The sequence below is a fragment of the Anolis sagrei genome, chromosome 2 (genome assembly GCF_037176765.1).
Source record: "Anolis sagrei isolate rAnoSag1 chromosome 2, rAnoSag1.mat, whole genome shotgun sequence".
Taxonomy (NCBI): Eukaryota; Metazoa; Chordata; class Lepidosauria; order Squamata; family Dactyloidae; genus Anolis; species Anolis sagrei.
Window position 1 is genome coordinate 85,590,000 of NC_090022.1, and position 288,358 is coordinate 85,878,357.

At 40.6% G+C, this 288,358-nt stretch overlaps 2 protein-coding genes across 4 annotated transcripts; one reads left to right on the top strand and one right to left on the bottom strand.

The window, feature by feature from the left end:
• Positions 1-38,293: 38,293 nt before the first annotated feature.
• On the top strand, positions 38,294-211,603 carry CAMK2A (calcium/calmodulin dependent protein kinase II alpha). Of its 3 annotated transcripts, XM_060765443.2 has the most exons (20): positions 38,295-38,716; positions 65,653-65,747; positions 103,009-103,068; positions 138,437-138,491; positions 140,591-140,656; positions 142,016-142,088; positions 149,513-149,615; positions 159,221-159,304; positions 162,370-162,464; positions 164,134-164,256; positions 165,819-165,902; positions 168,897-168,939; positions 176,461-176,498; positions 182,059-182,091; positions 183,167-183,215; positions 193,338-193,413; positions 197,494-197,588; positions 200,418-200,646; positions 203,693-203,780; positions 205,674-211,603. In XM_060765443.2, exons 1-19 carry the CDS (start codon positions 38,655-38,657, stop codon positions 203,742-203,744), a joined length of 1,515 nt encoding a protein of 504 aa, XP_060621426.1. In that variant the 5' UTR covers positions 38,295-38,654; the 3' UTR covers positions 203,745-203,780; positions 205,674-211,603. The 3 variants fall into 3 exon arrangements, with proteins under 3 accessions (XP_060621428.1, XP_060621426.1, XP_060621427.1); XM_060765445.2 differs by lacking the exon at positions 203,693-203,780 and having other exon boundaries at positions 38,294-38,716; XM_060765444.2 differs by lacking the exon at positions 182,059-182,091 and having other exon boundaries at positions 38,299-38,716.
• A 31,890-nt stretch (positions 211,604-243,493) lies between these two features.
• Positions 243,494-277,961, bottom strand: SLC6A7 (solute carrier family 6 member 7). The gene is made up of 14 exons (XM_060765439.2): positions 277,221-277,961; positions 264,263-264,443; positions 258,546-258,677; positions 257,100-257,334; positions 255,938-256,076; positions 254,919-255,053; positions 253,736-253,839; positions 251,496-251,620; positions 250,260-250,372; positions 250,030-250,161; positions 248,700-248,799; positions 248,088-248,188; positions 247,714-247,884; positions 243,494-245,503 (listed from the first exon to the last, which is right to left on the bottom strand). The coding sequence occupies exons 1-14, from the start codon at positions 277,251-277,253 to the stop codon at positions 245,291-245,293; spliced, it is 1,914 nt and encodes a 637-aa protein (XP_060621422.1). The 5' UTR covers positions 277,254-277,961; the 3' UTR covers positions 243,494-245,290.
• Between the last annotated feature and the right edge of the window lie 10,397 nt (positions 277,962-288,358).

The following is a 288,358-nucleotide window of genomic DNA, read 5'->3' on the forward strand; positions in this document are numbered from 1 at the left end:
TTAAGGCCCTGTCCCCATCAGATTGGAGAAAGGGTGGCAACGCATCTTGCCACATTGTCCTTTTCCCCAATCACATGGGGTAAGGGCCCAAAAATGCGGGTAGCTTAGTTGGAGCTACCCAAACATCCACTTACATTTCCGTTTTTGCCGAGGAAGTGTCTTGCAAAACTTCCTCAGCACTTGGAAGGTAAATGGGGTGGGGCCTGCTCTGTAGGTCCCATCCCCAAAGTGCTTCAGAGGGGCAAAATGACTCAGTATGAACTGGCATAGCTTATGACCCAAATCCAGCTGTCATTTCCAACCAGAGTACATCTAATATCAGTGTTGACCTACTGAATTCCTACTGATTTAATGGTTAATACCTTTATTAGGGTTGCCAGAGAGAAAATTAGAGAGGACTCCTGTACTTTTAATAGTTGTATAGAAGAGGGAATTTCAGCAGGCATTGCTTGTTATCTGGTTATTTAATGTTTCGGGCCCTGCCTATCTTCGCGATTGCATCTCTCTCTATGAACGGGCGCGAACTTTAAGATTTTCTGGGGAGGCCCTCCTTTTGCTCCCATCACCATCACAAGCACAGTTGGTGGGGACGAGAGAGAGAGCCTTCTCGGTGGTGGCCCCCTGCCTCTGGAATGCCCTTCCTAGAGAAATAAGGTAGGCCCCATCCCTCCCCTCCTTTCATAAGAGCCTGAAGACCTGATGGTTTAAACAAATCTTTGAGAATGACTAGTTCTAGCTCTGCCCCAGATACTGTTGAGTTTGGCCATATCTTTTTCTACCAATTACCCAGGTCACTTTCTTCTATTACGCCCTGGAAATGTACAGTCATAGACTCTACCTAATTTCCCGGGCCCTCTAAAATCACAATAGCCCGGCCTGGCCTTTTAAATTGCCTTGAACAGGCAGGATTATTTTAAATATATGTGCTATTGTGGTTTTTAATGCTTATATTGTCTTGTTAATTTTATGTTTACGCGGGTTTTTTTGTATGTATTGATTATGTTACTTGGAAACCGCTCTGAGTTCCCTTGGGGAGATAGAACGGTATATAAATAAAGTTTTGTTTTGTTGTTGTTGTTGTGTCAATTCAAAATCATGGTCTTTTCTGAAGACCACACAGGAAATTGAAGACAGTGCTGACGTACACAGTGGAAAAGGCATGCATGAGATATCCAGATATAGTGATGTGTACTTAGATTATCACTCATATTCCTAAGTGGCTTCTGTGTAGGAATGCTGTGTCATGTGTAATGATAGTCCAATTTTTTAGTTTCATTTTCTCCCACATTTGAATTTTGTGAATACTTGAAAAATTCTGATTTTTTTTTAAAAAAACAAGAACAGAAACAAATTTTACCCTTTTCTGAGGGATGGGCAAATCTGTCAGTTGCACCTCTCCCACACCTCAAGGTTGCAAATTCTAAGACATACTGATCAAAACCAATCAAAAACAAAATTCTCATCTATCCCTAGTCATCAGACATGTATTTATTGGTAAAACTGAAGCAAAGAGGAGGACAACGTATCAAATTTTATAGCATAATGGAGGTACTTTGGAGAGGGCTGGAAAGAATATGGCAAGGTATGAAAACTGAACCAGTTATCACCAAAATCCTCTTGGTGAATCATAAAATAAGGTGTACATCCTCAAAGTGCTAAATGCCAGCAAGTTCATTATTATGCATTTCCCCTATATATCTATATATATTATGCATTTCCCCTATATATAGACCAACTGTGCTGACCGCCACTGTGTACACCATCCCCGGATGCCCCCATCCGCTCTCAGACCAACCGTCTAGAGGTACATCTGAATCATAACAACCTTATTCAAGTGGTATCACCATCATCTTCGTAAGAACGTGACTACATATTACTATCTTAGCACACTCTTCTGGTTGTCGCTGCTGCTAAGCTGATATAAGAACACAACAGCACTTTAAGGCGCCTGCCACCTGCTGCTAAATAACACTAGCACTTACGCCCCCTTCCTTATCCCTCTATGCCGCACTTTAGTGAATGCTGAGAACCAGTTTCAGGTTACCTATTGCACTTTAGATCTTGCACTTTATGTATGTGCCCAACGGCACGTAGTGTGTTGTTAACTGAGTGGTATTACTGACTGTGCTGCACTGAAGACTCTCGCACTCTCGCACTTTACGAACTATCCTAACTGGTGTGGCTGGAACGCCCCTTCCTTCTGAAGCTATTGTTATCCATGAGGTCCCCCACCCCCCTGTTGGTACTATCCCTGTTGCTACTGACTAGCGGAAGGGTCAGGGGAGGAGGCGGGCTGGAGCCTGTGGACAAAAATGGGGCGGGGAAGGGGGAGGAAGGGGAGCAAGGGTGTTGGCAGGGACCAACAAATCAAACAACTGATGAAGCAGGAAATAAGACCTTGATATTAGATCGCGGCATGGAGGGGGGGGGGAGGTGTTCCACTAGCCGAGGGGCCCCCATAGAGGTCGTGGTGGGGAGGAGGAGATGCGGAAAAAGGAGACCTCGAATTTGGCCTAATTCGGACCGTTTATCTACATTAACAATTCCCAACCGGTCTCCTAAGGTAAATTGGTGTAACCAGGTGAGCGGGCCCTCGGAATTGAAGGTGGTGCTGCTGAACGCCAGATCTGTCAACGGAAAAACGACCTGGATCCAGGACCTAATCCTGGAGGAGCGGGCAGATCTGGCGTGCATTACGGAGACCTGGTTGGATGAAGCTGGAGGCGTAAATCTGACCCAGCTTTGTCCTCCAGGCTTCTCCGTACAGCACCAACCGAGATCCGGAGGACGGGGAGGCGGGGTCGCAGTGGTCTATAGAGATTCCATCCGTCTGACCAGGAGCCCCATCCCGCAGACCACAAATTTTGAATGCGTCCACCTGAGGGTGGGTGACCGGGACAGAATAGGGATTCTGTTAGTGTACCGTCCACCTCGCTGCACTACAGTCTCCCTACCTGAGCTAGCGGGGGTGGTCTCGAGCCTGGCGTTGGAGTCTCAACGGCTTCTTGTGCTGGGGGACTTCAACATCCATGCCGAGGCGACCCTCACAGGAGCAGCTCAGGACTTCATGTCCGCCATGGCAACCATGGGGCTGTCCCAACGAATAACTGGCCCCACCCACTGTGCTGGACATACATTGGACTTGGTTTTCTGCCAGGGATGGGAGCAGGGTGGCGGGGTGGAGGAGTTGTTCATCTCTCCGTTGCCATGGACCGACCACTTCCTGATCAGATTTAGGCTCACTGCGCCCCCTAACCTCCGCAAAGGTGGAGGACCCATTAAGATGGTCCGTCCCAGGAGGCTTATGGATCCGAATGGATTCCTGATGGCTCTTGGGGACTTTCCCGCTACCTCGGCAGGTGATCATGTCGAGGCCTTGGTCGCTCTCTGGAATGGGGAGATGACCAGGGCAATTGACATGATCGCTCCGGAACGTCCCCTCTCAAGTAACCGAGCTAAACCAGCTCCTTGGTTCACTGAGGAGCTGGCAGCGATGAAGCGAAGGAAGAGGGAACTAGAGAGCGTGTGGCGCTCGGACCCAAGCGAGCCAAACCGAGTACGGTTTGTGTCCTTTCTAAGGGCATATGCCGCGGCAATAAAAGCCGCAAAGAAAACTTCCTTTGCGGCCACTATTGCGTCTGCAAAAAACCGTCCGGCGGAGTTGTTTCGGATTGTCAGAGGTCTTTTGACTCCCGCCACCTCAGGCGGGAGCCCTGACAATTCGGCCACGCGCTGTGAAGCATTTGCTCGGTTCTTTGCAGACAAAGTCGCTTTGATCCGTTCTGGGCTGGACACCATATTAAATGCAGTCTCTGTGGATGTGACACGAGCACCTGCTTGTCCTGTTTTGATGGATTCTTTTCAGCTTGTGAAGCCCGAGGATGTGGACAAGATACTTGGAGGAATGAGGCCCACCACGTCCATCCTAGACCCCTGCCCATCCTGGCTTCTGAAGGAGGCCAGAGGGGGATTGGCTGAGTGGGTAACGGTGGTGGTTAATGCCTCCCTTCGGGAAGGCAAGATTCCAGCGAGCCTAAAACAGGCTATTATAAAGCCGCTGTTGAAAAAACCATCACTGGACCCCACTAAATTTGACAACTTTCGGCCTGTTTCCAATCTTCCCTTCTTGGGCAAAGTCATGGAAAGCGTGGTGGCCTCACAACTCCAGGTATTCTTGAGAGACACGGATTATCTGGATCCGGCACAGTCTGGTTTCAGACTGGGACATGGTACCGAGACGGTCTTGGTCGCCTTAGTGGATGATCTGCGCCGGGAGCTAGACAGGGGGAGTGTGTCCCTGTTGGTGCTCCTGGACCTCTCAGCGGCCTTCGATACCGTCGACCACGGTATCCTTCTGGGGCGCCTTGCGGAAATGGGTCTTGGGGGCACTGCTTTGCGGTGGCTCCAGTCATTTCTGGAGGGTCGTACCCAGAAGGTGTTATTGGGGGACTCCTGTTCAACCCCACAGCCTTTGACCTGTGGGGTTCCACAGGGCTCTATATTGTCCCCCATGCTGTTTAATATCTACATGAAGCCGCTGGGTGAGATCATCCGGAGTTTCGGGGTGCGGTGTCATCTGTACGCAGATGATGTCCAGCTCTGTCACTCCTTTCCACCTGCTACTAAGGAGGCTGTCGAAGTCCTGAACCAGTGCCTGGCCGCTGTAATGGTCTGGATGAGGGCGAACAAACTGAAATTAAATCCAGACAAGACAGAGGTACTCCTAGTCAGTCGCAAGGCCGAGCAGAGTATAGGGTTACAGCCTGTGCTGGATGGGGTCGCACTCCCCTTGAAGGCGCAGGTTCGCAGCTTGGGTGTGATCCTGGATTCATCGTTGAGCCTGGATCCCCAGGTTTCAGCGGTGACCAGGGGAGCATTTGCACAGCTTCGGCTTGTGCGCCAGCTGCGCCCGTACCTTGGGAAGTCTGACTTGGCCACGGTGGTACACGCTCTGGTCACATCCCGTCTTGACTACTGCAACGCTCTCTACGTGGGGCTGCTCTTAAAGACGGCCCGGAAGCTTCAGCTCATCCAGCGCGCGGCAGCCATGTTGTTAACAGGAGCAGGACGCAGGGAGCACACAACGCCCTTGTTGTTCCAGCTCCACTGGCTGCCGATTTGCTACCGGGCCCAATTTAAGGTGCTGGTGTTATCCTACAAAGCCCTAAACGGTTCCGGCCCAAAATACCTTACGGACCGCATCTCGGCCTACGAGCCCACGAGGACCTTGAGATCATCTGGGGAGGCCCTTCTCTCGATCCCGCCTGCCTCACAGGCACGTCTGGCGGGGACGAGAGAGAGGGCCTTCTCGGTGGTGGCCCCCCGGCTGTGGAACTCCCTCCCTGCTGACATCAGACAGGCGCCCTCCCTCATGGCCTTTCGTAAGGGCCTGAAGACGTGGCTCTTCGAGCAGGCTTTCAACTGAGTGCTATGTTACTGGAAATGACAACCAGAATGAATTTACGACTACGAGATTGATTATGATTCCATAATATGATGCAGCGGATTTTTAGTGTAATTTAAATGTTGTGTATTAGTGATGTTAGTTTGTTGTCCTGATTGCTTTGTAAAGTGTCTTTTTTGTATTGTACACTGCCACGAGTCGCCCTAGGGCTGAGAGCGGCGGTTAATAAATGCAAGAAATAAATAAATAAATAAATAAATATTCCTACAGTGCACATAAGGATACCCAAGACAGCCACAATAAAATACCACCCTGATGCAATAAAACTGAGAACAGGTCAAATTCCTTAGAAGGGTGGTGAAATTTTAAAAGCCTTTACTGTCTTTCTTAAAACAATCAACGAAAACTACCATCACGTTGAAATAAAAATGCCAAGATGCTTCAGAGTACGGGAAGCATTTATGCTTAGATGCAATGTACATAAGAGGAAACTCCCTGGATTATGATAAACCATCTTTTTCCTGTTTAGTTCTTTTAGATGTACGTATTTCCCAGCCAAACATGATTGGACTGGGAATCCTCTTGGCTGCATACTCTTCCTTCCAGCTCACTCTGTGATTTCCAGATAGTATTTCTGAACCAGCACACCATGGCTTATGTTTGACTTGCCAAGCAAGCTGGATTGATCTTTATTTGAAATTCTGGCTTGCAAGGAAAACAGAATTAATAGTCTGCATGCTGTATTACATTTCACAGATGAAAACTGAGATATGTGCAGCCAAGCAACATCAGAGTGTGCGCAAGAAGAAAAAGGTTATTAATGAGGAAACACATAAGCTAGGAGAGGCTGCAGTAGTTTCCTTTTGCCTGCATCTCCAGGGAAGGCCAAAGATCCTGCCACCTTCTCTTTCCTCTTCTCTCTCTGCTGAATCAATTAAATGCAAACAATTTTTGCAGTTTGAACTCACTTTGCAGCAACTCATAGAATCATACAGTTGGATGATTGCCTAATATTCCCAACAAGGAAAACTCTGATTTCATTGTAATTTTAACCTTAACCATTTCTTCTAACACCAGATCATATAATTTTATTTATTGTGTCAGAAGCAAACTGAGAGAACAGTTGTAATGTATTTAAAAACACAAAGTTAAAAAAAACTTGGCATTATACTAAATGTCCTTTGACCAGTAGCTGGCCAGTTGGAGTGCCTCTGGTGTTGCAATAAGAAGGCCCTCGACTGTGCATGTGGCAGGGCTCAGGCTGCATTGTAATAGGTGGTCTGTGGTTTGCTCTTCTCCACACTTGCATGTCGGGGGACATAAGTGAAGCCTCCCTGCAGGATTGTAATACATCCGGGCAGGCCCGTAGCCAGGATTTCGTTTCGGGGGGGGGGGGGGGGGGGCTAAAAAATTTTCAGGGGGGGTTTCGGGGGGGGGGGCTGAGTTTCGGGGGGGGGGGCTGAGTCTGAGTGAAAGAGGGTCTAGCCTAGCAAACCTTTTGTATCATTACCCCAATACCCCCATGCATATGGGATATATTGAGAATGGTGATCAAATCATGATATTAATAACATAACAGTTTAAATAATGCACCAGTAAGGCCTTTTCGCGAACCACCATGAGAATTTCGGGGGGGGGGGGGGGGCTGAAGCCCCCCGAGCCCCCCCCCCCCTGGCTACATGCCTGCATCCGGGTCTCCCCTGGACAGCGTATTCGTAGACAGCTGATTCTCTCACAACCAGAAGTGACTTGCAGAAGCAACTTGCAGATCATAGAATAATAGAGTTAGAACAGACCCGTGGGCCATCTAGTCCAACCCCCAGCCATATAGGAAAAGCACAATCAAAGTAGCCCTGACTGATGGCCATCCAGCTTCTGTTTAAAAGGATCCAAGGATGGATCTTCCATTACAGTTTGGGAAAGAGAGTTCTACTATTGAACAGCTTGTACAGTCAGGTAGTTCCTCCTAATGGTGGCATCTCCTTTCCTGCAATTTGAACCCATTGTTTCAAGTCTGAGTCTCCAGGGCCGCAGAAAACAAGCCTCTTCCTTATGACATCCTTTCAGATATTTATACATAGCTACCATGTCTCCTCTCAACCTTCTCTTCTGCAGGCTAAACATACCCTGCTCTTCAAGAGGCTCCTCATAGGTCATGGTCTCCAGATATTTGATCATTTTAGTTGCCTCCTCTGGATACCTCCCAGCTTGTTAATATCCCTTTTGAATTGTAGTGCCCATTATTGGACATAGTATTCCTGATGAAATCTGACCAAAGCAGAATAGAGAGGAATCATGATCTAGACACTATACTCCTTTGGATCCAGCACAAAATCACATTGACTTTTTAAGCTGCTGCATCACACTGTTGGCTTATATTCAACTTGTTGTCCATGAAGACTCCAAGATCTTTTTCACATGGACTGTTGTTGAGCCAGGCCTGTATCTGTGTATTTCATTTTTTTTTCTTTCCTAAGTGCAATATCCTAAATTTCTCCTCATTGAAATTCATTTTGTTAGTTTTGGCCCAGCTCTTTTATCTGTTAAGGAGGTTTTGAATTGAACTGAAAGACATTGGGGATGACAAGGGAAAATTGTAGTAAGAGAAGGAAACTGGTCCACTTTAAAATAATCTGAAAAAGGACAGCAGAGGGTTAATGTGGATTGCCAATGCCAAATTGAGAAAGTTGGAGGGTATGAATTTTCTGATTTGGGCACAGCGACAATCTATATTCCTTGTCCTGCCAGGGCAAGGAATGACAATATGTCTAGATGCCAAGAGGACCAGCTTGATGTAATGGCTTGAGCGTTGGACTATGACTCTGGACACGAGAGTTCAAAGCCCCAATCAGTCATGGAACACCTATTGGGATTGCCTTGGTCAAGTCATAATACTCTCTTAGCATCAGAAGAATGCAAAGATAAACACTCCCTGAACAATTTTTGTCAAGAAAACCGTAAGTCGGAAACAACTTGAATGCACACAACACTAATATCAGCCTTATCCCAACATCACCAACCTCTTAATCCCTCAACTTCCTGCACTGAGTGAGATTCGTATTATGTGCATAGTTGCATGAAGAGCACATAAAGCAGGCCACATTCTTGATGTTCTTGAGGGAATATGCTGTCAAACAACATCAGTGTGGTCAAGATGACCAAAGTTAGTGTTGAGGATGACACACAAGATAGGAGAGGTTTCCACAATTCCTGAGCTAGTTGGGAAGGGCAAGATTCCAACCTTTCCTCTCCTCTTCCCACTGCTGAGTCAATTGAGTGCAAAGTATTTTTTTAAAACCTAGCACTGAGTTTACAGCAATGAGAGTAGTCTGAGGATAAAGGGGGAAAGTGGAAGGTAAGGAAACCATGACATTTGAAAAGCAGCTTTTTTCATGTCAGGAGTGATTTGAGAAACTGCAAGTCGCTTCTGATGTGAACTAATTGTCCATCTGCAAGGATGTTGTCCAGGGGACACCCAGATGTTTGATGTTTTACCATCCTTGTGGGAGGCTTCTCTCATGTCCCTGCATGGGGAATTGGAGCTGACAGAGGGAGCTCAACCTGCTCTCCCCACATTTGAACCGCTGACCTATCGGTCAGCAGTCCTGCTGGCACAAGGATTTAACAACAGAGTAACAATTAGGACTGTCCATTTGGGATAATTGGCCCCTTGAAGATGGCTATCCTTGCTTGTCTAGATAAACCAGCAGAGACTCGTCATCTTTCAGTTCTTACAAACAAACAATTGTTCATGTTGATTATCCTATATGCTGAAAAAATATGGCTCCAGCAGGGAGGAAATACAGAGTTTTCTCTATATAGATTCTGAGTTTAAATGGAATGATTAAAGTGTGCTGTGGGCCAACTTACAGGGTATGAATTATGTGTAGCATTTGTGCCTTCAGATCCTGCTGCCATTTAATGCTCTCTGCAGACACTTCCATACAATGCTCCACATCCATCATCTCGTAAAGATTCAGCTTTCTTTTCTCTCTGCTACCATGACAAACTCCTCCATCCTCCTCCTCTAACTTGCTTGGGAGTGGGATGGGGGTGTATGCTAGAAGTGTATAAAAATAAAATGTACATCAAAATGAAATGGTGTTTTTCACTGACAGCTTTATCTACCCATATTAAACACAATGAGGGCTGATACATTTTGTCCTGCTTCTGATGAGGTTTTAAAAAAATTAAATGCAACTAAAGAAAATAAAGTGTAAACACTAAACAAATCACTTGAAATTGGAAGAGCACCCAGTTAAGATGCAGTGTATATTAATTTAGCCTCATCTGGCTTTTCAGAAAAAGAGAAAAAATATTCTTCACTTTACTGCTTCTTGTTTATTTCCACTGTCAATCCATTCTGCAGGTACAGTAGAACTGGATAACCGTTTACAAGTTTGCATCCCTGGTCACCCTTTGGCGAGGACTGCAGTGCCCCCTGGTGACCTCCGTTATAAAAAGAGCCATTCCTGACAAACTTTTGGAAGTTTCCTCAGCTGGGGATTTACTGTTGGCCTTCTGATTCTAGGCTTGCCATATGCACATGCACAAGTATCTTTGAAATGCTTCCCCTACTCAAGTCATAAAGCTCCACCTGCCAAAATACTTTAAAGGTTTCTTTTTTTGGAGGGGTTACTTTTTTTAGTTAAGAACAATGACATTGTAAATCTCCCACCCACACCAGGGCTGCCAGGATTGTCCCAGACTCTGCTGTTTCCAGGTTGAAACCTGAGACCTAGGGACAGCCCTGGTGTGGACATTAAGTGCCAATCACTGTTGCTCACAGCTTGCCATTCAGAGAGACACACAGAGAGAAAGAAATGTAAACAAAATTTCACAGGTCAAGGTGAAATGAGGGGATTACAGTAGGTCTTCAACTTAGGTACAGCAGAATGGCACTACCTAGAAGAATCCTCCACCTTGGCTGACTGTGGAGCAGAACAAACAACTCAGCATCTGTATGCTTGCTCACAATGCCCTGCCTCATGCACAGCTGAAAAACTGCTTAAATCTACAGACTACACAGTTACTGTTGTCCCTTTTTGGTCTAAAACTATTTAGCTGCTTGTGCTCCCTTTATTCTATCAGTTTTAAACTTATTTACTTATGCAATGTTTTGACACCAAATTAAAAAAAAACTTTTGTAGGGTATAGGGGTGCAGGATCCCCGTGGAAATGAAAAAAAATCATGAATAAAAAAACCCATTTTTTTAACCTGATCAAGCACCTTTCTAGGGATCTCTAGGGGTGCATCTGTATTGTAGAATTAATTCAGTTTGACTGTTATGGTTCAATGCTAGGAAGTCCTGGGAATTATAGTTTGCGGAGGCTACAGCTCTCTTTGGCAGAGAAGGCTAAAGTAAAACTAGTTCCCAAGATCCCACAGCATGAAGCCATGGCAGTTAAAGTGGCGTCGAACTACATTAATTTGACAGATTAGATGGATCCTAGATCCTCCAATGTGACTATATGGGCAACTTCTGGCTATGGTGAACTGAGAGCTGCTGGTCACTGATAGGAAAGAAAGACCTCAGGGGGCTGCTCTCTTGATCTTTTCTGCAAAATTCAAAGGGAAGGGTCATGTTCATGACATCTGCCAAGTCCTAGTGAAGAGAGGGCACCCAGCTTCTTGGATTCAAAGAGGCTGCTGTGAAATGCCTGGATATCTGACTCCTCTGTTCAATTCTTGTTTCAGATTCCAGAGGGTAAGTTATGAAATTACTGTGGACACCAGTTTTAAAATGACTTCTGCTATACTGCATGTCAGCTTTCTCAAAGTACAGAAGAAAATGTTCCAACTTGGCTCCCACTGACAAAGGTTGTCTGCTGTACAAGTCAGCCAGGCTATCAATATTCCATGCATTCCTGCAATAGGAAAAGGAGAACACAGCAACCTCCCCGAGGGTGAAACAGCACCAAGTATGTTCTGCAGAAGCAAGGATTATGAAGAAAATATGGATGGAAATAATATTTGAAAATATTCAAATAATGGTTGAAAAGCGTATTTTTGAGTATTGAAAAACTCCGGCAAGAAGAATCCTTGACTGATGACAATCTTTGAGGTTTGGAACTTATTTTGCATAAAATCCGCATGTGGTTGTTTTGTTTCTGCATGGAAAATAATGTTTTAATGCAGAAATAGTAAAACCTTTGTAGAAAATGTCACAATTAGGGAATTGTTTTATGCAAAATTTGCACAGATTTGATATGAATGGAAAACGACATTTAATGTACAATAATTTGGACTTCTGTGATGAAATATTGTTTTTCATGCAGAACATTCTGTTTCCTGGGCAGAATAAAGAAGTTTCTCTGCAAAAAAAATTGTGCAGAACAAGTTCCAAATTGTGGGTAGCATTGAAAAACTGCATTTAAACAAAAAAAAAAAATATTTTGCATAGCAAGAAGAAAATGACTGAATATACACATTGCTTCTAAACTTTGTAAAAAAAGAGAAAAAAAGTTTTAATCCAAGGCTTTATAATTTAATCTGTAGGATCTGTGTAGGGAATTTATGAACAATACCTATCAGGCCAGATGAAAGAACAGAAAAACAATGTAATAGGAGGGAAGAATGGAATTATATATGAATGTCTTGAACCCAAGGGATGGGAAGTCACCAAAATGGGAGGGGTGGGAGAAGGGAAGGGTATAACCAAATATGAATATTGTATATATGAGGATGGGTCAAAAAGTTTTGCCTCCTGTGTCATAAAAATGTTAGGGTTTATCATTGGTCAATTGCTTGGGAACCCACTTAGCACACACTTTGTGATATCCCAAGTCAGCAATGATTCCTTGGGCAGAGCCACATGAGACGTTCCATGAATCAGCAATATTCTGAACTGTAACACGTCTGTCTCCTCGAATCAATTCATCAGCATGTTCTTAATTTGCATCTGTGACTGATGTTGTTGGCCAGCCGCTTCTCAGCTTATCTGCAATTTCCATTTGTCCGCTTTCAAACTTCTTCACCCAATATTGCACATTGTTGATCTTCATTACAGTGTTCCCATAAACATTCTTCAAGCAATTATGGATTTCATTAGGTGCACCACCTACTTTTGCCAGAAATTCAATGATGACTCTTTTTTTAAGCTTCAGATTCATGGTTCTAATCAGTCAATCTGAAAAAGAAAAGACTACATCAGTAGAGTAAGATTACCTCTACCATATCATGCATAGATAGTCCAGTAGCTGTGATATAAATAAAAGTTAGAGCGATGGAGGCATTACTTTTTGACCCACCTGTGTATGTTAGGTAGTATTGTATTGGTTTATGTACAATTAATACAATTAATTTGGAATGAAAGAATTTGCAATTTGCAATCTTATGTATTTGGATTTGTCCAATGTCATTAATAAGAGATGGAAGTAATAGATTAACACATCTGGAAGGGCTCTGATGAAGAAGGCTGGACTAGTTTTGAGTTAACCTTGGGTGATTGAGATGGTGGGAGTGCCAAAAACCCAAAGGGCATCGAGGAAACGGTTTTAAACAAAATATATGCAGTGAAGATTGATCATCTTTAACTAAACCACTCATTTAGATAAATAAGGATTTATGCAATGTTGATTGCAAATTGTATATACAAGCTTTTTGACAAACAAAAGCATAATTCTGTCAGTGCAACTGTGATTTAGCATTTCACTGAACTAGCATGAGATTATGCTGTTTCTAAGTAGTTATAAATTTTCTATGAAAGGATGTCAGACCTTAGAGAGAAAATAAAACAGTAGTTTAATGATCTGCACATGCAAAATTTTGCTGAGATTACATGCAGGTTAGTAGCACAATGTTGATTAATGTTAAAGAAATAGTATTGCTCTCCAGTGAATATGATTGTACAATAAGTATAGCAGTATCTATAATGGGCATATTAGCGCATACATTGGTTTAGTGTGCATTTCTTTCCTTTTGTTACAATATATATAAATATAAAAATAAAACTTTATTTATATACCGCTCTATTTCCCTGAGGGGGACGCAGGGCGGTTTCCAAGTAATATCACCCCCAAACTTACAAAGTAAACAGCATAACATAAAATTAACAAAACAACATAAGCATAAAATTATCACATGTATATTAAAAACAATCCTGCCTATTCAGAGCAATTAAAAAGCTGGGCCAAGGCTAGTGCAATCTCAAAATATGAGGGGGCCGGGAATTAAGTACAAGGCACGGATCACCCTGGCCAAGTCAGGCTTCACAAAGTATGGTTACAGCTGGTGCACAAGTTTGAGTTGTGCAAAGGCCCTTCCAGCCACCACCAACACCTGAGTATCAAATGACAGCATTGAATCCAGGAAGACCACCAAGCTACGGACCTGCGCCCTCAGAGGGAGTGTAACCCCATCAAGCACAGGTTGCCACCCAATATCCCGGTCGGCTCCATGACTGACCAGGAGGACCTCTGTCTTGTCTGGATTAAGCTTCAACATGTTAGCCCTCATCGAGTCCATCATAGCTGCCAGACACTGGTTCAAATGAGTAGTAGAGTTGGGTGTCATCTGTGTACAGATGGCACCCAACCCAAAACTCCGGATAGCCTCACCCAGTGGTTTCATGTAGATATTGAAAAGCATGGGGGATAGAATGGAACCTTGTGGGACCCCACAAGTCAAAGGCCATGGGTCCGAGCAGGTATCCCCCTGCTGCACCAACTGGGAATGACCCTCCAAGAAGGAGTGGAGCCACTGCAGAGCAATGCCCCCAAGACCCATTCCAGAGAGCTGCCCCAGAAGGATAGCATGGTCGATAGTATTGAAATCCACTGAGATATCCAGGAGAACCAACAGGGACACACTCCCCCTGTCAAGCTCTCTTCGGAAATCATCCACCAAGGCGACCAAAGCCATTTCAGTACCATGGCTAGGTCTAAAACCAGACTGCGATGGATCTAGATAGTTGGTGTCATCCAAGAATACCTGGAGTTGGGAGGCAACCACCCGCTCTAGAACCTTATCCAAGAAAGGGAGGTTAGAAATTGACCGGTAGTTATTTAGGACCGAGGAATCTAGGGACGCCTTTTTGAGTAACGGTCTCACAATTGCACTTTTCAGGCTCGATGGAATATGTCCCTGTTGCAATGAGGCATTTATAATCTTTGAGATTCACTCTGCCAACCCACCACTGGCAAGCTTGATCAGCCAGAAAGGGCAAGGGTTCAGGGCACATGTGGTTGCTCTTACCGCTCCAAGAAGCTTTTCCATGTCATCAGGCTGAACAGGTTGAAATGAATCCATCAAAACCAAACAGACAGGTACCTCAGTTACATCCATGGACACTGCATCAAAACCAGTGTCTAAGTCAGAATGCAGTTGAGCGACTTTATCTGCATAATGATGTACGAAGTCGCCATCATTATGAGCGTTGAGGGCGATTTAGGTAATTATCCAAACCCAAAATGGTTTGGGAAATGAGAGTGATGTTGCTAGATCTCTCAAAGAGAGTAATCAAATTGGCAAGTCACCCACATCATCTTAATAAAACATTAGGGATTTGTGTAAGAGATGGAATTGAAAACGGCTGCAGTGATTCAGGAAGAGAGTGTGAAGTCACTAAAATTAAAACTAGAAAATGTTCTTTATGTGTCTCTGTGATATGGTAATCTTAATTATTGGTTATTCTCGGCAAAATTTATTTGGATGATGGTTGGCATTGCCTTGCTCCAAGGCTGAGAGAGTGAGACTTGCCTAGCATCACTCAGTGGGTTTCTATATGTTTTTTTTTGTGTGTGATAGGAGTGACTTGTGAATTGGCTGTCTGCAAGGACGTTGCCCAGGGGGCGCCCAGGTGTTTTGATGTTTTACCATCCTTGTGGGAGGCTTCTTTCATGTCCCTGCATGGGAATCTGGAGCTGACAAAGGGAGCTCAACCCACTCTCCCTGGATTCAAACCTCTGACCTGTTGGTCTTCAGTTTTGCTGGCAAAAAGGTTTAATCCATTGTGCCACTGGGGGCTCCGGTTTCTATGGCGGTGGGGTAGGGATTTGAACTCTGGTTTGGAATCCTCATCCAAACTCAAATCACTACTCGGCACAATACATATTAATAACTTCCAACAGGAAACCTCACAAAGGTGCTGAAAACTTCTCTATTTCTTATATTTCTACAGAGGTCTTCAGACCATCCTCAGTTCCTAAGAATATTGTTCTACTGAATGCCACTTCTTTCCGAGGCCAGATGGTTAACTAGAGCCTGCATTGCCGGCTCACATGGAGTGACAGATCATTATGCTAATAGGAAGCCTGATCCTTCCTCCAAATGACAGCCCTGCTGGCAATTTTTTGTGTAGCTACCATTTTTGTTCTAATTCATACCTTCTGTCCTCTTGTGTCTATCATTATGGAGCTGAAAGTCTACTTCTGAAAATGGCTCACCCTCAAAGAGCATGCTGGTACTCATGAGCACTATAACAATAGTTCAAGAGGGAACCATATGCCTTTCAACTTTGTACGCTTGGAAGCGGGACCAATGTGGCCAAGCAGCATTAGTGTGGCTGAGGTGGCTAATGTCATTAAGGTGGAGGAGCACCAGCTAGCAGAAGATGGAACTGACTCAAATGAGTGCAAACTATTTCTGCATTTTGAGAGCACTTCACAAAAACTGAAGTAAGCTCAGAACAAAGGGGTGGAAAGAGAAACCAGAAAATATATTGTCAAAGGCTTTCATGGCCAGAATCACTGGGTTGTTTTCCAGGCTGTATGGCCATGTTCCAGAAGCGTTCTCTCCTTACATTTTGCCTGCATCTATGGCAGGCATCCTCAGAGGTTGTGCCTGCCATAGATGCAGGTGAAACGTCTGGAGAGAATGCTTCTTGAACATGGTCATACAGCTTGGAAAACACACAACAACTCAGATGCCAGAATAGTATAAAAGCAGCTCACAAAGTGGGACGACAGAATTAATTAAGATTGTCCTTGGAGAGCCAGTTTAAAGGGAAAAAAACCACAATTTGTATAGCAGGTGCAATGTGGATTAATGTTTTTACTTTAACCCTTTTCCTGGTCAGTTCCTGACATCTCGGGTTCCATTAGCACCCCACTCTTTCCCTCTTTTCTTTCTTCCCCCTTCCCCTGTGTGTGTGAAACTCTCTCCCCCACACACCTGAAATAGGGATCACTTTACACCTGCTTATCCCGAATCCCATTTGCCATTCAAATGCAACTTCCCCAATGTTTGGGGAAATGCTTTTTATGCTCTTTACAATGCGCTTTTACTGCTTCTTTGGGGTGTCGGTGGGTGGGTTACTGGAATTATTCCTACAATCCTTCTGAAATTACTGGCTATGACTAACTGTCCCAAACCTTTCTTTCGTCAACCTGCCCGGATCAGCATGTTTGGCCTTTTAAAAAATCATCCTGCTATTGATTTAATGCATGTTAATTCTCTATCTGCTTCACACAGTGTACAGCATATGGTGTGACTAGTTGCTTTCTGAATGCTTTCTACATAGATGAGGAGTACAAAATGTCCATTACTAAAATTTCATCACTACAAATTGTCTTTTAAACTCTTTTCCAGACGCCTGAGGAATGCCTGTCAATCTTAATACTACAAACATTTTGGGGAAGGCAGATAATCTGCACATGAGATAGAGTGAGCAAGAGCAAGTGTCTTTAGAGAGAGAGCAAAATAGACTATTATGTTTACTTTTTAATGTGGTTTTTGCAATCTCTAAAGTAGGAGACCAGTGGGAGTAGGGAAAGATCATGAAGGAACGTATTCCAGAAATGGTTGGGGTTCTCAGGCCAATGCAAAGAGAGAGGGTGAGGCCGGATAGGACATTTTTCCATTGAACATGTATAGCACATATCTACTACATATATGTAATGTTCCCAGTCAAAGCATACCTCAGTGATGTCAATGTCTGCTCAAGAATAAAGCCCAATCCAACCATTTTCTGGGATAAAATCACAGTTCAGTTTCATGCAATTGTTTCCTTATTGCAGTGGTTTCCAACCTGTGGGTCCCAAGATGTTTTGGCCTTCAACTCACAGAAATCCTAACAGCTGGTAAACTGGCTAGGGTTTCTGGGAGTTGTAGGTCAAAACACTCATGAACTCAAAGGTTGAGAGCTACTGCTATTGCAAAGTACAGCTCACATCCAAGCAGTAGTTTCCTGACCTACAAAGCAGATCTCAATTCTATGCAGCATTTTGAGTTCCATGTAACAACTTCTCAGCCTTTAAAAACCCTTCAGGTCACATTTGACCAATGGTCCACAGATTCCCCACCATGACATTAAAGCCTGAGGCATGAGCTAGATATAATGCTTTTCTTAATTAACCATGCTCTTAACTCTTCTGTTGTGTCTCTGTGCTGTGTGTGGAGTCACCTTCCTGAAGTATTTCCATCAATCTGCTCCTTCCTTCTCAGTCGCTAAGTTACTAACATACTGATTGCTGTTGCAGTTCTCCTGTGAACTCAATACAGTTCATCTCTAAAATTTCATTAGGATATGGCCTGGCAAGCATCTTTAGAGAAACTCTTCCACAGTTACGCCACCTCTGCTGAAAAAATCAAATCAAAATAGCTTCGCTCTGGTTACTATAGGAACTTCTATTTCAACCAGGAGAAACCCAGACCCGATCTTGAAAGCCTTAAGAGATTTGTATGCAAGAAAACATCTCTAAGTATGCTGGGCCACAGAAGAGACAGGAGCAAACAGACGCCCACTCATAAAATGGCTTTAACTTTTTTTGGCCCTCCCTAGTAAAGCTCAGGGCAGAATAAATTGCCTCAAAAGAACAGGTGCATAATATCTGGCAGATCTGACAAGTGAATTGCAGTGAGGCATGGGTTCTCAACCAACCAAGCCTGGTAATTCTTGTCTGAAAAACTTGTCTACTGTTGTTTCTCAACAATTCCTGCCAACTCTAGCAAAATGGATGTAACACTTTGCAAAGCTGTTGTAACTCACATTGTGTTAGACCAGTGGTTCTCAGCCAGCCAGTTTACCAGCTGGTTTGGGAGTTGAAGACCAAAACATCTGGGGACCCACAGACTGAGAGCCACTGTGATAGACTCATCTACATGGACATAATGTATATACTTGAATATAAGCCTAGTTTTTCTAGGTTGAAAAAGCCCCCCTCGGGTTATACTCGGGTGAGGGTCCTGGCTGGAAGGCGTGGGGCTGAAAGAAGGGTTTCTTTCAGCCCCATGCCTTCCTGTCAGGATAGCAACCCAGCTCTTCTTCCTCTCCTCCTCCCTCGCACAGCATGCACCTTCCTCTCTTCCTTTCTCATGCAGCATGTGCCTTTCTCTCTTTTCCTCTCAGAGCCAGTCTTTCCCACTTTTCCTTATTCATATAAGCGCAGCATTTTCCCCAAAATGTATTGTTAAAATAAATTATGGTGATTATTGGAAGGATACGTAAGCACATTTACATTGAAGTAGGCTAGAATAATGAATCAATCAGAGTTGGACAGTCTTACCTTAAATTACAGTTTTATGTAAATATTCAAAAACATTTAACTCACTGATGCCTCAATTCATGTAATTTCTTAGGTATCTAAGGCTACTGCATTTCTCACCCTTGGCTAATACTCGAGTTGATACATTTCTCCTTTTTTGTGGTAAAATAAGGTGCCTTGACTTATGTTCAGGTTGGCTTATACTCGAGTATACACAGTAAATAATCTGCCTCACCCTGAATTGGCTCCTCACTGTTCTCATGACATTCCTCCACATCCGGTGAGTATTGCAGTCTAAACTGGGTTAATTCAGGATTGTTCCACTTTAGCAAAAATTTGAGGATGCTCCAGTGTTTTCTTGAAATTCTGGAGGATTCCACAGGTTTAAGGAAGTGTGGAGAGCAGGATCCAGTATGCTTTGGACTAGTCTGCTGTCCAGATGGGATACCAGCACCCACACCTTTTCCATGCACTCATCAACACAAGGAAAAGGGGATGGATCATGCTAGTGTTGCTCCTGCCATGGCTTCCTCCTCTTTCTTAGTTGCATGGGTGCCAGAGACACAATTAGCGGGGTTTAGGCACCCTGCCATGTGCACACTCCCCCAATCAGTCACTTTTCATCTCTCACTGAATTGGGAAGGGTATCAGGGTTTATTTTATGTTCAATGGTGTTTATTAACAACAGTGAGTGGGTAGATCTAGCTTCACCTCCCACTGATGCCCCTGGATCTACTACTGAAGGATCAGCTCCCAGCAGTCCTTCCTCCTTCCTTCTGTTGTCACTTTCTTTCTGCCCAACCAATCCGTCCATCTCCTCATACCCTCCTCTGTTTGTCTGTGTGCTGCAGAGACCCAAACATCACCCACCCTCCCTCCTGTGTGAGTGCGTGCGTGCTGGGAGACATTTACACTTTCCTTGCTCACTCATGATCACTCACTGGGGTGTGAAGGGAATTGGACAGAGGGACCATCCAAAGAAAGTACAAGGTGGATGGTAAGATTGACAGGAAAAACAAAAAAAGTCTGCTGATAGGTATATGCATGTCGGGAATTAAAATAAACCAGCAGCTGCTGCAGGTCGTGTATTTCAAAATAATCCAATGCCGCGAACACATGGATTTTTTGCAAAACACATTAGGTTTGGATTATAAGGGCCCCATGTGACACAAACAGGGATCAAACCAGAGTCGAACACTGCACACTGGAACTGATTTATTTTGCAGATGTCAGTGCAGCCTTTATCCACAATGGCAATGGAAGGGTAATTTTAGAAGATTTTCCCCCCACAAACATCAGGATCGGGACAAGCATACATTTTTCACATGGATTAAGACTTATTTAAAATGTAATGAGCTCTGTTTTTGCTGTTTTTTATTTTGAATCGCAACTAATCACAACCACACACAAGTCTTAGATTTCTAATTGTTTTCTGTGGGGTAGCAAATGCTTCATTACCAGAAGACTAGAGGCTTACAAATAAAGCAGAATGTTATTTCTTTGCACGAGAGTATGTAAATCGTTGTTATGAATTTATTAATTGACTAAAAATGCTGAAAGGCAGACTGGTTTATGGCAAAATGATTGGGCACAATAATGCTTGTACATTTTGTCTTATATAGGACAGTACAATGTTGATAGATTTTTCCTTTCCATCAAATGAAATCTGGGAATCTAGGGATTATGATTTGTCTTGTCTTGCTCTGCTGATATTTGTGTATTTCTCAACATGGTATTCACTGTCTTCAAAACTACAGCACTTTGAAGGGTGACTCAGTGCTTCACCATAAATACTGCAGGCAATTCAGACATACAAAAAAATGAGTAAACTTACATCTGATTAAGTATACTAGGAATATATACTTATATAAATCCATAAAAATAACTCCACAGGTAGCCACAATTCTTCCTCAACCACTGTGTGATGCATGAGAAAGAACAGCAGCAATTCCATTACCAGTAAAATACGTTGTGGCTTTGCCCACAATGTGAAGTACTAATTGGCTTTTAGTTTATTATCCATTCACATTATGGTAGGGGTGGGAAAGCTTTTTTCTGTCAAGGGCCGTTTGGATGTGTATAATATCATTTGTGGGGCATATTTTATTAATTCATTCATTAATTTTATTACAAATGAATAATTATAGAGTTATATATTATTACACAATATAAAATTATATATTAAAAATCAAATAAAGGTTCCAAGGGCCACGAGGCACAGGCAGCTACCTGTGCATGCACATACTTACCAGCTTTGGGTGGAAGAAGCAGAGTGTGCCTGGGTAAGGAGAGGAACCTGAATGTGGTTTGGGTCTGAATAGTAAGCGGCACCTGATCCACGGAAGAGTCACCGACACATCTCAGAAGAGCAACAGGATCTGGGTTAAGTGGGCAGACTGGGGCAGGTATACTTCCCCACATCGGGCTAGACCAAATGATTTTTGCGGTCCTTATATGGCCTGCAGCCCAAACATGCCCCACTCCTGCATTATGATCTGCTAGAAAATTCTTGCCAATATTGCCATAGGCAGAAACATCCCAAATCGTAGGGTGAATGCCCGAGAGGCAAGGAGTAGAAGCCACTGGGACAGGGAAGGAAAGGGAGCAAGAAGGGAAAGGCCTAGCTCAAAATAACAATCTGCCTCCGACTTTCTGCAGTCCTATCGATTCAGTTTCAACCCAGTGCCAACTTTGCAACCACAACAAACCCAGCAAAAAGGATCCACACAAACCGCAGTTATAGATCTTATGGAGCAATGCAGCACTCCTGCTGATCTGGCCTTGGAAAGAGCAGAAAGGAGGACAGAGGCGGACAGCCCTCCCCATGTGACTTGCTTCAGCAGTCACATACACCAGGCGGGTTAACCCTGGTCTCCATCCAGGGAAGCCATCAAAGGGGCAATTTCACCCACAGCAGTGGGGTCTTGGATGCAAATTATTTTGCAATGATTGCTGTTCTCATCCTGAACCTGAGATTTCGAACATATCCAATTTTTGTATCATTGACTCTTGATATTTTTTCTGTGTACTGTAATTTCCTTAATTTTGATCTGAGATTCAGTTTTTGTGGGTATTGTTTAAAGATACCAGATCTGAATCAAATCTTGGTTAGTATTCAGGTGGGAGAGCAAAGGCCAGATCAAATGGTCATGAGGGTCTCATACGCCCTGGTTACATCCCGTATAGACTACTGCAATGCTCTCTACGTGGGGTTGCCTCTGAAGACTGCTCGGAAGCTTCAAATGGTCCAACGATCGGCAACCAGGATGCTAACAGGAGCGGCACTCAGGGAGCATACAACTCCTCTGTTGCGCCAGCTCCACTGGCTGCCAATTTGCTACCGGGCACAATTCAAAGATCAGTTCTATGAGGATCTGCAGGACCTACTGGATAATACACCAAAAAGAGACATTATTTTCATTACAGGAGACTGGAATGCCAAGGTGGGAAGTCAAATGACAACTGGGATCACAGGCAAGCATGGTCTGGGAGAACAAAATGAAGCGGGACACAGGCTGATAGAATTTTGCCAGGAAAACTCGCTGTGTATAACAAACACTCTCTTCCAACAACCTAAAAGACGGCTTTATACATGGACTTCACCAGATGGTCAGCACCAAAATCAGATTGACTACATTCTTTGAAGCCAAAGGTGGCGGACATCCATTCAGTCGGTGAAAACAAGACCTGGGGCTGACTGTAGCTCAGATCACGAACTTCTTATTGCTCAATTTAGAATAAAACTAAAGAGATCAGGGAAAATACACAGACCAGTTAGATATGATCTCACTAACATTCCTAGCGAATATACAGTGGAAGTGAAGAACAGATTTGAAGGACTAGATTTAGTAAACAGAGTCCCAGAAGAACTATGGACAGAAATCCGAGACATTGTTCAGGCAACAAAGTACATCCCAAAGAAAAGGAAAACCAAGAAGGCAAAATGGTTGTCTGCTGAGACACTGGAAGTAGCCCAAGAAAGGAGGAAAGCAAAAGGAAACAGTGATACGGGGAGATATGCCCAGTTAAATGCGCAATTCCAGAGGTTAGCCAGAAGAGATAAGGAACTATTTTTAAACAAGCAATGTATGGAAGTGGAAGAAGACAACAGAATAGGAAGGACAAGAGACCTCTTCCAGAAAATTAGAAACATTGGAGGTAAATTTCAGGCAAAAATTGGTATGATAAGAAACAAAGATGGCAGGGACTTAACAGAAGCTGAAGAGATCAAGAGAAGGTGGCGAGACTATACAGAAGATCTGTATAGGAAGGATAATAATATCGAGGATAGCTTTGACGGTGTGGTGAATGAATTAGAACCAGATATCCTGAGGAGTGAGGTTGAATGGGCCTTAAGAAGCATTGCTAACAACAAGGCAGCAGGAGACGACGAGATCCCAGCTGAACTGTTTAAAATCTTAAAAGATGATGCTGTCAAGGTGATGCATGCCATATGCCAGCAAATATGGAAAACACAAGAATGGCCATCAGACTGGAAAAAATCAACTTATATCTCCATACCAAAAAAGGGAAATGCGAAAGACTGCTCCAACTTCCGTACAGTGGCCCTTATTTCTCATGCCAGTAAGGTAATGCTCAAGATCCTGCAAGGAAGATTCCAGCAATACATGGAGTGAGAGTTGCCAGATGTTCAAGCTGGGTTTAGAAAAGGCAGAGGAATGAGAGACCAGATTGCCAATATCCGCTGGATAATGGAGAAAGGCAGGGAGTGTCAGAAAAACATCTATTTTTGCTTCATTGACTATTCTAAAGCCTTTGACTGTGTGGATCATAATAAATTGTGGCAAGTTCTTGGGGGATATGGGCATACCAAGCCACCTTGTCTCTCTCCTGAGGAATCTGTACAAGGACCAAGTAGCAACAGTAAGAACTGACCACGGAACAACAGACTGGTTCAAGATTGGGAAAGGCGTACGGCAAGGCTGCATACTCTCACCCAACCTTTTTAACTTGTATGCAGAACACATCATGCGATGTGCGGGGCTTGATGAATGCAAAGCTGGGGTAAAAATTGCTGGAAGAAACATTAACAACCTCAGATATGCAGATGACACCACTCTGATGGCTGAAAGCGAGGAGGAGCTCAGGAGCCTTCTAATCAAGGTGAAAGAAAAAAGCGCAAAAGCTGGGTTGCAGCTAAACATAAAAAAACCCAAGATTATGGCAACAAGAATGATTGACAACTGGGAAATAGAGGGAGAAAACGTGGAGGCCGTGACAGACTTTGTATTTCTAGGTGCAAAGATTACTGCAGATGCAGACTGTAGCCAGGAAATCAGAAGACGCTTACTTCTTGGGAGGAGAGCAATGTCCAGTCTCGATAAAATAATAAAGAGTAGAGACATCTTACTGGCAACAAAGATCCGCCTAGTCAAAGCCATGGTATTCCCTGTAGTAACCTACGGATGTGAGAGCTGGACCTTAGGGAAGGCTGAGCGAAGGAAGATAGATGCTTTTGAACTGTGGTGTTGGAGAAAAGTGCTGAGAATGCCTTGGAATGCGAGAAGACCCAACCAGTCCATCCTTCAGGAAATAAAGCCTGGCTGCTCATTGGAGGGAAGGATGCTAGAGACAAAGTTGAAGTACTTTGGCCACATCATGAGGAGACAGCAAAGCCTAGAGAAGACAATTATGCTGGGGAAAGTGGAAGGCAAAAGGAAGAGGGGCCGACCAAGGACAAGATGGATGGATGGCATCCTTGAAGTGACTGGACTGACCTTGAAGGAGCTGGGGGTGGTGACGGCCGACAGGGAGCTCTGGCGTGGACTGGTCCATGAGGTCACGAAGAGTCGGAGGCGACTGAACGAATGAACAACAACACAATTCAAAGTGCTGGCTTTAGCCTTTAAAGCCCTAAATGGTTCTGGCCCGACCTATCTGTCTGAACGCACCTCCTCCTATGAACCAGTTAGGACATTAAGATCGTCTGGGGAGGCCCTGCTCTCGGTCCCACCGGCCTCACAAGCACGGCTGGTGGGGACGAGAGACAGGGCCTTCTCAGTAGTGGCCCCCCGGCTGTGGAACGCCCTTCCTACAGACATTAGATTGGCCCCCTCATTATTGGCATTCCGGAAGAGAGTGAAGACCTGGCTCTTCGAACAGGCTTTTAACTAAACAGTGCAATTGATTGTTTACTGGAATATGGATTAATGGACAACAAGATCGAATGCTGATTCTATTGATGAGACGTGATGGATTGTTGTTTTGCTGTATTGTTGCTTTGATGTTTTTGATGTTAATTTATTGATACTACTGTTTTAAATAACTAATGATTTTGTACTGTGTTGCTGATACTGGTTGTTAACCGCTCTGAGTCGCCTGATGGCTGAGAAGAGCGGTATACAAGTAAAGTAAATAATAAAATAATAATAATATGACCCCATGGCCAGGTTTTCTCCACTCCTGCTTTATGGACAGGAGATTCTGGATTAATTTTGGGACATTTTTGTACTTTGGACATTTAAAATAATATTGAAAAAGAGTGAAGTTATTTTTTCTTAACATTTACTATTGGCATGGCTCAGAAAAGTAAATGTGTCCCTGGCATGACTTTTTTTTTATTAACAGAAAAGCCAGTGTCAGAAGCAGAAATAACATGCAAAGAATAAGGATAGGCTCCTACCCCACAAAAAGAAGAGCTGTTGAACATGTTTCAACATTTTATTTTGTTCAGAAGTAACAATATGTACCTGTGAAATGAAACAGTCTGGCAAGTAAGTCTTGCATAAATAAACAAAAATATTTTGAACCTGCAAAAGGTACTCAATGGCACAAATGATTTTGTTGTTGTTAATCAGCCTTCAGAATGATTTCCTTTTTGGCGGTCAAACATAGCTTTAAAGTAGCTATGCATTTTAATGTGCTGGGGATAGCAAGTGAGTAGGTTTATCTGCTTTCTTCTTTTCTCTCTGTTTTGCTGTTTGTGCACACATGCAGGGTAAGGGATTCTGGAGACAGCTGCTGTTCATCTTGCCTGTTATAAACATGTACACACAACTACAGTAGGAGCAGCTGGAACAGAATCTGACTCTTTTGCAGCTCAGGCTTTGTTTACTGTACTGATACTGCAGACATGTTGGTGCAATGTAACATTAAAGTGTGTGTAACTCCAGTCCTCCTTTAGTCCCTTCCCAGTGCCAAGGTTGTTAAAAACTTCTCACCAGAAATAGGATGAGGAGGAAAAATAGGGGGTTGGGTGGCCATAAAAAATCTTGTAAAAAGGCTTTTGTTGTCATTTTTTTTTGCTTGCAGAAGCTTTGTTTGTGCCTGGACAAGAAAAGGCATTTAAAATGAGGGCATTTAAAACTAACAGATAGTGAGTAGCTGTAATTGCCCCCCCCCCCACAATAATGTGCTTTCTCTCATCTAAAGAACTAAGCCCTGCAGCACAAAGAATTCTCTAACTGCTTACAAAAGAGAGTCTCATTGGTACAGACTGAGCAGATATGTAAGTTGCAGAATAGAAGCATAGAATTGAACAGGACCTCAAACATGATCTAGCCGAAAACCAGGTGCAGGAATCTGTGCCTAACACATGTCTGACAGAAACCCCTTGGGGTCTTTTCCAACTTATGATTCTATGACACTGCAAATTCCCAAGAGGATGACAGCCATGATTGTAAAAAAAAATTAAACACAAGTCAAAAGGACAAAAATACTGAAGCATGAAAGGGGGAGGGGGATTAAAAGGTCTGCAGTGAAAAACATTTGCAGGTCACCAAGCTAAGAGAGGTTGCATGCTGTGTTCTGCTGCTGTATTGCTGACAGCTGAAGTAGAAATGAGGCTCCCTGCATAAGAGAGGAGGAGCTGAATTATTGTTCCATATCTTTCCCTACAAAGTTCAAAAATGTGTGCAGAGAGCAAGTACAGATCCAAATATGTGATATACCGAGACTGTGCTTCACTTGTTTCAGTTCCTTCCTTTCATCCAAGCACTTTTCATTTTTCTCTTTTACTCAATACACACATAATTGATGCTCTCTTTCCCTTCCTTCTTCATTATTCTGCCAACACCGATCTGATTATTTTTCTGTTCCATTCATCCTTGCTACCACTGGCTACGACAACCAGAGAGATTCAGATTTTCTCATTGGCATATATGGCAGCTACTTATACAAGTACATTCCAGGAGAAAATGAAAGGATACACTTTTAGGTGACCTTAGGATAGAAGAAGAAAATGATCTAATCCCATATTTCAGAATGACACTGTGTGTGATCAGTCACATTCCATATCATTACTTCCTCATTAGCTCCAATTTTGTCAATGGCCAAAGAAGCTCTCTCATATCAATAAACATTCCATACTTTCTTTCTGAAATCAGCAGGAAGAGTCTTGTTGTCTTAAATCCCCATGGCATATGTCATTGTTCATTCAGTCAGAAATAGGCGTGCTGTCATTCAGCTACCTTACAGATTTTTCATAACCAATGTTACAGGGACTAAAACAGAACTGAGATCCCCCCTCTGCTTCATAGCAGTTGCCTGCTTACATAACCGAGCTTCATCTTTACAATGAAAAAGAAGGACAATTTCAAACCGTCCCTCTAATTATGTGTCCATTCATGTTTTATTAAACTGGGTCAAGCCATGAAGGTTTCTGGGACTGATCTGCAATAAAATAAAAGCAACACATGAAAACACAACAGTGTAATCAGGTGGTTACTAGGTAATCATAGTTGGTTTTCTAACAGGATATCTTATTTTTACTGATTCAACACATGGAACTTATAAGGCAAGAACATGCACGCTGGATTAATTTTGGGGCAACATCAATAAACTGGTATCCTCCATATGTTTGGGACACGACTGGCCATAATTCCCATATTTAGTTGTACTGATGAAATTTGAAATCCAAAACATTTGAAGAGCATTAAAATGAGGAAGACTATCCTAACATCTTGAAATGTTTGACCTGTGATTTCCTTTTTACAGGAAAGTTTGGGAATTGTCATTCTGCGAGGCTAAGAAATCTCAAGTAGTGTTTATTTGTTCATAGCTTAAGCACCCTCACTAGGTTTTAGCTACCATCTGTGGCAGTATAAAACAGAGAAGAGTTTGAATGTAATTTTGATGTATTTTTTGTGTGTGTTTTCTCCTTGTTGGAATTGAATGCTTGCCATATATGCTGGAAAACACCCCGAGTCCCTTTGGGAAAATAGGGTGGTCTATAAATAAAGGTTTTAAAAAAATTATTTTTATATTGAAAATTTGACTTTTTTGGATTTGGATTCGGCAAGCTGTACTCCCAAAAGTGAATGCAACCATTTGTGATTAAAAGTTCCAAAAAAGAAAACCCTGATGTTGCCATTTTACATAAGAGATGCCATTTTACTATATCGCTATATATAAAGAGATTTGAGCATCCACATATTTTCAAACTCGAAGGGAGCTGAGGAATCAAATCCCAGTGGATACCAAGGAACCAATTTCACATGTTCAGTACCTGAAACAGACCTGTGGTATGGTGCAGACATACACTTTGGTTTCTTAAAAAAAAGCATGGTACATTGCATATACATTACTCCATTAGCTGTGAAGAAGAAATAAAAAAATGTTTTGTTCTGCATATCAACAGATCTGCATGTGCCTCTTTACTGCCTTAGGATTTGTCTACTGGTATAAATGTGGGTGTACCTAAGTCTATAATTTTATAAGGGACAATTGCCTGGATTCAATTAGCTTTCCATGGCGTTATAGCAATAGGTACTCAGCCACCAGTCCCTTGCTGCTGGCAATGACATACTTCTTTAGTTCAGATTTAGCACTGATGGCATTAGACATAATGTATCTCTGTGAGGGGTGGCAATTATCTGGCAAAGTATACGCAGAAAAGTACATAGCACGGCAAACTCTCTCTCAAGGTGATTGAAATCACTTCCAATGTCTCTATCCATCAGCTCAGCTGGATTTTCTGACAAGTTCCACACTGCAATTTGGTGGTTGGGGACAGCAGAGGAGCCAACAAGCTTTGACAGGTATGCCCAGACTGGGACTGTACTTGCTGGCTTTTGCCCTCAAAAATCCTTTTGGATAGAAATCCCACTTCTGCATTGAAACAGATAAATAGGGATCATGATGGGACACATTTAGATCCCAAGCTTCTCACTAGGTCAGCGTTTCTCAACCTGGGAGTCGGGACCCCTGGGGGGTTCATGAGGGGGTGTCAGAGGGGTCGCCAAAGACCATCAGAAGGCACAGTATTTTCTGTTGGTCATGGATAGGGGTTCTGTGTGGAAAGTTTGGCCCAATTCTATTGTTGGTTGGGTTCACAATGCTCTTTGATTGTAAGTGAACTATAAATCAACTACAATTCCCAAATGTCAAGGTCTATTTTCCCTAATTTCATGCCAAGTTTGGTCCAGATCCATCATTGCTTGAGTCCACTGTGCTCTCTGGATGAGCCCACCAAACCCTTCCAGTATTTTCTGTGGGTCATGGGAGTTCTGTGAGCCAAGTTTGGTTTGATTCCTTTGTTGGTGAAGTTCAGAATGCTCTTTTATTGTAGGTTACGTATAAATCCCAGCAATTACAACTCCCAAATGACAAAATCAATCCCAACCCCACCAGCATTCAAATTTGGGTGTATCAGATATTTGTGCCAAATTTGGTTCAGGTGAATGATACATCCTGCATATCAGATATTTATATTATGATTCATAACAGTTGAAGAATTACAGTTATGAAGTAGCAATGAAAATAATTTTATGGTTGGGGGTCACCACAATATGAGGAACTGTATTGAGGGGTTGCAGCATTAGGGTGGCTTAGAAACATGCACTAGGTGATATTAAGAGGTTCTGTAGCATTACAGAATTCAGTTATGGTAGAAAATTGCATTATTACAGCAGATTTGGTCCATTTGTTTGTATTCAGAGGTATCTTATAATCTGAGACCTTCAACTATAGTTTATTTAGTTTGTGCACTGCAGATGAAGTTGAAACCGATATTGAAATAAGTTTCTATAAGCATTATAGTGCTGTTATAGTATTGCATGCTTAAGCAATTAGGAGAAGCTTTTTCACCAATGGGTGCAGAAACACAATGGCATTCAAAAATGGCTAGATCCAACCAATTAGTTCAGTGCCCTGGATTAGGTATTTATGTTTTTCATTTTCTCAAGTGAGAACCTGGGATAAGGATGATGACATGAGAGGACATTATGTGCCTGGTGAATTGGCAATTTCATAAGTAACACACAGCTGAGTGCAAACAAGTGGCTAGCTGAGGCTAACAGAGGAAAAGGGACTAATGTCACCATACGTATCTTCCTAGATTGCTCCTGTCCCAATATGGAAAAGACAATCCCAATAAATCATTTGTTATCTCACTTTTTCAGCTGCTTTTGAAATGCCCCAATCTTTACCATCACTTCATATTTTCTCCTGTTGACCTCGACTGATTTGAATGGTTATAAAGTGAGTTTGAAGTGCAAGAGTAATTCACATTCAATTCACTCAGCGTAGATGGGGAGGAAAGGACGGGACAGCAGAATTTTGTCCTTTCCAGTAGTTTAGGTCAGGCATGGGCAAACTTTGGCCCTCCAGGTGTTTTGGACTTCAACTCCCACTATTCCTAACAGCCACCTGGAGGGCTGAAGTTTGCCCCATGCCTGCTTTAGATGAAAATAACCTGCTGCAATCTCTCTTGGCTTGTGAATTCCTCATTCATAACTTTTGTGATGTTGACCATATTCTGATGTTGCTTGGTCACATATATCCCAGTTTTTATCAGTGAAATGATAGAAGGTCTACAGTGGCAGAACCTGATAAGGAAACTGTTCTCTGACTAAGAAAGAACTGAAGTGGATAATCTGATGAAAATGTCAACTCAATATGTGGCACTGACTTCAAAAAGCCAGATTTCATGTTGTGATACATTTAAAAAAAGAAAGCAAAAATAAAACAAGAGAAATTGTAATGTTCTTTTAAAAATTAGTATCTGCTCAGGGGGGTGCATAGGATGCAGGCATGGCAGTAGAATATAATTTCTCCACAATTGTGTGATGTCACAGGGCCCCTGGAGTTAGAATGGAGGAGTGAGTTGACTAAGTTTCCTAATGGCAGTAAATGATTTACAGTACTAAGAATAAAAATAATTACAAAGAATTCCAAGTGGATCTCTTCCAGCTGGGAAATAGGCACTGAAATGGCAAACATGAATCAACATAAGCAAGTCTGAAGTGATGCATATTGGGGCAAAACAATTTCCCATACGCATTGACGATATCTCAGCTGGCAGCAAATGACCATGAAAGAGATCTTAGGGTGCTTGAAAATCTCTGTGTTTTTTTAAAAATCATGTCAGAAGTGACTTGAGAAACTGCCCAGGGGGCGCCCAGATGTGTTACCATCCTATGGGAGGCTTCCCTCATTTCCCTGGATGGGAAGCTGGAGCTGATAGACGGGAGCTCATCCTGTCTCGCGAATTTGAACTGCCAACCTTCAGGTCAGCAGTTCAGCCAGAACAAGGGTTTAACCCATTATGCCACCACAGCTCCTACTCATCTCAGCGTTAAAAAGTATATATGGCTGCTTTAAAAAAACATGGATTTTATAATTATAAAGGGAATTGAACATAAACTTACAAATATTGTATTGTCACTATACAGATCTATGGCACATCATCTTGACTACTGCATATAGTCTGGTCTCTGCATCTTAAAAAAGTGACATCAGAAAGTTGGGAAAGACTAAGAAAAGGACAATCAAAATGATTTTGATTGGAGAAATGACCCCATAGTGAAAGATAACAATAGGCTTTTCCAGATTGGTGTGAAGCAGCAAGTGCTCTCAGCATGCAGCTTCTATGGGATTTTCCTGGAATTTGCCACTTCTTAACACCTCTATGTTCATTCATTCACTGTGTTCTTTTGAAGGACTGTTTGGAGCCATTTATTTAAGTTACCCTAGGGCTCTTCCAAAGGTTTTAAAGAAGCAGGTGTGGTTTTCTGGGGTAGTCCTACAGGCACATTTTCTCCTTTAAAAGTTATTTTTTTTAAAGAGTCATAGAGTTATAGTACAAATGTGAGATTTTCACTGATGCACTATAGCACTATAACTCTATAGTTTTTTTTAAAGGAGAAGGGAATACATTGTCCAGATATGTCTTTAGAAAGCAACTTTCAAAAGCAAGGCAAAAATGTTGCTGGTGTTGGGAATTTCCATAAAACAATCTAGGACAACAAATATGAATATATATATTTGCCATGGGGCGGGGGGTGCAGCTGAAAATATTACAGCAACCGATACTGTATCATCCTAATTAATTTACTCAAAATGGGTACTAACACAAGACAGGCAAAATGTAATTATAGCAGGACAACAGCATCTTTGGCTGGGGCTATCACATGGTGTTGTTGTGCTCTCGCTGCTCTCCCAATGGGAGACAGCCTGGAAACCATTCGATTGACATACACTCAGTTAATGGCATCTTTTTGTGAAATAAATTCCCTTTATGAGAACAGCAGAAGAGGAAGAAATGTGTGGGCTATGTCCCACAGTTATTCTGCTGTAATTGTGATCCAACTGCTTCATATGATAAAGGTTTTAGAAAAAAGAAAAAGGAAACAAGGGCTACACAGTCAAAGTTCATGTGTACGGTGTGTAAAAGTAGATGTGGAGAAGCTTTTGCCTCTTTTTCTAATAGTACTGTAGTCATTCAGTGAAGGAGGATCAGAGTGAAGAAAGAGCACCAACTGAAAGAATGCTCTATCCTCTAAGACAGTGATTCTCAACCTGTGGGTCCCCACGTGTTTTGGCTTATAACTCCCAGAAATCCCATCCAGTTTATCAGCTGTTAGATTTCTGGGAGTTGAAGTCCAAAACATCAGGGGATCCAAAGGTTGAGAACCACTGCTCTAAGGACTCTCCATCCCAGCTGAGCTGTTCATGGAAGCTCAACGCCATGTCCTACCACTATAATAATAATAGAGCACAGCACCATGGAGGAGGAGAAGGAACATCCTGACCATATCTATGGTGACATCTTGTCTACAGAAATCCCTGCCTATGGGACCACTCTATTAGCCCACTGCTGCCTTCATGAAGATGGTAGAAACATCAGCATTTAGAGAGGCCATTTCAGACAGCAAAATTGGGTTTTATGATTGTATTGTTACTGTGTAGGGTATGTGAAAAAACACTTGTGGAATTTTTTGCATCAAGAGCCAAAATGAGCTGATCGGCTGAGGGAAATATGAATCAGTTCATGGAAGGTGCTGTTTTGTGTTCGGTCTCAAGTGGCCAGCTCTGCGATTGGTCTGTCACTCAGCTACTGATCCATTGTTGTGAGATGCTTTCAGACAAAAGGAGGTCAATGGATCTGGAAGTATTACTAGAAACTACTTTAACCGACCTTGAAATTTTCCAAGTTCTCTATGTTAAGGGTGATGACCGATTGCTGTCAACAGCTAGACTTCTTAATGGCAAGGACATAGCTGAAAAATAAATATATCCTTCTTCCCATTCTTGGCTAGGACATTTTAATCTCGGTATCTCTGATGGAAACAAAGAGCAGACTGCCATTTGGGTTTGTGTAAGAAAAATGAAGAGAAAGATCGATTTTGGGCTCTGTGAGTGTTTTAGAATACTTGCTGTTTCCCTAGAGATCTGATGTGGCAGCCGTGAACTTTGGATTAAAGAAACAAATGCTCACAGTACCCACATATCTGCAAGGTTGTCAGGAAGAAGAAGGTTAAGCATAGTTCTCTTTCATTATGAAACCCAGGAAAAGAACCAATGGGTGGGATTTTCCAATAATTAATGCAATGATTGGTTAATGAACACTGGAATGGAACAATGGATGACGAATCTGGAACATGTTTTTGATGACGAGACGACAGTGAATGGGTATTGTAGTAACTGTTTATTAATTGTGTAATGTGTTAGGTTGTTAACTGTTTCTATACTGTAGCACTGAATTTTTGCTGTTCGTATTTGTTGTGAACCGCTGTGAGTCGCCTTCGGGCTGAGAACAGCGGTATATAAGTAAGGTAAATAAATAAATAAATAAATAAATAAATAAATTTTCAGGGTAGCAAGTTCTGCTAAGACACAAGGGCCCTATTTACACTACATAACTATAGGGCTATGATCCCCTTTCAGCTGCCATGACACCATCCTATAAAATTCTGGGGGTCTGTATTTTAGGTATTTACCATTCTCAGCCAGAGAACTGTAATGTTTTACCAAACTATAAACCCCCAGAATGCCATAGTATGCACCTGTTGTTGTTATATATCACCTTTTCTCTTAAAGAGACTCAAAGTGGTGAACAGTGGTAAAAGCAATACAATATACAGTTTAAAATACATGACAGTTAAAATTGAATTATAGTGCTGTAATTTTGTTGTGTGAAAGGACCCCAGGAACAAATTTCTATCACTGAGAGTTGTTTAGCAGTGGACCAAAATATTATATTATGTGATGGGTTCTCCCTGATTTAAAATATATAAGTCTGGGAAACCATAACTTTACCCTTCATTGGAGACCCAAGGAACTTGGCAAAAGAGCTTCTAAGACCTATTTCCATTCTATGAGTTTGTTATTTGTATCTAAAGGAAACACAGTATGAATGAAAAAAGTCAACACGAAGAAAGGAGGAAAGGGAGATGTTTGTGTATACATATGCCTTCAAGTCACATGTCAACTTGTGGTTACCCCCATGAGTTTCATAGGATCTTCTTAGGCAAGGAATGCTCAGAAGTGGTTCTGTCAGTTCTTTGTACAGCACCTGGTTTTTGTCAGTAGTCTCCCATCCAAGTACTTAACAATATTGATCTTGCTTATTTATAAAGATCAGGTGGGATATGCTGTCTTTAGGGTATTTAGGCCCATAATATATAAATGCCTTCACACAAGGGTTGAGCTATCATTGTTGTACCTTGTTGTAAACCTCCCGAAGGCATCTCTCACAGCATTTTTGGTACAGGCAGATTTCTGATATATTTTTATGATCCAACAAAGTAAGCCTCATGATCTGATCAGTTCCTAGCAATTCCAAGGCCCATGTTCCTAACTGTATCTCTTCCTAATTGCTGACAAATTGTTCACAATACTGTTCAATGTCATTTACACAAACATTTGTTAATCACCTCTGTAGAATGTGGGGAAAAAGAACTTGCTTTTGTCTGTAACTATGGAGTTTAAATCATTTTGAAAGATTAGCTCTCTCTATGGTTCCCAACTATACTTCCCAACTCCCACTGATGGGGAAAAATATTTCTTCATTCCTAAGTTCCTACTTGAGAAAAAGAGCCTGATTTTGTTTCAGGGAACTCTGAAATGACTGTAATTTTCTGTTACTTTAATCTGTTATGACCAAATCCAATCTGTTGGTGGCTGAGGCTCAAGTATATTTAGGTAGAATGAACAAAAATCAGCAGTTTCCACAACGTAGGCAAAATGTAGTCAAAATGCCCTACCTCAAAGTTCTTTCTGCCCATTCTGATCTATACACTTTATCTTTTCTTCATGGCTTCATGGGATAAAATATCTAATAATATTTGCATTCATAAGTTACATTGACACCCCATTTTCCTCAAACTGTTGTTTGAAAAGCAAAAGGTTTCTCTATAGATGATTGTTCAGTACACCACCTGCTATAAGGGCATAGGAAGTCCTTGTTCACAGCCCTGTCTATTGCTCGCCCAACACAACAATAGAAGGTACACATGCAGGGCACAGGAAATTCCAGATAAGTCGGTCACCAGGCAAACACCTGAACTAAGACAATAGCTGTGCTGGCTAATCTTAGAATATCAGGTGTTCCAAAGACCAACAGTCAATTTCCAGCCACACCAACATGCAAGAACCCCACTGGGAATAATGTTCACCAAAGTCACTATGCCAAGTCCAAAGGTAATCCAGAGAGAGTAATCCAAAATTCAAATGCACAAGTCAAGGCTGGCGCAATGTCAACGATAATCCAACGCAGAGGTCAAGGTCCAGCAGTTCTCAGTGAAATACAAGCATTGGGTACAGCGTGAATGCAAAGTGCTCCCACAACTTTCACTGCTGCTTTATAGTAAGCTAGTAAGCTATGGGCTGGATCCTAACTGCACTTTGGCAGTTCCTCTCTGCTGCTCCCTTGCAGCTAAACAAGCACTTCTACATCTTTCCTTGAAGGCAAACCTTAATCTCTAGCACTTAGGTGAGCTGGGTGTCTGCTCAGGAGCAGCTGCTGGTTGATTACAGAGTGGAGGAAAACCCTGACCCTGAGTTTGCTCCTGCTTTGTCTCTGCAGGCTGAGGTGTTGCTACATTTCCATCTTCCCCTGGTGCTTCTGACTCTGGGACTAAATCTATATCCAAATTTGGGTCTGGAATTCCCTCCTGCTCATGGCTCTGAAAAGTCTCCAGAGGCAACTCATCCCCTCACTAGAGGCTTGGGGCACAGGCTGACCCAGTATGATAGCCAAATTTCCGATCAAATAGAATAATCCCATTTAAACTAGATTGGAAATCCTGTCAACCAGGTGCAACTCTCCATTGTGAGAAGAAAGAAAAATCCCATCACCTAAGGGTGACCTTTCCCTCCTAATCCAGATGACCCACCACCACCACCACCACCACCACCATGAACCATTGTCCCTCCCACCATCCTTTGTCTTTTCTGGCAAACCCAGCCCATGGAAGGGGTACAAGACATGACTAGCCAGCAAGAACATGAAATCACCAATAAAACATTCTTAAAATTCCTGCCATACATGATCTGGCAATCACAGTGTTTAGGATGAGAAACAAATTGTATACATTGAGCCAATAAGAGCAAAATACATTGGTTTTGTGACATTAAAAATATAGGTGGGCTCTGCTATAAGGGCATGTCACGTTTAGGAACCTTTCCTTGCATCCTTCTCTGATCACAGAAGAATAAAAACCTTTGATTTGCTACCCATCGCTGTGTGTCTTCAGTTTGAAACACTGAAGCTGCAGCACTCCAGGACTAAACCTTTCTGTTCTTGGGGCAACAAAATCAGCTCAAGTTTATGTACCTAGCTTTCTCTCCCCTGCCCTCCAGCCTCGCAATATCCCTGTGAGGTAGGTGAGCCTGAAAGAGAATAACTAGTGGAAGATGCCTCTGGTGGTGCAATGGTCAGTGGTTTGAATCTGGGAAGAGTGGGTTGAGTTCCCTCTGTCAGCTCCAGCTCCCCATGCAGGAATATGAGAGACGCCTCCTACAAGGATGGTAAAACATCAAACATCTGGAGGTCCCCTGGGTAACATCCTTGCAGACGGCCAGTTCTCACACACCAGAAGCGACTTGCAGTTTCTCAAGTAGCTCCTGGCACCAGGTGGAAGACACCTGGTGAACCTCATGATCTAGGGATCTGACCCCAGATCTTCCAGTTGCCACTCCAAACACTCAACCCTGACTCCAAATCAATTAGTTTTTAAAATATATGATAAGTTTTAAGTTCCATATTGGGAGAAAGACAAAGTACAAGTGATATCCTATCAAATAAAACCAATTAAGGGCTACATTTCCTGTGCATTGGTGTACTGAAAAAATAGATTACAAAGAAATATGGATCTGATAATTAGTTCAGAAGAGTTAATGAAAGAGAATTCTTACAAACCTCCCAAAGATGAGGAAAAGCCTAAACACGTTTAATATATTTGTTCCTGTGTGGGCGACCTTTAATCTGCGAGAAGGCTGTCTCCTTCCCAACTGCTTGAGAGGCAGGGCTTCAGGGTTCCTGGCAGAAAATATGATTCTCCATATACTGCCTGCATTTCGGGATCCTTAATTCGGCCCACACTCCCCGATCACTCCTACACGAGGAATGGGGTCTGCCAGGCAACATGTTCTTCCATCTGGATCCTTTTCCTCAACTGCAGCTGCATAAAACAAACGCATTATGCACTCTCCCCTCCATTCTTGATTTTTTCTAAAGCTTCACTAGAAAAAAAAACAAAACAGAAAGTGCATTAAATCTGGGCCAGACTCCCTACTGGGAATAAAGCTTTCCAGAAGGTTTTTCAGATTCTGCTTTGGTTGTTATAACTGCTCCCTCTACAGGAATTGGAGAAATTCTGACTGCTTTATATTGTACAGCCCTCTAAAGGTATCCAGTTCTAAAGTGCTTGAGAAGGCTCTCAAGACCCTGAAAATGTTATAAAAAACCCCCATTTATCCCTATCTCCCCTCAGAGTAGCTTCGGTTGCAAAAAGCATCCTGTTTCTTTAAACCCTGGAACTCTTGCGGTTGCCTGGGCAACGCAGCAATACCTGTCTTTCTGGAGGAGAAGATGCCGTTACCAGGGCAACAGCATCCTGTCTTTCCAGAGACCCTCCTGTAAATGTGGCAATGGCCGTTTCCATAGTAACCCTTTTTTTGCCCCAGTTAATTCTCACTTGCATGACTTAATATGTGCCTTTAATATTGATATTTTGAATTTTGTGTTTTTTTTTTTCTCCCTGGGGGCTTTCCTTGGAGTGGTTTTCTGATGTTTCTCTCTGGCTGCAGTTTCCACAATCACAGAATCAGGGCGTTAGAGAGCCGTGGAAGTGGCAGGGCGAGCAGGTGTTTGGGAGGCAGTTGCCCGGGCAACAGGACCAGGGCGTTCCAGAGGTGGTTGCTATGGAGAGCGGGATGCTGACGACGAAGGCTTGCGAGGCTGCAAAGACAAATTACCCTCATCATTATCTCCAGGCTTGTCAATCACACCTCTCCGCTTATTTACCTCTGAGAGGGAGTGAGCACTAGGAGCCCAGGAGGAGAGCGGGGACCGAGTGGCCCAAGTGAGGAGAGGTGCTCTTGTCAAACTTCAGGCCAGGCACCCAGGCAGCCGGCATCCAGGATGGCAACCATCACCTGCAACCGCTTCACCGAAGAATACCAGCTTTATGAAGAGCTGGGGAAGTAAGTTTCAGACAGACGGGGAGCAAGGAGCGAAGGGAGGAAATGGTTTGGGGACCTAATGGGAGCAAAGCAGAGGTTGGCTGGACAGGCAACCTCCACCAAAGTGGAACAGCTGGCATCCCCAGGGAGAGAAAAGGCAACGGAGTGAGCAATAATACAAACTCACAGGAAGCAGGGAAAGGCAGGCTCCAAAGAGCAAAGGAGAGGCAATGCTAGGAAAGAAGAACTGAAAAACATTGCTGCAAAAATTAGGCTTTTTGCATATTCCTTCATTTTCACAAGGCAATAGAGATCAGCACAGGAAAGGGTTAAATATTATCCCTTGCTGACATTGTGAACTTTTGTGTGTGATTGTGTTAGTTTGTGCATGTCTTTCTGTTGCTGCCTATAGTTCTGTGATGACCAAAACAAAATGGGTAAGGATGCTCTGGTCCTTCTTAAAGATGACCCTTTGTCACTGCATTCTGATGAAGTTTGTGTGTCTGATTTGTCTAGTCCAGAGCTACGCTCCAGGGAAGTCTGTGTTCCCAAGAAATGGATAGCCAGCTGTTTCTTAAGGTGTCCTGGAAAGCAATGGTTCCATTGCTTATTTTCTCCAAACCCTGTTTAGTGTAAGATAGCTGTTCAGGGACCACTGAAACCTGGTGTAAAAGATCTCAGAGGAAAGAGTCAGTGTGAGAGGAAATGTTGGTGGGATTACAAGAGCTTCTAACAAAGTGATCTGATGGTGTTTAGCTTTGCACATTGAACTGTAGCTTTGCAAGCACTAACTAGGTTTGCTTTTCTTACGGTCAGCATGCATAAAATGTGTCTATGTATATTATATATGTGTGTATGAGGATGTGTGAGTTTTGAATATGTGCTTCATCCCATTGAAGCATATGAGAATTCACTTTACTCGATCAAATAGTTTAGATGCATATCAAGATATGTGTGTGTCTAATGTGATTGCAATTGTGATCTCTGTGTATATTTCTAATTCATCAAAACACCTTTATATTGCTTATTCATGATTGGCAGGATTGTAATTCCTGAATCTTTGAGTTTATATTTCTGTGTATGTTTATGTATTTTAGGGAGTTGTGCAAGAATTCTCTTCCGCTGTGTATTTGTTGTCCTCATCAAATGTCTACACTTTTGAGCCCTTTGGTGGACGTTTGCATTTTCTGTATTTTCAATGTATTATGGATTTGTCCCTCTGAATTGAATATCTAGGTGCACCTATTTGCTGGCATCAATTTTTCCCCAAGCACAAACACTGGTATTTTGCATGCATTGATCTGTTTGCATGCAAGTGGCTGATATTTTGGATGCATATAGTTGTACAAGTATTCTCATCCAGAGGAAATATCTAGGGGAAAGAGAAACCAAGGGGGATGGTGGTGATTGTTTTATTTACAGTGGCTAGCAAGCGTCGTTTGATAAGACAAAGTATGTTAAGTACAGTAAGACTCAGCCAAAGTCAGTAGGAGAACACTAGCACAGTTCATGTATCCATCTGAAGTGTATTTAAAAATGTTCTTTGAGAACATATTTGTATGTGGTTAACCAGACCTTTTATTATTTATAATTAGGTAACTGAATCATGTATAGATAGTGAAATGACAATCCAGTGGTCAGTTCTCTGCAGGAAATGAAAACAAGGCTACATTTCAGTTTATGTGACAAGCACTACACTTCTTTGATAGGTACTTGGGAAAGAACGAAACCTATGTTGCAAGAGATTGTCAACATCTCCTGTTCTCACACAGAACCTTTTCAAAGGTGCTCAAGTTTGTGATGAAAATATCTTAGGATTTAGATGGCGAGATGATAGATTAAAGTACAATGTTTACATATGGGCTGTGACTTGTAAAGATGGCTAGAAAGAGAGGCTGTACTGTTCCAGCTAAGTGGATACTGTTGGTCATCCACATTTTGGTCAGCCACATTTATGCCCACCACTCTTCCCCTCCTCCCTGTAACTTCTTGCTGCACTTCCCTCAAGGATTCCTGTGGAGAGAAGGGTGTGGAGAAGCCTCAGTTTCCTCCCTCTGTTCTAGCTCAGAGGGAGGGGAGGCAAGGGGAGTGAGATCAGGAGATAATTGTCATACAGGATCTCATGCTTGGCTGCATATGATTGTGAGATGTTATCAGCTGTGACGCAGGAAGGAAAGGATAAATGTTGCATGGAATAGGGCTCCGTCTTAGAAGTCCTAACCCTTTCTCTCAGCAATAATATCTCACCTATCTGGCTTCTCCATAGTGTTTTGGGCTCTGATATATGTTGTTATGATGTCACACTGATAGTGCTTCATATGTTACTTAACATGGTTGCAAAATGGCCACTTCCCCAGGATGAAAGACAAAAATCAAGGGAATTTATTGGAGCTTTAGTTAAGTTGAGGCAAACATGTGCAAAGAGTTATGGAGCTATACATATCTCAGTCTTATGGTATTTTGGGACATGCTCATATGCAGGACACTCTCAAGAGAGGTTCCCCTTCTTTCAAATGCAAAGAAAACTCAAAGAAGGATGCATTTGTGGCAGAAAATTGTTTGCCCATACTCTCTGTTTATAACTCTTGACCTAGCCTTCAAAGTGATTTGCTGACATAGGACCCAATGTTGTGAAATTGATTTGAACTAAGGGATTGTTTTGAGGACAGGGCTATTACCAGTATATTTCGTAAAGGTTCTCCTCAATATTAATTCTCCTGAATTAGAATTTTGTGGAAATGTTGAACAGAGCTGCTCACCTACTGTATATTACGTAATAGATAATTATTGTGAAGGAGAAATGCATATGCTTTAATTTCAGGGGGGAAAGATGATTTTAGGCTCCCAAACCCCTCCATGATGGAAATGGAAGCACACTGCCTCTACTCAAAGGGAGAAGTGACTTGATTCTTGTCTCTCCCTCCATAGCACTCTTGATCCAGAGGTATCTGAAAGATCCAAATCACCATTGGCAATAAGAGTGGGGCACTTGCTGGAAAACACTGCATGTAGAAATTAATGGGAGCTCTGGTGTTTGTGTTATATAAGACAAAAATACTTGAGGTTGGAAAAGCAAGGCAATGGACTATATGTTGGAATGGAATTAAAAGAAAACATACTCCCCCTAAAGGAGATGGGTTGAAATGCTTTGGAAACATATCCTTTTAGTTTCTGTGATAGCATCCAAGATATTTATCATATAAAAATACTGTTGTTGAATATTCCTATCTATTTTAAATTAGACATTTTAGGTTGAAGGAAGTGTTGTGGACTTGAAGGAAGTGTTGTGTTGTGGACCCAAAAATCAAGTCAAAATGAAAATTTCATTTTTTTACCTACTTATCTTGACCCCCCGCCCTTTCCCCTGATTTTTAACTTAACCTCTTTATCTGTCAGGAAGTATTTTAAACCGAACTGTTTCTCTAATGGCCCCACCATCTGGCTATTGATGGAATGGAGCCAGCCTCAGGAAAAGTTAGATAAAATGTATAGGGCTTCATTTGGGATGAAATGGGCAGTGTTAAAATTCCTGATCCACAGCCTTAGTGATTACAGAAGTTTCTAGTATATTCATGATATATACTGTCATTCTGCATTATATTCTGAGAACAGGTCTTCTCAGTGCACCACATAAGAGCTGTGGGTGGAGAATATGCTAAAGTGTATATAATCAACAATGTTTACATTGTTCAGCCGAATGGCTTGAAAACAATTTTAACTTAACAATTAAGAAAATCAATTGAACATCTTTAGTACCTCAATGGAATAACATGCTGAAGAGAACAAGAACTGCACATTTAGAAGTTTTCCAAGGAAATATGAGAGAGTTTGAGGGATGCCTTAGAATCATAGAATCATAGAATCATAGAATCAAAGAGCTGGAAGAGACCTCATGGGCCATCCAGTCCAACCCCCTGCCAAGAAGCAGGAATATTGCATTCAAATCACCCCTGACAAATGGCCATCCAGCCTCTGCTTAAAAGCTTCCAAAGAAGGAGCCTCCACCACACTCCGGGGCAGAGAGTTCCACTGCTGAACGGCTCTCACAGTCAGGAAGTTCTTCCTAATGTTCAGATGGAATCTCCTCTCTTGTAGTTTGAAGCCATTGTTCCACGTCCTAGTCTCCAAGGAAGCAGAAAACAAGCTTGCTCCCTTCTCACTGTGGCTTCCTCTCACATATTTATACATGGCTATCATATCTCCTCTCAGCCTTCTCTTCTTCAGGCTAAACATGCCCAGTTCCCTAAGCCGCTCCTCATAGGGCTTGTTCTCCAGACCCTTGATCATTTTAGTCGCCCTCCTCTGGACACATTCCAGCCTTGGATACAGGTTGTTCAATCCTAGAGTCCAGAAACATTCTGCAAATGAATCAGAATTATTTCTCATAAGGGGACCATAGTATTTTCACATGGTATCACAAGGGGACCATGGCATTCACCCTGACAATTTTTGCTAGTCCAAACAGACCGGGAAGTTGGGCACATACAGCAAATGCTTGGGATAAACCTGAACTTGGAAAAAATACTTTTTTGAATTGTATATCTCCCCTCGAATCCTCCAGTTAGCATGACTAAATTCTGTACACTAATTCTCTGCACTAAAGTGAATCAATTTCTAGCTCAAGCTAAAAATGATATTTGCTTGAAACTGTTTCTTTATTTTCTACCTGCTGTCTCTTCAATGATACCAACAATTGAGAACATATCTTTAGGGTCGATATTTCATCTTATAATAATATCAATATGTGATTAACGTAAACATCCTGTCTAGACTTATGTAAGGACCAGTTGCAGGTGCAGTGTGCAAAAGCACCAACTAATCAGAAAGCGCTCAATTCCCTGTCATTCGCTGCCAGCTGTTGCCAGGGGCAGTGATACACACCTTGCCCAAATAACATTCCTGATCATAGTCATTTTGTCTAGCAAGCCAATAGTAAATTTACTGCAAATATATAAGGATAGCAATGGCTGAAGATAGACCTTTTTTTTTTATCTTGCCCAACATTCTTTACACACAGTGATCCATTTCTTCTGGGACCTTCAAAAGCAGGACCACAACCTCCTCCCAGTGCTATTCTTCAGCAGCTGGTATTCAGAGTCACCGTGGGGGCATTACATAATCATTGTGACTAGTAACCATAGATAGTATTATATTCCAAGGCTTTTCAGGCTATCTAATGTAGGAGACCAATGATTATTTCCCCCCCAATGTGCCAGGGATTGGTACCGTATTTTTGTCGATCAGCTACAACAGTTTATTTTTTTCCTGGAAACTCACTGGGAGCTCATACCCAATGACTTGTATCCACTTTGAGTAGCACTGCTATACACCACAGCTTTACATTTTAAGGGTATCTAAATGTTTTGCTATTACTATCTCATGCAGAAGAGAACCCCACCATATACCATGTGAAGTATTCCCTTTTTACCTGTTCTGAACTTCCTGACATTCAATTTCCTTGGATGGCTCTGGTGCCATAAGAAAATGAGGGGGAAAATGATAGCTTTCTCAGTTTCAAAACTATGTATTTTTTGTACATTTTTTGTATCCCCATTCATTTAATACACCTGCTAGAGTTGCAACCTTCTCTCATAGGTGAGATGCTCCATTTCCTCTGCTTATTTCAGTTGACATTCTTCACAACTTTCCTAGCTGTATGTGCATTTTAAAGGGTGCCACTCAAAACTGTATTCATCATTCTTAGCATTATTGCACCATGGATTCATGTAAAAAAAGGCATCGTAATATTAGACAACTTTTGTTTTTATCTCTGACCTAATGATTTTTTATTATGGAATCTGCCTTTTGCATGATTCTAAGAATAACAGTGAAAGGATACAATATTTGAAGGTGCATTTCATCAAATCACACAAGAGCAGAGAGAAGACAGAAACCTCTAATACTATCAAGTCGTTTAAGCTTTAGGTGAGTGTTGGACCAAGAATCTGGAGACCAGGATTGAAATCCCTAAACCATGGAAACCCATTGAATGACTCTGGCAAAGTCATGCTCTCTTAACCATTGAGGAAGGCAAACCCCTGCTTCCTAAGATAGGGTCATTATAAGTTATCATCTTCTTGGAAGCATTTATCAACAACAACAACAACAACAAGTAACCTCTGGAAGACAGCAGCAAGCCATGCAAACTGCTGAATTAATTACTCTGGTGCTCTGTTCTTACAGGCCCACATCCAGAAATAGTCCTTGACAGCCAATGGTATGAACAGTTTAAAAAAATGTGGCTGCCAAACTATGGCTGCCTTATGTACTGTGTACATTTGTTGTTTGCTGTGCATGTTGAGTAGCCTTTATCTGAAATGCATTTTGGATTTGAGATTTTTTTAACCCATTTCGGAATACCTTTATTTGCATATATGTTCATAAGGAGATTTCTTGGATCTGGGACCCGAGTCTAAATATGAAATTCATTTATGTTTCATATACACCTTACACACATAGCCCAGAGGCAATTTTTATACACAACCATTTTATATTTTTGTGCATTAAACAAAATTGTGAACACTGAACCATCAGAAAACAAGGTGTCTCTATCTCAGCTATCTATGCAGACAATTTTGGATTTTAGAATATCATGTTGTTTTCTCCTGAGTGGAAGTACTGGTTTATTATTCGGCAGGAAGGTTGGACGCTTGATGCTGTTTCAAAGCTTGCAAGAAAAAAGGAAACTCATGTTTCTTTCTCTCTTATAGTGATGGCCTCAAATAAGCGTTTGGTGTTTCATAGCAGGATTTTAACACTAAGCTGAAACATGAGTTAGATTGGAAAAATAATGGCTCCTGTAATCACTCCATATATATGTGACTTGTCTGTATTTTATGCAGATCACCACCTCCTTTGCTTATGTATCTTATGCACCTTTGCTGAGTCTTTGTTTGCACAAGGTCATATGACTCCCTTCTCTAGAGCAAAAATGAATCACTAAATCCAACACAGAGAGTAGACATACTTAGGCCCATTGATATCAATGAATCTAAAGACTTCGTCACACTTACTAATTTAAGCATCCCTAGAATGCTTGCTAACCAGTTGAGGGACAGATGGGCATGGAGCACATCACACAATGTCAATGAACTTTTGGTGCGAGCCCCACTCCCAACCATGATGGAAGCATCCTAGGACACTTCCTTGTCAACACAGGAAGGCTCCCATGTTGTACTGTGTGATGGAGGGAGCATTGCTACGCTGGAGTGGCACACTTGCTGGCAAAATGACATTGGCGGGGAGGGCATGTGATAAGGTACTAAGAATGCTTAACTCAGCCTTGGATTTAGGCCTGGAATATCCAGTTCTTCCCTCTAAGGCAGTGGTTCTCAACCTGTGGGTTCCCAGGTGTTTTGGTCTAGAACTCCCAGAAATCCCAGCCAGTTTATCAGCTGTTAGGATTTCTGAGAGTTAAAGGCCAGCACATCTGGGTACCCACAGGTAGAGAATTGCTGCTCCAAGGAGTAAGAATTAGTCAATCCTATCACTAGGCAGCAAAGCAGACAGCAGAATTTGTGTATTATAAAAGGGCACTAAATGATTGCTGTACTTTTACCTAACAAGGATGGGCAGGTATACTTCAGGGATGTTCTGATAGAATCACAGAGTTGGAGGAGACTGCAAGGGTCATCCAGTCAAATTTATGTACAGAAATAGGTTTGGCCATTAGGTACCATGACTGGGATGAGCCATTTGCTCCTCTGCTTCAGGCAGTGAAATGTCTTAGGTTGTCCCTGATGGGTGTGGTGAGAATGAAAAAGCAGAGGGGATATACTGACAGCACAAAGATTGGCTTCTTCTGCGTGGTACTGTGAAATCCACACCTGTGGTATTTCCCTGCGTCCACGCAGCTGACTCGGATCTTTCTTGAAAGCTTTTCCTAATTAGGGACTCCAGCCCCGCCCATCTACTCCTAATAAAGCCAGGCAGCGGGGCTTGGAGCCTTAATTCCTTTTGTCCGCGAAAGCAGCAACAACTCGGTGTTCTCTCCTAAAACAACTATTGGTTTGACTCAAGGACTCCAGTTTGACTACTCTAACAGACAGCAATTCCAACTTTTGTTCTGGGACCTTTGTTTATCCTATTTAGGCTAGTGGGAGGACAAACCCACTCCCTCCCTCTAAAAAAAAAAAATGCCGTGTCCTCTGAGGCGCAGGCTTTTTTGCCTTTGGCAATGGGCAGTAACTTACCTTCTTTTTCTTCTGTTCCCCTCGCTCAGAAAGCAGGAGGGAAGAAGATTTTTACCAGCCTACCACCCCTTCCAGACCCAGGAACTGGTAGAGCTTGTGGCAACAAACTGCCACTGTGGCTTTGTGCCAATAACTTTGTTTTGGGTTGCAGCCACGCCTCTCAGCTGTCTCTGTTTTTTTAAGGACAGCTTGCTCTCACTGCCCGTGCTTTCTCTGCCCCATTTACCCCAGCAGGCAGTGGACGCTGCAACGATCCCTGCCATGCTTTTGCCCCCCTCAGGGGAGGGGAGGCTCAAGGCAGCCACGCCACCTGTGTGAGTGATGGCTAGCCAAGGCTTGCCTCCACGCCCATGGCATATAACGCCTTGGAGGGGCCTTTGGGTTGCAACAATTCCTGCCATGCTTTTGCCCCCCTCAGGGGAGGGGAGGCTCAAGGCAGCCACGCCACCTCTGTGAGTGATGGCTAGCCAAGGCTTTGCCTCCACGCCCATGGCATATAACGCCTTGGAGGGGCCTTTGGGTTGCAACAATTCCTGCCATGTTTTTGCCCCCCTCAGGGGAGGGGAGGCTCAAGGCAGCCACGCCACCTGTGTGAGTGATGGCTAGCCAAGGCTTTGCCTCCACGCCCATGGCATATAATGCCTTGGAGGGGCCTTCGGGTTGCAACAATTCCTGCCATGTTTTTGCCCCCCTCAGGGGAGGGGAGGCTCAAGGCAGCCACGCCACCTGTGTGAGTGATGGCTGCCAAGGCTTTGGGTCTAAGCCCATGGAATATAACTCCTTGGAGGGGCCTTCGGGCTACTATCCTCCCTCTACGTCATGCTGGCTGGGAGCTTCAGTGACGGCTCAGAATGTAAGTACTGTGTCTTTGGACCCCATCTCCACTTGGCCCATGCCTCAACAGGTAGGTTGCTACTCTTTTGCATAGGCAAACTGCACCCTCCTTTCCTTTTCAAGGATTTGTAGTCCCTTCTTTTGGTTTTCAGGAGTTTATTAAAACTTTTTCCTAAGCTCATTCTGGTGCTTCCTTCAGCTGCAACCAGTCAATGAGTCTGATGTAGATTCTGACTCCTATGAGTAGCAGATTTCTCCTACTCTTGAGGAGGACTTTTCCATCCCAGCTTCCTTAGGGGATGTGTTACCTAATTTTTCCTCCTTGATTGCTTAGAGGATCTGCTTTTCTCAGTTGAGCAACAGCAGAAACAAGCTCCAAGTACAGTTCTCCCAGTTCTCCCAGCACTTCCATATTCGCTTAAGCTTGGAGAAAAACAAAGGGCAACTCCTGTATCTGTGTCTGGAATTTCTAAGTTTGTAACTGCACTTTACTGCATACGCATCTTTTCAGCAGAGTGGTTAGTTAAGCCTATTAAACTGAACTTTACTGTGGTCAAAGTTGTTTAATCCACTGTGATAAGAAGATCCACCCCACTGCTAGCCTATTTACTTGCATGATTCATTACCATGCTTGTCTGGCAGCCTCTCAGGTGCTCTTGTGGCATAGCTCAGCACCTTATTTGGATCTTCTTCCCCTACAACATCAACAGATCCCAAGGGCTTTCTGTCAGTAGTATCTCACCTTAGCTTCTCATCACAACGCTACGGCTAAGCACAGCACCGATACAGTACTAAGGTGTTTGCTGCTGTTGCAGCAGCCATCCACCAGCATGTGTAGATCCTCTACCCTCTCCAAAGTAGGCAGAGCAATGGCAGGATAACTGCCCATGGCAGAACATAGCCTGCTTCTAAGTTTGGCTTTTTACCACAATCTAGCCTAGATTGTGGTGGCCAGCCCCTCAGCTTAATTATCCAGGGGTGACAACAAACTAAAGAGAAGAAGTAGATCAGGGCCATTAGTTTTTTCGCATGCATTTTCTCTTCTTTCATAGCCTCCAACCCTTCAGCTCCAGTTTTTGGAGCTCCACCTCATCATTTTTAGATGCATGGCATTAGATCTCTTCTCACTCATGGGTGTTGGAGATTACAGAGCATGTTTATGCACTTGAATTTTTCAAACTGTCCCCAGTAGGGACTCTACGGGCCACTCCTCCTCCTGTGTTCTAGCAGGAGGTAATTACTTTGTTTCAAAAGGAGCAGTAGCTTCTTTACATCTTTCTATGTTTCCTTCTTTTTCCTTTTCCCCAGCTGTTTTTTGGTTTCCAATAAAGGCAGTGGGCTTTGGCCAGGTTTGGACCTTACAGGATTTTATGCATATATTGCATATTGCAAATTTCAGGTATTGTCATTACCAACCATCCTCCCTCTGTTATCCAGCAAGACATGGTTCAGTAGCATTGATTTGAAGGATGCCTTTTTTCATGTGGTATTAGACCACAAGACGGTAGATTTTTGTCACTTTTTACTAGCAGTCAGGTTTTTTCATTTCAAGTTCTTCATTCTGGTATCTCCACAGCTCTACAGGTGTTACTAAGGAGATGGCTGTATGCCGGCTCATCCCTGGGTGCACGGGGTAGTAGTTTATCCCTATATTTATGGCTGGTTGCTGGTGCACAGTCCTGTGAGTATCTACAGAGGAACATTCACTTTACTCTGTTTTTATAGCAGATGCTTGGTCTTTTTATCAACAAGGTAAAATCTCTTCTTCAGCCTATCCAAACAACCAATTCATTGGGCCTGTATTGGACTCTTGGCATGCAAGGGCCTACTTGCTAGAAGACAGGTTTCTGAATCTGCATTCATTAGCTCTTTGAGTCTGGCAGACGCCATACATCCATGCCAAGGATGTCCAGTGCTTTTTGGGACACATGGCATTCACCACAGCTGCCACTCCTTTCTCCTGTTTGCACCTTCGGCCTCTCCAGAATTGGTTTCTTCGGGCACTTCATCCCATGCAGGATGAGCCCAATGAATGTGTCATTGTCCCTTTAGCCATCCACAGGTCTCTCAACTAGTGGACTCATCGCTCCAATGTCTGTGTGGGCGATGTTAGCAACCGACACTTCCCTCTCAGTGTGGTGAGCTCACCTCAAGGGTCACACCATCCATGGTCCTTAGGCGGCCATAGAGGGCATGGAGCACATCAACTATTTGGAGTTACTCACAGTAGAAATGGCACTGCACCTTATCTGTCATTTGCTCATGGACAGTATTGTCCAGCTTACCACCACCACCACGATTGTGTTTTGCTTGCCCTCATCATCAGAATCTGGGACTGGTATACCATAACCATCAGTGCCATTCATCAAGAACTCTCTTGCTGGCTCCCTTAGTCAGACAGTTTATACTGACCACTAATGCTCCCTTCATCCTTCCCAGGCATGGGAACTCTTTGTCAGATGGCAAACTCCCCTTCTGGACTTGTTTGCCTCTCCCGCCAACATGAAGTGCCAATTCTTTGGAGCACGTCTTACCTCCACCAGACAGGCTGTTGGGAGATGCCTTCCTCCTGGATTGGACATCCACCCTCCTGTACATCTTTCCACTATTGCCAGTGCTGTCCAGCGTGGTCTCTCGTCTTCAAGCAGAGCAAGTAGATTGCATTCTCATCACACCATGGTGGCCCCGCCAGCCATGGTTTGTCATTCTGCTCCAACTTGCAGGCAGCTGTTACATTCAGTTGCCACTCAGACCAGACTTGCTGGCTATGGGCAACAGCCCAGTCCCGTACTCCCAGGTCACTCAGTTCCGGTTGATGGCGTGGCAGCTCCAGCCTCAGCCCTCTCTCAACCAGTAAAGGGCATTTTGGACCTTGCCCTGAGCCCTGCCACTAAACATTGTTACATTTGTAAGTGGTGTCATTTTTGCATTTTTTCACAAAAGCAAGGGGTTCAGCCTCTGTCTGCTTCCACTTCCCTCCTCCTGGATTTTTTGATCTCTGTCAGATTCAGGACTCTCATTATCATTCTTGAAGGTCAATCTGGCAAATATAGATTCGTTTAGAAGCGAGCATTCTCTTCCCTCTCCTTTATCCGATCCTCTTGTAAAGAGATTTCTGCAAGGCTTTACAAATTTCTGGCCCCAAGTAGGCCTGTGCCCCCCTCTTGGAGGTTGGAGATTGTTCTTTCCGCCCTTATGAAACCACCATTTGCGCCAATGGCCACTTCTGACATGTTCCATCTATCATGGAAAACGGCATTTTTAGTGCCTATTACTTTTGCTTGTCGCACTAGCGAGCTTATGGCTCTTGAGTCGATAGTCCTTACCTGAAATTTCATAAGGATGTCATGCTGGGCACAGACATTTCCTTCTTCCCTAAGGCAGCATCATAGTTTCATATGTCTCAGGACATTGTCCTTCCAACCTTATTTCCAAATCCTTCTACTCCCCTGGAGCAGTCTTTGCACCTTCTAGATGTGCGGAGGGCTCTTGCTTTTTATGTCCACCGTACAGCTCCATTACGGAAGTCCCTACGACTTTTTGTTAAGTACCGTAGGGATACTGTGGGCCTTCCTGTTTCTACCCAGAGGTGGCGACCTGGATAGTTGCAGCTATCCGGCTAGTTTGCGAAATGGCAGGACTGGACTTACCTGTTCAGATCCATGCTCATTCCACTAGAGCATTGGCACCCTCCATGGTTTTTTTTGCACAGTGTGCCTCTGCATGATATCTGTCGAGTGGCCATATGGTCAACACCGCATACTTTTGTCTCCCATTATAAATTGGATTTAGCTGCCAAGAAGGAGACGGCTTTTGGGAGAGCGGTACTTTTTTCTGCACTAGCATGACACCCGCCATCCGTGGGACTGCTCGCTAGTCTACCACAGGTGTGGATTTCACAGTACCACGCAGAAGAAAGTAAGGTTGCTTACCTGTAATCATGTTTCTTCTAGTGGTAACTGTGAAATTCACACAACCCGCCCATCCTCCCCACATTTTGTCATGCCTTTTATCTCCGACTGTCTTTCGCGGTACGGAATTAAGGCTCCAAGCCCCGCTGCCTGGCTTTATTAGGAGTAGATGGGCGGGGCTGGAGTCCCTAATTAGGAAAAGCTTTCAAGAAAGATCCGAGTCAGCTGCGTGGACGCAGGGAAATACCACAGGTGTGAATTTCACAGTTACCACTAGAAGAAACATGATTACAGGTAAGCAACCTTACTTTCCCAATGTAGAGTTTACTGTCATTGACAAATGTGTCTGGCAGATGGACCTCTTTCTATCCCAGCATGTAAAGTCAACATTCCTGGTTTTCAGTTTTTATTGCATTCTCCAGATTCCCCAGTATGCCTGAATTCTCAGCAGCCTCTTTTAATTAGGAAGGAGGGAGTGCTAGCTTCTCCTGAAAGAACTGCTGTGAAGAGGGTTGATTCAAAGAACTGAGGAGTGCTAGCATGTTGAAGAAAGAAAATGTGTTTCTCTCTCTGTGAGTCACAAGATATCCACAAACAGAGTCCCAAAGGGAGTAGAGAAGAAGGGTCAAAAATTACTAAGGAGAACAGAGGGGAATGAGAGAGTAGGATATTATGGGAAGGGGTTGTTCCTTCAAAACTTTGAAGAGCTCAGAGTAAGATAAAGGGAAGGGAAAGAACGCCTCTCTTGGCATTCTTTGAATCCACCCCCATTGGTAGGTGAAATAAGGGGTTCCATGAAATTATCATGTGGCACTATATAATCAGGCACCTCATCCTGGGAGCTCAAGAAGAAAGATAAAGGAGGGATCTTAAAAAAAAAAAAAAACAAGAAGGGGGAATTTCCAACCCACACATCTTCCTAGAAAAGAGAGAAACTTGCAAAATGGTCTGAAGGGGGAAAAAGTGTAAAGAAGGTAGGCTGTCTCCTTGGACAGTATTGTACTCACAGGGGATGTCTAGAAAGAAGCTGTATGTCTTCACATAACTTACACTTCTTCCCACATTGAAAAACAAGGCAGAAGCCGCATTCCTCCCACTATCGAAGTGGAAAATTCAAAATAATAAATCTGATTATTAACAGTGCAAGAGAGAACAAAGAGAACCTGTTAAAAGTGAAATAATATCTAAGTTAATGTGGTTCTGCAATTTTTGCTTCTCATTTTAATGTAATTTAATGTTATTCTGTGAAATGTTTAAAATGCTGACATGTTTCAAAAATTACGACAAAAGCAACCATTCATAGATTTTGTACCCTTCCAATTTTTAATCTATTTATCCTTTAACATAGTGTGGCAAAATCTCCTCTGTCACTCTTTCGGTAAAACAAATGATAGTTTCTACCAGACTATGTTTTTTTTTTTTTTTTACTATTTCTTACATGTTTCTTGCCATTTCTCTCTGATGCTTAGGGTGCTGTACCTGTTCTCACCCACTCATTTTATCTTCATAACAAGCCTATGAGGCAGGCTAAGCTCAGAGGTAGGCAATGAATTTCATGGCTGAGTGGGGATTTGAAGCTGAGAACCTCCACACCATAACTACTGTGCTAATAATCCAAATGGGATTTATATTTATATTATCTCAATTGCTTTTGAAAGGCCAAAATCTTGGATTCCCCAAGTTAAAGCCTGTAGGACATTCAAGAGAAGAAACTTCTAGATTGTCCTTAGCTGGCTTGTTATAGGTTTTTCTGGCTGTATGGCCACGTTCTAGAAGCATTCTCTTCTGATGTTTCACCTTCACATATGGCAGTCATCCTCTGAGGATGGCTGTGATGGATGCAGGTGAAACATCAGGAGAGAATGCTTCTACAACATGCTTCTACAACTGAAAGACCTACAACAACCCAGTGATTCCAGCCATGAAAGCCTTTGACAGTACATTGTCCAAAGTTGTCCCATTGTCCTTCTCCTTGACCAACAGCTAAGTTTTCCTATCCCATACAAAAAACTGCCCTGAAATGACCAAGTATAGGAAGTATAGAAAAGGAAGAGCCTAAAATGCCCTAAATGCTGCTTATTTTGTCTGTTACCTGTCTGATTTAGCCTGTCTGATTAACCCAATGAACCTAACCCAATAAGCTTCCAATGGATTGGCTCCAATCCTCATGGGCATTTCTTTCCTGATAAAAGGAGCAGTAAAGCTCCTGAGGTCTTTGTCTCCCTTAAGTCTCACAATGGGACCAAGAGATTCCAGTAAATAGATATTGATCTATATGTGGGTCATGACCAAAAGTACCACTGGAAACAGAGGTGTGTCGGTGTTGAGGTAGACCTTGTGACTGGAATCAAATTCTGTTTAGAAAGGGAGTCCTCTGCTGCTTGCTCCTTCTCAGGAGGAGTCAATAGTCAGCTTGATAGCACACACCACATGGCTAGTGCTGATTCCTGAGTGGGGGCCGGGGGGTGGGGGGGGGGGTGGGGTGGTGGTGGTGGGTAATGTAAAAGTAGTGTATTATGTTTGTCACAATACAAAGCTTGGAGTAGCTTCTAAGAAGCAGAAAATCTAGCCATCCATGACTGAGCAGTGGTAGGATGATGCTCACTGTCCCAGAACATCACCCTACACTGCTCTGTCATGAATGGCTTCAGTCAGCTGTAGTCATTCTTCTTAACATATCTTGCCAAGCAATGCCACGAACAGCAGTTCCAAACAGAGTTCTTCATGTGATCCATCTGTTTTGAAGTTTTATTTATAATTTTAAATATCAAATAAAGTAAAAACAAAAAGGAACACTCTTTGTTGTGGAAGAATATGGTTCTGTTTTTGATTCTCATATCTTTCTCTTGGATCCTATAAGTCAAATATTCTTAGCCTCAGTAAAGCAAAGTGTTAATAAAAAATTGAGAGCCCTGCTGGATCAGATCAAAGGCCTTTGCAGCTCAGCATTCTTTTCACATTGTCACCAACCAGGTGAGAAAGAGAAGTCTGGGTAAAGAAAATGTGGAGGGGATTTTGTGTGTCAGTTTGAACTAAACCAATCATTTACTAACTGTGATTTCCTTCCAATGCAAAGAGCTGCTTTGTAAAGGGTTTCCCATAAATCCTGCAGCAGGAAAATAACTGGTTAAATGCCAGATTCCTTCCTGGTTTAATTCTGATGATGATCAATCTTCCTCAGTGGGTATTATTCACAATTTTTAAAACAAAAATATATGTAAAATGCCACACATTTGTTTCTGTACAATTTTTATTTATTTATTTCGGGCATTTCTACCCCGCCCTTTTCAACCCCCAAGGCGGGACTCAGGGCGGCTAGGGGGGACTCAATTCTATGGATTGTCCTTGCTGCCTGTGCATGGTCGTTGGAAATGGTGAATGGAGTGAAGTATTGGAAAAGGAGTGTGCAAGCAAGAAAAGGAGCACATTTGCTTTCATGCTGCATGCATGTCTGAATACCAGCAGGGACACCTCACCCACTCATCCACCTACATACAAACTGAAATATGGACACAGTGAATATCAGCCACAGTACATAGCACTCCATACAATATGCTCATACACACACCTCCTTCTGCTTATTTCCTGAATATGTATGAACACACACACACTCCTTAAAAGAGAGATTATTCTCATGTATGCAAGCACAGGCTTTAGATATCTTCACCAGACACAATCCTTAGAACATTTTTTTCATAGCAAATACACCCCAACTAGCAAACAGCTGTCCCTGCTTGCACCAGTGTGAAGGAGCTTTAAAGATGGCCATCCATTTTTAACACAATCTTTAGAGCCATTCACAGAAAAATAGTGAACAACTCAGTGCAAACAGTAGCAACTGCTAGCAAGATGGTAAAAATGTTCGGCTGGAGAGCTCCAATGACTCACCAAACTACAGAATCTGGGATCCCATATGATGCAGTCAGGGCAGTTAAAGCTGAAACAGTGCAGCAACTGTACAATGTGAAAGAGACCTGGAAGTATATTTTGAAGGGCCCTTGACGTAGTATTTTAAGGGACAACAGTTCCTGCTAAGATATACTAATCTTCAGAGGTGAGATATGGAATATTTTCATGTGAGATCTTCAGCAGACTTCTGTTGAATACAGATACCGTATTTTCCGGCATATAAGATGACTGGGCATATAAGACGACCCCCAACCTTTCCAGTTAAAAATATAGAGTTTGGGATATACTCGCCATATAAGATTACCCTCTTCCAACACACACCAAATAAAATTTTTAAAAGCATCAGATTTGATTTCAATATGGTAATTTTCCTCTTACTGTACCTCCTTCTCTGCCTCTCAGACCTTGCACCTGCGCACCTGCACTGCTTCACTGCAGTCTTCAGGAGCGAGATCTAAGAGGCAGAGGAGGAGGTACGGTAATAGGATACAAGGGTGGGCCAGACAGGTAAAAGAGGTGTGTTTTTCTGGGCCCCGAGCCACTCTATCTCTTTTTTCCATACCCCGGGTGCCCCGGATGGCTGCAGTTTGCTCCGCCCTTCACTTACACCGTCCTGGTGAGGTGCCCCTTCATCTCACCATCGGGACCGCATTAAGTCCACAAATCCTGATGAATGGATTTTCGTCTACCGTACTTAATGCTTTCATACAGTTGCTGCATACGGCAGGGACGTGGCCACTGCCATTTTTGAGTTCCCCCCACCATATGCGGCAACCACAGATTCTCCAATCCAGATTGGAAGGTTCAGCACCCGCTCTATAAGACGATTCTCGGCATATAAGACTACTCCCGTGTATAAGACTACTCCCGCATATGATTTTTGAGAAGATTTTCTTAGGTTAAAAAGTAGTCTTATACTCCAGAAAATATGGTAGATCCTCAGAGTGCTCTCATTCTTATTTGAATGTGGAAAAGCAGACATGCATGCCACATGCAGAAGTCCCAAACCTTCCCTAAATCCCAAGCAAAGCACTGCAGAATCCCTCTCTGATCAAGGAATTCTTTTGTCTCAAAAAATCAGACTTTTGCAATGCCTACATGACAACTGAGTAGTACCCTTTGGTTGTACACTATCCTAACAACATTTCCATCAAGTAATTTCTGTTATGCAGCTGGGATGGCCCTGCACGCAGTCCATGGATAGAAAGAAGCAATCTGGATATTAATCACAATGAGCCCTGTTTGTTTGTTTGTTCTATAGTCCATTAGTATGTCTAGTATGTTTTGTGCCTGAGACTGAGAAATGCTAGACATACAGCATTGATTGAGGGGGTCGGATATATGAAAAAGGAAACCTCTCAGTTTAGAGAGAGAAGGAGAAACAGAATAAGTAAGCTAGTTTTCTTGAAATCTACCCAACCTCTCTTTTTTCATTACAAGTAATCTGGATTGTTGTTGGTTTAGGAGTTTAAAAAGAACAAAGTTAAGCTCTTTGGTTTTACAAATTCATTTTGACTAATGCCCGTAAAGTACTGGCTTCCCATGATATGCACATATTTAACTTAAGCCTCCCCATTCCCACTGCATTCCCAAAAGGCACCTGCAATGTTCAGGTTGCTATGTGGACACTTCATCCAAACACCTGTCCTTCACTTGTCACTTTGCTCCCTTCCTGAATTTAAGAAAGGAGCATCTGTCAGTGTACATTTTTTTTAAAAAAAGATAATATATAAAGTGGAAGACAGGTAGATAGGTGACTGGCAGAATGTTTCATCACCCATTAAACACATTCAAATATAATACGAGGTGTCACACAAATACATTTATTGGTTTATTATGAAATAATCTGTTCCCTAAAAGCAGGGCTAAGGCTGTGGAGTACCTGCAGTCTTGGCTGTGGATAAATTCTCAGTTAGATAGAAGTGGAGGTAATCCCGAGTCAGAGCCTAGAAGAATGAAGCCTACCCCAAAAGGTTCAATCTGTTCCCTGCCCCTCAAAAATACTGGTCACGGATTACCTGACACTGTTTGCTGCTTGCTGGAGGGTTAAGATATTCATGTCAGGAATATACATGTTTTAAAATAAATAGTGTGTTATTAAAATTTAAAATTGCTCTTTCCTCACTGGGAAATATCAGCCCCCCCCCCCCCAAATGAGAAATGCTCTTTTAAGTTGGTGACAAATCTCCCTCAGACTCAAGACATAGTTCTGTAGCAGCTTCCAGGTTCCTGTGGCTTGAAAGGAACAAATGGATTCATCTATATAAGAATGTCTGCTTTATCACAAAGCTACTGTTTGTTAATGGTGGCTGCTAATGTAATTATTATCACTGCATCTTTTATACTCAATTCTCCTCTGGCCCTATTGATTTCAATCCCTCAACCACCTAAGTACGTGCATAATAAATCTGACAGCTCAGATAGCACTTTATGCATGGAGTGTAATCTATGAAAATTGGGCTTCAAATTTTTTTTACTCTTTAAGGTGTCACAAGACTTTGTTTTTTCTGGAGATGGAAGGTGCCTGAGGGAATTTCCAGGAAGGTGTCATAGAAGCATCGGACAAAAAGCAGTTTCCAAGGCCCCCGATTTTTTCCACAGATTTTTTTCATGCTCTTGGGGACATTCAAAATTATAATGTGAAAAAACAGATGTTGATGTCTGATTACTTGTGTGCTTGACTTTTCAGTGTCCTTCTCCATGAATGGCCTTGTGTAGTGGAGGTGAAGGGCACTGTCCTCCAAACTCAGCAAACTGACCCACAAATGGTGTTATAGCCCCTTTTGAGACTAACCAGGAGAGTGAAGTTGGCAGCCTGTGCTATTATAGACTCAAGTCTACTCCATCAAATGCAGAGTTTTTTTCGCTTCCGGTGTGAGAGAATTGGCCATCTACAAGGATGTTGCCCAGGGAATGCCTGGAAGTTTTACCACCCTGTGGGAGGCTTTGAGTTCTGCAGTTTGTCTTTCCAATATTGTGTTGTCATTTTGTTCTGTTTTGTTTAAGGGCTGCTGTTCTGAGGTCTAAGGTAGATTGCTGATGAAGACTGAAATATTCTGCAATTTTTCTTTGTATATTCCTGTTCTAATCCTGATTTGAGTCCATTTATTGAATATTTAATAGTAGTATATGTGCTGTTGGCAAGAAAACATTTTTCAGAGTTAGGGGGCAAAAGGGGCATGATCCTTTGGGGCTTTTCCTTTCTCTGCATCTGATGAAAGCCCTAAAAGAAGGGCCTGTCTCCTTGGCTGGTTCCTGAGATGGCTCAGGGAGTGAGTCCACCATCATTAGAGCCTTCACTGTTCCAAGCATCCTCTCTGAAGCCTGAGCCAAGATAGATACATTTCTGGTTGCCACTGTGAATCCTGTCCCTCCCCAAATTTGAGGTTACATTATTTGAGGTTCTGAAGATACATGAAATATGAATTCCTACAGTCCGACATTCCCATAGCCTGGAAAAGTACATATAAGCAAGCCACAGTTAGAAATGAATATTCAGAAGGTGAATTCTTTTTTCAAACACTCCTTGAGACACCAAGCTTTCCAGAAATTCAGGGAATTGAAGTAACCCCCCAAATCCTGAGTACTTTATCTGTACACCAAATATTAGCATTCTGTTTATATATCCAAGGTTCTCACTTTTCTTTGTACAAAAACTAAAACCTAAAATTTAAAGTATTCATGATCACATGAATCAAACCCCCCAAGTTTCCCACAACCCAGGCTGGCATTTGTAACAGTAAGTAAACAACATCCATATTTCTCTAAAATCCTGAAACAAACAAGTTTTATTTTCATTCACTTGCCTTTTACACCACATAGCAGAGCTGAAACTTGGCCTTTTCCACCAAGAATCTCTTTTAGTACAATTTTCATTGCCATAGCAACAAGTCTCCAGCCATAAAAAGGACTCTTTACAAGTTTGAGAAGTATGGTATGGGCATATTGGAGGGATCGTTCATTTTCTTCCTTGGCTTTCCTTTTGTTTTGCTAAATGTCTTAGGGCCCTTTTACCCAGTGCTCCAATTCTAAGGAGCTTCACATCACACAACAATAGCATTCTAGCTCCATTTTAGTTGACCTGGTAACATCTTATGGATATCTGGAATTTGTAGTTTAGAGAGGGGCAGAGCATTTAGAATTCTCATCCAAAGTGTTTGTCCCCAAAATGACTCACCAAAATACAAAGCACAGGCAGGATTCCATTGGATGCAGACATGAACTGAAATGCAATCATAATTGTGCAGTGTGACAAGCCCCTTAATGTCTGAGGGTGCATCTACACCCTCAGACAATTAAAGCAATTTGATAGCACTCTAACTACCATGGTCCAATGCTATGGAATCCTGGGATTTATAGTTTGCTAAGACACCAGCATGATTTTTTTGTTGCAGAAATGGCTAAAGACCTTGTATAATTACAGAACCCATGATTATATAGCATTGAGACCATGGTAGTTAGTGTCAAACTGCATTGGTTTCACTATACAGATACACCCTTAGTCAAATTAGTAGTGAAAATCCATCCCAGTATGGACATTCAGCAGGTAGGTCTCAAGTGGAGCCATGGATAGTTCATTGCTCCTGATCTCTCATTGAATGTTTCCATCAACCTGGCAGTAATCCAGGCCTTCCATGTATGTAGTGCAAAGGTCTCTGTAACTCAATTCAGTTGCCTTATATCAGAGCTTTCCATACTGTGTGTTAACACATTAATGTGTAAGATGCAGTATGTGAATGTAATGAGAAATATCTGAGTCTTTGTGAAATAAGCAATAAAACATATATTTCTTAAAATCCAAATGAAAGGTTTTCATCAGATATGTTGTGTCCCCATATATTTCATTATTGCAATTTATGTATGTGTCCGTATTCCATATCTCTTAAAAGCAGCTGGCTTAACCTCCAGTTTGCTAGTAAAACTGAATATCTGTGTTGTGAAATGACATATGTCTAAAAGTGTGTCACCAACATGAAATGTTTGAAAAGTTCTGCCCTATAAACCCATGTATTAATCTAGAAATTTTAGTAAAAAAAAATAAATCCAAAATGCCTGGGTTGACTTATCCATGAGTGAGTGTAAACACTGTATTGTAACTCTTATCTCTTATCTGACTGACAAAATCCAAGAGTTAAAATGAGAACCCAAAAGAAGCACTTTCTCTGTTGTGGTGCCACTTTGGGTCTTTTTGAATGCTTGGAGAAATGGGCAGCATCCAGATGCAGCTTCCCCTTCTGCATGGAATGACTTTCACCTTATCCACCAATCATATCAAAATCCATAATTTTAGCCCCCAAACCTGCCCTTGATTTATACATGATGTTGTATACATAAGCATGCATGAGTATTTACAGTAAACTTTTGAATGGGTGCACATACAGTGAATGGCTTGAAAGACCCAAGGCGTGGTACCCCACCATTATTATAGTCCATGTGGTTCTAAGAGTGCATTACAGTAGTCTGTTTGGGATGTTACCAGAGCGTGGACTGCCGTGCCATGATTTTCTCTGCCTGCAGATCTTCCTCCTTCTATATCTGAGGTTGCTTTGGGTTTATATCAGAGGACATCCATATTGGAAAAGTCCATAGATTTAGACATTTGGGAGGAGAGTGTAGGGGTGAAGAGCTGGCCATAGTCTCATTTAGTCCTACCTGCTCACAGGTGAATGTTTTCAACAGGCAAGCCCTGGCACTACGCTTTGGTGTGAACAGAAATAGAGCTTCCCATGCTGTATGTATCATTTAAACATTTGCTCCAGAGAATGACTGTAATCTCTCTTTCCACCCACCTGCCCTCCCACCAAAACCAGGTACTGGAGCCCATTGTGGAGAAATTGTCACAGAGTGCTTCTCACATTCCCCTTTCCTGCTTCTGGGAACTCAAGGATGTGATCAAGACAAAAAGCACAGGAACAAGCATAGCTAGGATGGCAAATGGATTGGAGGTCCCTCTGTTAAGACATAATGAAACATTTATTACCCCTCTTCCAAACTAAACCTTCAACCTTCTGGGTGCATGGGATATTAATAGTCCAAACCATTTGCAGGCAAAGAACCATGTTCACACTCCCACAGATACACAGCAAGAACCAGTCCCTGCTTCATTGTTATTACAGCTTCCTTTAATTCCTACAGAAAGGTCTCTCTCCCCCCCCCCCCCCCAATAAAATAAAAATAACCCATTCACACTTCCAGGGCTGGTTGTCATGTGTTCCCAAATGATGGTTTCCAGCAGGGGACTTTTATGTGTGGGTTTGCTTCGCTATGTAGATTTCAATGAACACTTCGCTTCTGTTCCTCACACCCTGTTGCTCTCCTATTTGACTAAAGGTTCATATTCAGACTCAAATTGCCCCCATCCTTCGACCCCAGCAGGAAAATCAATTATTCACAATTTGCCTCAAAGGCCACAGAGGCTCTTTTTTGTACTTCTTTCCTATACACATATTTGCTGGAAAAGAAAGTGCTTATGATCGCTGTTATTGCCAAACAGATTTGGAAGAAATGCCACTGGATATAAAGATACAATAACTTTAAAGCTGGTACAGTGGATGGTTGGTGAAGGATGGGGAGAAGGAAAAGTCTTCAGGATCCAACCAAGATATTATCCCAGGCTCCTTCCAAACATCTGAATACAACCCCACATTATCTGCTTTGAACTGAAATATATGGCAGTGTGGACTCAGATAATCCTGTTCAAAGCAGACATTGTGGGATTTTCTGTCTTGATATTCTAGGTTATATGGCTGTGTGGAAGGCCCCCCAGCATAACAAATGCCACCCCCCGCTCTCCCCAAATCAAGTCATAATATCTAAAATGGGCCAGAGACATTTTCTACATGAAATAGAGAATTCCAACCTCTTTCCCCCCTCCCCTAGCAGTAAAAATACAATAATAAGAAATTAAATCATTAGCAATTTGCTGTTCTTCCAGGATTCCACAAATCTGTCACCTGAGGCAGACACCTCACTCTGCCTAATGTTTATTGCTGGATGTAAAAGATATAACAGAAATAGTTTTGTGATTAGATGGAGCAAGCAATAAAAATACCTATCAAGAAATGCTGCATTCTTGAATGCAGAGACCCACCAGAAATAGATAAGTTGCAGATGATATGGTGAAAACAATTCCTGTGTCCAAATCCCTCTAGGTATAAGGTTTTGGTCGTGTCAGGAGAGACTTGAGAAACTGCTCCTAGGGATAAAGTGACACCACTGGAAGAGACAAAGAAAGCTAGTAGGGTCATGTCCAAACACTTACAATTTTGTGGATTCTCTGGAAATTATTGGAAGCCTGCAGCACATACACAGTTTGTTCACTGACACGACATTGTATTTCTTTCTTTTGCCTCTCCTCCTGAGGCTCAGCACAAGTTACCTGATGCCTCTTTCCAGCTTTGTCAGAATCAAAATTGCACAGTTGAGAAGTCTAAATTTGACAAAACCAAGTGAGCAGGGCACTCTTCTCTGCAAATATATGATTCTGCTTAGGTTAACAAGATACTGCATTGCCTTTTCTGATGGAGACAACGGATGTCTATGGCAAAGAGAAAAAGACACGTAACTTCAATTTCCACCTCAGTTTTGATATATAGAAGACATTAGCATTTAACCTATGAGTCAGCATGAAAAGTCTATCATGATTTTAACTGCTTGCTGTGCATATATATGTACATATACGCCCATAAGTGGCATGTTTTATATACTCCCTCCACTTGAAAAGCATATCTGCATTGTGAACTAGCAATTATTTACTTCTGCAATTAGGGTGTATAGTACTATGGCTGTACTAGCCCAATGAAAGAAATGCTTAAAGACCTTCCTGATAGTCTACACTGGCTACTTAGTTATTGTATAAGTTGACTCATGTAGGTTTGGGGATCAAAATTATGAATTTTGTCGTGAGCTCTGGATAAAGTTAGAGTCAATCTTTTGAGAGGGAAAATCACCAATACCAACTAAGTTGGCCAGATGCTCTGGCTGCCACCACCTTTCCCCTGCCCAGGCATTCAGAAAGGTCAAATATGGCACCATAGGGGAAAGAGTAAAGGGGATCGGTGCTTCTTTTAGGTTAGTCTAGGTTTTCCTGGGATGGACTAAATTCCTGCCTTTCACCACTCTACTCAGATAAGGGATAATTCCTCTTTTGATAAGACTTAAGGTACAGTACTTACACTTACTTGTGAATAAGTCAACACAGACATTTTGGGTTATTTTTTTTACTAAAATCTCTAAACTTATACATGAGTATATAGGGTATATGTGCATAATTAAGTAAAGTCTCCTGACCTAACCCTCCAAGCCTTAACAGGCAGCAGCTACACCCAGTGAAGGAGGACTGTTCAGTCTCTAAACAAGTATGAGGAGGAGGATGTTTCCAGTCCCCGCCCACCAATGAATGAGGTTGTGATAAGAAATCACAAGGGTCCTGATTGTGATTGTTGCAATCTTGCTCATTGGTGAGATGTGACTGGAAAAACCATCATCCTTGTGCCCCAATCAGCAGCTAAATGGATCTCATTTGCCTGATGTGACTGTGGGCTATTAAGGTGGGTTGGGAGAGGAAAGGCTTATATTAAGACTGTTTAGTTTATGCTGAATATGGAGAAATCCTAGATCTGCAACTCTAGAGATCTATAACTGCAATGCAGAATATCAACTTGTATTTTTAAAGTGACCAAGTCCCATCAATGAGAGAGGTCCCAACAGACTTCAAATGTACAGACTTCAACTGTTCCTATCCTAAACAATACAATTTTAGCTTGATTTGACAAGTGGACATAAAGTAAATTATACAACATATGCACACATTATGCACATGCACATTTCTTTAATGGGGCCCAGTTTGTGAAAGTTACACAATTCACATGATTGGTACAGAATGACAGTTACCATGGTGTTATCACGATTTTTTCTAAATATGACTACAGCTTTTTCACCATCTTCAGGGAGCAAGCCCTTCTGAGTCATGGATGGATGGGGGAGTTTAACTCACAAGTCACACTGGGTCAGAGACGGGCATAATGTAGCCCTCCAGATGTTTCTGGGCCACAGTTCTCAGCATTCCTTCGCTAGGCAGTTTCAGACTGCTGGGGTTGCGGTCCAGCAGCACCTGGAGAGTGGCATTTTTTGTCACCATTGCACTAGGTAGCCTGCTTTTGACAGGAACCTGCATAGTATTCAGCCAGAGTACAGACTGCTGTCTACTAGGGTTGTCATATCACCCAACTATCTGGGTCTTACCTAAATTCTAACCATGCTACCTGATCCCTGCCTTGGTCATTGCTTGGATCAAATTGTAGTCTTTTGTTTTAAGGAAAAGTGAATATCTGACCCCAGCAGAAACTGAGATGTGGGTCAAAACATGGAGGGTTTTATTCTGCAAGGGAGTAATGCATGAGAGGCATCAGAGCAGAACCAAAAGGGCATCAAGTGAGATGAAGGAGGGATTAGGAAAGACAGGGCAACAAAAGTTGTGAGTGGTACAAGTAGCATCCCGGGGGGGGGGGGGGGAGGTGCTACAAAAGTGGAAGGTTAGTCAATAGAGGAAGTATGAGAGATTGGTGACCAAGTTATGCAAGTGAGGGAATGCAAAAAGCAAAGGAGGATACAAAGGAGAAGGGAAGACAGGAAAGCAAACATGTAACACCTTATCCTCAATCAGGAGAGTTTCCATTTAACTGTATAATCGATCAACTGCTCTTGCAAAGTAACACACAAGACAGGTTTGTAGGAGAGACAGAGAAAACACACAACCCTAACAATAAAAAGGGAAAAATTAGTCAGTGCATCCAACCCCTTAAACAGTGCATCGAAGCATCACTATTTCTACTTATGATAGCTGTACGCTACTTCCAAAACTAGAGGCCATATGCTTCAGCTCCTGCTTGGAGGCCTCACAGAACTATCTGTTTGGCCTCTGGGATAGTTGATGCAGATCTGAAATGATCCAAAAAGACCTTTGGTTTGATCTAGCAGGATGCTTATTGTGTTTTACTGCTTTTGAATTTTCTTCTATTTGAACATCCTAGCATGTGGGTTATGACTTTATTCAGTCCAATCTGTGACAGACACTTTGTTTCATTCTGTTTTCCCACCTTCTCTCCTGCAGAGGTGCTTTCTCAATTGTCAGGAGGTGTGTGAAGGTGTTGTCAGGACAGGAGTATGCTGCCAAGATCATAAACACCAAGAAACTCTCCGCTCGTGGTAAGTTGCCCTGTCTACATCCCACAGGTTTAGACCTCTCTGCTATTGTGACCAACATGTGGGATAGCTGGTTCTGTCTTAATTGCTTCTGGTGCTGCTGTGATGTTTACTTGGTACACGTACATTCTTTTCAGGAAAGATGTAAAGACATGTTTTCTTATATGTTGGAGTCATTTTATAGTGCGGGGCCAGGGAGGAACAATCCCAGTTGTCTTGGTAACGAGAAATTTGATTCTGAGAGCTGTAGCTCCCACCTACATTACCATTCTGTTTCCATCCATGCAAATACAACCGCTCCTGTAATGCCGGGTCCTCCTCATAATCCAGAAAGCATCTCACAATGTCCTGAATTCTGAGTGCCACTTTCCCACCCAAATGCCATCCATCATCCCCTTTCCCTAATCCCCAACCAACCATTTGCTAATTCTTTCTGGTCCAAGATCCACAGCACAGGACCTAAGTCTAAAAAGATGTCTTTTGAGGCCATTAAAGGCCTTGTGCATAGCCCTTTCCTCCAGGTTCTCTTTTTAGCCACTCAAATGAGGTTTGGAAAAGGGATGAAAATAGGACAAAGGCGAGTCTCTGTACTGAATGAATTTCTTGAATGGGTTGAGACCTCTATATCATTATTGAGTCACAGCCTTGCCATTCCTGAAATAGCATATTAACTATGGTAAAATGCTCTGCAATTCATTCCCAGCCTCCTCGCAGCTAGATGATTGATATCCCCATTTCTGCAGATGAACAGAGACCCAGGTGATGACTTACTTAGCACCAACTTCTGTGCCCAGATATGCAAACTTTTGCTTTGGGTCCAGAAATGCAACAATTATTTTCAGAATATTGAAGAAAATTACTCTTTTCAATTGCATTTTTCCTGAATCCTCCAGCTAGTCCCTGGATGGCTCTGGGACTCGCAGTACAATAAACCCACTTTGCGGGCTGGTCAATGAAGTAACACGACCCAAATATGTATTTCTTCAGTACCTTAAAGAGTTTCTTTTTTCCAGTTGTAACCACTTTCAGATCATGTTTTCTGAATCACAGGAACTGCTCTATATACTCATGTTCAGGTCTTGAAATTTTAATCAAAAAGATTGACTCCAAAATCCTGGTCCGACTTATCCATAGTGAGTATAAGTACTGTATTTTAACTCTTATTAAAAAGGAACCAACCTCTTTACTGACCAGATTGGTCCATCCTGGAAGAATCCAAAAGATGCATTGACCCCTCTATTTACTCAATCAATGCACTGCTTTTGGCCTATTTGAATGGTTTGGGGGTGGGGTGGGGAGGGGAATGGTGTTGGCAACCAAAGGCAGCAGGCTCCCTGAGGCAATGCTGGTATTTCTCTGTTCCCATGGAACAACTTCAACTTATCCACAAGTCATATTGAAATCCATAATTTTGAGGCCAACTTAAACATTAACATATATGGCACTCAAACATAAGCATATGGGGTATTCAAAGCATTGACTCCAAGGGTTGATGAAATATCCCTAGATTTAAACCACTGGTGCTTATTGCTGCCTGTAGTTCAAAGCCAGCTTTTATTGGTGTCTTTTCTCTAATGATTTTTAAAGAGGATCACATAAGCCTCAATATATCCAAATGTTTGGTAACAATATGACAGATTTTGTTAGCCCACTACAGGAAAATAAGCAGGGGGAGATATATACTGTAAATGCCGTATATCTTAGAAATTTGTGTGTCTGAATGTCCTTTTATAATATGCTGTCTCCTGGACTTAAAGCTGCATCTCTCTGGATTATTGTCTGGAGACAGAAGGGCCAAAGAGAGGGAGATTGAATACAATGAAATGGGAAAAGCAGTCGAGGACACCAGAGGAAGCAAAGTGACAAACGATCTGATGCTGAATCTCTGGGGTTTATGTCACAGAGATCATCCAGAAGAAAAAGGTGGAGGGCAGAGAGGTCAGCAGTTATGACTTTTAAAAAAGCCCAAAACAAATATTGCACATGTTGTTCTCCAGAGAGGAGGTTAGAAAAGATACGTACCTCCAGAAGGAGACTTTCTGAGATCACTGTCCTATATGCGTCTACACAGAAGTAAAGCTCACTGAGTTTGATGGGGCTTACAGAGTAGCGGACTGCAGCCTGAATTAAAAGGTGTACAAATAAGGCCTTTATTTGTGGAAAGTGTGCTTTTGACGTTGGGTGTGCAAGAAAAATAATTTAGTTCTATAAATTATCATAAAATTGTTTTTCTGGGAGTCATTTCTGGGAATGTCATAAATATTTAGCTGGAAGAACTACAGATGTGAAAAAATAAACAGAAACAGAAACATGTGGTTAAAAACTTGGTCTTTTCCATGGAAAAAATGAAACAAATTGAATGTTGGAATTTTTTTTATTTAGAATGACATTTTTAAAGACAAGCTGTTCATGTATTTTTTTCATTTGCATTATTTATAAAAATGTGTATGAGTTGACTTTTTTGTTAGATTATGTACAGCAGTGTTACTCAAAGTAGTGATCCATAGATGGAGCCAGTGAACAAACCATTGTTTGCTAGTCTGCAGTGAGTTTCCAGGAGAAAATACCAGTCGCAGCCAATAGGCTCCTGGCCCTTGGCATATTTGTAAACAAATGTCAGTTCCCTCACATCAGACAGCCTGAGAAACACTGAAGTATAGTCTCAGATCACTGCAATTCCTAGTCCTGCTTTCCTTTTCTCCATTTTTTTCAATGGGAAGGACTTACTGTCTCCTTGCTACAATGTATTTATTATTTGCCATATTTATATCCCACCCTTCTCAACCCTGAAGAGAACCCAGAAGGGGACTACAAAGCACTGGAGGAGACAAAATTATTTTCTTTGGTTTACAAATATTGATGGTTTCTTCTACATTTGTAATTTTTGATTATTTTCTGAACACATTGTGTTTTTTCAGGCTTTGACCACAAATGTTACAAAAGTAGATAGGCCAGGAGTCTGATTCAGTTCACTGATGGCCTAAATAGAGTCCAACATTTTAGAATAGGCCACTAATTTAATGTGTAAGATATTTATTTATTTGGTTATTTGGTTGATAGCTCACCTTTCTCCAAAAAAATGAGACTCAAAGCAACTATGTAAGACAGGTGTCCTTGTGCCAGGACTATCTTGAGAAGTTTTGCTGCCTCACGTGAAGACAATATGGCTGTTTCTTTCCATTCCTTGTAAAGTCTTGCTACAATGACAGTTCACTCTTCCTTCGGGACTGATAATGAGAATCCTTTAATAGAGCTGAGTCATTTAGGGAAAGGCAAAGAAAAGTGGCATGGTCATTTGGAACCACTATGTGCAGTCTAAGAGACTAATTGTGAACGTTTCCCTTGATATACCACTTGTGGTGGGCATCACATCACTCTGGTATGGTTGGCCCTCCCTAAACCTGTGCTAAGTATCATATTGTGTAAGTGTTTGAAGACTCCTAATTCATTTAGGTAATCAGCACTTCAAATGCACCAAGGTTTTTGCGTATGCACTGGAGGCCAAGTAGTTCAGCTGTAATTCAACTTCTCCATGCTTGATATTATCCAGATGTGTCAACTACAACCACCGCCATTCCCTGTCTGTGGGGAATAGAAGTTGTGGTCCAATACATACAGAGGGTACAAGGCTGGGAGAAGCCATTAAGTGTCTTTGCCACATAGGCAACCACATTCTCCAATCAAGAATGGAAAATGTAGCAGATGGAATTCTGGACTTTTCTAAAATTACTTATCTCTATTGCTATACTATAAATAATAGTAATAATAATAGGAAGAAGAAGAAGTAGCAGGTGGTCTTTATAACCATAGACAGAATTACAAAATACAATCAAGTAACAACAGGAACATTAGTATTTTAACAAAGTTAACAAACTCTGAGTCAGTGGTTAAAAAACAAATTTACTTATCTTATCTTGAAGCTTATTTCACCCCAGTGGAAGGACAGGGAAATAGAAGCCCTAACAAATTCTCCTTTTGTTCTACCTCTCCTTTTAATTTGCCTTTACTATTTTAATTTGCATTTACCCAGCTCTCTAGTGGGGAGAAAATGAGTGGGTTTGACAAAGTGATAATTAGTGAAGGAACATTATCAGTCTCTGTTATGAAGGAAGGTAGGATGCTTACAGTGGTCTTTTTTTGATCTTTAATCCCATCACCTGTGCCAACAAAGCCATGGCAGTCTCCTACATAGCCTCCTCTAACACAGTTTTTGACATAATTATGTGCAGGGTTTTCCCTTCCAAGATCAAAATATGCCATCTTCAATCAGGAATCATGCAAATGTTCTCAGTTGTTTTTTTGCCAATGTGCAGACAGTTCCATGTGTTCAGTGGAAGTTCTCTGTACATTTGTGCCGTGCCACATTAGATCCCAGCTGTTGTGTTGCTGTGCATTGCAGTGAGTGTTGCTTTTACTCTTCTCAGATCATGGCCATGTGTGCATATTTGAGTGCACATATAAACATGCACACTTAGATTTATGTAGCCCTCCCAGAGCTGCATAATTCATTCCCTGTGTTCTTGATGCAAGCAGATGCATTCAGGTTTGGCAGCTACATTCTGAGACCCAAAACTGTCACAAAGGATGGAGGGTTCATTTTTCTTCCCAGTCATAACAGCTACTGACTTGCACAGAGGCTCTTGCTGGTCTTCTGATTGTGCAGCCAACTTCAATTCCTGTACATCCCTGGAGTTCCAAGAGGAGCAAAACAAGGGTACTGCCTTCAGAAGTTGGTCAATATGCAATACATATTCAGATCCATTTCTTGCTATACAGTCAGCTGTCTGTATCCACAGTCTCTGCGTCCACTGATTCAATCATTTACAGTTTAAAAAAATTAAAAAACAAAACAAAAGGCAAACCTTGATCTTATCATTTAATGAAAGGGACCCCACTGTATATGATTAGCTGTCCTGAGTCCCTCTGTGGAGGCTGAGATAGGACGGGATATAAAAGCCTGAAATATGATGGGATTTGTGCATCCATGATTTTTTAATTCTGAGACCAAACCCCAGCAGATACCACAGGCCCACTGTAATTTTAGTGCTTAAGAACAAACAGTGCTTCCCTCATTGCTGGTTGCATAGACATCTCTGCTGATTTCAGAACAACGTGCTTGCAACTGTTAGGAGATTGGACAGAGCTTCATGTCCAGCAGAGAGTGACAGCAGTGACATGGAGGGTGGTGTGATAGTCCAACACAGCACCATAGGTGGTTTGGCCTTGGATTCAGTGGTCAGTGTTGACTCACATTTTGTAAATCTCTTCAGAGGTGACTGATGACTTCTCGGTTACTAAGTCAGTGACTCCACTATAGTTTCTTCAAAAGAGGTCTCCAAGGTGCTGAATCTGTTGCTGGGATTAAGGACCAAGTTGCCAATGAAAGCTAAGACTGCTTGCACTGTGTAATTTTCTAATTAAAGGTAAAGGTAGGTAGTCCCCTGACATTAAGTCCAGTCATGTCTGACTCTGGGGTGTGGTGCTCATCTCCATTTCTAAGCCGAAGAGCCAGCGTTGTCCGTAGACACCTCCAAGGTCATGTGGCCAGCATGACTGCATGGAGCGCCGTTACCTTCCCGCTGGAGCGGTACCTATTGATCTACTCACATTTGCATGTTTTCGAACTGCTAGGTTGGCAGAAGCTAGGGCTGACAGCGGAAGCTCACGCCGCTCCCCGGGATCGAACCTGCGACCTTTCGATCAACAAGCTCAGCAGCTCAGTGCTTTAACCCACTGCGCCACCGGTGTCTGCATAATAGATGCATCAGAAGAATATTTTTAAGTAGCCATTCTCTTCATTTATCTATTTGAGGTTTAAATGAATAGTTACTTATAGACATATCCCAAACTAGGAATCAGTGCAGTTTCTTTCCCAATGGACTGGAGCTGGCTTTTTCCTCTGCAATTCCACCAGGATCATGGGCTTCAAAAACTTTGATAGTATCCAGGATCCAAGTGGATGCTGTACAAACTCAGTATTTTGAACTGGTATGAGATGGATGCCAATCCTGCAAGAGAAATGCTGACAAGTGAAAAGACCAGGCAGCCTATTAGAGTCAGGTAACTGCAATTTACACTATCAGAACAAGGGTAAGCCCCCATATGCCGAGAGAACATTCTCACAACCATTTCATCCATGTCATCCTGGATGAATACCAAAGTCTTCATTAGTCATCTCCTTGAAATACAATCTAAATTATATGAAAGGAAACCTGGGAATGACTCGCTTTCATACATTCTGATAGGGTTCCATGGCTCCCTGTAGAGCTATATAAATATTAGAGCGCAGCAGCCTGCAAGTTGGCTTTTTCACTGCTGCTCCTAGGAGGTTCGATTCATGATTTCCATCTCTACAAACTTGTGAGCGTTAGGCTCAAACAGCGACTCAATTCTCTTAGGAATTATCACAGCTGCAAACTGTCAATACCCATTTTTTGTGGTAGCTTAGTTTGATGTTTTCTGTCAATATCAGGCAAGCTACTTGTCAGAAAGGAAATGTCTCTCATTGTGACTTTGGGGGGATTTGGAAGTCAAGGGAATAAAAGCCTTGCAGCTATGGAAGATTTATTGGTAGGAGGGAACTCCAAGTTGGGAACAACTATATTCTGTTTCATAACTGGATGGTATTCAATGTAGAAAATATAAAATTGAATTGAGTTTTATGTAATGCATTCTGTACCCAAGGTGGCAAGACACTTTATAAAGCAATGAGTAGGAGCAATAGGTATGTAAGCAAACAGAGAAGCCTATATGTGAGTGGCTGTCACTCAAATGCAGTTTTGGATTTTTCCTTAATGCAAAAGGAAGGATTGGCCCAAAGCACCACCAATTATTTTCTTCTCAGTAATTTTCACAGGCTCCTCAACTCCCACCTGAAACCTACTGGGGTGTTTTCTACATTTGCTTTTACAGAGCCAACCTACCATGAGATGCCTGTCATTTATATAATGCTACCGGCTTTCTGCTTCAACTGTGTGGAAAGAGATACCAAAACATAAAAAGTCTTGGTGGCATGTATTTCTCTGTGGATGTCTTGCTGTGTTTTGCAGTTCTTGTTTCCTAAAATATCATGGAAAGGTGGAGAACTTGTCAAAAGGGTTACCTAATCATCTACCAAGTAGTGAAGGATGCTGACAGGAACACAATAATTTGAAACGTGATGTTGAAAGAGAGTTCTGGATAATGCTAATGGGTCTTAGAGCAAATCCAGCCTGAACTCTCAGAATGATCAACTTCACTACCATACTTAGACCTATCTTGAGGTGATGTGGCTGTAGGAAAACCGAAGACCACATTACAGGTGGATTGATTCAAAGCAAAATCTTAAATATGCAGAACTGGTGGTCACAATGTATCTCGGAAGTCTCTTAATCATAGGAATGTAATATGCTGAAGTTAATTGTCAGCAATTAACAACAACAAAAAACCTCTAACTACCTATTAATCAAATGTATATTATAGTTCTGGTGCAACAAGACTCTAGTGTGGTTGATTACCTAGGATGCATCTACACCAGTGGTTCTCAACCTTCCTAATGCCGCGACCCCTTAATACAGTGCCTCACGTTGTGGTGACCCCCAATCATAAAATTATTATTATTGCTACTTCCTAATTGTAATTGTGTTACTGTTATGAATCATAATGTAAAAATCTGAAATGCAGGATGTATTTTCATTCACCGGACTAAATTTGGCACAAATACCCAACTACAGCGCTCCATGCCGTCATGTCAGCCACATGACCTTGGAGGTGTCTATGGACAACACCGGCTCTTTGGCCTAGAAATTGGACACGACTGGACTTAATGTCAGGGGAAAACTTTTACCTTACATTACCCAATATACCCAAATTTGAATACTGGTGGGGTTGGAGGGAAAATTGGTTATGTCACTTGGGAGTTGTAGTTGCGGAGATTTATAGTTCACCTACAATTAAAGAGCATTTTGAACTCCACCAATGATCGAATTGGACCAAACTTGGCACACAGAACTCCCACAACCAACGAAAAATACTGGAAGGGTTTGGTGAGAACTGACCTTGAGTTTTGGTGTTGTAGTTCACCTGCATCCAGAGAGCATTGCAGACTCAAACAATGATGGATCTGGATCAAACTTGGCATGGATACTCAATATGCCCCAATGTGAACACTGGTGGAGTTTGGGGAAAATAGACCTTGACATTTGGGAGATGCAGTTGCTGGGATTTATAGTTCTCCTGCAACGAAGAGCCCTTGCCTGTTCTGCACCCCTGCCTGCCGGTGGGAGAGTGATGTAGGTGAGGGGTGCCTGGCGCAAGGAGAGCGACACAGGCGAGGGGTGCCCATGGAGCCACTCGCCCGTCCCTCACCTCCTTCTGCCATCAGAAGGAGGCGAAGGACAGGCGGATGGCTTCACACGCAGCCTAGCCGCCCACGGAGCCACTTGCCATCAGAAGGAGGTGAGGGACGGGTGGATGGCTTCACGCGCGGGAGTGCCAGTGGCTCAGGGGGTTGGCCGCCATTTTGGAGGGGGCGTGGCCAGCCAATGTGGCTTCGCGACCCCCAGAAAATGGCCGAACGACCCCCTGAGGGGTCGTGACCCCCAGGTTGAGAACCGCTGATCTACACTGTAGAATGAATGCAGTTTAACAATACTTTAACTGCCATGACTCAAACCTATGGAAACACAGGAGCTGTAGTTTTATAAGGTCTTTAGCTTTCCCTGCCAAATAATGTTGGTGCCTCGCCAAATTACAATTTCCATGGTTCCATAGTATTGAGCCCTGGCAGTTTAAAGTGGTATCAAACTGCAATAATTTTAGAGTAAAGAACAAATCTCAGACACCAACAGATTAATGCATGATCTAGGTACACAGCATAGCAATGAGCATGGACAGAATATAACAGAACACACTCAAATTACACTCTCAAATTACAATGTTGATTTAGCATTATCCTAAGAAATAGAACACGGGAAAGTTTCATAAACAGTTGACCACCACATGAAATATACAAATTAAATAGTTCTATTTGCTCCACATCCCTTTCCCAGCTGCTTCTTGGGAACAGTAAAATATTACAGTAGAATACAAATAGGGCACTAAGGTGAAATGGGCACAAGGGCACTAAGATGAAATGCAATAAACTGGAAAGAAATCACATATATCTTTTTGTATTTTGAAGGAGGAAAGAGAAAAGTCAAGGAAAGATACACTGAAGAAGAAGTAAGCAAGAGGCTTTCCAAGTTTCCCAGAGAATAAAAAGAATTTCATGAAGAAAGAAGCAGAGGTTCTCCATATTGGAAATTCACTAGCATAGCAAAAAAACATTCTCTCACTAAAGAAAAAATGTGGGCAGGCATCCAAAACAGATTTAGAGAGAAGCTCTACATAATCTCCTAGAATTTTGAGGCACCTGGGGAGACTTGAGGACCCTGGCAGGGTTGACTGCTAACAAGAGGCTGAATATGTTTCTTTTGTTTTTTTTAAATAAAGCATCCAACATTCTCCATTTGTTATGGTCAGTGGTTATGCTTTCTGGGCAGAAGATTTTGTGAGCAGAGGAAAACTATTTTTTTCAAGCTCTGATACATTTTCCCCTGTCACCCATTAATCAACCCCAGGTGCTTTCAACAGCACCACATGGCTGAGGACATGTCAATATCAGACAAGTTACTTGGTCCAGAGCAGCCCTGAATTTGGCACATGCGTGTTGAATTCAGAGCTGGTATCCAGATGGGCTGGAATCACATCAGACCTGTGGGTCTTTCAGCTTGTCCTCTGTGTTGCTGATGCTTCCTGACAGCCACATAATGTTGTCCATTGCCTGCCATGTCTGCTAGTGTCCAAATGGGGTGCCTGTTTGATTAGAAAAAGAGGGGTGATCCCCTTCCTTGCTGGTCACCTTTAGACAGAGTTCTGTGGTTAGCAGGTTATGATGGTAGCGACACAGAAGATCAGTGCAGGAAAAGTGCGATGGCTGCAGTGTCTGTCTGGAGGGGGAACTGGACTGAAATGGACCCAATACAGCTGTCCAGACTGCCGGGAAGCTCCAGGATACTCTGAAAGTTCCTGTCAAATCTGGGGTATTCCCCAACATTACGTAAAGCTGGGCAAAGTTGAATTGTAGCAAGAAAAACTAGAATACTCATCAGAAGCTCTCATGCATCATGGGGACAGACACAAGTGGATTTGCGGTGAGTCTGATATTTTTGGCCATTGTAGACAAGACCCGAGTCTAGCTGCCATTTTAATTTTATACAATGCCCCCGTGAAGCATTGCTCTCAAAAATTCTGGGAAATTCAAATGGCAGTTTTCAAACATCTGCCTAGCCTAGCCCAGAGCATTTCTAATAACAGATCTGGTTACTAGGGACCAGGTCTCAAATGTGGAGCTGACTCAAGTTTGGACAATAATGAACTTCCCAGTTATGCTTTGGAGAGACAGATACTTTCCTGTCTGATCTGTGTACACAACTCTTCTTTGTCAACTGAAAATGATTCCCATCATTTCGCCGGATTATCTGAGAGCCAGTTTGCACTTTATGACTACCTAATGAAAGCCATTTTCAATTGGTTTATGAAAATGGTGACCTATGGACAGGAAACTGTTTGTAGTCCACAAAGAGGAAAACAGCATGAAGTCATCTAATGGAACATTGCAAACAGGTCTCCACAGAGGAGCTATGCGCTCCCCACAGCAGTCCTGAGTTTCCAAACAGTTGAGGCTGTTCTCATTCAAAGAGTTTTCCTTGTGCACAGCACATGGTATGTGAAACATGAAATCTGCATAAGTGGTCCCTCCTGTACTTCTGCCATTTGCCTTGAGGGAACCATTTTGTTGGGTGTTTTCTGAAAATTCAAAAGATGGGCATTTACCTTCAACAAGGCTGCTAGGACTTAATTAAAGCCTGGTAATGCATAAGACCCTTTTTTGTTTCTTCATGATACCATTATTCATTTCTCCAAAAGGTAAAAAATAAGCAAATAAAGGAACTAATTTAAGACCCCTAACATAGAATGCTGCATTCTGAAAACTTCCCACACAAAACTCTGTTGATCTACCTCATTCCCAAGCAACCACAGAATAGCAGATACTTCACATCTCAGCACTGCTTCTGTGTGGTTGAGAAAGTCTCCATTGGTCTTCTAGTCTTTGATAAAATTGGACAAGTCAACTGTATAGTTAGGGGTGTAGCCTAACTATAATAAATGTATTTAGGATTGCAGTCTTAGACCAGACATAGCAAGAAACAACTATCTTAATTCTTTTTAAGTCACATGTTTGCAAATTTACTCTCCATCTTAATACAGAAAAAAATTGAATTGAAGCATTCACTTCTGGGGTGTTTTATGATATCTGCACTCAAAAGAACTGTAATTAGGCAAGGATCAATATTTAAGGCCAGCATCTAAAATCATATTTTAGGGCCTAAGTTCTTCACACTAAATAGTTCTAAGTTCCCTGGATTTAGATGTGATGGGAAAAGGTGTGTTTAAAACCAAAACATGGAGCTCTTTGCCCCACCCCAGCCATTCCACAGATATATAAACCCATTGTCCTAATTCCAACAGACCTCACTACCTCTGAGGATGCTTGCCATAGATGCAGGCGAAATGTCAGGAGAAATGCCTCTAGAACATGGCCCTATAGCCCAAAAAAACCCACAAGAACCTAGTGATTCCAGCCATGAAAGCCTTCGACAATACACAAAACATGGATGTTTCCAATTTTCTCCCTTGGTAAGACAAGGAAGTATATTATAGTGCTATTATTCCATTCTATTGTTGCATCCTGTAGAATTGTGAGATTTGGAGTTTGATCAGAGGCACTAAAAAAGATCTCCAGATGAGAAGTCCAAATGGCCTTAAAAACCAATCCCAAGACATGTTGCCATGGCAGTTAAAATGAAATCCCAGCACTCTAGCTGTGTAGCATGAATGGGCCAGATATATTTTGCTTATGTTTTGCTTACACTTCTCTCCAGTCTTCATAGGCTGATTGAACAAGAAGGGGGGCTCTTATTAAAGAGCTGGTGATGGTGTCAAGACAGTCTGGGTAACCCCATGCTTTTCTCTCCACAATTCTGTGGAACACAACATCAGTTAGAACCAGAGTTCAGTGGCCTCATCCTCAAGATGCTTCATTGACAACTGGCATCCGTTTGGCATCCACTGATTAGTGAGTCCTAAACCCTTCTAATATGCTAGGAGAAAAGAGTGTGTTTGTGTTTTAGAGAGGCATCAAGAAAGTCACCGTTGAGAGAAGACACTTTCCCTTCCTTTCAGGTCAAAGGGGTATACTGAGAAAAGAAACATGATTTTTAAATTAGCTGGACTACTTTAAAAAACCAAACTCCCCCACGTTGTTCCATTATTCATTTGCCATCAAACTTGGAGGCCATTGTTCCCAACCGCACGTACCATACACTGAAATCACAGGCTTTATGCATTCATAAGCTGGCGGTTCCCTGCTGTCCTGCAATGTTTCACAGTGGCAGCAGCTTTTGTTTCAAGAAAGAGGGATTCCCTCTGCCTTTTCCCACCCCCCTCCTCCAGCTAAGCACAGATCTTGCTATAGGACATAATGGCAGGCTGTATAAAGCTCCCCTTACTGTTTCCTTTCACAATTTGCTTTTCGATTTTTAAAATGTACAGACATATTCAAGTGCTTTCCTTATAATAAGTGAGCACTAGCATACGACCACAGGAGAGGGGGAGTGATGGAGAGAGAGAATGAATGTGACCACTGATGTTTCATAGATAAATAATTGTCCAAGCAACATCAGAATTCACATGGGGTAGCAGGTTATAAATAAAGATGATGATGATGATGATGATGATTATTATTATTATTAAACTTTATCATTAAGAAGAATGCACAAGATATGACAGCAGTTTACTTTTGCCTGATTCTATTGGGAAGGATTAAATACTAACTCTTTGTTACCTCTTACTGAGTTAAATGAGCACAAATTACTTTTGTGGTTTGAACTCAGTTTGTAGCAATTCAAGTAAGCCAAGGGCGTAGGAGACTCGGTGGTGCAGTGGGTTAAACTGCTGAGCTGCTGAACTTGCTTATCAAAAGGTCACAGATTTGAATCCGGGGAGTTGTGTGAGCTCCCACTGTTAGCTTCAGCTTCTGCCAACCTAGCAGTTCAAAAGCATGCAAATGTGAGTAGATCAATAGGTACCGCTCTTTTGGGAAAGTAATGGTGCTCCATGCAGTCATGGTGGCCACATGATCTTGGAGGTGTCTATGGACAATGCAGGCTCTTTGACTTAGAAATGGAGATGACCACTAACTCCCAGAGTCAGACACGACTGGACTTAATGTCAGGGGGAGACCTTTACCTTTACTATAGGAGCAATGGGTGAAACTGCAGTGTTTTAAAAGTAACTGAGAAAGTGGAAAACCCAAGGATTTATCTGGATTGTGCTTGACACATCAGTACTGTTGGATGATATGAATGAATCATTTTTTTTTTGTCTAGCAAAAAGAAAAGGGACACTTTTAGAAGTCAAGTCCTATATTTTTATCTTTTTGTTACACTAAATCTTTTTACAGCTCCTTCTATGAGTCAAGGTGAATCAGTCATGTATCAGTTTTAGGGCTAGTGAAGACATTACCTTTTTTGTGACAGTACAGAAAGCGATTGCACACAGTAAGAGAAATGTTTATTCATTTATTTGTCCAGTAAGACTAATACGGGATACACTAGAAGTGAAACAGCCATCATCCTTTAACTGCCAAACTGGACTTGGATGGAAATATCTTCTGCAGGGTTCCATGTCAGCATCATTTCATTCTCTAAGATATTAGACTGGAAATCTGAGAGGGTGATATCTTACAGGGTAGGGCCTGGCAATATTAGTAACCACAGTTACCATGACAGATCATTCTACAAAACATTTATTAAAGTCAGTTCTGTTTAATCTGTAGGATTTTCTTAACAATACTCTCTTAAACTTCCTGAGTAATTGTTGGGTTTTCATCTTTTACACTTGCCTTTCAAAAGGGGAATAGTACCTGAAAGGTTATTGACTAAGTAGTACTAATCATAAGAGAATGTTGCTAAGAGAATGTCATTCAAAACAAACAAGTAAACCACAAGGACTAACAGATGATACAAAGGAAGGAGGGTAATAATAATAATAATAGTAATAATAATAATAATAACAACAACTACTACTACTTTATTGTTATACCCTGCCACCATTTCCTTGAAGGGACTTGGCATGGTTTACATATAGGACAGAAAGTCTAACAGACAAAAAAACCCCAAAACAATCCATTAAAATAAAAACTCCACTAAAATAAGAGCACCACAAAATACAACAATCCAGATAGAACACAATTAAACATAAAATAATAAAACAGCAGCATTGAAGATCCATCAGACAATATTCAACAAAATCCAATGACCAGAATTACTAAAATGGGTGTGACCAGGTTATAAAAGGGTTGGGCATGGGATAGCGCAAAACAGCATACCATAGGACTGGGGAATTGGATGAGGTGCAGAGAACAGAGAACAGATTTCATCTGAACATGGAGATTCCATCTGAACTTCCTGACTGTGAGAGCTGTTCAGCAATGGAACTCTCTGCCCTGGAGTGTGGTGGAGGCTCCTTCTTTGGAGGCTTTTAAGCAGAGGCTGGATGGCCATCTGTCAGGTATGCTTTGAATGCTATTTTCCTGCTTCTTTGCAGAGGGTTGGACTGGATGGCCCATGAAGTCTCTTCCAACTCTATGATTCTATGATTCAACTATCTGGCAACTTAGGGACTGGGCATTTATAACTAGGAACTAGTTGTTCTGAAATGTTTGCTGTAACATCCAGGTTTTCAGACCCCTGCAAAAGGAGGACAGTGTGGGGACAAAAGGAGGACAGTGTGGGGAAGTCTCCCTGGGGGAAGGTGTTCCAAAGTTGAGGGGTCACCATCGACAAGGCCCTCTCAATCGTCTCCACCAGCCATGCCTGTGACAGTGGTGGAAGCGAGAAGAAGGCCTCCTCGGTGGATCTTAGAGCCTGCACTGGTTCATAGGGGAAGATGTGACCACAAAGAAAGGCAGGGCCCAAACCATTTAGGGTTTTGTAGGTCATAACTTGCACCTTGAATTGGGACCGGAAACTTCTCAGCAGCCAGTGGAGCTGCTTTAATAGGGGCATAATGTGCTCACTGTAATTGACTCCAGTTAGAAGCCTGGCTGCTAACTTTTGTTCCAGTTGTAGTTTCCAAGCTGGATGTAAGCAAGGCATGGACCACCATAGCCAAGTCAGGCTTCTTGAGGTACAGTCGCAGCTGATGCACAAGCTTTAACTGTGCAAAGGCCTCCTGGCCACCACTGATATCTGAGCATCAAGCATCAGCATTGAATCCAGGAGGACTCCAGACTGCAGACCTGTGTTCTCATGGGGAGTGTAACCCCGTTGAGCATAGGTTGCCACCTTGCGACTGACCAGGAGAACCTCTTGTCTTATCTGGATTAAGGTGGATTAAGTAGGAGGTTCCTGGAGTGTATAGTATCTATAGTCCTACCAGCCTGAGATTCCTTCCCCCATCCTGTAGCCCAGAGGGTGGCTGGTGGGGGAGCTCTGAGATCTGGGAACCTTATTATGTGGAATTAGTCTTTCTTTGTTCTAATGTGCTTCTGACTCTCTCTTAGGGTGAATGATGATATATAATAGTTGTAGAATCCTTCCCAGTGGACCTGTGGAGTATGAACCAACTAGAAAGATAGTTAATTTAAGTACATAATCCCAGTTGGATGTGGAGACTAGGGTGGGACATTGGAAAGTAGAAAATATGAGCATCTTAGGTCCAATTATATTACTTTGGCAGCATGGTTGCTAACAAATCCATTTCCCCATGGTCTGCTTTCATGCTGTGCTCATTAATGTCAGATGGATAGTTTCTTTCTGGATCATGTGGATACTTTTCACTTCAACCTTCCCTCTCTCCATCTGAACATGCTAGCATGGAAGAAACTTGTATGCCATCCATCTCATCAAACATCCAACATTATGGATGCAGTGTGCGAGCCAATTTTGAGGAAGCAATTATACTGTAAAATTTCTGTATAAATAAGATCATTGGCTCAAGCTGTTGACATGCAACTATTGTACAGTTTTTATAATACCATCAGGCATGATCATTTGAGTGCAGAAATGCTGGCAGAATTTAGACATAAGCACAAGTATGTCTGTGGCCAACACTGTTTTAGTTGTTTACTTGAGCAGGTGCATATGGGAAGGCACCTATAAGGAAGCAAAATAAACAATTTTAATCATTCTTAAGTTATAACATATATATAGGAATAAGAAAATATTAAATACCACTGTACAAAAGCAGCAGCTTAATTTAGAATCTCATTTTACCCAAGGTAGAAAAACCCGAACTGGAACAATTTGCTAATGAGAAAGAGAGAAATTGAATATTGGCTGGTGTGAAGAATGTATGAAATGTTCAAAAATTGATACTTCATCTATGCCTCCCTTGAAAGCGTATGGAAATATGGTTACATTCTATATCTGTCTGTGGCCTTTCAGGTGTATCAGTATCACTTGTCTGTAATATTTTTGATATATTGTCATCATGACTAGCAGCTAGATATTAATTATCCCACATTCAATGGATTCCATGAAATCGCCACCATTTAAACTATTTTTAAAGCCACCTAAAGTCTTTTTTTTGGGTGTTACTACATTGTTTAACATGAAAAGTGTGGACACAGGGCCATGCATATCAAACTTGTTCCTCTTGATTGCCCTTTCCATCACTCTTTAATATTGTTTGTATTGTAGAGAAGTGCCAAACACAGTGTTCGAATATGACTCTTCCATGCAGCTTCTTATGATTGGAGACAGTTAAATATGGAAAGATTCTAATATATTATTTGAAAAGTTGCTTCAGGATGCTTATCTTGAAATTTCTGTTTTTAATTACAGGCATGGACTCAGAGCAAGGCAGTGATAAATCCTTTCTGAACAAACCTTGCTAAGGAAACTTCATAATGGTTTTTGTCTTAGGCCACTTCTACAGCGCCATATAAAATCCAGATTTTCTGTTTTGAACTGGATTATATGGCAGTGTGGACTCGTATAATCCATTTCAAAGCAGATAATGTGGATAATCTGATTTGATAATCTGGATTATACGGCAATGTAGAAAAGTCCTTAGAGACACCTGAGATCTGAAACATGAAAGCATTCAACAACAACAAACTACAAATGAGTGTGAAAGTGAGTCATGTGTGGCTTCCTGAACTGGTTCTTAAGATGATGTTAGATGGAAAATGGAATGTAGGATGACTAAAATCTGAAGCTAAAACCCAACTATTAGTCTCATTCACTGAAGTGCTGGCCAAGTTCCCATTGATTCAGTAAATTTACTCTTCATTGTTGTTATGTGCCATCAGGTGGATTCTTACTCATGGTGACCATTTAATACATTTCCTTAGCAAGATTTATTCTGAGGGGTGTTGCCATTGCATTACTCCAAAATCAAGTAAGATTATATGATTTATCAGGGATTTGAACTCTGGTCTCTTGGAATCAAACCACTATACCTCTAATTGGAAATATCATTTTGTATTTATCCTAGATTTCCTCAAGGAAATTACATGAAATGTGTCCTCAGAAGGCTTTATGTATCATGCTATAAGTTTACTTGTAGGACATAGCTTCTGGCATACCCACCTGTTCTGTCCTTATATTTTAGATGAATCCATGTTTGTTATTAAGTGCACACATCCCCAAAAATCACATTCTTTTTTTTTTAAAGAAAAGCTTTCGTTCAATGTTGATTTTATCCTAACCTTTAAATCATGCTGCTGTTTAAAGCTGGTGTGTTAACTTGGTGTTGTGAGCTACAGTTTACAGTTTGCACTCTGCATTATGGTGTTATAATAATTAAATTGCAAGCTGTTTGTGTACCTTGATAGAAAGAAGAGAGATACATTAGTTACAACAGAGAGCAGCAGCCAAACCCAGCTTCCTGATTACATTAGGATATGCAGCATTTGTATGATACCCACATTTGCTTGATTCATACTTATTTTAGGTACATGCTTAAAATACCTAAGAACATACTGTCGGAAAGCGGTCCTAAAAAGTGTTGTAGGTGTGGCTTAAATTAAGAAAGTCATATTCATAACAACACATTTCTATCCTGTGCCAGATGAATGTAGCTGTAAGTGCATCTTTATCATCAGTGGTGGCTAATGGTATTGTTAATGGAAATATTAATTTGCCTGGGGTCAGACTTTAAAGAGCTGTCCAAGGTGCTGAACCTCATCCTTCAGTAGGTTTAGAACCTTAGATAGTTCCTTAAGTTTATATTAAAACCTGGAATGAACATGGGAGTCACCCTAGATCGGCGGTTCTCAACCTGGGGATTGTGACCCCAGAGGGGTCGCCTGGCCATTTTGGAGGGGTCGTGGCACCATGTCCATTGGCCCCGCCTCCTCCACCAGGCTGCGCAGTGCGGTTTCTGTTGTCCATTTTTTTTGCCACCTGGGGTTCTGTGTGCCAAGTTTGGTCCAGGTCTGTAATTTGTGGGGGTCTCAGTGGACTGTGGATAACAAAGGTGAATCAGTTGAAGGTACTGCAGATCCCACTATCCATAGGCCATATTCCCAAAAACATATTGTTTTTGTGATTAATTACTATGCTTTAATTATGTTCTATTTCTAACAATGAAAATAAATCCAGAATATCAGATATTTACATTACAATTAATAACGGTAACAAAATTACAGTTATGAACTAACAATAAAAATATGGTTGGGGGTCACCACAACATGAAGAACTTTATTTAGGGGTCATGGCATTAGAAAGGTTGAGAACCACTGCCCTAGTTCAACATGCATGTTGTTTCCAAACGTAATTGCTAAAGTTTTCCAAGCCATATCTAACAGCATGGATCTGGTTCTTAAGCAAACATGCATAGGATTTCAGAAAATGACTGCGTGTGAACACGTAAGTAAGTCCCATGAGTATTCTTCCTCTTCTTTACTGTGTTTAGTCGACCTTAATGAATTTGCACATTGGAATTAATTTAAGCATATTTTCCTCATTTTTCACAACACTGCTTTTTCCTATTGAATTTCTCAGGAACAGAAATATTTTAAAGTAAAAAGCGGATGTCATTACTTCTGAATTTGACCAGTTTATTGCAATTTTATAGCACTTGGGATGCTCTCAATTGGAAGGCTCATTGCAATACAAGTCAAAAGACACTGTGCAGCTATTCCATCTTTGCCTCTCTTACAGATTTTTGTCAAAAGAAAAAGATACAGAAGAACAGTGGGAAAACATGAGAGGGTCATAAGTGGAAGGGAATGACAAGTGGCAACATCTTTGGATTCAATCATGCCTGATGCTTTCAGGCAATATAAATTACTGCCTCATCAACTCAAAGACTGAAGTGGCAGTAATTATTTAAAGAAGTCCAAATGGCCAACTGAGATTTATATTTTGTAATGTAACAGATGAAGTTTTGTTCCTGCTTTTCCAGACAGTGTACAATATATCTGGGAATGCAGGGAGAAATTACCTTGGTTGCAGACCGTGTAAGGATAGCAGTCTCTGGCTAGCAGGAGAATACGGATCTCTTCATATGGGGCTAAAAGGCCCAGTTTTGCTGCTTTTCTTCGCAGCCTGGACGGAGACTGCCGAGAGCCCATCAGACAATGTTCAGCAGGCCCTGCCCACATTCCTGACGAAATGGAGGGGAAGTATGGGAAGGTGCTTCCTTCTCCACTACAGGGAGGAAAGTGTGTCTTGGGTAGCTCTGCACTTTCCTCCTCCTTTCCCCATATCCTGTCCCTACCATGGGGAAGGAGGGAGCGTGTGCTGAGGCACCCCCCACGCTTTCCCTTTTGCCGGTGACTGCCAGCACAACAATATGGACCCTGTGGGTTGTGTGAAGAGGGCCTAAGTCAGCAATGTCTATAAAGGTATTACACAGCCCATAGAGCAGGTAAATATTTTATAGTTATGATAGTTAGGCCAAATGGTCATCCTGGCAGATAATTTGAGGATTTAAGAACACAAGAACACTGTCTTTTCTATGAGGACATATGCCTCCACTTTCAGCATTGGTAAGGTAAGATTTAGGTATCTTGCTAGTCTAAATATCCTAAAGGCACCAGATCCTCTCTGATTTTGGAAACTGAGCAGGACCATCCCTGGGTTGTACTGTCAGTAATGACCAGGTGCTGTAATCTATATTTCAGATGAAGGAACAGGAAAAACATATATGATCAAGAGGGCTTTAATTCAAATATTTGGGGGACTGGAGATGATAGTTTAAACATATATCCAAAAGGAAGTTCTAAATGAAAGAATCTGAATTCTAAAGGAGAAGCCAAGGAGTAAATTGGGAGCTACTGTAAAAATTGCAATATAATTAAAAATGAAAACAAAGCAAGACTTTAGATTTCTATACTGCAAAGCAAAGAGTCTGGGGCCCCTTCAACACAGCTGAATAAAATCCCACACCATCTGCTTTTAACTGGAATATATGGCAGTGTGGACCAGATAACCCAGGGATCAGCAATGCAGGACTTGGTCCTAACCAAATAGGCAGGAGGTGATCACTAGAATCAAAACAGTTGGTGCTTTAGGGGGAAAGTGATCATGTAATGCTAAAATTAATGATTGTGGGCCAAATAAGAAGATAATCAAACACAAACCGTGGATTTCAGGAAAGCTGATTTTATTAAATTCATGGAAATACTGGGTAGAATTCAATGGGCAGGAATGCTAAAGAAAAAAGACAGCCAGCATAGTTGGGATTCCATGAAGAAGGAGCTGCTAAAAACACGATCACAAACAATTCTATAGAAGAAGGAATGTGGGGAAAACCAGAAAAAGCCAATGCGGAAGCACAGTACACTTGAGGAGGCAGTGAAAAGACAAAAGAATGGAAGGAAGGGAAAATCATCAAGGAATACAAGGAACAATACAGGTATGTATCAAAAGCTTGCAGGGTCAATGTAAGGAAAGCAAAAACTCAAAATGAGCAGAGACAGGTTAGACAAGCAATGAGCAAGAAAAAGGGGGTTTTCAAATATGTTTGAAGCAAGAGAATGACACAAAATTGTGAGACTGTTGCTCAGTAAGGATGGTAAAATGCTAACCAATCACCATAAAAATTGCTTGAGTTTTTTAAAAAAAAGAATGTGTTTCTATCTGCAAGCTTCCTTTGCTTTAAATACCTGCTGCAGGTATTAATCACCAATAAACCTTTTCTTTTTCACTACTGGTTTGTGCCAGTCTTTATTTATAGTGCCTCCAATCCTAGCTTAATAGAGTCTCCTTTGCAAGGTTCATTTCCAAATAATTATCAATTGACCATCCCCCGTCCCCTCCGCACCTCACTCTCTTTTCCCTTCCAAAAGATGGTGAATGCAGGCTCTGCTCAGCTGTTCCTCTTCTTGAACACTTTCCTGTAGTTATTCAGGGCTTAGGCACTACTTGTATACAGGCAGTCCCCAAGTTACAAGCACCCGACTTACAAATGACTCATAGTTAAGAACGGGAGTGAGACAACAAGAAGTGAGAGAAATCTATGCCTAGGAAGGGAAATTCATTCTTGGAAGAGTAATCATGGGGAAAAGGTGTCTCCACTGAAGCTTTATTACCAATCCTTGTTTCCACAACAAGCCAATTTTTTCATAATCTAATTATTACAGACAGCAAAACAAACACCACAGGGGTGTTAACCTTTCCCTATATGGCTGGAGTTACACTTAAAAATGTACCTGTTCTGACTTACATACAAATTCAGCTTAAGAAAAAACCTACAGAACATATCTTTTTAGACCTTTCTTAAAGGCTGCCAGGGTAGGAGCTTGCCTAATCTCACAGGGTAGCGAGTTCCAAAGCTGAAGGGCCACCTTGGAGAAGGCCCTCTCCCTCATCCCCACAAGCTGGGCCTGTGATGGAAGTAGGAGCCAGAGGAGGGCCTCCCTGGAGGATCAAAGAGATCGTGCAGGTTCATAGAAGGAAATGCGGTCACAAAGGTAGGCAGGTTCCAACCTGTTCAGGGCTTTGTTGGTGATAACCTGCATCTTGAATCAGGACCAGAAAATGAACGGCAGGCAATGGAGCTCCTTAAACAAGGAGGTAGACTGCTCCCTGTAATTTGCTCCAGTTAACAATCTGGCTGCCGATCTTGGACCAATCAAAGTTTCCGGGCCATCTTCAAGGGCAGCCCCACATAGAGTGCATTGGATTAGTCCAGTCTAGAGGTAACTAAGGCATGAACCACCATGGCCAGATCAGACTTCATGAGGTATGGTCACAAGTGAAGCATGAGTTTTAACTGTGCAAAGGCCCTCCCAGCCACCTCCTACACCTGAGCATCGAGTGTCAGAGCTGAATCTAGGAGGGCCCCCAAGCTGTGGACCTGTAACTTCAGGGGGTGTGCAACCCCATCTAGCACAGGTTGCCACCCTATACCCCGATCAGACACACGACTGACCTGGAGGACCTCTGTTTTGTGGGGATTAACCTTCAACTTGTTCACCCTCATCCAGACCGTCACAGCTGCCAGGCACTCATCCAGTATCTGAGAGACTTCCTTGGATTTCAGTGGAAAAGAGTAGTAGAGTTGGATGTCATCTGCATAGAGCTGGCACTGAACTCCAAAACTCTGGATGACCACTCCCAGCAGTTTCATGTAGATGTTATATTACGTTCACTCCTGAATGTTCCTGTAACCAATTTGGCTGCTACATTTTGAACTAACTGGAGTTTACAAACTTGGTACAGAGGTAGCTGGATATATTGCAAAAGTTCAACCTTTAGGTTACCCGTATGTGGACTACCACCTTTAGGTCCTCAAATCTGTGTGCCAAATTTGGTTCAATGCCATCGTTGGTGGAGTTCAGAATGATCTTTGACTGTAGGTTATCTATAAATCCCTGAAATCCTTTAATTTTTTGGATAAAAGTCAAGGTACAGTACATACATACTTACATTAACTCCATTTTTGGAGATATATTTACTTTCACCAGATATAAGTTACTTTCACCAACTTTGGAGAACATAGAATCCTTTTAGAACTTGTGAACACAAGCTGACGTAAGGAATCTTAGCACATAAGGAAAATATCAGGTGTAGACAATGTCAAGTTTTTATTTATTTATTATTATTATTTATTTACTGTATTTATATACTGCCTTTCTCACCCCTGGGGGACTCAAGGCAGTTTACGACATAGTAAGTTTGATGCCAACATACAGTCAAACAAAGAAATCATAATAACTAATCACTACATATAACTATGACTTAAAATTATTAAAACCATTAAAAATAAGACATAAACAAAATTTAAACATTCAGACAAAACATTAAAATCATCCTAGTATAAATATTAAAATCACACAATCCAAAAATCATACACCATAGCCATTCCAACTGTCATTGGGGAAGAAAAGAAAAAGCAAGGCGACAGTTATCATACATACAGAATTCTAAATGGGGATTTAAAATGCACTTACTAAGTTAGACTGACCTTTAAGTCTAACTTAGCTGGCATGTTTTAAATACATGAGTAGAACCTTGAGGTTTAGAACACGCACATGATTCCTTCCTTGTAAAGCTCATGCAAAAGAGAAACCACCTTTGAACACCTACTTGGTTTGCTCTGAAGGGACAAATTGCTGAGGTTAGCCTTTGTATATGTAGGGGAAATCTGGGACCAGTAAAAGCCAGCTCTTTAATGCAGGCAGACCCTCTTGATCTTTTGCCGCTGTCTTTCATGAATGCCAGCTCTGACCCTCCTTTGTGATTCCTTGTCCTTTTTGTCAGACAGACATCGGTTGTACATGGCAGAAGGAGAATATTCTTTTCCTTTTTGATAAAAAAAATTGCTGCTGTATATTGTGACAGGTGTCCTGTTGTACACCTGTTCATTTTTGTCCATGCTGTTTGCGATTGTATACATGAAGCCATACTGCTTAATTTCAGTATTAGAGGAAGGCACAGGAGATGAAAATAAAAGAGTGGAGAAGGAGCGGAAAATCCTCTTATTCTCTGACTGTGAGGGTGAATGGGTCACTTGTTACAAAACAGACAACTCTGAAGAGTAAAAACCTCACCTGCCAATCAGAGATGAAAAACAGGAGCACTCACTCTTTGTCTTGGCAGTATGTGATGGCATTGAAACCCCTGTTGCTGGTATGCAGCCTTTATATTGCACTTCAGAAGCTTTTCACACTTTGTCCAGGGGCACCTGGGTACTGTCCTTTAATTCTTTTAAACACTATATTGGAGATTCCAAGGTGGGTGCACATGCTTTCTATCGAGTGTTCCATTCACACTGAATCATGACAGAAATTTAAGATGCATCTGCCCTAGTTCCTTCCTATGGAATCCTAAGATTTGTGATACCAGACTGATCAGGATCCAGGTGGCCACTGGGAGAAAGGGGATGCTGGACTAGAAACAATGCCTGGAATCCTTTTGGTGCCTTATGCAGACATAAGTTCCCCAGTAGAAGTTTGTGGACATTTCACTCCAATGTTGAAAGGCTGCATTTATTTCTAGTGATCTTGTTTGCTGTGTACTAATCTTGTTGCATTAATAATAATAACAACAACAACAACTACTACTACTACTACTACTACTACTTTATTTTTATACCCCGCCTCCATCTCCCCAAAGGGACTCAGAGCGGCTTACAAAGGGACAATCCCAATAAACACAGTTAAAACATAGCACAATAAAATCAAATCAAAATCAAATCAATGAAAACAAGATAAAATTAACACATCACAATAAAAGAACAACACCATAAAAACAATATCATGTCTGAAGAGTAATAAATGCTGAGTTCTGAGGGATCAGAGTTTGTGGAATAGTTTCTGGATAGGGCTAAGGGAAAGTGCAAAAATTCAATAAAGGTAGGACTGGGAGAGTAATGTCCTTTGGCATTAAAATGTCAGGATTAAAGGGTAGGGAGCCGTACTAAAGTGCAGGAGTTTTGGTAAGTCCAGGGTCAATTATCTGGTGAACTGCTTAGTTAAAGGCACAGTGGAACATCCACATTTTTAGGTCCTTGCAAAAGATGGATGGGGTAGGTCCTAGTCTAATCTCCCTAGGCAGAGAGTTCCAGAGCCAGGGGGCCACCACCAAGAAGGCCCTCTCCCTCGTTCCCACCAACCACGCTTGAGACAGAGGTGGAAGCCAGTGAAGAGCCTCTCCGGATGATCTTAGGGCTCGCACTGGTTCGTAGGGGAAGATGCGATCACGAAGATAGGCAGGTCCTGAACCGTTTAGGGCTTTGTAGGTGATAACCTGCACCTTGAATTGGGATCGGAAGCTTATCGGCAGTGCAGTCCATTAGCAAGGCAGTGTTGTGTATCCAATGCATAACTATGTGAGCATTAATATATATGAGGGTACCATGTGACTTGCGATTAGGAGAATTTGAGGGTTAGGGTGTTGAGGAGGTACTGGCAAGCAGCTAGACCTATTCATGGCAGTGGCCTCTTCCTCCCAAGGATCTTTGTATTCTGGCATGGCTCTCAAGGGAGGTGGGACTGCCAGCTAATGAGTTCAAATGTGCTCCAAACTCATTGGCTGGCCTGGATGGAAGCTTCACTCTGATTAGGTGTGTGGGCAGTTAGGTTATTGCTTGCATGTGTTCCTGGCAGTAGCCTTCTGAGCATGATCCCAACTACCTATATTTTATTATGATAATTGCGGTCTTATTATCTAGTTGCTGCATTTATGTTTCTAGCGATTGCCACAATATTGGTGATGGTTGGCATGGTTCCTGGATTGAGTACCAGTGCCTCCTTTTGACTTTACTTAGGGTGGCTGAATTCTTACAGGATATAGGGGTATTTGGGGGAAGTGTCTTTGGCCCAGCTTGGGGGACAGGCATCTTTAATCATACTTTGATATCTGGGGAGGACTATGCCTGGGACATCTCCCCATGTGGTTCTTTTCCTGTCATCCCACGAGTTTCAGCTGAGAGCCCAGAGTATTGCGCTCAGTGTTCCACAGGTTGTTAATGCCTGAATCTCGGCCAACCCTATTCATATCTGTAACCAATAAATTTACTCATTTATTGGTTTTGTTTGCCTAGTTTAGTGCATTTTATCCACGACAATATAGCAGGTGTTTTAGTTCAACCTTGTGGGATTATGCTACTGTTCCTATATTAGATTCTTGCTCCCTGCCATTCTAATGCATAATAAGCATGTCCCATTTTAAACAAATATATTTGGTTTAAATATGGGTGCAAAACCTGTTTACCTAAAGGCACTGGATGTGTTCATATCTCAGGAGCTAAGCAGCATCAGACCCCTCTACTTGGAAGAAAGATCACCAGAGAATTCCAGGTGCTTTGGGCGATATTTCAGAGGAAGAATCTGGCAAGTCTCCTCTGAACAAATCTTGCAGAGAAAGCCTTTTGATATAGTAATGTATACTTCAAGGCACATTACAGCCAGAGCAACTGTCCTAAGCTCCATATAGTTCAGTATTTCTCAACCTGGGGGTTGGGACCCCTGGGGGAGGTCACAAGGAGGTGTGAGAGGGGTCGATAAAGGACATCAGAAAACACACCTTTTCTGTTGGTCATGGGGTTCTGTGTGGGAAATTTGGCTCAATTCTATTGGTGGCGTTTAGAATGCTCTTTGATTGTAGGTGAACTATAAATCCCTGCAACTACAACTCTCAATTGTTAAGGACTATTTCCCCCAAACTCCACCAGTGTTCGCATTTGGACATATTGGATACTGGTGTCAAGTTTTGTCCAGACCCATCATTGTTTGAGTGCTATAGTGCTCTCTGGATGTAGGTGAATTACAACTCCAAAACTCATGGTCAATGCCCACCAAACCCTTCCAGTATTTTCTGTTGGTCATGGGAGTTCTGTGTGCCAAGATTGGTTCAATTCCATTGTTCCAAGTTTAGAATGCTCTTTGATTGTGGTGAACTATAAATCCCAGCAACTACAACTCCCAAATGACAAAATCAATCCCCCCCCAACCCCTCCAGTATTCAAATTTGGGCATAACAGGTATTTGTGACAAATTTAGTCCACTGAATGAAAATACATCCTGCATATCAGATATTTACATGACGATTCATAACAGTAACAAAATTACAGTTATGAAGTAGCAACAAAAATAATGTTATAGTTGGGGATCAGCATAACATGAGGAACTGTATTAGGGGTCACGGCATTAGGAAGGTTGAGAATCACTGATATCAGGCATGTAGCTGGGGGGGGGGGGGGGGCTCGGGGGGCTTCAGCCCCCCCCCCCCAAATTCTCATGGTGGTTCACGAAAAGGCCTTACTGGTGCATTACTTAAACTGTTATGTTTATTCATATCATGATCTGATCACCATACTCAATATATCCCATATGCATGGGGGTATTGGGGTAATGATACAAAAGGTTTCCTAGGGTAGACCCTCTTTCACTCAGACTCAGCCCCCCCCCCGAAACTCAGCCCCCCCGAACCCCCCCTGAAAAATATTCAGCCCCCCCCCCCCGAAACGAAATCCTGGCTACGGGCCTGACTGATATAGTTGGTGATCCTTCCACGTTTCTGTTTCCACATGAAATATATAGTTTTTCTGACAGAACTATATATTTTAAATACCAGAATATTACTGCTATAGAATTCAGCTTTTGGCAGACCATACATTTGATATCTAGCCAAATTTCCTCTAGTATTTAAAAAGTCACAGAAGTAATGTTACTGTTTACAGCTGAAGGAAAGCTGCATGAGAAGTACATTGTTTTACATAATATTTTATTTGCAACAATTTCCCCTTTATCTGAGAAGCACAACTAGTTTACATTATCGTAAAAGTATTTTTCCTGTTGACTTTCCTCAGAAATTGTAAAAAGGCAGTTCCTTGTTTCATACTGGAAACACTGATAAGGGGAATTTGCAACCAAGCACAATTTTCCTTTGGCATTTTATGTCACAGCAACATAGGATTAAAATGTAGCAAATGTATGTTTGGCATGTTGGAAATGACAATGACTATGCCTGAAAATAAAACACATCTTTCTTCTATCTTATCATACCTGGAGCTAGAAAAAAAATCTGGCAACTCGTATAAACTACCTTAGTTTATACGAGGAAAAATACTAGGTATAAATAAATTAATAGAATTATACAACACAATAGAAATAATTTTAAAGTCTTTGAAGCAAAGAATTACAAGAATGAGAAGTTATCTGCCTCACAGCACTAATCTCTTGCAGAAAGCCTATCCTACAAGGTGTGGGAATGGAGCTGGGAGAGGAAAAGTGTTCTTGCCATACATCAAGGGAATAACTGACCGCATAGGAAAACTGATGAGGAAACACAACATACAAACCACTTACAGACCCACCAAGAAAATCCAACAAATGCTCCGTTCAGCAAAGGACAAGAGGGATCCTCTCACCTCTGCAGGAGTCTACCGTGTACCATGCAGCTGTGGACGAGTCTACATAGGGACCACCAAACGCAGCATTGCCCAGACACGCATCAAGGAACATGAAAGGCACTGCAAACTACTCCAGCCAGAGAAATCAGCCATAGCAGAGCACCTGATGAACCAACCTGGACACAGCATATTATTTGAGAACACAGAAGTGCTGGATCACTCTCACAACCACCATGTCAGACTACACAGAGAAGCCACTGAAATCCACAAGCATGTGGACAATTTCAACAGAAAGGAAGAAACCATGAAAATAAACAAAATCTGGCTACCAGTATTAAAAAAACTCAAAAATTACAACAGCAAAACAACAGAGGGGAAACAAACAGGCACATCAAATCACTCTCAACAAAAGATTCCCCCCAGGCCCTTCCAGGCCATTGAATGCTAATCAAGGTGATCAGCTGAAACATTCACAGCTAGCCACAGCCACAGCTAGCCCCAGTCTTTTGTCTCACCCTGGTCATTCCACAGATATATAAACCCATTTTTCCTACTTCCAACAGACCTCACTACCTCTGAGGATGCTTGCCATAGATGCAGGCGAAACGTCAGGAGAAAAATTGCCTCCAGAACATGGCCATATAGCCCGGAAAAACCTACAACAACCCAATGTCATGTTCCGCTCACATTCTCTTTAAATTCCATGGGTTGTATTTCATCATGAATGGATGGTTTTGTGTTCTTCTTTACCTTTACTCTGACTTTTGCTATTAGTGTCTTGTGGTCTATGCCACAATATGTGAATTGAACTTCTCAGTCTTCTTTTTCCAATTATATAGTCTATTTGATTTTCAGATTGGCAACCAGGTGATGTTTCTTTGGTTCTTGAAGAATGTATTTGCAGTGAGCAAACCATTGGCATTATAATAGTCACTTTCTTGCTAACTGTTTTGATCCTGGGTCAAATTCTCCCACAATGTTTGGGTATGCTCTCTCTCTATATATATACTTATTGGCTGTGATTGCCAGCATGTTTTGAGTGATCAATTTTCTCCTGGATTCCAGTGACGATTCTCAGTACCCCCCCCCCCCCCTTATTTCTCTGTGGTTGGAGCATAAATTTGGATTAATGTTATATTGATGGGGTTTTCCTGAAGTCTGATATTATTTGGGCAATAATATTCATTGCAATAAATCCCTTGACCATTTTTGCTACACCTTTCCTCACAATTAACACCCCCCAATTTCTTATATTTTTAGTTTCTGGGTAAAATTATGTGTAATTATGTGACTCATAATGTCACATTCGTATATGCTTTAGCTCACTCACTCTGAATATTGCAATGTATAAATGTTTCTTTTCTTGTTTTACTATGGACCTCATCACATGGAGGTCCATAAGCCGGGGGGTGGGGGGAATCCATGGGGAAGCAAGCAAAACCATTAGGCAAAACCACATTGCCCCCATAGCATTCCATGCCGCTTTCCACTTGTGCCACTTTGTCCCTGGCTTAGTCTGTGAAAACATGGATACTCACTTGTGTTCTCAGGTCTGTCTCTTAACACACTGCTGAGATGCAGAGTGTACGGAGCGGAGCCCCACTGGAAGTAGCCCTGCGTCATGTGATGGGCTCTGGCAGACTCCACCTTGCCTGTATCTTGGCAGCCTCCTAGGACGGGGAAAAAGCCCAATGTGATGATGTACTATGTCTCGTTTCCCCTGATTCATGCTTCACACATTCATGTTCCTATAATATGTATAGTACAAATGTGTGGTTTACTTTCACGTCTGAGCATGTCAACAGCTGAATGCCCCTTTGGCTTGAGTCTAGTTGCATCATGTGGTAAAGCACTACTCATACTTGCATTCCGCTCTTCCTTATAGCTTGTTGAGTGCCATTTGAACTTCTGACACTACCTCTTGCCTCTTTTTGGATTGTCTAATCATAGAATTTCCATTGTAGAAGACATTCAAAAAGGGATTGCCATGCCTCCTTCTGTGAAGTACTGACAAGTATTAGCTATGGTGCCATTACCATTGCCTTTGAGAGCTCTTGTGTAATGGTTAGCATCCGCACACACACACATGCACATACACATGCACTACTGCCCAGTAGCTGTTTGACACATTTATTCTGGCACTGCTACCATCTGCATCACTTCTAGCCTCACAGGAGCATGCAGTTCCAGCACTGCAGAAAGGTGATGACATTGTGAAAACAAGACTCTAAACATGGCACCAACCAGACTGATATGTTTAGTGCAGTTTATTAGGCAATGCTGCAACAAGTGGTATAGTACTTTCAGTGTTCCACTAGGACTCTGGAGACCAAGGTTTAGATTCCCATTTTGCAAACTCACTGAGTGATCTTGGGCAAATCACACTCTCTGAGCTTCAGATGAAGGCAAGGGCAAATCCCTCTAAACAACACTTGCCAAGAAAAAAACTTATAATAGGCTTGCTTTAGGCTTCATATACACCAGAAATAACTTGAAGGAATGCAACAGCAATGAACAGTATGATAAAATACAGTAGTTGGATGCTTACAGATAGACAGCTATTTATCTTTTATTCGGTAACCCAATTTGCATTGGCAGCTAAGAAATTTGTTTCATTATCGAACATATTGGAATATAAATATTCATTTTACACATTCCATTTGTTGGTTTTACAGGAATCTGTAAAAACATTTTATTGTTTAATCTAATATTTTAATTATTTATTTTTAATTTTGCTCATTTTTATTCTATATATTGCAAAGGCCTTTGGTTATAGATAATTAAGTTTATAGTGATGATAAAATGAGATACTAATTCTTAGATTTATCTAGAGGACAAGCTGAAACAGAATTCAAAGGTTTTTTTTGGTCTTGTTTTGCTGAGAAATGTGAAGACGATAGTGTAGTTTACAAGCACAATAATGAGCATTTAAAAGCAAAAGATGAGCAACATCCACCTTCACCAGAGGGAAAAAGCGGACTTGGTTTATTTTTATAAAAGCACATGAGGCAACTTTACTTATAACTACTAAAGATTTCATAACATCTCATGGTTAAAAATTCTGTGACATGTGCTCTTCAAATATGGAGGAAAGAGAAACATGCAGACTATAAAATGGAAGACAGATAAGTTTAGACAAACTACATACTAACTGGTAGAAGACAGAGCTATAGCTAAGAGCAAAAAACAAAAAAAAATGGCATGAATACATGCTATGTCTGCGTCTTAGAGAAACATACCAACTAGCAGCTACCGAGCATAGGCATGTTAAGGATGCCACCTCTGTCATTTTATTTCTCTGGAGCAAGACCACAGTGGTACATATGCAGCACAGTCATAAGCATGCTGTCATAGTTCACTTGGAGTTTGCTCCCAAGTGAGGCTTCAATGACAATTAGCCTGCTGAAATCAACAGAAGGAAATGATAAGTAAATGGACCTCTACAGGAAAAGACAGGCACGTGTCAAGTTCCTTACTGACATAATTTCTACTTTCCATATATATTCTTGTATAAGAAGACTCCATATATGAGTCGAAGGCAGGTTTGGGGGTCATTATGGATTCTGATATTTATTTTATTTATTTATTGTGTCAGAAGCAAATTGAGAATACAGTTATAATGTATAGAAACACCACAAATAAATTTAAAAACTTGGCATTATACTGATTGAGGTTTCAGGTTTTAACCTGCCACTTTTGGACTCTCGCTTGCTGAGGAGTTCCTGCGAGTATCTCTGTAGATCTTAAGAAGCTATTTCTTGATTTAAGGTGTTGGCTTGCTGGCCAATATCCAAACAGAGGATGGGCTGAAGATGCCTTGGTCCTTTCATTGCTGGCTTCAACTTCCCGGTGGATATCAGGTGGTGCAATACTGGCTAAACAGTATAATTTCTCCAGTGGTGTAGACATTATTAAGAGCCACATCCACTGTTTTAATGTGGTGAGATGTATTCCACACTGGGCATGCGTATTCAGCAGCAGCGAAGCAAAGCACAAAGGCAGATGTCTCCACGGTGTCTGGTTGTGACCCCCAGGTTGTGCCAGTCAGCTGGATTCTGATATGACCCTTGTATAAATTGAAGGCCATTCAGAAGAGAAGGGAAGTGACAGCACTGCCTCAAGATGCCAGCTTGCCTTAACTGCTGCTGTCATTTTCCCACCTTGGCATTCAAAAGGCCAGAAGTGGAGCCTTGGTGGAGAAAGTAAATGGGATTGGTGTTTCTTTTAAGTTCTCCCAGGATGGACTAAGCTTCCACCTTCTGCCACTCTACTTGGAGGTTATTCCTTTTTGCTGAGCACTTACATTGACTCATAGATACAATTTCTAGGCTTATACGTGATTATATACAGTACTTTCTCCAGTATTCTGACATCATTATGGTGTTTATTTCCCTTTCCTGCTCCACATAAGTTGCTGCAACTTATGGGATGTTTTCAACCAAAATTATAACATGGAGAGGAAGACTCTCTTGGAAAGGCTAGTTCAAGGAGTGGCAGACTGGCAGGATCAGCTGAACTACAGTGTGTGCCCTTGTTTGCCAAGCAGAAGGCACAAAAATAGTAAGCATACATTGAAATTAAGAGTCAGTAAGGTTTTCTACAGCCTCGATTAGAGGAAGAGATGTTGAGAAATGCATGCCAATGAGAAAAGGAATCCTTTCTTCCTTGGTTCATTATGCACTCTTCTCTCTCTCTCGTGTACACACAAGTCAACTGTTGAAAAAAAAATGCATCCATCAACTGGAGGGGAATTTTGCAGGGAAAAATAAATACAAGGAGATGGATTAGATGAGAATGATTAAGAACTGTGCATATGTCTAGTTTAGCAAGAAAATACTGCAGTGATGAGTTTCTAGGAGTCATGTAAATGCCAAGGATTGAAAGAGATTATTTTAGGGCTTTACATGGCAGGTGGATGAGTGGAAAAGCAGAGCTGAAACAGGGGAAATGTTAGCTTTGTGCTAGGGAAGGCTTCCTGTCAGATTTAGTGATGTTAACCTGTGGAATATTGTTTTTGAAGCATTAGAAGCTACAGAAACCATGGGCCCTTCCACACTGCCTTTTTATCCCAGGATCTGATCCCAGATTATCTGTTTATCTCAGGTTATCTGGCAGTGGGGATTCATGTATTCCAGTTTATAGCAGATAATCTGGGATCAGATCCTAGGATAAAGGACAGTGTGTGTGTGTGTGTGGGGGGGGGGGGGGCAATGTGGTCAGGGAGACCAGCATGTAAGGTCTGCTTGATACTCAAGAGCTTTAAATACAACCACACAGCCATACTCTCTTCTGATAATGACAATGAAGTGCTCGGTCCAAGTTTCGTGCCTCGTGCAATAAAACACTTTCATAAATGCTTGCACAGGAAAAGCATTCTGATCCCAGGGCATTCATTTCATTTTCCTGGAAGCCTATAAAAGAGAAAGAGAGAGCAAGAGAAAGACACTAAAGACTACATTTTTTTAAAAGGAGGGGAAGAAATGAATGTTTACAATCTACAAATCAACAGCTGGTTGTTTGTTCAATAAGAAGAAACTATTCCCAAGAAGTTGACTTCATAGTTGTCTGTTAAAAACAGAAAGAAGATCATAGAATCATGGAATATTAGAGTTGGAAGAGACCACATGGGCCATCTAGTCCAACCCCCGGCATGCAGGAAAAACACAATCAAAGTATCTCTGACAGATGATCATCCAGCCTCTTTTTAAAAGTTTCCAAGGAAAGAGCTTCTACCGGACGCCAAGGCAGAAAGTTCCACTGTTGAACAGCTGTTACAGCTGAAGTTCTTCCTAATGATCAGATGGAATATCCTTTTCTTTAATTTGAACCCATTGCTCTGAGTCCTAATTTCCGGAGCAGCAGAAAACAAGCTTGCTCCCTCTTCCTTATGGCATCCTTTCACATATTTATACATGGCTATCATGTCTTCTCTCAACCTTCTCTTCTTCAGGCTAAACATACCCAGTTATTTAAGATGCTCCTCATAGGGCATGGTCTCCTGATCTTTGATCATTTTAGTTGCCCTCCTCTGGACACCTTCCAGCTTGTCAATATCTCTTTTGAACTGTGGTGCCCAGAATTGGACACAGTATTCCAGGTGAGGTCTACCCAAGGCAGAATGCAAAGGCACCATGACTTCCCTTGATCTAGACACTAAACTCCTTTTGGTGCAGCCCAAAACCCCATTGGCTTATTTAGCTGCTGCATCACACTGTTGGCTCATGTCCAACTTGCTGTCCACAAAGACTCCACGATCTTTCTCACATGGACTGTTTTCAAGCCAGGCATCACACATCCTTACTTTCCAGATAACCCTCGTATGTTAATTGCAATTAGCACTTCAGTCTTAATTTATATATGTTGTGAATGAACAGAAATAATATGCTCATTCTTCTTACTCTAATTCTTTTTATCCCTTATGAAGTCGTAGTTTGTAAAATGCCAGTCCAGGAAGCCTTCGCTTATCTGATGATATCAGATAAGCGAAGCATTTACAGGCTAGATCCACAGTTGCCTATGCCCCAGATTAGCTGCTTTGAACTGGATTATATAAAGACCCTTCCAGGAAGGCCTTTAATCTGAGACCTGTCTCTGTTTTACCTGAGGCGTCCACATGATGCCTCAGGCAAAAAAAGAAAAAAAAGAATTAATCCAGAAAAAAATGTCTTCCAAGTTTGCTCCAGATTAATGAAAGTCCTGGAAAGATCTGGATCTTAAAATAACCCAAAATAAAACAACAAAGTTCCTCTCAAGACTTTTGGCAGTGTAGAAGGGCCCTCAGGCTGGATTTACACTGCCCTATATCCTAGGATCTGATATCAGATTTTCTCTTTTGAATTGGATTATATGAGTCTACACTGCCAGATAATCTGGGACAATCGGATAATCTGGGCTAAGATCCTGGGATATAGGTCAGTGTAGATTCAGCCTTAGAGAATTGGTTGAAAAATGGAACCCAGGTTTGTTTGTGTGTATGTTTTTAACGTATTTGAGTTTCTCCCAATCAAAATAATAGAGCTGAATTAGATGGACCCATGCTGCAATTCTGCCTAAAACAGATGTATATATGTTAATAGAAATTTTGCACTTAAGACTTGAGAGAAGTTTTGCACTAGTGAGTGGCAGGCAGATTCCCCATCATCAATATGAGTGTCATAAAGCTCAAAGGGCATGTCACATTGTTTTGATCATGGGGTGTCTGCTTCCTACAGCAGGAAAGATGGCTGGCCACCACTCTTTTGTTAGTGAAGTGGAGCTCCTGTATTTCATCTGGACCTATGAAAGAAAATGTTTCTGCTGTTCCAGATATGTTTGTGGAAATGTTGTGGTTCCTATGGTTCCCAGGAGTGCAAAATGTTTTTCAAGGCAAAAGACAACCAAGGAAAAATGAAGCTTGCGGGTTTAAAAAAATCTCCCATATACCCATTGGGACAGACAGATTAGAAGGAAAGAACAGAACAACAAGAAAAGATCAGTAGTGTCCTCACACATACATAGCCATTAACAGTCTCCCAGAGCTTGTTATGCTTTTGATGTTTGGCTGCTTTGGTATACTGTGAGACTGCCGTCCCCAGGCTCCCAAGACATATTTACAACACACTGTGGAGAAACAAGCAAGAAAAAAAATATATCCCACACTGCTGGAATCCAAATATCTTGTAGACATGTCAATTACCTCAACATAGATAGTTAAATGATTGGGGTGAATGATATTATAAGCCAGGGTGTCAAACTCATTTTCATTAAAGGCCACAGCAGCCTTATGGTTATCTTCAAAAGGCCATTGAATCCATGGATACAGAATCCATGGATACAGTGGGCCACCTATAATGTTTTTACATAGTGGTCAGTGCTTTTGAGTTTTTACTTTGTATGGGTCCCCAGATATTACCGAACAACAACTTCCATTACTTTGATTATACACCAAAGACTCGGGATAATAGGAATTGCAACCCAACAGCACTTGAGGCTCTGAGGCTATGGAAGGTTAAAGGACATTTTAAAGTCAGATATCCTGTTCACAAGCCTTGTGTCTGAATTCTATCCTGACTATACAGAATAAATTGCAGCCTTCCAGATATTACTCTACCACAACTCCCATCAGCTCTAAGACATGATTTCTAATTACGTGGAATAGTGGCGTTGTAGTCCAGCATCTGGAGGGCCACATATGATGACATGGTGGGCCGGATTTGGCCTGCAGGCCTTGTAGCTCCCGGTGGCGCAGCAGGTTAAACTGTTGAGTTGCTGAACTTGCTGACTGAAAGGTTGGTGGTTTGAATCCAGGGAGCAGGGTGAGCTCCCGCTGTTAGCCTCAGAAACACTTTAGAAACCATTTTCCACCCCACCCCCCAATTTAGTAATGAGTACTGAAACATTTTCTTTCATTGATCGCAGAGGCCTAGTAAAAAGCAATATAGAACATACACCCATACAATGACTGTAACAAATGTTGCATGTAACAAGTACAAAAATGTTACAATAATGATGACAAAAAACACTGTGAGGTTAAAAAAACCACCATGCTAATGAGCATGAAAATTGTGACATTAATGACACAGGTAAACCTAGCATTAACTAAGTGCAAAATGAGCAATGAACAAAAGTATAACAAAAGATGAATGTTAAGTGGAATTAAGTCGAGTGGGTTTCCATTGGGATATGCCCCTTAGCAAAAGATTTAGACACCTTTTCCCAGGATGATTAAGTCTTTCTCTGTTATTAGCATTTCATCTATTGCTACCTGAATTTGTATGAATCCTGAGGGTATAACTGGAGAAATGAGGTATATTCATAAGCACCTCTTCAGCTGTGGAGCACATGCAGACTAACCCTTCTCACACTAATTTGTGTATATCTTTCCCTATAGATCACCAGAAGCTGGAACGAGAGGCTCGGATCTGCCGCCTCCTGAAACATCCTAATATAGGTAAGAAAAACAACTTGTGATGATTATGTAATTGACAGCCAGGATTTTCCCTATCTTTCTTTCCATCACTCTTTCTAGCTGTTAGAAACCAGACACAATTAAAAGGCAAACCAAATCAGGTGACATTGCTGGATTTTAAAATCAAAAATACTGATTGATTGATTGATTGTTGTTCCATGAACATGCATAGTTGGTATAACAGAAATCAGACAACTTCAATATTTTCTGTAAAAATATTTTGTGTGTGGTCTGGAATGCAATTGACTGACCCTTGTCTTCCAGACAGTGTGTGAACCATTTTCATAGAAAGCACAGAGGTTGGCAGACTTCCATTATTCCAGTATCTACTGGAATGCATCCACTCAAACATATAGGTGTCATACAATTTTTCAGTGCTATTTAACCCTTTTATTAGTGTTCTGCCTTTTCGAATCTTTCCTTCCTTCTGTGCAAGAATTGATCTGTTTGTGAATATATGTGCCCCTATGTAATAGTCTTCCACTCCAGAAACTGTTTACAAGACTTCCTTAAAAATAGAATGAGCATGAGCTTGCATTTGGAGGTGGGGAAAAAGTTCTGCCCATACAGAAATATACTTTAAAAAAACAGATGTTCCTGTGCCCCCCCCCCCCCAAAAAAAAACATGACCATTGTAATGAATCCCTTACCTTGGCAAGCTAGCTTAGGCCTAGGAGGTGGGCCTGGCGAAGCCACAGCATCCAATTTAGAGAAGGGAGACAGGGAGATGCCATCTTAGGTTAGGTTTACCTTGAGGGGGTGTGTTCTAGTCTTGGAGGGAAAGCTAGAAGGCTAGAATTGCTTAAAAGGATGGGGGCAGATGGGGGCTATCCTTATGTCACAAACAGGATGACAACCTAAATGCTGTCTATTTATAGCTGCACAGATTCCAAAACCTAGAAAATATATTTTTAACATAGAACTGTGGTCCCTCAAAGCTATGTTTTCCAACTGATATGATTTTCCAGGTAGAATGGGAGTAATCTCAATTTATGTAGCCTAGATATAGGTTTACTATCTTGATGTCAAATTACTCCAGCATGATAGGCTAGCTACAAGTTTAGCGAACTGGAAAACCTGGATTATTAGTTGTTTCCCTTCCCATTACTGGGTCAAACTTGGTCCTCCATATGTCTTAGATTTCATCTCACTGAATTCCTGGTTGTTAACTAAGTCAGATAGGGCTTTTGGGAGTTGAAGTGCAAAACATATAAAGGACTAAACTTTGGAAATCACTAAGATAGATAAAGATTTGCTCCCTTGTGTTATGGCTGTGTTGGCTTTGGTCCAGCATCAGTGCCATACTAGCACGTGTTTCATGTAATTAATGAGAGAGTAAGCACCTCTGTGCAGCATATTGTGTTCAATAAAAGAGGAGCCAGTAAACATTCTGGCACTTGGTTTGCATGCTAGTAGAGTTCAATAGGACAAGGTAATTAACAAAAGAATCTCTTGTCCCAAAAATATTTTTGAAATAGCAGAGAGGAATGTAGGAAGAGTTCAGTTTGAATGTCTTTAATATAACATAAGTGCTAGATAAGTCATGTACTACATCCATACAAGGAAATGCTCATCTAGGGGAAGCAAATTGAGAGCTGTGGCAATGATGATATGAAAGACACTGTCTAATAAGTGTTCATGATATCTAAGCAGTCTCATTTGACATAACAGTCACAATATCAATAGATGTGCTGGTTTATGGGTGTGCAAAGGGGTACACAGCATTTTTCAGTGTTCAGACCTTTCTCAACACTATAATCACTCATCATCATCACTCACCTATTCCTGATCTGCATGTTCTTTCACACTGAGAACATTGGTTTCCAAATGGAAGGTGGTCCTGGCAAGGGCTGGTTTGATGTGCCTTCTTCTAGACATGTTTCTCCCTTTTGCCTTCTATTTGTGCCTCTGAATTCAACAGCACTAATGGTAACAGCTGACCTCCAGTTAGAATGCTCGAGGGCCAGAGTTTCCCATTTCTCTGTGTCTATGTTACAGTTTTTAAGGTTAGCTTTAAGCCTATCTTTAAATCTCTTTTGCTGTCCAACATTCAGTTTTCCATTCTTGAGATGAGAGTATAGTAACTGTTTTAGGGGACGGTGATCGGGCATTTGGACAAGGTGGCCATTCCAGTGAAGTTAATAGTGAAGCATCAAAGCTTCACTGCTGGTGGTCTTTGCTTCTTCTGGCATGCTAACCTTTGTCTGCCTGTATTCCCAAGAGATTTTCAGGATTTGATAATGGCGGCTTCTTCCAAAGAAACAAATCATATAGAGAAACCAGTTCACCATCTTCAAGGGATGAAGGCAGGTAACAGCAGTCTAATCTGGACCCACTCCGGAGCCCTCCAGATGTCTTGGTTTATGCTCCCATTGGGCTAATAGTCAGTTGGTTGGGGGATGATATGTATTGCAGTCTAACAAACCTGAAAAAGCCAACAGGTCAGCAAAGGTTAATTCAAAGTACATAGATGCCACATGAGATATTTGACATTTGAAATATGTTGGCTAGAAGAAAGGATGGAGATAGAAGCCCTAAAATGCTAAAGCAGTGACTGTGATCCTGATTTACTTTGTCATGTTTCTCCTCTCCAGTGCTTATCTTGACAGTAGCTAGTTACCTAGTGGGACTTTCACCCAGAGTGAAATAACACAATATCCAGGCCAAGCTTTTCTTTCCTCATGACTATAGTCTAAGCAACAGTATCTAATATCAGAAACTTGCTGAGCTTTTGTATGATGAACAAAAGGCTAAACATGGTTAGCAGCAAGCAGTAAGGATGTAGAAAGGCAACAAACGCAGAGAGCAAAATGCAGGAACAAGATGGATGCTGACTCTACAAGACTTTTGGAGGATGTGTGTAGTATAGAAATGAAACTTCCTGTTTTGCTTTGCTGATTCAGTTAGTTAAATCATTATTTTATTTATTCATCTGGATCCTTCATTTTTTAAAAAGGTCTGTTCTTTTAAAAAAAACACATGCAGTTACAAGCTACCATCTAATGAAAATAAGGCACAAGCAGCTTACTAGCTTTCTATATTTTGTTATTGCCACTGAATTTGTAAGTAGGACATTATTATCCTATGAAGTCATACTTGAGGAGAGTTAAGTGTGGATTTTATACAGTTGAGTGGAAGGGGCCTGAGTGAGATCCATATCCGTCATTTTGCTCTTCAATCTTGTATTTCATTCTGTCTCCTGAGGAGTACAGGCTTTAGCAAAGGGAAAAAAGAAGATCGCCATTGTAATGGCTGGATGTACTCTCTGCTGATTACATCTTGGCTTCTAGCTGTGGCTGAAGATATTGAGATCTTTTATTTTGTTTTCATGTTTGTATGTCTATACAAACGGCCTGACACACCATTCAAAGCTTTCCCTTCTGATTACTTGTTTTCCTAACAGCAGCAGAACCCCAAGCTTTCTTGTTGAGGTGGGAAATGAAGAAACTGCACACACACATTGTGTTGTCCTCTTTTCCACAATGGAGTAGATGATGCTAGTATTGCCACTTTAGAAAGAAAAACAGGAGGAAATGGCAGCAGGTCACTTGAATTCCTTTATCAGAAAAAATAATGATACTGAAAGCCTGCCATTCTTGCTGCCCAAAGAGATGTTCCTAATCCCCTGCCCATCTGTATTTTTATTCCAAGGCACAAAGGAATATTCCACTCTGTGCATCCTCTGCTGAACTGTAACATAGCTGTCAGTCCTCTGAACAATTATAAAACCCAGCGTGACAGTGACAGTGATAGAAGAACCATACACGATACCATTGACAGTTAAAATGGATTAATAGCACTATAATTCTCTAGTGTGAATGAGCATCTGAACTCATTTTTTCTAGCCTCTATCATTTTGAGATATACACACACATGCACACACGCATACACACACACATGAAAGGGTACATATATCCTGCCAGACCAGAAAGGTAAGCATGGTAGAAAAGTGTTGGGTCATGGACGGGATGGTGGCAAGTGTAGGAATCTCTGTCCACACTACAGTTAACTTTCCTGGCCATACAGTGGGATTCAGGGCTACATTTTCTCAATTCCATTCTACATTCTTGAAGGCCTCAGAGGTTCAGCTACATAATAGCTTGGTCTTTCCAGTAGGCTCCAGCATAAGCAAAGTACTGCAGGTTTTTTCAGCTTGTTTGACTTCCTCGTTAACATTTTTTCCATCTTGACCATACAATGACACTGTGACAACTTAAGAGTTTAATTCATTTCGTAACTGAGCAATTTTTCCTATGGAAATGCATTGAAATGCTATTAATCTGTTCCAGCCCCATGACCCCCCATTTTTTGTAATGTGTTTTATAATAAGAACATTTACTTTATAAATAACATATAATGTATAAATGCACATTCAGATGGAACAATACAAAAGAAAGAGCAACTTTAAAATGGTAGAAGCACAACGTTGTGGCAAAGAAGCACAAAACACCAAATGAAGAGGTAAAAGCAGGCCTGTAGCCAGGATTTCGTTTGGGGGGGGGGGCTGAATTTTTTTCAGGGGGGGGTTCGGGGGGGGCTGAGTTTCGGGGGGGGGGGGCTGAGTTTGAGTGAAAGAGGGTCTAGCCTAGCAAACCTTTTGTATCATTACCCCAATACCCCCATGCATATGGAATATATTGAGTATGGTGATCAGATCATGATAGGAATAAACATAACAGTTTAAATAATGCACCAGTAAGGCCTTTTCGCGAACCACCATGAGAATTTCGGGGGGGGGGGGGCTGAAGCCCCTCAAGGCCCCCCCCCCCCCCGGCTACATGCCTGGGTAAAAGCATCATCTTCTTCATACTGCACTCATTCCAGCCTCCTTCCCTCTCTTGCTCTCTCTCCTCCTATCTCTTCATGAAGGTAAACATACCAGGAATAAAAACCTCACAAAGCAGGCAGCAATCTTCTAAAGCAGACATGAGCATGAGGCACACAGGCATGAGGTTCAGAAGCTGCTCCTGTAAAGCCCTAAGCCCTGCACTCTTGTGCTACCATTCCCTCTGGCTGCAGCTCTTAATGCAAAATGCAGCTCTATGTCAAAGCAAAAACCAGGCAGAGTGATGGCTCTTAACTCTTAAGTCGGGATGCTCTTAAATCAAGACTCTTAAGTTCCTTGGCACCCCTGTTTTCATGATATGGTACAACCCCTGCATCTATGGGAAATATGCTCACAGTCTTTATGTGAATACACAAAACTATGGATAATAGCAAACTCTATTAAAATGAAGGACTTTTGGCTCAACAATACCATAGAGTCCAATTTGAGCACCTAGAGAGGACACATTTGGTCAAATAAATGAAACCACAGATGCCAATCCCTCACATACAGGGGCCATACTGTACTTCTTTCTTTAATAAACCCTTTTACTTTCTTTGATGGAGCCCCCGGTGGTGCAGTGGGTTAAACCCCTGTGCCGGCAGGACTGAAGCCTGACAGGTCGGAGGTTCGAATCCAGGGAGGGTGCGGATAAGCTCCCTCTATCAGCTCCAGCTCTCCATGTAGACACATGAGAGAAGCCTCCCACAAGGGTGGTAAAAACATCAAATCATCCTTGCATGCGGCCAATTATCTCACACCAGAAATGACTTGCAGTTTCTCAAGTTGTTCCTGACATGACAAAAAAACCCAAAAAACTTTCTTTAATCCATTTTTCTCGACTTCCCAGGAATTCTCCATGTATAGTGAAATAGAGAAATGAAATAGGGTCAACCAAAGAGATCTTGCTGCTTGAGGCTGAGCAAAAAACCACCCTCAGTCCCTGTTCCCACAAAGTATATAATATGCAAATTCACTGCAAATGGCTGCAGTTTTTTTAGCAAAAAAAAAAAAAAATCCAGGTAGTACAAATCTGACAATAAACAACCAGCAACTTTCTGTCCTTTCATGACACCACTCTTGTGTTGCTGAAGGCAGCTGTGCCTCCTTGTCGAAGAGGATGGCTGGCCTAGGAAGGGGTGCCAGGAAAGTCCTGCTGAGGAGCCTCCTTGGAGCCTGTGCTCCCCCTGAGCCTGTCTGCAGCCGTCTTTCAACTGGCTGCCCTTCTCTCCACCTCATCGCTGCCTCCCCTTCACGCAGGCACGCATCCATGCACGGCCACATGGCCTCTGCTTTATAAATGTTTCAGATCATAAAGAGCCTGTCAGCTTCAATCTGTCTTGGGCAAATGCCTGCGCAGCAGCGTCAGGTCTCCTTTCCATCAGGCCAAACCACAGACTGCGCTGGACCAAGCCGTTGCTACAGCAACCAAGGCATTTCCTCCTTTCCTCCCCTTTGCCCTGAATGCAGGGATGCTTCCCTGGATAAACAAAATTTAATATGAACAATAACAATAATCTACAAAGGAAAGCAACGGAGAGGTGCGAGATGCACGGGTTGAGAATCAGATACATAAGAAATCAGAGCGAGGGAAGTTTTCAAAGCAAAGGAAATCATTCTTCCCTTTGGAATGAAAATGCTTTTTTATTTATTAAGTTTTAAAACATTACTATTGTTACATTTTTTTCAAAGACCATTGTGACTGAAATCAAACCTATACTTTGATGTGGGAAAGCTCTTTCTTATAGAAAAAAAATAGTTGGTGTATTTATTCAACGCATTGTTTGTTGTTTATGTGCTGTCACATTGGTTTCAGTTATATTTTTAAAAATGCCTGACAGGAGCTGGGAATGAATTAAAAACAGACCTTGAAAATATCATACTGTAGTAACATTTGTTTTTGCCCTCCTTTTAAAAGCATACAATAATAATGACTTACACCGTATCAGATAGATCAGACCTGGGCAAACTTGGGCCCTTCAGCTGTTTTGGACTTCAATTCCCACAATTCCTAACAGCCTCAGGGCCCTTCCTTTTCTTTTTCACTTAAGCGGCTGAGAGGAAAAAGGAAGGGGCCTGAGGCTGTTAGGAATTGTAGTAGTTGAAGTTCAAAACACCTGGAGGGAGGACCCAAGTTTGCCCATGCCTGTGGTAGACACTATGTTGTGATTTATGCCATGCCTGCTTGGTGTGTTAAATATATAGTTGGCCCACCATCCATTAGAATCATAGAATCATAGAGTTGGAAGAGACCTCATGGGCCATCCAGTCCAACCCCCTGCAAAGAAGCAGGAAAATTGCATTCAAAGCACCCCCAACAGATGGCCATCCAGCCTCTGTTTAAAAGCTTCCAAAGAAGGAGCCTCCACCACACTCCGTGGCAGAGAGTTCTGCTGCTGAATGGCTCTCACAGTCAGGAAGTTCTTCCTAATGTTCAGATGGAATCTCCTTTCTTGGAGATTTAAGCTATTGTTCCGTATCCTAATCTCCAGTGCAGCAGAAAACAAGCCTGCTCCCTCCTCCCTGTGACTTCCTGTCACATATTTATACATGGCTATCATGTCTCCTCTTAGCCTTCTCTTCTTCAGGCTAAACATGCCCAGCTCTTTACGCCCCTCCTCATAGGGCTTGTTCTCCAGACCCTTGATCATTTTAGTCACCCTCCTCTGGACACATTCCAGCTTGTCAATATCTCCCATCAATTGTGGTGTACAGAATTGGACACAATATTCCAGGTGTGGTCCAACCAAGGCAGAATAGAGGGGTAGGATGACTTCCCAGGATCTAGACACTAGACTCCTGTTGATGTAAACCAAAATACCATTGGCTTTTTTTGCTGCTGCCTCACATTGCTGGCTCATGTTTAACTTGTCCACAAGAACCATTAATTCTGTATCCATGGATTAAACCATCCACAAACCGTGTGTGTGTATATTCACATACATACATATATACATACAAAATCCAAAAGGAAAAACCTCATTTTGCCATTTAATGTAAGGGGTATCATTTTACTACCCCATTGTATATAATGAGTCCTAAACATGGGAGTCCTGGAATCAAATTCAATGGATTCCAAGGGCCCGTTGTTTTTTCATCTCCAGGTTGTTACTTTCTAAGGTGTTTTTCTCAGCTCTGGTCTTGTCCTTGTAACAACAGCTTGTTATTTCAAAATATAGTCGGTAACACATTTATGTACAGAAAGATGCTACTGCAGTTCAAGAGAAGGGAGGAAATGTTGGCAGCTAGATGTAAGTGTAATGTTTTCTCCAAAAATTAAAAGTGTGCACATTTCTAAAAAACTGAGGATGTAGTCAGGTTTTACATTTGATCTTAGCCAAAAGGCTGAGAAGCAATTTTTGCACACATGGCTTTCAAACTATGACCCAAAATAGTTTTTTCCAACTATAATACAACTATTATGGCTGTTAACCTACCCAATTCCCTCTGATATAATGCTTAATGCCCTAAGTAAGTTGCCAGACTGAAAACTGGAGAGGCTTCTTCTACCTTTAATGGTTGTACAAAAGATGGGATTTCAGAAGGCATTACTTGACACCTGGTTGTGTGGCAAACATTTTGAAATTCCTTCATCTCCAGAACCATAAAGGCATAAGAGCTGGCTGCAGTTTTCAGTCTGGTAACCCCACTTAAGATATTAACCATTAAAACAATGGGAACTCATAGGTCTATACTCATACTAGGTGTACTCTAGTTAGAACTATCAACTGCACAGCACCTCTTTCCATAGATTTGAAAGTCTGTGACTCTTAAATATTAACCTGTTTCTGGTCTCAGGAATGTTGCTTTCAACATTTCTCAACTCACAACAAAACTGCAGACAATTGGGTGGAATGGGTCACCATAGTGTATGGTGACTGTCTTGCTTTGACTGCCTTGCTTCCATCATAATCACTGGCACCACATTTTATGTGTGGTGCTTGCAAAGGTATCAGGGGAGCAATGTACCCAGAAGCAACACAACCGTGCTTCCAAGACCTGATGTCAGTTGCCCTTCAGTGTTCAGCGTACACCATTAGCCACAGTGTGATTGTGGGCTGTAGTTTAGCAGCCAGATGGTAAGGGATTGATGGAGCAGGAAGAGAAGAGCAGGGCAGCTATGCCCTTTTTAAAAAACAAAAATCTGCAAATGTAACACCTCTGTGTGAATAATCAAAATGAGAGCTAGTCTGAAATAAATAGTGTACGGTTATGGATTTCTTTTCTCCTCTAAGGAATGAGACAGTTATTGTGGTTGATATCTTGATTCACAAAACTAGTGTTTGAGTAAATCCCCCACAGAAGGGTTTCTGTTTTTTTAAGACAAAGGACAGAGGTACTGTGCAGACTCAGTGTGCAGCTACACTGTAGAATTATTGCAGCTTGACACTACTTTGACAGCTGAGGAGCAATGTGATGGAATCCTCGATTTGTAGTTTGGTGAGGCATTGGCACTCTTTGGCAGAAAAGACCTTGTAAAACTGCAACTCTCTAAATTCCATAGCATTGAACCAGGAAGTTACAGTAGTGTCAAATTAATTCTGCACCGCAGGGTGCACTACTTGGCTCTCCAATCTTTTGTAACCTTTGTTCTCCTTTCTTTGAATCTTTTTTCTCAATGAAAAGACATAATGCAACATCATATTTGCTTTCCCTTCTTTTTGGTGTGACTAGGTATCATTGAAAGAAAGGACTCCTGTATATTTAATACTTCTATTAGAAAAAGCAAGTTTAGGAGATACATCTTATCCTACAGGGGTAAAAACATTCCTTGGTTGCAATGGGTTAAACCCATGTGCCTTGCAGGACTGAAGACCGACAGGTCGCAGGTTCCAATCTGGGGAGAGCACGGATGAGTTCTCTCTGTCAGCTCCAGCTCCCCATGCGGGGACATGAGAGAAGCCTCCCACAAGGATGGTAAAAACATCAAAACATGCTGACTTCTCCTGGGCAACGTCCTTGCAGACAGCTGATTCTCTCACACCAGAATCAACCTGCAGTTTCTCAAGTCGCTCCTGACACATTTTTTTATTGTAATTCCTTCTTTTACAACTTAATAAGAGGCACACAGATGCAATCCTCCATAGCTTAAGATCATCAGCCCTACTATTAAGACTGCCAACTTCTCAACTTCCCACTGCAACTGTGCCTTACAAGAGTAGTTTGATTTTTCAGGAATCAGCATATGGGAGACTTTATATCACAAAGAGCTAAGCATTATTGGGTTGTTGTAGGTTTTTCGGGTTGTAGGGCCATGTTCTAGAAACATTCTCTCCTGACATTTCACCTGCATCTGTGGCAAGCATCCTCAGAGGTTGTGAGGATCCTCACAACCTCTGAGGATGCTTTCCATAGATGCAGGCGAAACATCCCAAAAAACCTACAACAACCCAGTGATTCCAGGCATGAAAGCCTTCAACAATACACTAAACATTATTGTTGTACATTATCTCTGTTTAAAAAAAAAACAACCCTGCTGGTTTTGGAGAACCCAGCTACTGTTGAAGTGACAAAAACTGGGCACATATTTCCACCCACTGGTCATTTGGCAACTTGTCACCAAATATGCTTCCTTTTGACTCCCCCTCCTTATACAGAGATACAAGGAGCTGTATACAATGGCATTGCTTCTCTGGAGGATTGTGTTAACAGAACAAGATAACTTAACAAGACCAATCTGGTTGCTATTTATACCCAGAAAGCCTTTCTCTCCTCCGCTCACACCCCCACTGTTCACTGCTGCCTGGGAGCTCAGGAGTACCGTTCCTTATGAAAGCGGCACAAACAGAGTAATTATCTATCTACTGATGGCCTGGAATGTTCCAAAATGCTGCTGGCTGGAATGAAAGAGAACAAGGCAGAACTGATTGCTCCCAGAATCAGATGGCATCAAAGGTGTTACCTAGCCAGGGGAGAGGGGCCTGGATTGAGGAAAAGACCTATTTGTACCATGAACACTAGTGCTGTCAGGGACACTAGTCTTGGGGCAGATGTCTAGAGGGTTTCACTCAGGAAGAAAAACCGAGTGGAAAGAAGGAAACTGAGTAATCCACAAGCACATGTAAAGGGAAATGTTCTTTATGTTATATTATTTGTCAGCAAACCCGCTTCCATTTCTGGAGGTTACAAATGAAAGACATCCAAGATGCCCAGGTCTTGCAAACACAGAGCAACCGCTTCCTTGATTGACCCGATCTGCCTAAGTAACTGAAAGGCACCAGATCCTGTTTGATTTTGGAAGCTGAGTAAGGTAATTCCTGGTTAATATTTGGATGAGAGACCACCAACAAATCCAGGTGTTGCTGCAAGCTGTATTTCAGAGGGAGGAATTGGTTAAACTATCTCTGAGTATTCCTTGCATAAGAAAAACCTAATGTATTTATTGGAACCCCATAAGTCAACAGTGACTTGATTACACACATACACATGTGTAGTCTTCTTATTGCTATGTCTCCCACTTTAACAAGCATTATCATCATTATCATCATTTCAAATCTTTCAATATGTCCTAAGAATATTAGACTCAGTTTAGCAACCTCTGCTTCTAGTGAGAGTCTAAACCTTATTTGCTGTAATATTTATTATTTTATCTTTTTATCTGTTCATGGTATTCATCCAACTCTTCTCCACCAAATCAGCTTATTTTCTTTATGTCACCTTTGCAGTCCAGCTTTCAGCACCATACATTAGGTATGGTTGGAGGGAAAGAAGGGTAAGGGTGATGGCGGGGAAGGGTAGTCATTGGGAAAATATAATAGCCTACTGTATTATTATTATTATTATTATTATTATTATTATTATTATTATTCCAGTGGCACTACTTGTAGTTCTAATTTGCTGTATCTGGGATATAGTTCTTTGCGGGCCAGCAAAAATAAGTCAGCTGCCTCAGGCTGTAGATGGTGGGAAGCCATAGGCAAGTGTAGTCAATGCTATGGCTGTCTGCAGTATTTTTTCACCTAATTTTCTGTGTCCAGGTGTGGTGAGATGGGCTTTCCTTTTGCCTGTGTTGAAATGTGATTTCTAGTGTGGATAGATTTGTAAATGAATGAAGGGGCCCTGCCTCAGGCAACACAATGTCTTGGGCCAGCTCTGCTGATCTCTCTCAAATTATTAATATCTGAAGTCTGCTTTGTTTTTCAATATATCTGTTCAAACCTTGCCATACTTATTGAATAATTCAGGTGCTGATATTCCCAAGAGAAAATGCCTTATTATACAGTGGCATTTATCTTGTGACTTCCAAGAAGGAGGAACATGAAAAGCTTGTGAGTATTTTGGACCTTTCCTGATGGTGTGCATGGAATGTTCTTCCTGAGTACAAGAGGAAGCAGTCTCCCTGCTGAGTATCCCAGAATCAATCCTAATTTAGCTACCACCATAGCCTAGCCATATTTGGCAACATCATTTTTGGGTAGGGTAGCTTGTATGGTGCAATGTATTGAGTGTTGAGATGAGTCTATATGGGCATGAAATTCCAGACTCACTCTGAATTAGCTCCTGATTGTCTTCATGACATTCTACTACTTCTGGTGAATATCATGCATTATCCTGGGTTAAACTAGGTTTGTCATGCTTCGGCCAAACCAGAATAAATTTAAAAAGCAACAGAAGTGGTTTCATCATCATCATCATCATCATCATCATCATCATCATCATCATCATCATTTAATAACTTATTAATCGCCCTCCATCCGAGAATGCTCCAGGTGATTTACAGCTAAATTACAAAGGATAAAACACATACATACAAAAATTAAAAATCAACAGAGATCGAATGCTCTAGTAAAAAGCCAGGTCTTAAGTGCGAGAGTAAAAGGCCCTAAGTCACGCATGGCTCTCATGTAGGGCAGCAAGGAATTCCACAAGGCAGGGGCAGAAATAGAAAAAGCCCTGCGCCTGGTCCTTTCCAAGTGCACTTCTCTAGGACCCGGTATATGGAGTAAGTCACGTTGGTCTGGTCGTTGCGACCTCCGATGATGGGAGAAAGAGAGGCGGTCCCTAAGGTACGATGGACCCTAGCCGTAAAGAGTTTTAAAGGTCAGAACTAGCATCTTATACAGGCCACGGTACTCAGTTTTCAGCACTCAGTTCAACTCTAGTACAAATGCCTTGAAATACAGGAAAAAAAAACATGCATTCAAACCCACTTCAGTGGCCATCATCCTAATACACCAGGGAAAGGATTACAGTATTACTATTGTTGGTTCCTTTCCCTTCCTTGTTTTATAGCTGTACGCTTTATGGCTGTTTTATTCCTGACATACCTTCTGTGTTGTCTCTATGAATGATGTATTAGAATTGTGCCATGTTTTTAGGACTTGGCTTGATTGAGGTACACTGCTTAAAGAGCCAAGAATCTAGATGGGTACTTGGCAGAATAGCTGGGTGTGCATAGTACTTTGTGTAGTGGTGTTATCTCAGACATCTCTCAATCCACTCATTTTCCTGTTTTTTTTTTAAAGAGTCACTGTTGCTGTCAAATGTGTTGTTCTTGTGTCTGTACTACTCTTATACAAAGAGCAGAGGCATGTATAAATTTGCAATACAATTAGAGTTCTACTGTGAAAAGCTGAAGCCTCGCCACTTCAGGCTGTGCCATTCAAACAGTGTTTACACTGGAATCATCAAATGTGTTATGGGAGAGTTGTTCTGGCTCCCCATGAAAATGTTGATTGGTTAGTCACTTGAGACCTTGAAGGCCACCAAATGTCATTTCAGTCCTTTCCCATACAGTTGATGAAGCCACACAAAATCAACTGTGAGTGGCTTACTGGTCATCAGTGGCAAAATAGCTCTAAAGATATTGGTTGCTAGTAGAGAAAGGGGGCTCATCCACAACTATAATTATTTTATTATTATTTTTGTTTAAAATAGCAATACAGTGTAAAATTTAGTTGCATACAGTTAGAATGTTAGAACTTATATTATATTTTCAAGCTACTGAAAGGTCACCAATATTTTTAACATTGTTTAAGGAGGTTCTCTTGCTATTGGGCAAGCTGACACCCTGACCAGTCTGTAGCGTGGCACTGCTGGTAATAATAGTCAATGCCTCATTGGGATAAGGAAATTCTTTCTTAAGGTGGCATGTCTTTACTGTTTAAGAAACCACCACTGTGCATGAGGATCTAGCTAATTTTAGGGTTATACCCATTTCATTTTGTTGGTAATGGAGAGCAATTTTAGACATTGCTAGGCTAACAATTTCTTAGAAATTGTTCGGGGGTGTGTGGATGAGTCTTTTGTCCCAATTTAAACAAAACAAGCCTGTTGTCTCCCTGTTTGTAGTAGGTGATGAGATGTTCTGTGCAGGATTGCATTCTTCGTTGCCTTGGAGTCAGATAGTGCTTTCTTTCCCAGGCATTCTTCCAGCTCAGTCACCGGGAAAGGAAGAATATTAGCTGAGGCAGAGTCATTGCCTTTTGTGAGTAGAACAGATCTGAGGGACTCTTTCTTCAAGGGAAGGAGTGGAGAAGAAGAAACCTCGTGTTACATTGAGGTAACCCAATTCCTCAATCCATCCCTTCAGAATAAAAAAATGCACCTCTATTCCAATTAAAAGACCTTTTAAAAACATTCCCTTACTCTGAATTGCCAAATGTTGTATTATACCAAACACTCAGAAACAGCTTTAATCTTAGTTTATTTTGTTTCCAGATTGTTCAGAGGCAGTTTATATTCCCCAGCAGATGAGCTGCAACTTGGCACAGAGAATGTAGGTCTGTTGGTTTTATTGGGCCTCACTGTGGCTCTCGACACAATGTGGTTTGCATTGTTCTCTCACAGCATTGACCGTCTTCTGCTCTGGTTTGATGGTTGCATTTTGTTTGATTGTAAAACATACAGAGTAGAGCTGCCAGAGTGAAAATTGGAGAGGGCTCATGTACCTAAAGGTTTTAGCTGGCTTTAGCATAGCAGGTTAATTGCAAGTAAATATTGCCAACCGAAACATTGACAGTTCAAAGTCAGGTCAGGGTGAGCTCCTGACCTTCAGCCCAGTTCCCCACCCACCTAGCAAATCAAAAATAGCAATGTGAGTAGATAAATAGGAACCACATTAAAAGCGGAGAGGCATTTTAGGCAGAAAAAACGGAGGAAAGGTTATGAAGAAAGAAAGCTCTTGGGCAAGGAGATGGAGTGACAGCACCCCCCTGTGGCCAGAAATGAGCAGAGCCTCCAAAGATGCCAAAAGATGGGGGGAAAGTCTATATACGAGTATACCTCCACCTGTTGTCTGTCTTGTCTTTGTATAATTGGCATTGAATGTTTGCCATATATATGTTCTGTGATCCACCCTGAGTCTCCTTTGGGATGAGAAGGGTGGAATATAAATACTGTAAGTAAGTAAGTATGTAAGTAAGTAAATAAATAAATAGAGGTTGTGTATAGGTGATTTGAGCAGGTCTTACTTGATTGTGTGATAAGCAAGCAACACCTGCTGAAATCCCCTCTTGCACAAAGCTATTAAAAGTGCAACAGTACTCTCTGGGTCTCATTCCAGCAACCCTATTAGCCATGCATATTACTATAAAGACAAAAAGTAGAAAGGTGGCTTTGGATAATAGTTAAGGTAGTACTGCAATTGATTGATTGGACAACAGAGACCACAAAAGCAGAGGCGCCTTAGAAAGTTCCTTTTGAAAAGACCAAATGAAACCTGAAAGATTTTTTCATGGATATGGCTGGCGGAAAGAGGAAATAGGGTTTTCTGAGTGGCTGTCCCTACCTTTTCATATACTCTTTTTAGATTTCTCGACCCTTAGATCTGATGTATTTGTGTGGGTCTGTGTCCCTCTTCTCTCGAGCTGGTCACTGACTGTAATAAAATGAACTTGAATTTTCTTCCTTGAGAGGCTAGAATACCTTTGTCCATACTGTTTTTCCATTGGCAGGCCAACAAATTATTCAGACAGGTTTTTAAAAATGAAAAACAAAAACAAAATAGAACTCTTAAGTGCCACGTTGCTTTAATTGTATGGGTTTAATGTTTTAAGAATCTTTTAGTGTTTATGTTTTTAATATGGTTCTTAGTTTAATTCAGTTTTAATGTGGCTTTTTATATGTCTGCAATTCTAATCTTTTAAATGTGTGAGCTTGGGTCCCAGTCTTGGGGGAAAAGGCAGGCTATAAAAATGACGATGACTACAATGCTCAAGCTATCAAAAGCTGAACAATGGTAGTATGATACTGAGACCAGAGTATCATCTGGCCTCATCTCGGCTGTAAAATGTCACTACTGACATCGATGGAGTGATTAAAAAAGTAGCAAGCAAGGATTGGATGCACACACTGCCCATTGGAAAACTGGATAAAGAAACCTGATGTCACTCATCTGAATATGGTAACCATGGGTGCTCTGGCTTCTCTCCACACTCAGCAAGAATCAGCAGTTGTTTGTGTCTTTAGTTTGGTAGTGGTTGGCAAACAATCCAGAATATTGACTGCTGCTATATTTAGATAAAACAATTAACAATGTTTGTTTAGCTGATTCTGCTGCAAGTGGTAATCACCAGGCAGTGTGGACAAACATGCTACTTATATTGAAACATCCAGGGTTCTGGCGGTACCCTGTCTTATCGCTGTATCCGGACATACCTACTGTGCATCCTATGTTGACTATGCATGTCTTGATGTACCTGCAGAACCTCTTACAGCTCAAGTGGCCAGATGGAGAAGAGAAGGGGGTTCTTACATTTTTAATGATTGGACAAAAAAAAACAAAACATTTCTGTGGTAATCCACAGCTGTGGAAATTCCCTCTTCAACAAAACATTGTTCCACATATAGTGTTGTATCCAATAATGACGGCATATTCTCCAACTGTCCCAATTTGGTGGAGGCGGTTCTAATTAATTCTCTGTCATTCCACTTTTTCAGTTGGTTTTAAAGGATCCCAGTTTTTCTCTCTTCCTTCCACTTCCCACCTTTATCGTCAGATTGTTTCAACTGCAACAAAATAGATTTCATGCAAATCAGAGGCGAGGGAAGAGCCAGGAGCAAATTCTTGACCTTCCCAATACTCTCAGGCTGAAGTAAACCGATGCAGCCTCTCCTATCTTGTGTGTTCTCCTCACAAATAACTTTTTCTAACTTGGTTGCATTCTAATGTTGTTTGACTATATGTGTCCTAGGGTCCATTTGTGAAATGCTGAGGGAATATGTGAAAGATGTAGGAAACTTCTCCCTCTCTTCATATGGCCACCCTATGCCCAGCAGCCAAACTGGGTGGGGGCTGCATTACTTCTTCTTCTTTCAATTAACTTTCTAGGTTAACCAACATAATTTGAACAGAATAGCTGGCATTAATTTATTGAGGTGTAAAATCTAATTATGAAGCCAGTTGGTCTTTCGTGAGAGTATAACAAACTGAATGTATGCAAATACAGCATCTGGTGCCCTTCTCGCTCCCTCTCTCTGTCACCTACACACACACACACATGCTCTCTCACACACCACTTCTTTACTAATTCTCTTGACAGTTGGCTTTGACACACCAAAGAGTGAGATGAAGTGCATGTGTTGCTGTTAGCATGAAGGGACACTCATATTTTCAGGCCAACAAGGGGTCCTAATCCTTGTCCAAGCAGTGGTAGAACAGTGGTTATTGGTGGACTTCATTTAATCATCAATTCCTTAATTTTGAAGGCAAGAACAGGAAATTAATTGTGCAGTCTTACTTTGTGTACTTAGGGAAGTTTACAGGAAGTGGTAAACTGCCAGATTTCATAATCTTTCGGGCCCAATGGTCAAATGGAGAATGATGTCTTTTTTTTTTTTGACCTGGAAGCAGTTGGTGGTGGTGGTGGATGTGTTTAAATGAGCATATTAAATTGTATGTCGCTTTTAATAACATGAAAGAGACTAAAGGACAAGGACTTCTCTGAGTGTGGGCAGCAAAATATAGAAGCCAATAAAAGAGAGAAGCAGATAGATTGGATGACAGCAAACCCTCAGATACCCAAATTCATAAATGGGCGGGGGGGGGGGGGGGGAGAGATCCATACAAGCATAGCAAAACGAATTGTTCTCAAAAGTAATAATTTTACTCAAAAAACTGTAGTAAATCTCACAGCAGACTTGGTGCAAATCTGAACAAGATGACAACATTTTAATAATGTTTGCTATGCTTTCACGATAACTTGCCATAGTAAATTTCATGGCAAATCTGCAAGGACACAAAGGTGAGATGTTGCAGGAGAAAACATGACATATTATATGGAAATTTCTTTATTAAAGCATGAAAAGGATGGGGTTTTCCTTCTCTTCATCCTCTAGTTTTGCATAAGTAACCTGGCTTGGGTCCTGTGCAAGGAGAAAAGTTGGAATATCAAATGAATGAATGAATCTCTTAGTTGCTTAGTTTTCCAGGGTTTTTTTTTTCTCATGGAAAGCCCCTCCACAACCATCTAGGGGTTGGGATAGAAGATTCAAGGAGGAACAGAGGGAGAGTAGGAATCCATTCTGTTTCTACTGAGAGTTGCTGTTTTATTAGTGGACAGACACCATTGAAGACAATCGTTTAATTAAAAAACATATAAATAATGGTCAGAATGGACTCAAAGGACAGAATCACAGAGTTGGAAGTGACCTCATGGGCCATCCAGTTCAAACCCCAGACAAGAAACAGGAAAATCGATGGCCCCCAACAGATGGCCATCCAGCCTCTGTTTAAAAGGCTCCAAAGAAGGAGCCTCCACCACACTCTGGGGCAGAGAGTTCCACTTCTGAACGGCTCTCACAGTCAGGAAGGTCTTCCTAATGTTCAGATGTAATCTCCTTTCTTGTAGTTTGAAGCCATTGTTCTGCGTCCTAGTCCCCAAGGCAGCAGAAAACAAGCTTGCTCCCTCCTCCCTATGACTTCCCCTCACATATTTAGTTTTGGCCCATCTCTCTAATCTGTTAAGATCGTTTTGAATTCTGCTCCATAGCAATTTACTGAGTGTGATATATGGAGTTTGTGGCTGTGATGACGGCTATACTAAGATGATTTCTATGCTAGGTCACATTATTTACAGTTAGTGTATAGCTGTAGAATTTTTAGAATTGATTTTGAATGAGCAAAATGTGACCAATCAATTAATGCCAGGGCAGGTGCTAGAGAGATAGTAACATGCTTTAGTTAGAAAGCTTTAAAAAGACATGTAAATGGATAGACTTGCGTACTTTCTTTGCAAATGATTGTCAAGCACTCCTTTTTGTATTGACTGTGAATAAAAGCTTCACTTTTCATCCCCCATTTCATCCATTAATAGGCTACATCACACAGGGCACAAATACACTGTCCCTTTGAGGCACAATAGCTTTAGTAAGATTTAAATGGTTTTTAATACTAATATTGGTTGAGCACCCCTTGTTTCTTATATCAAAAATACTCCAAAATCAAAACTGTTTTCATGGGTGACTGAGATAGTCACACCCTTGCTTTCTGATGATCAATGTCATCATCATAGGCTATCACTCATCACCGAGTATGGGTCTTAGTGATGGACTCATAAGTGACTGTAGAGACCTATTCTCGATCCACATGGTCTTTCACAATGAGGAAATAGATTTCAAGATGGAAAGTGGTTCCACCAAGAGTTTGCTTGATGCTTTTTCATGGCAAGGGGAGGCAAGAGGATAAGCTGTAAGTCCATTCCAATATTCCAAAGCCAGGAATATGATCCAACATGCTGAATACAGTCCATCTTTCAAGGGTCAAAACACAGAACTTCAGGCTACAGCTCTCAATACTAACATTGCTACTAGCAACTAGTGATTCCAAGCTTCAGCTATTTATGTAAATCTCCCAGGTGATTCCACCTGCAGGGCCTCTTCTCAGCCAAATGACTTGATCTCTGCACTTGAATCCCATTGTCCTTAATTGCAGCCAGTCTGGAATACTCCTAAGTCCCTGATCCTGCCAATGATCTATGCCAAGAGGAGTGATAAGTCTTTCATTGTCTACTTGGGTTACTATTGTTCCTGTTCTGAAGTGGCGGATTCTTTACTGCATGTGCTGTAGCTCTGTATTTGAGCCCAACTCAATTGCTGGGAGAAGTAATAATTCACTCGCATCCTCATTGTCAGCACTAGCCATGACAGGTGGCTGCCAAGGTAGCGGAAAGGGTCGACATTTTCTAGTGTAACACCACTGAGCTTTATTTCTGGTTGGTGCCTGCTGGTAGAGCATTTTGATTTTCTCAATGTGCAATGCAAAGCCAAACTTTTGATATGCATCTGCAAAGATGTTTAAAGTGACTTGTAGGTCTTCCTTTGAATGAGCACAGACTACATTATCATCAGCATATTGTAGTTCTATAGCAGAAGTTGTTGTGACCTTTTGGATTTCATCCTGTTGAGATTAAAGAGCTTGTCATCTGTCCGATATGAGATTTCCACACCAGTGGGAAGCTTCCTGTGAACAAGGTGTAGAAACATGGCTATGAAGATGGAAAATAATGTTGGGGCAATAACGCGTCCCTGTTTGATACTTGATCCCACCTTAAATGGGTCACTTTGGGAGCCCTTGCTGTCCAAGACTATTGCCATCATGTTATGGAGGAGCTGCAGAATGTTCACAAATGTATCAGGACATCTGAGGATGGTCCAGAGAGCATTATGATTCACTGTGTTGAAGGCCTTTGCAAGGTCAATGAATGCCATGTACAGAGATTAATCTTGTTCCCTGCATTTTTCTTGGAACTGTAATGCAGTAAAAATCATATCCACCATTCTTCTGGAGGGGTGGAAGATATGGTTAATGTACAAAAAATCTTGACTGGATCTACTCTGTCATATAATGCAGTTCAAACTGCAGTGTATTGCAGTGAAGATCTAGCCAGTGTTTCATGCACATAATTCTTCAAAATATTGTGTATAAAATTACCTTCAGTCTATGTGGATAAGGTAAACGTGAAACATAAATGTATTTGGTCTTTAGACTTTGAATCTATCTCCAAGATATCTCGTTATGTACGTATATGGAAAATCCCAAAATCTGAAAAATTCCAAAATCCAAAACATTTCTGATCCTAGGTATCTTTTGATAAGGAATACTTAACCTGTATTCACGTCTGCTGAGCTAATACAAAAGCTGTCCTAAAAAGGAAACAGTTTTGGATTTGAGTTGTTTTCTGGCAGTATATTCTTCACAAATATTTTGTTTTGTTGTAAAGTTGCCTTTAGGCCTTGAAGCATGAACCTGTATGACCTATGGCAACAAAGTGACTATGGTAAAGTAAAATGAATCCCAGTAATTTCTTTGTAGTGAGTTTATTGACACTCTATAAATTAAGAATTTGAAGTGACATTGAAAACAAAATGATTTCAAGTCTGATAGTGATTTCATTTACAATATTTATGTTACTAATTTTGTATCTGCTCTTTCCCCAATAGTGGGATTCAAGGCAGCTTCTTTTTATTTTTTTTATTTTTTTATTTTTTTTATTAATCTTTATTAAGTTTTCAAGTTAACATTTAAAATATAAAGAGTTTAAAGAGTTTAAACTCCTATATTAAAATAGTTGTGATCCAATATATAGTGAAAAGCCCGAAAAGAAAAAATTGTGTTGGCTAGATGCCAAGATAAGAGATAGAGAGCTCTAATAGTGAGCCGAGAGATAAGATCATAGTGAAGGGAAAGAGAGAGAGTAGAGGTATAGCGTAGCCCAAAGCCTAGTTAAAAGAAAAATAGAGTGATAGATGTTATTGACTTCCTAGGGTCCTCCCGAGGTCTGTTCCCCTTTCTTTCTTCCTTTTCTTATCTCACTTATTTCTCTTCAGCTTCATTTTCCTTCTTACATCCTTCTTTTTGTCAGTTAAATTAGAATCTTCTTGTTTTTATGTCTGAAATAGTCCATCACTACTTGCCAGTTCGTTTCTTTCATGTTTATCCCTTTACTCTTTGCGATTAAAAAGGTAAGTCTGTCCATATTTTGAATTTCTAAGATTTTGGTTAGTCTTTCATCTTCATCTGGAGTTTCCATCTTTTTCCATCTCCTAGCGTAGCAGATTCTTGCTGCTGTTGTCATCAAGAAGAGGATCTTGTCTATATTTCTATCAATCTTTAAGTCGTGCATCCCCAATAGAAAAAATTCTGCTTTCCATGGAATTTTGATTTTTAGTATATCTTGTAATTCTTTTTGTACCTCTCTCCAGTATTGTTTTGCCTTCTTGCATGTCCACCAGAGATGGAAATATGACCCCTCTTCTTCCTTGCATTTCCAGCATGCCGTGTTATAGTTTCTGCTACATTTCCCCAATTTTTTCGGTGTTATATACCAACGATGGGCTATCTTTAACCAATTTTCTTTTAAATCAGTAGCGTAACAGTATTTTAATTTTTCTTTCCAAATTTTTTCCCATTCTTCTTGTTTAATGTTCCTTCTAATATTTTCATTCCATCTCTTTTTATAATTTTTTTCTTCTTTATTTTCCAATTTTCACTCCAATAATTTTTTATACACCTTTGTTATTAATTTCTTTCTTGAATCCATTATGTTGTCCCAAAAGTTTTTTTCCTGATTAAATCCAATCTTTTTATCGTTTTTGTACTTCTCTTTTATAGTCCAGTATTCTAGCCATGAGACTTTTTTATTCACTGTGTTCAATTCTTCCTGCGACTTTAGTATTACATCCTCTCCTTCTTTTTTTAATAGATCTTTATATTTCATCCATTCATGCCATCCTGTGCATCGCCTCTGCCCTGCCTCCAGGGGGGAGACCCACATGGGGGTTGTATTATATAACTTATGCTTGTATTTTTCCCATACGTTTAATACAGTTGACCTTATGAAATGGTTTCCAAAATTCTTCTCATTTTTTTTCCCTTTATACCATATATAGGTGTGCCATCCTTCTCTTAGATCTGCACCTTCTAATATTAATAATTTTTTTCTTTTCCAATTTCGCCCAGTCTTTAGCCCAAAGCAGTGCAATTGTTTCTAAATAGAGTTCCAGGTCTGGCACTGCAAAACCACCTTTTTCTTTTCTTTCTGTCATGTTGTCATAGCCAATTCTCGGTTTTTTATTTTTCCAAATAAATTTTTTAATGTCCTTATTCCAATCTTTTAATATTTTTTTATTCCGAATAATTGGTATGTTTTGAAATAAAAATAAGAGTTTTGGCAAAATATTCATCTTCACTATTGCGATTCGCCCTAGTAATGATAAGTTTAAATTTTTCCATCTTTCCAGATCTTTTCTTATCTCTTTCCATTTTTCTATATAATTGTTTTGTAATAACTGTAAGTTTTTTGATGTTAGTATTATTCCCAGATATTTCAGCTTCTTGACTATCTGGATGCTCCACCTGTTTCTTATTTCTTCTTGTTCTTTTTTCTCGATGTTTTTAGTTATTGCCTTTGTTTTTTCCATATTAATTTTGAAACCTGAGACCTTCCCGAAGTCCTTTATTGTTTTTATCCATTCCTCTAAGTTATTTTTCGGGTCTTCGATAACACAAATCACGTCATCTGCATATGCTCGAATCTTGTATTCTTGTCCTTGTATCTTTGCGCCTGCCAATTTTTTTTCCTCTCTTATTTTATTTAGCAACACTTCTAATGTAAGAATAAAAATTAATGGCGATAGGGGACATCCCTGCCTTGTTCCTTTTCTAATTCCAATATTTTCTGTCTCTCTGCCGTTTACTAATACTTTTGCCTCCTGTTTTTCATAAATCGCCTCGATTGCATTCTGAAAATAAAATCCCAAATCCATCTCTCTCATTATAATTTTGAAAAACTTCCAATTTACATTGTCGAATGCTTTTTCCGCATCTAAAGCTAGAAACATTACTTTATTTTGATGTTTATTTTCATAATATTCTATTAGATCTATGATCGTCCTTACATTTTCACTTTGGTATCTGTTAGGCAGAAAGCCGGCCTGTTCTTCTTTTATATATTCATCCAACAATTGTTTTAATCTTTCTGCCATTATCAAACTAAAAATTTTGTAATCAACATTCAATAACGAAATTGGCCTGTAATTTTTAACTTGTTCTTTGTCCGAATTTTCTTTATGTATCAGGCAAATATTTGCTTGCTTCCAAGACTCTGGGATCTCTTTATAAATTCTTATTCTATTCAGCATTACCTTTAAGTATGGCATCAGCTCCTGCTGCAGGGTTTTATAATATATTGCTGATATCCCATCTGGACCTGGGGTCTTATTCGGTTTCAATTTATTTATTGCTTCTTTGATTTCTTTCTCTGATATTTCTTTATTCAGATTTTCTCTTTGTCCATCCGAGATTCTTTGGATTTTATGTTTAGATAAATATTGATATATCTCCTCTTCTTCTATGTTCTCCTCCTGATACAGTTTCTTGTAGAATTCATAAAATTGTTTCCGAATCTCTTCTTCTTTAATTATGCTTTTTTCCTTGTCCATTAATTTGGTAATGACTGTTGCCTCCTTTTTCTTCCTTATTTTGTTTGCCAACCAGCGGCCAGGTTTATTCGCATTCATAAAGTGATTCTGTTTAATATATTTTAATTCCTTTTCCCTTTCTTCCGTTTCTAGCAGTTCTCTTTGTTTATGTAGATGTTCTAGATTTTTCTTTGCTTCCTTATTTAATGGGTTTATTTTCAACCTTCCTTCCTCTTCTTCAATTCCTTCCCATATCTTCTTCGTTTTTTCCCTCTTTTCTTTATTCTTTCTGCTCTTTTGTTGTATGAAATTACCTCTCATAACGGCCTTACTCGCCTCCCATAATGTAAATATTTGTGTTTCTGGATCTTCATTCATTTCGAAATATTCCTTTAATAATTTCCTATTCCGTTCTATGTCCTCTTCCCTTTTCAGTAGGTTTTCGTCCAATCTCCATCTTCTCATTTTTTCCATCAATCTTATTTCCAATTCCATTGCGCAATGATCTGAATTTATCCTGGGCAAAATTAGTACTTTTGATACATTTATTTGTAGAGATGCTGTTATCCACATCATATCTATTCTTGACCATTTTTTGTGTCTTGCCGAATAATATGTGTAATCTCTTTTCCTTTCATTCCTCACTCTCCAGATACCTACCAAGCATAATTCTTGCATCATTTTTGTCAATGATTTTGGTAAATCTCCCTTCTCTTCTTCCTTCTTTCCTACCTTTCTTTTTGTCCCACTTCTGTCCAATTCTCTATTTAATACCCCATTAAAATCTCCTAACATTATTATCTGCTCGAATTCTTGTTCTTCTATATTTTTCTTCAACCTTTCCACAAATTTTGTCTTGGCATGATTCGGCGCATAAATGTTACATATGAGTATTTTTTTATTTTGCAGCCAAATTGACACCCCTAGAAATCTTCCTTCTTCATCCTTAAATGCTAAGTTGGCTGTTATATTCTTATCTATATATGTCACTAAGCCTCTTTTTTTTTCTTGTATCGATGCGTGAAATGTTTGTCCCAATTTTTTGTTTTCTAGATGTTTTGTGTGCCTGCCCATGATGTGTGTTTCTTGCAACGCAATAACATGATAATTCTTTTTCTTTAATCCATTAAATATTTTATTTCTTTTATTTGGGGAGTTCATCCCATTCACATTATTCGAGTAAATTCTTAGATTCTTCAGCATATTTCTTTTTCTTCTTCTACTTCTCTTGTAGTCTGTTCTCTCCCTTCTCCTTCCACTTGTCCTTCTTCTATTTCTTCTTCTTCTCCTGTTTCTTCCTCTTCTTCTATGCTTTCTTCCTCCTCCTCCGGATCACTTAGGTTCAGTATTCCTGCGCCTTCTTCTGAGAATCTCCTCATCTCTTCTTTTTCTATGTCATCTTCCTCTAGTGAGTCTGTGCGTTTCTTCTTCTTTGTTCCTCCTTTTGCATGCTCTCCTTTTTCTCTCTCTCCCTCCATCCTCAACCTATTTAAGAATTCTTTTGCACTTTCTTCACTTTTAATCCAGATTCTTTGTTCTTTATATGTCAGCATCAGACCTTCTTCTCTTTCCCACCTAAAACGAATTCTCTGTCTCTTTAGTTCTTCTGTCAGTGGCGCGTATTTTCTTCTTCTTTTCAGTACTATTCCCGGAAATTCTTTTAGTATAACTACTTTCTTTCCTTTATAGTATATCTTTTTCTTGTTGTTAAGTCTCAGCACGTCATCTCTCGTTGTCTTTTTCACAAAGTTCACTATTACGTCTCGTGGAGTCTTGTTTCTCTTTGCATAGTTTGTATTGATTCTGTATATTCTGTCTGTCCAGTCCTGTATTCTTTGTCCAGTACATTCCAATAATTCTGCCAATATTTCTGTTACCTTCTCTCTTATGTTTTCATCCGATTCTTCCTGTATATTTCTTAAACGCAATTGAAACTCCATCTCCTTCGCCTCTACCTCTTCCTGTTTAGTCTCTATCCGTACGCTTTTAATTTCTAGATTCCTCACTTTCGTTTGTGTTTCTTCCTGTTCCTTCTTCATTCCTTTTTCCTCTCTCTTTAACTCTTTGACTTCTTGTTGCATTGTTGACATCTCCATTCTCAATTTTCCTATTTCCTCTCTTATATCTTTTTTCAGTTCTGTCATCTGTACTTGCGCAATTTTTTGATATATATCTTGTCTTTCTTTTATTGTCTGAACCTCTGTCTTCATAGTCTGGATTTCTGTCAACACCTCCGTCATCATTTCTTTCAGCATCTCCTTTAGGTTTGGCTCTTCCGTAGTTGACAGCTTTCTTGGTGTCCCTTTTGTCTCCTTCCCCTCCTTCTCTCCTTTAAGCTTATTTGCCGCCATTTTCTGAAACTTGTTTTCCTTCCACCACTTTATACTGGTCCACTCTTTCATGTAGTCTTTCTTCTTTAATTAATCAGTCTCCTTCTTCCTGTATTTCTTTAATATTTAACAGGCTTATTTAATTATATTTTTTTTGTATATTCTTTGTATGTATTTGTATTTATTTTTTTATTATTATTATTATTTTTAATTTTTATTCATATATTATTATTATTTATTATTATTTTTTGTTATTTTCTTTGTCAATTTTCCTTTAATTATTTTCCTTCTCGCTCCGCTTTGTACTTACATCTGCTTCTTTAGTCGTTAACTCTTTTATTCTGGGTCCTCCGCCTCCTTTTGGTTCCGTTTGGCTCCTTTACCTTCTTTGGTTTCTCTGTCTTCCTTCGTCTATATTCCGCTGTATTGCCCTTCTTCCTATTAGTTACTTTGCCCTTCTTCCTGTATTATTATTCACTTCTCGCGAGACTGCTTTCTTTCTCCTATCGTGATTCTCTTTTTTTCTCGCTGTATTACTTCCTTCTTTCCTCCCGCTCTCGCGAGATTTCGCCCGGGAGTCTCCTACTGTCCTTCTCGCGTTATTTCCAACGTTGTTTATCCTCTACTTCCCGGCTCTCCTCCCAGCGTCACTTCCCGTCTTCCTGGCTTCCCTCCCTCGTGCGTGCCTCCTCTCTCCGCCTCTCGTCTCCGCCTCTCGTCCTTCCTTGCTACCTCCGTCCTCACACCACACTCTCCGCACTGAAGCCCAAACAACGCCGACTCAAGGTCAGTTTACCTTTCTGATATCTTGTCTTGCCTTTCTTCTCTCCTCTTCTCCACCTCCCTTTTTTTTTCCTCCCCTATTGTTGAGCCAGCTCTTATGTTTATGCTTAAATATATATTTTTTTTACAAATTGGTTCCAATTGGCAATTTCACTTACTTTAATCAGACTTCTTCCAGGTACTTTGAGTACTTTAAGTCTCTTTAAATCTCCTTTCCTTCTCTTTTCTCTTCTACCCTCTTTTTCTTTCTTTCTTTTCTTCACTCTCCTTCACTCTCCTTCACTTCTCCTTTAATTGCTTCTTTAATTGTATTGAGATTGCCGGTCAGGTACATAAGTGCTGTTTGGCTATCACAATGGAAGGTCTATGTGTTCTCATACTCAATTCAACTGCAAGGTCCAGAAATCTTTGTTCTAATCCAGTCTTTCTGGAGGATCTAGAACCTTTAAGGCTCAAACTTGTCCCTTCATCCAAAGGCAAGATAATAAACCATTGAATTAATCATAAAAAGAAATTGGTGTATTTTATTTAATCCAAAATGTATCAGTTTTTAGTATGCAAGAATGTTAAGATGCATATTATTGAGGCATGCATGTAAGTTTGTAATATTTGAATTAGTCAGTATCTTTCATTTATTTATTTATTTTCAGTAATTCTGTCCCGCTTTTCTCAGTCCGAAGGTGACACAAAGCGGCTTAAAAATTGGCAGCAATTTGATGCCACAACAGTCATAAATACCATTAAAAATATTTAGCAAAACATAATAAAATCCATATAAAAACCATTAAAAACATATAATCACCATTGTCTTCCAGTTAAATTCATTTTCTATTAGCATTGTCTACATCTCCTTTATGTTCTACCCCCCTCCACAGATTGGGGGAGCAATGGCCAACTCTTAAATAAATTAGTAAACATGGAAAACAGATTAAATTCAACAGTGATGCCCATTTCAATGTATGTGAAATCATTACTCCCAGCATTCCAAGTCTTCTTCTACCTTCTGTTAGCATGCTATTTTCCCCAGCGAGTACATAATCATCAGCTCATTGTTCTGCACACTTTCAGTCTTTCCTCAACAATCTTTGTCATAAACTGTTAGATTCTTCTTGCATTTGAATTTCTTTTAGTACAACAAGTTTTTTTTCTAGCAATAACAGAGATTAGAGATGATCTGTATATTTTCTAAAGGAGTGCGGAAATTGTGATTAAAATTCCAAGAGGTAAAACTGCAGCATTTAGACTTCTCAAAAAGACATAAGAAACCAAGGATATGATGTATGGTTCCTCATCCTACAATACACAATCTATCACTGTGTGTATACAATTTCTGGAATACACTAGCGGGCAGTGGGGCTATGGCTATCTTTAAAATATTGCATTTTGCATTTTTCCAATATATCTTTATCTTTCACACTACATCATGCTGCTTTGTTTCACTTTATTCCACATTATCCTCCAAACTTCCGATGGTTCATAGTGACAAACCACTATGAGCTGTCCCCACCATTTACCCAATTGTTAGTTTTTATCTTTAAAGGGGGGAGGGGGAAAGAAGAGGATCTTTCATGACTATCTTTCCATTCTGCATCCTTCCTGGTTCTCTCCCTAGAAAAGACAACCCTAAAATCCATCCTCTCTTACTCCTTCCTTGCCCCTTCTCTCCCCACCACCAGGTTGCCAAGCAACTAAAATTGTCAGGCAGGCATGGAGACAACTGTTATGACTTTAAAAAGCATACTAATTCTAGTGTGGCTATTTCAAAGTGAGGAATCTGGTTTTTCTTATCCTACCCAACATGAGTGTTTGAATGCATAAAATGCAGTCATCAATTGTGATGATTAGTGCTATCACATTCTATTCCATGCCATACTATGTTTAAATGCTGTAGGTTGTGTTTCAGAGGAAAGAGCTGACAAAACCACTTAAGTGCTTAAGAAACCCCTTTGAAATTCATGGGATTGCCAAGAATGTATAGGTTATTTATTTATTTACAGTATTTATATTCCACCCTTCTCACTTCACAGGGGCCTCAGGGTGGATTACAATGCACATATACACGTGGCAAACATTCAGTGCCATAGACATGTAACATATATAGACAAATACAGAGGCAATTTAACATTTGAGCTTTCTGTCTTCATGAGGGTATGCTCGAGCTGTCGCTTCACTGTCCACTTGTGACATAGAGTCCTTGATGGAATACTTATGCATGCTGCTGGAAGTTTTTGTGGTGTCATAAATTAGCCTCTCTGCATAAAGGGGTACCTAAATTTCCTACCTGACAGTCTTTTGGGCTGTATAGGTCAATATTAAGCTACACTATTAATGGTCGGGAGCTTACTCCAACCTGGGCTGGCTTCTCTCGGTCAGTAGTGATTTAATGCAGCTGGCTATTAAACTAGCTGTGCCGCAGCCCGGCAATGTGAAAGCACACATATACACATATAGTTTAGTGAAGCTAGGGATGGTAAATGAATACTCCACAAAGATGCCTGAGAGAGAACAGGCATCATTGACTAGTAACACTCAAAACATTTGCCTAATCAAATATCCTGCTGTACACTAGTGCAAATTATGTATTGTAGACTGTTGTGGCCTTTTAATTGCAATTGACACATATACTTCCTGTCTATACCATCTCACACCAGAAGCGACTTACAGTTTCTCAACTTGCTCCTGACATGAAAAAATAAACGAACATCTCTTAGACTATCCCTCTTCCTCATCAATGTATGAGTGAAGCCAAACCATTTTGATTTTTTCTTTGTATGCCATTCTTAAAGCTGCTCCAGTCTTTTTACGTTTTTGGTTAGAAAAGTTTACATTTCATTATTATCCACATATTGTGAAAACTGTAGAATACATTATTCAGCAGTTGACACACATTAGTGTGTGTGTGGTTCTCAAATGTAGAATGTTGATGGCACATTTCAAGTTCTGGGTTTGGCAAAAGGGGAGTGTTCCCTTTATGTGTAAACTGTCCTCCAAGGCCCCTTATACACAGCTGCATAAAATCCTAATTATCTGCATTGAACTGAATTATATGGCAGTGTAGACTAAGGGCCCGTTCAGACATTACCTTTATCCCAGGAGCTCTCCAAACAGGAGAGTGGCCAAACACTGTTCCCTATAAACGTGGAAGCAATTCGCATCTTCACATGTTTGTATCTTAGGCTTTTTTAAAAACATACAAACAAACACTGAAGTCCCACAGCAGCCATCTTAAACTCTCGCAATAGCAAGCAACAAACAACAAAATTTTATTTATATACCGCTCTATCTCCCCGAGAGGACTCAGAGCGGTTTCCAAGTAACATCATCAATACATACAAAGAAAACAGCATAAACATAAAATTAACAAGACAATATAAGCATTAAAAATTACAATAGCACATATATATTTAAAATAAATATATATACTAGCTGGGGCTAGTGCAATTTGTAGAGGGCCCAGGAAATTAAGTAGAGTCTATGGCTGTTCATTTCCGGGGTCTAATAGGAAGAGGTAACCTGGGTAATTGGTAGAAAAACATATTGCCATATTCAACAGTATCTGGGGCTGAGCTAGAACTAGTTACTTTCAAAGGCTTGCTTAAACCACCAGGTCTTCAGGCTCTTACAAAAGGAGGGGAGGGATGGGATCTGTCTTATTTCTTTAGGAAGGACATTCCACCACTGAGAAGGCCCTCTCTCTTGTCCCCACCAATCGTGCTTGTGATGGTGGTGGGAGCGAAAGGAGGTCTTCCCCGGAAGATCTTAAAGTTTGCGCTGGTTCATAGAGGGAGATACGATCGCAAAGATAGGCGGGGCCTGAACCATTTAGGGCTTTATAGGTCATAACCTGCACCTTGAATTTGGCTCGGCAGCTTATCGGCAGCTAGTGAAGCTGTTTTAATAGGGGCGTTGTATGCTCCTTATAGTTTGTTCCATTAAGGGACCTAGCTGCCACCCGTTGTACCACAAAGCAGCAAGTGTGAACAATGGAGGCAGAAATACCGAGACCAACAGGTCTGTATCCAGACATCTTCTCAGGTCCAGGGTTTTTTGTTTTTGTTTTTTTGCCCTCAACTAAAGCACGTGATTTAGTGATGTCTGGAACCACCCTAAGATAATCTAGTTCAAATCAGATAATGTGGATTTTCTGCTTTGATAACCTGGATTATCTGGCAGTGTGGAAGGGGCCAATTGCATATCTGACATCTATGAGTAAGAAGGAAGATTTTATTAAGCCAAGCAATTGATAAAATCTCAAATGCTCATATTGCCTTGGTCCATGGCAGAACTGAATTTAAAGAGGAATTACTCATGCAAACAAAATAGGCATGTCTTGAAATATTCTATACCTATAACAAATAAGGGCTTGGTATACAGAGGGGAGGAGGAGAAATTAAGCACAGAGTTTTGTGTGAATGCACTGGCTGATGAGTTCTAACCACTGGGTGGTATTGTGGGGTGGGGGGAGGGGGAGCAAAGTAGGTTGGTGAGTGGTCATCTTGCTCTGGAAATCCTGGTGTTACCATTGAAACATTCAGTGTATGTATATGGATAATTACATATTCAAAGAACTGAAAACTCACCGGACTTATGAAACAAAGGCTACTTCTACACAGCTAATTTAGCCAGAGCAGAATGTGGATTATAGAACTCCAATTCCATACACAGGTATACACAGGCACCCCAGAAACCAGCTGGAAGCTGCAACACAGTCCACACAGATCCACTGATTGTTATGGCCAGCTTGGATAGTGAGGCCAAGGAGTGGCTAGATGGGCCAGAAGAGGAGATGGGGACTGGCAGCTCCCAGGAGTCTGCTATGCCTATTTATTTATTTATTTTATTTATTTACCGTCCCTCTCAGCCCAGAGGCGACTCAGAGTGGTTCACAAATTGGCAACAATTCAATTCCTCAACAATTATAACAAATAAAAACAATCAAGAAATTCTGTTAAAAATAGCATATGATATAAAAAATATAAAAACTGTACAAAGCCTTAAAACATTATCGTAAGCATCTCCATGTCAAATCGTTATTCCATTGCGTTATCAAGTAGTTCCATAGCTCAGCCACTACCAAAGAGGAGCCCTCAATTGAAGCAAACACTCCACAGAAGTTTGTGCAAATCCCTGTAGGTGAAGGTGAAGCAAGTATTTCTGAGCAAGTTACAGAAGAGCTAAACACATCCATACTTCTAGAACATTGATTACAGCAGGTAGGTCTCTGCAAATTTTGTAGATTACCTGAGAAATACTTGAAATATAAAATTATCAGTGCTGTGATTCTCTTGCTGTGGACATCATCATTATCTGGCTTGAGTCCATTGCTTGTTTGCTCTTGTCTTAGGAGCTCACTCTGTTGCTTCCCGGTTTGTTACCTAAGGACTTCTGACTTGGACTTCTGGAAATCTGAATCTTGGCATTGGCGTTTGTTTGTACTTCATGTTTCTGACATTGGACTGTTGATGTAAGCTACCTTACCTGCTCCAGTGTGTTTGTTTGTACTTAGGTCCAAATCAGCAGCAAGGCAGTGAATTTGAGCAGAGCAAGGCAAGTCAGTGAAAATGGGCAGCAGGGGGATCACTGATCCCCTGGGACAGGTAATTGATTAATGGCACTGCTGTCACTTTCCATTTTTTCCTGGCATCCCTCCAGAACACTGGCGGGCATCTTGCCAGGCAAGCGGGGGAGAGCATGCATTCTCTGGTGGCTGTCAAGCTGTGGATCCTGTGAATTCTGGAACCAGTTTGAGGTCATCATCTATGATTAATGTCAACACTTCTTGCCCATAAACCTGTTCTTGTCATATCAATATAACCATCCGTACAATGAAACTAGTTTATCTGAAACTTGTTCTAAACTGACCTATGTGGTCATGTAGATGTGGCTCAGGTCAAATGTTTGAAAGAACTTCAGGAGTAAGGTCCTAAAGCAGGTGATGGCAACAACATTCCTGGCATTCTGGATCCATTTAAATCTGGTTTCAGGCAAGTTATAAGATAAGAATAGGTTTGATCACTTTGATAGGTGATCTACACTTGGAATTTGGCTAAGTGAACAAAGTCCCTATTGGCCTTCCTGGATCTTTCAATGGCATTTGATGTCATCAACTACAGTATCCTTCTGGAATGTTTGACTATTATAGGAGTTGGGAACATTGTTTTTTTGTTGATTCTGGTCTTTCTTGACTGAATGTTGAGGAATTGTTCACAACCTCAGAGTATGCCTACCATAGATGTGGGTGAAACATCAGGAGAGAATGCTTCTGTAACATGGCCATACAGCCTGGAAAACTCACAGCAACATGTTGTTCAGTCTTTTGGCAATTAGCCTGTGTGGTTCCACAGGGATTAGTACTATCCCTTGGAGCCCCCGGTGGCGCAGTGGGTTAAACCCCCGTGCCGGCAGGACTGAAGACCGACAGGTCGCAGGTTCGAATCTGGGGAGAGTGTGGATGAGCTCCCTCTATCAGCTCCAGCTCCTCATGAGGGGACATGAGAAGCCTCCCACAAGGATGATAAAACATGAAAAACATCCGGATGTCCCCTGGGCAATGTCCTTGCAGACAGCCAATTCGCTCACACCAGAAGCAACTTGCAGTTTCTCAAGTCGCTCCTGACACGACAAAAAAAAAAGTACTATCCCTTGTATTTTTCAACATTTACATGAAGTCTCTTGGATAGGTCATCTGGAACTTTGGAGTTGGGTGTCATCAGTATGCTGATGATACCCTGATCTTTACAACCAATGCCAAGAAGGATATGGTGGCATTGAAATTTTGGTTTTTGATTATAGAAAGGTTAAGTCTCTGTTATCTGGAAATCCAAAATACTACAAAATTCCAAACCTTTTGCCACCAACCACCCACATCTGTCATTTTAGATGTCCCAGATGTTTCTGCACTCACCTTCTACCCAGCCAGTGATAGTAGTGGTTGCTCTGGAAACAGCTGCATGCTTGTAGTGGCCCCAATAGCCTCTGTCTTTATCCAGCACAGAGAGAAAGAAACAGAGTCATGAGATGGGGGTGTGAAATTTTCTGCTCTTGCCCTGGCTTCTTTACTAGAAGGGCAGAAAATGTGTTTGTAGCCAGGGAAGTGTCTGGAATATCTTTTTTTTTCAGGGGCTTGGGTAAACAGAGCCTTCGTCCACTTTCCCTTCTTCTCTTTCCTCTGTCAGAGTTCCTTGAGGAAAAGCTCAGTGAACACTGTACATGTGACTAGTCCACTTTTTCCTGTATCCTTCATTCTCTATGCATTTGCAAATACAGGAATTTCAAAATCTGAGAAAGTAAAAAAAAACAAAAACCTGCTGATTCCAAGCATTTTGGATAAGAGTGACTCTATTTGTACTTTTAAAAAAATCACACAAAAGATTCATTGCCTAAAAAGCCCCCCCCCCCCCGCCCCTCCCCAACAGACTATCTAGACTTAATCTAGCAGAATGATTGGCCCAATGCCTCAAGGAAATGCAAGAGCAGGCCCAGTGGCTCAGGAAAATTTATATTCCCAAGCACACATCAATGGGATGATTGGGGGGAAATGTATTTGGTTCATCTTTATTAAGCTGAGAATGCACTTCTCAGTTTAATAAAGATGAACCAAATGCAAATCCATTCAATACACATCTGGGTGCATGCACAATGGATCATATGAAATGTCCTTGCATCTACCTTTTGTTTGATTCTGCAGTTTCTTTTCTCTCCTTCCTGAATGACATCCAAACACTTTTTTTATTCACTTGGCATTGTCTAGTTCAGAGGAAATGCAGTAATTCTTGTCAAGGTCTATAAATGATCTCTTCTCTTTGCATGCACCTGAGTATGGTGCACAGTTTTTAAGCACATTGTTCACACATACCATTGCAGAGGTGCCATGACAAGGAGAGTGGAAGATATAGATGAGGCTGAGTGTGATTTTTTTATGCTCTTGAATTTGTATCCTTTATTATACAAGGAAAGCAGTCCAGCTCTAATGACTGAGGTAAGGAATCAAACGATTTGTCCCTGAATGAATATTTCATCCCAACTGGTAACCTGATCCATTTTGTCTCTACAGTGAGGCTCCATGACAGCATATCAGAGGAAGCGCACCACTATCTGATATTTGACCTGTAAGTAATGGTGGGGAAAATACAAAAATCTTCATATGCAAGTTGGTTATGTAAAATAATGCCCTTTTTCTCAGAACGTTTGAGACAACAAAGTATTTTGTAGGGCTTCCAAAATTCTTAAAACATGAGATGGCAGTGAGTGGTAGGGGTGGGAAGGAATACAGTACTACCCCCAGACCCCTGGAACTGGTATTCCTAATTTTAAGCTGTCCATGTCTCACATAATATGTACTCTCTAAGCATTGTCTAGTTCCTTTAGCACAGTTCTATGCATTCTTGGGCCAGAAGTCCTTCATTTCAGTATGGTTTGCTATTACCCACGATTTTGCATATTCATGTGAAATCAAGGAACATATCCCATGCTGATTTGGAGATTGTACTGTACGTACGTTCTACACCAGGGCCATGTTGATGTCCATCTCTGTTAGATATTATTCTTATTATAGGCCCATTCAACATGTTAGGAAAATAGCAACAAAGAGGCCAATATTTTATGATGGTTTCAGATCTTTGGCTCCCAGCATTGTCTTCCTGTCTTTCCCTTTTGAAGCATTTATCAGGGTAGTAAGGGGGGGGGGGGGAGGAACTAATGGGAAAACACAGGAGAGGTATGAATGGAAGATACTGCCCTCTGGAGCCTTGTAAAATTCTGTAAAGCAGGCAGGATTATTGCAAAATAAAAAGCCTCCTCTGGAAGCCTCTTGCATCACTTTTTGTTAACAGGCAGTTTAAAGAGAATTAACATTCCTCCTTATGCAGATCACTCCTTCTAGCTCCTTAGAGCAAAAATTAGCATGTTTAATGTGGAGTCCCTGGAGGATCTGTAGTTCCTAAATTGTTCTCTAACTCCTGTAAGAAAGCCTGCCTGGTGTGTCAGTTTCTCTTTGTTACTACTTTGAAGTAGGTGCATCTGGCATCCATTTTAGCACTCATGCATCCCCACTTCACCGCTAATGCCACACTCCAGCTGCTTTCTTATCTGACTACTCTTATGCCCTCCCCCCTTTGCTATACAGCGAACAAGGATAGAGTGGAAATGGGGTATTGGGATTCCAAGGAAGCATGTGATTAGACTGGCAAAGATGTATTGCTGTTGGAAAGTTCATATATGAATGTTCCTCGTGCTTAGAATATAGCCCAGATAGCCCTGGATGGTACGCTTGCATGGAAACATTGCTGTTGTCTATTTTGCTCTATTTAGCAGACACCCACTTACAGTTAGTTGTGAAAGGCAAACAAATCAGGATGAACATTTGGGACCAATGTATCCTTGGGATCTTGCAAGTTGAAAAATCTGCTGTGGCAAATACACAATTTCATCTACACCATGGCAAGAAGCAAGATTAATACAGAAAAGAGGGCATAGTGGGGGCAGGTTTGCAGGATGTTAGTAGTGATAGCGCTAAGTACAGTTCAAGCCAGTAAAGGGTTCAATGCCCTGTAGTTCTGTAATGTTACATGATAATAAATTAATATTGACCTCAAAAATAGCCTGGGGACCTGGTTGTGGCACTGCTAGTTAGTAGCCAGCTGCATTAAATGACTGCTGACCGAGAGGTGATGAGTTCGAAGCCAGCCTGAGTCGGAGTGACTCCCGACCATTAATTGTCTAGCTTGCTGTTGACCTATGCAGCATGAAATACAGTTGCATCTGTCAAGTAGGAAATTAGGGTACCGCTTTATGCGGGGTGGCTAATTTAACTAATTTACGACACCATAAAACCTTCCAGCAATGTGCGTTAGAATGAGGAAGTACTCCATCAAGGACTCGGTATCACAAAGTGGACGGTGAAATGGCAGCTCCCCCTGTGGCCAGAATCGAGCATACCCTCATGAAGCTGGAAATCTGGAATGTTAAATTGCCTCTGTGTCTCTCTATATATGTTGCATGTCTAATGGCATTGAATTTTTGCCATGTATATGTGCATTGTAATCCACCCTGAGTCCCCTGTGGGGTGGGAAGGGCAGAATATAAATACTGTAAATAAATAAATAAATATCAGGGCTCACACCCAGGGAACATCTAATTACAGATGCTATGCCACTGTGTTAGGGGGATTTCGAGAACTGAAGCTGATTCTTCTTTCATTTCTTTACAGAGTCACAGGTGGAGAATTGTTTGAAGACATTGTAGCCAGAGAATACTACAGTGAAGCAGATGCCAGGTAGGCATGGGAAGTGGTCAAAATGTCTTGGATAGATGGAGGAGTATGCAACTTCTACAGCTAAGAAATTGCGGGACTAGGAATCTTTCCTATATCACACATCATTTTGTTGTCTAATTTGCTTGCATTGTTTCATGCTCTGTTACATCCAGTTCTTGTGTTAGAATACAATGAGCTGTAACTTAAAAAGGGTTGCTTATTTACTTATTTAATCCAAGTCTTTCATTCAAACAAGAGGAAAAAATAATTTGTGCGATGTACTATTCATTTGCAAAGCAGATTTGAGGAAACATCTGCTTCTACTGCAGCCAAGATTGCAATTGCCCTGTAACAAAGCAAATGCATTATTGTCCTCTGTGTTTTAACTTGGATGGAAATGATACAAAATTGGATTGCAGTAAGTTCTGGGAAAGTGCACATGGGGTCGCTGCTTTAAAACCGAACAGTAAATTAAGAAGGCCTTGCATCAGACAATAAGTTTAATGTGTTTCTTAGCAAACAGCTTTTATTAAGTTGCCTGTGTGCCCAGAAAATTATAGCTGATTGCTTTATTGAAAACTACCTGCCCCAATGTAAACAAAACCATTTCATTGTGCTAACAGCTGTTTTGCCACCTGGGCTTTCATTTTCCCCTTGCCAAATGCCTGCAACACAGCATGTATGCTGCATCAAGATGATATGGTGGGATCTGCTATTATGGGAAAAGTGGTTTATGATCTTGTCATTCCAGCCCGTATTGCTTCTCCTGTAAAAACCTGAGCAGGTTGTTTTCACTCATTGCCTTTGGCAACCAAGTGAGCCCATAAAGCAGTTGTTCTTTTTCTCACAGGAGAGAGCCTGGATGACTAGTTCAGTGTCAATAGCTATTAGGATTATTTCATATTGCTGTGCAAATTGTGTTTTGTGGAGAAGGGGAATTCTCCATGGTGGTTCAAAAAGGATTGGGCAGAGAAGAACCGATGAATGAATTGAATGCTGGAAAACTCTGCCTCAAATGATCTTCAATAATGTGGGATTCCTAGCACTGTGGAATGCACTCCCATAGGGAGCCAAGAGTCAGCTCTTTTATCTCTTTTTACTGATAAGGAAAGACATTTTATTCAAACAGGCCTTTCATCTTTAACTGTGTGTGGTAGATGGGTCTTTTAATGGCATGTATTGTATATTTGTCTTATGTTTTATGTGCATGTTAAATGCTTTGAAATATTTTAATATAATTGTTTATTCCATGATTTTAGGTTTTGTACCATATCTCCTGTTAATTAATTTTAATCCAATCCTATGAACTGTTTTGGGTTCTGTGTTGGGAGGAAATTGGGTTTAATTAATTAAAGTCACTTTTGTGCTTTGTCTCTCTAGCCACTGCATCCAGCAGATCCTGGAAGCAGTCTTACATTGTCACCAGATGGGTGTGGTGCACCGGGATTTAAAGGTAAAAGATTTATATTGTTGGTTAAGATCCAAAAGACTTGTATTGTCAAAGGCTTCCATGGCTGCAATCACTGGATTGTTGTAGGCTTTTTGGGCTATATGGTCATGTATACATGTATACACATGTATACACATGGCTATATGGCCATGTATACACCAGGATTGTGGCGCAGCTGGCTGAGTGTCAGCTGCATTAAGATCACTCTGACCAAAAGGTCATGCGTTCGAAGCCAGCCCGGGCTGGAGTGGGTGTCCAGCCATTGTGTAGCCCGTTGTCGACCTTTGCAACCCGAAAGACAGTTGCATCTGTCAAGTAGGAAAATAAGGTACCACCTTGTGTGGGAGGCTAAATTTAACTAATTTATGAGGCCATAAAGAAAAAAGACTCCGGGGAATGCGGAAGAACTTCATCGGTGTCGTTGATGGATGATGGAAAGCAGCAGCTCCCCCGGCGGCCAGAAAAAACTTAAATAGCCTTGGTGTATTTGTGTGTTAAACGTGGTTTGTCAAACTGGCATTGAATGTTTGCCATATATGTGTTGACTGTAATCTGCCCTGAGTCCCCTGCGGGGTGAGAAGGGCGGAATATAAGAACTGTAAATAAATAAATAAATAAAATGTTCTAGAAGCATTCCCTCCTGATGTATGGCTGGCATCCTAAGAGGTTGTGCGATCCTCACAACCTCCGAGGACGCTTGCCATAGATGCAGGTGAAACGTCAGGAGGGAATGCTTCTAGAACATGGCCATATAGCCCGAAAAACCTACAACATTAAAAAAGACTTATTGCATCTGGCTATAGTCTTCTACAGGAACTCTGTAGCGCAGGCATGGGCAAACTTCAGCCATCCAGGTGTTTTGGACTTCAACTTCCACAATTCCTAACAGCTGTAAGCTGACTGGAATTTCTGGGAGTTAAAGTCCAAAACTCCTGGAGGACCGAAGTTTGCCCATGCCTGCTGCAGTATCTGCTTTACCCAACAAAAAACCATACAGCCCCCCCCCCCCCCAGTTTTTGTTGGACTGCAAGTCCCCACAAACCATGCCAACATGTCCAATAGTGGGGAGTGCTAGAAGTGACAAACAATATTGAGAGTGGGGGAATGATCCCCATCTTTGATTTACTGCATGACTATTGTAGGTATAGAATCACCGAATCACTTCACCTTATGTTTAAAATTCTTTCAGTCAGCAACTTCCAAACTCCAGGTATTTTGGACTTCCAGAATCTCATTGACCAAAGTGTCTTAGGATCCTTCCACACAGCCCTATATCCCAGAATATCAAGGCAGAATATCCCACATTATCTGAGTGTGGACTCAGATAACAAGGGGCACACCCAGACAGCCCCTTTATTGTGGTAGCTTCTGCAATAAAGAAGGGGCTGTCCAGATGACGTCCTGGACAATCCTGAATTAATTTGCTACAAACCAGGAAAATCTTGGTTTGTAGTGAATTAATTAGATAGTGGATTTATTCTGCGCCTCTTAGAAGGCACGGGATGAACCCACTACTTCCGGTGTCCTTCTAGACTGAACTAGATATCTAATGTCATACAGTTCCACTGAATGAATCGAATTTGCATTTAACCATCCATGGATTGAAAATATTCACACACACACTATTCCAAAAAGACAACCTTGTCTATGGCATTTTGAAGGAGAATCATTAACTATGTCATTATAATGGAATAAGCATCCACAGATGTTGGTATCCATGGGCAATCTTGGATTTGGACTCACTGTGTTTGGATTGGGAAGTAGTCAGAAGGGATAAGTGGATATGATATGGTGACTACTTTATATAATGATGTTTTGAAGGGAGGAATTTCAGATAATAAATGTGCATTATATTCATCCTTACCTTTGGGCTGCAGTAATGGAAATGGCAATCCCAATACAATATACCCCAGTCCCACTCTTTGCAATATAGTTATAATAGACCATATTAGCACTGCTGTTTGCCATGCAATTCAAAGCTCTTTTACAAAAAACATACACATTTTCCACATGATGTAAGATGAGTTAGGAAGAACATGAATTTCTGTCTTTGCTGTTTCTTTTTGTCTTGATAGGAATACACGGCTGCCCAGTTACCATCACATGAAACGTCAGGATTTTTATATTGTTTTTGATTACTTTTCCCCACATAAATGTCCCTGACATCCAAGATCATTGGAGGAGGTCCTTCACTCGATCTCACCACCTTATCTGGCATATTCTCTGTATTCTCGATTTACTTCTGAGATGCTAAATAAAACTGGTGTATGGTGTAGACTGTTCCAGTGCTTAATGCCATTTTAATATCCTGAAACAGCCAATAGGGGATGTAAACAGATTGAGTCACAGACACACATGTGGCTAAATGGAAGCAAGAGAGGAAAACAATTCCCATGAGAAATCTCCGCAACCATTTCTTGTTCTCATATTTCTGAAAGGAAACACAGCTTGAATTTACAGATTTAGGACTCTATCCCAGGCAGGCCCGTAGCCAGGATTTTAACCCGGGGGGGGGGGGGGGGCTGAGTCTGAGTGAAAGAGGGTCTACCCTAGCAAACCTTTTGTATGGTTACCCCAATACCCCCATGCATATGGGATCTATTGAATATGGTGATCAGACCATACTCCCCTCCATTTAAAACATAATAATAAAACTCTGGGGGAGAGGGCTTCGGAAATATCCGTTTTCCCAACCTCTGGGCCTGCTGTTCTGTAGTAGAATGGAGGCACTGATTTAAAGAGACAGAACTCCATTGCAGAAGTCCATTGCAGAAGCTAGCGGTGCAGACAGGAAAAACAAAGATATTTTGAAATGTCGGTATTTTGAATGAGTACATTAATTAAAAAAAATTACCATGCCAGGCCCATGAAGCAGGATTTGGAGGGAGAAATGTTAATGCCTGGCCCACAGGAACACCCTTTATTCCCAGTCATTGAAGTGATTCAGTGTGAGCAAATTTGACATTTTTGGGGGGTGTTTTCTTCAGTTATGTCCCAGTTCCTGAGTCCAGAAGATTGTCTTATACTATCTTTTCCTCCCTTTCTTTTTTGGATTCTCAATTGTTTAGAAACTGACTTTGGGGGGGGGGGGAGAGTGTGGGTCCTAAGTGGCTGTTTGGAAGGGCCTTCAGATTTCTGGAACTGGAAGGCTGGCTTCCTCTTTACTGTGTCTTTGTTACTGGTGAAGACCTTTTTATCCCAGCACACTTTGGGGAACATCAACTTTTTATTGTGTTGTGCTGTTTTTATTCTCATATTAAAGTAATATTTAAAATTATTTTGATGTAATTGATAGCTTGTTATAAGAGTGGGTTTTAATTACATTTAATTACATTTGTCTCTGTTTTGTAAAGCATCTTGAGTTACAGTTTAGGAAAAAGGAGGGGTATAAAATAAAGTGATAGATTGTGTTATTCTCATTTTTGCCCTAGAGAAAAAAAGCAGAAAAGCTTAGAAGGAAATCAGAAGTTCTCACAAAAGAACTGGGTAGAATATTACTTTACTTGAACATTTTGTCTCATATTCCTGAATCCATTAATGATGATAGAAAAACAGGCTTTCCAAATGTTGTTGGACTATAACTTCCACCATTCATCACTATTGCTATAATGGCTTTAGTTTATGAGATTGAAGTCCAACAATCTTTGAAGTGCCGAGAGTTATTCACATCTGAGCTAGAGATCTCCTTTAGAAGAAGAACCTTGAATCTGAGCTGTTTAATGAGCTAAATAGGTACCGTGTGTTCTTTCCAGAACATGGCAGTCCTATTATGACATCTCGGTCTCTTTGTGGTTCCTTCTCCTTTGGATTGAGGCAGGAGGATTCAGAACAGTCACAGGCTGGTTCTGCTTTTGTTTGTCTCACTGGAATAACTATAAGTAGCTTGTACCTGGCTGGGGATCAATATGGGCTGTCACCAATATGTTGTCTTGCAGTTTGTCTTGGAATTATTGACCCAGCCAACTGTGTCTGTGCTGGTTACTGCCACTGAAAGATACAACTCAACTCTAACGGTTTTACTAATAAAATGTCTAGTGGATGAGATTTTAGGATCCAGCAAATCAGTGTGGAATCAGCGTGACCCAATTTTCTCCCGTCAGTGCTGTAGGCAATCACAGATCCTCATGTGCTACTGACAAGCTTTCAAGTACTTTACTGGATGTCAAAACACATATCCAAACTTTTCACCAAACCAGTTGTTACACTTCTTGCAGTACCTGAAAATGACATCTCCAAATACTTGCTCTTGAAATGCATAACCCTCCCATTCTATTGTTTAACGTATTCCAGTTTTCCGGAGCAATTGCCATTAAATATTCTATGGGTCCTAGCTTAAAGGACACGTACAACACAATTATGTATTTAGAAGTAAGTCTGTCTTGTGGGCTTTGATGGAGGTTTCATCATCTGACAGGTACTGGACAGTAGGTTATGTTGAACACTATGGAAAGTATGACTGAATAAACATGACTAGTCCTGTGTTGCAAATGTTTTAAAGGTGAAAAAAGTTTCCAACACTGTAAAATTGATTTAGTACATTGCTGTGCACAACAAGAGGATGACATTGCTTTGTACTATTAAAATGTACATGCAGAACATCTTAAATTATTTTTGTAAGGTTTTCCATATCTCCTTAGAGATGCATTCTGGAATTGTTCTGTCTCTGAAATGTCCTATTTTCTGAATAAGCAGAGTGGTAGTGTAGTGTTTGGCTTTCGGTACTCAGTATGTCTCAAATGATTGGTCAAACTGAAATATTTCATGCTGATATCTTGTGCCTGTATTTGGAGTGTGCAAAATGACACAGAATTCCATTCTTTTTCATTCTGTTTTTGTCCCCCCCCCCCCCCCACTACTTCTGTTTTTGGGAAGACTCTTCCAGAAATTGAAACAGATCTGAGGGTTCTGAATTACAAATTCAAACAGCCCCCCTCTAAGGAGTCCCCTTGAGCCCATCAGATGACACAGGGTAACTTCTGCCAAAGCTCCATTGGACTTTGTGCTGGTAGTACAGAGAAGCAGAGCCCAGAGGAGTCAGGTGTACATATGACTCCACATAGAAGAAGCTGGGGAGGAAGTGGGGCATAGCGGGGAAACGTTGTGGGAAGAGATTCCACAATGGTAAGGGAACGGGCGCTATGCTGGCCCACAGTTCCCTCCACTGTACCCCAGCTTTTCAACCTTCATGTGATGAAGTCCTTATTGTGATCCCATGAATATCACAGTTTTTCTTAGGCACAGAATACTCAGAGATGGATTTGCCAGTATGTTACTTTGTGATAAAAGCACGAATTGCCACTCTAAGTCCTCTTTGGGGTGAGAAGGGTGGCACATAAATATTGTAAATACATAAATAATAAAATTTGGGCAAACTCATAGGCTGCAATCTATCTAATCCTCCCTGCATGCAAGCCACTCTACTTTCATCCTACAGATAATGACTTATTATTTTACTTGGTAATGACTGTAAGAAACCACAGTCTAGATTTCTATTATTTTATACACACACACACACACACTAACTGTACCTGCCACGCGTTGCTGTGGCCAGCCTTCCCTCCCTCCCTCCCCCCCTCTCTCTCTTTCTTTCTTTCTCTCCTTCGCTCCCTCTTTCCTTCCTTCCTTGATTCCTTCCTTCCCTTATTTTCTTTCCTTCTCTCCTTCTTTCCTTCTCTACCTCGTTCCTCTCTTCCTCCCTTTTTGTTTTCCTTCTCCTTTCTCTCCTTCCTTCCTTTGCTTTTTGCTTCCATCCTTCCTTCTCTCTTTACTTCCTTCTCTACCTCTTTCCTCTCTCCCTCCATTTTTCTTTTCCTTCCTCTTTTTCACCTTTTTTCCTTCTCTACCTCCTTCCTTCCTTCCTTCCTTCCTTCCTTCCTTCCTTCTCTTTTACCTTCTTTCTTTCTTTCCCTCCCTCTTACTCTCTGTCTTTCTTTCTCCTCTTCCTCACCTCCCTCTTTCTTCCCTTTTTATGTATCATCATTTAGCTTTTCTGGGTTTTTAAAGTCCTTTCAGCTGTGTTTTTAAGGGTTTTTATGAGTGATGGTCACTCGTTGCCCTGATGATAGGTGTATTGTGTCCAAATTTGGTGTCAATTCGTCCAGTGGTTTTTGAATTATGTTAATCCCACAAACAAACTAGATATATATAATATAATATAATAATAATAGTCATAATTTTGACTATTGCACTGCAACTTTACTCACCAGTTATATGTGAAAAGTTCACAAATGACAATTTTCCAGCTAAAGTGAATTGGAGGGAAGAGAACTGCATAGTATAGATGGACATTGGAAAAACTCTGCTGGCTTTTGCCTATGGCAGTGCAGCTTTTCTCACCATTATTTTATATGTGAAAAGTCCACAAATGACAATGTTCCAGCTAAAGGGTGTTGGAGGGAAGATAACTGAATGGTATAGATGAACACTGGATAAACTCTGCTGGATAAAGACATATGACTGATATCCAAATCTCACATCCTGTTCTCTGCAGAGCCCATCCAAATGCATCAGATCATGAGAGCAAAAGCCTTCTATCACTATTCTTTATCAGCTGGAATTCATAAACCTATTGTCAACAAACCTGGGGCAGAATATATGCACTACTTGTAGTAGCATTGATATGCTGTCCTCTGTGAATTTGTCCTCATCCCATTAAAGCTCTCTGGCCATATTACCACATTTTGGTAGTACGTGCATAGGCTTACAGTGGGCAGTGTAAATAAACACTTTCCCAAATTAAACATAATATTAACTTTTCTTTAATATCAAACATCCCCAATAATTACACACACACACATAGCAAAGATTTTTAAAACACTGTAACATTTTTCACAGTAGAGTTGGGGTTGGCTGGTTTTTATGACCCTTCTCCTGGTTCTTCATTAGTATTGATATGAACTGACCATTGCTCTACATGGTTTTTCAAGCTCAGAGGCACCTTAAATGTAATAAACTACAATATGGATAGATTAGTTTTTGCATCCTTTCATAATTATTTCTACCACTAAACTTGCCCTTTTCGCAGCTGGCGCACAGTGGTTCATCATTTCCATTTGGAGGGCTTCCCAAAACCCAACACTCTCTTCCTTAATTAGTTATGAGACTCATGGGGCTTCTGCAAAGTTCTTTTTTGCTCTAGTAGCTGATGTGAGGACATGTATACAAGTATTTATCCATCATTTACACTGAATCTTATTTACCATTTCACTGGAAATGCTCAAAGATCCAGGTATTCCATTTTTGCTTTCAGAAAAGGTGAGAGAGCAGATTTTCTGAGACAGCAGAAATTTGAATTCATATTCTTAGAGATACAGAAGTGTTCTGCAGCCCCTTCATTTCAGTCAGACTCTGTTGTCTGGATGTTGGGATGTTTCCTCTGTCCATTTCCTTGATTGATTGCTTTGTTTTCTTCCCTTTTCTTTTGCAAGCCTGAGAACCTTCTTCTGGCATCTAAACTGAAGGGAGCTGCTGTTAAATTGGCTGACTTTGGCCTTGCCATTGAAGTGGAAGGGGAGCAGCAAGCTTGGTTTGGTAAGTGGGAGAAATGCTGAGCTTTGAAGAATGGTACAACTCCATCATCCCATTTTTGCTCATGTGTCAACAATGAATAAGAGTGTTTTGATTTTTCTGTAACTGTCAGGTGTATTAATGACATACAGTCACTGCTTTCCCCAGTTTGCCAACCTGCAAAGCTCTAGGACTACAACTCTCCTTTCCCCCAATTTTTAGTGAGTTTTCAAAAACATACAACTTTAAAAAACCCAAATAAAATAGAATAAGACAATGGGAAAAATACTAAAACACTCCCCAAGTTCTTCCTCCTCACAACTTCCCCCACCCTTGTAACCCTACCATTTAAAAATATGAAAAAAAAGAAAAGAAAGAAAGATAGAAGTAATTAAAAGCACAGTTAACTTCTCCCCTTCCCCCTCAAGTCATGGTATCTATTAGAATGCTATAATGTACTTATATTCTAATTGCTTCAATATCTACTAAATATAAACAGAGTTAAAATGAATACCTGCCCGCAAGTGATATTAATACAATTTAAACATTTTTTTAACTGAAATTCAGTTTTTGTAATTTCATCTTTTATTTCCCATCTCACTATCTCCCTGGATTTTTTTCCTTTTAATCTAGATTAATTTTACTGTATTCCAACATTTTAAACATAATACTTGTAGTATTTTGCCCTTCATTTGAAATGTTCTTATTTATCAATCCACCCACATTAAAAAAATCAAAATTCTATTTTAATTCTTCCAGAGTTCTGTTTGTTTATCCATGTCCCTTCCCAATGTTTTCTTGTGTAGCAGACTATCCCACTTACCCACTAAAATCTTTATACTAACAGTTTGGATATTTTAACTGTAGTTCAATATCTTTTATATTTTATCTCAAAATCCCCTCCCCATTTTTTCCCTTTCAATCAGGATGACTCTTACTATATTTCAACAATTTTCTATAGATCACCTTACAATATTTTCCCCTTCGTTCTCACTGTGCTTATTTCATCAATCCACCCCTCTCATAAAAAAGGAAGCCATTGTGTTGTCGAAAAACAGCCCGGAAAACTCACAGCAACCCAAGGAAGCCATTGTTTTCTTTTGATTCATCCAGAGTTTTACATTTTCTCTTTGAACAACAGACCATCCTTAAATTAACAATTTGACAATTTAATTTTAACACCTTAATCAAACCAAGATCCCATACCGTTTAAGCAGTTTGTCTGTTTGAGCAAAACTTGAAATCTTAAACATTTCACTCCCTGTGGTTCTGTATGGAATTCTTTGCTTTTCTTCAGTTTGAAGACAATTCTACATCCATTTTTCTTCTTTGTTGGAATTTGTCAATTTCACTCCTTCTGGTTCATTTGTTACCTCCTTTCAAGCTGACAATTCTTGATCAGTGTGATGTGCTCAAATTTTTCTTCCTTCTCTCTCTTTTTGTTATATTTCTTGCTTTTTTCTGTAATTTGTTTTGTGACTCTAAAGATTTGTTTATTTTCAGTTATTACATCTTTAAGCTTCTACTTAATGCTAGCTTCTGTTTAAAAAAGCTCTTTTTAAAGCTCCCAATAGTATTTACAAAATCTGTATTTGTGACATCGTCCAGTGTTCTTCATACATAACAGAAGCAGAGACTGGAAGGAGTTAATTACATACTTACTACTCACCAACAGAGGACATACATTAGTTGCTGTTGAAATGTCCTTATCTTTGCTTGGAATGTGAACTGTTTATTCCCATAGAAATTTTCTAGTCTTTATAATCCCGAATACTTCCACTTTATCTTTTATCTTCTTTAGTCTTATACAAATATTGAGACAATGTTTCTACACCTGTGGAATGATTTATTTTTCTATAATAAGAACTAAAGACCTCATCACATTAAGAGTCCTAATGCAGGCAACAATGGGGGGATTTGCATTGTGGCAAACCCATGGGTCATTGGGGAATCCATCACCCTGTGCCCTGCAGCACCCGCAGTGCTTTCCTCATCACATGGGGAAGGTGCTACTGCTTGGCTTCTTCCTGCGCTGTCTCAGTTGCCAGCAATGAGAACATGGGAAGCCTCTTGTGCCCTCTTTGCTCCATTGTAGGATGCTCCAGCATAGTTCAGGGATGGAGTCCCGCCGGAAGTATCTTTGTGTCATTCGATGTGATCCGGCGGGCTCTGTCCCTGAGTTGTGCTTGAAGCATCCTATGATGAGTAAGAAAGCCCATGTGATAAAGTGGTAAGAGGCATTAGTTTTTGACAACATGAAAATTGTTGTTACCTCAAGGACTCATAGAGGCGCCAGTCAAATTTAGTTAGAGTTATTTTAAGAAGTAAAACAAAAGCACTTGCTTCAATTTAAGGAGGTTCCCAATCTGTATTCTTTTATGTTGATTTGTGAAGCCAATGGAAAGCGGGAGCGGGGGGGGGGGGGGGGTTAGAGCTTGAGCAGCATAAATGATGGGGTAGATTTTCAGATAGGCAAGATGGCAATGTGATCCCCTTGTCTTTTCTGTGTCCACTACTCCCTGTTGGATTTCTTGGGGGCATTAAAAGAAATATTGACAGGTAGACAATCAATTAACTTTCTTCTATTCCTAGAATAGCTTTTTGGATCTCAAAACCCACCTTTTTTCTGTAGACTACGTCTCTCCCACTTTGAACTAAAGTGAGAGAGAACTTTCAATCTTTAAAACCTCCACAGCTCCCCATTTTTATAGCTGAAAACTGCTGGAAGGTATTGATTTGGGGAAGGCTTTTCCCAAGCACAGTCTAAAGTCTGTCTTGAGGAACTGGCAAAGACTTTGAACAGGTCTTTGCCAGTGAGGTGGCCATTGACTCTGAGGGTGTTCACCTGCAATTATAGAAGTGGCTCATTGTGCATGAGGCAGACAACACAATATTCTACAATGACCAAAAAAGGAAGTTAGGATGGTATAAGTCTGGTTTAAGCTATCATAATTCATCAAGAGTTGTATCTCCCCCCCCCCCCCCCACTCCAAAAATGAAAAAGGTTTAGAGCCTTAGATTATATCTGCTTTTTGTTTCTTTGTGGGTTACTTGCACCATTTTCCATCCAGCCTGAGAGGTTGTATAGTGGCAATTAGGTTCATGTGCTCCTCCAGATATTGTTAGATGATGGTTCCCGTGTTCACTTACCATTGGCTGTGCTGTCTACGGAAGCTGCAGTCCAATGTCTGGAAAGCCTAAATATTCTTCATCTTATTAAATAGATAGTGCTGCCCCGCTGTAAATCAATATTAATTTTATTATTTCATTTTCCTTGTTCCTCCCTTGAATCACACATGCGCACACATACACACCATCACCATACCTCAGAACATGTCATTCAGAACATAGGATTTCCATTCTTTCTTTAAAAATATTTCTGTTTTGGATATTTGCATGCTCTTCCTAATGTTCTAGATGAAACCTGATGTTGCACACCAAAGCTGGAGATGCACCTTTGAACCCAAAACCACACCAGAGTTCTTATAAGCAAAACAGTTTATTGAAGATTAATATAGCTTTAGCCAAAAGGATAAAATACTTCTTAAAAAAGTAATAGTAAAATGTCCATAAAAACAGTCAGTTGAACAAGGTAAGTAATCCAGTCAGCATGAAAGTCAGGAAGCAGGAAGACCCCAAGTCCAGTACACAAATCCATAGAAACCAGAGACTGTAAGTCCAAAGTAGTCCAAGAAATCAAAGTCCCACAAAGATACAGGATCAAACTTGAGCAATTAAATCCAAAGACATGAACATGGATCCAAGGCAGGAAACATACAGGAATCTCAGCATGAACATGAAGGCATGAATACCAGGCATGGAGCACAGTTGCACTTCAAATCCAAACATTGGTCTCACTAAAGATTAGAGTTTCATAGGCCCTATATTTATTCACAAAACCACGGCAAAACCATTCCATTTCCCTTGGGAAACCTCTCCCTGACCCCTCTTCTCTCTCAATCTTTTGGATCCTCTCCTCACTATTTCCAGGTGGCAATGTTGATATATCTGACTCCTTCTGTCAAAGACTATCTCCCTCAGTTTGCCACTTACTGTATTCCTTTCTCATTCTGACCTTGACTGCTCAACATTTCCCTCAACCTCCTTGTCTGCCTGCACAAAAGCATATTTCGCCTGCTGGCTAACTATCCCAGAATCCTTAGTTTCACTCTTGCTAACAGCACTCTCTTGACCAACATGCCCATTTCCAAACCCCTGAGAGTCAGCAAGAACTTGATCATGTAACTCAGACATTGAAACCTCTGCAGGTTTCAGGCAAGGAATCCTCTCCAGAACCTTGATCATTTTCCTCAGGAGCCTGAGGCAAAGAAACAATTACAGGCTGAACCCCTACACCTGACAATATCTGTAGTGGGAAACAATGTAGAAAATTTTGAAGAGTGAGAAATATCAGTGAGCACATCTGCATACCCAGAGAGGTTAAGAGTGATCAACCTAGCTACTTGAATAAAATAACAAAATAGCAGGAATTCTGTTTGTTAGTTCCAGCTTGAATGGAAACCCATTAAACCAATTTCTAAATAGTGAGTCAATACATAGGTAAATCCACATGATTCAATGGTTCTATTCTAATCAGGGCTAACATTAGATTTAGATCTTGATGGAATAATGCACCATATTAATGCAATATTAGACAAAAATGTGATAAGCTGCAGGGGAATTTCTAGATATAAAATATGTACAGTATAACCTCTTTGTCCTTGTGATCAGTGTCTGTGGTTTCATGTATTCATATCCAACAAAATCTGTTCTCTCTAGTCATCTTTTAGGTCCTCCAATGCAATGTTATGTTTTTCTTGAATCAAAAGTCCTTTATTTCAATAGGGTTTGCTATTATCTATGATTTCATGTATCCACATGAAATCCAGGAACATAACCCCCATGAATACAGGATCATGCTGTAGTAGGAAAAGGTAAAGGTTTTCCCCTGACATTAAGTCCAGTTGTGTCCAACTCTGGGGTACAGTGCTCATCTCCTTTTTTACGCCAAAGAGCCGGCGTTGTCCGTAGACACCTCCTAGGTCATGTGGCTGGTATATGAGCTATATTTGAAGCACAGGAAAACACAGAGGAGGATGCATTACTTGAGAGTGGAGTTATAAGTGAGAAGAAATTGGATTTGGGGATGAAATGCAATATAGAATATTTTAAATTTAATAATATGTTACTTATTCCTGTATTTATATTCCTGAAATATAATCCTGTACATGTCTACTCAGAAGCAAACTTCATGAGCGAGGTAACAGTGTACAAAACTGCATCCTCAAAGTAGCAATGGCTTGGCTCAAAAGTGAATAACTTGAATTAGAGATAGTTGTCTTATTCTGAACTCCTATATAGCCCATAGGCTTGGATAATTATTTTTAGTAATTCTTTGGTGGTTTCATAAATAAGTTGTTGCAAACCTTATAATCAAAAAGCAGATCCATAAGGCAAAGGTTATTTTTTAAAGCTTGTCTAATTATTTCTTAAGGGGCTGAACAAATACATCATTGAAACTAATGCAGTGTATCCACCATCTGTGTTTTCTCGGCATTTATGTAAAGGATGTGGGGGTTGTGTATAGCTGAATTTTAGGGCATTTCAAATCTTAGTATTTTAACATAGCCTTCATTTCTGAAAAATGCACCCACCCTGATTTACAATTAATTGAGCCCCCTGATTTCACTCATTCCTTGTAGCCAATATGTTTAGTTAAGTCCCCCTCTGTTTTGTAGTGGCCAACACTTGCAAATAAAATATGAAATGAATAAAGTACTTGGGTTTCTCTTACTTAGTTAATGACATTTATTTAATTATTTTATTACAGTTTTTCTTGAAAACAGTGATTGAATCCTGAATGTGGTTTAAATAACTCATGGTAACTTGAAGTTATAAATGCAATATAATTAGATCATCACATTTCTGCAGTATGAGCAGTAGACACAGGGAGTTAAAGTAGCACATGCCTTAAATACATTTTGCAGATATATGTTGTTAGAGGAATGGTCATAGCTCTGCAATACAGTACATGCCTTTCCATACAGAAAGTTCTCAAAGGATCTTTAGTAACAAGGCTAGAAAGCATATTGGTCACAATTCCTTATCAGGAGATGTGCTACATGATAATATTATGATGGCATCCCATTTAACTCCCCAACCCATCTTTTCTCAGTTGCTGCCTCCCAACATTTATTATTTATTTATTTCGAGTACTTCTACCCTGCCCTTCTCAACCCCCGGGGGGGGGGGGGGACTCAGGGCGGCTTACAAAAAGGCACAATTCGATGCCTACACAAAATACACATACGTATAAAATAGCAGTTAAAACAAGTATCACAGTTAAAACAATCGGTACATAACACAATCAATAGCCATTTCCCAATCAGTGGAGTGTGAAGGGAGCACTAATCAAGCATCTAGTCCATTTCAAGGGCCCTCCAGAGTAGCCCCAAAGGTCCCTGCAAATGCTTATCAAAATATGTTTAGTAACAGGAAAACAGCTGGACATTTATCTGCTGCCCCCCCCCCTGCTCTCCAACAACCAAAATATAGCTGATTTCTGGGGAGGGGAATGCAGTTGAGAACAGGTGGGTTTGGTTGGGGTGGTTCATACAGTAGGTAATTCCACATCAACCTAAAATTAAGTTGTGGTGGTTTTGGCATGATTTTTGTCATCATAGTTCACCAACAGAATAATAATCATCATCCTTGTTCTTTCTTTATACCCTTCCTCCCCCCAAAGTAGTACAATATAGTTAAAATATACAAAAAGTCAGCATTAAATTAAACTAGTAATATGAAAACAATTTAATACATATAAACTATTTGAAATTAGTAAAAAAAAAAAACCAAAAACAACCCCAGTATAGTTGTAACAACACCACACCCTCCTAGAATCTTCTTTTTTTTAAAAAAAAAAGTTCTAAAAGTCTGTTAGGATACAAACCATAGTCTTGGCAGAAGAGGTGCCATATTCAGATAAATCCAAATGCACGCAGCTGGAGAAGGCTGACCAAGGCCATTTTTTTCAGAGTGGAATGGAGAGGTGGCAAAATAGCTTATTACAGTTCAGATGTGGCTTTTCTTCCATTTTGATACCACTCAGCAGAACCATATTATTGCTTTGAAAATCACAGGCATGATGCCAAGGATGCCTTTTCTTTCCATATAAAGGCAGTCCCCAAGTTACAAACAAGATAGGTTCTGTAGGTTTGTTCTTAAGTTGAATTTGTTTGTAAGTTGGAACAGGGACATTTTAAAAGTGTAACTCCATCTCCAGATTCATCTCCCCCCCCCCGCCCCCCTCTCTCTATGGATCTCATAGAATACGATTAACATGCTTGTGGTGTTTGTTTTGCTGCATGGATCCCTGTTCAGAAGATTTCACTTCACTTTCTGTTCCTGTTGTCCTACCTCTGTTCTTATCTATGAGTTTTTGTAAGTCAGTTGTTTGTAACTCAGGGACTGCCTGTAAATAATTGTCTGAACGGCTGCTGCCAGCTCCATGTGAGCCCTTAACTATGAACCTGTTTGCCCTTATAGAGCTAAGTTGAGGGAATGCTTGGGATCTGAATACCTCACTTTTCACAGATATTCTATACTATCTATTTAATATATTTTTATCAATAAAATTATATTTTTAAAAGTTTTCACAGATATTCAGAGCTGCCTTAGAAATCCTTGAAACCATCCACTCTGAGCAATCTCCACCCACACTCCCCTTCTCTTCCATTGCTCCCTGCTCCTTAACTCTCTTCTTTTCCTGTCTTACCTGACAAATTGACTCCTGGCCAAATTCCTCTCTATCGCCTGTTGATAATAGAATCATCCCTCCATATCCACAGATTCAGAATCTGCAGTTTGAAAATATTTTTAAAACACCCAAAAGCAAGCCTTGATTTTCCATTTTATATTATGAGCATCATTTTTCTATACTATTCTATATAATGGGATGGGCATCCACAGATAGATAATCTACGGAAGGTCCTGGAACCAAATGCTAGTGAATACCAAAGGCCCACTGTATTCCCTTCCAAGTCCTGATTAACACCTCTACATCTGATAAGCATGCTTTCAGGATACAACTTGATCAGCCTTAATAAAGGGATGAGTAACTTCTGGTAGTTTGTTGAAGTGCAAATGACCAGAGGCTCTAATTTGCATGGGCAATGTTAAGAATGATAGGAGTTGCAATCCAGCGATATCTGGAGCACTTCACAAGTTGCCTTCCACTGTCTTAAATTAAAGTTAAGATTAATGGCAAGATGAATTGAATCAATATCCATTATTTCATTCGTTGTCTTTTTACATGGAAATGTAGTATACCCATGGCCTTATTTTCATTTGATTCAGCACACAAATTATTTTCACATAGGAAAGGAAGAGGATAATTATGAAACACTCTTTCCTCGCCTTAAATGGGATGCAGAGAACTGCTTATAGTCATTTAGTATGGGACCTCCTTATAGAAAATCTGATCCCAGAGAAAACAGAATACACAATGCTTTTAACTTTATTTTATTTTTTCCCAGCTGTTGTCTGTCAAGTTGCTCACAAGAAGAAAATATATAAAAATGCAAGTTGAGCTTCCTTAAATATGTGTGAAAGCATGACATTTACAGCTGTACATTAATTTTAAAAATAGAAGACTAATCAGATGACAAAAGCCGAATCATTTCTGTGAATTCCTCGACAGACTAACCGTCTCAGAATAACCCAAATCAGCATTCACTTGTCATACAGGGGCAGTGGAAAGCTCAGCTGATGACATACCAGAGCAGTAAATATCCAACCCTTCAGGGGCTAAACTTCTAGCATGGACGCCAACTGCTTTAGGGTTTTCTATGGTTAATATTTTTTCCTTTGCCTTTTCATTATCTGCAAATAACCTTGGACTTTTAAAATGTCTATCTGTCTAAAGCGCCACCATAACAGATGGAGTTAAATTAGATTTTCTGCCATGGCAAAACAGAATTGGTCCCAGATAACATGCATTCTCTACAAAAGAAACCAGAGGTGCAGTGTATACAACATGGCCATTCTCTTTGCGGCTGCTAGTCTCAGTATCTCAGTTAAGTCCTAATAGCCTTCATAATAAGGAAATACATACACAATTCAACTCAGTCTTCCTTAGAATCTTGTCAATCATGACATGCACAGTTCCCAAACTCCTTTTCAGGATACAAAACAATCTTCCCCCTGACATTAAGTCCAGTCATGTCTGACTCTGGAGTGTGGTGCTCATCTCCATTTCTAAGCCGAAGAGCCAGCGTTGTCTGTAGACACCTCCAAGGTCATGTGGCCGGCATGACTGCATGGAGCGCCGTTACCTTCCCGCCGGAGTGGTACCTATTGATCTACTCACATTTGCATGTTTTCGAACTGCTAGGTTGGCAGAAGCTAGGGCTGACAGCGGAAGCTCACGCCGCTCCCCGGAATCGAACCTGCGACCTTTTGATCAACAAGCTCAGCAGCTCAGTGCTTTAACCCACTGCACCACCGGGGGCTCCACAAAACAATCTTACTCTCAGTTAAATCCCCGGGTAGAACATTCTTCTGTTCTGTGAACTATGTTCTGTGACAGGAGCAATGGTGTCACTTGTTGAATGGGATGTTTGTCTTACCAGGTTTTGCGGGCACCCCAGGTTATCTTTCCCCCGAAGTACTCCGAAAGGACCCCTATGGCAAAGCTGTGGATTTGTGGGCATGTGGTAAGTAACATAATGTTTCCAAAATAGTTCTACAAATGGAGATTGACTGTGGTGGATGAAGAAGGCATCCATTACCAGGCTCTGTGTTATTGGCAGACTTTGCCTGGCACACAAAGCTAATTATATCTAAGGTGTGTTTAGCAGAGTCACGAGGTATATCTGTACTGCAGAAATACGGCAATTCAACAGCTCATTAATTGCCATGGCTCAATGCTATGGAAACTGGGATTTATAGTTTTGTGGGATATTTACCCTTCTTGGTCAGATAGCACTGATTCCACAAAAATCTACAAATTCCAGGATTCCATAGAATTGAGCTGTAGTAGTTAAAGTGGTATCAAACTGCTATAATTCTGCAATGTGGGTGGTTTCACAGTCAGTGTCAGTGTTGTTCTGAGAACTGATCATCCACAGGCACAACAGCAGCAACATATTACATATTACAGTTTACAAGGGGAAATAACCTGACCGGACTCCACTTCAGTCTCTCAAATGAAGATAGTATGCTTTGTATTTCTTTTACATCTTTTGGAAACTTGTAACATGTTCAGTATGTGAAGGTTGCCTTTTAGGCCTTGGGAAAGTCGCTGACAACCTACTCCCTTAAATGATCTCTCAGACGGATGAGTAGCAGCTTGTAACAAAAGTAGCAAACCCATTCTGCCTCATATCAATATCGTTATGGCATGGGTAGCATAACAGATTTGTCTGTATGCTGTGGTTCTCTAATTGTTTTATTAAAATAGTTTTGTTACGCACAGTCTAGAAATTATACAGCAAAAATCCTATCCCTTGGTCCAGTGGGAGAAACAACTATTAGGTGAATTGTTTTTAGCTGACAAAAAGCTTTATAGATTTATGGTCTTATGAGTCAATTAGTGCTCAGCAATACTTCAAGAGTTATTAACAGGAACCGTTTGGAGATTAAATATTGCATTTCAGGATATTGTTACTTTGAGAGTCCATTATATCCTTCACTACTATAGCATCAAAGAGCCTCTCATTCATTAATCTATTTATCCTCGTAATTCCTTTGAGACTCAGGAAGAGCTCTTATCCTTATTGTACAAATGGAAAAAGGGAGCTTAGTACAGTTAATTCATGGGTACAGCCCAAACAAGTAGTTGTGACAGAGCACAAAGTGAATGCAGGTGCCCTGAATTACAATATATGAATGGATGCTATTATTGGTACGCATGTTGTTCTATAGCAATGTCTGGCCAGCTTCTTATGGCATGCTTTTGTATTGAATGTGAAGAATGCATTGAAAAGGACTTCTGAATGACAGGGACTGAAACAGTTGGTGTCATTGCAGGATCACTTGATATACTGTCATTTCTGGAGTAGGGTTGTTTCAAAGCTTCCAGTAGAGTTTCTCTACAAAAGAGTCTGTTTTCACAGTAATATCCCTCTCTGTCATTTTTTTTAATAAAATGGAAATAAAAAGCATATTCTATAAGACCCACTCTCTACAGAAGACAACATTTTTTCTCTTTTTTACTTATTTGGCATATTGATACATTGGTAACTCACTTAATCATACCCTTTTATATTTAGCTTGGTTTTCACACCATATCCGTGAGGAGGCAATTTTTTTCTGTGTCAGATTCTAGAGCACATTGCATTAAGCAGATTTAGTGTATATGTTTCCAATTCATTGTATTTTCCTGTTGAAAAATTCTTCAGTCTTAGGAAATGCATTTGTACATTGCATTGTTGTTGCCAGCCTGTTTGGTGGGCCAGGCTTTGCTGATACCTGCATGAGACTATTACAATGTAGGGAGACTTCTTGGGCAGCACAATAGTCTTGGGAGACCTAATGAAAGGGTCAATAGAATTGCTACTTTCCTTTTGAGAATCCAATACTGCAGGCTGTAATTCACAAAAACCTATGCCAAATATAATTGATAGCCTCTACAGTATCATAGAGTCTTTGTTTTGTGGAGAATATTTTCCTAAATGTATATCTTACAGAGAAATCTCTTGTCATATCTCTCAGGTCAGAAATGAGGGACTAATAGGGTGTAAGAAACAGGCAGGAGATAGACAATTAAGAGGGGTAAGAGGATTCCTGTCTAGCCTAACCCAACTGCTAAAAGTCTATTTGATAAGGAGGAAATGATGGACAAGATTTCACAGTAAACTATAATATACTTTATTGTTCTTGAATATTCTTTTGTGTCCAATATGATGTTTGCTCTGTACATCAGAGAAGACAACTGATTCCTGCTCTCCACAGTTCTAGCTGAATCCCTAGTTTACCCAATGCCAAGGTTAGTTAAAGCTGATGTGGGATGAAATGCCATCACCTCAGCCACCCACCTCTTCAGCTGCCATGTTTCCATGACTAGAACTGGACAGCTCTGCATACCTCAGTTGCAAGAGCACAACTAGAACTGCATTGCCTTAAGAAAGGAATGAATGAATCAGGAGCACAAAGTCATTGCTCTCTTATAGTGTCTAGTTCAGAAGCTCAACTCTGTCTCAATTAACAGGGTAATGTGCACAAGTCATAGTTTTGTTCACAAGTCTTGAATAGGACCTTGAGGCAACTGCATCCCTGTTGTAAAATCATGAAGAGGGTGTTGATGTCTTTTTGAGCTTTGGGAATCCTAGACAACAGCTAGAAGAAGGTTTCTGACTTCTGCAGTGTGCAGATTATATATGCCTAGCTATCCCATGGCCGGTGGTAATTTGGTTTACCCAGCCTTATCATTACCTGTGTTTGTTCAGCTATTGGCATGAGACATATAACCTGACAGAGATGACCTTTCACATTTTATTAACATTAGTTTTTCTTTCAGACAATGTTAATTAATAATATAGCCTGAATGATAAACTATCTCCATACTTAAGGGTGAGTTCTGGGCGATTCAGACAAAAAGTTATTGTGTCTATTGTGTTGATCCAAAACTGGATCTTTAGGAAGATCCACTCGGCTTTGCACATTGATAACATAGGCTTGCTCCTGTTTTCTCAGTCAGTGAGCTAACCTCTTTACCCTCCCCCCCCCCCAATTGGTAGAACTTATAAAAGAATGTTTGCCTCTCCCTCTTTGCTCACAGGAGTCATTCTATATATTTTGTTGGTTGGGTACCCTCCTTTCTGGGATGAAGATCAGCACCGACTCTACCAACAGATCAAAGCTGGAGCCTATGATGTAAGTGGCTTAGTTCCTCTCTCATTTCTGCTGACTCCAGGCCCATAGCCAGGATTTTGTTTCGGGGGGGGGGGGGGGCTGAGTTTGGTTCGGGGGGGGGGGGGGGGGCTGAGTCTGAGTGAAAGAGGGTCTACCCTAGCAAACCTTTTGTATCGTTACCCCAATACCCCCATGCATAGGGGATATATTGAGCATGGTGATCAGATCATGATATGGATAACATAACAGTTTAAATAATGTACCAGTAAGGCCTTCTTGCGGACCACCATGAGAATTTCGGGGGGGGGGGGGCTGAAGCCCCCCAAGCCGCCCCCCGGCTACATGCCTGGCTGCCTCCTCTCTCATTTACTGTCATTTCTTTTAAAACTGTTTCTTTTGTTTCTCTTTCTCTCTGTGCTTTTGACTGGGTTTGAAGATTAACTGAAAACTACTCTAGAGATGCAATTAATCTGCAGGATGATAAGGCACATCCAGGTTCAAATTGTAATGATCTGTGATTGACTTGGATCAGTCCCTGCTTGTCAACCTAAGTGTGCCTTACATACCTGGCATTGCAATAAAATAGTATGAAAACCATGAATCATGGGTGAAGTAAAATTATATAGAAATCGTTTCATAGCTATGGTATTTTTAATTTGAAATTATAGCCAATGGTGGTTTAACTAATAGTTCATCTGTTTTCCTGCCTCTACATATCATGTGATGGTCAGATCTATGGGACATAATGGAGAATCCAGTGGGAAGTGGGATTTGCCTGAAGTTGAGCAGAGGATTTTGATTGTTTAATCTTGCTTTAACTTTTGTATCTTGGTGATTTTAAAGATTTTAAGCTAACTGTTGCAAGTGGTTTTGAAGATAATACTTGTACTAGCTGAGCTCCTTCCACTTGCATAACCATTGGATGCAACCTGTATCAATTTGTTTGTATATTACCCAGCCTGCTAGTAAACAATAACATAAGCAACAACAAAATCAGAGTGAAACAAGTGGAAATTATGCAGCCAGCAAATTAAAAGCGGGAATTTAAACTGGTTAAATGCAAAATAAGGCTTTACTTGCTACTGTAGGCCTTCCACTCTTGTGAGGCTTAGAGGCAGGACCCAAAGGTGGAAAACCCACCAATAAAAAACTTACATTTTTTTAAAAATCTATTAGAATATCTCTATAGGTGTCTCTAAATTCTCCAGGGTGAGTATAGAATTGTGATGGAGGATTTACACATGCCTAGAGAAATCTTCTTGCCAGGAATCTCTAGGTCCTCCAGCGTGCCACAAGTTGACCACAGAATTCCACAGAATGACACAGAGATTTTTTAGAAAGACCATATTAGTCAAATACATAAATAATTAAATCTGCAAAAGTTAAGCCCACAGTTATGGAGGGCTGACCGTAACTCCTAATGTCTGCCAGCTCTGAGGGGATTAGAATTAGTATATCTTTATTCACCCAAGTGTTGATTCAACTAATCACTGGTCTTTTTTGATCTGTCAGTATTTCACATAAATCAGGATCCATCCGTCCTGCACTTTTCTAGGGGGAAATAATCCCTCTTTGTCATCTCAAATTCCTGTTCATATAGTAGTATGAGAAAGATCCACAAAAATGCCAAACCGTGGAAATTATTAAAAGTGTTTCTGACTTTATGGTTAGAAGAACTTTTTTCTTGCAGTTTCCCTCCCCTGAGTGGGATACGGTCACTCCAGAAGCAAAAGACCTCATCAATAAAATGTTGACCATCAACCCATCCAAACGTATCACAGCAGCAGAGGCTCTGAAGCACCCATGGATATCAGTAAGTACCTGTCTTGGAAACAACTCAGATTCTGAGGATTGTCCTCTGATAATAAATAATGCTTGCATTTATTTTTTAAAAGTGGCTGAAGGTGGAAGTAAGATAGATTTGTACTGTAGGATATGAAAAATTGCATGCAGAGCTTATACAAAGTGTATACCACAGGGATAGGAGGTGTACAGATTTGTGGTCCACTGGTAATATAGATGAAAGTGAGCCATTTGCTGTAGGTGACCCCAACTGTTTATGCAGGTTATGTGCAATCTCACTTAAAATGGGTTGCCAACAGCATAACCAGTTGAGGAGAAAAACTGGTATCGAAATTAAATATATTTCTCTTTTTATCAAAGCATTTTAATACATTGCAAACAAGGCAGTCTACGTTGTTGTTTAGCTATGATCATTGCTGAGCTCCATTCCCAGAATTCAAATGTTGCAAAGGATTGTAACGGGTCTTTTTAATAACCCTTTCTGAATCAGAATTGGAGAGCTTGAAAGATGAACATGTACAGGGATGATCCCCGAGGCACAGTTGCTTAATTATTATTAGAAGAAAAACCTTGTTTATCTCCTGGGTACATTTGTCGCTTGTGTTGTTGGCTTCTCCCCCCCCCCTTCTAGATCTAGGTGTGGTTGCCATGACAATATACACACATTGCTAAAACATTTATTTTGGGCTATAGTGGCTTGGCCCCATAAGCAATGTCTTCCTTAGGGTCACAACATTTTTATTCAGGGCCCTGCCTTGAATAACCCATGCCCTAGAAAAGCACCGTTAGCCCAAACCAACAAAGCATAAAAGAATTGGCTAATGGAGGATTTGCTAAACTGTGAGCAACTTAATGAGCCATCACTGGAGTTTCTGGTGTGGCAGAACAAGGAACAAATGAACAAGCAGGGAAAACTAGTTTGCACAACCCATTAAAGTTTCATTTGCTGCAGCCTGGAGAATTCAAACACATGGGTTTGCAGGACTATGCATGTACATTTAAAGGACAGAGAAATAGTGCAGTTAAAGTGTGTGTTTGTAGAAAATGTTGTACCTAGTTCTGCATTAAACAATGAGGCTGTAAGAAGCTGAAAGCCATCTAGACTAATTTAATGCAAAAAAGCTGCAGTCTCAAAGCTATAGTCTTCTGAATAGATTTTATGGATTTTCTGTAACTGCTATGTTCTGATAGGAACCAGCCAATAGTCAAAATTACTATAGCATGATAGTCTCCAGAATTTAATTTAATTGACAGAACGGTTGCTTTTTATCCTCTGTATAGATGCAATGGTTTTAATATTTTCTCAAAACAGTGCACCCATTTTTGTAAAATATCTTTATATAAAGCTTCTAAAAAAAATTCAATATTTTATACAAAATTGTTTGTATACTTCTTGACTGATGGAAGGATATATGTCAGTATTTAAATGTGGATGAATAAAGACAGTCTGGGTGAAAAAAAATTACTATAGCTTGCAGATCCAGAAATGAGCTATTTAAACAATAGCAGTTTGTAAAACAAATGGTTTCTGTTTCTCTCCATATCTGAGCAGACTTTCTTTCTCTTTTCTAGCATCGTTCCACTGTTGCATCTTGTATGCACAGACAGGAGACTGTGGATTGCTTGAAGAAGTTCAATGCCAGAAGGAAGCTCAAGGTAAACCATATCCCTTTTCTGATTCCCATGTTCTTCTAGGAAAAGGGTATCCTTCACTGACATGTTTCCCCTTTCAAATGTTTTTCCATGTTCCTGGTGGTGTAGCTTTGGTCTTCTAAAGCATCTGACTTTCACATTTCTAAGAAAGTAAATAATCTCCTCACTAGATGTCTCTAAGTCTTTGGATCACTGAATTCTAGAGTCCAAAGGAAAGTTATGCTCTGTCTCCTATTCTTCTATAAAGAGATTTCTTAGTCCCTGGGAGGGAACAGTCTTTCACAAGTTCAATCCAGCAATGCTGGTGCAACAATGCATCTCTTCCTGTTCAGAGAGAAAATATTTGGAGTTTCATAGCACGTCAAGAAAGAACTGTGGTCATAGGGCTATTCCAAATTAAGTTCTTCTTCCTTCAAGATAACTTATGTCAAAGTAAGTGAGTTTGGAATTAGTGTCCAGGTTCACTATTTTTGAATAATTTTGAACCCAATTCTGTGTTGCTGCTGGTGGGCTATTCAGAAGCTTACAGCGCCACTATCATGAACTCTTGCCTGCAATGCCTTTGGACAGTTGCCATAGGCTGCATCTTCAGATTTTGAGCACTGTGCAGAGTCCCAGCCTTCAGAATAGAGGCTAATAAGATTACTGAGCAAGATAACAGGGACATTAGTGTTTATTTGTCATCTAGTAATCTGTTACTGGTTCAATTATGTCATTTTAATACAATTTTCCTATGTTGCCTCCAACTCATGAAGTGGATTAGAATAATATGAAAGATAGAGCGGAAGAAGGAATGAGATTGAGAGTAACTAAAAATATATCACTTGGTTTTTTTTATACACAGACTCTCATTTGTGGAAAATAAAATTTAAATGTTTGCATTTCCAGTATTTCAAATAATAATAAATGATATGGCTCATCAGACCGATGTAGCATTTTTACCCAAGAGCAGTCTGTGCAGTTAAATGTTGTTATCATTCAACAAGTGCAGTAATACCTAAATACTCTAAGGGTACCAGATCTCATCTGATCTGAGAAGCTATGCAGGATCAGGTCTGGTTAGTATTAGTACCAGGTGCTGTAGGCTATATTTCAGATGAAGAAATTGGTGAGTTTTTTCTTGACTAAGGCTACAGCTGGTAGCATAAGGTTGAAGTTCCTCACCCATAAACAGAAGGGCTTACTATCACACAATGTCATTGTAGAGCAGTGATTCTCACCCTGTGGGTTCCCAGGTGTTTTGGCTGACAACTCCCAGAAATCCCAGCCAGTTTACCAGCTGTTAGGATTTCTGGGAGTTGAAGGCCAAAACATCTGGGGACCCACAGGTTGAGAACCAATGTTGTAGAGTCATTCCAAATAATTCTTCAACTTCTGTGCTTCTGTAGCAAAATTTGGGGTCTGTAATATGCTATTGTGGGTATTTTGAGGATGTTTCTTTGAACTGTTCACTTCCTCATGGCCATAGTGCTAGTCATTTAACGTCTGGGGAACATGAGAGAATCTCTGGCTACAAAGCCTGTAATTTTGCTCTTTCAGCCCTTTTGCTTCTTTTTTCTTTAAAAAAATGCATGGGGTCATGCAGTCTAAACACTGATAAGGATTTTTTTTCTTGATTAGACATTTCTGTATTATGTTCTAACCTTCTTTTTCTTTTGAATATTCCTGCAAATTGTTGTAAGGTAATTGAGACATAGACCTCCGCCTTGCAGAATACACAAAAGAGGAAAAGGCTAGTAACTGGAAAATGAATTAGTCATATTTTAATTAATATTTAAAACATTTAAAGGGAGAGTGCTTGTGAACTTATGGAAGTACTTATGGACTTTTTGTCTCACAAGATTTTAAATTCATCAAGTTGTGCAGTTCTTCCAGGAAAATAAATCAAAGGGGACATGAATAAAGAGGAGCAATGTACTGATTGAGAGAAGTTACTTCCCAGCAACTGTGATAACCTAAAAATGCTTGCAGCTTTCTTCAAGCACTTGAGGATCAAATTGGTGCAATAAGAAGAGTGGCTATCTTGGCATGTTCCTGCTCAAAGCAAGATGGGTTTGCAATGCTAATCCTATTTTTAGACTTGTGTAGTAATGTCCTATATAACCTTATGAAATGTATGTGTTTGTCATAAGTTGTCAGGAAACTTGAAGGCACACGCATACTATATCCATGCATAAGTGGGGTATTTTAATTCTTGTATAAGCAGACAGGAAATCCTAATAATGATGGAGCTAGTTAATTTACATCTAAGGAGGACAAGGATCTCAGGAACAGCACAGAAACTGGCCTGCTCATCAACATCCATGGAATAATATGCTCTGTAAGAAATATGTTAGTAATAATATTCGTGGTAAATCTTGTTATCAGTTGCTAAGTTAAATAAATGATACATATGAGTCTGACTTAGCATGTCCGTTTCCTCTTTAATTTTACCACATAGCAAATTTTACATTAGCCACAAACACTTTTTGACAGGAAAAGAGGCTTTCCCCCTCCCCCTTGCACTTATGATGTTTCAGGATAGTTTCTCTGCTTACTACTGCAGGATCTCAAGCATAGATGTGCGGGTTTACCTGAGACACATAAGGAAACATTCTTTAATAACAAGAAACCTGTTGTTCTGGTCTCATAAGAACCAGAACTCCTGTTCCTTTGCTGGAGAATGAAATATCATTAACATTGGAAGTAACGATATTTACTTTCTTGGTTATAAGAAACCCTACTATCACCATTCAGAAACTTGCAGAGTAGTTAAAAAATCCCTGAGCCACTATCCAATGACTTGTTTTCTGCAAACTGTATGCTGTATCTATTAATATCATCTGTACCATATTCATCATGCTCTTGGAATGGTGCCAAAGATACATCCTTCTTCCAGCCTTGGACAGCTCCATTTTCCACCAGAGGTCTTTAAGAGGAAAAAAAGAAGGTGGGGGAAGGGATGGGCCTGATTCTGAATCCTATTTTTCCTCCTTTTTTGTGTTTTGTGTCTCTCAGGGTGCAATCCTTACTACGATGCTAGCAACCCGGAATTTTTCTGGTAGGTAATACATCTTTCTTTTTGCTCCACATTTGTCCCTTTATTTATTTGATGCTAGCCATAAAAGGCAAATTCAAGCAGACAAGGTTACAGGCCTCTCCAGCCATGTATCTGAACAGAACATAGATTGAAATACTTTGGTCATATATTGCATTTTCATGCATCAGTCTCAGAGCACTCCAGAGCTCTTCGTTCATGATATATAGGCATGTTCGAGTGAAGATGCAGGAAGAGAAAAATCCCACAAGAGAGACATTTTAAACATGTACAGTCCAGGTCATAAAGGTTAGTTTTGCACTTACTGGATATTCTATAGACAATGGATACATCTCATACAGTCTTGAATTTCTTCCATTAATAGGACCAGTAAATGAATGTTTAGTATGTTTAACAAAATTATTCCTTGACTAAGAAGTCCCTATGAAATTCATAAGTTGATCAATGACTTGAAAACACATGCTCGTACATAAAAACACACATGTTAATATTTCATGTAGATGGGGGTTTAAAAGGCTCTGTTTATTTAATTTATAGCCACTAGTCTTGTGCATTTGTATAGAATTGCTATCCATTCTGTTTCATTTATAAGGCCCTCTTTCCATATTTGGGTGCCTCTCCCCAAAACAGGCACCTTTCTGAATGAGGTTTTTTTGTTCCGGGTCCGAAAGGATAAAGATTTTCAGACCACTGGCCAACATGGGTGGCCTTCCCAGGCTACCCTTACCCTCAGTTTTAGGGATAGAGGGTGGTGGTGTGTGTGTGTGTGGGGTGTGTGTGTGTGTGGAATTTCCACACATGGAGGGCACATCTACCACTCTTAGCCCACCGAGTTTTATAACATTTGGGTCATCTTCTGATTTTTAGGGATTTTTTTCTTTATATAAATAAAATCTCCCCGCTGGCCCAGCAAGGAGAAGAAATGGAAGAAGTGAAAACTACCAGAATGGATGCCCAAAGAACTTTTAACTGAGCTGAGATTTAAAAGAGACATGCACAAGAAATGGAAAAGGGGGGAAATCACCAAAGAGGAATTCAAACAAATAGCCAACATATGTAGGAAAAAACTTCATAAGGCTAAGGCACAAAATGAGCTCAAGCTTGCCAGAGAGATTTAAAACAATAAAAATGGATTCTTTGTTTATATCAGTAGAAAAAGGATAAAAAAGTAAATCATAAAACCTCTGTGAGGAGAAGGTAGTGAAATGCTAACAGGGGATAGGGAAAAGGCAGAGCTGCTCAACACCTTCTTTGCCTCAGTCTTCTCCCAAAAGGAGTTTGGGATTCAACCTGAGCAATATGGAGTGGATGAGGTAATAGGGGAAATGCAACCCAAAATAAGTAAAGTAGTAGTCCAGGAATACCTGTGACCTCTAAATGAATTCAAGTCTCCAGGGCCAGATGAACTACATCAAAGAGTATTGAAGGAACTAGCAGAAGTGATTTCAGAACCACTGGTAATAATATTTGAGAATTCTTGAAGAACAGGAGAAGTCCCAGGAGACTGGAGGGGAGCAAATGTTGTCCCTGTCTTCAAGAAGGGAAAAAAATAGGACCCAAACAATTATCCTTCCAGTCAGCCTGACATCAATATCAGGAAAGATTCTGGAGCAGATCATTAAGCAGACAATCTGCAATCACTTAGAAAGAAAAGCTGTGATCACTTAAAAGTCAACATGGATTTATCAAGCTTGGTAGATGCAGGGAATGCTGTGGATGTACCATATCTTAATTTCAGTAAGGCCTTCAACAAGGTCTCCCATAACCTTCTTGTAAGCAAACTAGTCAAATGTGGGCTAGGAAATACTACTATTCGGTGGGTCTGCAATTGGTTAAGCGACTGAACCCAAAGGGTGCTCACCAATGGTTCCTCTTCATCCTGGAAAGAAGTGACCAGTGGAGTGCCACATGTTTTGGTCCTGGGCCCGATTCTTTTCAACATCTTTATTAATGACTTAGATGAAAGTTTAGAAGGCGAACTTATCAATTTGCAGATGACGCCAAATTAGGAGTGATAGGTAATACTCCAGAGTACAGGATCAGAATTCAAAATGACCTCAATAGGTTAGAGAGCTGGGCCAAAACTAACAAAATGAATTTCAACAAGGACAACTGTTAGATACTACATTTAAGCAGACAAAATGAAATGCAAAGATACAGGATGGGTGATGCCTGGCTCGACAACAGTACATTTGAAAAAGATCTTGGAGTCTTTGTGGACAACATGTTGAACATGAGCCAACAGTGTGATGCAGCAGCTAAAAAAAGCCAATGGGATTTTGGGGTACATCAAAATATGTATACTGTCTAGACTGAGGGAAGTCATGGTACCCCTCTATTGTGCATTGGTCAGACATCACCTGGAATACTGTGTCCAATTCTGGGCACCACAGTTTAAAAGAGATATTGACAAGTTGGAAGGTGACTAAAATGATCAAGGGTCTGTAGCTCATATCCTATGAGGAGCATCGTAAAGAACTGGGTATGCTTAACAGGCAGAAGAGAAGGTTGAGAGGAGACATGATAGCCATGTATAAATATGTGAAAGGGTGTTATAAGGAAGAGGGAGCAGACTTGTTTTCTGGTGCCCTTGAAACTAGGACTAGGAGCAATGGGTTCAAATAACAGAAAAGGAGATTCCACTTAAATATTAGGAAGAACCTCCTGACCATATGAGCTGTTCAACAGTGGAATTCTCTGCCTCTGAGGGTGGTGGAAGCTCCTTCCTTGTAAACTTTTAATCAGAGGCTGGATGGCCATCTGTCAGGGTTACTTTGATTGTGGTTTTCCTCCATGGCAGGGGGTTGGACTAGATGGCCCATGTGGTCTCTTCCAATTCTATTATTCTATAATTCTAAGATTCTATGAATGGAGCTGTCTACATTTTAGTATGGTAGGAACATGAAAAAGTCATATTTGACAAATAGCTGAAACTATTGAATTGCCAGGACTCTGCCCGTAATCCTGCAGTCAATTCTGCAGGTGAAATGCCACGAATTTCAGTAGAAGTTCAGATGATGATGATAATGATGATGATGATAATAATGATAATAATAATAATAATAATAATACTTTACTTGTATTCCACCCTATTTCTCTGAGACTGCATAACTAACAGTGTGATCTTACACATATTTAATTAGAAGTAAGCCCCATGGTGTTTAATAGTGCTTGCTCCAGGTAAATTCAAATTAAATCTGATGCAGTTAAAACACACACACACCCCTTAGCTGAGAAGAATAAAAATAATATATTAATTCATATTTTTTTAAAAAATTACCTATGCCTTTATTTAACATGCAGTTCCATTGTGTTAGAAATGACATCCACATGTTATTGCTGCACGTGTCTGTAATAATACAGCATGTTATTTACAATGTGTTTTTTTTAATTCTTGGTTTTTTCTACTGCATCTGTTTTAAAGCGTTTTATTCTGTGTATTGTTTAACTGTGCTTAATAATAATGTTGTATAAGCTTTTCCTTTCCTTTTGTAATTCTTTTTCACTGTATTTGTCTTTCTTTTTGTAAATTGTCAGATTTCAAAACAAGGAAAAAGGGGACATAAATGAATAAATAGCAATGACAATGGCAGCCACCCAACAGTCATCTGGGTGGCTGTCATTGTCATTGTTTCATTTAATTTCAAGCTTCACAGAGCCCCCAGTGGTGCAGAGATTAAACCCTTGTGCTGGCAGGACTACTAACCTACAGCTCAGCTGTTTGAAGCTGGGGAGAGCTGGTTGAGTTCCTTCTGTCAGCTCCAGCACCCCATGTGAGGGCATGAGAGAAGCCTTCCACAAGGATGGTAAAACATCAAACATCTAGGCGTCCTCTGGGCAATGTCCTTGCAGGCAGCCAATTCTCTCACACCAGAAGTGACTTGCAGTTTCTCAAGTTGCTACTGACATGAAAAAAAATCTAACTCAGTGAAGCTTTCCTTGCTATGCTGGACTGTGGAGAATGAAGCAATGAAGGTGTCACAATGTCACAACGTGTGGGTGGGCAAAGGACATCTCCCAATCATTATGTTACTTGGTCATGGTGGGTTCTTCAAATACCTTGTGTCCAATTCTTAACCACGCTGTCTTTTTTCCAAATGTTATAAAACAAGCCACTTGTTGAAGAAAGAACCATTGTCAAGGATGCTAGAGGCTGGCAAGAATTAACGACCTGATGTAACACTATAACACATGGATTCTGTATTTTTAGAGGAGGTGTTGAGCTAGACTTGTTTTTAAAAATGAATCTTTTGACATTGGAAGAAAGTGCTACCCTCATGAACAAGGACCCGTTCTGTAGTTTAGCTGTTTCTCAGCATTATCCAATACATTTCCCCTCTGTCTTTTTTTCGTTCCCCCAAAAAGATTTAAAGCTATAACACTGCGGTTATAACACTATCATTTCACTTTAATGGTCATAGTTGCACCCCATGAAATGTTAGGGTCTGTCATTTAGTTAGGCTAAATCTCAGGACCTCATAGAACAGAATATGACAGTTAAAGTGGAATAATAGTGCTTTAACGCTGTCATGTGATAAAAGGCTTAAGCTAACTCTGTGCTAGATTATGGAATGCTTTAGTGCTGTGTTTCTCAACCGGTGGGTTCCCAGATGTTTTGACCGTCAACTCCCAGAAATCCTAACAGCTGGTAAAGTAGTTGGCATTTCTGGGAGTTGTAGTCCAAAACACCTGGGGACCCACAGGTTGAGAACCACTGCTTTAGTGCATCAGAAAGGCAATGTAAATCTGTAACTCAGAGATTGAGTTTCACCCAGTTGTCTTTTAGCTTGTCATATGTACTCATAATTCTTCTATGGACAAAGTGACAAAGCACAATTAATCATTGCTAAAACGCTTTGTCGCACACTGGCGGAAGGGCTGCTTGCCATGGATAAGTGCAGCTGTCACTTCTCTCTCCCTCCCACAAGTGGCAAAGCGCTCACACCAGACTCCTTTATTAGATTAGATGACACTAGCTTTAAACTACTTATGACAGAGATAAGTTTTCTTCTGGAGAAAGACCATTCATAGGCTATGTTAGTGCAGCTCAAATATATACTAGAGGAAATCAAAGATTTTTAGCAGACTCATATAATCCAGTTCAAAGCAGAAAACCTGGGATCACATCCTGGGATATTGGGCCTGTCTGGAAGGGCCTTTTGATTCTGGAGACCAGGCTTTGACCCTCCCCTTGGCCATGGAAAACCACTAGATGACCTGGCCAAGACATTCTCTCAGCATAAGAAGAAGGTAAAAGCAAGCCACCTCTTAATAAATGACACCTTTTCATATGTCCATTTTAGGATCTCCTTAAGTCAGAAATGACTTGAAGGCATATAACAGGGGTCCACAAACATTTTAAACAGAGGGCCAGGTCACAGTCCCTCAAACTGTTGGAGGGCCAGATTATAATTTGGAAAAAAACCCATGAAGGAATTCCTATGCACACTGCACATATCTTATTTGTAGTGCAAAAAAAAAAAACACTCTAAAACAATACAATAATTAAAATGAGGAACAATGTTAACAAGTGAAGGGACCCCATTTGAGGTCTGGCCCACAGTTTAAGAGACAGTGAGCTAGAATAAACATTGCTTATGCAAATCTCATTATAATGTAATGGCTTTATCTAGTTAGGACTAACAGTGTGATTTAGGTGGATGTTTGAACCAGGAAGAGGATTAGTTTGTCTTCAATCCCTGTTTGTGAGCTTTTCAACATTATCTAGTTGAAATAATCTAACTGCTTACTGTAAGCATCCAGACCAAGTATAGATGCTGTGACTTGATTGACTTGGGCTGAAGCCCTTTTTCTGTTGTTTGATATAATATTATGAAACTTAAAACCATTTAATTTGTTGCTTCCCCCTTAAACGGAAAGGAATTCCAGGTAATGACATGCAATCTACTTGTGCATCATCAAAGCAGAGAATGGTGTCTATGTGTTTCACTATGATATCTGACTAATGAAATATCACAATTGTCTGTGATTTCCCACTGTGTGCCCACACAATAATGCATAGCATACACTCATGTATGACATGAGCTGCATGCTATACATTTGCAGCTGTGCATGAGCTGCACACTATAAACTTTATCATACCCACTTTGAGCTCTTTGATGGAGTGGCAACTGGAGTGTAGAACTTCTAAAAAATAAAGCAAATATCAAAATGTTGAACAGGGTAATGTGTAAGAAGTTAGATAATTACAGCATAGTTGTTTATAAATAAAAAAAAATAACTCCAGGTTTGTATTACTTTTTTTTGGGAAAAATAGAAAATCAAGGTAAATATATAATGTAATCATAGGAAGTTTGTGTTTTTAAAGACTGGCTGTGGAAGTAAAGAATAAATCAGCCAGAAGTGTTAAATGTTAATATTTATTTTAGTTTTTACCTTTGTCATTTAAGTATATAAATGTCAAATACTGTTTTAGTTATCACATCCAATACTGTTTTTAAACTCCTAATCCCTAAATGCATGTCATGTTCCTATATTGATATTTGTTCTTTTTTTGGTGTGTGTGTGTGTGTATGTAATGTTAAGGGGTTATCAAAAAGATCGTGAAACTCACTTATCCTGTAGTCAGTTTCTACCTTCCTATTTTTTTGAGCAGGTCAGATACTTCTCACATCCAGAGCAATGATTACTCCTGACAATTAAGTTATCTGGTTTTCTTTTCCAGCCCAGGAACTGAACTCAGGCCAAGTGCACTTGTGTGCTCTGTGTATATGCTCTCTGTGTGTTAGCATTCAGAATCTATTTGAAGGCAGCCGCGAGAAGAGGGAGGGATTAAGTGTGGGCTGGAGTCCCAGGAGACGAGCTGTGAGAGCAATGGGGGGGAGGCATAGGGGTAGGTATCTGCTTTTCATCATTGTCAATATGTGGGCTGCAGCTGTCAGGTTGTCATAATTGTAGCACATGACCCCCGCCAGCATGGGGGGCTAAAATTAGCGAGGGAGGCAGAGTGAGAAAGGCAGGCAAGCAAGTGCACACTGTTCTTATCTGCAGTTGAACCTTTAGGGTTCAGCTCGAATGCCACACAGGAGAGCAAGTAAGCCTCGAAAGCAAGGTGGTGGTGGCACAGGCCAGGGTTGAATCCCTACAGCTATGTAGTAGGAAGTTCCTTGAGTTCTCTAAGGAAGAAAGAGACAAAACAGAGAAGACAACTGTCAGAGAATGCTTCTTCAGCTCCCTTCTCTTTCCATTGCTGGCCACTGTTTTGGTTTCTGCAAAGACTTAGGAATATCAGAGTATAAGTGGCTGTGGATTTTCTCATTCCCACTGAAGGACTTCAGTAATGCATCTTGTGAGCTTCACAGTTTTCTGAGAGAGGATTCACATAAAACTCTGGATTGTTGTGAAGTGAGCTCAACACTAACGGAAGAGGCAGGAGCACTGACTTTGTGATCTTCAGTTCTTGAGTTTGCCGCTCTCACCCAACTTCCCTCATGTTGCTGGTTCTCAGTGTACTGATTTTGATACCATGTGTGTTCATTTTTACATGGTACTTTTTCTCCGCAGGAGGAAAAGGTGGCAACAAAAAGAACGATGGCGTGAAGGTAAGTCCCTCATAATTCCTGGCTCATACAGTCACTAGCCTATCTCTCCCCAGGGTGACAGAAATGGTTGGATTGATCTCTACAGTGTTGGCACTTTGCATTAAAGTGATAGCTTGGTTGGGTCTCTTGGTTCATTTTTTCCACTGTGAAGAGACATTTTCACATTGTCTGCATTTCCTACAAGAAAGCAAAATGGAAGAAGAAAAACACTGTTTTTATCTAAATTGCAGCTTGTGATGCTTAAATGAAATAATGGATGCCTTGGCTCATGCTTGATTTGCTGTATTGTTTCCAGCTCTGGAATAGAAGACAAATGGAGAGAAATTAGGCAATCAGAGAGAAAAATTCCATCAAAACTAAGCAAGATTTTGGCCTGATCTTTGAGATTGAGGGGTATAGCCTAAGAATTCTCTCTGTACTCCCACTCATTTCCCAGTAAAATGACAACTTTTCTCCTGTTTCTCAAGAATATTACCCAGAGAAATCACTACAGATAAATACTCTTGAATCTAAACTAATCAAATTCAAACATTTTGAAGTTATGATGACAGCCTTCCTATAGGACTGTAACTGAGAAAGTCCTGCAATCCTTTTTTGGGCCCTCTGTATCTGCTGGAGTTTGGTTTCAGGGCCCCTTGTGAATACCAAAATCCATGAATGCTCAATGGTGTAGTAAAATGGTTCTCTTATATAAAATTATAAAATCAAAGTTTGCTTTTTAAAATTAAAAATGTTTTGAGACATGGTTGGTTGAATCTGTGGGTGAAGAATCCATGGATACAGAGAGTCAACGGTATTATAGTCCCACAATCCTTTTGATGGATGGGTGGGTGGGTGTTGTTTCAGAGTACAACTTATAACTCATATTCTGGATGGATTATCATTCTGCAAGAAAGAGGGTTTAGATGTTGGAATACTTTCTCACAAATAAACCAGAGCACTCTCTTCTGTGTGTTATGAAGTGCTTTGCATCTGAAACAACAGGCCCTCTGGTCGTGTAAATTAGGCATTTCTATTTTTGTGCAAGGGGCTGTGCCAGGTAAGACAAACTGAAAGACACTTCATATGTAAGAGAGGGAGATGGGATGGGAAGTGAGAGAAAAGAGGACCCTTGGTTTGTTGCTTCATGAGACTGTTGGCTTACATTTCTGACCAATAGCGAGAAACCCAACTGTCTCTCTTCCTTGCTAATACTTCCTAGGAGTTTTATCTGCTGTATTGGCATGGCAAACCGTCATTTGAACTATCAACAACCTGGCAAGGATGGGAGAAATAAAAAAAAGAAGGGAAACTGGCCTCAAGATCAAAACTAAGGGCACAAGTCCATCCCCCGTCTCCCCCCCCCCCCACATGTGCATCCAGGTTTCTAGTTTTGCCTCAGTCACTGTGGTTTGTAACTCTTGTGTTGTGAAACCTTTGGCGTTGACTTGATGAGTTACGAGTTACGAATTAAAGAGTAAACAGGTTTTTTTATTCAAGAATCATTACTCCTTCTATTAGCTGGAATATATTTTGCAAGATTTTAACAAGTTATTGAATAATTTTGCAGTGACGTTTTTAATCATTTTCTTTTCTGGAAGTCCAGTTGGAAACTTCTGACAAGCCATGAGGCAATTGTTTGACAAATTCAAACTGTGACAGTGTATGTTTGAAGGTGTGGCAAAGGAATGAAATCCCTCAAAAATAACCTTGTCCCTTTATGAAAAATCTTTGTATATTTATTAACATGTCACCACCTAACTCACAAGAGCCCCCAAGGAGATATTTTGGGTGCCTACTGAAAGTTTAAAGGAGATGGAGCCAGCTTAACTTCCTTGGGTAGGGAGTTCCATAGTTGAGGTAATGCTTCAGAAAAAGTGCTGTGACATGTACCCACCGATCTAACTTCACAAGACATTGGGACATAAGGCAGCAGCTCCTCAGAAGATCTCAAATTTTCGAAAGGCTCCTACTGAATGATGCAGTCTTTCACATGTCTTGGCCCCAAGTCATTTAGGGCTTTGTAGGTCAATGTTGGCACCTTGAATTGAGCTAAGACGCAAATTTGAAGCCAATATAGTTTTTGCAGGATTGGTGTTTGATTTGACATACACCCGATACCAGAGTGTCTCCTGCACTTTGTACTAGCTGCAATTTCCAAATACTTTTGAATGACAGTTCCATGTAAAGGGCATTACAATAGTCTGATCAAAAGGTAAGTAAGGCATGAACCACTGTGGCCAGATCTGCCTTCCCCCAGAAAGGGCACAGCTGGCACACCTGGCACACCAACTGAAACTGGGCAATAGTGCACCCCCAAGCTACAAACCTGATCTTTTAGAGGAAGGGCAACAATCCAGAACAGACTCTGATCTCAGTCTTAGGTTGGTTTTCCTACAGACCAGCAGCCCTTCCAACTTGTCTAGATTAAACTCCAGTTTATTGATCCAAATCCAGTCTTTTCCTGCTTCCAACCAAATGGGTCAGTGCTACCACTGCCTTCCTGGCATGAGTTTGTAAAAGAGAAATAGAGCTGGATACAACCAGCATACTGATGACATCCCAACAACATGGTTGCCTGACCGAGGTATTATTTCGACTTGTCCAGGTGGTCATTCCCTGTGTTAACTGGTTTTTCTGGAATAGTAATCTCATTGCCATTTCCTCTCAGAAACTCCTGAAGAGGATCAGCCTCCACACTATTAGCCTCAAAGATGGGATTTGTTGCGTGGCTTGTTGAAATAACTTGCCTGTTGAATTTTCCTTATTTTTCTTGCTTGGTTTCATTGAGGAAGGTGGCTGTTCTTTTTATGTATGTTATAGGTCTTGAGGCCTAGTTCATGATTAGTGTGTCTTTCTGATTAAATTTGCTGATTTAACCACCTTGTGGCAACAGACCAGTATTAAATACCTTCTAATTTGTGAGAAATAATTAACTGTCCAATTGTGGAAAGCACGTTGTTTGCATTTCTGCTATCTCTTTCTGTGGTGGGGCAGAATTTTATATGAATTTTGTGTAGAGTTGGAAACTTGTTATCCAGGGAGAGCAGAAGGAATGGGGAATTCTTTTCACCAGCATGCTCCCATGTTTTATTAACAGAAGAGGCTTCCCCTTCCCCCTTTCAACAGTGGGTATATAGTAACTTTCACTGCCTTGTTTGGTGTCACATCATGTTACGTTGTAAATTAATACAATCACTGCCCATGTCACATCCTGTTGTGTCCTAATCTGATAAATTCACTTCCCTGTGTTGCATCCTTTTAATGTGTATGTTATGTCCCACTTTAATGAGGTCACTACTTTTCTGTTGCATCATGTTGCATCCAATCGCTTCTATAATTACTGGCCAGAAAGATTTCTTAGACACTTAATTCTCACATTTTGTGAGGTTTTCAGTGGAGCCACCATTCAACTGAGGATAGCTGGCTCCCTCATACCAAATTTAAGAATAACGGGCAAGTATTGCCTGCCTTTTGTTGTCTTTGAAGAAAAAAACTGTGTAAGGATAGATGAGGTTACCATTTAGTGTAGCAAGCAGAATGTATGAGGTTGTGAGGATAATCGAGTGCCAGTGAGCATGAATTGTTCTTTCCACCATAGGTCTATGAAGATAGCTTTTGATCCTATGATACCTGTTTGAAATTAATATGGAGGGAGGCTAATATGAAGGTACATGTCCATCTTGATTATTATGCTTTCAGCCTGCTTAGGTTTTGCTTTTCCCGGGTTCTTGTTGAACAATTTCTATCACTGCAGGGAATTTAACAACAAGAAGGCTCTTTCCATGTAGTTTGGTTATAAAATCTGGAGATGAAAAGAGAATATAATAATGAGAGGCCCTCAAATCAATGTGAAAAGGGCAAAGAGAACCAGAGTGCAGAAATAAAGAGGAAACAAAAATGTATTGGGGGTTAGGTAGTAAGGAACTTCTATAATTGTTTGAGTGATTGTTCAAGATCAGACATGAGATCCCTCTCCTTCAATGTACGTTAAAGCACTGCATGGAGAACAACTCATCACAAATCAAAGGGCAAAATTTTAAATCTTGGATAATTTCCAGGATTTTTTCCCCATGTAGTTCATTCCTTCTTTGAGACATGGAATGAGTTTCTTAGGTCATGCCTGCAATGAAAACAAACAAAACAAAGCTTCCATAATGGTGTTGATTTATCTTCTGTGCTATGATTCTGGATTGATATGAATCATGCTTTCTGCTCCTGAAAAAAAATGTAATTTCTGGTCCTTTTTTAGTTTCAGTCATCCACTTAGACCTCAGCCCTCTTTTTAATAAATTGCTTGGTGGAATTTCCTGTTTGCTCTTCCATTTGCTTTCATATAGATTACTGTTTCTGCATTTGCCAAAAAATAAAAATAAATAAATAACAAGTGATTTGCCACAAAGTGCATTTGCAGCTACTTCCTTCCTAATTTAATTTTTTCAACTAGAAAGTGAGGGCACTACATCTGATTTCATATTTAAATTTAACCTAAATAACTTCAATTTTGGAAACTTTTCTTCTAAGCAAAATATTTCCTTTTCTATATAGGAGCAATGCACTCTCATATAATTGTGTTCTACACCAAGCGTTCATTGATATCATCTGGAAAAACATGACAGAGCAAAGTACAACCCATGAGGTCTTTGTGATGCCAGGGCTCTGTTGTGGGTCCTGATCTCCTCTTGAGTAAAAAAAAAAACCCAAGTTACTAGTTGCAGTTTCTAAGCAACCATCAAGGTTCTGCGAAGGTCTGTGAAGGTCCCTGGACCACTGGAAACTGTTCACTTTTTAGTAAACAGTGCAGATTAAGAGGCTTGCAGAGTTGTGCAGGCATGACCATAGAAGAGCAAATCTACTGAGTTTAGAATGAAAAGCCATGGATTTCATTTGCTACAAGGATGGATATGTGGATTGGAAATGCTAATTCAGTGACCTATGGATGTTTAGAAGTCTTCTTCCTTGGCAGTTTTCAAAAGATGCTTTAGTATAAGATGTCTTGTCTTTTGGAGCTGGAATCTTTTAGAGTAATTCTGGTAGCATTGTTCTCTGACATCAAATGAGTCATTCCAGTGAATTCCACTAGAAGAATGATGAGCAGTCTGTATTCAAACATGGTTTTGTCCAGAAGTGATATTAGCATGGTGATTACAGGTTGATGCAGTGAATATTTATTGGGATCAGAAAACATGACTGGCCTGCTTGGAAATATTGTCTTGGCTTGGATTAGAAGTAGGAGGGATGGTGAAGGAGACGCTGAAGCTGAGCTCTGTGCTGTGTTAGGATATCTGGATTCACAGGATGCAAAAAGGAGTAGGATGAAACCTAGAAGCATGAAAACTGGACAAGGGTGATTGGATTGCTGATTGCTAAAGAGGTAGAATAGCATGGTTTGTAATGTGGCTGTTTTGCTCTTGCCAAAGATGTTGGATTCTTGGCAGTAAGCATTTAGCTTGTCCTCAAATTTGTCAGCTTTCTAGATAGATAGCAAAGAGAGCCCCAGGGCCCACTGCATCCCTTCCTCTCTTCCTTCTTTCTCACTCTGTGTCTCTTCTTGTCCCATCTCTTCTCCTTGTTTTTCCAGAAAAGAAAGTCCAGTTCCAGCGTTCAGTTAATGGTGAGTGTCCTTTGTCTTCCTCAATGCTGATAATGTTGGGCCTCTCAGCATGTCCCAGCCTTTCCTGTTGTGGGGAATAGACATTTATGGGAAATGAGGCTGAAGTTAGCCTCTTGGAATAGCATCTCCCCTGCTTATTACCCTATCAACAAGAAAGGCTGGTACAGAAGGACAGTTGAAGCCCAAGAGCGCTGAGAACCTAATTCCAATTGCTAGTGAAAGGTTCTCAATGGAACTTCTCCTTTAGCAGGTCTTCAAGCTGCCTCAGTCCAAGGAGCCATGAAGGAAAAGGACGTCTTATATGGCTCTGCTGGAACTGAATAGCCACAGGAGAGCAGACAGTTCACGCAGCCTTTGTCAACCTGCCGTTTGAGATTGTGTGAAACATGTAAATAAGCCTCTGGTGGGTCTAGTCCAGCTACCAGAATCGCCGTGTTGAGAAATGTGGAGAGTAAATGGCTCCCTTTCTCTGGGTTAATTTGTGTACCAGTTGGCTGTTTATGGAAGGGAGTGTGTGTCAGCCTTTGACAGTCCATGTGGCTCTTGGAAGCCCTTTATGTTTAACTGTACATTTCTTTCTTTCTTATGCGGTCAATGTGGTCTCTTTCACTCCTGCACAATCTCCCTCACTGTCATCCTAGCTCCCTCTCTTTGTTAATTTGTACGTTCCTCTCCTGATTGTATAGTCAACATGGTGTCTTTCACTCCTACACAGCCCCTCCTGCCCCTTCTATAGTTGTAGTGGTAGCAAGCGTCAATCCTCATTCCTGCTAAACCTCTCTTTGTATATGAGTGCGGTAGATTATTTTAAGGAAGGTGAATCCATCTCTGCAAGTTTTTTTTTTCCACACTCAGGCCTTCTGCTCTCGTGGTTTTAAGATTTAAGGGAAGGCAAGCATTAAAGCAAGAACTGTGGTTACTGACTAGTGTTTTTATCTGATGCTTACCTGGCTTTTCTCCTTTTGCAGAGTTTGGTGCTTTGGGGTTAGAATCTGAGTGATAGGTTATCAAATGGCCAGGATCTTTCTGAGGGAGGAAATTGAGGTGAGGCTTATTTTGCTTCTTTCCTCTCCAGGAATCTTCAGAGAGTACAAACACTACCATTGAAGATGAAGACACCAAAGGTAAAGTATAAGACTGTAGTTAAACAGTAACAAAATTGTGTCTGAGGCATAACCTGTTTCAATTAATGAACTTTTATGAGAGTGAATACAGACTTTGCCAATAGGTTATCAAGACCAGGAATCCCTGCTGCTGTAGTCATGTGCAGAAAGATTATTTCCTGGTGCTTCAGTATTTGCTTGTCTAAAAGTCCCAATAAAAAGGTTTCTGGTTTCAGTGGGTTTTTTTTATTATGCTTCCAATATCCATGTGTACTTTTATCCATAAGGCTTTAGTTTACATACTATACTTACATACTATATTCTATGATGTTTCACATCTTTCTCTTCTTTTTTCCATTTTTAATAGTTTTTGAGTTAATTTTTTTGCTCTTTTTCTGAAAACAAAATAAAAAACTTATTTGCACTTTAAGAAAAAAAGACTAGGAATTCCTACACAACTTTCCAGTGAATACAACAATTGGTTGGGAAAAAAATCTAATACGAAGGGTTTTTTTTACTGCCATTAACTGATAGAAAACTTCCACCATGCTCTATAGCAGGGGTCCTCAAACTTCTTAAACAGAGGGCCAGGTCATAGTCTTTCAAACTGTTGGAGGGCTGGATTATAATTTGAAAAAACAAAAAACAAACATGAATGTACTCCTATGCACACTGCACATATCTTATTTGTAGTGCAAAAAAACACTTAAAATAATTAAAATGAAGAACAATTTCAACAAATATAAAATTATTAGTATTTCAATGGGAAGTGTGGGCCTTCTTTTGGCTGATGAGATAGGATTGTTGTTATTGTTGTGTGCTTTCAAGTTGTTTCAGACTTAGGTTGACCCTGAGCGAGGGCCGGGTAAATGACCTTGGAGGGCCGCATCCGGCCCCCGGGCCTTAGTTTGAAGACCCCTGCTCTATAGCCTGCTCACCAGAAAAAGTCAATAAAATCATGTTACTGGACACCATAATCTTAAACTGACAATACTAGTTGAAACCTGAGAATTCAGTGATTAAAATTGGAATGAGACCTTTTTTAAAAAATATATATGAAAAGTTAGTGTTTTCTTTCTCTTCTTATTCTTATTTTTGAAGTAGAAAAGCTTTTTTTTTTAAAAAAAAAAGGGACAGGTAAAGGCTACCACAGCAAGTTATTGTTGAATCTGAAAGCTTTTGTGAAGTTAAAAGACTTATAGGTTCCACATTCAAACATTTCCCATATATACTTGAGTATAAGCCGACCGAAATATAAGCCAAGGCACCTAATTTTACCACAAAAAACTGAGAAGACTTATTGACTCGAGTATAAGCCGAGGGTGGGAAATATAGCAGCTACAGGTAAATTTCAAAATAAAAATAGATACCAATAAAATTACATTAATTGAGGCATCAGTAGGTTAAATGTTTTTGAATATTTACATAAAACTGTAATTTTAGATAAGATTGTCCAACTCTGATTAAATCATTATTCTAACCTTCTTCAATGTAAATCTGCTTACGTATCCTTCTTATAATCACCATTACTTATTTTAATTGTAAATTTTGGGGAAAATGCTGTGTGTATATGAATAAGGAAAAGTGGGAAAGACTGAGGCCAAGAGAGGAGGAGAGGAAGGCGCGCCCTGCACTGAGAGAGGAGGAGAGGAAGGAGAGCTGGGTTGCTATGCAGAGAGGCGAGGATCCTGGTAGGAAGGCGTGGGGCTGAAAGAAGCCCTTCTTTCAGCCCCATGCCTTCCCACCCAGATCTTCACCTGAGTATAAGCTGAGGGGAACTTTTTCAGCCTAAAAAAAGGGCTGAAAATCAAGGCTTGTACTCAAGTATATACAGTATTTCCCTTACCTTCAAACATTTATCCCATATTTTCTAAGAGGAAATTGTGGCTGCAATGGGTTGATCTCCAGAAACAGAAATGTCATTATAAGTGGCCTTGTATCAAACTGTCTGTAATACAGAAAATCATTTTTGAGGAACAAAATTACTACAATGGGCCTTTATCCCATGCAGACATCATGAAGTCCTGGTGGTTTTAATGAGTTTAAGCATGCATGATTCAGAATTGGATGTAGGATCAATATTTACCATTTCTAAACCAGCAAAGCATTTTATGAATGCACCACATATACTTGTATATATGTTGACCTCATGTATACATTGAGGGAAGATTTTGGGGCCAGAATTATGGATTTTAATATAATCTATGGATAAGTGAGGGATTATTCTGTGTTGGGAAGCACCAGCACCGCTTTCAGGGGCCAACCACCCCAGGCCATATTCCTCCATACACATTCAAAAAGGCCAGAAGGAGCACTGCGATGGAGAAAGTAGAACATGTTGATGCTTCTTTTAGATTCTCTTGCAGCACACTAAGCTCTCATATTTCTCCATTCAAAGAAGGGGATGGTTCTTTTTTTTTTTTAAATAAGCTTTAAGATACAGTTCCCAGATACACCCATGGATAAGCTGACACAGGTATTTTGAGTCAGCTTCTAGATTTAGACATGAGTATGTAAGTGTGTGTGTACATATGCTACTGTTTTCCTACCTAACTACCATCTCCCCTTGGTAGGATCCCTTTAAAGCAATTTCAAAATTGAAAACATAAATGATTAAAAAGACAAAATCCAAAAAATATATAAAAACACAAAATATTCAGTTCCGGCATCTTCGACTACATACCAGCATCACTTCATCAGTTAAAGCAGACTGGAATTATCTGGCAAGAATCATCGTTCCCCGCCACACACACACACACCTATCACCAACCTTCAATCACACCTACATGTGCTGATCTGTATAATTATGTTTCCAAGGCAACATCTCCTACTAGGAAATGTGGGGCTGATGAACTATGTGATAACCTCACCCTCTGTTAGAACACGGTTGCCATAGTTGTTTTTGCTAGTATTTCACCTGCTCTGTGCATCCAGCATATTCCTGGCTGTACATATTGCCACATGAAGGTGAGGACGTGCTGCAGTATAAATCAAATACTTTAGCTTCATCAAACAGGACTGTGACCGAGAATAAACTGCTGGTGTACCTGAGAAAGAATAATTGGGTTTTTCTGTGCATCTTTATTCCTAGCAACTTTTTTGAGTTGTCTTCTAAACATGAGTCGTAACAGTTCTTGCCTTCCTCTGAAGCAAGTGTGCAAGTTCTGTACTGGAGGGGAAAACATAAGGATGAGCAAAAAAGAGACAGGCAGACAAGGATGATAACTTTGAGTGGCTGCAAGAAGGAACAAGAAGGCCAAGAGATTACTTTGAGAAGAGATGCTTCTAACCTGATCTGAAGGGAGGCTCCCAATTGTAGAAGGACCTTAAAGAAATGAAGAAAAGAACAGAGCAAACCAGATAAAAGACAAAAATGGATACAGGAGGGAAATGGTGACTGGGTCATCAGTGGCCATAATGGCTGGAAACTATGGGGTTGTAATTCAACATGTAATTCACAATGGTCTAGACCAGTGGTTCTCAACCTGTGGGTCCCCAGGTGTTTTGGCCTACAACTCCCAGCTGTTAGGATTTCTGCACTGGAACTGTGGCACAGCTGGCTGGGAGTCACCTGCATTAGATCACTACTGACCGAAAGGTCATGAGTTCGAAGCCAGCCTGGGTCGGAGTGGGCTTCCGACCATTGTGTATCTCACTGTTAACCTTTGCAGCCTGAAAGACAGTTGCATCTGTCAAGTAGGAAATTTAGGTACCGCTTATGCGGGGAGGCTAATTTAACTAATTTACAACACCATAAAATCTCCAGCAAGTAAGCAAGCAAAGAATGAGGAAGTACTCCATCAATGTCTCAAATGGACGGTGAAGCGACAGCTCCCCCAGTGGCCAGAATACGCTCATAAAAGCTGGAAAGTTAAATAGCCTCTGTGTGTCTGTCTATATATGTTGTGTGTCTATGGCATTAAATGTTTGCCATGTATATGTACATTGTAATCCATCCTGAGTCCCCTGCAGGGTGAGAAGGGTGGAATATAAATAATACTGTAAATAAAAAAAAACATACATACATCTGGGGACCCACAGGTTGAGAACCATTGGCCTAGATTCTAAATATTAATTTTCCTCCCATACTCATCCCTCATCTTGAAGGATCCTCCTTCTCCCTCTTTTCTGCCTTCTTGAGCCATAGTTTACTTGGAATTCTCTGGATCTCGTGTTCCCTCAGATGTTAATTAACCTTTTCTTTCAATATATCAATTGCACAACCTCCCATATTCTCAATAATTTAAGTCACCCTTTGAGGTTACTTAAACTCAAATAAGTCCTGGATTCTTCCTGGTACTTGACAGAGCCACTGTCCCAGTAACAGCTTGGGAAATAATTTCTCAGTGTTAATGTGTAAAGTCTTCCCAAATGAGAAGAACACATCTGCTATGGAGATAGACTGGCTCAGAATCAAAGTTAATTGAAAATTTGCTTCTCTGGGAGTACCTCATGAAGGAAAGACAGAAGTGTGGAACATATGTGTGATTGTCTCATGCAAATCCATAGCTAAAATAACAATTGTATTTGAAGAAAGGCTTCCTAGGTCGGCACGTTTTATTATTAACTTTTTTTTATCTCTATAGTGATATAGATCCAACAACAATACATTTTTTTTAAAAAAAAACCTTATTACACCACACAATATTTTTTTAAAAGCCAGTTCACAGAATTTATTATTGGAATGCTGGAAAGTAGCCACTGTAGATCTGGAAAAACAAACAGGCGAATGAGAACAAAGGACAGAGGGGACTCTACTTGATTTTTTTCCTGCCTAAGTATATTGGTAAGAGGGAAAGAGGCCCATGCTGTTGTTGGTGATGATGTTGTTCAAAACTTAAAAGGGTTCTTCCTTTTAAAGGCAAGTGAAATTAACGTGAGGAGCCTGACTTCACGTTCCCCCACTCCTTTGTCTGAGGAGGAAAAGGGACAAACAAGCTGTTCATGTTTTGTTGCAACTGAAAGAATATGACATCCCACACCTGCTGTTTCATACCTGCATTGTAGCCTCCAGTAATAATGACAGTCTAGAAATCCTGGAGTGGCAGTAATTATTCACAAAGGTTTTGGGTTAACATGTTACATTTAAGTGCAGTTTAATAAGCCCCAATATTGTGTGTTTGTTTCTAGTTGGTTCACATAAAAGTGGTTTGCTTTGAACAATCCAATTATGGATGCAAGGGAGAGCAGTCTTGCAATTGAGAGCCCTTGAAGTGTAGTGGTTCAGGTTTGAACTAGAATACCTGGAGACGAAGGTTTGAATCCTCGCTCAGCCATGGAAACCCAGTTGGTGACTTTAGATAAGTCACATGCTCTCAACCTCAGAGGTAAACAGAGGCAAAGCCCTCTAAACAAATCTTGCCAAGAAAACCCCACGATAGGGTCACCTTAGGGTTGCCATAAATCAGAAACCACTTAAAGGTGCATGATCGGAACAGTGTTGTACCCAAACCTTATTATGAGCATCTGGCAGTCCCCATTCCTTCGAGGAGGAGGCCCGGACGAATGTACGAGGCATAGGCTAAAGACTTCCAGCACCCTATGGACTTAATAACCTCCACCGGGACTACGTCTGTAGCCACTGTGGTGGCTGCCCTGATTCTGAAAGAATGCCCCCCAAACTCAGCACACAGGAGGCCCAAGTCCACAAGGAATCTGTGGAAGATGGTCATGAACTGGTACCTGGTAAGAGGGCTCCCATCTCGGTAAACGAACAGGAGGCCTGGGGCTGGGCCTAATGAGTGCACAAACCTGGCCAGAGCCCGGACTGGGCACAGCTGCCCCGACCTCATCAATCAGGGCCAGCTAATCACCCCCCAACAAAGGATTCCCACAGGCAGTAAGAAGCCAGAGTTTGCAACTGCTAGGCATTAAATGCTGATCAAGGTGGCCAATTGAAACATTTACACCTACCTCAAACAGACAAGAGTTCTTTCTCCCACTCTGGACATTCACAGATACATAAAGCCCATTTTCTTAGTTTCCGACAGACCTCACAACCTCTGAGGAGGTCTGCCATAGATGTGAGTGAAACATCAGGAGAGAATGCCTCAGGAACATGGCCATACAGCCCGGAAAACTCACAACAACCTATTCTAGTCACCTATTTTGGCTCAATGTTAGCTTTATTGTCATACCATGCATTCAAAGCTAGAAATTTTAAAAATTAATTTTCATAAATTTTCCAAAACTTATTCTATGAATCTTAGGAATCTTACTTCACTCCTTGACAGATATGGGATGGGGAAATACTTGGTTTTTCAATAAAATATGTGAAGTGGACCTTGGGATTATTGTTGACCATAAATTGAACATGACACAGCAGTGTGATGCTGCAGCAAAGTAGGCAAATACTATTTTAGTCTGCATTAATAGAGCCATAGTTTTCCAAGTAAGGGAAGTAATAGTTCCATTATATTCTGATCAGCCTTTATCTGGAGCATTGTGTTTAGTCCTGGGCCCCTCATTATAAGAAGGATATAGACAAGTTGGAGCAGAATCAGAAAAAGAGCAACAAGGACGATAAGTGGTATGAAGAACTAAACATATGAGGAAAGGTTGAAGGAGCTGGGCATGATTGCACTCTTTAAATACCTCAAAGGCTGTCATAGAGAGGAGGGTATTGTTTTGAGTGGAACCAAGAATAAAGATTTTATGTTACAGGAGGGCAAATGTTGATTGACCATTAGACGGAACTTGACAGTGGTTCAGCAATGGAATTAATTGCCCAGAGAGGAGATAGGGTGGTTGGTTGTTTCTCTGCACGTCTCAGGAAACAACTAAGCAACTATCTGCTCAGGATGCTTTAGCCGGAGATTTTGTATTGAGCAGGGGATTGGTCACAATGACACAGGGGATTCCCTTCAATTCTATTATTCTTTGATTCAACACAGTGCTGAATATGCAGATGCTATGATACTTAGGGTGAACTGGAGGCCAGATTTCAAATAGAATTCCTTTAATGGGAAGCACATATTCAAATGTTGCCTCCTAATTTAGAGTTATTTGAAAACTCATCAAAACTTCTGCTGAAAAAAAACAGACATTATTTCACAAAATATCCCAGTGTCACTTAAGAACAAGTCTTTCTTAAATCTACAACTTTGCCTGGCAGGAAACAATTGGCCACGCCATTCTTCTTTCTTATTTTCATGAAGGGATTCCCAGCATCAATAGTCTTTTTTTGCCTTACACATTCCATGCCTATGTATGGCTCGTGTTACACCAAATCACCTCACTTCAGATATGGATTGGGAGCCTGGCAGCTTCTCAGACAAGTACATTTAAGCTCCTGTATAGCAAATTCTTTTTGAATGGGTTGTTGTAGGTTTTTTCAGGCTATATGGCCATGTTCTAGAGGCATTCTCTCCTGACGTTTCGCTTGCATATATGGCAAGCATCCAAATGATCTCTTTGAATGAATGCATGGTGGAAACTGATGACAGGCTGCTGTACAGAATTGCTGCTAGAAAAGTAACCACTCTCCTTCATGTCCATTTTGCCTTGGGAATGGAAAAAAGCACTAGTCATGCACATTTCTGGTGTAGAAAGTACCCCCTCAAACTGAGCAGCTAAAATAAGACTTACATGACTACAGTGTTATTTGTTCTGAATTTTTCAAACATAACATTTGCTAACATAAAGCAAGATAGCTGGTATGTTCCCTTATGCAATGGCCAGGCCCATAGCCAGGATTTTGATTCGTGGGGGGGGGGGGGCTGAGTTTGATTTTTGGGAGGGGGGGCTGAGTCTGAATGAAAGAGGGTCTACCCTAGCAAACCTTTTGTATTGTTACCCCAATACCCCCATGCATATGGGATATATTGAGTATGGTGATCAGATCATGATATGAATAAACATAACAGTTTAAATAATGCACCAGTAAGGCCTTCAGTAAGAACTGACCACGGAACAACAGACTGGTTCAAGATTGGGAAAGGCGTACGGCAAGGCTGCATACTTGCACCCAACCTTTTAAACTTGTATGCAGAACACATCATGCGATGTGTGGGGCTTGATGAATGCAAAGCTGGGATGAAAATTGCTGGAAGAAACATTAACAACCTCAGATATGCAGATGACACCACTCTGATGGCCCAAAGCGAGGAGGAGCTGAGGAGCCTTCTAATCAAGGTGAAAGAAGAAAGCAAAAACCGGGTTGCAGCTAAACATAAAAAAAACCAAGATTATGGCAACAAGAATGATTGACAACTGGAAATTAGAGGGGAAAAATGTGGAGGCCGTGACAGACTTTGTATTTCTAGGTGCAAAGATTACTGCAGATGCAGACTGTGGCCAGGAAATCAGAAGACACTTACTTCTTGGGAAGAGAGCAATGTCCAATCTCGATGAAATAGTAAAGAGTAGAAACATCAGACTGGCAACAAAGATCCGCCTAGTCAAAGCCATGGAATTCCCTGTAGTAACCTACGGATGTGAGAGCTGGACCTTAGGGAAGGCTGAGCGAAGGAAGATCGATGCTTTTGAGCTGTGGTGCTGGAGGAAAGTTCTGAGAGTGCCTTGGACTGCGACAAGATCCAACCAGTCCATCCTCCAGGAAATAAAGCCCGACTGCTCATTGGAGGGAAGGATACTAGAGACAAAGCTGAAGTACTTTGGCCACATCATGAGGAGACAGCAAAGCCTAGAGAAGACAATTACGCTGGGGAAAGTAGAAGCTAAAAGGAAGAGGGGCCGACCAAGGGCAAGATGGATGGATGGCATCCTTGAAGTGAATGGACTGGCCTTGAAGGAGCTGGGGGTGGTGACGGCTGACAGGGAGCTCTGGTGTGGGCTGGTCCATGAGGTCACGAAGAGTTGGAGACGACTGAACGAGTGAACAACAAAGGCCTTCTCATGGACCACCATGAGAATTTCGAGGGGGGGGGGGCTGAAGCCCCTCAAGCCCCCCCCCCCCCCCCATGCCTGGCAATGGCATATATGTGCAAAGGGAGAATACCACTATACTTACTTTAATAGAGAAGAAGTATTTTTACTTTTTGGACTATAACTCCCAGTATGCTTAGCCACCATGGGAACTGATGGTGCTGGTTGGGAAACTCTGGGAGCTGTAGTCCAAAAAGTAATTTCATAATATTCATAAAATACTAGGAGACAGCTAGGTATATAAAGTTTTAAAAAATAATAATAATGAAGGTCATATTGATTAGTGCCCAGCAGGAAGCACCACCAAAATAACATGTGTATTCAAGAGGCTATCAGCAGTATACATCTTCTAGAAAAAAAGGGGGACTTTCTACTCTTGATGCTCATTTGGTCTTAAATGCATTTGTTCTTCTTGGCCACCTCTTATTCCCCCCTCCCCAAACCAAATCTTGCTTTGCTTCATGTGTTTGTTCATGATGCTTCCTCACAAAGCAAAGCCTTTTGGTTCTGGTGTTGCTTGGATGTGTTTCATCTTCAGCAGCAGTTACAGAGGCACATGGGAAAGCACAAGGCATGTCTATCATCAAAGGCTGATAGTCAGAAATGTAGAGGTTATAGTCTGCTTTCCTGTTACCTGTCAAGCATAATTACAGCTCAAACACTTATATATACTTTAAGGGTAAGGTTTTCCAATAGTGGAGCCTTATTTGAAGGTTACTACATGCTAAACTCCATCCATGAATTCAAATCCGTGAGACGGGATGAGCTCCCATTTGTGAGTCCCAGCTTCCCATGCGGGGATGTGAGAGAAGCCTCCCACAGGATGGTAACACATTCAGACATCCCCTGGGCAACGACCTTGCAGAAGGACAATTCTCTCATACCAGAAGCCACTTGCAGTATATTCTCCAGTTGCTTCTGACATGGAAAGAAAATCCTGGTTTTGATAGTTATGGAAGAAGCTCTGTTCCAAACTACTGAAAATCTCATTCAGCCTCATTTTTGACTGCTGAAAATAGTAAACCCAGAAGACTTTCAAAGATAGCTATATCATTAAAGATTCTAGTCTAAGGAGACTTGAAAATGTCACTTTTTAAAAGAAGATAAATTCTATGGCCAACCTTCATGTTCTCTGTTTCTTCTGTGTTTCACAGAACCATGGAGCAAACATAGTCTTAGAAATGTTGTTTCCTCACTGTCTGTTTGCTTGAAATATTTTCTCTGTTAATCTTTTGTTTGTTTGTTTTAACCCAACAGTACGGAAACAGGAAATCATTAAAGTGACAGAACAGCTGATTGAAGCAATAAGCAATGGTGACTTTGAGTCCTACACGTGAGTTTGTCAAATGGATTGTAGATTTCACAGGAATATGTTGGTATGATATACTAGTATGGTAGCCTAATGCATAGTAGCATAGTTAGCAGTAAATGTTCCAGATGATTTTAGCTTAAAAAACAAAAACAATAAATCAGATCTCTAAGCCGAACATGCAGTTCCAAGCCTTTCAGCTTCTGTCATCCACTTTGCTATCTTTTCCCTCAAAATGCATCCCTGGATCTGGTACCTAGGCCCCTCGACGACCCCTATATACAAAAATGGATGGGTTGTTCTGTGAGTTCACTATAGTAAATGAGACCAGACTTCTGTCAAAACTTAACAGGAACAGCCAGGCACAGTTGTTAAAAAGAGTAAACATAGATATGTTTATTATTACACAATTTAATCAAACATTAATCCATGAACTATTTAATCATTCACAGGTCTCCATTTTTTTTTCTTCCTGGCTGATTATCCTATCTCTATTACAGCTTTTCCTTGTTTACTGTCTGTCACAGATGAGCTTTAGTCTGGTATACTTTCTCCCTCATAGGTCCCCATTCATAGCATTCACTGAACTGTGACTGGCTGGCACCAAATAAGCTTGTCTAACTTCTTTCTTCACACATGGTGAGGTTACTTTGAAAGCCAGCGAACTGGTGGTTTTCTTGTATGGGTATACAATGCACTTAAACCACCATGCCATCCCAAGCCACTGTCCTTATTATCTCTCTTCATAATTGAACAATTATTAATTAAAACAGGTGAATCTCCTTTGCAGCCTGGGAAAGATAAATCATAAGTACTTTTCTATCATGTTGGGATTGCAAAGAAAGAGACTATGCTAATGGCAGTAGTGCTGCTGGTAGCATCTCTCATGTTAGGCCAGCTTTTGTGGAGGAGCTAGACTAAATGTGATAAACAGCTACTGTGGGGCGTGGGGGGGGGGGAGTGACAGGAGTAGAAGATTTTGAACAACAACAGTAGCACTGTTGCTTACACTTGCTGTGAAGAAGGAAGAATGGTAAAGACTTATTAGACAAGAAAGGGGATGTATAAGCATTGCTATTGAAACTGAAAGCTTCTATGCTGGAGTCCTGGCAGAGATTGTATACCAAAACAGGACTTGCTGTCAATCTGAAGTTGTTTGAAAGCAGAAGGCATAAACAGGGCAGAATCAAAAATTGCAGGAAAATTTGATTTAGGATCAACAAATGAAGCAGGAGAGCAACTGATGGAATTTTACAAGGCCAAACATTTGTCCCATGCAAATAAAGTTTTCAAGCAACCAAACAGATGACTGTATACATGGACCAATACAGAAATAATATAGATAGCGTTATTGGAAAAAGAAGAAGATTGAGAGACTCCGTTCTCTCTGCAAAAACAGGTCCAGGACCAGAGTATTGATCAGACCACGAACTGCTGCCATTAAAAACTATTGAGATGTCCAGCAAAACCACAGGGACACACTCCCCCTGTCCATTTCCATATGTAGGTGACTAAAGGTGTTTCATCTTGTAATCATCTTGTAGATCTAGATAAACTGTCTCAAGCAGAAATCCATGGAGATGGGAGGCTACCGTATGCTCCAGGGCCTTGCCCCAAAATTGAATGTGAAAGACTTCCTGATTATTCAGAATGGCGGAATCCAAGGAGATCTTTTTTAGTGATGGCTTCACCATTCTTACAGCCTGCTTTAGACAATGAGAAACTTCTCCTTGCCACTCATGCTTTTTCACTGCTTCTTTTTATTTTCCTTACTATAGAAAAAAATCCATTAGGGAAGGAAAGAAGAAATACCATAGTTTTACTGTCTTTTGAGTGGTAGTGCTAGGGACAGTCTATCTAGAAGCATTGTGCCTATATTCCCCCTGCCAGCTACAAAGTATTCCAACATTTACAGGATTATCTCTGTTGGGTATGATTATGACACAAACAATTTGTTCCTTTAACTTAGGGACCTTGACAACAAAATCTTACTATTATTGGATTTCACTTCACTATTTACCAATGATCTACTGTTCCCAGCACTGATGCTACCATCCTGAAATCTGATTAGTTGTCTTCTAAGCCAACACACAAGAATTACTGCATATAGTGGCAATGTTTTAGTTATCTGTTTATTTTCTTTACAGAGATGTGTTAACCCAAATATAGCTTCATGAAAACCTCAAGCCATCAATAACACTGTAAAAGAAAACAAACAACATTTCTTCCCCAAAACACCAGGTTTAAAGCATAGCCAGAAAGACATGTCTGATAGATTTATAAAACATAAAAATACATGCTGGCTTGCGCAGTCAGCAATATCTCTCCTCATTGCCCCAAAGGCACAATGGAATCGAAGGTTTTTAAACACTAACTTGGTAAAATAAGAAGTGAGCTGACAAGTTAGCTGTTTTGGGAAAGGGAGTTCTACCACAGTGGTGCTATTGCGAAAGGTTTATTGTTATGGGTCTGGTGTCTTACTAAATCAGATTCAAAGCATGGGCCACCTAAATATCAATATATTAGCAGATGGCCTCATAGTTGAGGATATTTTTGAGGTGAACTGGAAGCATTAAACTGAGTTTTAGCACTTCAATCTCATTTTTTGAACAGTGCTGGGAGCAATTTCGGAACCAACAGTGCTTTTTGCACAAGTGTTAGTAACACTTCATCCATTCATTCCCAATAACTAGTGAACTGTCACATTTCCCATCAAAATGATTATAGCAATTGTAATAGTAAACAAAGTTGATAGAAATGGAGAGTGAGAGACACCTGTTGAATATCCATTACAAACATACCTCGGTGTGACTTTCCTAGACCAGGCTTCTCGGTATTCTGAGACTACCAGTGGGGAAGGCATCAAGCAACATGAAAAGAAACATGAATAAAAGGTTGGGAGTTGAGATGCTACAAGTCAACATTCCCTGGAAAATTAAAACAACAACAATTATTGATTTGTATCATGCTGGACCACCACCACCCCGCACATGTATATGTGTGTGTGCGCGCACAAACACACACACCTACCTTTAATTGTACAGAAAGGACATTCTCTATATTCCTGATTAAGTGACTTTCTGAACTTCATATCAATGTAGTGTCACCTAAAATAAATTGGATGGTGTTTCAGCAGCATGAAGCTGTCTTTGGTCTGAGAAGCATGAGATAGCTCTTGAAAGAATGTGCCTTCCATAATTTCACAGTTGAAAACTGGACCATGCATGGCCAAGCAACACTAGAATGTGAGTTGAGATGGCAAAAGTTATTGAGGAATAACACACAAGCCAGGAGAGGCCGCAGCAATTTGCTTTTGCCTAAGTCTACTAAGAATTGCAAGATTTTTTTCCACCTGCATTTCCTCTCCTTTCCCCCTGAAGGTTTAACTGGGTGCAGACTACTTTTGCACTTTGAACTGAGATTGCAGAAGTTGGTTTACTACATGGTGGATAAAGTGGGAAAGGAGAGAGAAACCAGGACATTTTAAAGCAACTGATAAAGTGGGACAGCAGAGGATTAATCAGGACTGTCCCTGCTAGATCAGGAGTGCTGGAGGTATGGAAAGATATATAGAGCACGTGTGGTAATGCTAAAAAGATTCAAGTCAGCAAAGACCATTGGCAGTGCCATGGGTGTAATCCTAACATACTTATTGTGCAATAAATTCTCCATAATAATATGCTTAAGACAGTACTGTTTAACTACCAATTCTTTCCAATGCCAGACAGTAAGTTCTGTAAAAAGCTAGTTGTTTCCTAATCATGCTCTTTAAGGTGCCACCAAAATCACCTCTTCTGCAACCCATTAAAACTCATGTGAGCTTCTTGCTCCCTCAGACCCAGAGGTTATACAGATAAATGTAGCTTTTACAGTCACAGGACAAGAAATGGACAAGATAAATTAAGTGTGCTAGAGCTCAGTGGTATGTGGAAAAACTAAAAAGAACATGAAAGCATTTTTAAAAAATAAGTTAAATGAAACAACATACTTTAATTTAATCATGCTTAATTAAAATTCATAAGGATTAAAATGTTATTAAATAAAGGCAATTGGGTAATTATAGTTCTTTCTTTCATAACTTCTGTCTTTCATGGACTTCTCCAGAAAAATGTGTGACCCTGGGATGACTGCCTTTGAACCAGAAGCTCTGGGGAACCTGGTAGAAGGGCTGGATTTCCATCGATTCTACTTTGAAAATTGTAAGCACCCTCTACCTTCGTAAAAGGTCATTTGATTCTGCTATGAGAACCTTAAGATTTGCATATCAACACACTTTATTAGTCTGATCTCATGCAGCTACGTCTAGTATAAATGTTTTGTAGTAAACTCTGTTGAGTCCTGAAAATGTAGATGCAAAAATGCTATAGGGCAGTGGTGGCTTGCTCCCTGGCTCACCCCCCCCCCCCCCCGCTTGTCCCACACTCCCCTGCCCCTCCCCACTCGCTTGCCTCACCTGATTGTCCCCAAGCCACCCACTCCCCATAGTCTACACACCTGCTTGCTCACCTGCCCCCACCCTGTGCACTCCCCATCCCCATTTGGATAATCAGTCTCTAAGGGTTCACCATCACTCCTATAGCATCAATTGCCCCAAGCTTAACATATGAGGGAATGTTTGCACATGGAAAGAGTCACATCAACACATATTTCTACATTATTGCCAACTCAGTTCTTCCATAACTTGAGCTTTATAAATTTAATGGTAAGACAATCACAAAATCACTTCCCACTCTTAATGGAGGGAAAACAAAACCACAAAATCACTGGCCTTTTCTTGATGGCATCATGAACAGTTGCAAGCTCAGTCCATCTCAACCATATTCAACCCTATTGTTGTTAATATATCTATATTCCTCTATTTATCCACTAAGGAGATTTTGATACTCCTCTTACTTTCCATCTTATCCTTACAAGAATTCAGCAAGTAATGTATTGCTAGGCTGAGAGTGATTGACCAAAAAGTTGCTTCAGTAGATCTTCATGGCTGATTAGAAAGCAGAAATTGGCTTTCCTGGGACTCAGTCCAACACTCCAATTAATATATTACACTGATCCCAGAAAGCGGGGCTCAAAGATATATTCCACCCAGGGCTTCACAATATACTTAAAAATACCCTATGTAGAAGGTGTCCTCTATGGTAATGAAAAGCTTCTTGACCAAGCAATGATAATCACAGCCCATTTCGCTAACATTTGTTGGGTCCTACCTGAATGACATTTGTCTTATCCCTTTTTGAAGAGAAGATTAGCTAAGCTGGACTTGTACTGATATTGCTTGTATAATGTCAATGCTTTAATTGCTGACATTTCCTCAAAATGAGGATCTCATTATCCATCGGAGAAAGAAATGAGCTTGAGGCTCTGGAAAACCACTGTTAGTCAGAATAGATCGTGCTGAGCAGGGGAAGATCTATGGACCAAGTCAGTATAAATTGGCTTTATAGTTTATATGTTCATAAAAACTAATAGTTCTCTTTTCATAAATGATTATCATAAATGTCTGTATGTAGTGTGAATATTTTGATTCTAGTAAATGAGCTGGATACTTTATTATCAAGTTCAATATGTACTAGCAGTGTTTATATGTGTCTTCAAGTTATCTGTTGACTTATAGCAAACACATGGATTTCAAAAGGTTTTCATAGGCAAGGAGTGCTCTGACGTGGTTTTGCCAGTTCCTTTCTCTAAACCAGTGGTTCTCAACCTTCCTAATGTGTGACCCCTTAATACAGTTCCTCATGTTGTGGTGACCCCCAACCCCAAAATTATTTTCATTTCTACTTCATAACTGTAATTTTATTTATTTATTTATTTATTTGCTATATTTATATACCGCCGTTTCTCAGCCTAGCCGGCGACTCAACGCGGTTTACAACATAATATAACAATCAACAGTATACAGTTAAAAGCATAAAAAACATAAAAAACATAAAAGCACAATTCATACATCAATACCAATCCAGTTCGACTCTTAACTAAAAACGTGATCCAGTTCGTCATCCATGTTGCCAGTCTTTTAGTCAATTTTACTATTGTTATTAATTGTAATGTAAATATCAGATATGCAGGATGTATTTTCATTCACTGGACCAAATTGGCACAAATAACTGATATGCCTAAATTAGAATACTGGTGAGGGTGGAGGGATTGATTTTCTCATTTGGGAGTTGTAGTTGCTGGGATTTATAGTTAACCTACAATCAAAGAGCATCCAGAACTCCACCAACAATGGAATTGAACCAAACGTGGTACATAGAACTCCCATGACCAACAGAAAATACTAAAAGGGTTTGGTGGGCAATTATCTTGAGTTTTGGAGTTGTAGTTCACCTACATCCAGAGAGCACTGTGGACTCAAACAATGATGGATCTGGACCAAACTTGGCATGAATCCTCAATATGCCCAAATCTGAACACTGGTGGAGTTTGAGGAAAACAGACCTTGACATTTGGGAGTTGCAGTTGCTGGGATTTATAGTTCACCTACAATACAGAGAGCATTCTGAACCCCACAAATGATAGAATTGGGCCAAACTTCCCACACAGAACCCTCATGACCAACAGAAAATGCTGTGTTTCCTTATGGTCTTTGGCAACCCCTCTGACACTCCCCCCTCGCAACCCTCCCAGGGGTCCCAACCCCCAGGTTGAGAAATGCCGCTCTAAATTATAGCCTACAGCACCTGGCATTTGTTGGTAGTTTCCCAGGGCTTGACTTTGCTTTCTTTCCAAGATCTGAAAGTATCTAGTGCAGGCATGGGCAAATTTGGGCCCTCCAGGCATTTTGGACTTCAACTCCCACAATTCCTAGAATGCTTTAAAAGAGGATCTCATCCCATCTTCAACCTGGTTGGAACATAAAGCAAAGCAAGTCAAAAAATGTTTTGCATACTTCTGTTTCTTTGTTGCCACAATGATTTTTCTGAAGACTAGATGAGAGACATTCATGTTAAAGTGAAGAAGTGAGGAGCAGACTACACTGATTTCCCTGATTTTTTCCCCCCACTCCATGTGCTTTCCACCCTTAGTATGGTCCAGGAACAGCAAGCCAGTGCACACGACCATTCTGAACCCACATATCCACTTAATGGGAGATGAGTCTGCCTGTATTGCTTACATTCGCATTACACAGTATGTTGATACAAGTGGGATCCCTCGCACTGCACAATCTGAGGAGACCCGAATCTGGCACCGCCGGGATGGCAAATGGCAAATTGTTCACTTCCACAGATCTGGAGCACCTTCTGTTCTACCGCAGTAAGTAAACTCCAAGTCTCTGTGATCTCCCTCAGCTCCTCTTTTGGTATACCAGTATGGAAAGAGTATTTCATTTATTCAATGTATTAGTAAATATGGTTGGTAAGTGTTTAATGAAGAAATAAATATAAACACGACAATAGTTGAGCAGCATTAAGATCAAATCTTGTGTCTGATCACAATTTGATTGATTTAAAAATGGATTTATTATATTATAAACAGGTCAAAGTCTGTTTGAGAAGACATTTGGAGAAATGTCTTTGAAAACTAAGGATTATTCATTAGGGCTGTAGATGTAGTCATCCAGTTGCTACTCCCAAAACAATTGCTAAATAGTAAATTTTTAGTTTCAATGGCTCTACCAGTAATTGGATTTTGGCCATATATGATTTTTTTTGTTTATGAAAATAGAGTTTCTGGGCATGTAGTTTGATCTCCCATCTGTTAAAGATGCCTGTTTCATCATTTGTTGGGATTCACTTGCAACCTGCCAAAATATTGAAGTCCTCTGTTATGCCATAGGGTCAGATGTTATCAGAAAGATATCACTCAAAAAGGATGCTTGCAACATTCATGGAATAGTAGTGTCTAGTAAGTAGACACTTTTGACAGCTCCACATCATATATTATCTTTCAACATGACAATATGGCTATGAAGAAATGTCACAATATCAAATTCCTGGTGAAGAGTGTGTTTCAATGTGTTCTCAGGATAAAAAGTGATATTAATTGAGACAAAACCACAAATAAAGTCAAACAAATGTAACACTATCACAAGGCCTCAATGTCTGGCTTACATATAATCTTTAATGATGCCATTTGAGGTTTCAATACCCACAGTCACCTTCCTATTCTTTCTATTCTTTCCCTATGATCTTATGGTTGCTTTGGTTGTTTTCTGTCTCTGCACCATTGTATTCCATATCAAAGAATCTGTGACCAGATCATGGAAGTGATTTAGAAGGTCCTTATTCATATTTTAAGCCTGAAAGAACGCATCAATTGTGGTGGGTACCAATTCCCCCAAAACTGAAAAATGAGTTATAGGTTGACTAGGAACAGATTTATTCCATACAGATCACAACTATCAAAATGTATCAAATCACTCCAGTACAGACAGGGATTGGAAAATTGCATTTTATAGAAAAAGAATGCATGTTCTCAGTACTTTTTTTGATTCCTGCAAAATTTGTTCAGGTAAATTTGGTACTTTTTGGAAACAAACATCTCAATTGTGAAATTGTACTTAAAGAAAGTTATAGACATATACTGTTTTTTTTAATAGACTGATGAATTCACACTTGCAGCTCCCTCATCTGCACTTTGGAATAGTTCAGTTTGGTATGACTTCAAGCTGTGCCTCAGTAACAGACGTAATAGTCATTAGCAGCCATTCTGCTGAAAACTGCTATTGAATTTAGGCATGATTCATTCCTTCATCCCTCTTAAGTGACATTCAAGAAGGAAACTAGCCATGAAAGCCTATGCATGACTACTTGGCATTAAGAACTACTGAACTGAAGGACCATATATATAACTGGAGTTCAATGTTTTTTTGTTTATTATAAGCCCTAAAGTTACTGAAATTCTCAGCTTTGATTATGGAGAATCCAGGCAATATTGTCAGATTCTTTTATTCCAGAGTTTTCTATGTCATCTTGCTATACACACACACACACACACACACACACACACATATCAGTCTTGATTTCTAGCAAAAAATAAATAAATTGTGATTTTGAATGGTGCAAGCCAGAAAAACTAGAAAGAGAAACCACCGAGGACTGGAAACATCCAAAAGAAAAGATGTAGAGCAGAGCCTTAGGGTGCATCTTGACAGGACAGAAGAGGCAATGCTGATCTGGAATGGGTTACTTCACTTCAGCATTGCAGGATGCTACACTCCCCACCCCCAAACTGTCCTGTTTCGTGCAGCTCAATTGCATCCCTGACCTTGCCTTCCTCGATCTGCTGTTTGTGATGCTTACCGAGCAGTAAAGAGTGCTGTCCGTCTCTTGGCACCTGTAGTGATGATATCCAGAGCAATGAATGCAAGAGAGGGGAAGGAGGAATGAGGAATTGCTTACTCCCCCCCCTCCCCCACCACCGATTGCTATGGATATTGTCACTCCAGGTGCCAAGTGACAAACAGTGCTATTTGTGTGCCCAGTGGGCATTGTAAATGGTAGATTGAGGGGACAAGGTAGGTGCTATCCCCTATCCACAGGCTGCCCAAGCCCAGGGAAAGCAGATCCTAAATAGAAAATGCCATAGTTGATTACACTTGCCTGTGACTGTGGGTTATGCCGGAGTTTTGGAAATCCCAAGACTTCTGAACATAGTTCAAGGCCATGTCAAGTCGAATCAACTTTATGCACCTTGCAATCACCACAGAGCTGATTGCCCCCCCCCCCCCCCATCTGCTTATGCTTAAATGCCGGTGGAGATGCACTCAAAGTCTCAAGGTATTGAAAAACAGGATTTTATTTTTCCAGTTAGCTAGATGGAAAAGTTAGCCTGTTCAGTGTAGACTGGCAAAGCACTGCTGATTCACCTGACAAGTCCTTCCACCCATCTGTAGCCAATGTAACTTTATTGGGGAAGTATTTTTTTGCAGTTTCCTGGGGTGCAGTAAAAATTTACAGGTTGTTATTGCACTTCTCTGAATTTCAAGCCAGAGAAGGGCAAGGCAGTATCTCAGTTTACGTGAAGTCTCTCTGAAACTCAGTGCAAGGAATGGGATTTCCTCTTACATCTTCTGACTTATCTTCAATCGTGCGATTTGAAATTCTTAAGAATGAAGCAACAGAAATAAATATAAATACTTGCACTTTTGCTTGGTAAGAAAAACCCATTTTCAATGTATAATGAACAAACAACTGGTTCTCCCTTTTCCCTTTGACCTTGTTCCTAGAGATGCCCTGTCCCAAATGCCTCTTTCTCTACAAGTCCAGGGAGTGTTTAAGATATATGTTGGTATGCTAGAGTGAAATTGCATTTCCCCATTGAATGGCAGGTGGTCCTTTCCCTCATTGTTTTCCAATAGATGCCATGTCTTCCCTGTCCCACCATCCGGTCCCACGGGCATTGCAGATTGATGGAGTTCTGTGTTATGCCCATATAGGTTATGTGAGGTATGTATGTGACTTCAAGTTGCCTCTCTACTTATTGTAACCCCATGAATTTCATAGGCTTTTCTTAGGCAAGGAACACAAGGTGGTTTTGCCATTTCCTTCCTCTGAAGCCTAACCTACAGCATCTGGTGTTCCTTGGTGGTTTTTCATCCAAGTACTAAATCAGGACTGACCATGTTGATCATCCAAGATTAGACAAGATCTGATGCTTTTACAATATTATAACAGGATAGCAGTCCTCAGCAGCATTCAGAAATTGTGGGGCAACCCATGTTTCACAGGCCGGTGACAGCTTAAATATATAGTTTCTGTTAGACTTGGGATCAAATCACTGTTGTAGTTTTCGGAGGGCCATTTTCATTTAATATCTGAAAACAGAAAGGGGAATGGAAAGATGAAAAGACGAGCAAAAAGGATTCAGAGAGTCAATATTTTTGGAAAGAGTTAAGTCCACAAAATACGTGAGGCAGGGGGATCTGCTGTGTCTTTTTCTCTCCCCGGCAGAAGAAGCCTCCTCCATTTTTTTTCTTGGCAAATTACCTCCTCCAGAGAGGGCCCTGGGAACTCTCTTTTCCAGTGACGCTAGCATCGAATCTGGGGAGAGGCGGATGAGCTTGCTCTATCAGCTCCAGCTCCTCTTGCGGGGACATGAGAGAAGCCTCCCACAAGGATGATAAAAACATCAAATCATCCAGGCGTCCCCTGGGCAACATCCTTGCAGACGGCCAATTCTCTCACACCAGAAGCGACTTGCAGTTTCTCAAGTCACTCCTGACATGACCAAAAAAAGAAAAAGAAAAAAGAAGCATAGAGTGGCCATTGAAAGTTCCTCTTGGAACATGATGGGGATTGAAGTTTTTCTCTCTGTGTGTCTCTCAACCAATAAAAAGCCTGGTGGTATCCATGCTCTGATTGACTGAGAATGGACACAATCAGCGACTACAATTCCCAAAATTATTTTAAAACTTTAAATAATTCTAAAAAATCAGTAGATTGGTAAATTGTTTTGAAACTTGGCAGGCTTGCAGTTGTAAATGGGGTTTACAACTGAAATAGGTTTCATGAAGATAGGCCTTTAAACGGCTGAGGATTGAGCCTTTAAAATTTCCCATTGTAGCCAATGGGCCGAATCTTTGTCGAATGAAACAAAATACACCCCTCCTTTTTGGCTAACTTTCTGGTAAACAAAATGAGGGGTCAGATGAAAACAGACCCAAAAACGGCATTCATTTGGCCTGAATGCATATGCCTATTTCCTGTGGTAGTCTATCTTGTCTCCCCTCTCACAGAGAGAAAATGGTTCTTAAGAAATCTTTAGCAAATGGGAGGCCCCTTCAGTTTGTTGTCCCAGAGGCTGATGAGCAGTTTTCAGCAGGGTGTTATCCCCCACCTCCAAAATCCTGAGGATAGGGGTGACCAGTTGACCGCTGCCAGTATTCCAGCTGCTCTGGGTTGTACAGAAGCTCTGCTGGTGCCAGATTCTGATTGGAAGGAGCCTGGTACTGGCAGAGATCCTGTTCAGCTTGGAGTAGATGTTGCAGTAAAACCAGCTCTTCAGTCCTGTGTCCCTAATCTTGAAAGGTGGGTGTTGATAGGGAATATAGGTCCATGTGTCAGATGCTGTGTAGAATAGTCACAACCCTTCACAGAGATGGCAAGAATAATTTTAAAGGGCTTTTAAAATTGCTTTTAGGTGGTTTGATTATTGTGGTGATTTTAATGGTTGAATACTATGATTTAGTCTCATCTGTTTTTACATTTAGTTATATTAGCTACCTTGAGTGTTGCTTTTAGTAGGAAAGTGGGGTGGAAATGTAAGAGTTAAATGGGCTGGGGTGAATCAAAGCATCCTTTTGGTGGAATAAAATGGCAATTTCTTTTTATGTTTTTCAGTTGAAACACCAACCACTCACAGGCCAGGTTTCTCACTGCCTCACTTCAAAAGGAAGATCCTTGATATTCTTTATCTAGGGAACTTGGCTGCTGACTCTACTACTTGGTTCTTGCTGGAATTTCTTTCACACACAGAGCTCCTCACCAAAACAAACCAAGAATTTAATAGACTTTTCTCCTTCTTTTTCGCACGCTCCATGTTGCCACTTTTGTGCCATTCTAGTAGAATAGGGCATGCACTAGGGCCCTACTGCATGAAACAGCTTTTTGTGTAAGAGGAGCAACCCATGAGCAATAGGCTGAGAAGGAGACCTTAAACCCGTACTGGTTTCACTCCTGCTAAATGTTCTCAAAATTGACCATTTTTCTTACAGAGACAGGTTCTCCTTCAGTCTTTGTGATTTGTACTAAGTCTTAAGAAGGGTTAGTAGAAAAGGGAGAATTTAAATGGCCAGCTGCCCCTACAGGTAGATTGATGTCCACACAATGATCTTACTGCATCATGATCTAAATCAAATTATTTATTTAAAAATATTAATATTCCACCCTCCATTATGTAAAATCCAACCAGTTCACAGTACCTCTACTAGGTTGAGTGTCTTATTCAGGGACCTCCCCCTGCCCCAACAACAATATTAACTTACCTTCTTGGAAAGGTACCCTTTGCAATTGGGTCAACTGATGATAGCAATGTTGATTTTAGAGGTTCACCTTTGGAGCCTGAGTGAAAGGAAACAGTTTACACTTCCTACCATGATAAGGTGTCTGAAATGGTCTAAAAGTCCAGTATGATGGTTAGACATCCCCTCCCTCTTTTAATGAGTGACAGCTTTCTAGCATCAGAAAATTTTCACTTCAATCTAATACAATATACGAACGTTCTTTATTCATGGTCAGCTTAGAAATAGCATTTTATATACATATAAGAAGGTTTCACCTGGCATTGAATTTGACTTCATTTTATGACTGCAATTTCTCAATCATTCTGAATCATTCTTTTCCTTGCCTTCTCCAAGACTTAGTTTCATAAAAATGCCAAATAGAAGACATGACAGTATTGTAGCTCCCCCTGGTAATGTAAAATACATTTTGAGGCCAAACGCTTTCCAGCAAAGACAGAGAATGCAAGCTTTTTAGTAAACACTTTTGAGGCATTTGGGTTACGCTTTTAACAAACACAATGAAACCTTTCGCTATCTCTTGTACTTTGAGCGCATGCCTTTTTATAGGAAAAAAAAGAAAAAGAAAATTCTTCCGTGTTATTTCGTAAATGGATTTTGAGTATTTGCTGAAATTGATCTTTATGTAATATCTAGAAATATCAACTGTTTGGGTTTGTGGCTGATTTTTAATGAGGTTGGGGATGGGGTGGGGCTTAATATGTTATTGTTTACATTTGGAACTGACTTTGTGTCAAATTGTTATTGAAAGTGCAAGAGGGTACAAGATGTGAGAAGCAAAGGCATGATTTCTGATGTGGGTTTCTGGTAAATCTCATGGAAAGTTGGATATCTTGTGGTGCCCTTTCTGTGGAAAGGTTGGAAAGCCAAATGGTGCATTCTAATGAATCCCAGTGGAGATGGAGGAAACTTCTGAACCGGGTTCAAAGGACAGCGTGTGAATGTCAGAGTCAACTTGGACAAAATGCTGGAATGGATCCTTCCCAAGGCCTGGAAATCTTTTGGAACAATGAATGGATAGTCAGGATGTTTCCCTGAGATCAGGGCTGTGTCATTTTGATGGACATGGAGGGCTGAAAGACTTCTATTTTTGGCATCACCTTCTTGCCTTCCAGTATAGGTTTGGGAAGTGTGATGGTTGTTACTTTTTGGTAGTCTTTTAATTTCTTGTCCCCTTTTATTTCCTCCCTTTCAACTTTAAATGTCTTTACTCTTCGATGTGAGATGGACTTCCGTGCACTTCTACGACCAGAACTTATAAATGGCACTTTCTTCATTTGCATGACATTTAACTTTATAAGCAGCGATGTATACTTCAGAGCAAACAAAATGCTTGTTTGGGGTCAATAACAACAAAAGTGGGGTAAGAATCTTTGTATAAATTGTGAATGGTGTAATTTTGCCTTTTCTGTGCTTTGAAATGCTTAGCTTTCCATCTTGTAAGGCAGGGTGGATGTCTGCCATTATTAAACCATGTTTGCAAATTGCAAGAATTAAGTTCCCATTGGAGCTGAGGGAGAGAAGAGGTGGGAAGCCCATTTGACAGAATTTGATTGTTTTAAAGAGGGGTTTACGTGTGACTTGGGTTGAGATGAGGTGTAAATGTACACAATACGATCATCAAAGTCATGTTGACACTCAATGGAATTACAAATAATTATGCTGAAATGACACATTGAGTTAAAAGGGGTTTTCATACAAATTAAGATTTTGATATCTTCCATGGCTGCAAATGGGTTGATTTTAAGTAAAAGTATTTGCTACTTGATCCACTACAACCAGCAGCATTTAAAATCACTATGGGAACATATTTTCCATTTATTGTTATGAGATATACACTACAAGGGACATTTGTGATCTGCCGGGGCCTACTCTTTTTAACCTTTCTTCTGAGCAAACCTGCTGGATGGGTTAAGGTTCTTTGGGACTCTAACAAAAATGTGAATCTCCTTTTGCATGTGAATTCCATTCTAAGTTTGTTACTAAACATTACTGGCCACTGAACTATTTACGTGGCCTTCACCATAGAAATGCTTGAGGTGGTAGATCTGGAATATTTGTTGCTGATGCTTACCTCGATAGGCTAGCTGGTCTGGGTTGTATCCCATCACGTGAGAGCTTTGCACCTAGAATATTATGTATGACTGGTCTTTCAGAAGCAAAAGACATCTTCCTCCCCGTGTTTACTATCTAGCATTACATTGTTAATTCAGGCCATGGTAACACTGCACATCATATAATGAGTTATTATTTTGTAGCTTCCAGTGTTATTTCTGAAGGCAAGCTCCCTCAGTACTTCAGAGTCCAGAGAAGCAGGGTTCTAGCAGAGCCTGAGCATTCTTTAAGTCTTCCAGTAAAGAAGGGACTCTGATAGGTAAAAAAGTATCCAGCCTCTTTACATTGAAATTGGACTTAAGCACCTGCACTTTATGGAGGGCCTTCCTATACCATGGATTGCATTTCAATGCCCTCTTGTGCATCCTTCATCTTGAGTTGCCACCAATGCATCTAAAGCCCATTTTTAATAATAAAATCTTCAACACCTCAATTTTTCTCTTATCTATCTACTTATCCTTGGAAATCCCCACTTGCCATTTTACCCTTTCCAATCACATCAGGTCACCTTTCCATGCAAAGGCACTTTCAATTGACTATCATGAAAACCAATTTTCCTCTAAAACTTTCAACAGAGCCTACAGGCATGACAGCTTTTCCCTCTTCATTGTGGCTGCCTCAGCTGAAGGAGCCAGTAATTTGATTCTTTTCTAAAAGCTGAGCTCTGTTTCACATAAATATGTGTGCATCAAGTCTACATCAGGTATCTGCCCTGCCATACTCTGCAACTGTCCCCATTTGGCAGAGACAATTCCAATCATCCTCTGTTACCCCGCATGTTGAGATGCTTTGTCTCAGTTTCTCTCTCCTCCTCTCAATTCCCCTCTTTTATTCTCACCTTACTGAAGTTGTTACCGACTGGGTTCCAAGTGCAAGAGTGGTTTGAGCTCCCTCAAATCAGCAGTAGTGAGAAGGGAAAGTTTTGCTCTTTCGAGTAGTCTAAGATAGAAGCCAACTGCTGCCCATTCTTTATGCTGGGTTGTAAGGGTGCTGCCTGATTTGGTCATGGCTCTGTATTAGCCTGATGAGTGCAACACCTAAATTAAGTAAGAGGAAATGCTATTGGGTGACAAACTACTAGGATTTTCATGGCTGCTAAGCCAAATCTGCAATAACCACTTGCCTTTGAGAAAAAAATAGATCACAAACTGCAGCTTTCTCAGTTTGACAGGAGTAGTCCCTCCCAGGAACCTTTTCCAGGCTCTTCTAGTTTATATGTGGTTCTTCATTAATAACTTTTACCATCTTGCTCACACTCTGATGATGCTCCAAACATTTCCACCTGTGAAATGTTCGGAGGGAATGATAGCTATGACTGGAGAAAAAAGCCTCTATTTTAAAATCAGCCTATTACACAGTTTATATATCTATAACACAGCACATCTGTTTTGTTTGGGTTCATTGTTTTGGTATGCACCCCCATGCTAGCCTCTCCCAGCACATCCTTGCCCTTGCTTGAAATGGACAAAATGGCTTCTGCTGGCCCAACAGAGCCTGAGTTCCTTCGCCATTCCCCGCCTCCATTTTGTAAACTGTATCAAAGTGACTGTATTGAAAGGCAACACATTTGCATTTGTATGCATATAATTTTATCAAGAAATGGAGGGAAATGACCTTAGTCAATGACCCTGAACAATACGAATCATGTATGCATAACAAAGCAGCAATGAGCAATAAAGATGCAATATTGATAGAGGAGAGGGATAAGGAAGGACATACTAATCCAAAACGCCATCTAACAAAGTGTGAGGAGATTTGATTGGGACCTTATTCCTCATTAGAATCTGGAAACCAGGGTCAAGGTGCCTATCTACCTGTCCTTTGTCTAACTCAGTGGTTCTCAGCCTGTGAGTCCCCAAGTGTTTTGGCCTACAACTCTCCAAAATCCCAACCAGTTTACCAGCTGTTAGGATTTCTGAGAGTTAAAGGCAAACACATCTGGAGACCCACAGGTTGAGAAGCACTGGTTTAACTCTATATGGAATAACCCCCCCTCCCCAATAAAAACAAAATCTAGATTGCTTAATTCAGGGACAACTAATATCTGGCAAAATGAGCAATACAGAAAGAACTCTGACGATCTCATGTAGTTTATTCTACAAAGGTTGCTCTTTCTAGGAATTCACCCAAATTCCTTTGACCAGAACCCAGCATAATTGGACGAATGTAAATTCATTGCTTTCAAAATAGTTTAAGCACTCTTAGTTTTATTGTTGGAGTTAGGCCCTATTGTTGGAGTTAGCAGATATTAGTTTCCTGCTACAGATGAGGGAGGGAGAGAGGGAGGATGCTATACCAGAATAATCCCTAGCAAATTCTTTTTGTTATAAATTTTAATTGAAACTATACCGATGGAACAGAAAAAAATCATCAAATGCTTTTCTAGTTATGGGGAATCTAAAGCCAAGCAAAAGATCCTACGCTCTTCCCTGGTTTCCCACCTACCTGGGGTGTAGGTTGTCTTTCCTCCTTCGATTTTCCTGTATGGTATTGCCTTTTTAAAGGACAAGATGCACTCCTTCTCCTCAGTTCTTGCATGGCTGCAAACTAACCACCTTTTGTCCTTTTTTGTTTTTTGTATGGTAAAATCTATGAGAAGGCAGGGTTTGGGATTATTTTTTTCTAACTGTTGCACAATTTTATGGCTTTTGTAACATTTTGGGGGGACAAGCAGGAAACATTAAGTGGTTAAAAATGAAACTATAAATGTATATACAAATATATATATTATACATATCAAATCTCTATGGAAATATTTATTTCACATAAATGCAAAAAAAAAGGGAAGGGGAATAGAAAAAGCAGCTTTGTAATGTAAAGAAATAAACTCCCGAGAGTGTCCCTCTCATGTTTGTTCACTTGATGTGACTAGAATATTTCAAAATTCTGCAGTATCTTTTGTAAGTGAATCAGAAGTGTAAAGCAGTGTGACTGTGTTGGATTCTTTGTTCCAGTTTTTTGAAGCTGTGGCTGTGAACAAAATGATCACTGCTAAAAAAATATATGCTACTTTTGGGGGGAGGGATGGGCTGGACAAGACGGGGATTGTCAGTTTTATTCTTGGTGTTTCAAGTGCAATAAAATAGCTACAAACTCCTCTCCTGAGTGTGAAAAACACTGGTTCTCACTAAATGACTCCCACTGTGTCTGGCTCTCATTTCTTTGTGGTGCTCCTATCGCTGCAATAATATATCTAGAATAGAGGTTGGGTAAGTGACCTTATCACACTCAAAATGGGAAACACCTTTCCTGTAAGTAATCTAGGGCTTCCAAGGACTGAATACATGCAAACCAGATCATACTCATAGTTGCCTCCTTCTTGTATCTATTGAAATTTCATGCTTTGTCTGATTATGAAGTAGAGGAATGACTCCGTCCAATCCATCCAATGTTCCCTTATGTTACAGCTTCTGAGTCAGGACTCCAAATTGTCTTCCACACCTCCTCTCCTGAGTGCATGCCTGTCTCCTTGCTGTACTGTTTGTGCAGTTACACAAGATCTGTTTGGCAGATCTTGTGTAACTGCACAAACATGTAAACTCCACCCTAATGGGGAAACGGGAAAACATACTGAGTTGTGTACTTCCAAGATATAAAATAAATAAATCAATAAATTTTTTAAAAGGAAGCAATAATGTGAAAAGAAAACATGAATGGCTTTACTCAGGGCCTTCCTCTACTTGTCGATGGAAGTGTATTGCTGATTGATTTAACAAAGAAAATTTGATCGGTAGGAAAACACTGTCCCCAAAACATGCCTCAATGAACACATCACTGGCTTCACTTACTTCACTTAGGCAATCCCTTGTAGCCCGAGGATGATGGTCCTCCAAGTCTAGTTTCTTAGTGGTGGGTTTGTAGGTAGTTGTGGAGTCCTATTCTTGATCTGCATGTTCTCCCACAGTGAGGACATCGGTTTCCAGGTGAAAGATGGTCCTGGTCAGGGTTGGCTTGAAGCACCTTCCTCTTGGTACATTTCTCCCTTTTGCCCTCCATTCATGCCTTTTTGAATTCTGCAGCAGCTGACCTTAAGTTAGAGCACTCAAGGGCCCTTGAACATCACCAGCACAGCTGACAAGATGCATGCAAGAGAACAGTCATACTTGGAAAGTCGTTCCTCCAACACGCATAGAGAAAACAGCTATAGGTGAAGACAAATGTCAATCTGTTTTACAAAAGCTACTGGCTGCATTACCTTTCATGTGAGTCCCTGTGGATTACAGATGAAATGGGCAGTGCATCATGTGATCATATCAGTAGGGCCTATGCAAAGGGTGTCTGTCCGAGATGGGTTACTTCCCTATATGATAAGCTCTTTTTTGTTTTCTTTCTCTTTTGTATTTCAGCACTGGATCCTGTTAATTTTGTTTCCCCTGATTAAAGTATTAGATTATGTCTTGAGTCCCATTTACGTGTCGTGCATGCACTTACCTCCTTCATTTTATATATGGAGTCAATACATATAATTGCTAGATTGTTGTGTAAAGGAAGAGCTCTTGATCCATGAGTCAATAATGAGGTGACTAATTTTGCTGAAAACACTCAATCATCTTGGTTGTTGAGAACAAAAAAATGATATGTGACAAATCCAAAAGGAAGTTTGTGAGATTAGGGAATATAACGGCAGTCACAAGAATAAAGTAATGAATACTGGAACAAATACCCAACTTCACCTATGTGGACATGGGGGCTGAGCAATTGTAGAGGTGGCAAATATCAGCACATTGGTCTGCTGCCGACAAATAGATAGATTCCATATTGGTCCTAATTAGAAAGGAAATTGAAAATGAAATGCCAACATCATACTGACTTTATAAAAATTCATCATGCCACAATTTCTAGAATACAGTGTATATGTCTGGTCACTACACCCAAAATAAATGTTAATGCAAGAAGTGTTGCCAGGCAGGGGGAGATATTTAAAAAATAATAATCAAAGGACAGGGGAATTTTTCTGTTTATGTGTAGGGGATTCTGCCACTTCCTAATACCCAGATATTTTAAACCCAGGAGAGGCCATTTTTCTTACAGGAAGAGATAAGAATGTGCAGTCACTTCCCATTAAAAAGGAGATCTTTCCTGTGCCTAAAACAGCCCAGTGGACCCAAACACAAGACGAAATTACCCCTAAGATGTTTGAGGGGCCCAGTGGCACAGTGGGTTAAACCACTGAGCTGCTGAGCTTGTTGACTGAAAGGTTGCAGGTTCGAATCCAGGGAGCGGCATGAGCTTCTGCTGTCAGCCCCAGCTTCTGCCAACCTAGCAGTTCGAAAACATGTAAACGTGAGTAGATCAATAGGTACCACTCTGGTGGGACAGTAACGGTGCTCCATGCAGTCATGCTGTCCACATGACCTTGGAGGTGTCTACAGACAACACCAGCTCTTCAGCTTAGAAATGGAGATGAGCACCGACCCCCAGAGTTGGACATGACTGGACTTAATGTCAGGGGACAACCTTTACCTTTACCTTTAACATTTGGGGGGACTTGAGTGCAATTCTGTTGCAAACATTATCTCTCTCTCTCTCTCTCTCTCTCTATCTATCTGTCTGTCTGTCTGTCTGTCTGTCTATCTAAAATTTCACCAGAATGCACCAAGCACTCCTCTGCCCCCTGGAAAGCCATCTTAACTCTATATCTGTGCATTTTTCAGAACATGGGTCATAAAGACTATAAATGAATTGAGTGCAATGGAATTGGCAGCTGTGGGACTGGCAAACACACATGCAGCCCTAAGCAGGTCTTCGATACAATCAATTTTGTAGGGGAAGATAGAAAAATAGGAAAGACCAGTGATCAAAGTTAAGGAAGAAAATACAAAAAACTGGGTTACAGCTAAAGACTAAGACGGCAAAAATAACAGTCACAGTGAATTTAAATAACTGTTTATTTATTATTTATTTATTTACATTATTTCTATCCTGCCCATATGAGCCCGGAGGTGACTCAGGGTGGTATACACAGTCGGCACAATTCAATGCCATAAAAATACATACATTAATAAAGCAAAAACATTAAAGTGAATTTAAACATAAAGACAGTGCATAATAACAATTTAAAAAGAACTAGGTCCTGTTACAAAATTGTTAACGATTTTCTGTACCTTGGCTTAGTCATGCAAAGGAGACTGCAGTCAAGAAATTAGAAAACCAAACGCAGCTACAAAGGAACTAAATAAGACCATCAGATATATCAATGAATACTAAAATTCTCAACAGAAAACAAAATGACTAAACTGAAGCTCATGTATTTGGACACGTGAGATAACACGGCTCAATAAAAAAGACAATAATGGTCTGTATTGTTGAAAGCAATAGGAAAAGACAAGCTGCTACAGGTGTATTGACTCATAGAGAACAGTGTTTGGCAGAGGGTTTATTGGAGATGTGTCATTCATAGCACCAGCATAAATTGTAGCTTATTCAATGACTTCTAATGACAACAATGGTGAAAAACTTAGTTACATTGATGGTCTCTGACGTGAAAAATATTTCAATCACAATTATTAGTGAAAATGTTGATTTAATTATTAGTTAACAACATTGAATAGAAGTGTTTGAAACTATTTTTAGAAAACAGATTCTCTCCTTCCTCACCTCATTGTCAGTCTAATTTTGTGTTCCTCCGCCCAGTTAAATGAGTCTAACAAAACAATTTATTGGATCTTGGAGAATTTCAAGAGATTTAATATGTTGTGCAAATTATTCTGTACAAGCTGTACATTCACTAACCTCCACAACTTTCAAAACTTCTATTTACCTTTGGAAGAGCCCAAATAGATCACAGTGCAGTTCTGAAAATATGCCTACTCAGGACAGGCTGTCTCTACACTCTACAGTGCTGCTTAATCTGGGGCCAGGCATGCAGCCGGGGGGGGGGGGGGGGGGGCTTGAGGGGCTTCAACCCCCCCCCCCCGAAATTCTCATGGTGGTTCGCGAAAAGGCCTTACTGGTGCATTATTTAAACTGTTATGTTTATTTATATCATGATCTGATCACCCTACTCAATATATCCCATATGCATGGGGGTATTGGGGTAATGATACAAAGGGTTTGCTAGGCTAGACCCTCTTTCACTCAGACTCACACCCCCCCCCCGAAACTCAGCCCCCCCGAAAGTATTGAAGGAACTAGCGGAAGTCATTTCGGAACCATTGGCAACCATCTTTGAGAGTTCTTGGAGAATGGGAGAAGTTCCAGCAGATTGGAGGAGGGCCAATGTGGTCCCAATCTTCAAGAAGGGAAAAAAGGATGACCCAAACAACTACCGTCCGGTCAGCCTCACGTCGATACCGGGCAAGATTCTGGAAAAGATTGTTAAGGAAGCGGTCTGCAAACACTTAGAAACAAATGCAGTCATCGCTAATAGTCAACATGGATTTATCAAAAACAAGTCATGCCAGACTAATCTGATCTCTTTCTTCGATAGAGCTACAAGCTGGGTAGATGCGGGGAATGCCATGGATGTAGCGTACCTGGATTTCAGTAAGGCCTTCGACAAGGTCCCCCATGACCTTCTGGCAAGGAAACTAGTCCAATGTGGGCTAGGCAAAACTACGGTGAGGTGGATCTGTAATTGGTTAAGTGGACGAACACAGAGAGTGCTCACTAATGCTTCCTCTTCATCTTGGAAAGAAGTGACGAGCGGAGTGCCGCAGGGTTCCGTCCTGGGCCCGGTCCTGTTCAACATCTTTATTAACGACTTAGATGAAGGGCTAGAAGGCATGATCATCAAGTTTGCAGACGACACCAAATTGGGAGGGATAGCCAATAGTCCAGAGGACAGGAGCAGAATTCAAAACGATCTTGACAGATTACAGAGATGGGCCAAAACTAACAAAATGAAGTTCAACAGTGACAAATGCAAGATACTCCACTTTGGCAGAAAAAATGAAATGCAAAGATACAGAATGGGGGATGCCTGGCTCGAGAGCAGTACGTGTGAAAAAGATCTTGGAGTCCTCGTGGACAACAAGTTAAACATGAGCCAACAATGTGATGTGGCGGCAAAAAAAGCCAATGGGATCTTGGCCTGCATCAAGAGGAGCATAGTGTCTAGATCTAAGGAAGTAATGCTACCCCTCTATTCTGCTTTGGTTAGACCACATCTGGAATATTGTGTCCAATTCTGGGCACCACAATTCAAGAGAGATATTGACAAGCTGGAATGTGTCCAGAGGAGGGCGACTAAAATGATCAAGGGTCTGGAGAACAAGCCCTATGAGGAGCGGCTTAGGGAACTGGGCATGTTTAGCCTGAAGAAGAGAAGGCTGAGAGGAGATATGATAGCCATGTATAAATATGTGAGAGGAAGCCACAGGGAGGAGGGAGCAAGCTTGTTTTCTGCTTCCTTGGAGACTAGGACGCGGAACAATGGCTTCAAACTACAAGAGAGGAGATTCCATCTGAACATTAGGAAGAACTTCCTGACTGTGAGAGCCGTTCAGCAGTGGAACTCTCTGCCCCGGAGTGTGGTGGAGGCTCCTTCTTTGGAAGCTTTTAAGCAGAGGCTGGATGGCCATTTGTCAGGGGTGATTTGAATGCAATATTCCTGCTTCTTGGCAGGGGGTTGGACTGGATGGCCCATGAGGTCTCTTCCAACTCTTTGATTCTATGATTCTATGATTCTATGATTCTATGAAACCCCCCTGAAAAAAAATTACCCCCCCCCCCCCCCCCCCGAAATGAAATCCTGGCTACGGACCTGTCTGGGGCTGATCTGGATTGGCCCTGGAGCAACTGTGGTAGTGGCCACACACATCAGGCAAACCCTTGAGTCCTTCTATCAGGAGAAAGGCAGGATAAAAACAGAGTAAATAAATAAATGCCCTCTGCAGTGCCATGGTGCTGTCTAGACAGTCCAGCCAAGCTGAGGTTGCATTAGCCGCATTGGACTGTCCTTTGTCCCCAGTGTCACCACTGCTACTCCATGCCAGTCACTGAGTTATCTGCAAGAAACTGGCTGTTGCAGCCACATCTGCACAACCAAAAAGGAGGGGGCAGAGGGAACCTCTCCTCCTTGCTGCTCACAGAGCAGAAGTCCAGATATTTACCAAAACTTCCTGAGTGCTGTGAAGATTGTTGACCTTGGGTTCCAGCCCTGGGATTCTGAAATTCATGGAGATTATTTTCTGTTTAGTATATTGATTGCACATTTACAGAAAGAATAACAACTACTACATTCAATGCAACACTGGAATAAAGTAAATGAACAATATTCCATCATAAGAATTATTTTTCCAGGTACATATATTTGTAAGGAGTCATAACAAGACTATAGAGAGAAAATTCAATGTTTGTTTTCCCACTATTAGCATGTAGTACTAGTGATCTATTTCCTGATTGGTCTAGACCAGGGGTCCTCAAACTTTTTAAACAGAGGGCCAGGTCACAGCCCCTCAAACTGTTGGAGGGCCGGATTATAATTTGAAAAAAGCATGAATGAATTCCTATGCATACTGCACAGAACTTATTTGTAGTGCAAAAATATTTAAAAATAATACAATAATTAAAATGAAGAACAATTTTAACAAATATAAATTTATTAGTATTTCAATGGGAAGTGTGGGCCTGCTTTTGGCTGATGAGATAGGATTGTTGTTGTTGTTGTTGTGTGCTTTCAAATCGTTTCAGACTTAGGTTGACCCTATGTGAGGGCCGGGTAAATGACCTTGGAGTGCGATATTTGGCCCTCGGGCCTTAGTTTGAGGACCCCTGGTCTAGACTAAGTATAATCTGTGCACAACTATTCCACTTGTAAATGCTGGATGCAGCTCATACTTTCAGCAGCTATCCATTTACAGGAATTGAAGGATGTGGATTGCTACACCCTCTGCTGTTATAGCCATTCAACTACATGCAGTGGAAGATCATTTAACTACTGCCCAACACTACTGGATCAGTGCCTTGCTTCCTACTAACTTGTTGAACAGATAGGACTTCCCAAATTGTCTGAATAACAGGTAAGGTCTTCAACAAGGTCTCCCGTGACCTTTTGACAAACAAACTAGTCAAATGTAGGCTAGGCAAAATTACAGTTAAGTGGATCTGTAATTGGTTAAGTGAACGAACCCAGAGGGAGCTCAAGGATGCTTCCTCTTCATCCTGAAAAGAAGTGACATGTGGAGTGCCATAAGCACTCCTGTTCAACATCTTTACTAATGAGTTAGATGAAGAGTTAGAAGGTATGATCATCACATTTGCAAATGACACCAAATTGGGAGGGATAGCTAATACCCCAGAAGACACAAGCAGAATTCAAAATGATCTTAACAGATTAGAGAGATGGGCTAAAAGTAAAATGAAGTTCAACAGTGACAAATGCATGATATTCCATTTATAATTATTAGGCAGAAAAAATGGAACATAAAGATACAGAATGGGGACGCCTGGTTCAACAGCAGTACATGTGAAAAACTTCTTGGAGTCCTTGTGGACAGCAAATAATATGAGGAGACATGATAGTCAAGGAGATTCTAAGTGTTAACTGGATCCTCTCCTAAAATGTATTTTAACTATTATTAACTTCCATTGTTTTTGTTGTGGGAGCAAATTATGGTTCTGTTTAGCATCTTTGGTGCCTGTACTCTGAGGGTACTATTGTGCGCGTGTGGTGCTTTTTGTCATGGCCTTGGGCCCGTACAATAAACTATTTTTGATTGATTGATTGATAGCCATGTATAGATACATGTAAGCGGGAGTCATAGGGAAGTGGGAGCAAGCTTGTTTCTCTGCTGCTCTGGAGACTAGGACGCAGAACAATGGCTTTAAACAACAGGAAAGGAAATTCCACCTGAACATTAGGAAGAACTTCCTAACTGTGAGAGTTGTTCAGCAGTGGAACTCTCTGCTCTGGTATGTGGTGGAGGCTCCTTCTTTGGAGGCTTTTAAACAGTGGCTGGATGGCCATTTGTCAAGGGTGCTCTGAACGTGATTTTCCTGCTTTATTCTAAGCAATTTTCACTACTGCACAAAAAGCTGCTACTAAGAAATTGATTGTTTCCAATCCATCAACAATACATCTTATTTTGCACAGTCATACAAGTTGCCACATATCTGCCAATATAGTGAAGTAGGGACTTTTGTGGCTGTGCATGGAGGTATTCCAGGAAACCCTGGTGTTAATAGTGTATGGAGCGATTCTTATAGCAATCCCTAAATTGCAGGATCCAAGAAACCTTGGTTTCTCTGGCCTCAAGGCTATGAGATTCTAGCATGTCTCTATTTTGCATAGCCACACAGAAGAATATATGGGGCTAGATTGCCAATGGAGAGGGAGGGCTTGATTGCATCAGCTTGTTCTCTAGTCAAAAACAGAAACAATGTTATCAGAACAATCACTTTCACACATTGCTGCAATTGAGCAATGTTGATGTAAAATCCTGTGATCAGTCTTCTGCACAGCCTCGCTTCCAAACCATGTTTGATCTACTTAGGGCATGTGCCCTATGCTTTTTCTATTCCCCCTTTTTTTGCCACAACTGTGCAGTCATGCAATGTTGGCATTCTCATGATACCCTCCTTCATTTTGCAATACTGGAACTGTGGCAGAAGCACATTATTACATAAAGAAGAGTGGTGGAAAAACAGAAATATTGATGAGTCTGTTTCATAAGTGAAAAGGGGGGGGGGTTGCTCCGGGCTCTCTAGGGGAAGAATTCCATATTATAGATGCAGCTGTCTTGTAGTCCCATCAGCCCTGACTGTTAAGGTGGTGGATTTGAGAGAAGGACCTCTCCAAATCTCAGGGCCCTCATGTCAGCAAATATGGACTGGAATTCATTATTACAATTATCGATGTATAGTCTAGAGTTATGCAAACCATAACTGATATGTACACATCATTCTTCTGTATCATGATTATGTCAGTATTGCCATCATTGTAAAAGTCTTCCAGTCCTGTTTTACCAAGCAGGAATCACTGCAAGTGATGGAGATCACTTGATCATGGTGCAACATGTTGACATTTACATGTCCTTCCTGCTACAAAAACTTTTGATATGAAACCTGCTTCAAATTATCAAAATTAAACAAGAGATTATGCAAGAAAATGAAACCATCAGGTCGAATGACACTAGTGCAGTGGTTCTCAACCTGTGGTTCCCCAGATGTTTTGGCTTTCAACTCCCAGAAATCCTAACAGCTGATAAACTGGCTGGGATTTCTTGGAGTTGTAGGCCAAAACACCTGGGGACCTACAGGTTGAGAACCACTGCACTAGAGGCAGGGAGTGGAAATATCAATTGAAAGAAGAAGATAAATAGCTTGCACCTTTTTTGTCATGTCAGGAGTGACTTGAGAAACTGCAAGGCTAGTATTTGTTGGCCATCTGCAAGGACGTTGCCCAGGGGACGTCCAGGTGATTTTGATGTTTTTATCATCCTTGTGGGAGGCTTCTCTCATGTCCTCGCATGAGGAACTGGAGCTGATAGAAGGAGCTCATCCGCCTTTCCCTGGATTCGAACCTGCGACCTATCGGTCTTCAGTCCTGCTGGCACAGGGGTTGAACCCACTGCCCCTCAAGCTTGCACCTGCTACAGGCAGAATATGTGATTGAGAGTCTTAGCCAGATAATCTTGACCTATATTTCATAATCAGCACTTTGGATTGTCCCCAGAAACCATCCAGAAGCTAGTGGAACGGTTGAAGCGAGATAATTGTAGTGTCCCTGTGATCAGTTCCAGTTAACCATCTGTCTGTAGCTCTTGTACCAGCAGAAATATATGAACACTCTTTAAAGTCAGGTCTGTTACAGCAGGAGTTCTGAGCATTGACTGACACCAAATCTAGTCCAGTGCCCCATTGGATGGCTACCCTTATAGTCCACCTCCTGTTCTTGTTCTATCTTGTATCCATTGCTGATCATTGTGGCTAGTGTTTGTTGCTTATCACCTGGAGTGACATTCGGCCGGGCACCAGAGTGATGCAGGAGAGAGGAGAGGAGGAATTGCCTGCTTTTCCCCCCTTCCCCTCTCTGATCACTCAGCACCCTGCATGACAACCTTCCAGGTGACAAGGAAGAGGCACTAACCATGTAGCACTTGGTGGCACCTACTATGATGAGAACAGGAGCAGGGTGATAAATGCCATCCCATGTTCCCGGACTACCTGGGTCAAGGGAATATAGGATGGCCATGTAAACAATCTTAGAACTAGCCCACCTGCTTACATGGGCACAAAGTCACAGTTTGTTTAGAATTCTCAGGTAAATTTTGGACCTGCAACTTTTTAAAATCTGGTTAACCCAAATCAGCTCCATGTGTCATGCAGCTGCCACTGAGCTGATTCAGCCCCACGTCAGGACAATGAGTCAGGGTAAATATGCCTTCAGTCCAACACTCAAACCACTACACTGTACTGGGTTTCTAGTGACCTCTTGTGAAAACCTGATCTATCTCTTCCATTAGCTGTATTTATTTGGTAAAGCTCACAAGATAACAGAACTAGTTGCTGGAGGAATAGAATAAGAATCAATTCTAATGTTAGTTCAATATGGTGTCCAAAGTCAGCATTTATTCCACTTGGTGTCAGAGTGGGGACTATCTGCAACTTCCACAGATAAGAATGGCAACTTCCACAGATAAGAAGAGCAGTCTACTCTGTTTCAGAATCCAGTCACAAAGCATTCTTTTCCCCAAACCAAAGAAATAAAAAGGATTTGCGCTGGAAAGAAAAGGTATTTGAAGGGAATGTGACCTGTGTTGTCAGTTTGTGCAGTTGTTATATTTCATGTGCTCACAGATAAAAAGGGTAAGGATAGAACGGAAGGCATTGCATGTAATTCCACTGCTACCCATAAGATGTCAGGAAAAGGCCAGGAAACCTGGTTACTGACCCAAAAAAGTGCACATTCACATTCATAGGAACTTTTACTAGAAGTCAAGCAAAGCCTGTCTGAATCCACTTTACTCTCCATTTCTTCTTTTTATACTTTTTTTTTAAAAGCAAAAACATGTATAAGGAAAAGTGCATATGGGGAAAAAGGAAGTTTGGAGATATGGATGGCAGTTTTTTAACATTCAGATTTAGTTCATCATGGGAATTCTGGAGTGGTAAAATTTTGAGTGACTCACACATTTGTGAAAATTGATGCAAGGAGGTGGGGGAGAGATGGATCTCAGAAGAACATATTTGCTCAATCTAAAATGAGTACCTGTATTAGAATATAACAGTCAAAATGATGTTGGAGTTACATATCTTTGTAACTGGACTTGAATAAGTAAGAATTAGAATTGTGTAGTTGCATAATATCCATATCCAGCAGAGGGCAGTTGTCACATTACTATGTAGCAGAACTAGTAAAGCATTCAATGAACATTAGTGCACAGATTACATCAGTCCTGCCCAGTTATTTTAGGCACTCTTACTGGTGTCTCATTGTGCATTTTTGCAATTCAATAAATATGTTTCTTGGCATCACTGCCACATTGTCAGGTATATGTAAAGTTAAATGACAGGCCATATAGGATTTTGGTAAACAATCCTATTAAATACAAACGACGTTTGCATCAAGTATGGTAATCTCCAGAATTTCTTAACCACACTTAGAAATGCAGTTTGTGGTACAAAAAATGTATTTGGGATCAGATTGTTAACTATCAATAAATGGAATCAGTGATCTGTGGCTTTTGGGGGGGATTCTTTGTGGGTAAAAAATGACAGGTATCAGTGGTAGCAATTTAACTTTTGGTATTTTTAAAAGGATTATTTTGCAAACAAAAGTAGAGTTATGAACTTTGGGTGTGGGAGGGAGAAAAAGGAAAGTCTCACTGTATCATAATGTACTCAGGCATAGTCATGTTGCCCATTCAGCAAAATATAACAAAATTCACAGAAGAGTGATACCTTTGTAGGGGAAACTTTCAAAGCCTCACTGGCATTTTTTTCCATTTTTAAAATGTTAAAAATCATAGGAGAAGAAAACTGACAGCATCTCATTTTGAGTGACTGTTCCCTCAAGGTGGAACATATAGGGGTTAATTCCCTGCCAGTTTTAGGTATTAAAGGGAATTTGGGGGGGGGGGGGGACACCAAAGTTCATTCATAATCATCAGACAGCAACCACCTTGGTACAATCAAAACTTGCACTGTACTTAACCCAATCTAGGTTTCAGCCAAGCTGGTGTGATGGTCAAGCTGCTGGACTAGGACTGGATTCAAATGTCCACTTGACCACAAAGTTGAATAGCTGGTGATTATGAGCCAGTTCAATGGCTTTAATACAAAGTCCTCGGGCCATCTAGCTCAGTACTGTCAAATCTGATAGCCAGTGTTTCTCCAGCATTTCAAGATAGAATTCTCCTAGTTCTATGTTGAAATCTCTGGTGGCCTGCCATCCCAACTAATCCTGACCAGACTTAACTTCTGAGATGTGGGTGTCCTGCCTCAGCCTGTCTCCTACCACACAGGGTTGTGAGGGTGGAACAATAAATATAAATACAGCTAAATAAATAACCTTTCTGCAGGTCCAGTCCTTGCCCACACTGGCACAGTGACCCATAGTACATAGCTATAGATGAGTATTCCCTGCATGGCCTGTTATCACAGAACGCCCTGCCCTGTCTTTATTATAGCTCTGTGTAGTGAGAGGCAAAGTCCATATTTGTTGCAGGTAGCTAAAGGTGAACATGCAGGTGCCACATAACTTTGCCACCTGCTCATCATCTATAGTGGCATATCCATGACTTTTTGAAAGGAGTACATTTTTTTTAAAGTTATTGTGTAACCTCTGTTATTTATGATTCATCTGCAGTCTTGTTTGGCTGCAGCCCTATAACACGCAACATTTTGGATTCAGTCTACTTAGAGTAGATCCACTAAAACTTTTTGGACTTAAATTAGAAAGTTTATGACTATGTCTGATCTCAACCAACTGTGTAGTGTGACATGTATAGGACAGTGTTGAACATGGGATTATATGGGTGTTCATTAAAACCAAAATGCATTTCAAATTTCGATGACTAATCCAAACCTGGAATAAACCAGACTGGCTGCCTATAGAAACATTATGCTCAAAAATGTACACAAGGGTTTCTTGAACTTGTGCAAAAATCCTTAATTTGCTTCAACAAAATCCAGGTTTTAAAATTATTATTATTATTATTATTATTATTATTATTATTATTACTTTATTTGTACCCGCTAGCATCTCCCAAAGGACTCGATGCGGCTTACATAGGCCAAGGCCTCAAAACACAACACAACAATACAACATCTAAAGCAAATTAAAAACAGTTAAGCAGTATAAACAACAAGCAATAAACAATACATCAAGACACTATAAAACTGGGCCGGGCCAGAGTAATGGGTACAAGATTAAAAGTGCTGATGTGGCAGGAGGTATGTAGGATTATAAAGTAAGTGCAGTGTGCAGTGTACAGCAATCTTAGTTCCACTAAAGTGCTTCTGGGACTTGGTATTGGAGATTCCTAATCTGGGAAGGCACATCGGAAGAGCCAGGTCTTCAAGTTCTTTCTGAAGACTGCCAGGGTAGGGGCCTGTCTAAGATCTTTTGGAAGGGTGTTCCAGAGTCGGGGGGCCACCACAGAAAAGGCCCTGTCTCGAGTCCCCACCAAGCGCGCTTGCGACGCAGGCGGAATCACGAGCAGGGCCTCTCCGGATGAGCGGAGTGAACGTGTGGGTTCATAGACGGAGATGCGGTCACGCAGGTAGGATGGTCCCAAACTGTTTAGGGCTTTGAAGGTAAGCACCTGCACCTTAAATTGGGCTCGGAAGATAAACGGCAGCCAGTGGAGCTCCTTGAACAGGAGGGTTGACCTCTCTCTGTAAGGAGCCCCGGTTAACATCCTGGCTGCTGCCCGTTGGACCAGTTGGAATTTACGAGCCATTTTCAAGGGCAGCCCCACGTAGGGCGCATTGCAGTAGTCCAATCTAGAGGTGACCAAGGCATGGACCACCCCGGCCAGATCAGCCTTCGCGAGGTACGGTTGCAGCTGGCGCACGAGTCTCAATTGTGCAAAAGCCCTCCCGGACACCGCCGACGCCTGAGCCTCAAGTGTGAGCGATGAATCCAAGAGGACTCCCAAACTGCGGACCTGTGGCTTCAGGGGGAGTGTAACCCCATCCAGCACAGGTTGCCACCCTATACCCCGATCCGGTTTGCGATCGACCAGGAGGCAGACAGACACAGCGGCCAGGCACTCGTCCAGCACCCGAGAGGCCTCCTTGGAATTAGGTGGAAAAGAGTAGTAGAGTTGTGTGTCATCTGCGTAGAGATGGCACCCAACTCCAAAACTCCGGATGACCTCTCCCAGTGATTTCATGTAGATGTTAAAAAGCATGGGAGACAGAATAGAGCCTTGCGGGACCCCACAGGTCAAAGGCCAGGGGTCCGAGCAGGCATCTCCCAGCTTCACCATCTGGGTTTGTCCCTCCAGGAAGGACCGGAGCCACGACAAAACCGTGCCCCCGAGACCCATCCCAGAGAGACGACCCAGAAGGATACCATGATCAATGGTATCGAAAGCCGCTGAGATGTCCAAGAGAACCAACAGAGTCACACTCCCCCTGTCCAGCTCTCTACGGAGGTCATCCACCAAGGCGACCAAGGCTGTCTCAGTGCCGTGGCCAGGCCTGAAACCAGACTGTGACTGATCTAGGTAGTTGCTGTCATCCAAAAAGCCCTGGAGCTGGGAGGCGACCACCCGCTCCAGCACCTTACCCAAAAAAGGGAGGTTGGAGATTGGTCTGTAATTGTTCAGCACTGTGGAGTCAAGGGAAGCCTTTTTGAGGAGTGGACGAACCACAGCCTGTTTCAAATTAGATGGAAAAATCCCTTGCTCCAACGATGCATTAATGATCAACACAAACCAATCAACCAACCCCTCCCTGGCCGATTTAATTAGCCAAGATGGGCAAGGGTCTAGAGCCGAAGTGGTCGCCCTCACAGCTCCAAGGACCTCCTCCACGGTCTCAGGAAGAACAAGCCTAAAAGAATCCCACAAAATTGGACAAGCAGATGCCTCAATCACCTCATCTGGTACTGTGATGAAATTGGAGTCGTGCTCAAGGCGTATCTGAGCAACTTTGCCTGCAAAATGGTGTGCGAACTCACAACACCGAGTTGCTGGGTCGTCAAAGGTCTCCTCCACCACAGGTGGGTGAAGGAGTTCCCCGACAACCCGAAACAGCTCCGATGATCTATTTGCTGCAGAGGCTATACGGGTGGTCGTGAAAGATTCCCTGGCCACCCGTATAGCCACGGAATATGCCTTAAGAGAGGCTTTAGCCCGTGCTTGGTCAGACACGTCCCGAGATCTCCTCCAAATGCGCTCTAGCCCCCTTCTCGTGTGCTTCATCACAGCCAGCTCCCCAGTGAACCAGGGAGACGGCCTGTCACGACGCAAGGTGATGGGGCATTCGGGAGCGATCGTATCTATCGCCCTGGACATCCCCCTATTGTAGAGATCCACCAAGGTGTCGACAGAATTGCCAGGCTCCATCTTCAAACAACGTTGTTTAAAACATCGTCAAACAACGGTAAACCATGTCCTATAGTTAGTCTTACCATTTTCTTTTCTACTCCATCTCTGCTTTAATTTCTCCCCTCACATATACGACTTCTACTTGAAATGCAGCTAATAAATGTTTGCAATAAATGCCTGTCTATCCCATACGAAACTGGAATTGCCTTAACACTGGTGTGTATGTCTACATATCATGGCTTTTTATTTATTTATTTTGTGTTAAAAGCATTGTATTAATAATATAAAACATATCATGGCTGGCACCCTGTTAGATGTGTCTGTGTGTGTGTGTGTCGACTGATGATCACTCCATGAGTTTCTTAGAATTTTCTTAGGCTAAGAATGCCCAGGAGTGGTTTTGCCAGTTTCTTTCTCTGAAACATACCCTGCAGTATTGGCGTTCATTGGTGGTCTCTCATCTCAAGTTGCTCCTGACACACCAAAAAAAAAATCCAGAATGGGTGCAAACATGAAATGTGCTATTACTTCTCTTTCAGAGAAGTACACCACAGAGTGCACAAAATATAGCATGCAAGCTTGAAAGCTCCACTGGCATCTTCATCAAGCCAAAGGGGTTTAAAAATAATACAAGAGAAGAAAAGTGACAATATATGAGTCACCAGCTAATATTTTGTCCTTGGGGTTGTTTCTGTTGTAGTTCAGTTGGTCTGAAAGGATCTCATTGCAGGCAATGGCAAATTCCCTCTTTGGAAAATCTTTTTAAAAGCTCTGGCCCCCTTAACTCTATGTGCCCTGAGGCCACTTCAAGCATTTTGGAATGAGAAATTAGCCATGGGCAGGCATTGTAGTTTTCCCTCTCTGCGGAATGACCCTCAATTTACGATGAGTTATATCAAAATCCATCATTTTGGCTCCAAACACTGACTGACTGCAACATGTTGTTGTTGTTTATTCATTAAGTTGCTTCCGACTCTTTGTGACCTCCTGGGTCAGCCCACGCCAGAACTCCCTGTCAGCCATCACCACCCCCAGCTCCTTCAGAGTCAAGCCAGTCACTTCAAGGATGCCATCCATCTATCTTGCCGTTGGTTGGCCCCTCTTCCCTTTTCCTTCCATTTTCCCCATATACATGAAGCCAATGTTTACATGAGTATATACAGTAACAAATGTAGCTTATTCACTTGCATTGACCAGTCATCAGGATCAATGTTTTAAAGGCATTGCTTCTTGCAATTAACATATGCAGCTAAATCATAAAATCAGCAATGAAACTTTTAAAATTAGCATGAAAATTACTACTGAGGCGGTGATTGTGGTGGTAAGGCTTTCCTCAAAATGGAAGTAGGAGAAAGGAGGAGGGTGAGTTGAGGCTGAGGTGACAAGGGGCTTTCCCTCTATGGAGCTCCATTGAGGATGAGTTATCCTGAGAAAAAAGCTCTGTTTCCCTGATAGCCACCAACACTTCCTTCCAGATGTACAGAAGTCCATAAACCATTTACAGAAGCAGGCGCCAGTGTCCAATAAATGCATCCAATATTGTATGCTGCAATTAGACTCTGGAGGAAAGGTAAAAAAAGAAACCAAGAGACAAAGGCCAATCCTGTCACTGAGCATACTATTCCTGTTTGTTTTATGGCTTCTGTTACCTATGGTATCAGTGCATGGGAACTTTTGGAGAAGAGTACTTTGACTATAATCCTGTATGGCTCAGTGTACCATTGTAGTTCCACATGTGAACCTCTGCTAGGCTGAGCCATATAAAAACCCACCTCCCACCAGCCTCTGAAGCCTCCGTGATGCCATGCTGCTTCCTGCCTCTTTCTCTTTCCTCCACCTGAGAAATGCAGGGAGATTAAAGTTTTGAGCTGCCAGATGCAGTAGCATCGTTTTAGGGCACAGACACTTCCCCCCGCCCTTTGCTGTCCAGACTCTTTTCCTTGCTAACCAAACCCTTTTCCCTATCTCCCTTACCACTCAGACTCTGGGACTCCTTCCTTCCTAATTTTAGAGCTATCCAGATGAAACTTGCTACAATGGTAGAACACATTTACCACTGTAACCCCTCTCCCAAGTTTCCAAAAGTTTCACATATCCACTGATTTTTAGGGAATTTTAAAAAGTTTTTATAAACAACATATTTTTGTGTTGCCAAAGGCTTTCGTGGCCAGAATCACTGGATTGCTATAAGTTTTCCAGGCTGTATGACCATGCTCTAGAAGCATTCTCTCCTGATGTTTCGCTTGCATCTATGGCAGCCATCCTTAGAGGCCATGTTTATGGCCATGTTTATAGAACATGGCCATAAAGCCCGAAAAACTTACAATAACGTAGACTCCCCCCGCCCCACTTTCTTTACTTCCAAAACCCTGTTCCCTCTCCCCTACAACCAACACACACTGCTCAGGGGGTGCTTTGATTGAGTTTTTCCTGCATGGCAGAAGGAGGTTAGACTGGATGGCCTCTGGGCTTTCTGAAATTGCTATTATTATTATTATTATTATTATTATTATTATTATTATTATTACAAAGGTTTGGTGGCCATTTATTGAGGGTGCTTTAATTGTGCTTTTCCTGCATGGCAGAACTGGATGGCCCCAGTTAAGTTTATGTTGGTTAAAACTGCGCTCCATTTTAAATATTGTATTGTTCTTTCTTTCCCTTTTTTGCACTGTGAATTGTTCACATAAAGACTCTCCATCCATCTGCAACTGGCCCAGCCCCCATGTCTGATATATATAACATACATACACACACACACATTATACATACATACACACACAATGTATACAATTGTATATTGTATATTGTGGCTTCTTGGGGATCCATAGCAGAAAAGGTTCTTCTTGGGGCTCCATGGCAGAAAACGTTTGATAATCCCTGTATTAGATGATAGGAACAGAATTTGACCTTGATAAACCAGAAAACTGGGCTGAAATTTATGAAATGTAATTCAATAAAGACAGATACAGAATTCTACATTTAGACCACAAACACCAAATGCAACAGGAGAGGGGTGTATAACTCAGCAGCTACTTCATACAAAACAAGACCTTGGGATTAATGTTGATCAGGAGTTTAACATGTACCAGAAGTATGATGTGGCAGCCAAGAAGGCAAATGCTATTTTAACCTGCAGTAATAGAAGCGTAGTATCAAAGTCAAGGGAAACAATTGCTGCCCTATATGCTATGCTGGTCAGGGGTCATCTGGAGTACTGCGTTCTCTGGATGGCTTCAAGAAGAGGCTGGACAGCTCCCTGCTGGGGATATGCTAGTTGGGGATCCAGCACTGAGCAGATGGTTGGACTCTATGGCACATGTGGCCTGTTTTTCCTTTCCCAGAAGAATGATACATTCACCACTGAACCACCTAGCCATTGCTGCTTCAGCAAGTGATTCTATTGGATGGGAATTACTCTCTCCAAAAACTAGAAGATTCTAGAAATTCTAGCTTAAGAAAGTGTCATCCTTGTATTCATTTCATTGTGGGGTCACAAGGGAGATTTTTATTCCAGACTGTGATTAGAGTACCAGAACTACTTTGACAAGGCAAGTCTTAAGACCTGCGTCTGTTTACTTGTGCACTTTTTCAGTCCTCCACTGTTAGAGCCGCCGCAAACTACAGGAAAGTGGGAGCGAGCTTGCGCTAGCGCTCGCTCCGAAGCCCCGCCTTTTCCCCCCCGAGGCTGCTCTCTCTCTTGCTAGCGTGCCTGTTTTCCCTTGCTAGGCCAGAGATACGAGTGTACTCTCGCTGTTGACAGAATTCAAGGGAAAACAGGCACGCTAGCAAGAGAGAGAGCAGCCTCGGGGGAAAAAAAGGCGGGGCTTCAGAGCTAGCGCAAGCGCAAGCTTGCTCCCGCTTTCCTGTAGTTTGCGGCGGCTCTCAGAATCACAATTTCCCTGATTATTTCTATTCTCTCCCCACCTTCAGAGGTTGTTCACATTCTCTCCAATGTAAATGGTAGTGGGAGGGCATTTGCTCATTGGCCCCAGGCATGTGGGAATACAATGGGGTCTGGAATACAATGGGGTCTGGAGACATTAATATGTTTATGCAATCTGAAAAATGCAGGCAACATCAAGAATCAAAATGGCTGTTGGATTCCCACAGCAACATTCTTCTTTAGACTTGAGTGGGTGACCATGAGTTTTATAAGTAATCATGGACCAAACATGATTTCAAAGACCAATTAGTCTCAACTCTGCTTGAAGACAAGATTCAACACACACCAAGCTCAACCAATTCAATCAATTCATCCACTCATACATGCATATATGCCTCATAGAGAAATCAGCATTAACTAGGTATTGTTCCATGCCATTCTGGAAAAAAAAAACCTTTGTGGAAATCAAGGAGGAGGTTGAGCACTGTCGTTTTAGAACACATTAAGCCAGTGGTTCTCAACCTATGGGTCCCCAGGTGTTTTGGCCTACAACTCCCAGAAATCCCAGCCAGTTTACCAGCTGTTAGGATTTTTGGCAGTCAAAGGCCAAAACATCTGGGGACCCACAGGTTGAGAACTACTGCATCAAGCAGTGTGTAAGATCTGGAACATGTGAGTTAAGCCTCATGCTGTAAAATCCAGAATTATGTGAATTATAAGGGGGTGGCTAAAAAACACATACACCCAATCCACATGGGAAAAGTCTGGAGAAAGTCTGAAAACAGCAATAAAATGCACTGCAGCTGATCAGTGTATGGACGCGAAGAGCAGGAATTCAGGGGAAACATGTGCAGCACTCGTGTAAAAAGCACCACCATTGGAAAATTTGGATGAAGGAACAAGATATGGCACTCTCAAGAAAGTAATCTAACATCTCTCCCCCACTCTCCTGCCACAAGGAAATTGTTTTTCCCCTCCTTTTTTGAGTTGAAAGTTGAACTCGACTGCTGATTCTCATTCAATGGGCTCCTTCAGTTCAGTGCATTTCACCCAATGGGGTAAAAAGTTTTGTACTATGTATTGTTGAAGGCTTTCACGGCAGAATCACTGGGTTGTTGTAGGTTTTCGGGCTATATGTCCATGTTCTAGGAGCACTATCTCCTCACGTTTTGCTTGTATCTATGACAGGCATCCTCAGTTGTTGTGACGGTCTGCAGTACCTTTCATGTTCCTTGATTCATGTTTGGGCAATGCTGAATTGTGTCATCCCTATGTAGACTTGTCCACATCTGCATGGTTTATGGTAGACTCCTGCAGAGGTGAGAGGATCCCTCTCATCCTTAGCTGAACGTAGCATTTGTTAGATTTTCTTAGCGGGTCTGTAGAAAGTTTGCAGGTTGTGTTTGTAGGTTGTGTTACTTCAACCAGAGAAGTCAGCCATAGCAGAGCACCTGATGAACCAACCTGGACATAGCATATTAATTGAGAACACAGAAATGCTGGACCATTCCAACAACTACCATGTCAGGTTACACAAAGAAGCCATTGAAATCCACAAGCATGTGAACAATTTCAACAGAAAGGAAGAAACCATGAAAACGAACAAAATCTGGCTACCAGTATTAAAAAAAACCTCTAAAACTATAACAGTAAATAAAAAACAACACTCAAACACAGGGGAACTCCAGACAGGAAACAATCAGGGACAGCTAATCTCCCCTCCACAAAGGATTTCCCCAGGCAGGAACAAGCCACACCTAAAACTGTTAGGCCATCAAATGCTAATCAAGGTGGCCAATTGAAACATTTACACCTAGCTCCAACAGACAAGAGTTCTTTCTCCCACCCTGGACATTCACAGATATTTCAACCCAATTTTCCTAGTTTCCAACAGACCTCACAACCTCTGAAGATGCTTGCCACAGATGCAGGCAAAAAGTCAGGAGAGATTGCTTTTAGAACATGGCCATACAGCCCGAAAAACCTACAACAAACCAAATGTTGTACTGTTGAATTGATTTTGCACAAGGGGAGCTTTTGGACACCACAGGAGCTTTTTTGTCATGGGGGGGGGGGTTGATATAGGGTGGAGACTTTCAGGAGTGGAAATTGATTTCTTTAATCCACATTCTGATTCAAATTATATGGCTGTGTAGAAGCAGTCTTAGTTGTAAGTGCCTGAATTGGAAGAATCATTTATATTTGTTGCGCACACGCCAGTGTCTCTCTTCCTCATGTTAATCTCTCAGTTTGCCACAAACTTAAAACATAAAGCAGACTGGAAACTCAGCCATTGAATTAGCACAATTCTTCCATACTACCAAACTGCTGTCATTGGGAAGCAATTCATATCTCCAATAGTAATTGGTTATCTTTGCACAAACTAAACTATTAGCCTTTTCCATGCTTCTCCCCCTAGAACCAATATGCTCTTGGGTTCCTCTGCTCTCACCCGATCAAAGACAATTTGGGCAATAAACTAGCTTCTCCTTAGGTAAATAGTGTCAAGGTTAGAGCAAGTCATTCATCGCAGCAATAAAACTTTATTGCAAATCCTTCTTCCCATCCCCCACCATAAACTAAACTTGTAATAAACTCTACGTTTATGACCACCTTTCTAATGATTAACATGATGCTTAGTAGCTTGCAAACTTGTTCAAGAGTTGTTGGGAGGTATGTGTTGTAGTTCTGGAAGCAGAAAAAAATTGGGGTGAAGGCATGTCTTCATTTTTTAGCAGGAAATAAGGGCTTATGCCTGTTTTCTTCATAAAACAAACCACTTGCTAACTAAGCTGATCCTAATCTTGAGAGTATGTGGGGAAAGCAATTAACCAAGCTAGACTCCATTTTGGTTAAATAATGTTGACGTGGCTTCTTTTATAAATCTGAGAAAGAGGAGATGCAGATTTTAGGAATGTTATGATTTTACTATCAAAAACGAGCTCTTATCGATTTCTGAATGGGTTATGTTTTTACTAAAAAGGAAGAGCCATGGAGAATAGAACAAAATGTGACAGCCTCCAGTTACAAAGTACATCTGTCTACTCAATGGCCAACAAAAATTGTCTATTACATGTGTTTTTTAAGCACAGCTAGTATAAAAAGCAATGTCCTGTTTTCTCTTTCAGGTACTTAGTTAGTAGGGCTGGGCGGTTTCGTTTCGTTAATTCGTAATTCGTTAATAATTCGTTAATTTTTCCAATTACAAAACGATAACGAACCATTCTGGAGCAATTTTTTTTAAAAAACGAATTTTTAAATAGTTTTGTAAATGCTTCGTATTTCGTTATTGTATTCGTTTCGTTATTGTTTTGAGGTCGTTTCGTTATTATTTCCGCATGTCTGGGGCAAGTTTTATGGTTGTTTTTTGTTTAATTAGTGAAAAAAATTATAATATCACACCAACAGTCAACAACAGAGGGAGAGGGAAGCTTCAGAAGTTTTTGGAGGTTTTTTAGCGTATTTAGCGGTCGCGTCCGCCATTAACGAATCGATTCGTTATTGTTTAGGAAATCGATTCGTTAATGTTTTGTAATTTTTTTCGCATTTACGAAATTTCGTAAATATCGAACTTTTTAAAAGGAAAATGTTGTAATTATTTTAAATAACGAAACGCAAAAAACCCCAAAAAACGAATCGATTTTAGAAACAAATTTTTCCGTTGTTACCCAGGCCTATTAGTTAGGTAACAGATATACTTAACTGAGTAACCTCTCCTGTACTGATCTGCCCGAACTTTATGGAAATGTTTCATTTATGCTCTAATCACTGCCACAATGAGCTTCCTTTTCCCCATGCAGCTGATGCTCAGTCAAGTAGGCTGGGGAGGGGGTTACAATCATAGCAATAGTCTCACAATCATCACTATAGAGCAAACATAAATCCAAAATTGTTGCCTAGATTTGTTCATCTGCAAATTTGCCAGCAGTGTGACAGATGGGCAGTAGAGGAAACCATCGCCCTACACCACCCGCTGCACCGCTTTCCCTATCACGAGGGGAAAAGTGTTGCCACTCGGCTTCTCCCAGTTCTTTTCAATGGGCGCACAGGAAGCCTCCTGTGTTCTCTGGGCAGCATCCTAGCATGCTTCCTTTACAGAGTCCTGCCAGAAGTCGCATACTTTCAGCACCAGAAAAGGGTTGCCTTATGCTAGAAATGGCTTGAAGGCACACATTGACAAACAAAAATAATGGTGTAATTAGAGAAAGTGAAGATCATGCACTGAAATGGGATTCTGGGATAATGGCATAAAGAAATTTGGGGTGTAGTGGACCAATGCTTTAGTTGGGATTGTCATTTAACATGGTTTGACTAGGACTCTGAGACACAAGCATTCAAATTTCTGCTCAGCCATGGAAACCCATCATGGGCAGCTTGGATTCTCTCAGGCTCAAAGCAAGCCAATGGCAAGCCCTCTCTGAATAAATATTGCCAAGAACCCCTTAGGATGGGGTTGCCAGAATTGGAATGGACATAAAGGCACACAACAACAACAACAACAACCTATTATAACCCTGTTCCAGAGAAAGTTCATTTGTCAAAAAGAAATAGTCTTCTCCTTAAAAATAAGATACCCTCTCATAACATACCCTCCCTTATGTCCTTCCGGAAGAGCCTGAAGACATGGCTATTCGAGAAGGCATTTAACTAAATGCTACAGTAACTGGAAATGACAACTGGAACGGAATATAGACTACGAGATTGGTTATGATTCTATGATAAGACGAAGCGGATTATTTTAGTGTAATTAGATGATAGTGTATTAGTGATATGTTGTTTTTTGTCGTTGTAGTTATTGTAAAATGTGTTTTTTATATGTTGTACACCGCCGTGAGTCACCCTAGGGCTGAGAGCGGCGGTTAACAAATGCAGCAAATAAATAAATAAATAAATAACAATCCATATGGAACAGAGATTATAGAAAACTGTTCTTCTGCTCTGCCTTTGTTTCATGCTTCTTTCACTGTAGTTCGATTTTACCTTTTGAGTGAATTGTGGCAGAGGCAATCTTCTAAGGATGTAGGCTGATGGCTCATAGAACTACCAATCAGGAGCCATTGTGCTTCTGACTTCCTCTTTCGAACAGATTTTTGGATGACCTTTGTAAAATGGTATGCACAAAGAAGGGTTACTGCACAAGAAATGCCTTGTTTGAGCTGGACAGTTACTAAAATAAACTCCTTTGCCCTTGGTGACCGTTTCTACTTACAGTGTGGTTGGACAAAAATAGAGAAACAGAGACTGGACTGATGACCAGCTTCACCTTGGAGTTTCAAATACCAATTCAATTTTTGGGTTGTTGTAGGTTTTTCAGGCTGCATGGCTATCTTCTAGAAGCAGTCTCTCCTGAAATTTGCCCTGCATCTATTGCAGGCATCCCCAGAGTCTATTGTGCATAGAGCATTAAACATGCATGTCAGAAGAAACTGATTTTAATATTGATGCCTCTGCTCCATGCAATCCAACATTTCACAGATGAAAGCTGAGATGTGTTTGGCCAACCAACCCAGTGGTGTCAAGTGTATAGTGTAGATGCAGCCAAATGGTTAAGAGAGGCTATAACAGTTTTCTTTGAAAAAACTCAGAAAAACAAATTCATGCCCCTTCTATGACCCCTCCCCCAAGTTGAGTGCAAACTACTTTTGCAGTTTGAGCTCAGTTTGCAGTAAATGAAAGAAGCTAAGAACAAATGAGGGAAATGGTAAAAGAGAGGAACTAGGGTGTTTAAAAAGCAGCTGAAATAGTGGGTCAGAATTAAGCAAAACTATTTCTGCCAAATCTGTTAGAGAGTTAAAGAATATGCTGCCACAGCTTTCTTGCAACTTGCAGCCATTTTATGCACTGAAAGGTAGCGACTCCATAAGAATAAGAAACCCAATGCGATCCATGTCTATAGAAGAGCAAATCTGTCTGAGTTCACTGAATATGATCCCAAATGATTGAATAAACCAGAAGCCCGAAAAACCTACAACAACCCAATCAGAAGCTCAGTTTGGCTTTATATTTGTTCTTTAAAGAGAAAGGTGCAATTTTTTCTGAACCTTAATGTGGTGTTTAACATTTTCCTCTTTTTGCCCATGGAAACAAGGCAAGCAGTGGTGTGTGGGAATTTACTGACATTATGAACTTACAGCTGGAGTCAATTATAAACTGCCAGGATTGTTGTCCCAAAGCACTGCTTGCCAAATGGAATGTCTGCCTCATGGGAAACCTTGACATTTTAGAGAATATTTCTGTTGCAGAGCTGGAAGGCCCAACTGTATAAATACTTACATATATGGACATACACATTCAACGCACATATATACACACTGCATAAATTTCAGGAAAGAAGAAATAAGGGAAGTTAGTGTTGATACCCAGATGAAAACCTTGCACGTTTTTAGTAAAAATGAGAAAACAAAAGAATGTGTGCGTTGAGGGCAAGGAAAGAGAGTTATTTGTTTTGATTTAAAATGTCTAAAGTAGAAAGCTTGGGCTTTCTTTTTGAAACAGAACTTGCATTTTGCTGGTATAGAACATCATTTTGCTTTTGTAGCAGAAACAATATTCCTTACACTGATAAAGAAAGGTGCCTATGTAGCCATCATCTCATAACCACTAATGCCACCAATTTGTAATTCAAACACATCACCTCTCTCTGCAAACCATTCCAATGAGTTACAAGCATCCGACTTACAAACAATTCATAGTTTAGAACAAGGGTGAGACAATAGTATTTGAGAGAAATCTACCCCTTGGAAGGGAAATTTACTCCTGAAAGAGTTATCATGGGGAAAAGGTGTCTCCACTGAAGCTGTATCTCCAATCCTTGTTTGCACAAAAACTCACATTTTTCAAAATCCAATTATCACAGGATGGAAAGTGAGGTGAAGTCTTCTGAACAGGGGCACAGTCAGCAAAACAAATACGGCAGAGGTGTTAATCATTCCCTATGCTGTACAAGGCCCCATCTATACTGCCATATAAAACCAGATTATCTTATTTAAACTGGATTATTTTATTCTATACTGCCATATAATCCAGTTCAAAGCAAATAATCTATATTTCATATGGCAGTGTAGAAGTGACCCTAATCTTAAGAATATTTTTTGGGCTGGAGTTACACTTAAAAATGCACCTGTTCCAATTTACATACAAATTCAACTTAAGAACAAATTTACAGAACCTATCTTGTTCGTAATTTGGGGACTGCCTGTACTGGATTTGATGTAGAGGATTGAGCATTGGACTCTGATTCTGGGTACCATGATTTCAGTTGAGACACAGAAATCCACTGGGCAATCTAGGGCAGGTCACACTCTCTCATCCTCAGAGGAAGGCAATGGCATCTCCCCTCTGAAACAAATCTGTCCAAGAAATCCCTGTGATTGATTTTCCTTAGGGTCGCCATAAGTTGGAAATGACTTGAAGGTACATAACTACAGCAAATGTTTAGGAAATTTTATCCAAGACCTTCATTTTCTCATAACTCATTACATTGTATGGTATCATTCTTTAGTGCCTGCATTATCACCCACCCTGCAAACGAGGTATTCAAGCAGGATGTTGCTTTTTCTGAGCTGTTTACATAACCTCTGTTCTATTTGTCACACAGTGAATTTGAATTATCCCCACAGCAGGCAAACTTCCTCAAATTTCTCAACATGGCTTACCTAAAATTTCAGCTTCCTGAAGAGGAGGAAATAAGAAAAACGTACTTAACATCCTTGGGGATGGGGAAAGTGAAGCCATATTAATCAATTTGGGTCATGAATCTGCATCTCATGATGATTAAGGAACACCTGCCTCAAGGTGGGAGGAGAAAGAGAGAGGGAAGGAATATTCTGCAATGTAGGGATGAGGACCCGAGAGCATCCACATTCAAATGGCCATGCACCTCACAACTAGCATTTCAAAGCTTCCCAGGCTCTGATGCCCCCCTTTCATAAAAACAGGGAGGAGAGAAATAGGCTTCAATTCAATGACCTTATGGGAAATCTTCTGGCCTTTTCCTCCCTCCTGTTTCAGCCTTCTTATCCATTTTAGAAAGCATTTTCAACAATGCTCTGCTGATTCAAAAGTTCAGAAACATTGATTGAAATGCTGAACCTGTTTATTATACTAGGATGCTAAGAATACAATTTCTCTTTCTTATAAATGCCTCAGCAATAAATCCTTGCATGCAGGCCTTGGAAGTAACCCATTGCTGATAATTAATTCTTCTTACAAACAACAAAAGTATCACTATGCTGCATGGCAATGATAAGAAGAAATAACTGCTCTGTGTAAATGTTGAAGCAACAATAAGGAAGATGGAATTGTTTTTCTGCCATGCGCCAACAGCAGAAAGTGAGGCGAAATTTTCTGAACGGGGAGATTCAGATGTTTTCAAAAAAAGGAAAGAAAATAAAGAGGAATTAAAAATGGATATTTTAATTATGTATGAAAAACAAAAGGCAAACTAGTACTTTTTAAATATTCCAACTATAATGATTACCATCTTTGCAGGGACTTTGGAACTATAACTGTAATCAATTACTTTTGTGAAGTAATTTTAAAATCCCTGCTCGAATGTGTGAACTAACAGCCGAAGCATCATAAATAACACAGCAACTGTGGTTTCTGCTTCAGTTATATTAGTGCCAACATTCTCCCCATAATCAGAAATATCTGACTTTCAGCTTGCTATCTCTATTTAGTCTGTTATAAGAAATGGTACATATATGTATGCTTAACATCCATAATGTTCATTTATTACAAAGTTTGTGAATCAGTGGGCCATATAAAGATGTATAACTATAGAAAATATTTTAATGTAATCTCACATCTTCTCCAATTAAACATTTTCCCAAAGGGTCAGTTTATCAGTTCATCCATAAATAATAAATTATTATAAGGTGCAGAGTCACCAAATGGTGAATACTGGGAATATTATTTCAGGACTATCCCAGGCCTGGAATTTTCTGGGCCTAAACATGAGACCTTAGTGATACTATTAGTGTTATACATTAAATATCAATCACAGTTGCTCACATATTGTCACATATACACACAGAGATTGAGAATCGTATTTCCCTGTTTAGAATTTAAGATGATATGGCAAGAGATGACCCATGAAAACTGGAGTGGCAGGGCAAGACACTCATAGTTGGAAGAGATATGGCACCCCTAATTGGGAAAGATCAAAAGCTTCCAAAATACTCATTAAATATATGGGATGGAGGGCTTTTTAACCTTTGTTATTTAGCTGCTATAAATATAGAAGACAATCCATTACTGGAAAACCCTTCTGTATTTCCACTATCAATTACTTATAATTTTAAAAAAAACAAAACCAGAAGTGTCTTTATAAATTTCTATGGCTCATATATGTATGAATGGAGAAGATGTTCAGAGCTCCTTTAAATGACCTTATGCATAAGAAAAAAGATGGTACAAACCTTTAAAAATGTGGAACAAGAAAATGAGTATAGGTATATTGCTTTCATAATGTTGGACCATAACTCAACAGACTGAGTCAGACACAGGCTCAGGTGGTAGATTGCTTCTTGGTTGGATGGTCATTCCTGGTTATTGGGAGCCAACAAGGTACTGACTCCAGTCCTGACAGGAGTCTAGCACCGGGGATCCCATACAACTTGAAGCAGCTACAGAAGAGTGGATTCACCGTCCCTGCAGCAATAGATTCACCACTCACTGCTGATTTTAATGGATTGGCCTACCCTAAAAGGTTAGTGTGTAAAAGGTTGGTGTAATAAGCAGAAGCCAGGCCCAGCTTGCTGAAGCTAAGCAGAGCTGAGGGGTGCAGTAATCAGGCAGTCTCTAAGGCAGGAGTGCAGTTTGATTGGCTGATAGAACTGGAGGGAAAAGCTCAGTAGCTGGAGGTGGGCAGAGCCTGAGGCAAAGGGAAGAAGAAAGCAGCCATTTTAAGTGGAGTTAGGAGATTGGTGGGGAAGAAGAAGGACCAGAAGTTTTGAAGGGAGAAAGGAAGGAGGAAGGAAATGTATTGGGAACTGTTTTGTTATATGAAAGAAAGCTCTTTGAGAAATAATAATGAATAGGCCTCTATAGTGTTTAGAGTGCTGATGGAGGAAAGGGAGATTTCAAAAGATTTTAAAAGATTCCTGTTTGAATTTCTATGTGTGGAACTGTGTTTTAAAGAAACTCAAGATATAAATACCATTCTCTGTAGCTAGAAAAGTCTGACAAGTTATCTGCAACCATTATGCTTATTGGCTGTTCAAAATAAACAATTTCCTGTTTTATTCCAATTGAAATCTCCGTGTGGCTTTTAAACATTTCAATAAAGGAGGTGACGTGTAAAAATAATTAATTGGTGGCAGCAAAAGTAATCTTCAATAAATAATTGGAGGTAGCAAAGGCAAAATATACAGTGGTGGCTTCCCGCTGTCTGGCTCTCTGTGAGCAAGGGTGTGCATGTGCTCTGATTTCCTTCATGGCCTCACCTTGGGCCAAGCCTTGTTGTTTGCCTTCTGACCTCCATCTTGTGTGTGTAGTGTGCCTGAGACAGATTTTGCTGATTGTCCCTCCATTGTTTGGTATGATTGGTGAGGTGATTTGTTACAATTAGTGGCAGTCTGCTATAATTGGTGGCACCTGGTAGGAATATGGCATATGGGACCTTTTTATTACATTTGCAAAAGATAACCTGTATATATTCATCCAGCTCAACAACTATCTCCATGGAAAGATAAAATAGGGTGATTGACACTGTATTATTATGTTAAAGGCCTCTGCATGAGTTAGCATTGTTGCCCTCAAAAGTTGTGCTTTCTGCTGTTTTATGATGTAGACTACCAAAAAGACAAATAAATTGGTCCAAAAACAAACCAGGCCTGAACTCTCTCTAGAAGCCAAGATGATTAAACTGAGACTATCATACTTTAGACATATCATGAGAAGACATGACTCTCTACAAAATACAATAATGCTTGTAAAGCAGAAGGCAGTAGCAAAAGAGAAGGGCCATACTCTAGATGCATACATTCAATAGTGGAAGCCACAACTGCCTTGAGTCAAGTCCTCAGCAGGACTGTTAATGGCAGGGTGACTTGGGAGATCCTTCATTCATAGGGTTGCCAAAAGTCAAAGCTGTCTTGAAAGCAGTTAACAACAAATGTTCAGAAAATATTCTGAAAATAAAGGTGTTTTGAGTTGGAAAACATGCTGTCCAGTGTAGCTGAGTGTTGGGATTGCTCCTTAAATAGATTGGTCATCCATTACAAAAAACAAAATTCTGCCCCCCCCCCACACACACACACACATACAAGAATGCTGTTTTTCAAATAAAGTGATAGACAAATTTATCCTTTCATTGCAAGATCAAGGGAACCATAACTCCTGACCTTTTGCTATACTAACTGGGACTGATGGCACTTTCAGTCTGAAACATCTGGATGATGCCAAGTTGTCTTCTTTTTTAAAAGATTATTTACATTTTAAGTAAATAAATGTTTCTCAGGAAATGTTAGTGTGTAGGAGTTCTCTCACGGCTGAATTCTCTGGTGGTTTGCATTGGGGCTCGAAACATTCCCAGTTACAGATATTTGGTTTCTAGAATCAGATGAGAAGAGTCTACGTGGGACGTGTGTTTGTCTGACCTAGAAGTTATCCGAAGGCCCCCTGCAAACAACACATATATCTATGCCAGAAATTACTTTCCCATTTCCCCCTGGCAATTATTTTTAATAAAATCTTAAAATATTGCTCACAAATGTTTTCCCCTCTGAGTTGTAACATCAGTGGTCTTTGCATAGAAGAATACTGTGTACTGTAACACAGAAGAACACAATGTATTTGTACTGGGAAACACTAACCACAGTTACACTTGACAGATCGGTAGCCAAGTCTTAGATGTTTTATCTTCAGTGTCCCAGATACAGCTATGTAAGTCCTGAACCTGAAATACTAGAAAATTACTCCAAACCTGGAACTGGTGTAAAACACAGCTGGGGAATTTTGCCCATCCAAATGTTGTTGGGCAGCACTTCCCATCATCTCTAGCCAATATAACCAATGGCAAATGATGCGAGAGATATGAGAGTTGGTCCATTAAAATCTGGAGAACCATAAATTGGCTACTTGTTGGTAGAGTCTATATCCTGTGGACAGGAAAATGGTTGCAGTGAGGCTCACTCTAGAGAAAGCATACATAAACTTAACAAGTGTTAAGTGAGAAAGCAAGCGTAAACGTCTACACTGATGGAAAATCATATCTAAATTGCAAAGCATTACATTAATTCTATTCACTTGAGATTGGGCCTTGCCTCCTCTATCCTTGGCATCAACCCATTCCCAAAGTCCTGCCTGCAATGCATCTGTGATGCTTCCCAAATTGAAAGTCAGCATTCAGGTGGAAAAAGCACCCCACCCCAATTAGACAATTCTTATGCTATGATACATATGGGAAGGGCTGTTGTCCAGTCCCAGAATCTCTGTTCTGCCTACACAATATCCCAGGCTCTGCTTTTGGCACCTCTAGTAAGCCCCTGCCAGACAGAGTGGGCAGTACTGAGCTAAATCAAACACTAATCTGTGCCATTGTATGACAGATATTCCTATTACTGCATTTGCATATATGTACAGTGTATGTTCAACAAACTGTGTGTTAACATGTACCTTCATGTGCATGACAAGGTTGACCCTGAGACCTTTTTTTCTGCTACCCAGAAGATATTAATGGGATACTGACTCTAAATAAAAAAAGAATTTTATTAATTGATAGATGTGGTGCTGAGACAGCTCACAAATAATTCTAGAGAATATTAATTTTTTGCAACGTATCTCCAAGAACACTGTCATATAGTCAATTTTAAAATATATCTAATGTGGATATCATTTCTTTTTTTTCTTTTCTTCCACCTACATACACAGATACATGGAGAAAAGAGGAATTCATTTTTTTCCTGAGTGAAAGAAGTTCATCCGACCTATAATATGATTAAAGCTCCCTTCATTCATAATCAGTCTCTCTATGAATTTTGATTTGACTTTAAAATTAGCAATCAAAATTGGTGATTTGTTATTATAGAATTCTTGAAGAGTTTTTCTTCTTATTCAAAAAATATCTTAACTTTATCTTCTGAATATGTGAGAACTGATATGTTCCACAGAATCATTTCAAACTATTTAGGCACTTACAAAGTTACCACTTACTGAACTGCAGAGAGAAGAGGAATAGCATTGGCAGCACTGAGAGAGTAGGTTCATTCCCCCCCCCCCCCCCAAAGGATGTATTGTCTCACTGACTTGGACAAGAATGTTTGTACGCTAAAATGGACAAGCAATTCTTTTGGCAAATACCAAGTAGAAAGCTAAAGGTTGCATATCCCTTATTCAGAATTACAAAAGCTGAAATACTCTGAAATACAAAATTAGCCATGTGGGTGGCTAAGATATGACATACTTGCTTTCTATTGATTCAGTGTACACAGACCTTGTCTCATATACAGAACTATTAAAATATTGCATAAAATTACCTTTAGGCTATGTGTAACAGGTATATATGAAACAGAAACACATGGTGTGTTTAGATTTGGGTCCCATCTCCAAGTTATCTCATCATATACATGTATATAAAGTCAAATATTCCAAAACCTGAAATACAAAACACTTCTTGTTCCCAACATTTTGGATAAGAGATAATCAACCTGTATATGGGATCTGTATATAATATTGTATATGGGATACTGAGGAATCCATACATTTATGTATAGAGCCAGGACATGCCTCAACAAAAGGGCAAATGTGTTCCTGCATGTCAGAGGATTGGACTGATAGTCCTTGTGATCTCTTCCAACTCTATTATTCTATTATGTGCAGAGACAATTATGTTTTCTGTCATCCATCACAGGCTTCATTTTTCTCTCTAAATGAAACTCTAACCCACATAGTAACTGGGGTGCAGGCATCATTTTCTTTCTAGCAACAATACATTCTTGTGAGCTTTCTAATACAAAGAAATTTGTGGTAGTTTGGCTTTGAATGACACATTAAAACCCATTAGCTTTTATTGGCATGGAGGTGGAGGCAGGGGCGGGCAGGAGATAAAACTGTTGGAATGGATTTGTTAAAATAGATCACCTCAGCTGCTCATATTTTTGGACTCCTGGGACACAGCTATGGAAGCTATCATGGTGAGCACCTGCACTTCAAAATTTACCACTATGTCACAGAAACCATAACTGGGGAGAGGAAAGGACAATACGAATCCCTGGCCTGTACCAGGTACAACTAGAGCACTGAGACACAGGTTCATTGCACATCTCTCCACATAGAACAAAAAACTCAACAACACTGGGATTCTCAGCAGAATTCACTGCTGTGAGATGCTAAACAGTCAGCAGCTTTTGGATGAGCCTGGAAAAAGGCTCCCAAATGGCCTTAAGTGTGCCAACCAAGGTGCAACTTTGCGCAAAAAAATCAGGAGTTTCCTCCTTGCATTTTTCTTCCACATCTAGTTTGATGGGCTGAGCAGGGAAGACTGTCTCATCACATCATGGACTCCTCTTCCTCTTCTTCAATCTCTTTATCTATCTGAAACGCTATGTTCTCATAGCTGGTCATCCCTCCGTATTTTCTCATATGGACCATCAGAGGTTTAGGCGACTGGCTTCCTGCCAGAGTGGCCACATACATTCCAGTTCTGTTCTCCTCCAGGGAAGGACCCCAATCCATGGCTGGTCTGCTAGCTTGCTGGATTCTCTATTAGCAGAGAAATAAAACAATTTATAAGAAGAGTGGTGATGGACAATCTAATAACAATGAAGTCACTGGAGATCGAACTAACTCCCCAAATAAGTCCTTCATGCTGCATGAGTGCACCCAAGACAAAAAATAGCCTTGAGGGTCTTCATGCAGCCCATAAGGACTGGCTTCCAAACAGGTCTAAAAAACATCAGAGTGTACAGGTGTTATTGAATCTTTTGAAGCACTGGAAGAGGAAGAGCAATTCCGTTTCCTCAGTAACCCATTTACCCAGTGTTTACATCATTGCTTCCAGTATTTCATAGATGAAAATCTGGAAACTTGTGGACAAGCAATATTAGAAGGAGGTCAAGATGGCAAGAAGTACCTATTTTTATTTGTACCTATTGTGAATCATTTTGAGTAGTTGGAGAAAATCATAATAAAAATTTAAAAATCAGCATTTGACAATTGAATAACTGTTAATTGCTAGGTTATGATGCAAAAGCCCTCTCCAAAGTTCTCAGTGCACAACCAGTGAAGGGAATCTACAAGGGAAACATATTGGCATAACATAAAAAAACCTGGGTGGGCATGTTATTGGGTCATAGGTGACACCAACTATTTTGATTCTAACATAATTATCAGCAGCAGCAGAGATCTGTTAATGTCACAAAGGGTGCATCTACACCATAGTATGAGTGCACTTTCATAGCACTTTAACTGCAATGGCTCAATGCTATGGAATCATGGGATTTGAAGTTTGGTAAGGCACCCACACTCTTTGGCAGAAAAGGCGAATGACCTTGTAGAACTATAGCTCCCATGATTCCACAGCATTGAGTCATGGCAGTTAAAGAGGTGCCAAACTGCATTAATTCTGAGAAGTGAGAAATGCAATGAACAATCCCTCTGACTATGTGGCACCTATATATTGTTCAAAAGATGTACACAGTTTGGATTCCAAATATTTTTGAAATGAGAAATATTGTATGTTACAATAATGCAAAACAAAAGCGACAAATTTCACTATTTTTCTCCATATAATGATTTTGATTTAGATATGAAATTAATTCAAGTCTATGCAATGTACATATATACCACTAGAGGACACCTTCTGCCACAAAATAACAGTCTGAAATGTGATATTGATTTAACAGAATGCATGGCTATGGTTCCTGGGATGACAATAAGATCTGATCTCATGTACCTTTCTTGCTTCTTGAGGTATTGCTAGAGCATTTCTTCCCATCCCACCCCAAACCCCAATGTTAGAAAGAGAGAAAGAAATTGAGTGGGTGAGGTGGGGATCAGGTAGGGAAGGCTCAAGATTCACAGTATCTGAAAAACCTTTCCGACCTTCTCAAAGAAGGAGCAAGATTCAGATCAACCCTGGACTGGTGTAAATGTTTTTCTCTGGTTACTCATATAGGAGGGAAATGCAAAAACTGCAGCAAATTTCACTCTAGCATACCTATTAATTAGGCAATGTTGGACCATCTCAATTTCTGTTTTTTTTAAAATAATTTTAATTCAAAGTTTCCATAAAATGAAATAAACTTCAGACAACACACAAGACAACACAACGCAACTCATAATCTACACACTACTTAAGCATCCATCATTAACATCACCCTAATAAACAAAGAAAAAGAGAGAAAAAGAAGAAAAACCATCCCAACTTCAAAGAATTCTCACTTAGACATAGGACTGCTCTGCCAAAGTCAATTTATTGAATGAATGTGGGGAAGATAAATTTGTCAGTTTAGAATACCTTTCAAAGGACCATACCACCTTTTATGAGCTCCTTAGGCTCCTAAAGTTGCCTGGAGAGGCCTTTTTTTATGTCCCAGGTTTGGCTGTGGGAACAAAGTGTGAGGGTCTTCTCAGTGGCTGCTCCCAGACTTTGGAACTATATTCTTAGGCCCCTTCTACATGACCAAATAAAATCCAGATTGTTTGCTTTGAACTGGATTATACGGCAGTGTAGACTCATATGGTCCAGTTCAAAGCAGACAATGTGGATTATGTGCTTTGAAAATCTAGTGTAAAAGGGTGCCCCTGCCCTTGCTCTCCTTTTGTGCCATCAGGCTTTTACAAACTGAATAGGATTGGGCTGTTAATACTGTGTGAGGCTTTTTAAAAGTTTTGTTCAAAAGAGTTTATATTTGTACAGATTTTAAAATGCATTTTAATAAGTGCTGCTGAGTTACCCATTTGTTACTTACCTGCCAGAGTGTCCCTTCCTCTTTGAGCACAGCAAAAACCATCCCTATGGGGATCATCAGGCAGGAGAAAAGTCCCATCAAGATGCCCAGGGCCTCAGCCCAAAAGGGAAAACGATAGGTGCCATTATATTCTGAAGGTTCATACTTGATTATACTGTACACCAGCAAAGCCTGAAATAGAGCATCACACATCTGATATCAAGTCAAAACCAAGGATTTTTCAATAGTTTTGAGTTTAAGTGCAATTCAACTTGGTGGCATGCTGTATTACCCATGCAGTTTAAGCCTCACAGAGGTTAGAATAAGAAACTCTTGCCAGAAGACAAGGAGAGAACACAGCCCTGGAGAAAACTGATCAGAACAAACATAGTTACCATCATTGTTACTGGGGACAGGAACAACCAACAGGCTTTGAAGTATATCCCTGGTTTAAAACCCAGCATCATGTGAATATCACGGCAAAATCTCTTCATGCCTAAAGATAACATCAAAAAGAACAGGTCAATGTCTCAAGTGTTTGGAATGGGATTCATTAATGGTATAATCCAATGCATGTTCACTTTGTAGTATATGTTCAACGGGGCTTAACTAAAGGATATGTGCATCTAGTTGCAGTCTAGAGTTAATCCCATGAAACACAGTGGAAAGTACTTCCAGGTAACTATCCATAAGATTATGCTCCACAACTTTTTTTTTTACTCCAGGAACTAAGGAAGTGCAAAGGTATTAAGTGGAATGCATGTTCCAGGCAATTATCCTGTTTTCCTCCTATAATTGGATTGCACTCAAAGATAAGTGTCTAAAACTTGCATATTAAGCCTTTGTTTACCTACTAGTAACCAGTCATCAGTTACAGAGAATGATCTTATAGGCCCAGTATTTCTCCCAAGTCCTAGACACTATGTCTTTCATCTCACTTTTAATGAATGGGCCTTCTATACAAAATACTCAAGCATTCAACTACCAGTATAACCCAAGCCTCTTACCATATACACGAGTGACCGCCAGGCAGGTGGTAATGACAACCACCATGAGTCCAAAGCCAGCACTGTAGTCATCCAGCAGCACCAACCAATACATTCCACCCTAGAGAGAAGAAGCAAGGCATGGCCAAAGCATGTTCCCAAGGTACAATATTGCCAAATCACAGTTAAACAATTAAAGCCAGCAATAACCCTTAACTAAACTCTACTCGCCTTTCTAAATAAATTTACTTTGGCAATTACCAGAAGTAACCCATCCTACTCTTGGCTGAGTTTAATAATCTAAATATACAGAAAATGTAGACACTATAGTCATCGCAGGACTTTTAATCAAGTTCTTCTGTCAGTGCACAAAAACCCAAAGAATACAATTTTTACCAGTTCTACACTGTTTCACTTGTATTCTTTTTGTCAATTCCTGTTTCATATAGCCAGCTGGATAAGCGATAAAAAACAAACCATAATTCTAATTCAGACCTAAAATCAGACCATGCTAAAAAGAGTTACTAATGAAACAAGAAACTATGGTTTGTATTTGTGCTTGGTTAACTGCAAGAAAGAATGCAACAACATCAAAATTTGATATATATGAACCTAACCAATGTAATTTATCTGCTAAGTAATAGATCATATTTTGAATAAGCAGAACAAATTATTGTTAAAAAGAAGCCAATTATGTTACAGGAAATTGTAGCAGAATCAAGTGTGTGTTAAAGAAAAACCTTATGATGTTAATTATTATGTGCAGCTGGTAATGTAGGTCAGCTAGTATGTTTGGGCCACACCCGGTGGGGTATAACTGTATGGATTTTAGAATACAGTTTGGAGAAGCAAACTGTATAATAATAATAATAATAATAATAATAATTATTATTATTATTATTATTATGCTACTCTGAGGAGGAGAAGCAATATGCTGTAATGCTGCTATGCTCTAACAGCGATGCTCTTTACTATGGTGGAATAGCTATTTACTCAAGGTTTATGTTTTGCTCTCTCATTTGAATGAAGATGAAGAAGCTTTATTCTATGTAACTTAAAAGGACTATGTAAGTTTGCTGCACTGTTTGATTTTGTATGCAACACTGCAAGTTTATGCCTCTGCTGATAAGAGTAAAGTTTTTCTGTTCCTTTTTTTCTCTGGCCTGTGTGTCTTTTGCATGGGACTTGGCTTAAACACACTCTGCGCAACAAATTATATGGGGCTAGTATGTCTGGTATCTGCTGTGCCCTGCTCACAATCACTTGTACTGCTCAACATAGATAAGGTAGAGACTTTCCCCCTTTTAACTTTTTACTCTAACACCACTTTGTCTTTGTCCAATTTGCTTACCTCTGTTGTGAGAATGAGTCCCATCAGGAACATTGTGACACAAATAACCCCTGAGAAAAAAGCCTTCTTTGGACGCAAGTAGTAGGGGAACTCATCAGTCACAGCAGTGACTATGGTCTCCAGAAAGGCAAACTGCGCGCAAACAAAAATACATCCTCTTGTAAATCCAAAAGAACCAAGCACTTGAACATACCCATAAAGGATTCCCTCAGAACAAATGACAACCTTACCTGACTGTCCAAACCAAGAGTTAACAGCATGAAGAAAAAAAGGAAAGACCAGAAAGGAGAAAGAGGAAGCATTGTCATGGCTTGTGGGTAGACCACAAAAGCCAACCCTGGACCTGGAAGACAGGCAAAGAATGAGAAGAACCACAGCTGGGATTATGTAACTGCAATCAAGAAGAGACTGGATTCATGGATGTAGATAAGTGAAGCCATAAGAAGAGAGATTTCACCAAAACAGTCTGGAACTGTTATGCAAGGTTAAAATATAAAGATTAGAGCCCCACATTGGAAAAAGACACATTGTCCAGCTGAAATACAGGAAAGGAGTTTACATAGAGCCTCCTCTGAACCAAGCATTTAAATCTAAGTCATTCTGTGGACAGCAATGCTGCCTGCTTTGTGCATGGTGCCTCATAGACAGCGAACAATAACATCCAGGGATTAGATGAGTCTTCAGCCTTAGATGTCAAGAGATCTTGGGCGGCCGTTGATTAACAAATCTTTTCCAAAATCATCAGTAATATTAATACTATGCTAGTTGTGACAGGGAATCTTGGGACTGCACATAGGAAAGCAAATTGCAGTTTTACCTAGAATTTAAATGATTGTTGATAATCATTTCACTCACCAGTGTATATTATTACTTAACAATTACAGGGTGTGATATTGACAATTGTTATTAGTTTGGCTTTCTATTTTCTTTTTTTCCACAATACCAGAGAAGATCCACTGTCAGACTGCTTTTTGAATATCTATTCCATTGTACCTCATCTCCTCCAAAAGTTACACTGGAAGAAAGGGGACTTATCATTCAGCAGTTGCTTCAGTTGGTCTATTCTAATTAGGACTAGCAACTGGATTTAGGTCTTTATCATCACCATGGTAATTAGCTGTAAAAGTAATGGGTTTTCATTGCTCATTCAAGACCAAGCTACCCCCAAATACTTACCATAACAATGGGGATAGTTGCCAACAATACACTATTGCTTTGAAAATCAATATTATATTGCAAATACTATGAGGCTTGCTGCTAAATTCAGGGTAATGGGTGTAAGAAGAAATCATTTTCATTGGTAACCAAGAAGTCCATGTTTTTTCCTCTATAGGGTCTGGCTTCTCTACAATGATGTTTGCAAGCCATTCTCATGTTGTATTAATATTAACATTTGGGTAATATAATACATACAAAGGCACTCACATGTTCCCTAAACATTTAATGAAGGAATTTTTAGGCCTTACCAGCTTTGGCCACTTCTTGAACAGGGACATCAAGTTCTTGGGACATGTAGCCCAAAACAGAGAAGATGGCAAAGCCAGCTAAGATACTGGTGATGGCATTGCCCACTGTGACTATAAATGTATCCCTGCAAAATAACAACAGCAGCAGCAGCAAAATTAGGAGCCATGGAATGCAAAAAAAGGTACTTGCTATTTCAGAAACTGTAGAATGCACAACAGAGAAAATTCAGGGAGGTGTGAAATAACATTGAATGATGCCACCCATCTCTTAAAATTAAATTTCTATACCAGTTAAAGGTAGAGTGAAAGTTAAGTTTCTCTAAGCAAAATACATTTTATTTAGTGACAGTGTAGAATGTTAGTTAGGCTACCAGCATTTGACACTGTTATTTATCACTTTTAGGCAAAATGTAGAGCTCTTCCAGATTGGTCCAATAAAGAATGAATTGTTTTTCTACAGCTTCTAGGTTTTTGCTGGATTTTACTAGTTGTTGGCACTCCCATGTCCTCTCAGAGGGTAGGGGCTGTTTTTAGCAGTTTATTGGGTTTTCAAAAATAAACAATCTAGATTGACTGTAAAGGCACAGATTTTGTTTCGTTTCTTTCTGGTTTTATACTAGATCAAAATAAACCAATCTGAAGAGTTGGTATTGAAAAATTCTGACCACACCAAGAGTTCACAGAACATATTCTGGGGTAAACAAAACATGCATGGTTCTTCAGAACAATATCGGAAAGAACAAGACCAAATCTGGCATTTTCCAGTCTTTAATTAGCGAATATATGCCCCTAGTTTGGAGGGCAAATTTTCATTTCTCTGAATTTTATTTCTTTTTAAAGTTTTGAATGCAAATTTTCCATTTTACCAATTCACTATACCACTAATAGCTCCAACAAAAATTAAAAGAAAGGAGAAAAGAAGGAAATATATCTTGAAGTTAAAAAGAAATCTACTTGAGAATGAGAAAATTTGTTTGCAGCTGGTGCCAGAAATTGCTAGAAAATAGTGCAGGATAACAGAAATGTCATTTAGATTAAAAAAAAAAAGCTCCTTGAAAACTACAGCTACAAATACTGTAATTAAATCCAATAAAAACTCTTTTAACACATTCACCTATCAAGAGGAGCCCACACTCTTCTAAAAATAGCTACTTTCTTGTCATTCAACCGACACTCCAAAAAAAGGATTAGACTGTAGAGAAAGTATTGTGGAGGGTAAATCTACATTAGCTGCTAAATCTTACATAGATATACATGGCTGAGTCTGTAGTGATGCTGGCATGATGTCCACATGGTACCATCAGGCCAAAAACACATCAGCCTCACATCAGCCTCAAATTTAATTTCACTGACCCTGTTCCCAGTCAGACACAGAGTTCTGTGCAAATACAGTAGGATCTGATTTAGCTGTCTAATGGCCCTGAAGCTGTGGGATCCTCTGCAGCACCCCTCATGTTGTCTGCAATGGGGGGAAACCCGGGAAAACTCATGCTATGCAACAGAAGTACTTGAGGACAGCCAGGAGCCAATTCAGGGTGAGTCTGAGGACCTCATCACATTAAGTCACGCAATGTGGGTGACAGCGGGAGGGTTCACCAAGCAATGTAGCAAATCTGTCAGGCAGTGGGGAAATCCCTACAGTGCCCGCAGCGCTGCCTTTCCCATCACACAGGGGAAAACACCACTGCTTCTCCCCGCACTTGCCCCATTGCTGGCAACAAGAACAGAGGAAGCTTCACATGTTCTCATTCTTTTGTCATACGATGCTTTCAGCACAGTTCAGGAACAGAGCCCACCACAAGCAGCTCTACATTGTTTGATGGGATCTGGTGGGCTCCATCCTTGAACTGTGCTGAAAGCATAGTGCAATGGGTAAATTTCCCCGTGTGATGAAGTCCTTAGTCTTTTTGCCCATAACTGTGGATTAGTATTGATTTTACAATCTTGTTTAAAACTCCTAGCTCCTCTCTCTGCCTGCTTACCTTCCATTATTACTAAATAAATATTCTTTATTTCACAAAATCTACATACCTATTTGTTTTTTACTTCTACTTTAGGTTACCACATCCATGATTCTATCTTTTAAATTGTCAAAATTAATATTCACCCACATTCCCAGAACAGTATATTCTGTTCAGGGAAAGGAGGAAGCTCCAAGAATGTAGAAAGTAGACAGATATTAATAGCTGCACCCTTCTATGTGTTTTAGCTTCATGAGACATTACAATGAAAAAACGTACCTGTAAATATTCTGGTGAAAGGTGTTGTATGATGCAAACGTAAGAAGTCCCCCAAATCCCACCCCAAGAGAGTAGAAGATCTGCAAAGCTGCTTCAATCCACACCTGAAAAGGAAAAAACGAAGAGAGAAGGGGTAAGAAAAACAAACATAGTGGGGGAAAATGAAACAAAATTGTTAATCAACATGCTGAAAGGTTCAGAGTCTGCTTTGAAAATAAAATAGATCCAAGCTTTTTTGACAAATACATTACATGAAAACACTGACTTGAGCTAGGTATAAGAAGAACATTATAGCTACAAGTTAAATATACCTTATCCAACCAGATTTTTTTTTAAGATTGTGGATTTTGTTCTGATTTTGAAATACCTTCATTTGCACATACTTACATAATGAGATATCTTGGAGATGCAACCCAAGTCTAAACATTAATTTTTTATGTTTCATATACATATACATACATACATACATACATACATATATATATATATATATTACAGACACTCTGTAGCTTGAAGGTAATTTTATTTTATGTAAAGTATTTTTAAATACTTTTGTACATGAAACAAGGATTATGTACACTGAACCATTCAAATGCAAATAGGGTCACAATCTGAAGACTTGTCCACGCTAGCCATATACCCTGAAGTGGGCCAGGGAATTTTGGGGAGCAAACTGCCACATTTATTGGTGGTTTGGGAACTTTTAGCTAGTATGAGGCAAAAAGAAATTCCAGAAGAACATTGAGAGAGCTGAGATTTTGGGAGGCTTCAGAAGCCACACTTAAGTGTCCAAAGGCTGCATTCACTCATGGACCACATTTTGTTTACCTTTGCTTTAGGTAGTATAAGTTTGCCGTGTATAGTTTTAATAGCAAAAATGTGGCTATTAGTACAGTATATGTTACAAGGATGGTTCAAAAATCCTTTTCTTGAATCAATCTTTAAAAATCTACCTGCATTTTTGCAAGGAGTGCTCTAGCAGTATGAACAGTAGGGGAGCCAATTAAAACCTGTTTGACCTATAACCATTCCTACAGAACAGATTTTTTTCTTATGCACAATTTGAGGAGTCTCCTGCTGCCCACACCTGCTTCAAATGGGATGCTCTCTCACGTGCAGCACTCAAAATAAGTGTGCGTCATTACCATCCTCCTTCAGTAAAAGGATGCAAAACAGCTCTCACCTTGGGAGACAGCAGCAGGTCAAACTGGGGTGTAAGATAGAATTTGATTCCTAACCAGGCTCCTTCCAGGGTCACACCACGAATCAGGAGCATAATCAGGATGAGGTAAGGAAAAGTGGCAGTGAAATACACAACCTGCAAGAGGGCAGAAGAATATGACTAAACTGAGCTATTATTTTTCGTATTCATAAAAAATATGAGCAAGGTTGCTGTATCAAAGCTGCAAACATTCAAGATAATGTACTTTGTGGTAAGTTAAGCTTGTGAAATCTAGTCCTGTATGGGGCAGTGGTGGTTGCAAGAAAAAATTATTTGCTTTCCTCTGTATGATAGTAACAGATATTCAGGCATATTGATAGTCCTGTCATGTCACACCTTGGCCTGCTCCTCTTCAGGTTAAACATAGCCTCTTCTTTCAACCTTTCCTCACATAGGTTGGCTGACATACCACCAACTGCCCACCTGTAAATGGACTTTTCTTTTGCAAAGTGCAGTGTCCATAAGTATGCAGTTTTGCCAAAATCCTGAGAATCTTGAGTTTGTGGTTTTTTAAGTATTTAAAGGAATGCTTTTAACTTTTATGTCTACAAAAAACCAAAACAAATATGTGTCTGCTAAAGACTTCAAACCAGTTGAGAGAGTGTGCTCTATCTATCTATCTATCTATCTATCTATCTATCTTCCAGTCACACCAAATACACTGCCAATGAATCCTACAGGGCTTTCCCCTTTCTCTGTACCACCCCAAACAAAAGTAGATGTGATTCTATTAGGCAAATCTGTACAATTAATTTTGAAGGGAGAGTTTAGTTACTAGTCACTGAATCTGAATTTAATAGCCAAAGGTTAACTAAAATGTTGCCATGACACAGTGTTTTTTATAATATCCTATAATATAGTGTTAAGTTTCCTTCAGATTCTACATCATCGTAGCTGGCTCATATTATCTGCACCAGCAGATAAATGAGTCTAGTTGTTTATTCCAAAACAAACACATTCTGTGTCTTTCCACATCTTACCTTGCCAGAGGATTTTACTCCCTTTAGAATGCAGAGGTACACAATAACCCAGGCGAGGAGGAGACATAGACACAGATTCCAGCGAATTGCCCCAGGATCCCCAATCCCTGAGCTCTCTTGGATGTGCAGGACATAGCGACTAGGTCAAAAGGAAAACCATCAATAAACAGCAGCACTACCCCTCTAACAACACAAGGCTATTCTAGCTCAAATTCACTGAAGCTATGGTAAGGCAACTAAGGATAGCTTCAGATATGATGAGTATCCTACACATAGAGAAAATTATTTTACATTGCCTTTCATGACACCAATGCATAACCATAATTGTCACAGTGCACATGCATTTGATCCACACACATACTGTAAGGCAACAGCAAAGCACTGTTTCCAAGTATGTGAACATTTAGTGAAACTGATGCACCTGTTTGGATCTATCACTTATCTGGATCTATAAAAAAAATTGTTTTTATCTGCAAGGTTTTAGATAATCAATGGCAAGCAAACTCTTCTTTGAGAGCCAATGTGGTGTAGTAGTTTGAGTGTTGAGGTACGATATTAGGGTTCAAATCCCCATTTGGCCATGTAAATCCTCTGGGTGACTTTGGACAAGTCAAACCTCTCTGAACCTTGGAGGGCAACAAGGGCAAATCTCTGACACAAATTTATGTCATAGGAAGCAGACTTTAAGCTTTCAGCATGAAGTACACTAGCTGACAAAAATAAAATCAATAATACCTGATCATGTTGATAACAAAATGATTAATGCCTTGAAATTATAATAGGCTGAATAAGGTCCTGTTCTCACTTCCTCTCACCTAGGATATTTTAATGATATATGGATTCTAAGGTGATTCAGTCTGGCTCTCATAATCCACAATTTCCATGATGAATACCAAAGAAAGAGAGAATTATGACATATGGACCTCATCACACTTACTAAAAAAAAGTGTCCTAGGACATTTTGAGCCTTCTTTGGGGACAGAGCCCCACGCCAGCTATCACACAATGGTGTGCGATGTCTGGCAGAGGCCCTGCCACCAACCAAGGTGGAAACATCCTTGGACACTTCCCCCAAACACGGGAGCCTTCCTGTGTTGTGCTGGCTTCAATGGAACCAAAATGCTTCTGCCCTGGTTTCTGGAGAAATGGCAACAGCACTCACCTCCAGTACTCCTCACTTGGGCTGACAGTGTTAGAGAGGTTGAGAGGGACAACACCATTCCCAGTGCGCATGACATGGTGGTCCAAGCACAGGTCTGTGTTCCACCAGTTGCCACAGTACTGCCAGGGCAAGTTATTTGTCAGTGAGGCAAAGAGGTAGAAGAGAACATAAGCAATGATCATGTTGTAGTAAATGGCCACTAAAGAGACAATCAGGATTGTGGCCATGCCAACACCTAATGGAAAGCAGAAACAAGGGAGATAAGTATAACAGCAGCAGTCTTAGGCGCACTGCCAATGCATTTCATGTGCCTTGGGGGAAATTTCAGTGCCATCAAACCTGAGACAGCTACATATGCTCATATATATATATATATATCCCCTGAAATACATCTTTCAGCACTTGATATTCATTGGAGCAGAAAGATTTACAGTCGACTCTCCATATTTACGAGGTTAATTTTTGTGCATTTTATTATACATGGATTTGAATAATACGTTTCTCTAAGAAAGCCCTTCAGTATGTCATCTGATGAAAATAGCACTGGAGAACCCAGAGATTCCTAAAAAGGTGTTCTCTCAGTTTAAAAAATATTCACAGTTTTTCCACTTTCATAGGGTTCTGCATCCCTAAACCCCACAAGAGCAAAGGGCCTACTGTAGTTGTTTTAGCTGCATGGTCAATTTATAACCATTTGATCAGAATCTTTACAGTCTCCCAAATTCTTCTAGTCTAGTCTATTTTACCATTATTTACCACACTTATATCTTGCCCTTCTCAACCCTGAAGGGGACTCAGGGCTGCCTTACAAAGGCAACAATGTGATGCCGCATGTACATAGAAACTAATTTAAAATCAAGTCAGTTATATGAAAAATGCAGCCATACCAAAGGTTTCTAGATATCTCAGGCCCTGTCTACACTGTCTTTATATCCCAAGATCTGATCCTATCTGTTTATCCTAGATTATATGGCAGTGGAGACTCAGTTCAAAGCAGGTAACCTGGGATCATATCCTGGGATATAAGGACAGTGTGGAAGGGGCCTAAGCCAAAATAGAGTTTATGTCTCTGAAACTACATGGAAAACCACAGGCACAAGTAATTAAAAGTACCAATTTTAATTGTCCTCAAGATGCATTGAAACACAGAATTACTTTGAAAAGTTTATAAGTAACTAAAATTGGGGAGGAGCGCCACAGACTTATTGCAGTGATTAATTATTTTCACAAACTAACTTCTGCAACCATACTATTTCTCTCATTAATTCCTTTGCTTATGCTGCCAAGGAATGCATCATCTATCCTGGTTTCATATTGCATGAACAGTAACAATGATGGCTGGGTGCTTTTGCACAGCCAGTCCTGAGTTTCTACACCTCAGAAGATCAAAAGGAAATGGAGGATATACCCAGAAATCAAGCAGAGCACTGTATCATGAGCACACACCTTTAAAGAGTGGGCTTATCTTCCAAACAGCAAGAGGACCCAGGCTTGAGAACTGGCCCAGTGACAACTCCATGAAGAAGATGGGAATCCCACATATAGCCAACATGATAAAATAGGGAACAAGGAATGCTCCTGTAGAATATAAACACAAGACACATGGGACAGTGGCCTTGATCAGAAACTGGGGAAACATTGAAAAAGGATATAATTAATATATATGCAGAACTTTTAACACAGATGGATATTCTATTTACAGACTTACTTTATCCCCATTACTTGGGTTATGGGGCTGCAATATAGAGATATGATCTGTAGTTTTAAAACCAACACTGTATCAGGGAATGAAATGTAGCTTCTCCTACTCATTTATCTTCTCACAACACCCCTATTGAAGCAGCTCCAGTGGCTGCCAATTTGTTTTCAGTCTCAATTCAAGGTGCAGGTTATGACCTACAAAGCCCTAAACGGTTCGGGCCCTGCCTATCTTCATGGTCACATCTTCCTCTATGAACTGGCATGGGCTCTAAGATCTGCCAGGGAGGCCCTCCTCTCACTTCCACCACGTCACAGGAATGGCGGGTGGGGACAAGGGAGAGGACCTTCTTAGTGGTGGCCCCTCGACTTTGGAACATCCTCCCCAGGAAAATTAGGCAAGCCCCCATCAAGTCCTCCTTCCATAGGGATCTGTAAACCTAGATGTCCCAGTAAGTATTTGAGAACGACTAGTCCCTAGTACAAATGCCCAGTCCATAGGTCACTAAACAGTACTGTTTTCTGCACCCCATCTAATTCCCCTGCCCTATAGCTTGTTGTTTTGCACTATCCCATGGCCGACCCTTTTATAGCCCATCATGCCCATTTTAGTAATTCTTGTTATTGGCTTTTGTTGAGCATTGTCTGATAGAAATTTAATGCTGCTGTTTTATTCTCTTATGTCTAACTGTGTTTTATCTGGACTGTTGTATTTTACGATGCTCCTGTTTTAGTGGTGGTTTTGTTTAATGGATTGCTTTGCTTTTTTCTGTTGGACTTTCTGTCCCATATGTATGCTGCTCTGAGTCACTTTGGAGGGATGGTGGTGGGGTATAAGAATAAAGTTATTATTAAAGCTATGTCGCATGTTCTGTGTTTTGCCTGCCTGCCTACTCTAGTTGTGCAGCAGGTAAGGGAGGGGTTGGAAAGGAAAGAGCCAAAGACAACATGATGTACTCTGACAGTTGGAGTAGGGTCATACTGTGTCAGTCCACTAACAGATTGCGTCCATCAGCCTTTGCATCACTAGGGCTATTGTCACTCAGTGCAGTAACTCATGGAGTCACCCCCATGGACTTCCTCCCATTCCAGACTATACCACAGTATAGCATGACCCCCTTATTTACAGATCTGATAGTCATAGTTTCCCATATCTATGCTGCAGAAACATTCCTCCCTTCAAAATGTTTATGGGCCTTTTGATGTCTTCCAGCGTGGTTCTATGGTATGCATCTGATGCAAGAATAGTCAAAATATAGGGCACATTATAATCAATGGTTTCAGGTAATCATGTGTGAGGTGTGCATCTTGAATGTATCCCCCGTAGATATAGGAGCCATAGTGTATTGCAGTTAAAATACCAGAAAACTTGACAAACTCAGCAGCTATTTAAAAAAAACCCTAAAAATAACAGCGTGATCTTATTGTGTGTGCTGACAAAAAGCATCCTTGTAACTGGATAATAGTTAACACCTCTGACCAGAGTGCATGAACATGAGAAGTTACAAAAAGTAAATTAGCATAGAGATTTAACCTTGTAGGTATAAAGATACTTTACATGTAAACTAGACTGAAGAAAAATGTCTTTGTGGTTAGTTACGTCTAACCACAAGGGTACAGTTTTTACAAAGCAATACATTTCTGCTGAAACACCACACACATTTTTTAAAATAGATGGCCATTTTTATGTCACTCCCTCTGATAGTATCATTCAGTGTAATTCTGACTTCCTGTTGGGTACTACATTTTTCTTCAGTCCAAGGGATGCCATTGTCCATTAGCAGAAATGAAAGAGGTAAGGGAATTGCAAATCTGCTGATTAACTGCATGGCAGAGCCTGCTCTGGTAGAAGGTTAGAACAAGGACTAAAAGTGGGGAGAAGATCTTCCTGAGTGACTAACAGACACCTTCTAACACTCCGTCGGATTCAAAGCATGAAATTGAAATTCCAAGTTGCCTCAAAGAATCTGTGAGTGGTAGTTCAACCAAGTAACTTTCCCAAACTCTGCTCCGATTTAAAACTTGGTTTCTTATTATTCTAAATATGCAGTATAAAAATCTTAATTGTTGCCTGTCAGATCTTCCACTTTTGCCCTAGCACTGAATCACATTATATAAACATCCATATTGCCATACTCATAATATGCTTATCAGATGCCCTAGTTCAGGTGCAAAGCATATTTTGTCAAGCAGAAGATCTCAGAATAGACCCTTTAACATGTCTAGTTAAAAGAATAGGTGGCAAATAACAGAAAATATTTTTCTGTTCCTGTGACGCTGGCTTGCTGCTGCCAATTAGACTATATAACTATGGGTTAGATGGAATAAATAGCCTGACCTATCAGCTTCCCAATGTAAATGGTAAATATTTTTATTACCTTTGACAGGCAGGAACTAAAAGAATATTTCCAGAGGGCAGCCTTCTAGCACTCTCAGTCAAAAGTCACTGCATAGCTATTCCCAATTTATCCTCCTTAGCATATTTTTTGAAAGAATGAGCTAAGGGAAGAAATGTGGTGTCACAATGGATTACAACATTATCTAGTTCTGCTCCTTGCCTGATGAAATTCCAGGAAAGTTTTCAGGAAGGATTTCAATGTGAAAATACTGCAAGATTTTCAGTGTAAGTTTGAATCCCCCAAATCAGGGACAGATAGATCACTATCACACTTTTCTGAAAAAGTGCTGCTTTGGTGACGTTTGGTCTCAAAAGCACTCCTCTACACTGTTGCACTGCCTTGCTACCCCTGCCAATATATATCCTATTTTTGCTGCAAATCCGTAATTATAGCAAAACAATAACATTTAAAAATTAAAAGAAAATTTTATTAAATGCAACCTCAATCTATTTGGGAATAGTGGGGGGAAGAGGAAGAGAACATACCTACTTATGCCATGTGATTGCCAGAATATTGCAACTACAGTGAAATGGACAGATCACAACAGTGGCAATATTGGAACAGCAGTGACATTGTCAGTCTTTGGCAGGTTTCCTATCAATGAAAAATGCCCTTTACTATAATGATAAAAAGATAGAGATGGAGGAGGAGGAGGAGGAGCAGGAGAACAGAAGGAGAGGGAGAAGGAGAAGTAAAATGCAGAGCCACAAGAAAAGAGACACGACATCATGTGGCAAAATGGTATTATTCTCTTATTATGGTTTTCCAACAACATGTGATAAAGATCTCAGTTTAGCAATATAATCCAGGACATATATGAATCTATTATTGATTTTTTTGTTAAACGTGTTGGCTTCAGAACTTTTTGCCAACTTTCTGCATTTCACCCAAAGGTCTACCATAAGATGTAAACCTACCCTCAGTAATTTGCCCTCAGTAATTTGAGAAGTTTACCAATGTGTTTGTGATATAAATAAGAATGTGTTTTATGTCCCAATTTAGCATTCTGGCTGCTGTATTTTTAAATGACATTTTCCATTATTTTTCAAATATGGGATTTTGGTGGTGTTTTCTATGACTATGTGGTAATGCAAGGGGCTCAACTTCTCCTATAATAAACAAGCATCTTCCTTTGTCAAAAACAAGCTTCCCACTCCCCATTTTTTAAATCAATGGAAAGAGAAGCTTTATAAGCTATTTGAAAAACTAAATTCTGTAAGGAAATCATACCTTATTGTATTAGCAAAACATTCCTGAAGGTTTAAAGTGAGTAAATGGTTAAAATCTTGTTGTTGACAATTTTGTCCAGGATGGCATCTCCAGGAGGTGCTGCCCTTTTACATCCTGTATTCCTGCAAGCTGTATAATATAATGACTCAAGAGGATGCTTGCCACCTACTGATTCACCAGCATTGCTCTTGGAAACATACAAGGCACTTGGCAGCAGTGTCAAGCATCAAACTGGAGCCTGCTCAAGAGTAAATAGTTCACCTTTTACAAAAACAAAATGCCTCCATGCTTCTATAGGCCTCATCAGAAGACCCTTGCAAAGCTGGGGAACAGCAGAGGAAATCATGGAGCAGTGTCATGTTGCATTCCCTACCTGTTGAAGATTGTCAGAAGTTATGATATCCCTTCCCATGGTGTTTCACTACTGTCCCTGCTTCCTCTTCACCCCCTTTAGCTTTCTTGTATGTTTCTCTGTGCTGCCGAAAGTAGTCCTGTGTCATTTGATGGGCTCTAGGGGACTCTGTGACAGCAGCATGCCAGTAGCACAGAGAAGCGGGGAGAAGATGCTTCTTGGCCTCAATGTGATGAGGACCTTAGTCCTATAATTCCCCACAAAACAATCTCATGGCATTCTCAACTTCGGTGATCAAAAGGAACCCCCAACATTTTCACTTCCATAACCACAGTGGAAATTTTCAAATCTGTTGTGATAATTACAAAATGGATGTAGTAGACTATTGGATATAGAATGGATGACTATTCACAAAATTTTGGAAGCACCTATTCCTTGCCATGTGTAGCATCATGTGTGAAAGGGAGGAGAATAAGGGAGAGAGGGAAGATCCAGTTAAAGCACAACATTAACAAACGTATTTACATAACACTGAGCTTGCCAGGTGTCTCTTACTATCTGGGTTTTCCCTTGTATGAAGGCCAGTAAGATTGTCCCTTACAGGACTGGAAGGTGTTTCTTATTATGTCTCTCTATTTGGGGGATGGAAAGCTTTTCCTTTTATACAGATGCCAAAAAAACCCCAACAGATAGCATCTCTCTAGCCCTCTCTAGGAATTTTCACAGTCCTCCAGGTGATGTTTTGCTTCCACCCAAAACTACTATAGGGTTACACAGGCAAATTTCTAGAGATGATATCTCCATAGGAACTTCTTAGGTCCTACAGTGCAACTCTTTGGTAACCTCTGGTGGAGGCAAATCATAAAATGCCATAGAAAATTCCTTATCTTGTATGCTTCTTTCAATACAATACATTGGCATCATTATTAACACACACACCCATGCATGTTTTCTGGGCAGCATCCTAGCATGCTGCCAGGGTGCTTCCTTTATGGAGCTCTGCCAGAAGTAGCCTTGTATCGTATGATGGACTCCAACAGGCTCCACCAAGAGAGCATCCTGGAAGCTTCCCGAAGTCCATGTGATGAGGTGGTAAGTCACAAAGAATTCACTGATGCCACACTGCTCCCTTTAGGGGAACTTGTTTTAATACCTACTTCTTGTGTTAAAGGGGAAGGCACTCAATGTTCCCTACTTATCAGGGCCAGCTCTATCATTAGAGTGGCACAGAATCCTCAGGCAGTGGCTTTTCAGTATGATGAAAAGGTAGCAAATTATTGGTTATAATAACTAGTTGTTGCCCAAAGAGTCACCTTTAACCAGGTGACAGAGAGGTTGTTTACTCAGGCAAAAAAACATTTCTTGAACCAGTCCTTCAATGTAACTATTTCTATGGTTAGTTTGCAACATGGCTATAAAACTTGTAAACATGAACAATCAAAGAAATGATAGTATTCCATAAGTATGTGTTGTCCAATACTTACCTCCCCCATTGGTATAAGCACGGTATGGAAATCTCCAGACGTTCCCCAGTCCAACACAGTAGCCAATGCAGGACAGAAGGAAGTCTAGCTTGCCCGTCCAATTCCCTCTGTCTTCAGGGAATTCAGTCTGTAGGTCACCGTCCCCTTGATCACTTGGAGTCATTAACAGGTCTGGAATTGGCTGGAAAAGGGAAAATGAAGATACAAAAAGGAAATGAAGGGCAGATGTGAAAAAAGGACAAATTTCAGAGAGCAAAGGAGAAAGTCTTGGGAAAGCTAGTGTGCAGTGTACAAATCAAGGCTAGTTTTTAGCTATCTAATTGGATTACTCAAATCACTACACCATGCTGGCTTGGTAAATTAAATAACTTACCCTTTCTTCCATTTCTATGTCATACTATATCTGCTGCCTGGGGTTGCTGCCTTATTCTCCCTAATGATAGTGTTGGCTGACCCTGTGTGCTATTTCAGACATAGCCCTTTCCTAGCCAGCAGATGCCAAGATCATGGGACGTTCTCCACCCAAACACGGGCTTGACTACATATACTTTTCCCATATGCAGTCCTTTTCCTCTCCATCATATGAATCTCGACAGAGATGTGAAGCTGGGTTTATTTCCAAAGTGAGAATCATATTGTTAGACCAGTATTCAATGTACGTATTCAACTTATATGCTGCCTTTTTCCAGAATGGGACCAATTGTGGTTTCCAAAAACAGTAAGTTAGGCAAGAACTACACGGCTGTATAATGCAGATTGAACTGCATTATATGAACCTACACTAATATATAATCCAGTTCAATCTGCATTATACTGGCAGTGTAAATGGGGCCTTAGAAACATGCACCACACAGTCTAAATCAATCTGATTTCAAGCCTGGCCCTGGGACAGAGATGACACTGGTTGCCTTGGTGGATGATCTACAAAGAGAACTAGACAGGGAGAGTGTAACCCTGCTAGTTCTCCTGGACTTCTCAGCGGCGTTTGATACCATCAACCATGGTATCCTTCTGGGCCCTCTCTCCAGGATGGGGCTTGGGGACACTGTTTTGCAGTGGCTCCATTCCTTTCTGGAGGGATGGACCCAGATGGTGGTACTGGAGAACTCCTGTTTGACCCCCTGGCCGGTGGCCTGAGGAGTCCCTCAGAGTTCAGTTCTGTCCCCCATGCTGATTAACATTTACATGAAATCTCTGGGAGAGATCATCCAAAGTTTTGGAGTTTGGTGTTAAGTTTATGCTGATGGCACCCAACTCTATTACTCCTTTCCACCAAAAGCCAAGGATGCCATCCTGTCCCTAAACCAGTGCCTGTCATCCGTGATGGACTGGATGAGGGCTAATAAATTGAAAGTAAATCCAGACAAAACAGAGGTACTCCTGATCAGTCAGAAGGTGGGTCAGGGTGTGGGATTACAGCCTGTGTTGGAGGGTGTCAGACTCCCCCTGAAGATACAGGTTTGCAGTCTGAGGGTGATCCTAGACTCATAGCTGACCCTGGAACCCCAGGGGTCAGTAGTGGCTATGAGCACCTTCGCACAATTAAAACTTGTGCGCCAGCTGTGCCTGTACCTAGAGAAACCAGATCTGGCCATGTTACTCCACACCTTAGTAACATTCCAGCTGGACTACTGCATCACTCTCTATGTAGGGCTGCCTTTGAAGATTGTTCGGAAGCTGCAACTGGTTCAGAGATTGGCAGCCATGTTACTAACTGGAGCGCTGTACAGGGAAAGAACCACCCCATGTTACAGCAGCTCCCCTGGCTGCCAGTCCACTTCCAGGCTAAATACAAAGTGGTTATTACCTATAAAGGCATAAATGGTTCAAGCACAGAATATTTGAAAAACCACATCTCTGTAACAAGTGCTGTGATCTACAGATGAGGCTCTGCTCTTGGTCCCACTCCCATCTCAAGCACAGTTGGTGGGAATGAGAGAGGGGGTCTTCTCCGTGATCACTCCCTGCCTCTGGAATTCCCTCCCTAAAGAATTAAAAATGCCCTCCTCTCTCCTCACTTTTAAAAAGCTATTAAAACTTGTTTGTGCACCTTAGCTTATGGAGGGGAGGAAGATTAGCAAATCTCCAAACAGACCCTCCCCTAGATACTGGAAACTTAGCTCAGCCCGTTGGAAGCTGTAAACCATTTCATGTTTTAATGCCTTTTCAGTCTAACTTATAAGATTTTATCATGTGGTTAAATGTGTTTGATATGTTATATTATGTTTATCTATGTTTTAACTTTGTTATTCTTTGGTCAGTCTTATATAGTCTTAGGTTGTTTTATTGTATTTGATTTATTTAATATTTGTTTGTTTTGGCACTGAATGTTTGCCAATTTGTCACGTTACTGGAAACTGCCCTGAGTTTCCTCAGGGAGAGAAGGTGGGTTATAAATAAAGTATTATTATTATTATTATTATTATTATTATTATTATTAACAAATAAAATTATAATACATTTTAAAACCAATTTCAAAACTTGTAAAAGTTAAAATGTGCCTAATCAAAAGCCACCCCTGATTATATATTTTAAAATTGCTTAAATAAAAATGTCTTTCACTTGCTGGCAAAAGGCAGGTTGTCTCCTCTAAGTTAAAGAGACAGCAAGGACAGTAATCGCATCAGCTGCTATTGACCTGCTTAATGACTGTCTAGCTAGGAAGACAGTGTTGTGAAATGGAAGGAGACCCTATGCTGGAAGCAATTCTCACTTGACATAGCCTCCAAATGTATCTTCCTAACAGTCTGATTTTTGGTACTTAATTTGATTAAAAGCAGAATCATGGGGTGGGAGTGTAAATCACACATTCAGAAAGGCTTTCTTAAGAGGGTCTTACCACTTAGTGATAAGAGTCTCAAAGCTGAGTAATACTTTAATTTTGAGTATGTGCTTATCTTTTTCCTTGAAAATGGTTCCAGGATGGGTTCTGGTGAGTGCCTGGCCCAAATGAAGCACTGGCCCAAATTTCATTTTTCATCAACCTCAGCAGGCTACCACTATAAAGACAGTGTTCCTCTCATTCAGTTTCCATGGAGACAAGAGAAAGCGTAACTGAGGAAACTGGCCTAATAGTGAAGCACAGATTTGCCTTCCATATGTTTACATGCTGTTAGGAGCATATGTACAAATCCCTGTGCACAGGAGCAGGCACACAAACACACTTTGTGTACCTGGTCAAGTTAATCTTACATGGGCATATAGATGTATATGCAAGTATTCAGCAGGCATATATGGATGTATAGATGGGCATCCAGGTCTACCAACAACAGATTAATACATAGGCACACATGCCCAAAACTTATAAACATGCACTTATCATATAGTCAATAATATAATGGATGTAAAGTGATCATAGCTCCTATATACAGATACAATCGCATTGCATTCATGTACAAGGCAATGTATCCTCTTGTACAGGAACACACAAGACATATATGGGCAAGATATTGAAATGGATATCTTTGTAAGTGAATTCATCTTGTAAAAAGTAATTCAGAAAATAGTACTGAGAAGCCGTCTTGTGGCACACCACCGCAGTTTACTTGTGTTAAAACCACCAATTTAAACATCTGAATCATATTAAACAGTCAGAAGAGAATATTTATTCAGGTCCAAAATCTTTTTAAACAAGCTGTGTTTTTGCTCCCTACTTATAGACAAGCAGCAAGGATGGTCACCATGTGAGTCATTCCAGAGTCACCTGATCTTGCCATCTACTAAATCATAGGCATTGGAAAGACAATCACCAGTAGACCATCATTTTTGTAGCAGAGCATCTGAGTAGCCTTATAAGAAATGAGGTGATCTCTGTGTTTGTATGTCCTTTCAAGTCACCTGTCAACTTATGGAGGCCCTATGAATTTCATTAAGTTTTCTTATACAAAGAATATGCAATGTGGTTTTGTCAGTTTCTTGCTCTGCAATTTAGCTTGCAGCAGCATGCATATGCTGACGAGCTCCCATCCAAGTATTAAGCAGTAGAAGTATGCCATTCAGACAAAAGGCATGCCATTTTCAAGTCCATTCAACAACAGCAGCAGCAGCAAAACTTTATTTATATACTGCTCTATCTCCCCAAGGGAGCTGGACCCTCATTCTGTTTACCATAAAGTTACTCAAATGGGAAGGAATGTTATCATTTTCATTCAGCAAAGATTCAGCCCATTGGCTACAATGGGAAACTTTTAAGGTTTAATCCTCAGTCATTTTAAGGCCTATCTGCATGAAAAGTACCTCAGTTTTAGGCCCCATTAGTAATTGAAGGCCTGCCAAGTTTCAAAACAATTCCCCAATCTACTGTTTTTTTTAGAATTATTTTAAATTTTAACCATAACATATTTTAAAATAAGACAAACTGCAAGAGTGGGTTCTGGAAATTGTAGTTGCCGGTTGTGTCTATTCTCTGCCAATCAGAGCACGGACACATTTTTATAGGCTAAGAAACAGAGAGAGAAACTTCAACTCCTGTCATGCTCCGAGAGGAACTCAGAGCCTTTTCAATGCCTACTCTATGCAAGTGCTGCTGGGAAAGCAAGTTCCAAGCAGGGCCCTCTCTGGAGAAGGAGCCTAGAAAACTTTCCAAAAGGACATGGATTGACACTGCTTCTGCCAGGGAGGGAGAAAAGACGCAGAAGTTCCCTGCCTCAGGTATATTGCAGACTTAACTCCTTCCTCTCCAGGAACTGATAAAATCCTGCTCCCTTAATCCATTTTGCCGGGCTTTGCAGCTCCCTCATTCCCATTCTGTTTTATATAAAATAGACCATCAAATATTATAAATCATTTTCATTTATTCTTATTTGGGCCCAAGCCTATTAGGCAGACCCTGCTTGTCAGACAAGATCTGATACTTTTAGGCTATTTAGGCCTCTTGGGGGTAAGCCAGACCTTTGGAAAGCAGTTCTTTGGGGCTACAACTCCTTAAATCCTTTAACCCTGGCCTGGGCATGTGGGTACATGTGGGTACATGTGGGTACGAGGAATGATAAAATATACAGAGCCTCACAGAAAAGCAGTTGAGAGAATCTAAAATAAAATGGTTTGCATATTACCACAAAGCATAGCCCAAATCACTCATTTGTACATCTGCTCAAAAGTAAATGTGGGAAGCAGCACAGTACAAAAGTTCTATTTATGCATATTTCTTCAGAGAACATTTTCAAAACAGAAATAAAGGACAGTTGAAATGCACGAGGCACAGAGCTGACAAACATGAGGGAGTTATTAACTAGTTTGTATTCTACCTAAATATCAAATGAAATATCACTTTCACAGAAATTAAAGACCACAGGAAATCTGCAAATTAAAAAAATTGTTTTTCTTACCTGAGTGAATACCTCTGTATGAATTTCTAGATTCTACAGCATGACTTTATGATCAACTTTGGCTGGAGGTTAGCCATAAAGTTGTGCTGGAGGACCTACAAATGCCTACAGAGAACATATAAATCAAATTTGTGAAAACTCAAACCTGCAAACACTAAATGTGCAAATGTGGAGGGGCAACTGTATTGATTTCATTTCAGCTAGTATGCATTTTTCTATAAATTAATACATTATCCACATTCATGAATTACACAATGCATTCATTTCTGCCTTTATGAAGACCCCATAGCAATTTCTGGCATGTCATATAGGAGTTTTTGACATCTCATTCAGTCTCCCTAAAAGGAAAAGCTTTCAACCTTTTAAATAAAGGGCATCCTTTATAATAAGGCAAGTCATGTAAGGGGCAACTTTTCTAGCTCTCCTAAGAAATAGGAGACACCTGGAAAATCTCATTTGGTGAGGACTACATTACTTAGCTTAGCATATTCAGAAAACTCAGGGGAAACTAGAGGTCATTGGGTTAGTGGTGAATCGTCATTGACTATTTTATGGGAAGTGGCCCAAAAAGTGATTTAGGAGGAAGCTGCTGTAATTTGGAGGGCTGCTAAACCACAAAAACCATTGAGTTGAATGAAATTTGTGGGCCATGCTTCTCATACTACCATTTAAAATGAAGTTTTTAACGTTGTAATACTTTTAAAAGTTATTGAAGCTGCTGTGCTAAAAATGGGTTTACGTATTAAGACTTTTGTGCTGCTGTCCATGGTACTATATATTTTGTTTGTTCTTTATGCATGCATTCATTTTACTTCCAATGACAGCACTTATAGAATAGTTTACACAAGAGTATAAAAATACATTGTTTTTAGACTAGCCAGTTTACGCTTGGCAAGATCACACCCTGGGATTTGGATTCTGAACCAATGGAACACATTAGGGAGCCAGATGGAAAACGCATTGCTATATTCCAGACATAACTGCAAACATCTCTGATTTCACCAAGGATCCATTCACACTATACAATTGCAGCACATTTACTGCCATGGCTATATCCTATGGAATTCAGGATTTGCAATTTGGTCAGAAGCCCTAATCTTTAGCTGGAATTTGTAGAAGTCCCTGACCTCATCTGCTTACCTTAGGGTTTAAATTTATTGCTTGTGAGATGCCTTGAGTCCAACAATGGAATAGAAGTGGCACATAAATGTAAAAAACAAAACAAAAACCAAAAAAACAACGAATATAAAACTGAAGGTCTAATTATTCAATGATTTAAGTATAGCTTAAACTGAATCCATCTCAAAAATATTTCAATGTGAGTAAAGTCAATGAAATTTTTTTAAAAACATTTCCTGTCCTTAAGTGAAAACCCTTTCCATTTCCTATCTGCTACATACCTGGCACTAAATTAGTTTTGACAGGTAATCATTGCAATGTAAGTACAAACAATTTCTTTGAAATTCCATTTAGAGATGGTGTAATGGGCTGAGCTATTTATTTTGATGGTTTAATCATCTTATCTTCAGAAATCCATCTTGAATTGCTCTCCCCTCTTTTTGTGATGTCCACCAAAACAACTTTATCTACAAGAACAGTTTGCATGACAGATTATTCTAAGCATGGTGCAGGAAACAATATAGCCTTTGCAAATCGGGCTTCCATCTAACTGGGTGATGAGAGTTGAAGTCCACCAGGTGTGAAAGATGCCGGGTTGGGGAAAGCTGTAAAACATGGAGTTTCCAAAAGTCATTCCAAACACTCAGCCCAGATGATGGTTAAAGGTACATTTGTCCCCATTCCTAGCACTTTGCTTTGCAAATGAAGCAGCAGAAGAAAAATATTCTGATCTTCAGTTCAACAAAGTCATTCCTATATACATTAATTCCATTTTCACTGGTCAGTGCTATCAGATCTGGTCACTGGTATGCTATGCAGCAAATGGGATTTTATGTGAATACCTGTGCTTTTATTTAAAAACCTCATTAGAAATCTTTGTTTTAACTTTTCATGCTGTTGATTTTGAGTGCCTTCAAACTGTTTTTGACTTAGGGCAACTATAAAGTGATTCCATAGATGTTGCCATGACAGCCAAGGTGGAATCATAGCACTATACTTGCATAATGTGAAAAAGTATCTGGAGATTTTTGATATTCCCTCCTGATAATCCTTTGTCCAAGTGCTAAGAGGCCCGCTTAGCTATCAAAAAATAATGGGATCAAAAGTATTCTGTGTAACATAATAATAGAGCATCTGGAAGACTGCATTTTGCCCATATGTGGACCATATGAAGTAGTGGATAACTGGAGTTATAATACATATGAAAAGGAAACATGTTTATCAGGTACAACTGGCCTACCTCATTTGTGGGTTCAACCTTCAAGGATTTTATTTTTTGCGGATTTTATATGTTCTCTCTAGAAATTGCTAGGTTTTCTGATGTGACTCTATGGTCAATATTGATCATAGATTTGTACTGGAAAATGTAAAGATTCCTAGATGGTGTTCCTTCAAATAATAAAAATAGTGTATTTTCTACACTTTCCCTCCATTTCCACAGTGACCCTGAAGCTGTAACCACTGTGAAACATGGGGAACTATTGTAATGCAAAGTATCTACTGGACATACTGTCAGTGGCATTTATGATTGGTATAAAGGGCTGTGGTTATCTCCCTGCTGTGCCGTTAAGTCACACCTCAATCAAGTTTTTTTAAAAAAAACATTGACCCTCTACTGATTAAGAAGGCAATTATGCTTTTCCAAAATAATATGCAAATCTGACAACCACCTGTCTCTCCATATGTTAGTTGCCATGAGAAAGGAAATACTAGTTTTTAATAATCTTTTTTTTAATCATCATCTTCTAAAAGGAAGAGGAAGTGAAATGGAAACATAAAACTTCAAAACAATCAAGTTTTCAAGGCCCAACAAGTCAAACATTCATTGGGTAAATAATCTAACAACTGGGTGCTTTCAAGCAAGGCTTTAACTGTACAATTATTTGCTTCAAACCTTGATTATTTTCATTCCATCCACTGACTGTCATTGACTTCTCTACATTATCCTCCCATAGTTTTTGCCTTTTTTTGTTATGAGAAGAAATCAATTGAGAAAGGGAAAGTAAGATAACTGTGAAGTCTTTCAACAGATAAAATTTGGAGGTGCCCACCTGGAAGCACTTGGGGCTGCATTGTGATAATGGTGTTTTCAAGTCAAAAGTTTATAGCCTCAGCTTTTTCCTATTGTCAAAATGCTTGCATGTATTGTTTTCACAGTATCAACTACATATTATGTTTCAAAGATCAATGTCCTCTGAGTCTATTTCGGCCAATTTGACGAACGGCTCTAATACAGGAGACTAGTCTAAAAAGTAGAAAAATGGATGGTTAGATATTCCCACATCAAGTCTTATAAATGTATTATTAATAAGCACCAGATGGCTATGATGAATTGCTCTGTGTGTGTGTGTAAACCCTGATAAAGTGTTCTTTTCTGATTATGATGGTCAATTTTGTTCTATGTTGACAGTGCACAGAACTCCAATGAATGAAGCAATTCCAGATATTCATTCAAACTTTAAATTAGTTGTTTATGATGTTGGGCCTGGAATGAATTCACGATCCCAGCAACAAGAAAGCTACCATGAACTCAGGCTCCTGAGTAAATCTAGCAATCATAAAATAAAAAGGGAAGTTTCCTGAGTATTGGAAATTGGTTAAAACTTCTTGGGCCCCATCTACATGGCCATGTAATCCAATTGAACTACATTACAATGGTCAGTGTAGACTCATAATGCAGATTGAACTATACTAAGCTGAATTATATGAACCTCTATACTGCTATATGATCCAGTTCAATGCAGTTAATCTGCATTCTGAAACTGGATTGTATGGCAGTGTAGATGAGGCCTCAGACTGATGTTGGGTGGGGTGTATATGTGTGGAAGATTTTCTCACTAATGTATAATTTTCCTGTTATTAAACTCCAAATCCACACTATTGTGCTCAGATTTGGTGATGAGAGACCAAGAAAGACCATTAGTTGAAGTTGAAAGCTCAATAAAAAGGCACCCAATGAGCAGCTGCTGTTAAAAAGGGCAAATTCTAAGTTGGACGTATTGGAATAGGACCTGAACAGTATCATAGTGCCTTTATAAAAAATCTATGCTGTGATCACATTTCAAATACTGTCTGATCACTGTGTCTGAAAAATGTTACTGCTGAGCCGGAAAAGCTGCGGAAAAAAGGAAAATATAATTATAGAAGGGTTGGAAGACTCATATATGGGGGGAAATTGCAATGTTTGTGATATTTAACTTAAGACAAAGGGAAAACATAATAGAAGCATCCATTATTAATGTGTGGGCCTTTCTCATAATAGTAAAACCGAAGATTATCAATTGTAACTGAATGTTAGCAGATTCAGAACAAATAAGAGGAAAGGCTTTTTCACATGTCACATCATTTAATTATGTCTTCCTTTGAAAGGGGACTAAAGACACCCACAAAGGCTGGAGCTGTCAATGATCAGTATATTGGCCATAGAATACCTCTAGGATCAAATACAGCATAGGCTTGGGCCAAGATCAGTTTGACTGAAAGTGATTTGTAATATTCGGTGGTTCATTTTATATAATCCCCAAAAACAGAATGGGAAGGAGAGAACTGGAAAGCCAGCCAAAATGGATCACAACAGTCAGATTTATTGGCTACTAGAGAGGATGGGTTTTTAGTGATTTTTTTGTTATGTTTTATGTGGTTTGTATAATGAGGCATTGAATTTTTGCCTAGATGTATGTTGTACACTGCTTTGAGTCCCCTAAGGGGTGAGAAGTAGAACTGAAGTAAATAAAGAAATGGAATTAAGTCTGCAATATACCTGAGGCAGGGGTCTGCCGTGGGGACACCTGGAGAAGATGGGATTAACTATAGCATCTTTTCTCCATCCCCAGCAGTGGAAAAGTTCCCTAGATTCCTCCTCCAGAGAGGGCCCCGCTGGGAACTCACTTTCCCAGCAGCACGTGTATGGTGTGGGCATTGAAAAGTCTCTGAGTTTCTTTTGGAGCATGATGGGAATTGAAGTTTTCTCTCTGTCTCTCAGCCAAGAAAAGGCCTGGTTGTGTCCATGCTCTGATTGGCTGAGAATAAACACAAATAGTGATTACAATTCTCAGAACCCTCTCTCATGGTTTGTCTTATTTTTAAAAATGTTATGGTAAAAACTTAAAATAATTCTAAAAATCAGTAGATTGGCTGATTTTCTGAAACTTGGCAGGCCTGCAGTTATAAATGGGGCCTAAAACTGAGGTAGGTTTCATGCAGATAGGCCTTAAAATGGCTGAATATTGAGCCTTTAAAGTTTCTCACTGTAACCAATGGTCCAAATCTTTGCCAAATGAAAATGGCAACACTCTTTCCAATTTGAATAACTTCCCGGTAAACAGTTCGCTGAAAACGAACCCCGAAACAGCATGCCTTTTGGCCGAATTGCTCAAGTCTAATACAGCATGTCACTCAACACACGTTGATGAGAAACACACATTTGTATTATATTCCCAGTAGTTTTTGAGCTACCTTGGGAACTGGATAAACTTAATGGGAGGTTCTGTGAGCTGTAGACAAAAATGTAGCTTTCCTAATCTCTGGCTGACAACAGCGAACAAGAAAATTACTACAAAGGATGACAGCACTGACTGACTGCTTTATCAAATCTGAGTAAGGCCTCTCTTGTTTCATCTATCAACTGCATGAGAGCAACTTTAGATTATTCATTCATCAAAGACAACCATCGAGCAGCAATCAGCACAGCTATTATTAGGGAAGTATACCTTAATATTATTTTGTTCCTAGAAGCAAGAATGTGTAATATTATTAGTGTTCTCCTCACTGTGAGAAAATCATAAAACATTACACAGTTTTCAAAGAGTATTTCAAGTTAGAAACGCCATGCAAAAATGCACAAGGGTTTTTGTTTTTTTGATTGCTCACACACACAAAAACTAGCATCTTACGTGGTATTTTCTGTTTAGAAAAAGTATTTTCAAGTGCCAAACTAACTTGATTGAACATTATTAATCTACACCTCCAGTTGTGGGGAATACACAAGATTACCTTTACTGCTCTAACCTAGGTGGAAAGATTCTGTGCACTGGCTCAGGTAGAGTCAGAAGTTTAGAAAGAGGAGAAGGGAGATAGAGATGGATATGATGGAGAAGAAGGATGGAACACAGGAATCTATCAAATCAGATCATTGGTCCATCTACCACAGTGGTTCCCAACCTGTGGTCCGTGGACTACCAGTGGTCTGCAAAAGCTAAAGTATGATCTGCAGCCTCACCATTACTACACTGTTGCAACTAAAGTGACTGGTCTCGTGAAACTTCTTATAGGGCTGAGGCTTATTAAATATAGTTTTCTCTGGATGAGCAGATGGCAATTAATGGATGGCATATGTTCTATATCAGAAACTAGAGCTGATGTGGTCTATCCAATGCACTTCACCCCAAATAACCAAACTAAATCTAAAGTTGACCAAAAACTGATTCGTAACCCTTTTGGTACTAATGTTGGAGAGTGGTCCCTGGTCAAAGTGATCCCTGTTCAAGTGGTCCCAGGTCAACTGGTACCTGGACAAAAAAGGTTGGGAACCACTGACCTTCCAGTACTGGCAGCTATGGAGGGCATAAATGACTCCCTGTGTTTTGAGGTGGGATTCATTCCTAGCCCTATCTCAGGAGCCTTGGACTTCATCAATAGTCACACATCCAAATATTGAGCAGACCTGATCCTACTTTGCTTCTAAAATCACAAGACAAGGCTTGAAGTCAAGAAAATTAAGAGTGGGTGGTGAAAGGAAAATCAATATCAGAAGAATTGTAGGGGGAAGTAGAGGGAGGGAGCTGATAAAATCCTAGATTGAGTGTATATCAACAGACTCAGCAAACCTGGTCCTATTTCTTGCCCTAGTCATTCCCAGTGTACCGTAACAGTGCAGATCACCTCATGGCTTATGATAAAAGACATGCTGCATATTATTGAGTATCCCCCAATATATCTCTTTCATTTCATGCCTCAGTGTATCTCTCCCATTATTCCAGCACCTGTTACACTTCAGATGCAGATGTTGAGAAAATCAATGCAAACACAACAAGGAACAGACCCCCCCCCCCCACACACACACACGCACACACACGTGTATGCCATCCCATCTCAAGTCCACCTTTACAACATGAATCCTCCTGGAAGAAACACTTGCCACCCAGAAGGGGAGAAAGGCAACTGCATCAATAGACTGGGTGGCAACAGCACATCACTCTGGCAACCTGTTCATGGCTATTGAACCTGCTCATTAAAAAAACATGCAACAACTAGAACAGCCTCAAAAAGAGTTTGTTTTGAAATGACAGCTGTCTGCCTTGCTTGAACCTGCCCTGCTTGCATGAGGCAAAATGCTACTGAAAGTCCCTGAAAAGCAAAGCATAGCTGAGGCTGTGCTCTTCTCTCTCACCCAGGTTTGTTAAGCTTCCCCGCTTTTACATGGAAAAAAGTAGTGCATACTTCAGCTTTCCTCCTCCTCCCTGGCTTGTGGCATCTTATGAGGTGTTTCTATTACAAATTGCTGCCTCTCTTACCTTCTGAGAATGGTGTTCCTGGCTCTTCTTCATTGTGGAGTTGTGTTGCTATGCACTCCCTTCTTGCATTCACATAGACACACTCTTTTCTCCACTTGTTCAGGAGATCTGCTCCCTCTCCCTCTCTGCGCTCACCACAATGGGGAAGACAGGAGGAGCATCTGAAAAACATGAGCAGAACAACCGTTGTCCTCCTGCCTGACTCTCTGAATCACTCCTTCTTGGCTGAGTCTTGAGTCTTTCTAGCACAGGAAAAAAGAGATGTAAGAACTAGAATAAATCAGTAAGAGAGAGGGAGACAAATAGTAGGGAGGGCTAAGAGCATTGCAGGCTAGCTGATCTACTGGTTTGCTTGGAGTAAGAAGAAAAATTGTAGCCTGCCAAACAGCAAGTGATGAGCAGGCAAATGCCCATGTTCGCAAGGGATATGCATCTGGGTGCATGGAAGAATTGGTGGTGATTTGCCAGGATTACTACATGATCCTTTCATAGTGTGATTCTTCTCTAGGGAAATGAACGGTAGGAGGACTGTTGTCTCCACATTCTGCTTTTGCTCCTTCCTGAGTTGTCTACTTCAAAGAAGAAAACATAATGCCAAACTATACAAATGGAGCTTAGTCCAATCCAGGATGGTTCTTGCTATGCTTTTGCTGTAATTTTTCTCCTACAGGTACAGCGGTCAAGAGACCCCTTGCTCTTCAACACTACAAAGAAAAAGGTCAGGAAGAGTGAGTTAGGTGAGTGAATCTTTAAAAATGCTTGAAAATTGGAGTTTTGTTTGTTTGTTTATTAAAGTATTATTATCTTATCCCATGTCACAATTTAAGGCATTTAAAGAAAATCAATTTAAGGTGATACAAATTTGGTCTGCTATCAGAGCTTGAAACAGATGGTCTACACTCTCCAGAATCCACCAGCCAGCAGTAAGTTTTCAAGTCCTGCATTTTTAACTAACTGACCTCATACACAATTGGGTGAATAGGTGGATTGTCCAAAGTTTGTTCTTGGCTGTAAAAATACATGCCGAATATGTATTATACTCATTCTGGAGGGCTATGTGCATTTTAGAGGAAAACAAATATAATCGCAATGTAAATTTACAACCAGCCTTTTAAAGATTCCAAATCATAGGACACATATTATGATTGTTTACATGCAAAACTGACATGGACTGTAAAAAGGCTGAACTGTCCATCAATGTTTAGCAGATGTAATCAGCAAGTAGAATACTGGAGGGTCTAGGAAACATATTGAAGAGTTCGCACAACCAAGTCAATGAATTATGTGACTATGCACATTTTCAAATGCACAAATTGTCCCTTTACGTGTGAAATTCAATCAAAATTCTAATACTTCAATGATAAACATATATTTTGTTGAAGTATATATTTTAATAGAATCAGTGTGGGTGCTATTAGCAACCTGAACTGCTGTTGTCCTCATCTCAACCCAAAGAGGTATTGTTACCATGGTTATCTATTGGTTCCCTACTCCTGTTTTCCTCCCCCTCCCCATATGTGACTGTGTAAGCTAAGACAGTTGATATCAGGTTTGTTTGTCATCCTTCATGTTCTGTGTGAATATATCATATATATGTTGGTATTTATTATGCAGCCACAGAATATTAAAATGTAATATAATTATTATATAATACTGCTGTGAGAATGTGTATAAAGCAGGCAGAAAAAAAGTAACAACTCTATGATGTATTATACATACTCTCAAGTAGCTGGGATTTTTGATATATCTTTGCTGAAGAAACAATGCAATCCCAATGTAAACAACAGCCCCAAATCCAAGTAAACCAGAAAAGGGTTCATTTTCATCACAATGAAGAAATCACTTCGAAATGTTTTTATGTGCTATTGTCATCATGAACTACACTGACCAAATTTTGAACATATGGTAATCAAGAATATGGACATTACTCTGGCCTCAGTTCCTAATTCTTATGGTACATTTGTGTTACTCAGGTTGCATCCAAATTGGCTCTTAATACAAAAAGCCAAAGGGAGATGGAGTATAAAAGAAACAACATTAAATAAACCTGTCCATGCACAGAAACAGCCATTCTGTTTGTTTCTATGGGTTTTTTCTTTTTGGATAATTATGGGAAGCTCTGGCATGACTGAGTTGTTGATCATATATCAACCACAGGATGTGTTTGGGAGCATTTTACTAGATCTAAAGACCTTGTAGGGCTTTAAAAGCCACTTCCTAAAACACATAGAATGGTGGGTGGAATGGCTTTGTTGGATTTCAGGGCTGGAGAACCACTTAGGCATTATTGGGTTCCATCAACCTTAGCCAGCATAAATCCCTGGTATGATGGATATCCTAGTTTAACAGCATATGAAGACCTTTGAATTTCCCAGACCTCTTTTATTGGCATTGCATGGTTTGAGAGTGGAACATGAAGAGACATGATTACCAGGTATAAGTATGTGAGAGGAAATCTAAGGGAGGAGGGAGCAAGTTTGTTTTCTGCTGTCCTGGAGACTAGGACGTGGAACGATGGCTTCAAACTACAAGAAAGGAGATTCCATCTGAACATTAGGAAGAACTTCCTGACTGTGAGAGCTGTTCAGCAGTGGAACCCTCTGCCCCGAGGTGTGGTGGAGGCTCCTTCTTTGGAGGCTTTTAAGCAGAAGCTGGATAGTCATCTGTCAGGGTTGCTTTGAATGTGATTTTCCTGCTTCTTGGCAGGGGGTTGGACTAGATGGCCCATGAGGTCTATTTCAGTCTATGATTCTATGATTCTAAGTGCAAAAGCAGATTGAATGCCTATGTTTCTGTTCTAGTTACATCATTATAAAGTGTGGTTTTTAGCTTGGCTGTCAGCCCCTTTCACATTGTGCTTTCGACTTTAATCATCAATGCTCTTCAGTGGCGAATGTGAGGATTGTAATGGATTTTCACTCTGTTGGAGACATCACACGTTTCCTGTATGTTCATGCAACTACATTGTGTGCACACTAAGGATTGTGACATGAACTTGGAGAAGCCACTCTTGGAGCAACTACTTCCAGAATAATCTAGCCAGCATAGGGTGGTGCAGCTAATTTTTTACCCCAAGCTGTGGGCATAGTTCAATCAAGAGGAAAGACTCCTTCATCCACGAAGTTCAGAACACAGACACATTTACTGGTAAAACAAGCACACATTTCCTATAAACATTGTGATGGGTAACATTTTATTTCATACTAGCTGTACACACCACGTGTTGCTGTGGCCAACCTTCCCTCCCTTTAAATCTCCTTTCTTTCTTTCTTTCTTTCTTTCTTTCTTTCTTTCTCTCTTTCTTTCTCTCCTTCTTTCCCTCCTTCCTTCCTTCCTTCCTTCCTTCCTTCCTTCCTTCCTTCCTTCCTTCCTTCCTTCCTTCTTTACCTCTTTCCTTCCCTCTGCTCCCCTTTTCTTTCCCTTTTACTTTTTTTTCTTTTTTCCTTTTCTGTCTATCTATCTTATCTATCTGGAGCATTACTGGGAGTTGCAGTCCAGGAACAGGAAACAGGAAATATGCACGGATTGGGATGTTCTCAAAGAAATCCAAGGAGAAGCAAGCTTGCAGCTTTGAAGCAGTGCATTTGGAACATTCTCCTCGCCTAAAGGGCCTCGTCTAGGGGATGCTGGGAGCTGTGACTTTCATGCACGCACTGAGTTTTGGGGGTTTTAAAGTCCTTTCCACTGGTTTTTTTAGGGGGTTATGAGTGATGGTCGCTTGTTGGTCTGTTAGGAATGTAGTGTCCAAATTTTGTATCAATTCATCCAGTGGTTTTTGAGTTATGTTAATCCCACAAATGAACATTACATTTTTATTTATATAGATAAACAAAAGATGTAGAAGTAATCCATCATCATCCCCTGCTGCTGCTTTTCTGTCCCAATCCTTTACTAGTTGAAAAGCAGCCTTTTTGAAGACTGGGCCTTTTTGCAAAGACCACCCAATTTTCTCTCCTTACTGCTTTATAATGACAAGTAACCAATTTCTATTTATTTATTTATTTATTTATTTATTTTGATGCATTTATTAACCGCCATTCTCAGCCCATTAGGGCGACTCATGGCGGTGTACAATACATATAAAGACACTTACAAAAGGCTAATTACAACAACATATAAACTATACGACAATTACAGACTACACTAAAAATCCGCTTCGTCTCATAGTGGAATCATAACCAGTCTCATATTCCTTGTTCCATTCCAGTCATCTTTACCACATTGTATAGCACTTAATTAAATGCCTTCTCGAACAGCCACGTCTTGAGGCTTTTTCGGAAGGACATGAGGGAGGGCGCCTGTCTGATGTCTGCAGGGAGAGCGTTCCACAGCCGGGGTGCCACCACCGAGAAGGCCCTCTCTCTCGTCCCCGCCAGACGTGCCTGTGAGGCAGGCGGGATCGAGAGAAGGGCCTCCCCAGACGATCTCAAGGTCCTCGTGGGCTCGTAGGCCAAGATGCGGTCCGAAAGGTATTTTGGGCCGGAACCGTTTAGGGCTTTGTAGGCCAAAACCAGCACCTTGAATTGGGTCCGGTAGCAAATCGGCAGCCAGTGGAGCTGGGACAACAAGGGCGTTGTGTGCTCCCTGCCACCCGCTCCAGTTAGTAACATGGCTGCCGCGCGCTGAACCAGCTGAAGCTTCCGGGCCGTCTTCAAGGGCAGCCCCACGTAGAGAGCGTTGCAGTAGTCAAGGCGGGATGTGACCAGAGCGTGTACCACCGTTGCCTACTTCTTGGTTAGAATGGCCACATGAAAAAGATGACAAGGCTCCTGTGCCATTATTGTTATTCGTTCTTACTGATATTGATCTCTTGATATTTATATTTCCTCCGAATTTGAGACTCAAGGCAGCTTTCTATTTAAAGTTAAATTGTAAAACACCCCCAAAATACAAACAAAATGTACTCCCCTTCAAAATAAAAAATTAAAAAAATATTTCAATTTATTTCAAACATTTGTACCCCACCCTTCGCAACTCTCACAGGGGGACTCAGGGGGGCCAAAGTCAAGATTGAAATTACATAGCTCACTAAAAGAGGGAATTTTGGCTAGCAAGGCTCCCATGCTATGCCCCTTTAAAGGTAGAGAGAATGCCTGTCCCCTTTTTCATGTGGCCACCCTGCTTGTCCTCCACCTAGTGCATCTTGCTGATGTCTATGTGGTGACCAAGCTCAGACCAAGTGGGGGATCATGGGAGCTACAGTCCAAACAATCAATTATAGAGTGATTTATATTATTGATCATGTGCTTGCTGTATGCATCTTGATGTACTAATGCTTTCAATAGAGATTAATTGAGATCAAACAGACCCTTGCTTTGATCTAATTTATTGTGGAAGCGGTGGCTGATTATATGCCTTTCTTTCATCTTCCTCCTTCCTTCCTTTCTGCTGTTTTCCCCAATCTGCTTGAGCTTCCTTGAACTCTGCATTTCTCCTCTCTTCAGTTTCTAAACAGTTTCACATTGTGCTGTTCCCAAGAAATTTAAACTTGCATTCTGGTGGCTTAGGGAACAACACGAACACTTGATGCACAACCTGCCCCCCCCCCCCTTTTTTTTTTTAGCCCATGCCTGTAACCTAATATCTTTGCTCCCTCTGCTGGCCAAATAATGTTCATATAGACATACATTATGTTTATTTCTAAACCTTGTATCTCTATCTCACTATCTCTTATTTCAAAGGAAGTTGTATTTATTGACAAGGCTGCATGTTTAGCAGAAATAAAAGTATGCGAACTAGTATACGCAGAACTTTGAAATTCTGCGTATCTTAATTTAAATTCTGCAGATCTTAATTTTTAAAATAATAGTAAAATGGGGAAGAAGGGGGAGATCTATCAGCACCTTTGAGACTGACTTATTTCAGCATATGCAGAAATTCAGCCCATATCTTCAGTTGCAATGTCTCCTTAAAAATGACTGATATCATGGTGTTTGTCCCTTCCCTAAATGCATATTGTTGTTGTTGTTGATGATGATGATGATATTATTATTATATTTCTTACCCGCCTCTCCTTGTAGCTTGAGGTGGGTTACAGAATAATTAAAACACATATAAACATTGTAAAAATGTCACACATACACATATTAAAGTGTATTCTATTAAAGATACATATTAAAACATATTTCTATAAAATGCAAATTAGAATACACAAAACAGATATTAAACAAAGGACACATGTCATAGTCAGCATTCTCTACCTAAACCCACAGATTGGTTTAGTTGCCAGATCTCATGGCCTAAACATGTATTTCCAGTTTTTTCTGTGTCATCTCTGGATGGGAGACAAGGACACAGATTCTTCATCTCATCTCACGTGCAAATATCTAACTCAACTAGAAAAGTAGCAGCTTGCTACAACAATTTCCAATGTTTAACGGATTTGTTGCTGCAATTTACAGAGTCTCCAGGTCAGCTTCCTCCTTCCCTTCTCGTTGCTGTGGGGCCAGGGTTCAACCTCAACTCTGCTCTGCAGCCAGAAATACAAAGGCTAGATCAAACGGCCCTTATCCTAGCTCCATCATTAAAGGATGAAGAATCTCCTCTCATTTCATCTTGATTTAGGAACAGCCCCTTAATTTAATTTAATTTAATTTGGTATTAATGACATCACCAGGGGCTACTCCTAGGTTTGGGCTTTAAAAAACTCAACATCTAGGATGACCCTGAATTTATACTTGGCTATGGAGGTATTAAAAGTACTCTGCACATGCTCACTTGCATTACTGGATATAAGTGGGTGAAACAACTCTAGCAACTATATCAGATGAGAGATGGGAACTTTACTGCCCAGTATGTTGGCTGTTGGCATTGGATCCAACTCCAGTGGGTCTGCTGTATGATTTTTAACATCTTTATCTGATGAAAAAGCCAGTGGAGCTTTAAAAGCTTGCATAAATTATTTCCCACTTTGAAGTAGACAAAATAAAGTTATTGCTACTTTTTGTGTTTTTTATTGTATCTCCTTAGAAAAGTTTCTTTACCCTCTGGAATTTAAAGGCAAACAAATGTGGCACAAATTTATAACACATGACTATACTGACATCATAATCCCATACATACAATTCTATGAACTATGAAAATAATAATTTTAATTTTGCTTTTACTGTTACATATTCTACATTTCTGACAGCATCTGCTTTTTTAATTTAATAATTGGACTACAATTGGAAATTTTCTGCTTTTTAATTGTTTTGGTTATTAATAAATGTATTTATGTTATATATATTTTAAAATGTGTATCATCCATCAGGCCATACTTGTGTGAATAAAATCATTGCAATAAAAAAACACTTCTTGAAAATAATTCAGAGTCACAGTTTATCCTGTCAATTGTTTTTAATTCTAATCGATCAATGCAAACAAACCAAGTAAATTTAAAGCTTTACTTTTCTTGTATTTCTCATAACAAAATTACTAACTAGTTCCCAAGAGTCATTTTAATTTGCCATCTCAGGTTCAGTGGAAGATAGTTTAACCATTCTTGCCCCGATGTAGAATGCTTGTAGTGTTTGATGGCTGCTAGTTTTCTGAAAGTTCACCTGGTTCAGCCTCAGTCACTAGTTCTGTTAGAAATAAAGCTATGCATAAGAGATCATAAAAGTTGTTACTCTCATAGAATCATATAGTTGGAAGAGACCTCGTCAGCCATCCAGTCCAACCCTCTGCCAAGAAGCAGGAAAATTGCATTCAATGCACCCCCAACAGATGGCCATCCAGCCTTGTATTCTGCTCTTCCTTGTTTGAAAGCATCCATTGCTCAGTGGTAAAGAACATGTTCTTATTGTAATTGATTCCAAGTTCAATTCCTAACATTTTCGGGGGGGGGGGGGCGGCTTCCAGACAGGCCCTATATCCCAGGATCCGATCCCAGGTTTTCTGCTTTAAACTAGATTATAGGGCTTGTCTGGAAGGGGTCTGGGTTTTTTTAAAATACCGACACAACATCAATGGTGAGGAAGGTCCATCTTCAAGACCCAAAAGATTCAGTTGCATAGATCATTAATCAGCATATGAATTCTTCTTCTTCTTCTTTACTGATTCATCAAATATGAGTGCAAGACTTAAAAAATGCCACGAAGGTATGCAGGGAGAATAATGTCCCGTGGAATTGTAAAGCAGCAATAACAACAAACAAGAGCTTGGTACTTTTGGCTGATAACTCCAAATTCAGGGCAGGGGGAAAACAGCCATGTGTTCATCCTTTGGGATCAGTGCTGAAGTTACGGTGTTGGGTGCTATCCATGGATCTTCCCTCCATTCTTTGAAGTGGGAGAAAGAGCGCATGCAGAAAATGGCACCAATAAATAGCTTGCAAAACTAAATGGCACCCTCATGTGTGCATATTTGAACTCATTGCTGGTTCAGGACAAAGGGGAACATCTCATCTAAGCTCCAGAAAGTGCATGCATGTCTCACGGGAAGATGATTGTGTGCAAAAACATTGGCGCCCGTGTCATGTCTTACCAGAGAAGGGTGGGGACAGATGGAGGGCACATTTATGACTACTTCTCGTCATCTCCTGCTCAATCTGCACATATGCTTTGCGGGAACTGTGAAGACCAACCTACAACTCCCTGGACTTTTACCCTGCTGTGCAAACAAGCAGGGGGCTGGCCAGGTTTCGATGGGAAGTTCATTTTCTCAGTATATGACAGGAGCTCAATCGCTTTGTGAGCTACCTTCACTTGTTCAAGTTTCCCCTTTCATGTCACTTAATTGTTGGTGTTGTGGTTTCCTATGTTGAAACACATAATGTTGGTGACCTCCTTGCTGTTCTTGTTATCAGAGTTATCTTTATACCACCAAGGACCTAGTGAAATGTGGTGCTAGTATTGCTGGGCTGTAATTCCTAGCGGCCATAGACAATAGTGAAGAATTCTGAGAGGAGTCCAAAACATATGGATGGCTGCATCTTATGTGTTGATGCATGAGAAAGAGAGATAAAGTATTACTTTCCATCCCCCTTATGGGCTCTTGCATGCACATATATTATCTCATATAGGCAGGTATTTTTATTTTTTAAATGTACAGAAATGTTTTACTTAATAACTTAAACAAAGCTATGCAATGATGCATTTTTGTGATAATAACTCATTAGCATACCTAACTGTCTCCACGGGAAGAAAGATTAAAAAATAGATCATATACACAAAGGAGCCATGACTGACAAAGAAACCTATCAGCAAGCATCACCCCTGTTCTTAAAGCCTTCTCTGAAATGTGCAGTGCTGAAATGTATATGGGAAAATGTGCATATTAGGGAAAAATACACAGATGTGGGAAACTTACTTCTTCTGGAAAACTGTATTTTGTATGGCTAAAAAGATATTATAGCTGTTTTGAGTCTCTAGTTTGAAAAAAAGTTGACATGTAAACATAGATGATGATGATGATAATGATAATGATGAATGCAGAAACTGGATAACATGACTGAAGGTTTACCTGTCCCACATCAGCAATGTGAAGGGCAAGACAATGCTGAGTTTTCATCTAATACAGCTGCTCCTCAAGAGCCAGCGTGGGATAGTTATTTTAGCATTTGACTACAACTCTGGAGACCAAGGTCCAGTTTCCAACTTTGCCATGAGATTTCACTGGATAACTTCATCCTCAGAGAACCCTGATATGCCATAAGTTGGAAATGACTTGAAAGCACATAGCAGTAACAGCAGCAGCAACAACAACAACACAGATAAGCCCAAACACAAGCAATGGTGATGTTACTATGATGCAAAAGAAAGCCTGTTTTTCTTTCCTTCAGCAGACAGTGTACATGTGTATAGAAAAAGTACTTTCCTTCTATATCAGCTTGCGTGGATCACTGAAACTACCAAGGTTGGACTTCTAGAACTAACTCACTTAAAAATATGGCTCCTGCTGTTAAAAATTAGTTGCTGACCAGGGTCACATAGCCTTTGAAGACATTGTTTGTGAGTGAGAGAGACTGAGACCGAAAGAGAGATAGGCTCTTGCTTGTATAGCTCAGCTGATATGTTTGTCAACCAGACAGCATCACAGCACTGGTTTGCTGCACCCAAGTTTTGAAAGAGCAGGAGAGGGAGAACAGGACATGGCCTTTGACATCAGCATAAGAGAATACTTTACATACAATCCAAAGCTTGGTACTAATTGGGGCTTTAACTCCTCTAATATTTCTCTCAGAAATGTTGTTGCACTTGCCACAGGAAAGATAGGGATTTGAAGGAACAAGAGGGGATCAAGGAAAATTCCATCTGGTCAAAGGGCATGTTATGTTCATCATAGGTAAATATCTGTTGTACATAGCTTATTTCTTTTTTTAAAAGAAGCTGCCAATGTGTGTGCTTTGCTTAACCCCTTGCTTCTTCACAGACCTTCACAACTGCTGGTGGACCTGGGAGAGAAACTGCTATTGAAACAGAAGGCAGAGCTTGGCAAAGTTGCTTCCAACAACAAACTTCTAGAGTTGCAGCCAGGGTCTATAATGCTAGGACTTTTAGTTCAAAAAGCAGCCATGGCAAGTTCTGGAGAATAATCATACAGCATGTATACTTTTGCATAGTAGAGAGAGCAAGAGGTACTGATCAGTTGTTGCCAGGACATTGGCTCTGGCTGGATAGACTGAATGGCAACGGAAGAAAAAGGGAACATTGGATCGGTTCATGCACTTACTTTTTCTCCATCCAAGAATTACAACCATTTCCTATTCTCTCTGAGATGCTGTGATTATGACTATCCAACAAAAGTGAGCGTTTGTCATCCAGAATATGTTTTGCTTTAGATAGTGTAACACTGCTGTAAGTCTCCAAGAGGATTCCAGATCATGGTTCTACCTGCCACCTTCAAAGTGACTTTTGCAAGTCAAAAAGCGACTAAGCAGATAAATATGCCCTGTTCTCTTTCTCCAAGTTATTTCCTAAGCAGTTCCAAAAGTACCACCAGCAGCCGTCCACGTACTATTGCATGTCTTGCTTCTGTGTTTGTTGTTCTTGGATGGGAGGTTTGTCAGCCTACGGACAGCCATAAACCAAGATTAGAAGCTCCGCGTAACTGATAGTTTATAGCTTGCTGGCCTTGGTCTTTGGCCTAGGAAAGCAAGCCCCTCCCAACCCTTGCTTCCCTCAGCTGCCCCCAGCATTAAGATTATATATTTACAA

Coding starts and splice junctions, on each gene's coding strand:
- SLC6A7 (XM_060765439.2), bottom strand. CDS start 277,253: ATGAAGAAGAGCCAGGAACACCATTCTCAGAAG. Junction 251,621..253,735: donor TTTCACCAGAATATTTACAG/GTACGTTTTTTC, acceptor GTTATTTTGCAG/GGATACATTTATAGTCACAG. Junction 248,189..248,699: donor GGCGGTCACTCGTGTATATG/GTAAGAGGCTTG, acceptor TGTTATCTTTAG/GCATGAAGAGATTTTGCCGT.
- CAMK2A (XM_060765443.2), top strand. CDS start 38,655: ATGGCAACCATCACCTGCAACCGCTTCACCGAAGAATACCAGCTTTAT. Junction 159,305..162,369: donor TGTGGATTTGTGGGCATGTG/GTAAGTAACATA, acceptor CTTTGCTCACAG/GAGTCATTCTATATATTTTG. Junction 197,589..200,417: donor TCGATTCTACTTTGAAAATT/GTAAGCACCCTC, acceptor TTCCACCCTTAG/TATGGTCCAGGAACAGCAAG.